We start from the raw sequence: 214,503 nt of genomic DNA on the forward strand, positions 1-214,503 counted from the left end.
TATATATATATATATATATATATATATATATATATATATATATATATATATATATATATATATATTGCATATTTCTCTATGAATTTTCCCTAGCATTTCCCATAGGGTTCCCTTATTTGGTCTTCCACTATCTCCTTAACTGGTCGTTTATCATCTGATGTTATGGTTTTATGCAACAGCATCACCTTTTTATCTATTCTATTTTCAACTGGTTATGTTCTTGTTTCTGCTATTAACCCCCAATAAGGTGAGGTAGCAACCTGTTCAAACATTCCTTTCATATTTTTGTACTCTATACTCTCTAGTTCTTTCATTTCTTTTTCTTTCATTACAAACTATGTCTCCATATCTGCAAACATTGCTGGCACAACTGCTGCCTCATAGATCTTTATTCTCACAAGCAATGCTAAATCTCCTACCCTGTTACTGTCTCCATACTTCCTAACCTCTTACACCATGTAGCCTATTCTATTTTAACTCCCCCTTTTTACCTATGCTGACGATGGTTTCCTTTTTCTGAGTACCATTCTCCTAAATATTTATACTCCTGAACTATTTCTATCCTTCCATTTCTAACCACTCCATTAACCTTTTTAACCTCTTCTGTTTTGTGTCTTACTACTAACACCGTTGACTTCTGTTGATTGGGGCTAAAAGTAAATTTCTTCAGCTCTTCCAAACTGCGGCAGTTGCTTATAGCTCTTTCTACTTTATATTTATTGTTTCTTGGAAACAATATGTCATCTACATAAGTCGGGGCTTCTTTTCTAATGTTTCTAATCAGAGTAATCGTCTTTTTACTTACAGAATTAACTTCGTCCGTGACAATTGGACACACTTTTGGTCCAAAATTTGTTCCCCGTTTTACCTTTCCTGCTCTATTAGTTTCTTCTGTATATCCGACAGGACTCTTGATAATTGTTTTGGCTTTTTCGTTTAGTTTGTATAACAGTGACCCCAAATAAGGAAGAAGAAGAAGAAGAAGAAGAAGAAGAAGAAGAAGAAGAAGAAGAAGAAGAAGGTTTAAATAATTTTTTTAATCAAAGAATTAAAACTGCGTACGTTACCAAATGTTCTATAATTACTACCGCTATAGAGTTATGTGGTCCTTTGACTGGCCAGACAGTAATACATTGAATCCTTCTCTCTGGTTACGGTTTATTTTTCCCTTCGCCCACACATACACCGAATAGTCTGCCCTATTCTTTACATATTCTCCTCTGTCCTCATGCACCTGATAACACTGAGATTACCAAACAATTCTACTTCTCTCAAGGGGTTAACTACTGCAGCGTCATTGTTCAGTAGCTACTTTCCTATTGGTAAGGATAGAAGAGACTCTTTAGCTATGGTAAGCAGCTTTTCTAGTAGAAGGACAATCCAAAATTAAACCAGTGTTCTCTAGTCTTGGATAGTGCCATAGCCTCTGTACCATGGCCTTCCACTGTCTTGGGTTAGAGTATTCTTGCTTGAGGGTACACTCGAGCACACTTCTATCTTATTTCTCTTCCTCTTGTTTTGTTATTTTTTTTGTAGCTTATATAGGAAATATTTATTGTAATGATGTTACTGTTCTTAAAATATCTTATTTTTCCTTGTTTTCTCTCCTCACTGGGCTATCTTCCCTGTTGGAGCCCCTGGGCTTATAGTATCCTGCTTTTCCAACTAGGGTCGTAGCTTAGCAAGTAATAATAATAATAATAATAATAATAATAATGTGACACTTTTACTGTTCGTGATTATTATCATCGTTGTTGTTGTTGTTGTTGTTGTAAGCCAAAGTGTTTTACGATACAACTTTCCAAAGACTCAAATGGCCATGTTTTGAAAGCATGCAAATAAAATTGATGTAATATGTTGTACCGTGCGTATTAATCCTACTAAGGGCTAACTGAGTATCTAATTAATCCGGTCGTTCGTTCGTTTTAGAACGACTATGCATATAAATATACAATCCAAAGGCTATTGCGTTGGTGGGATAACTGTATTAAAGTGAAACAATTATACAGAAATTACTGAAAACTGAAAATATAAGTTAAAATGGCTTGGTGAGATTAACTTGAAACATTAAACTTTGACTTTAACTTGACTAAGAAGGGAGAGAAGCGACACGGAAAGGTCCCTCCTTTTAAGGTCAATGAAACGGATGAATTACGACAAAGTCCGTCAATAGGAGAGAAAGTGTTAAAGCAGAGAGTCCGGTGGGAGTCGAAAACCATGGGAAGGAAAGCAAAAGGAATTAAGTCAAAAGCAGAAAAATGCATAAAATATCACTATTAACCAGTCTGGCCAATATCAACATAATCCCCTTCAAACTGAGGATCTCTCTCTCTCTCTCTCTCTCTCTCTCTCTCTCTCTCTCTCTCTCTCTCTCTCTCTCTCTCTCTCTCTCTCTCTCAAAATTACATAACGATATTGGTGATATTAGAAATATCCATTGTTTTATATAGCCTTATAGCCTACTTCAAATAAATATATTATGATGATATAACCTGCTGTCATAGAGTAAAATGTTAAATTAGCGTATTGCATTTGGCCATAAACCCTATATCTAACGTCCTAATAAAAATAATGAGTAATAAAATAAACATTTCTCATCGCAAAAGAAGAATAGCTACTTAACACCATATCGCATGGATAGGATGTTTAGATCATGTAAGTACAGTAAATTTCATTACACACATGAAGAAACCAAGAATTTCCTTTGAGAAAAAGTTGAATTTATTTTAAAGAGAAAGAGAAAATACTTGATAAACATCTATGTTCAATTAATCGAGATATATACGCTATGTCTTTGCTGGCAGACTGTATAATTTCGTGTGAAAAATGATGAATTAGAGCACCATGTTCATTTACTAATACATTAGTCAAATCCAATACAGACGATAATAATAATAATAATAATAATAATAATAATAATAATAATAATAATAATAATAATAATAATAATAATAATAATAATAATAATAATAATAATAATAATAATAATAATAAAAGAAAAAACAGGAAAATAAAGAAATCGCTCGTCACTAGACTCTAAAAACACATTTTACGCTATCAAGGCCTCTGAGTGATGAAAGCGGAACCAGCATTGTTAACAGTGATGCATGAATGTTATGAATTATGGGTAATGGTGATAATAATGATATCAACTATATAAAAAAAATGTGCAACAACAACATTAATAATACAAAAGGATTAACATTTTAATATTTGGAAGGAAAAATCTATCTTTTTTTAACGTGAAATTTTCAAGGTAATCATAAATCTCTCTCTCTCTCTCTCTCTCTCTCTCTCTCTCTCTCTCTCTCTCTCTCTCTCTCTCTCTCTCTCTCTCTCTCTCTCAAAACAATATCTGTTTCATTGGAAATCTTTTAAGGTTACCAGATTATTCGAGGGTTTTCGATTATTTTTTTCCCAGGACAAATTTGACGATATACTTTTGGTTACGCGCTTTTTCAAAAGATTCATTTTAATGAAAATCTAAGATAAATTTTAGATGAAACGTACATTAGCATTATATCATATCAGAAAGCTGACGATGATATACAAAATACTCTATTCTAATTTCAAATAACTGATATTGCAAACGATTCATTGCAATTTTCGGAGGATTTTTTTTTAAATTGAAAAAAACTGTCATTTCTATTTGCTATTAAGTTTCTTTGTAATATCTTATCAAGTAACCGTTAGCAGTACTAAGCACATTTACGAGGAGTTTTTCAGTAACTATCATACATGACCCTAAAGTAGCCTACATTCTATAACCTTTAAACAAAACTAGGATTTTCCATGATATTTTCGAAGCGTTATTCAGTTCTTGAACACAGTTTAACAGGTTTACTTAATCACTTTTATTACCCTGCCTATATTACCTTCTTTAGAAACATTGCAATGTTTTCGGTTATCTTGAAGGAAAGAAGACATCTGGCACCGCTGCATCACCCGAGTTAGCCTTCAGCGGTGCATAACATTGCGGTTTAAGGAACAATGTAAGCTTATTCATTATCATTACTTTACTTTCACATATCCAACTACTAGGTCTTCGTGATCTGGAAGGACATCACCTTCAGAAAGAAGCCGATGTATTATCTCCCCTTTCTCGTTCCTTATCCTTGTGGGAAGTGGATCCCTTATCAATAAAAAGCAGCTATAAAACTGAGGAATTCTTACAAAATTTCCTCTCTCTTCCTTTAGTGCATCATAATATGGAGAAAAGGAAACAACATATAAAGACTTTGGTGAGGCAATGAAAGAAACAGTGATTATTATCAATGAGTTTGTTTGTTTAAACCTCCAAGTTTTAATTGAAACTATATAATCTTATCATAAAGGGCGTCAAGAATTTTGCACAAGTGTTTTCATACTGTAGATACTCCACTCCTTAACGATAAGATAACACAACAGGTTCTATTACTCGACAAGCATTATCAAGACTAGGCTACATTCATTAAAAATATCAGGGAATTTCCGCTACAGCTATCATCACTTCGTTATTACTATTGCTACTAAAGATTAGTATCACCAATTTTGTTGCTATACACGAGCGTTAAAAAAGAACTGATAAGATTAGGCCTATTCATAACAGCACTTTGTCTTATAAAATGGCGATTAAGGGTACAGTATCAATTTTCTTCTACTTCGTGAATGCAAACATGAACACTGGGACTTGTGTAAAACAGAACCATTTCGTAAGGATTTAATGTCGGATTCCCCTCCGTTGAGAAAGAGTAACGAAAACTCTTATAGATTTTAAACAGTGAACCCCCAGGCAACCACGGTTTGCAATAGACCAAGAATTCTTTCGCAAACGCTACGATTTTGAAAGGCACCTCGAGAAGTGGTTCGTGAAAGAAGTGTTGCAATGTTTTGTTAAGTCTAAGTTAGTTTATGTTAACAATGGTATATATAAGCGTGGCTGTTTAAATGCGTACAATCAAAAGTTTTAGCACTCAAAACACCAGTATCAAACCTTGACGGTAGCTTTCACAGATAAAAAGAAAACAGGTAAAAGTTATTAGATTATTTCATGAGTTTGTAATTAAAATTCTCATGCAAGGCTACTTTCCCTTCCCTTGAGCGAAGCAAATCTACCTTCTTGATGCGCTGTGAAGTCTATATGAGTGTGGTTAAGAGTATTAATATACATACTTGATCATACATAATATATATGTATATATATATATATATATATATATATATATATATATATATATATATATATATATATAAATATATGAATATATATATATATATATATATATATATATATATATATATATGTATGTATATGTGTGAGTGTGTGTGTGTGTGCGTGCGTGCGTGCGCGCGCTCGCGCGCTGTCAAGCAGAATGATTTAGTGTAATATTCTAGGACGTACACTACAGTACACAATCGAAATGTAATAAATTTAGGTTACGGGAGACAAAATGAGGCATAATCTCTTTTGTTGGTATTACGCATAGCTGCCCGAATAGAACCTGAACTGATGATATTGTGAAAAAAAAAAATAGAAAACATTGAAAGACGCAAGGAGTGAGAGTCTGTTAGACGGATTGGAAAAAATGAAGCTGAACGAGATAAAACAAAAATCATATCAATATGGTCAAAATGAAGGCCTTCAATTATATCAAAGAACTAAAATTAAATAATAGAGAGGTAAAATAGTTGAAACAGAGAGGGAAGTAAAAATATAGATAAAACAAATGCTAAATCTAGTGAAAATATGACAGCACCAAGTAAAAAAGTAACTTCAATCATGAAATAAGGAAATGTTTAGATAAGGATTCATTAAAACTGCTCATTTATAATCATATAATCACAAGAATAAGCTTGTATAGGTTTTTTGACAGATTTACCTATATATTGAATTGTGACAGTGGATCTTTAAAAAGAAACTCACTCCTACTCGAATTAACTTTAGGTGAATATTGTTTATTTAAATCCTCTGTTTCGCTCTATCACTAAGTCCGACAGTTGTACTCGGACTTCCCTGTAGAATTGCTGCATTTTCGTTTCTTCATAGTCTCGCTTTTTTTTTTTTTTTCTGCGTCTACATTCCGAAGAATCTTGAGTGAGGACCCGTCTTGCACGGTGTGTCTGATGGTGGCACGTTATGGGGCCAATGGAGTTTCATTTGTGCATCTATTTGCAATACGTAATGCTGGTAGCTCTTGGCTTTGCTTTCCTACCTTGACCTTTGCTGTAAAGCTTTTGGGGATTTAGTTGCTTTCATTTTGTCTCCTCCATCGTCAGTTTTGCTGTTTCAGTCTATATGAATGCCTCCATTACGGTATTCTGATGCCCCTATCCCATTCTTATCCGTACGTAGCATAGTAAAGTTTAACAAGACCGTCTTTGACATCTTCCCTATATAATAAAACGTAAGTGTCTGGCTACACCCCCCCCCATACACACACACACACACACACACACACACACACACACACACATATATATATATATATATATATATATATATATATATATATATATATATATATATATATATATATATATCATCCTCTCCTCCCACGCCTATTGACGCACAGGGCCTCAGTTAGATTTCACCAGTCGTCTCTATCTTGAGCTTTTAAATCAATACTTCTCCATTCATCATTTCCTACTTTACATTTCACAGTCCCCAGCCATGTAGGTCTGGGTCTTCCAACTCTCCTAGTACCTTGATGAGCCCAGATGAAAGTCTGGTGAACTAATCTCTCTCGGGGAGTGTGAAGAGCATGCCCAAACCATCTCTATCTATCCCTCACCATGATATCATCCACATATGGCACTCATAGTTTCATTTCTAATCCTGTACAGCCATTTAACTCCCAATATTCTTCTGAGGGCTTGGTTCTCAAATCTACAAAATCTGTTGGATCCAATGGCGTAGCCAAGGGGGGACAAAGGGGGGCAATTACCCCCCTTGGGGAAAATCTTGCCTCCCTGAGGGGTCTTCTTACACCCCCCCCCCCCTCTTTAGTTGCATTGTATTTCTACTGTTTTGTAAGATGTGTAGGCCTACTGGAACATAGTAATATATGAGCTGTGCTTTTGTAACTAAATTCAGTATAGTGTTATTACTGGACTATCATCATGATGAGTGCATTCAAACTTGTTCTCGAAACTGAAATTCAATGTACCACAGAGAAGAATAAAAGTTCAAACTGCATAGTTTTATGTCCAGGGAGGGTGCCCCCTACACAAGATGTGGGGGGTCGACCATATGAATATCCCCCTCCCCCCTAGAAAATCATGAAACTGTAATGAGGCTTAACTTATGTCTTCCAACTGGTACATCTTATTTTCATGTCTAAGGTCAAAATGACTCTTCTGGATGCTCAGAATGCATCTCGGACAGTCTCAGAACTGCTGGCTTACAGACACCCTGCCGCAGGGCTTCGGCCCTTTGAGCCTCGCATAGGAATGCCCCCTTCAAATATGACCTTGCCCCATGCTTGCCACCCCCCCCCCCCCTCTGAGATACCCCTGGCTACGCCACTGGTTGGATCTTGTTTCATTGGCATACCACGACTCATGTCCATACAGTTACACCGATCTCACTAAAATGATATATAACCTGATTTTTGTGTGTAATTTCAGGCCATTTGTTTTCCAAATTTTATTCAACCTAGCCATTGTCTGATTTGCTTTTTTCAATCTTTTTTTAAAATGCAATTCTAAATACCCTGTATTAGAGATCATAGTTCCTAAACATTTAAATGATTCTACCTCATTAATCCTTTCTCCTTCTAATGATATTTCATCTTCCATTGCACATTCCGTTCTCGTCATCTGTCTTTCTTCTTTTTATTTTGAGCCTAACCTCGTGTGATATTTCATGCATTCTGGTAAGCAAGCATTGCAAATCCTGTGGTGTTCTGCTAATAAGAACAGCGTCATCAGGATACTCTAAGTCAGCTAGCTTCCTATTACCAATCCAGTCCAATCCTTCCTTACCATCTCCACCTGTTCTATGCATTACAAAATCCATGAGGATGATACACAAGATAGGTGATAACACATTCTCTTGGAGTATCCCACTGTTCACTGGAAATTCATTTGATAGGACTCCATTAACATTAACTTTGCACTTACTATGCTCATGATCAGACTTAACCAAATTTACATATTTATGAGGAACTCAATAATAACGCAGGACTCTCCACAAAATTCGCTGGTGCATAGTATCAAAGGCTTTTTCATAGTCCACAAATGCCATCAACAGTGGATTCCTATATTCTACACATTGCTGTACAACATGTCTTAAAATGAAATTTGGTCAGTACAACTTCTACCTTTTCTAAATCCCGATTGTTCATCTCTCAGCGTTTCATCAATCTTTCTCTCTAGCCTCTTTAGAATAAGCAAACTACATATTTTCATGACAACTGACGGAAGTGTGATGCCTCTGTAATTATTGCAATTAGTCAGATCTCCTTTTTTGCCCTTTTTAAACAACACTCTTAGCTCCCTTTCATCAGGTTTTGTCTCTCCATGCCACATTCTACAAAATAATCTTGTAAGTATTATGCGAGTCACTTCATTTCCATCTCTTGAATTTTTTTAAGAATAGCTCCGACTTCAAACACACTTAATTCATTCATGGGTAAATCAAGATCCTTCTCAGCTTCAGGTATATCAATCAAATTATTCCCTTCATATCTGCTATTCATGACCTCACTTAAGTGTTCCATCTAACGTTGCCTTTCTTCATCCTCGGTTGTTATAACATATCCATCTCTCTTTTTGAGCGGTATAAGGTTCTTCTTCTTTGACCCAGTGGCGATTTCATTAATAATGCTATGAGCAATTCTTACACCATAGCCACTCCGTGAATTCATAGCTTTGTTAGCCTCATCTGCTTTACTGTCTAAATATTCTCTCCAGTCATTCCTGGCTTTTCTTTTCTCTTCACTACCAATACTGGAATACTTAGCATGCTCTACCTTGTTATTTTCATTACTTCCTCGAAAACATTCAACAATCAATTTCTGTCTTTGTGTTCATTTTATAGTATCCCAAGTATCATTTGATATCCACGACTTTCTCCTTGTAACTATATGTCCTAAAACTTCACTACCAACTGACTGATATACAGTATGTTCTTAATATCACACAATTCTTTGTTAACTGTCTGCTCTTCTTCTCTTAAAGTCTCTAAGACTGCAAATCGATTCCTACATTCAACTGAAAACGTTTCTCTGTGCATATATATATATATATATATATATATATATATATATATATATATATATATATATGTATATATATATATATATATATATATATATATATATATATATATGTATATATATGTATATATATATATATATATATATATATATATATATATATATATATATATATATAAATTGTCACGCGAACAAAACATATGACCACTCGGTCTCTCCCCATCCCTCGGGTTGGGGAGAGGAAGTAGCCATACCCAAGTGAGAGGTAGTACTCTGCTGCGAGGTACGCTCTGAAACCACAGTCTACCACACATTACTCAAACTGCTGTGTTGTAGTTAAAAAGGGGAGGGGTGTGAAGGATTGAATATGTGTGTACACGTGTGTGCATATCTATCTCAATATTTGGCCGTTATCTCTGACAAGTCGCGTACACTAATATGGTGTTGGCTAATATCGAAGAACATTGGATATAAATTACGGCAGAAATAGGATAGATTATTCAAGATGCAGTAGTAAATAAATGTCCTAAATTGCTATAAATGCAAAAGAGCAATTAAAGTCGAAAATTTTATACATACATTAAATTTTTTGTGATTCACAAGAGGCTTACTATTATTTGCAGTGTTGATATTGACATTCGCAATTAATGCTTTTAACCAAGGCCATTGAGTTACCTCATACATCTGTGCTTTCTACGGTCGTATCTAGATTTGTATTATGACATGCTGAATTTGTCAAAGTAAATACTTCGTATGTAATGACACACGTAATCGAGAACATAGTGTATTTGATTAATTAAACTATAAAATGACAAGTACTGATTGAAATAATTATCAAAAGATTGAAAATTTACTTTACATTTTATTTAATTCTTGCTCACAGAAATTTATTCAGTAGGTCTATTAGAAAAATAGGCTTTTCGGTGTTTTTTTTTTTCTTCTTCATTAATGTCATGAGACCATGGGTATCAACGTGAAAAGACTTTTATATTTTGTTTGCAGATCATCTAGAATACGTGGTGAAGTTTGTAAAGATCTTGGTTATGCCACCACATTAAAATTATTCTGCTCTGCGAGTTAAGGTCTTAATCGACTCTCCCCGGTCACCTTAATTTATTATCGTTTTGTTTATAGTAGCCTGGGCCATGGTTCAGCAAGTGACGTGTCGACACGCCTTACAGTGCCTCCCCAATTGTGTTCTATAGACGCCGTTCTAAGTCATCTGCTGCGGTCATTGCTCCCACAGACACCACATGCAGATGACAATATCGAGACGATTAGTACGTATTTTAACGATTTAGAGAAATCGTATATTAAATAATCTTGGTAAGGAGATTCTTGAGAAGTTCATTAGAGTTCTTCATTTCTCGTCACGGTTAGAGAGAAATAGGCTTCAATAAAAAATTCAAGTTGTCACAAAAAGTTAAAATTAAAATCCCTGACTTAAGAAAAAAAAAAAAAACCGTCCCCGACTATTCTTAAAGTATTGTTAGACCGTTTGTGCATTTGCTCTTTTGCTCATCTACTGCAAGATCCATGTCATTTATCGGAAGGTCTATACATGTATAATTCTATAGACCTTGTCTTATCATAAACCGTAAAACATCACGTCATGGCTCAAGTCTTGAAGGTTTGTTGGTGTTTTCTCACCGTGGCCACGATTGAGGTAGGCTATTAATGACGCGCAGTATGACTGTTCTTATCCGTGGGTTGCTGTTTAACTTTCGTTGAGGTTATCGTTATCTTATACCAATATTGTGTAAATCGGCATTTTCAATGAAATAGTAATGTAGAAGGAAAATCTCTCTCTCTCTCTCTCTCTCTCTCTCTCTCTCTCTCTCTCTCTCTCTCTCTCTCTCTCTCTCTCTCTCTCTCGATGAAAAAGTTGGATAAATTTTGCCCTTATCTGGGTCTCTTCCACCCGTTTCCTATAAGATGATAGGGTAAAACTAAATCTGCAAATAGTCCGAGCCAAAAAAATAGTCTTGACGCTTCTTATGGTGACAAGTGTCTGCTAGGAACCTTGCGTGATTCGCATTTACTTTATATTTTCAGAACTTCCGTTTAAAGGCCAATCATGAATGGCAAGGCCAGGGGACATTGACAATATTATTATTATTATTATTATTATTATTATTATTATTATTATTATTATTATTATTATTATTACTAGCCAAGCTACAACCCTAATTGGAAAAGCAAGATGTTATAAGCCCAAGGGCTCCAATAGGGAAAAATAGCCCAGTGAGGAAAGGAAATAAGGAAATAAATAAATGATGAGAATAAATTAACAATAAATCATTCTAAAAACAGTAACAACGTCAAAACAGATATGTCCTATATAAACTATTAACAACGTCAAAAACAGATATGTCATATATTAACTATAAAAAATCTCATGTCAGCCAGGTCAACATAAAAACATTTGCTCCAACTTTGAACTTTTGAAGTTCTACTGATTCAACTACCCGATTAGGAAGATCATTCCACAACTTGGTAACAGCTGGAATAAAACTTCTAGAATACTGTGTAGTATTGAGCCTCATGGTAGAGAAGGCCTGGCTATTAGAATTAACTGCCTGCCTAGTATTACGGACATGATAGAATTGTCCACGGAGATCTGAATGTAAAGGATGGTCAGAGTTATGAAAAATCTTATGCAACATGCATAATGAACTAATTGAACGAAGGTGCCAAAGATTAATATCCAGATCAGGAACAAGAAATTTATCAGACCGTAAATTTCTGTCCAACAAATTAAGAAACACTTCTTCAGAATACATTGATCACCGAAAATCTTGTAAGACTTTCTCAATAAGCCAATTTTTTGTGCAACTGAAGAGACACAGACCTAATGTGTTTCTCAAAAGTAAATTTGCTGTTGAGAATCACACCTGAAGAAAATAAAAACCAAGCGTTAAAGATGGTGAAGCTTCTTGGAAACCAAAACAGGTAAAAAATACCTTGAGTATACAAAGGTAATAAATCAGGCAAGGTAGGCATCACGAAAAGCTAAAAGATTATTTGAAAAGCAGATAGCCAGAGAGGTGAAAATAAACCCCAAATCGATCTGGGCATATGTGAACTCTCAGCTGAAAACAAAGTCTGCTATATCAGATCTGGATAAAGAAGATGATCTCAGAACTCATTCTGAGGAGGAGAAAGTAGAAACCTTGAACCTATAGTTCAAGAAGGTATTCACCAAGGAAGATATCTCATACCCTAACACCTAAAATCCGTCTTTTTGATAAAGTACTTCGGGACACCGAGTTGGATCCCAAAGATGCATTAGAGAAGCTGAAAGCATTGGAAACAAAAAAAGGCATCAGGGCCAGATGAGATACATCCCAAAATGTTGTCTGAAGCAAAGAATCAGTTAGCAGTGCCATTAGCAACCATTTTCCATAGATAACTCAATGAAGGCAAGCTCCCGACTGAATGGAAAAGAGAACATGTATCTCCCATTTTCAAGCAAGGCAGCAGACACCTACCATCAAACAATCGACCTGTCAGTTTAACATCTGTAGTATGTTAAATCCTAGTATCAATTGTTCAGGATAAAATTGTGGAACACATGGACAGAAACAATTTATTCACTAAAGATCAGCATGGGTTCATGAGTGGCAGGTCTACTACCACTCAGCTACTAGAATCCGTGGAAGAACGGACAACACTTTTTGAAGAAAATGAGGGAGTTGATGTGCTTTACTGTGACTTTCAGAAAGCTTTTGACTCAGTTCCCCATCAACGGTTACTCGCAAAAGTCAAGAGCTATGGCATCGAAGGCGATGCATTAGAGTGGATTGAATTATTCCTACTTGATAGACAGCAACGAGTAGTGCTAAATGAGTCCAAGTCTTCTTGGGTAGGCATAACCAGCGGTATACCACAGGGCTCAGTCCTTGGGCTGCTCCTGTTTGTGTTCTTCATAAATGCCACCACAGAAGCTGTTACTTGCGGAATTAAAGTTTATGCAGATGACTCAAATATTTATAGCAAGATTGACTCTGATACGGACCACCTTCATTTCCAGCAAAACATAGACCATCTACTACAGTGGTCACAGCAGTAGCAATTAGAGTTTCACCCAGAAAAATGCCACATACTACATCTCGACAGGGGACAGGCACAGGAGCAGGAGTACACGATGGGCACAGCTCCTTTAGCAGCCACCAAGGTCGAAAAAGATCTAGGAGTATATATTGATTCTGGTCTGTGTTTCCAGACCCATAGCCTCAAAACTGCAGCTGCCACTAACAAGTTAGTGGGCATATGTCATCAGTCTTTTACGTATATGGATTGCAACATGTTCCTGTCTCTCTATAAGGGGCTGATTCGCCCAAAGTTGGAATACGCTACCTCAGTGTGGTCACCACGATTATGTGCGGGACATCGATACCATAGAAGCTGTGCAAAAGAGAGCGACGAAATTAGTTCTGGGCCTGCAGAACCTGTCCTATGAGGTGCGACTGAAGAAGCTGGACCTTCCAACATTGGTGTTCCGTAGACTAAGAGGAGATGCCATACAAGTTTACAAGTATCTGCATGGGGAGTACAAAGTGGACTGTGAGAAGATGCTTCCTTTGAAAAAGGCAGCAGAACCAGAGGACACTCCCTGTCTAGAGGAGTAGTGACAGCTGAAGAGTGCAGCAGGGTCAGTTCGATCACACTTCTTCTCCCAGCGTTTGGTGAATGTTTGGAACCAGCTGCCAAAAGAAGTCATATCTGCAGAGGCACTCAATACCTTCAAAGCCAGACTAGACAGACATTTGATAAGTCACCCACTACACTTTGACTACAAGGCCAGAGACGATGTGTATTGAGTGACTGTAATCTCGGGTATATAGGTCTGTTGGCCTTTCTACCGTATGTTGTATTGTATTATGTGGACCTTGTTCAAGAGCGTAAGCTAAATAAATATGTAAATTTTGAAGGAATAACTGAGCACTGGGCACTGTTAGATGAGCTTGTGTGAATTTGTAAATAAAGGCAAAAACCAATCACAACTGAAAAGATACAGCCAAACAGAGGAGGGGAATATCCCGCCCAAAGAGAGTTCTGGGGATTTATGAGTGGCTTTTTGAAAAACCTGCCCAAATTTCAATAACATTGCTTTTAAGCACTCTAGCTATGAGGGATGGACCTGAAGAGTTTTCTGCTTTTTATGGAAATTAGAAATATATTCCCTCAATATATAAGATGCATTAATAGCATATTTTATCAGAGGGATACAGACTAATAACCAAACAATTATTAAAGAAAAAAGAACAACTTGTATGTGACGTCATAACAGTAGGATGAACTCTAAAGCTTGTTCAAATAAGTGATATAATCTGTATGCTGGTTTGAGTGAGGCATTGAGTAACACATGTCTAATATTCGATATTAAGATGAAACTATATTGTTTCATTATCCTTATATAGTAGATGACTGCAATTTGTATTTTGTTACATTTCAAGTATAATGCACAGTAATGAAGAAAGGATAATTAACTGATTTGATTACGTTGTTAGATATGTGTGTTTGTGAAGTTATAGTAAACGATGGAAACAACCAGTTACAGCTGAGGAAGTTAAAGCCAATCAGAGGACTGGAATGCACCGCCATGGGGTATTTCCGAGCACTTATGCGTTGCTGGTCCCTTATAAGACGTTCTTACAACATATTCATTCTTCTTCTTCTTCTTCTTCTTTGTCTACATCTTTTCCCACTCCTATGTGGGGTTGATGTTTCTGGCCAGCTTTTTCCATCTACCTCTGTCCCACACTTCATCACCGGTCAATCCCTTTGATTGAAGGTCATCCTTGATACGGTCCATCCACCTTCGCCTTGGTCTCCCTCTCCTTCTCGTTCCCAGTACCTCCATTTCCATCACTCTCCTCCCAATATACTGTTCATCTCTTCTCATGACATGACCATACCACCTCAGTCTACTTTCTTGGATCTTATCTAATAGTTTTCTAACTCCTGTGGTACCCTAATTACCTCATTCCGTATCTTATCTCCTCTTGTCACCCCACACATCCATCTCAACATTCTCATCTCTGCCACATCCATCTTTATTGCCCACGTCTCCGCTCCATACATCATTGCCGGTCTCACAACTGTCCTGTGTACTTTACCTTTCAATTCAACCCCCATTTTCCTGTCGCGTATCACTCCATGCACTTCTTTCCAATTCTTCCATCATGCTTGTATTCTGCGGTTTATCTCTGCCCCCAGATCACCATCCTCTGCAACTGCTGATCCTAAATACTTGAAATCTTCAACCCCTTACAGCATATTCTTTCAGAGGAAAAATTTCTGATTACAAAATCATTATTTTTATTGAGAATGCAGTAATAAGTCTTTGGGATGTCATAAGGTGTAGGATGAACATTACTGTTATATATGCGAACGCACCCGCCTTAATGTAATAGAAGAACGTAACCAATTCTGCGCACTCCATAGCCACGCGCCATTGTAACAACTTCAATAAACAGTATGTACAAGTTAATCTACACTTGTTGTGGTTTATCAGTAACCTAAAGATGTAACATGGTGTCAGGTGATAAGATAAGGACCCAAGATTCAAGAAAATTACAGAAAAGTGAAGGACAAAGCAGAGAAACCAAGATATAAAGCTTCCAAAGTTGAGCGATCCCGGCAGAGACGAAATACGGACCGATGACGTCGACGGAACAAGATGGCCATCCATGTAAACAATAACGAACTGAGAAATTCGCCGAGGTTTTTGTTGTGGGTAAGCAAAGACAGTGACAGTTACTTTAGTCCCGCCTACACTGTTGTTTAAAATAGCCGTGTAATGCTGAAGAAATTCGGCATTTTCAAGTAAAAAAACTGACGATTTTTGCCGGCCATTTTTGACCTGGTTAAAGTTACAGGAGTGCCCCAAGTCCTGTCAGTGTAACTGTTATTATAAGGCCGTGTAGGATCAAAGAAAGTTGACATTTTTTTTTTCAAGTAAATCCGCTGATGTTTTAAGAGTAACTGCCGAAGTTTTAAGAGAAACTTTGCCAATGTTTTTGAAAATTTTGCCGATGATTGTGTAAGTTTTTTCTGGCATATAACCGACTGGTGCTCCCCAGCAAAGTTGTAATACACCAGTGGTTCTGCGTATATTAGGCTGATTTCTGAGGATCTTCTAGATAGCTCTACTAGACTTTAATGACATAGCCAGTGTCCACTACAGTGCCAGTGTCTACTACAGTGATAGTCACACACCCTACCCCAAGTGACCTGGAGCCTATAACAGTCTACTGACAGTGCTGGTGTTTTGACAATTTTTCTAGTGTGAATTTCTGGTCAATTAACATTTTGTTCTCCTAGTAATTTTATAGTAACCATGGCGACCGGGTTCCAGCCTCCAAAGAGCTTCAATCCACCACAGGGCAGCAACCATGTCCAAGCCTGGCAGGACTGGAAGGAACAGTTTGACCTGTACCTCATCGCAGCTGAAAAGACGGCTGCGACCGACCCGGTCAAGATCGGTATGCTGAAGTATGCCATGGGTCCTGAGTGGATTAAGGTAGCAAAAAATTTTACTTTTACTGAAGCAGGAGATGACCAGGAATATGACATAGTCATTCAAAAATTCGATGAGTACTTCCAGCCAAAAAAGTTATTAAAGGCATATGTAACCAGATTCCACCAAAGGGTCCAGGGTCCCACAGAATCCTTAAATGACTACATTGCAGCCATTCGCGAGCTCGCCTCGCGGTGTGAATTCGGTGCTATAGTTGAATCTCAAGTGTGCATTCAAATAAGTAATGGGGTCAGGGACAAAAAGTTGAAAGAAAAACTGTGGGAAGATGATTTATCATTAAATGACATTATCAAAAAATGTAACCAGTATGACCAGTTGCAGGAGACAAGGCGCATAACCAGCGAGGCTCAGGTCAACGCAGCAGCGTTTGGACGAGGAGGCGGTAGGAGCCGTGGTCGACGAGGCCGCCAGGGACGCAGTCAGAGCCATGCGCCGTCTCAAGGTCGAGGTCAAGCCCACCAAGGTCAAGTTCAAGGTCGAGGTAGAGGTAATTTACAAGGCAGAGGTCGAGGTAATTTTAGTAACAGTAACTGTGGTAATTGTGGACGTGGTCATCCACCGCGCCAATGACCTGCCTTTGGTCAGACTTGTAATGCGTGTGGACAGAAAAAAATCCCTTCCCAAGATGTTATAGATCAAACAGTGTTAGGTATGCAGATGAGCAGCCACAAGATACGCAAATAAACTATGAGCAGTTTAGTGACACATTTAATACATTGAATGTTGGTTCTGCTGTTTACGCTAGTAATTCAGTATACATGTCGCACCCTGAATTTTTAGTCGATTTGCAGGTGCAAGGTTGTCAAACTATAAGGTTCCGTATTGATACAGCAGCAGCTACTTCTATTTTGGGTCGTAGGGCTTATAATAGTTTAAGTGTGAAACCCCCGCTGAAGGGTGGTGGTCTTCCTGTAAAAGGTTTGTTTGGTAAACCAGAATGTCCAGAGGGAATTGTTTCACTACCAGTTAAGTACAAAGATGTTGTGTATAATACTGAGTGTCAGGTGTACGATGAAGATGTTCCTAATTTGTTATCTGTAGCAGACTCTGTATGTATGAACCTGGTGAAACGCATTTTTAACGTTAATACTACTAATCTTTTGCTGCAGTATTCTGATGTCTTTAATGGTACAGGTAAAATCCCAGGTGATTACAGTCTCCAGATAGCCCCTGATGCCCAGCCTGTAGCCCTCAATGCCCGCCCCATACCCGCTGCACTAAGAGAACCTACAAAGACTAAACTCGACGAGCTCGAGAAGTTGGGAATCATTGTCAAAATTCCTGTCGGTGAGCCAACGCCGTGGTGTTCAGCGCTTCATGTAGTTCCTAAGAAGAAAAAAGACAGTGACAAAGTAAATGAAAAAGTGGAAGTCAGAGTAACTATTGATCCACAGCACCTCAACAGAGCGCTAAAGCGTGAATACCACCCGATCACAACGATAGAAGACGTCATGACAAGGACGGACGAATCAAAGTTCTTCACAGTGCTCGACACTAACCTAGGTTACTTCCAGATAGGCCTAGATCTTGCCAGCCAGAGGTTAACCACATTCAACACACCATTTGGGAGGTAGGCCTACATGTATAAACGCCTACCCATGGGAATCTCGTCAGCGACTGAGATCTACCAGCGTGCCATGAACTACATGTTTTCAGATATTGACGGAGTTAGATAGTAATGGACGATATCCTGGTGCATGCAGCGACCAAAGAAACCCTTGACCAGCGATTGGAACAAGTGTTAAAGAGATGAAGAGAGAAAAATCTGAGACTAAACCGACAGAAAACCAAGCTGTGTGCCGAAGAAGTCACATACATCGGACACAGGCTTACGAAGGACGGCGTGAAAATTGATGTCCCGAAGGTTAAAGCAGTGACTGATATGCCGGAGCTGACGTCTATCGCCAACGTCCAGACTCTACTAGGCATGGTGACATACACATGTAAGTTCCTGACAAACATGTCGACTGTGACGGAGCCGTTTAGGAACCTCATCAAAGAAAGCAATGATGAAGGCTTCAAATTCTACTTCAACAATGCGCATAGAGCCGCCTTCAAAACTCTTAAGGAGATGATGACGAGTGCTCCAGTTTTGCGATACTACAGTTCAACAGAGCCCATAACGCTAAGCAGCGATGTGTCACAAGCCGGACTCGGTTCAGTTATTTTACACGGAGGAAAGCCAGTCGCTTACGCTTCCAAGGCCCTCACCGAGACCGAGAAGAACTACAGCCAGATAGAAAAAGAGATGCTAGCCATCGTCTTTGGCTTCAAGAAATTCCACACTTATGTCTATGGAAGATCTGATGTCACAGTAGAAACTGATCACCTTCCATTAGTCAGAATTATGGACAAACCGCTACACCAAGTACCTCTACGGCTACAGAAAATGAGGATGGCTCTTCAACACTATGACTTCGACATCGTCGGAAAGTCAGGGAAAGACGTCCCAGTAGCGGATGCCCTCAGTCGTGCCTTCTTGCCAGCAACGGATACAAGACTCCTAAACAGCGTCAATTATCAAGATGTATTTGCTATAGAAGTTAGAGGCCTGACAGCGTTCACTGAACCGAGGCAGAAGGAGTTGCGGGAGACGACAAAGAATGACAAAACACTACAAGAGCTCATAAAGGTGATAAAGCAAGGATGGCCAGAAAACAGAAAAAATGTGCCTCCAGAAGTATGTCCATATTGGGACTCACGTGATGAGTTAGCCGTGATGGATGAGATCGTGTTCAAGGGCGACAGAGTGGTAATTCCTAAAACCATGCAGAATTTGATCTTGAAGATTATTCATGAGTTGCATCTTGTCATCGTCAAGTGTAAGCAGATAGCATGCGATATAGTCTACTGGCCAGGAATGAACAGTCAAATCGAAGACATGATCAGTAAGTGCGCGGACTGTCAAGAAAATTACCGACTACAGCAGAAAGAGCTGATCATTACACATGCTATACCTACAAGGCCATGGCAGACGATAGCAGCTGATTTACTCCAATGCTGCGATCGAGACTTCCTCGTAGTGACAGACTACTACAGTGATTTCATAGTAGTAGAAGAATTACAGGGAAATACCCACAGCCAGACAGTTATTGACAAATTATCAAAGATCTTCGCTGTGCATGGTATCCCAGAGAAGCTTTTAACAGACAACGGACCTCAGTTCCGGAGTCACAAGTTCGCTGATTTCGTCCGAGACTGGAGTATTATCCACGAAACAACAAGTCCTCTCTACCATCAGTCCAATGGGAAAGTAGAAAAGTCCAATCAGACTGTTCGCCACATAATGGAGAAAGTTAATGTATTGGTGTGATACTGTTATTAACACACATTCGGGTTCCCATCAAATGTCATCTTCATTGTGTTGTATATTAGACTTGGTATGTTACATCTTCAAGTAAGTCTAGGTAAGTTAACTTTAAATAGTTTATTCCTTTAAAAACAGTTATTAACATCTCCATCACAGGAGTATAGATGGTTTGGTCGGATGACCATTCCGTATGACATCTAAGTAAGAACTGGCTAAAATATCGATATCACAGATATCGTATAGTCAGTTATCTCAGCATTTAAACACATAATGTAAACTAAACATTAATATAGGAAGACACCTGCATCCGGTGGCGACACAACTCTTTCTCACGATTCGTATTTGTGTTTATTCTTCATAAAAATGTTACATTGCTGAGGTTTGGCATTCGCATCCTGGTTATGACATGACTATGGCATTTCTCACACTCGCTCCTCTTCCATATTGACCTCTTAGGTCATGTATTTAAACATGTAATTTTACATATATTACAAATGGACATCAAAGTAAGTTCTACTACAGTCTGCTGATGTTTGAAAATACACCCAATCCAGACACTTCCCCAGCCCAGAAGCTGATGTCCAGGAGAACAGCGACAAAAACCAACTGCACCAGTACTGCTAAAGCCTAAAGTAGTACCAAGTACACAAGTTACAGGTAACATACAACACAGACAACAGAAGTACCGGAAAAACTATAACAGGAACGCAAAGGCACTTCCATCACTGAAACTTTGTGATACGGTTTGTGTTAGAGATGCTAAACGTTGGAGACCAACACAACTAGCTCCAAACCATCCCTCTCAGCCAAGATCAAACAATGTGGAAACTGAAAATGGAAACATATGGAGAAGAAATAGACGTGACATTTTAAGGACGCAGGAGAAAAACATTTTCCATAGAGCTCCGAGGTCCCCAGGGTCTTCCACCAAGTTCTCCGCATGTTACGACACGCTCTGGTTGTGTCTCAAGGATGCCTTCCAGGTATCAGGATTATCAGATGTAAGTCAGATAAAAATTGTTAGTGACTGATATTGAATGTAGGTCACAGCTAGCTTTTGACGTTTCATTTTAAAAACAAAAATCCTGGATGGTTTTTACAGTTAAGTGTTTAATTGTGCTAAAATTGCCTAATCAAATATTTCTTTTCAGAATTTTGTTAAATATGTCATTTTTTTCTGATATTAAAATTTGCTGATGTATTACGTTGTGTCAATGCTCTAAATGATTGTTATAAAGAAAGGGAGATGTATAGATATTTTTGGTAAATTTTAAATTTGCATAATAACTGTTCAAATATCTATTTCTCCATGCAGTAATATGTAAGTGTATGTAAGTTTATGTAATGTACGTCTGTGTGTAAACTACTATCTTTTTTTTATAAGAAGGGGAGATGTTATATATGCGAACGCACCCGCCTTAATGTAATAGAAGAACGCAACCGATTCTGCGCACTTCATAGCCACGCGCCATTGTAACAACTTCAATAAACAGTATGTACAAGTTAATCTACACTTGTTGTGGTTTATCAGTAACCTAAATATGTAACAGTTATAGTTTCAACTTTCATCTAGCATGGTCTTCCACTGTCTTGGGGTTGAGTTCTGCTGGAGGGTACACTCGGGCACACTATTCTATGTCTCTTCCTCTTGTTCTTTTTAAGCTTTTATAGTTAATATATAAAATATATATTTTAGTGTTGTTACTGTTCATAAAATATTTAATTTTAGTTGTTCATTACTTCTCTTGAAGTTTATTTATTTTTTAATTTCCTTTCCTCACTGAGATATTTTCCCAGTTGGAGCCCTTGGGTTTATAGCCTCCTGCTTTTCCTACTATGGTTGTAGTTTAGCTAATAATAATAATAATAATAATAATAATAATAATAATTTCTGTCTAATTTAATTCTCTCTCTCTCTCTCTCTCTCTCTCTCTCTCTCTCTCTCTCTCTCTCTCTCTCTCTCTCTCTCTCTCTCTCTCTCTCTCTCTATATATATATATATATATATATACACACACACACACACACATATATATATATATATATATATATATATATATATATATATATATATATATATATATATATATATATATATAAAGTATGGTTTCATTGTATATTATTACAGGGCAATGTATCCTAGTATTCCAACTACTTTTTCTTATAGGAAAAATTACGTATATATATATATATATATATATATATATATATATATATATATATATATATATATATATATATATATATATATATATATATATATATATATATATATATATATATATATATATATATCTTCTTCATTATTCCATATCTCTTTCATTTTGCTTTATGCAATTTACTTTATAATGTTTGCATTTGTTCTTATGCTTCTTATTTCGCCAATTTGTCTCCATTTTCTTCTCAATTTTATTTATTCCTTATTTTTCCTCTTTCCCTTTAGTTTATCAATGTTTCTAAATATCTTGTTCCTGGCTCTTCTTCTTCTGCATTTCGTTTTATCGAATAATTGTTGACAGTTGTAAAGAAATTGCTGTTCTAATTCTTATTAATTGTGACTAAAGTATTAACCCTATTAAAAACGATATTTATAAAGACTAAACCTATTATTTCCTGGTAACTGAAAATACTGTATAATAAGTAGGCCTATAATGTTAAATATTAAAGGAAAGCTTTTTTCATATTGTGTAACTTGTGTTAATGACTCAATTCCCCGGTACTTGTTATGTTGAGAAGCTCGTAACCGGAGGAAATTATCGAACATGATTGACTGATTGGTTTGACTACAGTACCGGTAAAGTTTTGTAATGTACGAAGGTGTAACATCATATAATTAAAGGACACTTGAGTTTTACTGAAAGGTATGTCGTATTATGGTAGTCACTCTAGTACTCCATAGGTTAGATAGCTTCAGTCTGAAGGACTGAGCCATGAACGAGATACAGTCAATTATAAGGACTTTATAATTTCGGAGCTTTTATAGAAAAGCGGCCCCATTCGAACCTGGGACATTTATTCTTCAAAAAGATAAAACTGAGGCCCGCATTGTTGAAAGGGTATTTAGGGAAGAACTACCGCTGAGGAAATCAAGCAACACCTTGATTGGTTGTCAACCTAACCTATCCTAATGCCCCAGTGCTTGGCTAAATGCCTAAATCCCATATTCAATTCAATTCAATCTAACCTATCCTATTTGATTATTTTTGTTTTGAAATTTCAAAACAATATTTTAGCAATTTCAACTGATTTAATTTTGTCTACAATAAACTGGGTGTATGTATGATAGCGGCCACCTGTATGTATTATCATGTTTAACTTAGAATAAGGGGGTAGTTTGTAGCGCTACGGCCAAGCGTCCTAATTTGCTTATTATCGCTCCGACTGTTATCTTGTATAGAATAAAAACGTTTGGAAATGGTCTACGGATCTTAAATATGTTGTGTAAGGGGGGGGGTCCGGGGGGGCACAGCCCCCCTGGGTAACAACACGGCTTTTAGCATAGGTTAGGTGGGTTTTTTAAGTTAGATTCTCCCGTCGTACTCGTAGGTAAGGAAACTGTTGTGTAAGGCTGGGGGGGGGGGGGGGGGGGCGAAGTCTCCCTGGGTAAGGATATGGCTTTTAGCATAGGTTAGGTGGGTTTTTTAAGTTAGCTTCTCCCGTCAAAATCGTTTTTAGAACGACGGCCACAGATCAGAATATTCCCGTTTTCTACGGGATCTGGCCGTTACCCTATAAACGCTCCGAATACGGTAGGGACATTACCCCTCTTGTTAAGTAAGTAGGTAAGGACACGGCTTGTAGGTTAAGTTGGGGGGGAAAGTTTAGGTTAGTTGATGTCTATTTTTAATAAACGTGTGAGAAATTGGCCGCTGATATACAAAGGTTCCCAAAATAAAGTATTTTTTCATTAATAGCTGTTTCATTTTCCTCGTTATATTTACCAGGTCCCAACTGGGACCTTTAACCTTTAATATTCAAAAGGCTCAAACTATTCTTTAAAAGGTCCAAACTGGGACCCATATTCTTCAAAAGAGTTAAGTGGAACTACTATAATTTGAAAGCTCCATAATTTCATCTGGTTATAATGACTTTTGGAATATTAGAATTCCTTGAGTCATATTAAAGACTGGTCAATTTGTAAATGTTTACTAATTTATAGGTCTAGTTGTTATTACCTTATTACTTATCCCCTTAATTTTCCTATTACCAATGACCTCTGAGGTAGTTTTAATTTACACCCTAGCTCTTTCCAGTTGACTATTGTCTAAAAAAGGAGCCTTTGTATCTTAGTTCGTCCCGTGCGTATTAAAAATGGACATCAACAATCCTAAATTTTTCCCCCTAACCTAACCTACAAGCCCTGTCCTTACCTGCTTACCTAACGGGTGGCTAACGCCCCTCTGCGACCCCCCTTATACTGCCGTATTCTAAGTTAGTCGTAATCATACATACAGGTGACCGCTATCATACATACACCCCCTAAAATATATTACTTAGTCTTGATTTAGTAATGTGTGGTAATATGAATAATGTCCGATCGGACATTTTATAATACTATTTAAAGTAGGTGAGGTAGGTTTAACTTTGGTTAGGTTATGATGTTTTTGCTTTATTTTTAAACTGTGATCCAACCTTCTACAAACAAATTAGGGAAATATTTTCTAACCTAGGTTAATATTCTATATGATACATAAATTTCTAGCAAACCTGGGATTTGGTACAAAAATGGATAGATGCTGGCTACTTTGGCATTTTTCTCTTTATGGTTGATGGAGTTTAGGATATAATAACTTGCGTAAGAATCGATTAGAATGTGAACACTGTTTCAAAGTCTAAGTCCATTGTTTACCTTGGGGAGACTGATGGTGAGTTATTGCATATGCATTAATTTTAATTGCTTTGGGAAGCTTTCTGTGTTTTTGCAATGACATATCATTTCAGCTGTTTTTTTTTTTTTTAACCAATTAAAAGCTAAGTATATATGCAACTTCCAAATATTTATGCATAAATTCCGGCATATTGTTATACAACAACCATTTTTTTTCCACACTCCCTTTCAGTTCTAGCATGACTACCATCACAAGAAGATCCAAAAGGGAAATACAATCTATTTCGCAATATAGAGTAATTTTTAAATATTTAACTTAGCCGGTGAATATATAATAGCTGCAACTCTGCGGCTCGACAGAAAACACACTCAAAAAACTCGCGAGCGATCGCTATGAAGGTTGCGGGTGTGCCCACCAGCGCCAACTGTCGGCCAGATACCACTCTTGCATGTAAACAAACCCTTCAATTCTTTTCTGTCGACGTTGACGACAAGACGTATTCATACTCGCTGTAGAACCTGGAGTTTTCTCATCATATTTGGTGAAGTACTTTATTTTGGTTTGAGCTTTCGCAGTGCAGGTGTTTTTCCTCAACATAAACTCTTGAACTCTTTATTGTATCGGATTATTTGTTGATGACTTGGATTGTTTTTGGAATTTTCTTTGACTAATTCAAAATGGCTGACCCTTCTCAAGTACCTAGATTTCGAAAGTGTAATGCTAGGGACTGTAATAGGCGTCTTCCAAAGGCTTCTCTCGACCCACATACTGTTTGTTCCAATTGTCGGGGTAAAACCTGTCAATTGGGAGATCGGTGTGAGGAATGCGTGGGCCTTTCGGAATTCGATTGGCTCGAATACGATAAATATGCACGTAGACTAGAGAGAGATAGGGTAAGGAGAAGTTCATCTAGGTCTGTAGATTTTTCCTCTCCACATGCCCCTGAACCTAATCCTTCCCCTGTAGTGGTTGTTCCTAACCCCCCTTCTAGCACTCAGGAACCGTCTATGCAAGACATGTTACGTGCTATTCATGCCTTGGGGGAGAGAGTTGAAGCGTTAGCAACTGACCGTAATCAACTCATGGCTGACGTGAAGGAACTTAAGTGTCATAGTGCCACGGCGGAAAGTGGGAAAGTGATTAGTGCGCAAAGTGTTGTGAACAGTGTTGCGACCGAGGGTTCGTCTGTTCGTGCCTGTCGTTCACCCAGTCCGGGACCTCTTGCAAGCTCCCAAGCCCAGGGGAGAAGTAATGTCGTACGACTTATGGGTTCGAGAGGCCTTGATCAGCGAACAGACGTTCCCTCTATGGTATCAGGCGTATCTCACCAAGATCGCCCCTACCATAAGACGAGAGAGCCCATTTTTACCTCGTCTTCCGAAGGCTTTTCACGCAAGAAACCGTGGAGCAAGGTTTCTAGGCCTCTTAAACGGAAGTCGGTCCCTTCAGGACAGGTCCAACGTCCTGGATGTAGTCATTGGGACAGTTCGGACCCGTTGCTGTCATCGGATGACTGCTCGCCGCCTAAGCAAGGCAAAGTTGTGCCGTCTCAGACGCTAACCCCGTCGGTTACCGCACCCATTCCCGTGGACCCAAAATGGGTTATACTGCAGGACATGCAGTCTAAGCTTGCGTCCCTTATGGAAGACTACAATGCCGATAAGGTTTCCGTTGAGCCTAGCCGTTTATCTCATCGAAATCCTGGCCTTCAGCCACCCAAGCGTTCTGTTGTGCGTCCTGTTGACGTGGTGTAGCCAAGTCACGTCAAGCGGTTGGGGTAGTACCACACTCGGTGCGATCTCGTGTGGATTTTCAGCCGCATGTGGACGTTAGGCAACTTGCTGATGCGCCTGGTGACGTTCAGGACGTTCGCCAACCATCGGAGTTGACTTGTTTTGACGCTGAGCGTCAACTTCCGCAACCTAGAGTTGTTTTGACTGCGCAGACTAGGCGGTCTAAGCAGTCTCGGGTGGACGCTGTGCGTCCTCACGCACCTGTTGTTGTTGACAGTTCTCAGACTGTCAAGCAGTTACAGGACGCTGCGTCCTGGTCCGCCACTTATGCACCAGTGCGGGTGGACGCTGCGTGTCAAGCATTGCCAACCCCTTTGCTTGTTTCTCATCAGTTGTCAGATGGGGAACTTTCGGATGAGGACGTTGCTGACCCTCAGCCTGAGGATCATCCTTCAGATATTGATGAACCTAGAGCAGTTCCGCCATCCATGGACTTTAGGAGAGTCGTGCTCATTTTTAAAGAGTTGTTTCCCGAACACTTTGTCTCTGTGGCTCCTCGTTCGCCGCCGTCTGAGTTTGTTTTAGGCGTACCTGCTGACATGCCAGCCTTTACAAAACTTGTACTCTCTCGCTCGTCCAAGAGAGCTTTACGGCTGTTAGGCGATTGGTTGGAAACCAAGAGGAGTTTAGGGAAGACGGCCTTTGCCTTCCCCCCATCTAAACTCTCGTCTAGATCGAGCGTCTGGTATGCCACGGGAGAAGTTCTCGGCTTGGGAGTCCCTGCCTCTGCCCAGGGCGACTTCTCAAGCCTTGTAGACTCTCCCCGCCGCCTAGCCATGAGACGCTCAAAGATTAGTTGGTCATCCTCAGACCTTGACCATCTACTTAAAGGCATTTTTAGAGCTTTTGAAGTTTTCAACTTCCTTGACTGGTGTTTGGGAGCCTTGAGTAGGAAAATCTCATCGGCCGATAGAGATGTCTCCTTACTCATTATGTCCTGCATGGATAAAGCCATCCGCGATGGATCCAATGAGCTCTCCTCCTCGTTTACTTCAGGAGTCCTTAAGAAGCGAGAGTCTCTTTGCTCTTTTCTGTCGGCAGGAGTGACTCCCTGTCAACGATCTGAGCTACTCTTTGCCCCTTTATCAAAGTTTTTGTTTCCTGAACTTTTGGTTAAGGACATAGCTTTGTCTCTAGTGCAGAAGGACACCCATGACTTGGTAGCGTCCTCTGCTCGCAAAGGGACTCCTTCGACTGCCTTTTCTGCTAGACCTAGGATAGACACTCCAGCGTCCAGGTTTATTCCGCCCTTTCGTGGCTGAGCCCCCAGCAGGGGAAGTACTCGTGCCGAAGGAAAGAGAGGAAAGAGGAAAGGAGCCAAGTCCTCACGTGGCAGAGTCTGACTGCCCGCAGCTTCAGACAGCAGTAGGTGCCAGACTCAAGAACTTCTGGCGAGCCTGGGAGAAGAGAGGCGCAGATCAACAGTCTGTGAGGTTGCTCAGAGAGGGGTACAAAATTCCATTTGTACACAAACCTCCTCTAGCGACTTCCCCCATCGATCTCTCTCCCAAGTACCGAGAGGAAGCAAAGAGACAAGCCCTGAAACTAGAAGTGTCTCTTTTACTAGAGAAGGGAGCGGTGGTCAAAGTCTCGGACCTTCGATCACCGGGATTTTACAACCGTCTCTTCCTAGTACCGAAGAAGACAGGAGGTTGGAGACCGGTGCTAGACGTCAGTGCTCTGAACGTCTTTGTCACGAAGACAAAGTTCACCATGGAGACCACGAAATCAGTCTTAGCAGCGGTCAGAAAGGGAGACTGGATGGTCTCTCTCGACCTAAGAGACGCATACTTCCACATCCCCATTCACTCAGATTCCCAACCTTTTCTGAGGTTTGTGTTCGACAATGTGGTGTACCAGTTTCGGGCCCTGTGCTTTGGCCTAAGTCCTGCTCCTCTCGTGTTTACGAGGCTTATGAGGAATGTGGCAAAATTCCTCCATTTATCGGGTATCCGAGCCTCCCTTTACTTGGATGACTGGCTTCTCAGAGCCTCGTCCAGTCATCGCTGTCTGAAGGATCTCAATTGGACATTGGATCTGACCAAGGAATTGGGACTTTTGGTCAACATGGAAAAGTCACAGCTGATCCCATCCCAAACTATACTGTATTTAGGGATGGAGATTCGCAGTCCAGTTTTTCGGGCTTTTCCGTCTGCCCCCCGAATAGATCAAGCCCTGCTCGTAATCCAAAGGATGTTGAAGAGAGAACGTTGCTCAGTCAGGAATTGGATGAGTCTAGTAGGAACTCTATCATCCCTGGAGCAGTTTGTCTCGCTAGGAAGGCTACACCTCCGACCTCTACAATTCCATCTAGCGTTTCACTGGAAAAAGGACAAGACGCTAGAGGCGGTCTCAATCCCGATTTCCGAAACAGTAAAGGCTTGCCTGAATTGGTGGAAAGACAATATCAGTCTAAGAGAGGGACTTCCTCTAGCAGTTCAGAAACCAAACCACGTTCTATTCTCAGACGCATCGGATTTGGGTTGGGGTGCGACACTGGACGGTCGGGAATGCTCAGGTCTGTGGACCTCAAGTCAGAGGAGCATGCACATCAACGGCAAGGAGCTTTTGGCAGTCCACCTGGCCTTGATGAGCTTCGAGAGTCTCCTTCTAGACAAAGTGGTGGAGATCAACTCGGACAACACCACAGCCTTGGCTTACATTTCCAAGCAAGGAGGCACCCACTCCCTGACACTGTACGAGATCGCAAGGGACCTGCTCATTTGGTCAAGAGATCGAGGCATCTCCCTGGTAACGAGGTTTATCCAGGGCGACTTGAACGTTCTAGCAGATTGCCTCAGTCGGAGGGGTCAGGTAATTCCTACAGAATGGACCCTCCACAAGGACGTCTGCAAGAGGCTTTGGGCGACTTGGGGTCAACCCACCATAGACCTCTTTGCAACCTCGATGACCAAGAGGCTTCCAATCTATTGCTCTCCAGTCCCAGACCCAGCAGCAATACATATAGACGCCTTTCTCCTAGATTGGTCTCACCTAGACCTATATGCATTCCCACCATTCAAGATTGTCAACAAGGTACTGGAGAAATTCGCCTCTCACGAAGGGACAAGGTTGACGTTAGTTGCTCCCCTCTGGCCCGCGAGAGAATGGTTCACCGAGGTACTTCGATGGCTGGTAGACTTTCCAAGAAGTCTTCCTCTAAGAGTAGACCTGTTACGTCAGCCCCACGTAAAGAAGGTACACCAAGGCCTCCACGCTCTTCGTCTGACTGCCTTCAGACTATCGAAAGACTCTCTAGAGCTAGAGGCTTTTCGAAGGAGGCAGCCAGTGCGATTGCAAGAGCGAGGAGAGCTTCTACCATTAGAGTTTACCAATCGAAGTGGGAAATCTTCCGAGACTGGTGCAAGTCAGTATCTGTATCCTCGTCCAGTACCTCTGTAGCCCAAATCGCTGATTTTCTCTTATACCTGAGAAGAGTTCGCTCCCTTTCAGCTCCCACGATCAAGGGCTACAGGAGCATGTTGGCTTCGGTCTTCCGGCATAGAGGCTTAGATCTTTCCAACAATAAAGATCTACAAGATCTCCTTAAGTCTTTTGAGACCTCTAAGGAACGTCGTTTGGCTACTCCTGGATGGAACTTAGACGTGGTCCTAAGGTTCCTCATGTCAGACAGGTTTGAGCCTTTACATTCAGCCTCCCTGAAGGATCTCACTCTTAAGACTCTTTTCCTGGTGTGCTTGGCCTCGGCTAAAAGAGTCAGTGAGCTTCATGCCTTCAGCAAGAACATCGGTTTTTCGACAGAAAAAGCCACTTGTTCTCTTCAACTTGGTTTCCTGGCCAAGAATGAACTGCCTTCTCGTCCTTGGCCTAAATCTTTTGATATTCCTAGCTTATCAGAGATTGTAGGCAACGAACTAGAGAGAGTATTATGCCCCGTTAGAGCTCTTAAGTTCTATTTAGCTCGTACTAAGCCTTTACGAGGTAAATCTGAAGCGTTATGGTGTTCGGTTAAGAAACCATCCTTACCTATGTCAAAGAATGCTTTGTCATATTTTATCAGATTTTTAATACGAGAAGCCCATTCCCACTTGAGTGAGGAAGACCGATCTTTGCTTAAGGTTAAGACGCACGAGATTAGAGCTACTGTATAGCAACTTCCGTGGCCTTCAAGCAAAATAGATCTCTGCAAAGTATCATGGACGCGACCTTTTGGAGAAGCAAGTCAGTGTTCTCGTCATTTTACTTGAAAGATGTCCAGACTCTTTACGAGGACTGCTACACACTGGGTCCATTCGTAGCAGCGAGTGCAGTAGTGGGTGAGGGTTCAACCACTACACTTCCCTAATTCCAATATCCTTTTAATCTGTCTCTTGAAATGTTTTTAATATTGTTTTATGGGTTGTTCGGAAGGCTAAGAAGCCTTTCGCATCCTGGTTGATTTGGCGGGTGGTCAAAGTCATTTCTTGAGAGCGCCCAGATTAGGGGTTTGATGAGGTCCTGTTGTATGGGTTGCAGCCCTTGATACTTCAGCTCCTGGGAGTCTGTCAGCATCCTAAGAGGATCGCTGGGCTCCGTGAGGAAGACAGACTTACAAGGCAGAGTAATCGTCTAAGTCAACTTCCTTACCAGGTACCTATATATTTTGGTTTTGTTATATTGATAACTGTCAAAATGAAAAAACTCTTAGCTTATACGCTGTAAACTTAATTAACTCTGGTCTCTACCCACCGCCTTGGGTGTGAATCAGCTATTATATATTCACCGGCTAAGTTAAATATTTAAAAATTATATTTTAATTATAAAATAAATTTTTTAATATACTTACCCGGTGAATATATAAATTAAATGACCCTCCCTTCCTCCCCAATAGAGACGCAGCGGGACGAGAAGAATTGAAGGGTTTGTTTACATGCAAGAGTGGTATCTGGCCGACAGTTGGCGCTGGTGGGCACACCCGCAACCTTCATAGCGATCGCTCGCGAGTTTTTTGAGTGTGTTTTCTGTCGAGCCGCAGAGTTGCAGCTATTATATATTCACCGGGTAAGTATATTAAAAAATTTATTTTATAATTAAAATATCATTTCATCATTTTCAATATTAAACTTACCCGATAATCATGTAGCTGTCAACTCCGTTGCCCGACAGAATTCTATGGAGGGATACGCCAGCTATCACAATACTAGAAGGGGGTGTACTCACCAGCGCCACCTGTGGCCAGGTACTACAGTACTTCTTGTTGACACCTCCTCAATTTTTCCTCTGTCGTGCTTCCGGCAAGACGTTCTGGGATACGCTTATGATCTTGGAGTATTTTCACGGCTTTTGGTGAAGTATTTCTCTCAGATTTCGGCTGTCGCTTTACTGGAAACCTTCTATATTAGCTTAGATAGCTATTATTTAGTCCTGATTAACGGTTAACGATCTTTTTGCTTGATTTGGAATCCCCACTTGGCTAACTCTTTTGATTCAAGATGTCTGACATTTCACAAGCCCCTCCACATAGACGATGTAGGTCTTGTAATAGGCGTATTCCGAAGGCCTCGGTAGATCCTCACACCGCTTGTTCTGACTGTAGGGAAAGGCCCTGTCAGTTAGAAGATCGATGTGAGGAATGCGCCGGACTTTCGGAACTTGATTTTGTCCGATTTCTTAAGTATTCAACCAAGTTAGAGAGAGAGAGAGTTAGGAGGAGTTCTTCTCGCTCTTCACTTTTTTCCTCACCTCATGATCCCCTACCTTTTCCTCCCCCTGTAGTGGCTACCCCCGAACCTACTATTTGCCCTCAACCTGATATGTCTGTTGTTTTGCGTGCCATTCAGGCTTTAGGTGACAAAGTAGAGTCAGTGGTTAGTGATCATAAGTCCCTTATGGCCGAAGTCAAGGAACTTAAGGTCAAGAGTGCAGTGGGTGGTATTAGTGCCAGTGCTGTGACGAGTGCTAGTGTCAGTGCAGTGCCAAGTGCTAGTGTCAGTGTCAGTGTGGTGCGTGAGGGTACTTCTGTGCGTGCCAGTCGTCCTCCCAGTCCGGGACCTCTTGCAAGCTCCCAAGCCCAGGGGAGAAGCAATGTCGAAGGGCAAAAGGGTTCGGCAGGCCTTGATCGGCGCACAGAAGTATCCTCGGTGGTTGCGGGCGTGTCTTCTAGAGACCGTCACTCCCACCTGCAGACGATTGAGCCCGTCTTTTACTCGTCTGCTGAAGAGTTGTCAGGAAAGAAACGTTGGACTCAGGTCTCAAGACCACTCAAGCGCAGAGTCCAGACCTCAAGAGCTCAACCTGGCTGCAGTCATTGGATCAGCTCTGACTCGCCGCAGTCATCAGTTGAGTGCACTCCTCCTAAGAGGAGTAAGGTACTGCCGCAACAGATCTCTGCTGTTAAGGCTTTACCTCAGCAGACCTTAGTGTCTGCAGACCCCAAGTTGACTCTACTGCAGTCCATGCAGTCACAACTTGCGGTCTTGATGCGTGAGTGTCAGGCTGAGAAGGTTACACCTCCTCCTGCGATCGCTCCGCCTAACCGCAGTACTGCCTGCCAGGCGTACGATGTTGAGGCTCCTCAGGATACCTTAGCACGTTCTGAGTTGACTGTTTCCAGTGGTGTGCAGCTCCCTCCGCCTTCCTTAAGGCAACCTCAGCAATGGGAACAGGAAGCTTATACCTTACTTCCTCCGCTTCCACTTGCAGTTCCACCAGTGAGGCAACACTCTCTTGAGGTACAACAACCTCTCCCATCCATGAGTCAGTCTCCTCAGCTCTCGCTGCAGCGACCTCAACCCTCCTCAAGGCAAGCACCTCAACACCTTAGCCTTGCGCCTCAGGAACCTCAACTCGCGAGACAATTACTGCGTTCTGCGCAGCCTATACCTCATCGCTCACAGCTCACACCTCAGGAACCTCAACTCGTTCCTCAGGAACCTGCTACTGCGCATCCACCAACCACACAGCAAGGGCAACTCTTGAGTTCAGACACTCATGCCAGGAGTCAGCCCCCTCCACCCATGCGCCTACCTTCTGCTACTTCTTTGGATCAGCCTTTGCAACCTGAGCCTCAGGTGTTCCCTCAACAGAGACTTGAGGAGGAAACCACAAGTATTTTTGTTCCAGCTCGTGCAGATTCTGCTGTTCAGCATACCTTACCGATCTCTTCACTACACTCTGGTGATGAGGTTTCTGATGATGAGGCTGCACACCTGGATCCCTCATCAGACGTGGATGAATCCAAGTCTTCTCCGCCTCCTATGGACTTTCGTAAGGTCTTGGCTCTTTTAAGAGAGGTATACCCAGACCACTTTGTCTCTGCTATCCCCCGCTCTCCGCCATCTGAGTTTTCGCTGGGCATGCAGCCAGCTAAGTCTACGTTTACTAAGCTCGTCTTAGCAAGGTCCTCTAAGAGAGCGTTAAGGATTTTAGGGGAGTGGTTGCAGTCTAAGCAACAACTTGGAAAGACTTCCTTCATGTTTCCTCCGACTAAGCTCACTTCTAAAGCGGGCGTTTGGTATGCCACAGGAGAGGAACCAGGCTTGGGAGTACCTGCCTCTGCCCAGGCTGACTTCTCAAGTCTGGTAGACTCTCCTCGTAGAACAGCAATGAGGCGCTCTAAGGTTTGCTGGACCTTCTCAGACCTTGATCACTTTCTGAAAGGTGTTTTTAGAGCATTTGAGATGTTCAATTTCCTAGACTGGTGCCTGGGGGCCCTTAGCAAGAAGACCTCCCCTGCGGACAAGGACTCTGCCATGCTCTTGATGTCCTGCATGGATAAGGCCATTAGGGATGGATCTGGCGAGCTTGCTTCGATGTTTGTGTCAGGGGTTCTTAAGAAAAGGGAGCAGCTTTGTACCTTCCTTTCCGCCAGCATCACACCTTGTCAAAGGTCTCAACTCCTTTTCGCTCCGCTCTCGAAGTTCCTTTTTCCCGAAGAGCTTGTTAAGGACTTGTCTGCGGCCCTGATACAAAAGGACACCCATGATCTTGTGGCCTCATCGGCTCGAAAGACTAAGGTTGCTACCTCAGTCCCCAGGACTTATCGCACCCCAGTGGCTGATACTCCTGCCACGAGGTTTATTCCGCCCTTTCGTGGTAGAGCCCCCAGCCGAGGAAGCTCCCGTCCAGACTCTTCCAGGAGTAAGTCTAGGAAAGGTTCCAAGGCTTCTAAAGGAAAAAACTGACTCTCAACATCTCCAGACAGCAGTAGGAGCCAGACTCAAGATCTTCTGGCAAGCCTGGGAAAAGAGAGGTGCAGACGCCCAGTCTGTCAGTTGGCTGAGGAAGGGTTACAGGATACCATTCTGCTGCAAACCCCCTCTGACCACATCTCCCATCAACCTCTCTCCCAACTACAAAGAAAAGGACAAGAGGCTAGCGTTGCACCAGGAGGTGTCGCTCCTTTTACAGAAGAAGGCAGTGGTTATAGTCCGGGACCATCAATCCCCGGGCTTCTACAACCGTCTTTTTCTGGTGGCCAAGAAAACAGGAGGTTGGAGACCGGTGCTGGACGTCAGCGCGCTCAATGCTTATGTCACCAAGCAGACGTTCACGATGGAGACGACAAAGTCGGTCCTAGCAGCGGTCAGGCAGGAGGACTGGATGGTCTCGTTGGACCTGAAAGATGCTTACTTTCACGTTCCTATTCATCCAGACTCCCAACCTTTCCTGAGATTCGTTTTTGGAAAGGTTGTCTACCAATTCCAAGCCCTGTGTTTTGGCCTAAGCACAGCTCCTATGGTGTTTACGCATCTGATGAGGAATATAGCAAAATTCCTCCACTTATCGGACATCAGAGCCTCCCTTTACTTAGACGACTGGCTGTTGAGAGCCTCCACGAGTCGTCGCTGTCTGGAGAATCTCAACTGGACTTTGGACTTAATCAAAGAACTGGGTCTGTTAGTCAACCTAGAAAAGTCTCAGCTCATTCCCTCCCAATCCATTGTGTACCTGGGAATGGAGATTCGGAGTCAGGATTTTCGGGCTTTTCCATCGGCCCCAAGGATAAGCCAAGCCCTAGATTGCATCATGAGCATGCTGAAGAGGAGCAGTTGCTCGGTGAGACAGTGGATGAGTCTCACAGGGACCCTTTCATCGCTGGCCCTGTTCGTCGAGCTAGGGAGACTCCACCTCCGCCCTCTTCAATTCCATCTTGCAGCTCATTGGGACAAGGGTTTGACTCTCGAAGCAGTCTCTATCCCAGTCACCAAAGAGATGAAGACCACTCTCTTGTGGTGGAAGACCAATCTCCTTCTCAAGGAGGGCCTATCGTTGGCCATTCAGACCCCCAATCTTCATCTCTTCTCAGATGCATCGGACTCGGGCTGGGGCGCAACCTTGAACGGACAGGAGTGCTCGGGAACGTGGAACGAGGAACAGGGAACGCTCCACATCAACTGCAAGGAGCTTCTAGCAGTTCACTTAGCCCTGTTGAACTTCAAGTCCCTCCTGCTAGGCAAGGTGGTGGAGGTGAACTCCGACAACACCACAGCCTTGGCTTACATCTCCAAGCAAGGAGGGACCCATTCGAGGAGCCTATACGAGATCGCAAGGGACCTCCTCATTTGGTCAAGAAGTCAAAACCTCACTTTAGTCACGAGGTTCATTCAGGGCAACATGAACGTCTCAGCAGATCGCCTAAGCAGAAGGAATCAGGTCATTCCCACGGAATGGACCCTCCACAAGACTTTGGACCTTGTGGGGTCAGCCTACCATAGATCTGTTTGCCACCTCCATGACCAAGAGACTTCCGTTGTACTGTTCCCCAGTTCCAGACCCAGCAGCAGTTCATGTGGATGCTTTTCTGCTGAACTGGTCCCATCTCGACCTTTACGCATTTCCACCGTTCAAGATAATAAACAAAGTCCTTCAGAAGTTCATCTCGCACGAAGGGACACGGCTGACGCTGGTTGCTCCCCTTTGGCCTGCAAGAGAATGGTTCACAGAGGTACTTCAATGGCTGGTCGACGTCCCCAGGACTCTCCCTCTAAGAGTGGACCTTCTACGTCAACCTCACATAGACAGGTTGCACCCAAACCTCCACGCTCTTCGGCTGACTGCCTTCAGACTGTCGAAAGATTCGCTAGAGCTAGAGGCTTTTCGAAGGAGGCAGCCAGTGCGATTGCCAGAGCAAGGAGGGTTTCCACTCGTAGAGTCTACCAATCTAAGTGGGAAGTCTTCCGGAGCTGGTGTAGAGCCAATGCAGTATCCTCTACCAATACCTCTGTGACCCAAATAGCTGACTTCCTATTACATCTTAGGAATGAGAGATCCCTTTCAGCCCCTACGATTAAAGGGTACAGGAGTATGTTGGCTTCAGTTCTCCGCCACAGAGGTTTGGACCTTTCTTCCAACAAGGACCTTCAAGACATCCTTAAGTCTTTTGAGACTTCTAAAGAGCGTCGTCTACCCACTCCAGGCTGGAACCTAGACGTAGTCTTAAGGTTCCTTATGTCATTTAGGTTCGAACCTCTCCAGTCAGCTTCCTTCAAGGACCTTACCCTCAAGACTCTTTTTCTCGTCTGCCTTGCAACAGCGAAAAGAGTCAGTGAGGTTCATGCCTTCAGCAAGAACATTGGTTTCACGACCGAATCTGCAACATGTTCTTTACAGCTCGGGTTCTTAGCTAAGAATGAACTTCCTTCACGTCCTTGGCCTAGATCGTTTGAAATACCTAGCCTCTCCAACATGGTAGGTAACGAGCTAGAGAGAGTTCTTTGCCCTGTCAGAGCTCTCAAATTTTATCTTAATAGGTCAAAACCTATTCGAGGACAGTCAGAAGCCTTATGGTGTGCCATCAAGAAACCCTCGAGGCCCATGTCCAAGAATGGGGTTTCGTATTATATAAGGCTTCTGATTAGAGAAGCCCATTCTCACTTAAGGAGGAAGACCTTGCTTTGCTGAAGGTAAGGACCCACGAAGTAAGAGCCGTAGCTACTTCGATGGCCTTTAATAAAAACCGTTCTCTGCAGAGCATAATGGATGCAACCTATTGGAGGAGCAAGTCAGTGTTTGCATCATTTTATCTTAAAGATGTCCAGTCTCTTTACGAGAACTGCTACACCCTGGGACCATTCGTAGCAGCGAGTGCAGTAGTAGGTGAGGGCTCAGCCACTACATTCCCTTAATCCCATAACCTTTTTTAACCTTTCTCTTGAATACTTTTATTGTTGTTTTTATGGTTGTTACGGTAGGCTAAGAAGCCTTCCGCATCCTTTTGATTTGGCGGGTGGTCAATTCATTCTTGAGAAGCGCCTGGGTTAGAGGTTGTGTAGAGGTCCTTTAGTAGGGGTTGCAGCCCTATATACTTTAGCACCTTTGAGTTGATTCAGCCTCCAAGAGGAACGCTGCGCTCAGTAAGGAAGACGAACTTAAAAAAGAGGCAGAGTAACGGTTCAAGTCGACTTCCTTACCAGGTACTTATTATTTCATTGTTATTTGAGATAACTGTTATATGAAATATGGGATACTTAGCTATCCTTTAATCTTGTACACTGGTTTTCACCCACCCCCCTGGGTGTGAATCAGCTACATGATTATCGGGTAAGTTTAATATTGAAAAATGTTATTTTTATTAGTAAAATAAATTTTTGAATATACTTACCCGATAATCATGATTTAATTGACCCTCCCTTCCTCCCCATAGAGAACCAGTGGACCGAGGAAAAATTGAGGAGGTGTCAACAAGAAGTACTGTAGTACCTGGCCACAGGTGGCGCTGGTGAGTACACCCCCTTCTAGTATTGTGATAGCTGGCGTATCCCTCCATAGAATTCTGTCGGGCAACGGAGTTGACAGCTACATGATTATCGGGTAAGTATATTCAAAAATTTATTTTACTAATAAAAATAACATTTTTATTAGTAAAATAAATTTTTGAATATACTTACCCGATAATCATGATTTAATTGACCCTCCCTTCCTCCCCATAGAGAACCAGTGGACCGAGGAAAAATTGAGGAGGTGTCAACAAGAAGTACTGTAGTACCTGGCCACAGGTGGCGCTGGTGAGTACACCCCCTTCTAGTATTGTGATAGCTGGCGTATCCCTCCATAGAATTCTGTCGGGCAACGGAGTTGACAGCTACATGATTATCGGGTAAGTATATTCAAAAATTTATTTTACTAATAAAAATAACATATTTTGGTAATTGATTACAGTATGTTAATAACGCTCTGTTCAGTATATAGCTATTTTCAACAAGGTTTCCTGTAACATTACTAGACCTACTGCCAAGTGTTGAGACATATGTTGGCAGCTGGACTGATGAGGCGGCTTTTCAGTCACATACTGGATTACAGGACAATCCTCTGGTACATTAGTATCATCAGCGGCTACCCACTCTTCATTAGGCACACAAGCTTTCACCTCCATCTTATACCCCAGAATCATGTCAGTTGGAGGAGTGTAATTCTGGAGCTCGAGCAGAGGGTTAAAATGCACCTCAAAAAGACACTGAGGTTTAGTCGCGGATGAATCATGATAAACTAATAGACAAGTGGGACCAAAATAGACCTATATTTCCAGGTTCAATAACTTAGAAGCTGACAATAGCAACTTCAAAACTGGGATAGTACCAGGAATTTGCATTGCCTTCATCCAGTGCCTGTTAGTCTTGTCCAGCTTGAAGCCTAGTTGAGTGGCATCTTTTAGAACCTCCCTTCAGCTGAGAGTCTGGTGTAACACCTGACCCTTTCACCCAGTAGTTCATGACTTGGTCCAAAGATTCTATGTGAGTATCGGGACCATTTCGGGCCTCCTTATACAGTGCCAGTTCAGTAGACAACTTGGCTGTTGCAGATTCAGTAACAGTCATGCAGTCAGTTAATGCGGGCCAGCTGGATAATCAATCTGGTGCTGTATCCTGATCACCTGGACAGTAATTAATGATAAAGTTAATTTCGGATAAGTCCTTCATTGGCTGTGCTAGATAACTATCCACCGTCTTCATGTCTTGAAGGTACATCAGGGGATGGTAATCAGAATGGATCACAAAGAACTGGCCATGGAGGAAAGATTTTCACTCCCCATTGCAAAGCAACCAACTAACACTCATTGGTAGAGTAACAGGTCTCGCAGTCAAGGAAGGTCATAGAGTGGTGAGCTATCACTCGACGCTCCCTTGGATGCTCGAAGGACTTCAGGCACAGACAAGCACCAAAGCACCAGCACCTTCACCTGAAGCGTCGACGAACAGCTCCATGAATTGTAATCAGGGTACAACGATATGATGGCCTCCTTGATCAGTTCATTCAGGTGCTGAAAGGCACAGTTCATTTCAATGTTCTGGCTCCTTTGGATTTCTGTTCTCCAGTTTTCACAAATAAGGGTTCAGCCATCTTTGAGCACATTGGGATAAATTTCCGTTGGAAGTTTACTAGTCCCAGATATTCCCGTAGCTCACGCACAGTGGTAGGTTTAGGGAAGTATTCCACTTTCTGGATATACTCTGTTAGATTACATATACCAGAACATCCAATCAGATGGCCAAAGTATTTAACTTCGGCATGAGCCCAAGAACACTTCCTGATTTTTATCTTGAGCCTGTGGTTCTGGAGAGAAGCCAATACTCATTCTATCAGTTTCAGGTGTTCCTTGAAAGAAGCCTCAAGGATCAAGAGGTCATCAATGTAGACAATCACCTTAGCTTTCAGACACTCCTGTAGTATTATTATTATTACTAGCCAAGCTACAACCCTAGTTGGAAAAGTAAGATGCTATAAGCCTAAGGGCTCCAACAGGGAAAAATAGCCCAGGGAGGAAAGGAAACAAGGAAATAAATAAACGATATAAGAAGTAATGAAAAATTAAAATAAAATATTTAAAAAAACATTAACATTAAAATAGATAATTCATATATAATTATAAAAAGACTTCTGTCAGCCTGTTTAACATAAAAACACTTGCTGCAACCTTTGAAGTTCTATTGATTCAACTAAACGATTAGGAAAATCATTCCACAACTTGGAATTAACGGCATGCCTAGTATTACGAACAGGATGGAACTGTCCAGGAAGATCTGAATGTAAAGGATGGTCAGAATTATGAAAACTCTTATGCAACATGCATAATGAACTAATTGAACGACAGTGCCAAAGATTAATATCTAGATCAGGAATAGGAAATTTAATCGAGAGTAAGTTCCTGTCCAACAAATTAAGATGAGAATCATCTGCTGAAGACCAGAGAGGGGAACAATACTTGAAATAAGGTAGAATGAAAGAATTAAAACACTTCTTCAGAATAGATTGATAACCGAAAATCTTAAAAGACTTTCTCAATAAGCCAATCTTTTGTGCATTTCTCTCCGGAACACTTAAGGTGGATTTTTCACTCCAAACGATAAATATCTGAACTACCAGAATCCAAAGGGCGTAGAGAAAGCAGTATACTCTTTACTGTCCTCTGCCAACAGTAATTAGTAGTATCCACGAACCAGGTCAAGAATTGTAAAATACTTGACTCCTTGCAGTCTAAATATAGAATCTACTATGTTTGGCTTTGGGACCTTATCAGAGACTGTCACATTATTCAGTCTACGGCAGTCCACACACAACCGCATACTGTTGTCTTTATTGTGGACTGGAACAATGGGCAAAGACCAAGGAGAGACTGGGCTCAATAATACCCAGTTCATGCAACTCCTTGCATTGTTCCTCAATGGCGTCGGCAAGAGGTTTTGCAAACCGTTGGACCCTCTGATGAATGGGTGTCTTCATCATACTGGAGGATGTGTATTGGTGTGCTTGAGCACTCTTCCCATCATTGTCACCAGTACTGATGATTGGAAGATGACAGCGAAGCATATAACAGAACTGGTCCTTCTGAGAAGAGTCCACTTTGTCTGAGATATATAGATTTTTTATCTCTTCCAATATGTTTGGTTCAGGTGTCAGGTTGCAATTCCTTCCAATATGTTTGGTTCAGGTGTCAGGTTGCTATCCCTTCCAATATGTTTGGTTCAGGTGTCTGGTTACCCTCCTGTGCTATCAGGCAAGACAGAGGAGCATCCGCCACTGCCATGCTAAATACATTCCCCAAGAGAGCACCCTTCTTGATCTTTCCAGTTTCTCCAGGTAAACCCTTGACTAAGACTGAAGCTTTGCCATCTTTTAGTTCTAGGATGCCAGGTATTGCTTTAGTTTTGATCAACAGACCGTGATTTATGATGTCGCCATCATAATACATCTCCGGCCAACAGTCTGACAGACAGGCATGGCACCTAAAAGAGGTGTGAAGCCCCTTTAAAAAATTCTGCGTTGACAGAAACAAGCACTAGCTGAATACTAGCAATTCTAATTGAATTGCCCGCGTGGACCTCAAGTGCATAAAGTACTTGCTTGCAATAGGCTCCATGTATTGGCACATAATAATCCCAAAGAAGCTCTCTGGAAGTACCGCTAGTGCTCAGCCAATTCCGAGCCCGTCAACTATCACCCCATTTTTCCTCATGAACTAGTAACCCAGCGCCACATGCTCGGCCTTAGTCCCTGAAGGCACTACATGGAATGCACTCCGGGCGACTGTTATCCCATGCAGTATGGGGGTGAGCAGCACTGTACTTAGGATCTTAGGTCCTGTTTGCCCTAAACCCTTCAGTCTGATGGTGTCGGGCACCGGTACCATCTGTAGCTGGTAATTATGTACTACTGTACACTCAATGACAGGAGGTTGACCTCAGCTCCAGAGTCAATGGAACCTCAGACAAGGTCACTGGGACAACCATGAATGGCACAGGAGTTAACTGCACCAGGTTAACCCTACTAAAGGTTTCCATTACTGTCTTAGTTTCTGCTTTTGTCCTGGATGAGTCTGTAAGAGAATCTCTGGACATTGTCAGGGTCAGGTTATCACTGGCCAGTCCTGGAAGAGTCATTGGATGAACAATGACCTTTTCAGGTTGTGGTATAACTTGATAGATTGAGATTTTCGAAGCTGGCACAGGAATACTAGGAGCGTGCTTCCTAGCACTCGCCCTCCTTCAATGTAGCCCCATGTTATACACCGAAGGTTTGTTGTTTAACACCCTATAGTACACCTTGGTACCACAGGACTTCCTGGTCTTGAACTTCTTACTCTTCCTCCCAATTGTCCAAGAAAAAGTACTAGATTCACTCCTGATTCGGCTCTCCCTGTTTCTGGTCGAAGCAAATTAGAATGACGGGGTTGGATTAGCCCTAACAGGCACTGCCCTCCATCTAGAAGGAGTCTGGACACTTGTGCCTTCCTTCCTTGGGCTGCAGGCAGTGGCCATCATCTGGACAAGGGACCTATACTGTACTAAGGGGTGTCTGTTGCTCACACAGTGCGACATGGTAGCTAGCTGAACCACAGCGTAACCACAGGTTGAGGCATCTGTAGCACTCATTCAATGTGTGTCCTGTTTTCTGGCACTAAGTGTAATACCTCTTCTGGAACCGACGAGACCTATCTGGAGTACGCAATGTTGGCAGGCGCACTTCCACAGGTGTAGGCTTCAGGATAGGTCAAGGTGGTGTGCAATGGTGGGCCCATGCAGGAACATGTGAACGATTGGGTGCAGCCATGGCAACCCTGTTGGTATACTAGCCATGCCATGACTGTCCCATACGACTAATGGCCAATTCCTCTGGCTTCTGGCTACGCTGGCGAGTTGCCTCATCGAGGACACCCAGCAGGTGCAGGACATCCTGCCATGTTGCCTGATGACCGGCAGAAACTTTGATGGTAGCCAAGGATTGCTCTAGCCAACTCGCCTTTTTATTGGGAACAGTTTTGAGGAGCTTTCACCTCAGCTTCTTTCTGTCTAGGTTATGCCTAGTGTATGCCGACTTATACAAGAAAGCCAACTGTACGGCATAAGTTTTGAATAGTTTGCTCTCCCAGGCGTCGCTGCTGAATCGGGCTTTCCTCCCACCTCCTACCTGAATATCCTTCATATTCAGGTAGGGGGCCTCAGACCCCCTATAGACTGAGAATGTTTGCTTAACCACTCCCTTCAGGTACTGTCCAAGTTCAACGGTCCAATGACCTGAGCTTCCTAATGTATACCTTCTAGCATAGTAGGCCTTGAAATCCTTAAGGAATATGGCAGAATTTTGGCCAGTTTCTATCTGGAAGATCTCAGGCTTAGGGCTCTTCCAAAAGTCAAGGGCCCTGACCAGGTCAGAAAGATGGTGGTCAGAGGATCTTAGCATCCTTAGTAGAGGTACTGTTAGCTGAGCTGATAATGGAGCAGGAGCTGTAAGTGTTGCCAGAGGTATCACTGCCGGAATCTTCTTCGCTGATCGATCTGTGTCAAAGTTGGCATTACTGGTATGGCCAGTCTGTTGTTAAACTTGGCCAGGCATCTCCGTTTGGGCATGGCCCCCGTCTTGACAGCATCAGCCTCATCCGTAGTTGCTGGAATCTTTTCTGGTCTGCTGGACTCTGTCTGGTCAGCCAAGAACTGATTCCCTTGTCCACATATAGTGGTCTCTAGTAGGCTAGACGGGTTGGTTGTAGGAAGAGGTGGGGAGACAAGAGGCCCACTCCAAGCAGGAGATTCCTAGAAACTTGGTACAGATGGGAGTACTTTTGTAAATCCAGGAGGAGGCTGGAGACCTCCAACCACTGGAACCTCCTCCCCAGTTACAGGAATTGCTAGACCATTGGCATTTGGCCAAGCTGGGGATGTAGAAGAAGTACTGGTGGTCACCGTGGTTGTAACCCTAGTGGCAATGTGACATGCTGGTGAAGGTCCAACGTTCTTTCGGGCCGCCGGCTGGAGCTTCAAGGATCTTAGCCTCCTAGTTAGTACAGTGGTAATGTGTTCGCCTAGCATTTTGCATGGCATCAGATTGATCCCCGCCCGGGACCGTGAGTTAAGCTGTTTACTGAGGCACCACAGTGGGGGTGTTGGGCTTGCCCAGCTGACGTTCACGTGAGCATCTATTCTGATGAAATTGGAACTGAAACCAGTAATCATACTTTTGACCAGGTCACTAACAATCGAGGTGAGGCTCTCCAGTCCCGTTTAAGACTCTTCTTGGTCTTTTGACTCTTGACCGAAGACAATGCCATGTCTAATGGTTAGGTGGTTCTGAGTGTGGGTGCCAAAAATTATGTATTGGTTTGTGGACTGTGACTAGACGTAGCACGCAAACTTCTTGTTTTTGGGATGCTGACTACACTAGCTATACTACATAAAAATGCTGTGGATTGTCTCAGAGATCTGGGCAAAAAGAAAATAAAAAACAATATAAACACCCCTTGATTTGGTTCTGGGAAAGGGGATTTGGTTCTGGGCAAGGGGACCCAAAGCAAATAAATCTCAGGCAAGATCTTGTTTCATTATTTTTTAAATTATGTTACTAATAAAAAAATAATGGCCTAAGGAAACAGTCATGTTATGTAAGGGGTTACAAAATCTTACAGGACCATGGGTTTCCCTTCTAAAATGTTCACATCCACTAAACAGTGTGGGAATATTCTCATGTAAAATTACATAAAAACCAACATCTATTCAATTTACCTTGGCACTTCGCCCAATTTTGGTGGTTAGCTGACATAAAAAAAAAGGAACAAAAGGGGACTTTTTCTCTCTTTGCTCCTCCCAGCCTGACGAGGAACTCAGCTGAGTTTGGCTAGTACTGCTAGGGTGCCACAGCCCTCCCTCCCTCGTTATCCACCACAAATGAAGTTTCATATGCTGAATTCCCTACTGCTGCTACTTCAGCAGTCACTAAGGTGACCGTAATAAACAGCAGGGCCTACCGGAACTGCGTCACAATCGCTCGCCATTCATTCCTATTTCTAGCATGCTCCCTGTTCTCTCTCACATCTATCCTCCTATCACCCAGAGCTTTCTTCACTCCATCCATCCTCCCAAACCTTGGCCTTCCTCTTGTACTTCAACTCTTGCATTCATTACCTTCTTCAGCAGACAGCCACTTTCCATTCTCTCTACATGGCCAACATGAAGGTAGCATATTAATAAATATCTCAAATCCTTAGAAAATTAGTTTGTTCCAACACAGAGACTTACCTCGAACTACTTTCTTAGGAGTTACCTGTAATCTCCTCTCAACCGACCAGAGTTTTGTGTAGTATATCCTACCTCCGTTTTCTATGGAGGACTAACCCAGGAGTAAGGAGAACGTGCCCTGAGGGTAGACCTGAGCTAGGTCGGTGTTAGCTTGGGTCTCACTCGTCAGTAAGTTCTCTGGTCGCTTCGTGATACCATCACGCCGCTCTCATTCTCTTACGACCCTTAGTATCCCGACTCGTGTGTCCCACGTGGTTACCGCGTGGTATCTCTGTGCTTTTCCCTTGTGTTCTCACGTGTTCACTCCCTTCCCTTGTGTTTCCCAAGTGAATTCCTTGTTTATTCCCTTCGTGCCTGTGTCTTGTGGTTGTGTGCGATGGAGCAGATCCGCCGTTGTCCTGGGCCTAGAGCCAGAAAGTCGTGTGGAGCGTTCCTTTCCAAGCCAGAAGTGGACCCTCATTCCCTTTGCTCTTCCTGTAGAGGCAGAGTGTGCTCGCTGTCGGATACGTGCGATGAGTGTGTTAACTGGAATGAGATCCAGTGGGTGCGTTATGGCACGAAAAAGAAGAAGTCATCGAAATGCTCGCCCAGGAAGTCTAGCATCTCTTCGCCGTTACCGTCGCCAAGTGGACGTTCCGACGGGGCTTCTGTCTCTTCTTCCCCTACCCAGAGTAGGGGACGAGGTAAGTCCGTTGCGGGGAAAGTGCCGAGGGCTCTTCCCCAGGAGTCTAATGTATATGATGAGGGGGTTGCTGGGCCTTCTCAGGCTAGTGGGGAGCCTGATAGTGCTGTGTCTGGGGGTTCTGGAGACTCTGCCCTTGTGATTGGGGGGCACGTCTCCTCCGACGACCCCATGTGGAGTAGTAATGCTGTGCCTGTCTCTTCGCCCGCTTCGTGGGCCTGTGTTTCAGGTACTTCAGCGGCTGGTAGCACCCACGAGAAGTTAGACTCTACGGTAAGTGAGCCCTTCGGGTGGAGGCTCCCTAAAACGCCTGGTAGGTCCCCGATGCGGATGGAAGAGGGCCTGGATACCTGGTTCCCAAGTGTAGTGCGACCGACCTCCTTTCCAGCTCCTCTGACGGCGGTTCCGGATTCTTTCCTACAACCCTCGACCTCTGGAACTCAGCAGGTTGCGAAGACCTCCGTGGCCCCCGCTCCCGTCCGTCGATCGGGTTGTACAGTATCGTCGGGTTCTTCGGATGGAGGTTCTTCGATATCTTCAGAAGGTGAAGCGAGGAGGAAGCGCCGACGGTGGAGGGAGCGGTCCAGGAGCAGGCGTTCCCGCTCAAGGTCCCACTCGAGATACAGTAGGAAACGATCCAGGTCACCACGGAGGAAGTACAGGAAGAGTAGGTCCCCAGATGGTGAATGGGTCTTCGTTTTCCGTAGGAGCGATTTTCAACGTTCCCCTAGCCGACGGTCCAGGGATTATTCGCCACGAAGGCCCTCGTCCAGCCGCAAGTATGAACCTCGCAGGGAGCCATGCGAGAAGGCCTGTTCAGGCAGGCGTAAGACTGCGAAGCTCCCGGCTCACCCCGCCCAGCGGGGGGAGCCGTCCTTTCATACAGGCAGCCTGGTCCGGTCAGCACAGCGGGCTCGGCCCTTGGACTCACTGGAACGGTTTCCTCCGTCGGGTCGGCCCACGGGAACCGCGTCCTCGTCCTCCAAAGAGATTGTACGAACGGTAGTTCTCACCGACACGGCGATTCCCGTCCCGACACCCGACCCTGGTGCGGAGGTTCCCGTCGGGCACATCGCTACCACCGCCCGGCTCCCCGGGATCAGGCAGAAGGTACTGCTGACGGCAGGGAAGGTTCCCCGACCGAGGACTCGGCGTATCGGAGAGTAATAGGCCTGATACGAAGGCATCATCGTATTGAGGAACCTGTTCCAACCGACGAGGACTTCTGGAGGTCCAGCCTGAGTCGGTTGATGGAGGCACCCGTGCAGCAGAAAACCTCCCTGGCCCTGCCTGTGGCCAGGGATCTAGTCCTGGGACGAGCTCACGTGGATAAGGTTGTGGCGGGCAATGCCGAGGCTCCCAAGACACAGAGCTCCTCGAAGTTACTACAGGGACTCAGGTCCCAGAGTAAGTTTTATGTGCCAGAAGGGCAGCGACCGGGAGCCTGCAAGGTAGAGCCTTCCCTCGAAGTTCTGGGACAGGGTGCCCCAGAAGACAGGGCCTCATCGGCTTTTCGCAGTTGGAGGCGGCGATGATGGAGGAAATGTCGAAAGACTTAGTGCACGTCGCCTCTTGGTTGGACTGGTGGGCCTCCACGCTGGTAGGGGTACAGGCCACCTATGACTTGACGGACCCGGAGCAACAAAACCTACTGAAGGAGCTTATCATCTCCGGGGGCAAGACTTTGAAGTTCCTGACATATCAGTCCCTTGCCCTTTCAGCGAACTGGGTACTGCACAAGAGGGATACTATCTTGGCGAAGCTTTCCCGGAAGGTCCCGGACAGAGAGGCGAGGGCTATGAGGAGCCTTCCTGTGTGGGGTGACTCCTTGTTCCCCTTAAAACAGCTGGAGGAGATAATGGAGAAGGTCGCTAAACGGAAGGAAGTGGGCACTCCCAGACCTCAACCAATAAGGAGGCCCTCCTACAAGAGGTCAACATCAGATGGGCCCTCTACTTCTCAGGCCCCTCCTAGCCTGACGAGGAGAGACGCCCCATCTTCCTCTTGGGCTTCAGCACCACAGTACAGGAGCTCCAGCGGCGTCTGCCTCTTTTAGAACGGCTTATTCAGCTTCCAGGAGAGGACGTTCAGGCCGCTCCTCCAGGAGGAGATAGAGTGGGAGGCCCCCTACTCCTGCCCAAGCCTCAGGTTGGGGGATGCCTCAGACGATATTGGCAAGCATGGAGGGCTCACGGAGCGGCGCCCTGGACAGTATCCGTACTGAAAGAAGGGTACAGGCTCCCGTTCTTAACGGAACCTCCACCTTTGATTCCAGCCAGCCTGACGGAGTGGCTGGCACCCAAGGACCCGTTGAAGAGGGCGGCCCTTCAAGAAGAAGTGTCCACAATGTTGGAGAAGGGTGCCATGGAAGAGGTCCTACATCCGGGGCCGGGTTTCTACAGCCGACTATTTCTGGTAGAAAAGGCGACGGGGGGGATGGAGACCGGTGATAGACCTGTCAGCTTTCAACAAGTTTGTTTGCAAGACGGACTTCAAAATGGACACTCCGAAGTCGGTCTTGCAGTCCTTGAGGGAAAAAGACTACATGATGACCATAGACCTCAAGGACGCATACTTTCAAATCCCGGTCCACCCCTCAAGCTGAAAGTTTCTCCGGGTGAAGTGGGGTGCCCAGATCCTGCAATTCAAGACCCTCTGCTTCGGTTTGTCAACAGCTCCCCAGGTATTCACGAGAGTCTTCACGACAGTTTCGGTGTGGGCTCACGAGCGGGGTATTCGCCTCATCCGGTACCTGGACGACTGGTTGCTCCTTTCCTCCTCATCAGAGGACGTTTTGAGGGAGCAAGGTGTAAAGCTGCTTCAATTTTGCAAGGATCTGGGTATCATGATCAACCCAGAAAAATCGAACCTGTCGCCCTCCACCAGGACGACCTACTTGGGGATGACACTGGATTCCCGACTAGTGAAGGCCTTTCCGACAGAGGAACATGTGAACAACCTAATAAAGATCCTTCTGCCTTTCCTTTCGGGGCAACCCAGGAGAGCCAAGGACTGGCAAAGGCTAATAGGTCATCTGGTGTCATTGGAGAAACTGGTTCCCCAAGGGAGGCTCAGGCTCAGGAGTATCCAATGGAACCTGAAGGGTTGCTGGAACCAACTGGACTCGCCCCAAAAATTAATCCCAGTTCTACCAGACACAATACCCTCCCTGGAGTGGTGGCAGTGCTGGTCGAATACGCTCAAGGGGATGCCCTTCGCGACCGAGCCTCCCGAGATGCTCCTATTCACAGACGCCTCTAACGAGGGATGGGGAGCATATCTCCTCAACGAGACGGCGAGAGGAACCTGGACGGACGTGGAGAAAGGCCTACACATCAATGTCCTGGAGTTGAAGGCGGTCCAAAAAGCTTGTCTGCAGTTCATCGAACTTCTAAGGGGAAACACGGTGGCGTTGATGTGCGACAACGCCACAGTAGTCGCGTACATAAAGAAGCAAGGAGGCCTCAAGTCAAAGGAGTTGTGCGATATCGCTCTAGAGATCCTGGATTGGGCAGAGTCGAACCAGTTAGTAATATCAGCAAGGTTCATCCCAGGAAAGAAGAGCGCCCTAGCCGACTGTCTCAGCAGGATGGGACAGATAGTGGGAACAGAGTGGTCTCTCCTCCCAGAAGTAGCCAGGCTCATCATTCAAAGATGGGAGTCCCCAGTGATGGACCTCTTTGCAACCAGGCTGAACGCACAACTCCCCGTGTTTTGTTCTCCTGTCCCAGACCCAAAGGCGGCCTTGGAAGATGCCTTTCAGCACAAATGGGACAACCTCGACGTGTACGCTTTTCCCCCCTTCACGTTGATCAGGCAAGTGCTCAACAGAGTAAGGGCTGCCCGAAACTTAAGGATGACTTTGGTAGCGCCCTGGTGGCCGGAGAGAGAGTGGTTCGCAGATCTAAAAGACCTGGCATGTCTTCCTCCGTGGCCTCTTCCCGACAGGCCGGATCTTCTACAACAACCACACTTTCTCAGGTTCCACGACAACCCGCAGTCTCTACGCCTTCACGCCTGGAGACTATCGAGCGACTCCTGAGGAAGGAAGGATATTCGTCAGGAACTGCAGAAAAGATGTCGCGTTATCTGAGACGATCTTCGGCAGCGGTCTACCAAGCAAAATGGGCCGCTTTTACGAAGTGGTGTGCTTCAAAGAATATCAAGCCCCTCAAAGCCTCGGTCCCGGATATCGCAGATTTTCTAGTACATCTCAGAGACGAGGTGGGGATGTCAATTCCAGCTATAAAAGGAGTACGTGCAGCCTTGGGTCAAGTCTTCCTTCTGAAGGGCCTCGACCTGGGCTCCTCTAGACACATCTCTATGCTTATCAGGAGCTTTGAACAAGCCTGCCCTCCTCAAACCGTTAGGGTGCCTCAGTGGGACTTGGCTAGGGTTCTGAAGATGTTAAGTAGTCCCCCGTTCGAACCGCTGAAAGATATTGTAGACAGGGATCTCACTCTCAAGACGGTCTTTTTTTGGCCTTGGCCTCTGCGAAAAGAGTAGGAGAGATCCATGGGCTGTCTTACGACGTCTCTCATTCGAAGGGGTGGAGAGAAATCTCCCTTAAGTTCGTCCCTTCTTTCGTGGCAAAAACCCAGAATCCAGCAGTCTGGGATCCAAAGTTTGAGGGATTCTCAATGCCAGCCATTCCTAAGACAGGGAATCCAGAGGATTTGAGGTTGTGCCCCGTCCGTGCCGTTAGGAAGTACCTTGAGAGGACTGCACATCTTCGGCCGGGTATCAAAAGTCTTTTCGTCTCTACGGGTGTTACGAAGAAGCAGGTATCGAAGAATACCATCTCCTTTTGGTTGAGACAAGTTATTGCCAGGGCCTATAATGAGGAGGGACTGACCCTGCCAGGTACTCCTAGGCCACATGACATTAGAGGCCTAAGCACTTCTTTAGCCTTTGAGAAGAACATGGCGGTGGGCCAGATCCTTCGGGCGGGCACCTGGTCGAACCAGTCGACCTTCACTGCCCATTATATCAAGGATTACTCAAGGAGGTCTTTGGACGGGTTTTCCATTGGGACTATCATCTCTGCTATCCAAGCGATTTAACGGTGAAGCCCCAGGTGCAATCGTGGATAGCAAAACCAGGAGACACAGGTTCGTTCCTTTTCACCCTAATCCCCGTTTTCCTATCCCTACCGGAGATAATCACACTTATGTAACCAATGAAGACACGTCTCTGCAACTTCGTCACTGGACTCAGCATCAGGAAATATTTTAAAGGGTGAGTACTTAGACACTAACGTGAGCTCTTTGTGTAGTTTGCCCTACCTTTCCTTTTTCCGGTTTGTTTTATATAACCTAGTTCATATCTAGGTTACTTGACGTCCGCTTAGCTGGGTCTGAAGGTCAGGAAGACATTCCCACCTCCTAAAGTGTAAATCTCCTAAGAAAGTAGTTCGAGGTAAGTCTCTGTGTTGGAACAAATAAAAAATTTTAAGTAATTTTTATTTTTCCTAACATACTTACCGAGAACTACTTTCGGGTAATGGCCCTCCCTACCTTCCCCGAGTGCCTTTCTGCCCTTGAAGGGACTTTTTGCACCATCCGAGGAACTTACTGACGAGCGAGACCCAAGCTAACGCCGACCTAGCTCAGGTCTACCCTCAGGGCACGTTCTCCTTACTCCTGGGTTAGTCCTCCATAGAAAACGGAGGTAGGGTTTACTACACAAAACTCTGGTCGGTTGAGAGGAGATTACAGGTAACTCCTAAGAAAGTAGTTCTCGGTAAGTATGTTAGGAGAAATAAAAATTACTTAAAATTTTTGATATTACTGTACCTGTTAGGGTAAAATCAGATATTCTAATGACATGTGTCTATTCATTCAAGTTTTTTATCTTCACAATACCTTTTATTCCACATATAATTACTACACATTTAAAAAAGTTTCTTTATCCTTCAAATTAGTGCAAAAAACAATTGAACACAAACTGTGTCTGGATAAAAAATGACGGACCTTGGTCCAAAGGAGCGATTATTATGCCAATACCAGTTAGGATTTTACTACAAAAAATCTTATAACTTTTCTAATGGTAATGCAAAGTAACCTTTACTAGGTTTTTCTCAAGTCTGTAAAATCCAATAATTAGGATTGCTTTGTTTCTTTGTGTTCCAGATAAATTTTACATCAGCTTTCATGAACTTTATTACTGTGTGGTTTTGTTGCACCATCCTGCAACTATCCTGTCAATTATCAAAGTTTGGTTGATCACCATGCTAGAACTCTTAGGTCTTCTGATTTGTTTCATGTTCCACAGAAATGGAGTGCTTTCTGGAAATCTATAGAAATTGCTACAAAGAAATCTCCATTTCTAGACTTGGTCTGCCTTTCACTGCATTATCAGTCATTTTTGCAGTCTTTACAAATGTGATAAGATTCAACATTAAACATGCTAAATCTAGGCTGCAATGCCTGTAGGCAACATACATTATTCACAGGCTGTAAACCCTAAGCCTCCAGTTGTATTCAATTCAAGGGCAGAAATCATTGAAGCTACGATTAAAAGAGGAAGGATAGTTGATGAAATATGCACTTCTTTTGCTTAGATATGCATAACAATTTCCGTGGTGTAATTGGTGCTATACAGAAAGAAGGACATTGATAACCATTTAGAACTTTTTAGGTGATAAGTTGTGGGCACATTATAAGCTGTAATACTGATAGACCCATTTAGATGGTTACTCCACAAATTGTATAAAATTTGTAACAAGAGACCCAAATGAAAACTGGGGATCCTGTATAAATTGGCACTTGGGATCTTCAGTTGAACTGATTAAGAGAGAAATATAGACGGTTCTAAGTTTGGTTCCAGGATGATAGGATATGTTAACAAATACTGTCCGATTGGCAGGGAGCGACATGCGATGTCATGAGTAGTTGCTTGACCTAATTCATTTAGGGAACTCTGTAAGAAACAAGTATTAGGAGCTTTTTACATTATTTTTTGCAACTGCTATGTTCTGTGCTCTTTATGATTAATAATTTGGCTCACAGTCTTTTCACCTACACCAATTACACGGTAAAAGTAATAAAGTTAGAATTGTATCTATGGAACAAGTTGTTTTGAAAAGGGGGAGTGAGTGAGTGTATGTGTGTGTGTGTGTGTGTGTGTGTGTGTGTGTGTGTGTGTAGTTAATACTGGTAAATAATAATGACTTTATAATTTTTTTGTTTCCTTTTCTTGTGTTTATACTTCATTGTCTCTGCTCAGTAGATATGTTCTCTCATTTGTGATTTTACAGGCACTCACATAATATTTTTTTACGAATATATTGGTTTTGTTAGACTTGTAAAAAATATGCAGTACAGTAATATAAAAACTTACCTTTTTATGCTGTGATGGTTGGGATTTAGTAGAAGTATGTTTGTGATTATGCCCAGTACACACTTTACTGACTTATTCTTTTTCTTTTTCAGAAAAAGATGGTTCTATCCTTATATTCTTTCCACTGTGTTTCCAGACATGTCTTCTTCCCTATTAGATCCTTATCGTTAATCTTGAAGAATTTAAGGGATGAGAAAGACTCCAAAATTTCTTTTCACAAAAATGCAAATGATAATAGGCATAACTCTGTTACACAAATGGGGAACCAGTGTTTGAGGAGAATTTCAAGAAATAAACTTATGAAAGAAAAGATGCCTTTTTTATCATACCAGGCATGCAGATATCTTCGTGATAAATCCAAAAGACATTCATTTCAGCTTAGTTGTAGGAAGTTGATGTCAGTAGGAAAGGCAAGATTTCAAAATTATTCATTAAACGCAATCCACTTGGATAAAGAAACACAAGTTCGATCTTATACAACTAAAAGTGTCGGTGAGACATTAACAGAATGGGAAAACAAACTGAGAGCTGCATCAGTTCCAGAGCCAAGGTTATCAGCTGAACACATCATTGCTCACATCCTTGATGTTCCCAGGGTAAGTGTAGTTGATTGTATATGTCTTATTTTTTACATCTTGTTCACTTTATGTATATTTTACATAAGATACTATTAAATAATTGAAGAACAAAGAAATACTTTAATTAGTGCGTCAAAGTTCAGTGAAAGTGAGACTTCTCTGCTTCAGTCAGAGAAGGGAAGGTCGTTTGTAGTAATGCATGAGTGGTTCATTGCACACAGTAATTTTCACTTTTTTTTTTACTTTTGTAACATTTATTTTAACAAATATATGCTACAGTAATTTAATTTCAGTGAATATGTATATACAGTAAGGTAATTGCATTCATGTGACTGTTCACAATTTTAAAGTTCATTTAATGTATACTGTATTTGTATAACAACTATGTGGTAAATGGTTTATCTTTGTTATGTATTTTGCAGCTTATTTTTATCTTGTCATAAACATTTATTTAGTTACCATAGTTAAAGGTAAATGCCTCAAAAACAGGACTTGAAGAGAAAAGATATGAGAGCAAAAGGGATTTAAAACAAAACTAAAATATAGAGATATTAAAAAACTGTATTCACATCTATCAGATGTATTTTTAGTTATAGAGAATTGTTTAAAATATGTTCTGAGAGAGAGAGAGAGAGAGAGAGAGAGAGAGAGAGAGAGAGAGAGAGAGAGAGAGAGAGAGAGAGAGAGAGAGAGAGAGAGAGAGAGAGAGTGTGTGTGTGTGTGTGTGTGTGCTTTGGTACATTCTAATAACCAACTACTCTCATGAAACCAATTTGTTCCTGCACTAAGAAACCTAACACTATTTATAGGGATTACCTTTCAGCTTAGCTGGAAGGTTAGCTATTAAGACTTTAATGCATGGTGGTATCCCTACCCAACCACTATTAGTGGGTAGGGTAAGGGATGGCTTGGGGGTACCCAGCCACCTACATCTACTCGCACATCGATGAACTACGCCACTTTTTCTTTTGGCTGGTAGAGTTCGGACGTGTCCGCTATCTCCTCCTTAAGACTTGGCCATAAGATTGTTGCTTTACACTGAATTCTTTTTCTTTTTCAGGTGTGACTGGTCTCTTGGCGCTCCCATACGTACCTGCCCTGATCCTGAAGGGTGCTCCTGCATCATCTTCATGTCGTTGGTCGAAACTGACCCTCATTCTCTGTGCTCGACCTGCAGGAGGCGTTGCTGCAAACAGGGTTCACCCTGTGACGAGCGTAGGGAGTGGCCAATCTCCCAGTGGGAGAAGTTTGGGCGATGTAGGAAGAAGAAGTCCAAAAGAGATCTCTCGCCCCTAGGGTCTTCCTCTGGGGCGAAGAGACCTCGGACCTCCTCTTCCCGCACTCCTAGACCTCGTTCCAAAGTTCCTCCTCTCCTGTCCTCCTGCAAGGGGCGATCGAGGCAGGCATGGCTGTCCCTGGGAGTGACTGAAACCCTTTCCAAAGAAGCTTTACTTCAGCTTCTTCAGCGTGGCGTGCGGAGAGGTCCTTCACCTGCGCCCGTGGTTGCCTTTACTACTGACGCGTTAGCTCCTTGTGAGGCCCAACTCTCACCCTCTCCTGGCCCTTCCACGCTGTCTCGCGGTCCTTGCTCCCGCTCACCCCTCCGACGGCCTCCTGCCGATGACGAGTCCTCTCGCCATATTTGGATGTCGTCATCCCTTAATGACCGATGCTCGCCTGCTATGGATCTTCAATTTACGAGTGATTGTCAGCCTGCAGCCCGCTCTCCATCTGTTCGCCGCTCGCCAGGGCACCAAGACTGGTCATCTTGCCCTTCCCAAGGATCACCCTCAAGACATCACTCCCGACGCTCTTATAATCATCTCCGCAGATCGCGAGAGCGACGATCATCCTCACAATCTCGATGCTTTTCACGAGCACGACGCTCCTCATCTAGAGCTCGATACTCCCATTCTCGAGAAAGATGCTCCCATTCACGAGCAAGATGCTCTCATTCACGAGTGAGACGCTCTCACTCATGAGCTAGACGCTCTTGTTCATGAACGAGACGCTTAACCTCACGAAGACGACCCCTCATATGCTGAAGCCTTGACGAGGATGGGGCTTAGGGATTAGCAGTTGGGCGCTGATGAATGGTGGGAACTGCTTTCCAACTGGATCTTGGTGCCCAATTGTTGATCCAACTAAATTAGTCAACACTTTCTCTCTTTCTTTTGGTTATTTCTTTTATTCTCCCATCTCCTCCTCTTGGGCATGAACTTGTTGATGACTTTGGCTTTTATTTTATTATAGTTTCACTGCTTCTTTGGATTTGGCACAGTGTGGGATGAGTGGCATGCCATCTCAACGTGTACAAATTTTGACTCCATCACCCTCTGGCAGATCCCATTGGGTGCAGACCATGTCTGTTAAGAGTTGGGCTCCAGTGATCCGGTTTTAAGTGACCCCTATTTGCGGGTAATGGGTGGCGCCCGGAATTGGAGCCCTCGGTGGGAGGTGCTAACTACCCCCACTGACCATTGTACGCCCATCTAAAGAGAGGCAGGCCCTCTGTAATAGAGGACTGGTCCCTGCTGAAGCCTTTTCTCGTGTTGGGCCACATGGGATAGGAGGACTGACATCCTCCGATAAGAGGTGAATAACCCAGCTTGCTTCTTTGATACAAACCAACCCCTCTATTGATGACTTAGAAACTGGAAAGGACTGTACCAACCGTGTGTCACACGATCGTACATAGTAACGATATTTCATTTTGCGTATATATTATGCTTGTATCTTCGCTCTCCGCTCGCACTAAAAAGAACATGAAATAACATGTGTGTTTTTTCTCACCGTTAACTGTTAACCGGCTGAACAGGAAATATCCTGTTCCATTGAGTTTTTGTATATAAAGGTGATTGTCTGTAATAAAGTTACTCAGTTGCTTTCATCCTGCCTTTGAGTCACAACCTTCTCTCCGCACGTCACATTGGTGTCACTCCGGGGTCACCAATGTGATGTGCTTAGAGAAGGTTGTGACTCAAAGGCAGGATGAAGGCAACTGAGTAACTTTATTACAGACACTTTCCTTTATATACAAAAACTCAATGCAACAGGAAATTTCCTGTTCAGCCGGTTAACAGTTAACGGTGAGAAAAAACATACATGTTATTTCATGTTCTTTTTAGTGCGAGGGGAGAGCGAAGATACAAGCATAATATATACACAAAATGAAATGTCGTTACTATGTACGATCGTGTGACACACAGTTGGTACAGGACCATTCTACGGATGCTAAAAAAATAGGTAATTCAGGTGACAAGTAAACTGCGAATCATTCGTGTTACCCAAATCCTAATAGATACTAATTATGATGACTTATATAAAGCATTTAAGACTTATGGATATTGGAGATAATAATGAAACTTCAAGGTGATAAATGGGAGTTGTTGGTAGCTTATAATAGTCATGATGAAATATTTAATGCCATAAGTGATATTATGCATGTTAAAGTTAATATTTTTAATATTAACAGTGCTTTGTGAGATAAGGTACCAACTGACTTGGACGTATACAGGCCTGCCGACTGGTGTGAAAAAGATGTTGATGTAGACAAACCCTCCGAAAGAAAGCCAAAACCACCAATGTGGCTTGTTGCAGAGCCTAAAGGGAATACTGTACAGGGAATTAACATAAAATATGTAAATTTATACATAAAAAAGTAGGAACCATTCCTCCAGGTGATATATCCCTCCTTGGAAAAAATAGTTGTTCCATAACTGGAATACAAACCACGCTATTTAATAGGGGTATTACTTTCGGCGTAGCTGAAATGACGAGCCATTAATTTTTAACGATGGTTAACTACCCACACCGCTAATTAGCGGGGGTATGGGAGGGTAGCTTGCTACCGTTCCCCCTCACACACCTGTGATTGAGCTCACTTTGCTTTTGGCTCGCATGTTGAACGGACGTTGCCGCTCTTCATCCTCGCCAAATATTGGCAGCTATTAATGACTTGTTTTTTTCTTTTTCTCTTAGTGTGTGTGTGAAGTTGACTTCAGCGACCATGCGCACCTGCCCTGGACTCTCTGGCCGCCCTTGTGGGACATATATGTCGGCCGTGGAGACTGATCCTCACACCCTTTGTCCTTCATGCAGAGGTCAACGATGTGATAGTGTTAATAAGTGCAATGAGTGTAGGGAGTGGTCTTCTTCCCAGTGGGAGAGGTTTGCGCGACTGCGGAAGAAGTCCAAGCTGGATATTTCTCCTTCAAAGGTTTCTTTGAAGGAAGAAAAACCCAAGTCCTCTTCTTCCGTCTCCCAATCCTCCTCCGAAGCTCCTACTCGTTCGGTCTCTTACAAGAAACTGTCGAGTAGTAGTGTAGACCAAGTTATTTTCGGCCAACGCCGGTTCTCGAGAGATGATGTTGCTTCCCCTAGCGAAGCAGCCCCACATCTCCCCCCGGATGTGGCCGTGTCACTAACTCCCCTCTTACAGATTTGGTCTTCCTTGGGGCTTACGGATCTGCCCTCCAAGGAAGCCTTGCTGCAGTTCATCCGCTTGGGTGCATCTGTTAAGCAGTCATCGTCGCCGTTAGAGGTAGATCCCCTGACCCTTGTCGACGTTGTTGTGCCAGAGGTGTCTCATGCGGTTTCATCCATCTCATCTGCCACTCCAGACTCTACAGTGGTTGCTGCCGAATTAGTTTCCCCCGTTCCTGGTCATCCTCCGAGGGGGGAAACTAAGTTCAATGTCTGTCTCTCCTGCAAGTTTTTCTCTCCCTCGAGGGAGTTCACTTATAGAGTCTCCTCTTCGGAGGACTGCTGCTGCGCACGGTCAGCTTGCTGATCCAATGGCCCCCCAGAGGGCGCATCCGTCGGAAGGCCTCTTTGCCTTAGAGGTCTCCCTTCACCAGCGGTGAAGAGGCACCTCTTTGGTTCATCGTCGTCGCTGTAGTTCCCTGCAGAGGAGCCTCTGCTGCATTCAAACTTTCATACATCAATCATCACTGCTCCTGCAACCAGTCTTGTGACTTCGGTCCTGGACCTCTCTGCTGATCGTTCGTGATCCCCTTCGGTGGATGTTCGCCCTTACAAATGGCACGCCGACCATCCATCCTCCAGACCTGCTGACCTACCATCACCATTCCTGTCACCGGTAGAGCCTACTTTAGCTCAACCAAAGTGCGCAGTTGCGCGCCATCCACCTGCACCTCGCCATCCACCTGCAGCTCGCCATCCGACAGACCTTCAGCGCTCACCAGCAGCTCGTCAGACTGCTCGTCACTCTACAGCGCTTTGGCGCGCCCCTTCACCTGCTCGCCCTCACAGAAGGCAGCAAACTCATGCGCCTGCGCGCCAAAGTTTGCTTGCATGTCAGCGCTCTCCTGTGCGCCACGCACCCACATTCACCTGCGCACCCTTTGCTCACACGACCAGGGTCACCCATGCGCCAGCGCACTACAGCGTGCTTGTGCTCTTCTGCGCGCCAGTGCCCTCCTGCGCCCATGCGCCCACGATCTCCTACGCTCCAGTGCCCACCTGCGCGCCTATACTCTCCTACGCGCCAGCGCTCTCTTACGCGCCAGCGCTCTCTTACGCGCCAACGCTCTCCTACGTGCTACCACACTCCTGCGCGCCTTTACTCTCCTACGCGCCAGCACTCTCCTGTGCGCCAACGCTCTCCTACGCGCTAGCGCTCTCCCTCGTGCCAGTGCTCTCCAGCGTGCCATCCTGTGCACCATTCATCGCTCGCGCGCCAGCCCGCTCCCCAACCTGCGCGCCATTATTCTCTGGAGCACAAGCACACTGTAGGTGAGACAGCAATCACATTGCAGCCCTCACCTACGTGCCAACTCTTACCGGTGCGCCGGCACATTCTCGCGCGTCAAATATCTCCCCCGCGCGCCACCACGTACCCGCACGCCACCACATGCCTGCGCGCCAACTCTCACCTACACACGTGCTCGCCAATACTATCCCGTGCGCCTGCACTAAGATTCTCCTGCGCTCCCGCGTACGCGCCAATATTCTCCCGCGCGCGAGCACGCACACCAACAGGCATGGGCGCAGGATCTACACCTGACAAGGTCGCCATCGCCATCGCCTCATTCCCCTCCCCGCAAACGCATTCCAGCGCGCCCTGCGGGAGAAGGGAAACAAACACAAGCAGAGGGGTTCAGGATCCCTAAACTGCCTTCTAAGGCGGACCCACCTATTACAGTGACTCCTCGTAGGGAACCTTCGGTCCCTTTCCCTTCAGGGGATCTGTCTGACAGTGCATCCGTCAGTCAGCAGCCTTGGTTCAGTGCCTTAGTCAGAGCCGTAATACAGGCTTTCAAGCCAGTCCTGTCTGACCGCTCATCAGAGCAACCTATAGCTCTGGACTTAAGACATGGAACCATGGCTTCCTCTACCCTTTTGAAGAGGAAAAGAGGTGTTTCTGACACAGTCACTTCCCCGAGGGCGAAGCTGACTCCATGCAGACCATCAAGGCAAGTTCCTCCAGTTTCTCAGGATACCCTCCCTGTCGGAAGAAGACCATCCGTCACCAAGGGAACCGCGCGACGAGAGACACTCTTCCATCGCACCAATGGAGGAAACCTCTCCACGCGGAGAGTTCCCCGCAATCTGAGACCAGGAGGGACATGACACACAGGCCTTCGATGTTGGAGTCTTATCTCCTTCTTCGGAATGAGTCCAAAGACTCCAAAACTCTACCAAAGTCCTCCACTAGGGCTAGAATGGAGACAGCCAGCCACTCAAGGAATGTCCTTGACTCACCCCAAGAAGAGCTCTTGGGGATAGAAGGAGACTTCGCTGCAAGTCCTACATCAGGAGGAGACCAACAAGAATTAGAACATGCATTCTGGCAGGTTCTGACTCTAATGAGGGTTCTCAGTGGGTTTTCCAAACCCGGAGATACCCCCTCGAGAGGGCAAAGACATGGTCTTAGACCGCGTCTTTGGTACTCAGAAACCCTCAAAGACCAGTGGAGCTCTGCCCTGGTCTCAATGTTTGAAGAGTACCAGCGACAAGATCTCCCAACAGCTCTCCGAGTTTGCCTCCTCCAACCATGCCGGCGCTACGAACAAGCTCCTCCCACCTCCTCGCGTACAGCAAAAGATGTACTTTGAGATCCTGGAGGAACCCAGTTCAGCTCTTCCTCTTCAACACTCTCTGGAAGAGCTAACCAGGGGAGTCCCTCTTGAGAGACTCCAGCTGGCAGGTCTTGTTCTCAGCAACCGAGGTCCTTAACCAGGAAAAGGTCACCAAGTATGCGATGCAAGCTACTTCGTGGCTGGACATCTGGTTAGGGACCTTAGGTATCCTGATACGATCCGAGGATTTTTTCAAGGAGCGTACCAGGAAAGCAGTGGAGACCTACTTACTCTCAGACACTCGCACGATCGAGTTTCGTGCCCACCAAGTCTTGAACTTGTGGGCAAACACCATCTTGAAACGTCGACATGCAGTGTCTGAGAGGTTCCACCAACAGGTCCCAAGCGTCGAGATAAATAGGCTCAGACATTCCTCCCTAGAGGGGGCCCATCTGTTTGAGCCTAAGGATGTGGAACTTGCTGCTGAGAGGTGGAGGAAGTCTCATTGAGACTCCCTCCTCCATAGGATTTTAACAACTAAGCTCTATAAACCTCCAGCACCCCAGCAGTCCTGTCCAACCAAGACCGCGACGACGAAAACAGCACCGAAGACAGTGGTGTCTAAGCCCTTTCTTGTCAAGGACAGGAAAGGCAAAAAGTCTTTCAGGGAGGAAAGAATCCTAGAGGGAGCAGCCGAGGCTGCAAACGCTAGGATAGGTACTCCCCCTGCGTTTCCACTAGTGGGGGAATGCCTAAAAAGTTGCTCAGACAGGTGGAAACAACTTGGGGCCGATTCCTGGACAATCTCTGTGATCCGTCTAGGATATTGTGTCCTGGTCATAACATCTCTGCCTCCTCTGACCAGGAATCCAGTGTCATTAGACTTCCTTGCCATGGGATCGGCAAGGGGGCAAGCCCTTCGGGCAGAAGTCCAGACCCTGTTGAAGAAGGGCGCTCTCCAAGAGGTCCTCGATGGGTCCCCAGACTTCTTCAGTCGACTCTTTCTTGTAAGAAAGGCGTCTGGAGGCTGGAGACCAGTCATCGACCTCTCAGCCCTGAACAAGTTTGTCAAACAAACTCCGTTCAACATGGAGACGGCAGACACGGTCAGACTAGCAGTAAGACCTCAAGACTTCATGTGTACACTGGACCTAAAGGATGCGTACTTCCAGATCCCAGTTCATCCATCTTCAAGGAAGTACTTAACCCTTTTACCCCCAAAGGACGTACTGGTACGTTTCACAAAAGCCATCCCTTTACCCCCATGGACGTACCGGTACGTCCTTGCAAAAAAATATTATAAAATTTTTTTTTTTATATTTTTGATAATTTTTTTGAGAAAATTCAGGCATTTTCCAAGAGAATGAGACCAACCTGACCTCTCTATGACAAAAATTAAGCCTGTTAGAGCAATTTAAAAAAGTATACTGCAAAATGTGATGGGATAAAAATAACCCCTTGGGGGTTAAGGGTTGGAAATTTCCAAATAGCCCGGGGGTAAAAGGGTTAAGATTCAGCCTAGACAACAGAAAGTACCAGTTCAAGGTGCTGTGCTTCGGTATTTCCACAGCACCCCAAGTTTTCCGTTATCTGGACGACTGGCTAATCCTAGCAGACTCGGTGTCAACCCTTCTTCAACACCGAGACAAACTTCTGAGACTTTGCCAGGATCTGGGGATCATGGTAAATCTCGAGAAGTCTTCTCTGCTTCCTACACACAGACTGGTATATTTAGGCATGATCATAGACACCAATCTCCACAAAGTCTTCCTATCAGACGACAGGATAACAAGCCTGAGAAAGGTCGCAAGACCTTGTCTCAGACGAGAAGAACTTCCAGCCCAAACGTGGTTACGTCTCCTCGGTCATCTTTCATCGCTGGCCCGTCTAGTTCCCAATGGTCGCCTCAGGATGAGATCCCTCCAGTGGCAACTCAAATCCCGTTGGAATCAAGCTCACGACTCCCCGGACATCCGGATTCCCATGGGATCAGCGGAACTGACAGACCTCCAGTGGTGGGTGACAGATGAGAATCTACGAAAGGGAGTGGAATTTCTCGTCCTCCCCCCGGATTTGATGCTGTTCTCAGACGCTTGAAAAAAAGGGTGGGGGGGCCCACGTGCTGCACCACACGACCTCAGGCCTGTGGTCAGAGTCAGAAAAGTACCTCCACATAAATCTCCTAGAGATGAAGGCCGTCTTTCTGGCCCTTCAACAATTCCAACAGTTCCTGGCAGGCCACTCAGTAGTGGCTTACATTAACAAGCAAGGAGGTACTTTTTCTCAGCAGCTATCCCATCTAGCAGTATAGATACTGAGATGGGCGAAATCCATTCGATACCACTATCGGCTCGCTTCATTCCGGGCAAAAGGAATGTGCTCGCCGACAACCTGAGCAGAGCATCTTAGATAATGAGTACCGAGTGATCTTTGGATCATCTAGTAGCCAACAAAGTCCTGACTTTGTGGGGTTTTGCAACTGTGGACCTCTTCGCAACGGCCCTGAACTTCAGGCTCCCGCTGTATTGTTCCCCAGTCCCAGACCCCAAGGCTCTCTGGCAAAATGCTTTCCAACAACGGTGGGACAACATCGACGTTTACGCCTTTCCCCCGTTCTGTCAGATGAGGTGGGTACTCAATAAGACCAGAACATAGGTCAATCTTTCAATGACCCTCATAGCTCCGCTATGGCATCACGCAGAATGGTTTCCAGACATTCTGCAGCTCCTAATGTAGCCCCCAAGAGAACTCCCCCCACGACACAATCTACTCAAACAACCACATGCCAACATATTCCACAAAGCCGTAGCTTCACTACGACTTCACGCCTGGAGACTATCCAGTATCTCTTCTTTCAGAGAGGATTTTCGCAACAAGTTGCGATTAGGATGGCTGGATACCTGCGTAAGTCATTAGCAGCAGTCTACCAGGCAAAGTGGAAAGTCTTCTGTGGTTGGTGTCGTGGAAGGGGTATCTCTCCACTTGATGCCACTATTCCAGCAATAGTGGAGTTCTTCGTGTATTTGCGAGAAGAAATGCGTCTATCAGTCTGGGCAGTGAAAGGCTATTGCTCAGCCTTAAGCCTCGCCTTCAGACTGAAAGGAATGGACATTTTTTCATCGCTAGAACTTTCTTTACTCATACGGAATTATGAACTTACCTACCCCCAGTCAGAAGTGAGACCTCCCCCATAGAACGTGGTTCGAGTTCTCAGGTCTCTTAAGAGACCTCCCTATGAACCATTACACCAGGCAACCGATCGCCTCCTGACTTGGAAGACGGTGTTCCTTCTAGCTTTGGCTTTAGCCAAGCGAGTCAGTGAACTTCATGGTCTCTCATACGACATCGCCCATTCAAGGGGATGGGGAGAGGTAACGTTCAGCTTTGTCCCTGAGTTTATTGCTAAGACTCAGAACCCGGGAGTAGCGGATCCACGATTCAACTCCTTCTGTATTTCTAGTCTCTGTACTGTAACAGATGACCCAGACTATCTCTTACTATGTCCAGTGAGGAGTTTGAGGCTGTATCTCAAGAGAACAGCCGCAGCCCGTCCTCGTGTGCCTGCACTATTCGTCAGCACAGGAAGGACCAAGAGGATGGTCACCAAGAACACCATCTCAGCGTGGATTCGCAAGGTCATAGACCATGCACTGAATCCAGACCCTCCTCCGTTACGTCTCCCCAGAGCTCATGAGGTCAGGGGCGTAGCTATGTCCCTGGTATTCAAGAGAAGCTTCTCAGTGACGCAGATTCTTCAAGCTGGGGTGTGGAAGTGTCAGGCCATGTCCACAACCCACTACCTGCAAGACGTGACCTACAGGAGACTCGATACGTTCTCTATCGGTCCTGTGGTGGCTGCACAACTGCTGGTTTAAAACCTCAAGCTCCTTATTGGACAAGTAGCAGAAGGTTGAGGGCATTGTTACCAGGTTTTAGTCTGCGTGAATGAAAAGGTTTGACTGGCCCTTATTCTTTTCTTTATTATCCCCTCTCTTGGGGAAAGCAGCATCCTGGGTTCTCTGCATAGCTGACCTCAAACCACAGCAGGTAAACCTATCTCCCTTGTGTATCTAGTATTAAGACTAATACTGTTGCGTCTCCATACCCGGACGAGGTGGTATTGGGAAAATTCCTAGTGGCACAGTATTTTTTCTAAAGAGCCCGGAATAACTTTACCAGGACAGTCACACTTCTACATACCTTCACACACAGCTCCTTATTTCTTGAGTGCTAACACACTCAGATAAGCAGCCCCCGGGCAAAGCCAAAAAGCCAGACTGGCTGAGGCGTCCACCCATCCTAATGGGTGAGTCACCCCTATTAAATAGCGTGGTTTGTATTCCAGTTACGGAACAAATGACAAATTTATAGATAATTTGTATTTTTCCTAACTACAGTATAGAAACCTTAGCTATTTAAGCAAACTTACCCGCCAGCCCTATCCCCCTTGAAGTCCTACCTCCAAGCAAAGGGGGAGCAGTAGCAAGCTACCCTCCCTACCCCCGCTAACTAGCGGTGTGGATAGTAAACCCTCGTTAAAAATTAATGGCTCGTCGTTTCAGCTACGCCGAAAGTAATACCCCTATTAAATAGCTAAGGTTTGTATAGTTAGGAAAAATACAAATTATCCACGAATTTGTCTTCTTTGCTGCTATGGTATTAATTGAATACTGTATTCTTTTATTTTTTCTTTATTTATGATACCGTAAACAATATCAGTGTCAATGACCTTAGATGTCAGGATGCCAGTAAACCTCAAATCAATGAATTAATCAATCAATCAATCATGAGGACGACAATCTTCATTGCGAGGACAATGCACTCTATCACGAGTTCGATGAGCACACTCTCGTTCTTGACACTCATCCAGAGATCATTGCTCTTCTTCACTGGCTTGATACTCGCGCTCACGATCTACGCGACGTGGCGATCTCCTCACCATGATCACTCTCCTAGACGACCTATGTACAGACAACGATCTCCAAACTGACACTCTCCAAGTAGACTCTCTCCATCTCGTCGACTCCCTGCTCCCTGTGCAGTATGGGGTCTCCTTGGTCAGCTTTCCCGCACGCGACATTCTCCTATGCATTGCTTGCTGATCCAACGCTCTCCAACGCGACGCGCTTCACTCCTTCAGAGGCTTCCTTCGCCTCCTTGCAGTCCTCCAGTGAATGACCGCAGCCCTCCAGCGCAACAGAGGCCCCCAAAGCTCCCTCCCCCTTGCTAGCCATCAATCACTTGTGAAACACTTCCATCCGCTCGTGAATCACTCCCTTTCACACTTGAATCGACCGATTTGACACGTTTTTCACGCGTTACAGCCCTGTTTTCACGATTGGTCACGAGCCCCTATCTTCCAAGAGGAGCTTCTGCAACTGCAACCATCAGCAGTAGTCCTATTTCTTTTCCAGAAGGTTTAGCGAGCTGCGGATTAAGTTTGCGGGTGTCCTGATCTCCCTTGATCGTCCCAGGAAGACTACAAAGGAGGATCTGCTGATGCCTCAACATATAATCTCAACTCCTCCTTTTCAAGTTCTGAGACATCACCCTGCTAAGAAGCGTTTCCTAGTGCCAGGTCTGCTGAAGGACACCCCAGACCTGACATCCGTAGGCAAGCTTCCTTCATGGTACGACACCTTGGTGTCTTCCCTGCAGCAGTCTCTGGGCGGGCCTGGGTCTCCCAGCCCTACCTAATCCACAGCAACATCAGATCCGATTGGCTACCCCTAGGATCCCGCTAGAGAGGTCAGTATCCTTCTCTTCCACCTCTGCAGGCCTGCCTGACCCCAGGAGGAAACTTTCATAGGTTTGACTCACTGACAACCCTCCAATTCACCTGTCCTCCTCATCCAGACTTAGGAGAGAAGGTAGGAATCAGCCTAAGTTGTTTCAGTACTTTGCCCGTCTGCAGCTAATTCATATCCGCTCCGGCAGTAGAATGACAACTAAGTGGCACGCATTACATTCACCTACACGCGGACTGGCTTCACCCATGTTCAAGCAGGGACATGGACTCTCCCCGTGAGATTTCCTTTCGGGCTGGTTGAGGCTCCAATAGCTTCTACATACCTGTGTTAGGATGCTGGGACCACCTTCCATGCTCCAGTACTGGACCAGGAAGGATGTCATATCCAGGGAAGAAAAGAAAATTCCAGTTTGATTTTATGTTATTTTCTCCTACCAATAATTATGTGTTTTAAGGTATGAAAGGTTTGTTTGCACATAGAAAGAAGTAATAAATTCTAAAAGTATTTTATATTTCTCCTATCTACACAAACATAAGTCCTTCAAATAGAATCTAACACCTCAACCTGTCCTCTATTCCTTGGCCTAATGACAAAATTATTATTGTTATTATAAGATAAGCTATAACCCTATGTAGAAAAGCAGGATGCTATAAGCCCAAGGGCTCAAACAGAGAAACATAGACCAGTGAGGAAGGAAATGGGGAAATAAATAAATTACAAGAGAAGTAATAAACAACCAAAATATATTTTAAGAACAGTTAAAACATTATTTTCAATATTAAACTTACCCGATGATCATATAGCTGTCAGCTCTGCTGCCCGACAGAAAAACCTACGGGCGGAATACGCCAGCGATCGCTATACAGGTGGGGGTGTACATCAACAGCGCCATCTGTCAAGTAGGTACTCAAGTACTCGATGTCAACACAGAACCAATTTTCTCTCTGTCGTGCCAGTGGCAAGACCTACTAAATACGCTGTTACTAACTGGATTTGTTTTCACAACTATTTGGTGAAGTACACTATTCCAGTTTTGAGCTTTCGCTATGCAGGGGTTTTATCTTCATTTCAAAACTTGAACTCGTTTTGGATAGATTTAATTATAGTGACAAAGAGAGTATGGACTCTCTTTCACTTTTAAATGGCCGACCCTTCCCTTAGATGGAAGTGTGTTTAGGTTTTTAGTAATTTTGCTTAACACGTTATAGATCTATATATTTTATATCTCTCCGCCTTTATTAGGCCTCTTCGATTAACTTTCCTTTTATTATAAACATATAAAAATAAATTTTTATGTTTTGTTTATATGCGACCTTTCCTGATAGTAGGCGGTCCTAACTTGGAACCGAAGTTAATCAACGTTGAGCCCGTTATATCGTATTTAACCTTTAAAGAATTTAAAACTTTTTAAATTTAATGTTTTATGAAAGAATTTCTTTGATAGTCTCGTACTGTTTTCAAAGATGAACTAACGTTTAGTTTTTTAGTCTACGCAGTTGTTGACGTTCAGGACGTTCAACATGCGCTCTATCGTTACGATAGAGAGAGAGTGTATCACGGTTTCACTTTGCAGTAAGAGTAAACCGATTCTAGCGTTTCGTTCATTCTTTCTTAGCTTAAATGGTTTAAATTCTAAATTAAAGGAACTTTTTATTTGGAAAACCTTTCAGTTTTTTCCTTTAGCAAATAACATGTTTTGACGATATATAATTGGGCTCTTCTCTCAGGTGCGAAATCTAGAGAGAAAGAGAGAGATAGAGACGGAGGGAGAGAGAGGAGAAAAAACGTTTCGTTCAAGCGGGTAACGTTGTTCTCGTTTTACTCTCCTCCCTAGTCGCTGTAGGGGAAGAAGGTAAAACGTTTCTAGGGTTTTATTCTTGTTCCCAGGCTATGTGCGGTGAGAGATTGTAAACGTAGTTTATTTGAACTAGTGTTTAGTCTCTTTCCCAGCCACTGAATTCTTTATCTTTATATATGTTTTCTGTTGCATTATACGACTGTTTTCGCAATTACTACCTTTTAATGAAGGGTAGGATTGCGTGTTTCAGGTAGAAATCAGTAAAAGTTTCGATTTCAGTGAAATAAGTGCAAAACAGAAAATCAAAGTGATAAAGTGATATGCGCAAAGTGTTACAGTGTTGCGTCCGAGGGTTCGTCTGTTCGTGCCTGTCGTTCACCTAGTCCGGGACCTCTTGCAAGCTCCCAAGCCCAGGGGAGAAGTAATGTCGAACGACTTATGGGTTCGTCAGGCCTTGATCAACGAACAGACGTTTTTCCCTCCGTGGTTTCGGGTGTATCTACCCAAGATCGCCCCACCCACACAAAGACGAGAGAGCCCATTTACTTCTCGTCTGCGGAAGAGGTTTCTCGTAAGAAACCTTGGACCAAGGTCTCGCAGCTTATTAAGTGCAAGTCGGTCCCTTCCGCGCAAGTCCAATGGCCCAGGTGTAGCCACTGGGTCAGTTCGGACTCGCTGCAGTCTTCCGATGACTGCACACCTCCTAAGAGAGGTAAAGCGGTACCGCAACAGGCAGTAACACCGTCTGTTGCCGCACCTGCTGCTGTAGACCCTAAGTGGTCTTTGCTACAGTCTATGCAGACACAGTTAGCATCATTTTTGCAGGAGTATCGTGCGGAGAAGGTTGACGCTGCACCCGTTAGCCTACAACCTACCACGGTTGTGCCCCCAGCAGACGCTGTGGCTGCCTGCTCCCACACTCCAGCTGTGAGAGCTCCTCCACCCATGCGCAGTCGACCCTGCCAGACGCATGCTGACGTTCACAGACGCACGGAACCCTCCGTTGACGTGCGTGTGCTACCACAACAACAGGAGGGTGGAGTTAAGCTTCCGTGTTTTGACACGGTGCGTCAGCCTCCGCAACCCACTGTGGTTACCGCCACTCGCCCGCAGCAGACTAGTCAGTCAGGAGTTGAGGCTTCCCCACACAGCTTTGGTTGTTGCCAGCTCACAGACTGTCAAGCAGTTACATGACGTTGCCTTCTGGTCTGCTACTAATGCACCAGTGCTGTATGTCCTCACGCACCTGTTGTGGTTGACAGTTCAGTTTTTTGACAGTTCACAGACTGTCAAGCAGTTACATAACGTTTCCTTCTGGTCTGCTGCTAATGCACCAGTGCTGTATGTCCTCACGCACCTGTTGTGGTTGACAGTTCAGTTTTTGACAGTTCACAGACTGTCAAGCAGTTACATAACGTTGCCTTCTGGTCTGCTGCTAATGCACCAGTGAGACCCTCACTGAGATAACCTAGCTTTTCTCGGACAAGGTTCCTGTAGATGAGAAAGTGCTGTTCTCCCTCCTACTGATATTCCTTTGAGGACTCTGTCATTTGGAGAGGAGCCTTAAGCTGCTTAGCCTCCTATGGACTTTAATTAAATCATGATGATTTTTTAAGGATCTTCGTCCGGATCTTGTAACTGCTGCTCCTCGTTCGCCTCACGTCAGAACTTACACTAGGCCTAGCTACTTCGAAGCCGTTGTTGTTAAGCTAGTGCTCTCTCGCTCTCCTAGAGAGCGTTACGTCGGCTAGGCGACTGGTTTTTGCACCAGGAGGAGTTTTAGGGATACAGCCTTTTGATTTCCCTTCTTTTTATCTGGCTTATAGAGCGAGAGTCTGATAGGACACGAGAGAAGTTCTCAGCTTGGGAGTTCATCCCTCTGCCCGGGTAGACTTCTCAATTCTGGTAGACTCGGCCAGGCGCATAGCCAGGAGACGCTCCAGTTGTTTACAGGTCAGCTTCTCAACTTTTGTCGAGCCTTTGAAGTTTTGCTGTACTATTATGTCACACATAACAAGGCTTCCAGGGATGGTAAATGGTTCCGCTTCAGTCGCTAACCCCGTCTTTTGCCACACCTGCTCCCGTAGACCCTAATGGGCTTTGCTGCAAGACATGCAGTCCAAGCTTGTGTCCTTGATAGAGGACTTAATACGGAGAAGAACCTTCTGGCCAACAACCTTCCTACCGGTTGGTTGTGCGCCCTGTTGACGCTGAGGTATCCTACTCGCGTCCGCCAGTTGAGGTGGTTCCTCCACCGATGCGACCCAGTGTGGGTTGCCAGTCGCACGTTGACGTTAAGCGACGCTCGGAGGTGGTTGTTGACGTTCAGTGTGTCACTAGGAAGACGTTCAACAACCAGCAGAGGTGACTTGTTGTGACGCAGTGCGTCATCCTCAGCAACCCGGTAGGGTGTTGACTGCACAACCCTGACAGTCTAGACAGTTTCGGGTTGACGCTGTACTTCCTCGCGTCCCCATGGTTGTTGTCAGTTCACAGACTGTGCAGCAGTACCATGATATTGCGTCCGGCTCCGTCACGCATCCACCAGTGCGACCGGATTCAGCGAGTCAGACGTTGCCCACTCCGTTGCCGTTTCCTCATCAGTTTCGGATGAGGACGTTGCTGAACAAGACGATCAACCCCCAGCCCTGCTATCCATCCAGAAGATGCTGAAGAAGGAACGCTGCCCTGTCAGGCTGTGGATGAGTCTGGTAAGGACACTGTCATCCGTGGTTCATTTTGTGTCACTAGGAAGACTACACCTCCGTCCTCTTCTATACCATCTAGCTTTTCACTGGAAAAAGGACAAGACGCTTGAAGCGGTCTCGATCCCGGTTTCCGGAAAGATAAAGTCTGGTCTGACTTGGTGAAAGGACTTTATCAACCTTAGAAAGGGTCTTCCCCTGACTGTTCAGACTCCCAACCACGTTCTCTTCTCGGACGCATCGGACGTAGGCTGGGGTGCGACATTAGACGGTAGGGAATGCTCGGGATTATGGAACTCGAGTCAAAGGACAATGCATTTCAACTGCAAGAAGCTACTGGCAGTACGTCTGACCTGGAAAAGCTTCAGGTCTCTCCTTCAAGGCAAAGTGGTGGAGGTGAACTCGGACAACACACGGCTTTGATGTACATCTCCAAGCAAGGAGGGACCTACTCTCTGACATGGTACGAGATCGCAAGGGACCTCCTCACCTGGTCAAAAGGTCTAGACTTTTCACTAGTAACGAGGTTCATCCAAAGCAACTTGAATGTCATAGCAGATTGTCTCAGTCGGAAGGGACAAATAATTCCAACAGAATGGACCCTCCACAAGGATGTATGCAAGAGACTTTGGGCCACCTGGGGCCAGCCAACCATAGATCTCTTCGCAACCTCGATGACCAAGAGGCTCCCAATAGTTTGCTCACCTATCCCGGACCCAGCAGTAGTTCATATAGATGCCTTTCTACTAGATTGGTCACATCTAGATCTATATGCATTCCCTCCGTTCAAGATTGTCAACAAGGTACTGCAGAAGTTCGCCTCTCACGAAGGGACAAGGTTGACGCTAGTTGCTTCCCTCTGGCCCGCGAGAGAATGACGCACTGAGGTACTTCGATGGCTAGTAGACGTTCCCAGAACACTTCCCCTAAGGGTGGACCTTCTACGTCAGCCACGCGTAAAGAAGGTACACCAAGGCCTCCACGCTCTTCGTCTGACTGCCTTCAGACTATCGAAAGACTCTCGAGAGCTAGAGGCTTTTCGAAGGAGGCAACCAGAGCGTTTGCTAGAGCAAGGAGAATATCCACCCTTAGAATCTACCAATTGAAGTGGGAAATCTTCCGAAACTGGTGCAAGTCAGTATCCGTATCCTCGACCAGTACCTCTGTAACTCAAATAGCTGACTTTCTCTTATATCTGAGGAAAGAACGATCTCTTTCAGCTCCCACTATCAAGGGTTACAGAAGCATGTTGGCATCAGTCTTCCGTCACAGAGGCTTAGATCTTTCCAACAATAAAGATCTACAGGACCTCCTTAAGTCTTTTGAGACCACGAAGGAGCGTCGTTTGGTTACACCTGGTTGGAATTTAGACGTGGTACTAAGATTCCTTATGTCAGACAGGTTCGAACCGCTTCAATCAGCCTCCCTGAAAGATCTCACCTTTAAGACTCTTTTCCTGATATGCTTAACCACAGCTAAAAGAGTCAGTGAGATTCATGCCTTCAGCAAGAACATCGGATTCTCATCCGAAACGGCTACATGTTCTACAACTTGGTTTTCTAGCCAAACACGAGCTGCCTTCTCGGCCTTGACCAATATCGTTCGATATTCCAAACTTATCGTATGGTTGGAAACGAACTAGAAAGAGTATTATGTCCTGTAAGAGCTCTTAAGTTCTATTTAAAAACCTTTACGAGGCCCGTCTGAAGCTTTATGGTGTTCAGTTAAGAATCCATCTTTGCCTATGTCAGAGAATGCTTTATCCTATTTTATCAGACTGTTAATACGAGAAGCTCATTCCCATCTGAATGAGGAAGACCAAGCTTTGCTGAAGGTAAGGACACACGAAGTTAGAGCTGTCGCAACTTCCGTGGCCTTTAAACAAAATAGATCTCTGCAAAGTATATTCGACGCAACCTATTGGAAAAGCAAATCAGTGTTCGCGTCTTTTATCTTAAGAATGTCCAGTCTCTTTACGAGAACTGCTACACTCTGGGACCATTCGTAGCAACGAGTGCAGTAGTGGTGAGGGCTCGACCACTACAATTCCCTAATTCCATAACCTTTTTTAATCTTTCTCTTGAAATGTTTTATTATTGTTTTTGGGTTGTCCGGAAGGCTAAGAAGCCTTTCGCATCCTACTTGATTTGGCGGGTGGTCAAAGTCATTTCTTGAGAAGCGCCTAGATTAGAGGTTTTGATGAGGACCTTTAGTATGGGTTGCAACCCTTCATACTTCAGCTCCTAGGAGTCGCTCAGCATCCTATGAGGATCGCGAGACTCAGTAAGGAAGACGTACTTAAAAAGGCAGAGTAATTGTTCAAGTCGACTTCCTTACCAGGTACTTATTTATTTTATGTTTGTTATTTTGAATAACTGCTAAAATGAAATACGGAATACTTAGCTCATAATAATGTCAACATGTAATGCTGGTCTCTACCCACCCCCCTGGGTGTGAATCAGCTATATGATCATCGGGTAAGTTTAATATTGAAAAATGTTATTTTCATTAGTAAAATAAATTTTTGAATATACTTACCCGATGATCATAAATTAAAGGACCCACCCGTCCTCCCCAATAGAGACCCAGTGGACCGAGGAGAAAATTGGTTCTGTGTTGACATCGAGTACTTGAGTACCTACTTGACAGATGGCGCTGTTGATGTACACCCCCACCTGTATAGCAATCGCTGGCGTATTCCGCCCGTAGGTTTTTCTGTCGGGCAGCAGAGCTGACAGCTATATGATCATCGGGTAAGTATATTCAAAAATTTATTTTACTAATGAAAATAACATGATTAGATCTTTCATGCATAAACTAAAAAAAAAAAAAAAAGAAGAGAAATAAGGTAAAACAATATTTCCAAGTGTACCATCAAGCAAGAGAACTCTAATCCAAGACAGTGGCACAGAGGCTATGGCACTACCAAAGATTAGAAAACAATTGTTTTATTTTGGAGTGTCCTTCTCCTAGAAGAGCTGCTTACCATAGCTAAAGAGTCTTCTACCCTTACCAAGACGAAACTAACAACTGAACAATTAGAGGGCAGTAGTTAACTCCTTCAGCAAAGAAGAATGGTTTGGTAATCTCAGTGTTGTTAGGTGTATGAGGATAGAGGAGAATGTGGAAAGAATAAGCCAGACTATTTGGTGTGTGTAGGCAAAGACAAAATATGCTGTAACCAGAGAGGGGGATCCAATGTAGCACTGTCTGGACTGTCGAAGGACCTAATAACTCTCTAGCGGTAGTATCTCAACAGGTGGCTAATGCCGTGGTCAACCTACCACCTACAGTTCTGTGATGGGACGTTGGCTTGGGCTCCCCTCTTGGACTATTTGACATTAACCTACTACCTAGTCAACAGATTGTGAATGTTTAATGCTCCTGAAGAATTATCCTTATTTTATAGGACTAAAGGTTTGTATGGCTAGGAAAAATACAAATTAATTTTCAAATTAAATATTTTCAAATCCATTATGACTATACACTACTGTATAGTAGTTTTTACCTTTGTTTATAGGAGGTGAAGTATCGTATAGCTTTAAGGATGTAATGTCCTGTTGTTGCAATGCTAAAAGTTCATTATTTTAGGTATCAAAACTTACTTCTACCTATATATTGCAGAAAGATTTGAATGTTCTAGGACAGTCACTAATGTCAGGTGACGTTGCTTCAGAGACGGAACGACTTATGACCTGTCGACTTGCTAGGTACGTAGGATGGTTTGCAGCTATTACTTTAAGTAGAAGTACTGTAATTACTATGTATAGTATAGTTTCACTATTACCTTATTCAATTATAATTATTTGTTGTGTGTCTTAAACTACATACAGTACTGTAGTATGCATTGCAAATTATTGGAGTGAATGTTCCTTTGTGTAAATTTATTTACTGTATACTATATATCCACTGCATTGCAAGTCAAGTGATATATTAATTCCAATATGTGTTTCTTGTGATTCTTTAAATGTGTTCTACCTTCATATCCAATTTGATTTGTTCCAACACAAATACAAACCTTCATTCTTTACGTAGGACACTACCCCCTGCTCACTCATACCTTCTTCAGTTTTATCTCAGCAAGTGTTTAGGGGTATGGCTAACGGTATGTCTGATCATTTTTTGGTGGAAGGAAAATTAGTTGTAGCAAAAGAGTGGGGGAATAGAGTAGGTGGATGTAAAAGGGAGCTAGTGAGGGTTGAAGAGCTAATAAAACCTTGGGTAAAAAGTGAATATCAAGAAAGGTTGAAAATGACATATGACGAAGTGAAAGTAAGAGAAATTGGCAATTTAGAGGAGGAGTGGAAGTTAGTAAAAGAAAATTTTGTTGGGATTGCAAGTGATGTGTGTGGCAAGAAGGTTGTTGGAGGCAGCATGAGGAAGGGCAGTGAATGGTGGAATAAAGGAGTGAAGGTAAAAGTGGAAGAGAAAAAGAGGGTTTTTGAAAAATGGCTGCAGAGTAATAGTATAGAGAAGTATGAAAAATATAGAGAAAAATGTGGAAGTAAAGCGCAAGGTACGTGAGGCAAAGAGGGCAGCTGACCTGAGGTGGGGTCAGGGATTGGGTCATTCATATGAAGAGAATAAGAAGAAGTTTTGGAAAGAAGTGAAGAGAGTAAGGAAGGCTGGCTCAAGAATTGAAGAGACAGTGAAAGATGGAAATGGAAGGTTGTTAAAAGGAGAGGAGGCAAGGAAAAGATGGGCAGAATATTTTGAAAGTTCACTGAATGTTGAGGATAATAGGGAGGCAGATATAATTGCTGTTGCAGGTGTTAAGGTGCCAGTGATGGGAGATGAGAATGAGAGAGAGATTACAAAAGATGAAGTGAGGAGAGCACTAGATGAAACGAGAGTAGGAAAAGCGTCTGGTTTGGATGGTGTGAGAGCTGAGATGTTGAAAGAAGGGGGTGTGACTGTACTTGAATGGTTGGTGAGATTGTTTAATATGTGTTTTGTGTTGTCAATGGTACCAGTAGATTGGGTTTGTGCATGTATTGTACCACTATATAAGGGTAAGGGAGATGTGCATGAGTGTTGTAATTCAAGAGGTATTATTTTGTTAAAGCGTAGTTGGAAAAGTGTATGGTAGAGTAATGATTAATAGGATCAAGGATAAAACAGAGAATGCAATTTTAGAAGTACAGAGTGGTTTTAGAAGAGGTAGGGGTTGTATGAATCAGATTTTTACAGTAAGGCAGATATGCGAGAAATATTTAGCAAAAGGTAAGGAGGTGTATGTTGTGTTTATGGATCTTGAGAAAGCGTATGATAGAGTTGATAGGGAAGCAATGTGGAATGTGATGAGGTTATATGGAGTTGGTGGAAGGTTGTTGCAAGCAGTGAAAAGTTTCTACAAAGGTAGTAAAGCATGTGTTAGGATAGGAAATGAAGTGAGTGATTGGTTTCCGGTGAGAGTGGGGCTGAGACAGGGATGTGTGATGTCGCCGTGGTTGTTTAACTTGTATGTTGATGGAGTGGTGAGAGAGGTGAATGCTCGAGTGCTTGGACGAGGATTAAAACTGGTAGACGAGAATGACTATGAATGGGAGGTAAATCAGTTGTTGTTTGCGGATGATACTGTACTGGTTGCAGACACAGAAGAGAAGCTTGGCTGATTAGTGACAGAATTTGGAAGAGTGTGTGAGAGAAGGAAGTTGAGAGTTAATGTGGGTAAGAGTAAGGTTATGAGATGTACGAGAAGGGAAGGTGGTGCAAGGTTGAATGTCATGTTGAATGGAGAGTTACTTGAGGAGGTGGATCAGTTTAAGTACTTGGGGTCTGTTGTTGCAGCAAATGGTGGAGTGGAAGCAGATGTACGTCAGAGAGTGAATGAAGGTTGCAAAGTGTTGGGGTCAGTTAAGGGAGTAGTAAAAAATAGAGGGTTGGGCATGAATGTAAAGAGAGTTCTGTATGAGAAATTGATTGTACCAACTGTGATGTATGGATCGGAGTTGTGGGAAATGAAAGTGATGGAGAGACAGAAATTGAATGTGTTTGAGATGAAGTGTCTAAGGAGTATGGCTGGTGTATCTCGAGTAGATAGGGTTAGGAACAAAGTGGTGAGAGTGAGAACGGGTGTAAGAAATGAGTTAGCAGCTAGAGTGGATATGAATGTGTTGAGGTGGTTTGGCCATGTTGAGAGAATGGATAATGGCTGTCTGCTAAAGAAGGTGATGAATGCAAGAGTTGATGGGAGAAGTACAAGAGGAAGGCCAAGGTTTGGGTGGATAGATGGAGTGAAGGAAGCTCTGGGTGATAGGAGGATAGATGTGAGAGAGGCAAGAGAGCATGCTAGAAATAGGAATGAATGGCGAGCGATTGTGACGCAGTTCCGGTAGGCCCTGCTGCTTCTTTCGATGCCTTAGATGACCGTGGAGGTAGCAGCAGTAGGGGATTCAGCATTATGAAGCTTCATCTGTGGTGGATAATGTGGGAGGGTGGGCTGTGGCACCCTAGCAGTACCAGCTGAACTCGGTTGAGTCCCTTGTTAGGCTGGGAGGAACGTAGAGAGTAGAGGTCCCCTTTTTCGTTTTTGTTTCATTTGTTGATGTCGGCTACCCCCCAAAATTGGGGGAAGTGCCTGGGTATATGTATGTATGTATTAGCATCTCCGGAATATTGTCCTTGAGTTGAGGACTTGATTAATATCATGACTCCTTTAACTCTTTAGGTTGGCTAAAGGGGAATATCTGCCAGCCCACTGACTTATCTTTATCTCCTTAGAATTAGACTATGAGGAAGCCTGCTTCCGTCTGTGTATGCCGATCTGTTAGCGGACAAATGCGAGCAACTTACATCGTAACGATTACTGTTGCTTCAGCGTTCAGCCTTGCTTATTAGATGCAATTGCTTTGTGATCCAATCGCCTGACTTGGTCAGCGATCAAATTGCTCTCAGTAATTTAGAGGTTCACTTTATAAGCTACCTCTCTGTGCCCTCAGCATGCTGAAGTGGAAGCTAGTCTTTCACTTGGGAGATATGCTTATCTTTTTCTTCCTCTGAGTTCGTCATTCCTTTGCGGTTTTTCGGCAGATGCAGTTGCTCCCATTACCTGGTGTCCTAATCTGGTAGCTTATCTATCCAGGCAGCTCAGATTCATCCTTGTGTTTCCGACGTGAGGGCGCTCTAGCTATTTTGAGTGCCTGGCAGATTTTGGAGGTTGTCTCGGTGGCTGAGAGTTTTGTTTGAAGCAAGTGATCTCAACACCTCGATCCAAGCTCACAACGAGCCTAGATCACGGCGCCAAAAGTAAAACCTATCCTTAGAGGTTTGCTTGAAACAAGCAATCTCTCAACACCTCTCTATCCAGGCTCGCAACATGATTCAAGATCGCAGAACAATCCAGGGTCACAGCAAGCCTGTATCACGCACCTGTGACTGTTCATGCTCTTCTGAGCCTGCTTTACCTGTTGGGTTAGAGTGCATGAGCCAGGCTTGCACACCCTTGCAGATCGCGGTCCGGTGTGGGCTTGTGATTCTGCCATGTTTCGGTCACTGCGCGTTCACTAAAGGTGATCACAGAGTGTTGCTCAAAGCTCAAGGGGGTCACTTGGCTCACACAAGCTCTTGCTCTCTGTTGAATGCTCTTTGAACTAGTAACTGTCTTTCTAGTCCCCTAATGTGCGTGAGGCAGTTAGGAATCTAGAATGAGCGGTTTATTGCACCGCTTGGGCTCTGACATCACTAACCCTAAGGGCTAAAGGGTTGTTTTTTTTTACCAAGAAACCTTTATGCCTGAGATGGCTAGTGGTAGTATACAATTTTGTGTACACTATCCGGTGTTCATATTTTAAAAGAGTTTATGGAAACAAATTCCTTCTAGATTCCGATTCTCTGCCGCAAGGCGAGAGAGGAGGTTAGTGGAGGAATTTGATATTTTCTTACCCCCCCCCCCCTCTCTCTCTCTCTCTCTCTCTCTCTCTCTCTCTCTCTCTCTCTCTCTCTCTCTCTCTCTCTCTCTCTCTCTCTCTCTCTCTCTCTCTCTCTCTCTCTCTCTCTCTCTCTCATATTCCCAGAAATTTTCAGATGACTTGAATTGGGTACAGTCATCAAAATTCAGTTTTGGGAAAACACTAATTGCTTTAGATTTGTAATATTTTATTTTCAATATTTAACTTAGCCGGTGATTATATAGCTGCAACTCTGTTGCTCGACAGACAACTCTACGGTAAAAACTCGCCAGCGATCGCTACACAGGTTGCGGGTGTGCCCAACAGCGCCATCTGTCGTCCAGATACCCAGTACTCAATGTAAACAAAGACTCAATTTTCTCTCTGTCGAGCTATCGACAAGACGTACTTACTCGCTGTTGCTAAACTGGAGTTTTTTTTCACAACTAATTGGTGAAGTACTTTATTCTAGTTTTGAGCTTTCGCTGTGCAGGGTTTCTCTTCACACAAATCCTTGAACTCTTTTTGATAACGGATTCTTTGTTGATGACTTTTTGATAGTTTTTTTAATTTCCCTTTGACTAATTCAAAATGGCTGACCCTTCACAAGTCCCAAAATTTAGGAAGTGCAATGCTAGGGACTGTTCAAGGCGTCTTCCGAAGGCTTCTATCGACCCTCACACTGTTTGTTCCAATTGTCGGGATAAAACCTGTCAATTGGAAGATCGGTGTGAGGAGTGCGTTGGGCTTTCGGAATTCGATTTTATCGAATTTCAAAAGTATACACGTAGGCTAGAGAGAGATAGAGTTAGGAGAAGCTCTTCTCGTTCTATTGATATATCCTCTCCTCATGCCCCACAACCTATTCCTTCCCCTGTAGTGGTTGCTCCTAAGCCCCCTTCTGGCACTCAGGAACCTTCGATGGCTGATATGATGCGTGCCATCCAGGCTCTGGGTGAGAGAGTTGAGTCCCTTGCTAGTGACCGTAATCAGCTCATGGCGGATGTGAAGGAGCTTAAGTGCAAAAGTGCAGTGGGAAGTGCTAAAGTGCCGAGTGATAGTGTTGTGGATAGTGTTGCGCTTGAGGGTTCGTCTGTTCGTGCCTGTCGTCCTCCTAGTCCGGGACCTCTTGCAAGCTCCCAAGTTCAGGGGAGAAGCAATGTCGTACGACAAATGGGTTCGAGAGGCTTTAATCAGCGAACAGACGTTCCCTCCGTGGTATCGGGCGTATCTACCCAAGATCGCTCCTACCTAACTAAGACGAGAGAGCCCATTTATACCTCGTCTTCGGAAGGTGTTTCTCGCAAGAAACCCTGGACCAAGGTCTCACGACCGTTAAAACGCAAGTCGGTCCCTTCAGCGCAAGTCCAACGGCCCGGTTGTAGCCACTGGGTCAGTTCGGACTCGCTGCCGTCATCCGATGACTGCTCACCGCCTAAGAGAGGCAAAGCGGTACCGCTTCGGACAGTAACCCCGTCTGTCGCCGCACCTGCTCCCGTAGACCCTAAGTGGTCTCTACTGCAAGACATGCAGTCTAAACTGACGTCTCTGATGCAGGACTTTCGTGCGGAGAAGGTTGCTGCCGCACCAGCTAGTGCAGTACCTAGCCTACAACCTTCCACACGATCGGTTGTGCGTCCGGTGGACGCTGAGGTAACCTTCTCACGCACACCAGTTGAGAGAGTTCCTCCTCCCATGCGTTCCAGTGTGATCTGCCAGCCGCATGTTGACGTGAAGAGACGCTCGGAGGTTGCCGTTGACGTTCCGGAGGTTCAACAACCGTCAGAGTTGCTTTGTTTTGACGCGGTGCGTCAACCTCCGCAACCCAGTGTGTTTTCCACTGCGCACCCACATCAGTCCAGACAGTCTGGAGTAGACGCTGTGCGTCCCCGCGCTGCCATGGTTGTTGCCAGCTCACAGACTGGGCAGCAGTTCCATGACGTTGCGTCCGGCTCAGTCACGCATGCACCCGTGCGACCGGACTCAGCGAACCAGCCGTTACCCACTCCGTTGCCGTTTCCTCATCAGTTGTCGGATGAGGAACTTTCTGATGATGATGGTGCTGCACACATAGATGAACCACTATCAGATTTGGACGAGCCTAAGTCTACTCAACCCTCTTTGGACTTTAGAAAAGTTTTGGCCATCCTCAAAGAGTTGTTTCCGGACCAGTTTGTTTCTGTGGCTCCTCGTTCTCCGCCGTCTGAGTTTGTGTTAGGCATGCCGTCTACCACTCCTGCCTTTACTAGACTCGTCCTCGCACGCTCGTCCAAGAGAGCTTTGCGGGTAATAGGAGAATGGTTGCAGTCCAAGAAGAGTTTAGCAAAGACAGCCTTTGCGTTTCCCCCTGCTAGACTCTCTTCTAGATCGAGCGTCTGGTATGCCACGGGAGAAGTTCTCGGCTTGGGAGTTCCTGCCTCTGCCCAGGGCGACTTCTCAAGTCTTGTAGACTCTCCCCGCCGCCTTGCCATGAGACGCTCAAAGATATGTTGGTCATCTTCGGACCCGGACCACCTTTTGAAAGGTATCTTTAGGGCCTTCGAAGTTTTTAACTTCTTAGACTGGTGTCTAGGAGCCCTTAGCAGAAAGACCTCTCCGACAGAGAAAGAGACTTCCTTGCTCATTATGTCCTGCATGGACAAGGCCGTACGTGATGGGTCTAATGAGCTTGCTGCATCATTTGTGTCCGGAGTCCTTAAAAAGCGTGAAAACCTATGCTCATTCCTTTCAGCTGGAGTTACACAGTGCCAGAGATCTGAGCTTCTCTTTGCTCCTCTTTCCAAGTGCCTTTTTCCAGAAGCCCTGATTAAGGAAATAGCCGCTTCATTGGTGCAGAAGGACACTCATGATCTTGTTGCGTCCTCCGCTCGCAAAGCTCCCCCTTTGCCTACCTTGTCAGCTAGACCAAGGATGGACACTCCAGCGTCCCGTTTTATTCCGCCCTTTCGTGGCAGAGCCTCCAGCAGAGGAGGTGCTCGTGCCGAAGGGAAACGAGGAAAGAAGAAAGGATCCAAGTCCTTTAAGGGCAGAGTCTGACTGCCCGCATCTTCAGACAGCAGTGGGAGCCAGACTCAAGAACTTCTGGCAGACCTGGGAGAAGAGAGGCGCAGATGCACAATCTGTGAAGTTGCTCAGAGAGGGGTACAAGATCCCTTTTGTGCGGAAACCCCCTCTAGCAACGTCTTCCATCGATCTCTCTCCCAGGTACAGAGAGGAAGACAAGAGAAGAGCCTTGAAACAGGAAGTGTCTCTTTTACTAGAGAAGGGAGCGGTGGTCAAAGTCTCGGACCTTCAATCTCCGGAATTCTACAACCGACTCTTCTTGGTGCCAAAGAAGACAGGAGGGTGGAGGCCGGTGCTAGACGTCAGTGCTCTGAATGTCTTTATCACAAAGCAGACGTTCTCCATGGAGACCACAAAGTCAGTCTTAGCAGCGGTCAGAAGGGAAGACTGGATGGTCTCTTTAGACCTTAGGGACGCCTACTTCCACGTCCCCATCCACCCGGACTCCCAACCTTTTCTGAGATTCGTTTTCGAAAAGGTTGTCTACCAGTTTCAAGCCCTGTGCTTTGGCCTAAGCACAGCTCCTCTTGTGTTTACGAGGCTGATGAGGAATGTAGCCAAATTCCTTCATTTAGCGGACATCCGAGCCTCCCTCTATTTGGACGACTGGCTTCTCAGAGCTTCTTCCAGTCGTCGCTGTCTGAAGGATCTAAAGTGGACTCTAGATCTGACCAAGGAATTGGGTCTCCTTGTCAATATGGAAAAGTCACAACTGATCCCATCCCAAACTATTGTGTATTTAGGGATGGAGATTCACAGTCTAGCTTTTCGGGCTTTTCCGTCGGCCCCCAGAATAAGCCAAGCCCAGTTATGCATCCAGAACATGCTGAAGAAGGAACAATGCTCAGTCAGGAAGTGGATGAGTCTGGTAGGGACGCTATCATCCCTGGAACAATTTGTGTCATTAGGAAGACTACACCTCCGTCCTCTTCAATACCATCTAGCTTTTCACTGGAAAAAGGACAAGACGCTAGAAGCGGTCTCGATCCCCATTTCCGAAAAGATGAAGTCTTGCCTGACTTGGTGGAAGGACAGTATCAACCTAAGAGAGGGTCTTCCCCTGGCTGTTCAGACTCCCAACCTCGTTCTCTTCTCGGACGCATCGGACGTAGGCTGGGGCGCGACATTAGACGGTCGGGAATGTTCGGGACTGTGGAACTCGAGTCAAAGGATCATGCATATCAACTGCAAGGAGCTGCTGGCAGTACATCTGGCCTTGAAAAGCTTCAGGTCTCTCCTTCGAGGCAAAGTGGTGGAAGTGAACTCGGACAACACCACTGCCTTGGCGTACATCTCCAAGCAAGGAGGGACCCACTCATTGACGTTGTACGAGATCGCAAGGGACCTGCTCATCTGGTCAAAAGGTCAAAACATATCACTAGTAACGAGGTTCATCCAAGGCAACTTGAATGTCATGGCAGATTGTCTCAGTCGGAAAGGGCAAGTAATTCCAACAGAATGGACCCTCCACAAGGATGTGTGCAAGAGACTTTGGGCCACTTGGGGCCAACCAACCATAGATCTCTTTGCAACCTCGATGACCAAGAGGCTCCCAATATATTGCTCACCAGTCCCGGACCCAGCAGCAATACATATAGATGCCTTTCTCCTAGATTGGTCGCATCTAGATCTATACGCATTCCCACCGTTCAAGATTGTCAACAAGGTACTGCAGAAGTTCGCCTCTCACGAAGGGACAAGGTTGACGCTAGTTGCTCCCCTCTGGCCCGCGAGAGAATGGTTCACCGAGGTACTTCGATGGCTAGTAGACGTTCCCAGAAGTCTTCCTCTAAGGGTGGACCTTCTACGTCAGCCACACGTAAAGAAGGTACACCAAAGCCTCCACGCTCTTCGTCTGACTGCCTTCAGACTATCGAAAGACTCTCGAGAGCTAGAGGCTTTTCGAAGGAGGCAGCCAGTGCGATTGCTAGAGCAAGGAGAACATCCACCCTTAGAGTCTACCAATCGAAGTGGGAAGTCTTCCGAAACTGGTGCAAGTCAGTCTCTGTATCCTCGACCAGTACCTCTGTAGCTCAAATAGCTGACTTTCTCCTATACCTGAGAAAAGGACGATCTCTTTCAGCTCCCACTATCAAGGGCTACAGAAGCATGTTGGCATCGGTCTTCCGGCATAGAGGCTTAGATCTTTCCAAACATAAAGATCTTCAGGACCTCCTTAAGTCTTTTGAGACCACGAAGGAGCGTCGTTTGGTTACACCTGGTTGGAATTTAGACGTGGTACTAAGATTCCTCATGTCAGACAGGTTTGAGCCGCTACAATCAGCCTCCCTGAAAGATCTCACCTTAAAGACACTTTTCCTGGTATGCTTAGCCACAGCTAAAAGAGTCAGTGAGATTCATGCCTTCAGCAAGAACATCGGATTTTCGTCAGAAAAAGCTACATGTTCGCTACAACTTGGTTTTCTAGCCAAAAATGAGCTGCCTTCTCGACCTTGGCCGAAATCGTTCGATATTCCCAGCTTATCGAATATGGTAGGCAATGAACTAGAAAGAGTCTTATGCCCTGTGAGAGCTCTTAAGTTCTATTTAAAGCGAACTAAACCGTTACGAGGCCAATCTGAAGCTTTATGGTGTTCAGTTAAGAAACCATCTTTGTCTATGTCAAAGAATGCTTTATCCTACTTTATCAGACTGTTAATACGAGAAGCTCATTCACATCTGAGTGAGGAAGACCAAGCATTGCTTAAGGTGAGGACACACGAAGTTAGAGCTGTCGCAACTTCCGTGGCCTTTAAGCAAAATAGATCTCTGCGAAGTATAATGGACGCAACCTATTGGAGAAGCAAGTCAGTGTTTGCGTCTTTTTATCTAAAGGATGTCCAGTCTCTTTACGAGGACTGCTACACACTGGGACCATTCGTAGCAGCGAGTGCAGTAGTGGGTGAGGGCTCAACCACTACAATTCCCTAATTCCATACCCTTTTAATCTTTCTCTTGAAATGTTTTTATTGTTGTTTTTTGGGTTGTCCGGAAGGCTAAGAAGCCTTTCGCATCCTGGTTGATTTGGCGGGTGGTCAAAGTCATTTCTTGAGAGCGCCTAGATTAGGGGTTTTGATGAGGTCCTGTTGTATGGGTTGCAACCCTTGATACTTCAGATCCTAGGGGTCGATCAGCATCCTAAGAGGATCGCGAGGCTCCGTAAGGAAGACGTACTTAAAAGGCAGAGTAATTGTTCAAGTCGACTTCCTTACCAGGTACCTATTTATTTTGTTTTTGTTATTTTGATAACTTCTAAAATGAAATAAAAACTCTTAGCTCATAAAAGTGTAAACATATATTGCTGGTCTCTACCCACCCCCCTGGGTGTGAATCAGCTATATAATCACCGGCTGAGTTAAATATTGAAAAATGTTATTTTGATAATAAAATAAATTTTTGAATATACTTACCCGGTGATTATAAATTAAATGACCCTCCCTTCCTCCCCAATAGAGACGCAGTGGGACGAGGAGAAAATTGAGTCTTTGTTTACATTGAGTACTGGGTATCTGGACGACAGATGGCGCTGTTGGGCACACCCGCAACCTGTGTAGCGATCGCTGGCGAGTTTTTACCGTAGAGTTGTCTGTCGAGCAACAGAGTTGCAGCTATATAATCACCGGGTAAGTATATTCAAAAATTTATTTTATTATCAAAATAACATATTTTTTTGTGAATGAACTTTTACGATCATGCACTAGACTTTGAGAAAAAACAACAAGAATTCAGGCGTGCTTGTGTGAAGCACTTGTCTTCCCAGTAGAGAAATATTACAATGCAGCTCCTCACTAGTACAGTGGTAATGTGCTCAAGTAGCATTAGCATGGCAGCAGATTGATCCCACATCCGTATTGTGTTTTTATGTTTCTTCACTTGCATTTAGTTTTCTTGAAAAGCTTTATGTATAAGCTATTGTTCGTAAATTAAAGTTATCTTCCTCAGGAGAGTAGTTAGTCAGCTGATGATTATCAAATGAAAGAAAATGTGCCATTTTTTTTTTTTTTTTTTAAATAGTCTTTAAGACCATTAGGTAGTAGTTTCAATGGATACTCCTACTCTTCTTTTCTCTTCCATTGGAAACTAGGGTTACCCAGCCCTCCATCTAGGATTAAGAAACTACAAAACTTGAGCACTGTTGAGTTTTCTCCTTGAACAATCCTCGATTGTGATCTTTTAGCTTTTTCCTCTCTTGCTCTTGGTGAGCAAACAACACCTTGATGCGAGCAGCTTTGGAACGTTTCCACACAACTGATGATGCAAACATTTTTGGAACATTTCCACATGTTCTTGTTATTGGTGATCTATTTAGCGATTCCTCGCCGTTCAGTAGCTCCCTTCTCTTGTTTGCTCTCTCAATAGAGCTATACTAGATGTACTACAAGGGGTTCGCTCATTCTTAGGAAAACTGTATGACATAGCAAAAGTTTGCAAATCGCAGAACTTTGTTCGATTGGTTGTTTGTGACTAATCGTTCTTCTGTTTGCTATTGGTTACATACTTTACAACTATCCTTGATCGGTTGTAGATGCCTACTTGTGCCCAGAGTAGTAACACTTTTAACCCCCTTTTTATTCCAGCAACTACAGTTTGAAGTACAGTAATGAAGCAGGATAGTTAATGGGTAAAAGGTAAATGAATCCTACTCAATACAAACCTGAGAAGGTGCTCAGGTTTATACTGGAATTTTATAAGAAATGCATTTACTTCCCAAGGGCTCATAAGAGGTAGGGCACCGATGTAGTAGTTGCACTTGGACACATTCTCAGAGCGGTCACTTAGGGTGCCCTCCTAACCATTGGCATGTCTTCCTTTGCTTGTTGACCTAGAGGCCCAGACCTTGTTACCTCCCCTTGTTAGCACAATCTAAGGCTGGGGACTGACTTTGGATCAAAGGAGGTTGGGTTAACACTGTGGGTAGCAGCAGATCCTCTTCAGTCCGAGGATCTGCAGAGTAGTGCTCACTTGAGCGCTCCCACAGCATACTCTCCTCTCAGAGCGAGTGTGCTTGATGAGCTTACTCAACGAGAGGATAAACACCCCTATCCTTACCCCTCTGAACATACCGACCCTTCAGGTATTGTTGGCAATTGCCCTTGCAAGCAGGTTGCTTGTAAGCGCCAGTGCGACTTGTCGGAGACTCCATGAATCTCCAACTCTCGCAGTTACCTGTGCTAACTCTGGATTGCAAGGAAGAACGTGAGACACAGGTTAGCGCTCCTGTCAAGGTTAGCGCACCTGTGTCAAGTCGCAATCCTCATGTATTTCCAGTGCAAATGGTTGCCAGAGCGGTCTGGCTACATGGAACTCAGCTCTCCGAAGCTCGCAGTTAATCATGCAATCCACCTGCTACCCAGTGCATCATCACTGTGGTCATGTGATACTCCAAGAGCCTACAGGGTCATTTGGCAGATAAGCTCGTTACCTAACTACCTACGGGCTTAGGTCCAGACCACATGATCACAGTGGATCTAAAAGACTTGTACTTTCAGATCCCTATTCACCTGGCTTCAGCAAGGAAAGATATACCCTTTTTAGGTATTGTTCTTCTGTCAGTGGACAACCCCTCAAGTGTTCACTTGAATGTTCATCCTAGTTCAGCTTGGACGCACACCAATGCCATTCGTCTTCTCTGCTATCTACACTACTGGCTAGTCCTGGCGGACTTTGTGTGGACCCTTTTCCAACATCGAGCCATGCTTCTTGAGTTTTTCCTTGATCTGGGGCTTGTGGTAAACTTAGAGTAGTCCTCTTTGGAACCCAAGCAGGATCTGGTATATCTTGGAATGCAGAGAGACATGAGAAAAAGTCTTCCTGTAAGATTCAGAGGAGTGGCTTGTCAGTTACTGATGCGAAGCTCACTGCGAGCCCGTACGTGACAGCGCCTGCTGGGACAGCGGGCCTTGTTAGACCGTTGATTATCCAACAGATGCTATCACATGTGGTTATTTTAGTGGAAGCTGAAGACCTTTGGGTCTCAGGGCAAGGATCCTCCCTGAATGCTCATTCCAGGGGGATCGGAACCAAGACAAGACCTAAATTGGTGGATCCGGGATTCGGACCTTCTCCTAAGAGTAAATCCTTCTCCCTCTCCTAATTTGATGCCATTCGTGGATGCATCAAAAAAAGGGGGAGGGTGAGACGCCCTGCTGACATACTGCAGCACATGGCCTCTGGGCTGTGGTCTGTCAGATCAGCAGTGCTACATAAACCTCCTGTTGTTGGAAGCAACATACCTTGCTCTTCAACATTTCTAAGAGCTCCACTCAGGTTTCTTAGCAGTGTTGATGAGCAACAACATGACCGTAGTGACATATCTAAACAAGCAAGGAGGTTCAATTGCACGGCATCTTTGCCAACTAGTCATCAAAATCTTGCGAGGGACAGAGGACATTACAATCTCACTATGAGCCTGCTTCATACCCAACAGAAAGAACATCTTGGCAAACAATCTGAGCAGGAAGACTCAGATAGCTGGCTCTGAGTGGTCTTTGGATCCTCAGATAGTAAACAAAGTGACAACTTTGTGAGGTTCGCCGACAATAGAGCTGTTCTCGATGTCCCGCAACCTGAAGTTTTCGATGTATTGCTTGCCAGTACTGGATACATAGGTAGCACTTCAGGCTGCCTTCCAACTTCAGTGGGATAACTGGGAAATCTATGCATTCCTCCCCTTTCTGCCTATTGAGGAAACTCCTCAACAGGGTGAGATCCATAGCCAACCTATCCATGAAGTGGATAGTCACATCAGGGCAACATGGAGAATGCTACCTTAACCTACTGCTGACAGAGTTTCCAAGGGAGCTTCATCCTCTCCATAACTTGCTGCACCAACCACACACTTAGATTTACCATCAGACAGTGGGATCCCTACGTCTTTGCGCATGGAGAGTATCCAGTGTCTCCTCACTGACAGAGGATTTTTGCATCCAGTAGGGAAACAGATGTCTGGTTAGCTTAGGAGGTCCTCAAAATCAGTCTACCAGGTAAAGTATGTGATCTTTTATGGTCAGTGTCGTGGAAGGGTCTCTCTCCGCTCCGAACCACTGTAATGTATCCCTAATTACTGAATTTGTATCTTTTCTCCGAGAGGAAAACTTTACTCAGTCTCGACAGTAAAGGCTATCGCTCAGCCTTAAGCCAAGTCTTTAGACTGAAAATTGTTAATATTTCCTCTTCCATAGAGCTGTTCATGCTATTACGTAGTTTGCAAAGTCTTCACCTCAGTTGGAAGTGAGACACCCTTCGTAGAACATCGTCAAAGTTCTTTGTTCCCGGAAAGGAGCACTTACAAGTCGTTTCATGGGGCTTCGGACCATGATCTAACTCAGAAAACGGTTTCCTCTTGCTTTAATCTACAATAAGAGGGTTAGCAAGTTGCATGATCTCCGCTACGACATCACCCATTCCAACTTTGTCCCCATATTTTTTGCCAAGACTCAAATTCCAAACTGATGATCCTAATTGGCTGCTCTTGTGTCCTGCATGAGTGGTAAGGTACTACTTAAATGAACTCGAGGAGTTTGCCCACAGATCAAGCACTTACTTGTCAGCACAGGCTTGGTCAAGAAGAGGGTGACGAGGAACATCTTCTTGTGGAATAGGTATTTACCGTGCCATTAATCCTTTCCCTTTTCGACAGCAGAGATCACAATATTAGGCATAAGTACATCCTTGGCGTTCAAGAATTTTCCTGTGATGCAGGTATTACAAGCAGGTGTATGGAAGAGACAATCTACTTTCACTATCCACTATCTTCAAGATGTAACACACAGGTCCCTAGACAAGTTTTTGATAGGCCCTGTGGTAGCTGCACAGCAACTGTTATAGCTACCCTAGCTCCTCAGTACTATTACCAGTCGTTGGAAGGCAGAGGTTACGGTGTTAGTTTGGGATGAATGGAAATGGAATGACTCGCCTTTTCTTTTCTTCATCTTCCCCTCTCTTGGGGCACAGCATCTAAAGACCCTGTCAGCTGGAACTCTTTGACTGCAGGGATGCCCCATATGGCTTGTAGGTAAAATTTGTATAATTATTCCGTTACGTCCCTAATCTCCTTATGAGAGGAAGTTTGGACGTTTGGTCCTCTGTTTGTATGTTTATAAACCTGTTGATTATAAATAGCTTATGACAATCACAATTACATTCTTACACTCATAAGCACTTTTGTATGGGCCGTCAACCTGCTGGTATTGACAGGCTACTGGTTCATGAGGTGTTAGAATGGTTATCCCTTGCATTATCATGCTCGGATGCAGCGGGCTTGGGTCAAAAGTTTCAGCCAGTTGAAGTGACTTCCACTCATCTTAGGGTGAGTCTCTTACGTAAAGAACAAAGATTTGTATTTGTGTTAGGACAAATGACAAATTTGGAAGTAATTTGTATTTTGCTAACTATACAAACCTTAGTTCTTTACACTTACTTTACCCTCCATCACTTACCCCCAGTGAAAGTCCCGGCTACAATAAAACGGAAGAATGTATGAGTGAGGGGGAGAGAGTTGCTTCTCCCCGCTACCACTGGTCGGTTGTTGACACCAAATCTAGTTTACATAGCCATATACCAGCTAGCGCTGATTTCTTCTCCTATATAAAGAACTCTGATTTGTATAGTTAGGAAAATTACAAATTACTTGTACTTCCAAATTTGTCATTTTTCATTTTTAAATATTTAACTTAGCCGGTGAATATATAATAGCTGCTGCTCCGGCGGCTCGACAGAAAACACACAAAAACTCGCGAGCGATCGCTATGAAGGTTGCGGGTGTGCCCACCAGCGCCAACTATCGGCCAGATACTGCATATGCATGTAAACAAGCCTCAATTCTTCTCTGTCGGTCTGATCGACAAGACGTACCATTACTCGCTGTTAACCTGGAGTTTTTCAACAGACTTGGTGAAGTACTTCATTTTGGTTTGAGCTTTCGCAGTGCAGGTGTTTTATCTTCAACTTAAACTCTTGAACTCTTTTTTGGACAGATTTAATTGTTGATGACTTTGGATTGTTTTTTGGACTTTCTTTGACTTTTACAAAATGGCTGACCCTTCTCCAATTCCTAGATTTCGTAAGTGTAATGCTAGGGATTGCAATAAGCGTCTTCCAAAGGCCTCTCTCGACCCACATACTGTGTGTTCTAATTGTCGGGGTAAAACCTGTCAATTAGGAGATCGGTGTGAGGAGTGCGTGGGCCTTTCGGAATTCGATTGGCTTGAATATGACAAGTATTCTCGTAAGCTAGAGAGAAATAGGGTGAGGAGAAGTTCCTCTAGATCGTTAGAATTTTCCTCCTCCCATGCCCCTGAACCTAATCCTTCCCCTGTAGTAGTTGTGCCTGAACCCTCTACTAGCACTCAGGAACCATCAATGCGGGATATGTTACGTGCCATTCATGCTTTGGGCGAAAGAGTTGAGTCGTTAGCTACAGATCGTAATCAACTCATGGCTGACGTTAAAGAGTTAAAGTGTCAGAGTGCCACAGTGGAAAATCGTGGGAAAGTGATAAGTGCGCAAAGTGTTATCAGTGTTGCGACCGAGGGTTCGTCTGTTCGTGCCTGTCGTTCGCCTAGTCCGAGACCTCTTGCAAGCTCCCAAGCCCCAGGGAGAAGTAATGTCGTACGACTTATGGGTTCGAGAGGCCTTGATCAGCGAACAGACGTTCCCTCTATGGTTTCAGGCGTGTCTCATCAAGACCGCCCCTACCATAAGACGAGCGAGACGATTTTCTCCTCGTCATCCGAAGGCTTTTCGCGTAAGAAACCGTGGAGCAAGGTTTCGAGGCCCTTAAAGCGAAAGTCAGTCCCTTCAGGACAGGTCCAGCGTCCTGGTTGTAGCCATTGGGACAGCTCTGACCCTATGCAGTCATCGGAAGACTTCTCGCCGCCTAAGCAGAAACGTAACACAGGCTCCGAGAGTCTTGGTGTTAGCAAGGTTTTGCAGTCACAGACGTTACCCTCGTCTCTTACCGCACCCATTCCCGTTGATCCTAGATGGGTTGTACTGCAAGACATGCAGATTAAGCTCGCCTCTCTTATGGAGGACTATTCTGCTGAAAAGGTTCACGATGATCCTCGCCGCTTAGCTGATCGAGATCCTGGCCGTCAGCCGCCCAAACGAGCCTTTGCTCGTCCTGTTGACGTTGGCGTTACTAAGTCACGTCAGTCACGTTTTGTAGAGCCTCACTCGATGCAGTCCCGTGTTGACTTTCAGCCGCATGTGGACGTTCAGCCGCTTCCTATTGCTCTTGTTGACGTTCAGGACGTTCGCCAACCAGCGAAGTTGACTTGTTTTGACGCTGAGCGTCAAGCACCGCAGTCAAGAGTTGTTTTGACTGCTCAGTCTAGGCAGTCAAGGCAGTCTCGAGTTGACGTCGAGCGTCCTCCCGCTCCTGTTGTTGTTGACAGTCAGGCTGTTAAGCAGTTACATGACGTAGTGTCCTGGACTGCTACTGATGCACCAGTGCGTGTGGACTCTGCTTGTCAAGCATTGCCACCAAGGCAGGTCTCCCCTTTGCTTGTTACTCAGCAGTTGTCAGACGAAGATCCTTCAGATGAGGACGTTGCTGATCCTCATCATGATGATCATCCTTCAGATGTAGACGAACCTAAGACGGTTCCTCCTTCGATGGACTTTAAGAAGATCATGTTGATTTTCAAGGATCTTTTTCCCAATCACTTTGTTACCGTTGCTCCTCGTTCGCCACCGTCTGAGTTTGCTCTAGGCTTACCTGCTACCAAGCCAGCCTTTACTAAGCTAGTGCTTTCTCGCTCTTCCAAGAGGGCTTTACGACTTTTAGGCGACTGGTTAGATACCAGGAGGAGTTTGGGGAAGACGGCCTTTGCCTTCCCTCCTTCTAAGCTTGCTTCTAGATCGAGCGTCTGGTATGACATGGGAGAAGTTCTCGGCTTGGGAGTCCCTGCCTCTGCCCAGGGTGACTTCTCAAGCCTCGTAGACTCTCCCCGTCGCCTGGCCATGAGACGCTCTAAGATTAGTTGGTCCTCCTCGAACCTTGACCATCTGCTTAAAGGCGTATACAGGGCCTTTGAAGTATTCAACTTTCTTGACTGGTCATTAGGAGCTTTAAGTAGGAAAATCTCGTCTGCCGACCAAGATGTTTCCTTACTTATCATGTCATGTATGGATAAAGCCATCCGCGATGGCTCCAATGAGCTCGCCTCCACCTTTACGTCGGGAGTCTTAAAGAAGCGAGATACCCTTTGCTCTTTTCTTTCGGCAGGAGTTACTCCCTGTCAGAGATCAGAACTGCTCTTTGCTCCCTTATCAGCGTCCTTGTTTCCGCAACAACTGGTTAAGGATATAGCTTCTTCGCTTGTGCAGAAGGACACCCATGACTTGATGGCGTCCTCTGCTCGCAAAGGGACTCCTTCTACATCCTTTGCTGTAAGACCCAGGATCGAGACTCCGGCATCCAGATTTATCCCGCCCTTTCGTGGCAGAGCTCCCAGCAGGGGAAGCGCTCGTGCCGAGGGAAAGAGAGGTAAGAAGAGAGGAGCCAAGTCCTCACGTGGCAGAGTCTGACTGCCCACAGCCTCAGACAGCGGTAGGAGCCAGATTGAAGAGCTTCTGGCAGGCCTGGGAGAAGAGGGGTGCAGACCAGGAGTCTGTTCGGTTGCTCAGAGAGGGGTACAAAATTCCGTTTGTACGCAAACCTCCTCTAGTGACAACTCCCATAGACCTCTCTCCCAGGTACCGAGAGGAGTCAAAGAGACAAGCCCTAAACCAAGAAGTGTCTCTGTTGCTAGAGAAGGGAGCGGTGGTGAAAGTCTCGGACCTTCAATCACCGGGGTTTTACAACCGTCCCTTCCTAGTCCCAAAGAATACAGGAGGTTGGAGACCGGTGCTAGACGTCAGTGCGCTCAACGTTTTTGTTACGAAAACAAAGTTCACTATGGAGACCACGAAGTCCGTCTTAGCAGCGGTCAGAGAGGGAGACTGGATGGTCTCTCTCGACCTACGAGGTGCGTACTTCCACATTCCTATACACCCGGATTCCCAACCGTTTCTGAGGTTTGTTTTCAGGAATGTGGTATACCAGTTTCGGGCCCTGTGCTTTGACCTCAGTCCTGCTCCTCTCGTGTTTACGAGGCTCATGAGGAATGTGGCAAAATTCCTCCATTTATCGGGAATCCGAGCCTCCCTGTACTTGGACGACTGGCTTCTCAGGGCGTCGTCCAGTCATCGCTGTCTGCAGGATCTTCATTGGACGTTGGGTCTGACCAAGGAATTGGGACTTTTGGTCAACCTAGAAAAGTCCCAACTGATCCCATCCCAGACTATTCTATATTTAGGGATGGAGATTCGCAGTCCAGTTTTTCGGGCTTTTCCGTCTGCCACCCGAATAGAACAAGCCCTGCTCAAAGTCCAACTAATGCTGAAGAGAGAACGGTGTTCAGTCAGGAATTGGATGAGTCTCGTAGGGACTCTATCATCCCTGGAGCAGTTTGTCTCGCTAGGAAGACTACACCTTCGGCCTCTCCAGTTCCATCTAGCCTTTCACTGGAACAAGGACAAGACGTTAGAGACGGTATCAATCCCGGTCTCCGAACCAGTAAAGGCATGCCTGAAATGGTGGAACAGCAATATCAGTCTGAGAGAGGGACTATCCCTAGCAGTCAAGAACCCAAACCACGTGTTGTTCTCAGACGCGTCGGATTTGGGTTGGGGTGCGACCCTGGACGGTCGGGAATGCTCAGGTCTGTGGACCTCAAGTCAGAAGAGCATGCACATCAATGGCAAGGAGCTATTGGCAGTCCACTTGGCCTTGATGAAATTCGAAAGCCTCCTTCGAAACAAAGTGGTAGAGGTCAACTCCGACAATACCACAGCTTTGGCGTACATCTCCAAGCAAGGAGGCACACACTCCCTCACCCTGTACGAGATCGCAAGGGACCTGCTCATTTGGTCAAGAAATCGAGGCATCTCCCTGTTAACGAGATTTATCCAGGGGGACTTGAACGTCTTGGCAGACTGTCTCAGTCGGAGGGGTCAGGTGATTCCCACGGAATGGACCCTCCACAAGGACGTGTGCAAGAGTCTTTGGGCGACTTGGGGTCAACCCACCATAGACCTCTTTGCCACCTCGATGACCAAGAGGCTTCCAATCTATTGCTCACCAGTCCCAGATCCAGAAGCAATACACATAGACGCATTTCTACTGGATTGGTCTCATCTGGACTTATATGCATTCCCACCATTCAAGATTGTCAACAAGGTACTGCAGAAGTTCGTCTCTCACGAAGGGACAAGGTTGATGTTGGTTGCTCCCCTCTGGCCCGCGAGAGAGTGGTTCACCGAGGTACTTCAATGGCTGGTAGACATTCCAAGAAGTCTTCCTCTAAGGGTAGATCTATTACGTCAGCCCCACGTAAAGAATGTTCATCAAAGCCTCCCCGCTCTTCGTCTGACTGCCTTCAGACTATCGAGAGACTCTCAAGAGCTCGAGGCTTTTCGAAGGAGGCAGCCAGTGCGATTGCAAGAGCGAGGAGAGCTTCTACCATCAGAGTATACCAGTCGAAGTGGGAAGTCTTTCGAGACTGGTGCAAGTCAGCATCTGTGTCCTCGTCCAGTACCTCTGTAGCCCAAATCGCAGATTTTCTTTTACATCTGAGAAATGTTCGCTCCCTCTCAGCTCCCACGATTAAGGGCTACAGGAGCATGTTGGCTTCGGTCTTTCGTCATAGAGGCTTAGATCTTTCCAACAATAAAGATCTCCAAGATCTCCTTAAGTCTTTCGAGACCTCTAAGGAACGTCGTTTGGCAACTCCTGGATGGAACTTAGACGTGGTCCTAAGGTTCCTCATGTCAGACAGATTTGAGCCATTACATTCAGCCTCCCTGAAGGATCTCACCCTCAAGACGCTTTTCCTAGTGTGCTTGGCTTCGGCTAAAAGGGTCAGTGAACTTCATGCCTTCAGTAAGAACATCGGCTTTTCTACAGAAAAAGCCACATGTTCACTTCAACTTGGTTTCCTGGCCAAAAATGAACTGCCTTCTCGTCCTTGGCCTAAATCTTTTGATATACCTTGCTTATCAGAGATCGTAGGCAACGAACTTGAAAGAGTGCTGTGTCCAGTTAGAGCTCTTAAGTTCTACTTAGCCCGTACTAAGTCCTTACGAGGTGGATCTGAGGCATTATGGTGCTCAGTTAAGAAACCATCATTGCCTATGTCAAAGAATGCTTTGTCATATTTTATCAGATTTTTAATACGAGAGGCTCATTCTCACTTGAATGAGAAAGACCGATGTTTGCTTAAGGTTAAGACGCACGAAGTAAGAGCTATAGCAACTTCCGTGGCCTTTAAGCAAAATAGATCTCTGCAAAGTATTATGGACGCGACCTTTTGGAGAAGCAAGTCGGTATTCGCGTCATTTTAATTAAAAGATGTCCAGACTCTTTACGAGGACTGCTACACACTGGGTCCATTCGTTGCAGCGAGTGCAGTAGTGGGTGAGGGTTCTACCACTACATTACCCTAATTCCAATATCCTTTTAATCTGTCTCTTGAAATGTTTTTAATCTTGTTTTTGGGTTTTCGGAAGGCTAAGAAGCCTTTCGCATCCTGGTTGATTTGGCGGGTGGTCAAAGTCATTTCTTGAGAGCGCCCAGATTAGGGGTTTGATGAGGTCCTGTTGTATGGGTTGCAGCCCTTGATACTTCAGCTCCTGGGAGTCTTTCAGCATCCTAAGAGGATCGCTGGGCTTCGTGAGGAAGACAGACTAACAAGGCAGAGTAATCGTCTAAGTCAACTTCCTTACCAGGTACCTATATATTTGGGTTTTGTTATGATATAACTGTCAAAAACTCTAAGCATATACGCTGTAAACTTAATTAACTCTGGTCTCTACCCACCACCATGGGTGTGAATCAGCTATTATATATTCACCGGCTAAATTAAATATTTAAAAATGATATTTTAATTATAAAATAAATTTTTGAATATACTTACCCGGTGAATATATAAATTAAAGGCCCTCCCTTCCTCCCCGATAGAGACCCAGCGGGATGAGAAGAATTGAGGCTTGTTTACATGCATATGCGGTATCTGGCCGATAGTTGGCGCTGGTGGGCACACCCGCAACCTTCATAGCGATCGCTCACGAGTTTTTGTGTGTTTTCTGTCGAGCCGCCGGAGCAGCAGCTATTATATATTCACCGGGTAAGTATATTCAAAAATTTATTTTATAATTAAAATATAATTTTATTTCAGAATGCCTGTTCAGTATATTGTTGGTAATTGGGACTTCCACTCAGTTACTATAAAGTTACGCCCACCGGTGTTTATACCAAGACCAGAAACAGAAAAGTTAGTTGATTTAGCCCTTCAGTGTCTAAAAGGAATGGGAAGACCTAGAGTACTGGATATTGGATGTGGTTCTGGGGCTATTAGCTTGGCACTTCTTAAGAATGTTAGTGATGTAAGTTCTTCAGATCAAATCTTCTTAACCCTTCTCCTCCATGGTATTTGAATTCAAATCATGTGATTGATTAAGAGATTTTTAATTCTTAAAGCAAGGTAGAATATCAATATTTTTTTGTAATAGCCAATTATTTAAAGACTTTAAAACTTTTTATAAACTCTATCCTGACTTTGTAGAATTGAAAAAAGAGATTGACCAATTATGTTTTTCAAATATCACATATTTTTAATCTAAATGTGTTCCTACAAAAATACAAATCCTTGTCATTATATCGGTTTACTCCGTTGCTATTTTGCTACAACCAGAATTAAGAAAATCGTGGGATTCTGGTAACATTGTATGGTTGCCAGCTATCCCTATCCATGCTATGAATTGTGCTATGGTTTTCCTTTTACAGTGCGTATTAGTGATTATGAGTGTATCTCAGATTAGTATGACAACCTGCCCTGGCCTTGAAGATCACCCTTGTGGCACCTTCATGAGCTGAGTGGAGGTTTAGTCATATCATCTGAGTGCGAGTGTGAATTTAGCCCTGCACCCACAGACACACAAACAAGTCCCACACTCACTTCCGCAAACAAGTACAGAAAAGCGTACGCTGATGGCGACTTAGGATGGGGTCACGTAAACAAGTATTTGATTGCCACCTTTAGCACGCGTCCTGAAGTAGGTACACCAACTGAACGCGCTACCATAAGAACACACTTGCAAGCAGAATACGTTGAAGCCGTTACGCTAGCAACAACAACTCGCATGGACGTGTCTGGAACTACCATAGTTTTCCACCCTCCTGTAGACTGACTTATACCATTTCAGGCTCTTCTAGGAATGGAAATATCAAATTATCTACTACAATGTTGGTGCCTAAGTCTGTAAAGACCATTTTAAGAGAATTGAGACTAAAGTTGACATCAGTACAGAATTAGGAGATGAAAGGATGGCTAAACTGTACCCACCTTTTCGTAGTTTTACACCATTTACAGCCTATTGGGACCAACCTCCTCATAAGAGACAAAGGTCGGATTCCCCACCGTATTATTCCACACCCAGATATAGACGCTCCTGGTGGGATACACATGACAAGTCCCATTCTTCTCCACAGGTTTCAAGTTCAGAGAAGACAGGACCCACACTCCCTTCTCCTCCCTATTATGATCATGAGTCTCAAACTCTGTTATCAGAATTCATTCTCATCAACCTGTGTTGTCTCATCTCATGTTCAGGACCTAGACGAGAGAAGAAGGGTGTTTAAAAGTAAATGAAGAGCTCGAGAAACTTTCTAAAACAGGTACCGGCAACTTCAAGATTGAGACAATGCCAGGGTATCTGATCCAGTGCTTATTACAATTGAAGACTCTAATGAATAGGTAGTAGAGGCTACATTAGAAAACTCCAGTGTTTCCCCCCTAAAAGTTGTCAACATCAGGCTCAGGAGAGGCTTCCCATTTTTTTAAGGTAATGAGCCTTATTAGACATATAGATGGGCTTGTTGATCCTCTACACTCCCAAGTAGCAGGTAGGTGCTGCACAATTGGCAGGATTTTACCGGAACTTTAGAATACGCTCCACAATTTTGATGAGCCCTTCTCAAACCAGGCTAGGAACACGCTAGTTTTGCTGAACAAGAAAGTGTCCAACACAGAAAATTTCTTGAGGTCGAGCTGTCACATACTAGATTTATACTAATTGAATAATTTTCAGTATGTCAAATTATAAATATCAGAAGTCATGGGATACGGAAAACTTATTTCAAAGAAAACAGTTCTTATTAACAAAGTAATTTAAGTGAATACAATTTACAAGATTTGCAAATAAAGTTATCTGCTACTTTTATACTGAGTAAAATCCAGTCTGAGTTAAGAAGACACCCAACAGGACTCTATGCAACATTCTACTAACTCTCCCAGGTTATTGGGATCTCTTCTTATCCAACTTCCTTGGGTGGGGTGTGGCATACATTCCATCTATACTTCTCCTTTTCTCCTTGTATGGGAGGGTAGATACTTCAGTACAAACTTAATTGCATAAAAAAGTTACTTGGTCAAGTTGCTTACGTGCATCTAGCATCCGGTTCAGCTCATAGCTGTATGAGTGCTGCACCCCAGGAGAGAGGATGAAGAAAAGAAAATCTGCTAGACTTTCATATTTTGCATTCTAAAGTTATGTCACAACCCCTATCTTAGACTAGATGCACCTTGTCATGTGAGGGAACTAGGCTTGCTACACAACCTGTTGAACACCTATCAAAGGTCCAAAAGGAAAGGTATCCAGAGACCTGGTGGCACAGTATACTACTAAAGATGGTGGGCAGTAAAGGTTGTCAGGAGTTTCCAGACTCCTGTGTCACTTGTGTCACAAACAGATTCTTCCTGAAGACTAGGATTGAGTCAATACCTCTGTCTTTGTGAGCCTGCATTATAGATAGTACATCTGTAGCTTGTGGAAGCATGGTTTGCATACCTAGTGGTCTTACGAAGCCAGAATGAAACTATATTCTTAGGTATCCCTTTCCTAACCATACCAGTGCTGAGGAACAACCCCTGGTGCTCCAGTCTGAAATTCTGAGTTCTCTTTAGGCAGCACCTAAGTGCCCTCACAGGACAGAGAAGCAAGTCATCCCAGTTGGTTGTTGTATTTTATAGGAAAGAGATAGAGAAGGACTGAATTGGGTTTTGGACGGCTGGTTTCTGGGTCTTGGCCACAAACTTGGGTACAGAAGTAAGGGAGACTTTCTATCCCTCCAAATGACTCATGATATACGAGATGCCATGCAGTTCATCTACTCTCTTTGCTGAGACCAAGGCAAGTGGGAACGTAGTCTTGAGTGTCAGATCCCTGTCTGACACTCCTGTATGAAGACTGCTTGAGAGAGATGAGAACTCTTGTGACGTCCCAAGTTGGAGGTCTGAGTTCTCTGAGAGGACAAGACTGCTCGAAGTTCCTCAGGAGCAGGAACAGTTCCCATGAAGAGGAATAGTCCAAACCTTTCAACCTGAAAACCTAGCTCAAGGTTTAGCTATAGCCCTTCACTGCAGAGAATGAGAGGAGCTTGTCCTGGAAAAGGTAGACAAGGAAATTAACTATCCATTGCCGAAAGGCTTTGACCTAGGAAATATCCTGTGTACACCAATTGCAGAAGATGGCCCACTTTCCCTGGTTGACAGATGAAGAGGTTTTTGTATATATCCATATAATACCTGTAAAGTCCCTTGCAAAAAGCCCTTCACTTGGAGGATGTTGGATAGTCATCATCCATGAAGTGATAGGATGCCAATGAGTTGTGTTACCTCTGTAGATGAGGCTGACAGAGGAGGTTATGCCATTGGGTTAGTTTCTCGTTACCTTATAAAAGAGCATCAGGAGATCTGGAAACCATCCAGTGTGTGGCAACTTGGGAGCTACCAGGATCATTCTGATATTCGGGGTCGTCAACATTCTTTGATTACTCTCTGTATCTGGCAGAAGGGAGGAAAAGCTTAAGCATCCTGGATGTCCCAGGGATATCTGAAGGCATTTTTCATCCCTACTGGTGGATCTGGAACTGGTGAGCAAAACACTGGAAGCTTCTTGTTCAGTCAGGGAGTAAACAAGTCAGGGGAACTCAGAAGTGCTAGAAGCCTTTCTACCACGCAGAGTAGTAGAGACCACTCCATTTCTATCACCTGCCCCTGGCAGCTGAGCATTTTTGTTATCACATTCCTCTATCCTAGAATGAACCTTGCTGTGTAGTTGAACTCCCAAGTGTGTTCCTGCTTTGCTGATTCAGAAGAACTGTAAAACAGGTCCTCCTTGTTTGTTAATGTAGTCCACTACCGTAGTTGAGAAAAGTTTGCAGTGCTAGAGGGGTTGCCTGCATTTCCAATAGGTTGATGGGCAGGAGTTCCTTAGGTGTGTGCCCCACCCCTCCTTGGATGCGTCTGTGAACAGCAACATTTCTGGAGGAGAGTCGAGTGGGATTACCCTGGTGAGGTTTTCATCGTTCAGCCTCCACGAAAGATTGCCCCTCACCTCTTGTTCCACTGGAACCTGAATGTGGGGGAGATCAGTGGTTGCTGACCAGTGATGCTTCTCACACCTCAACAGTAATCTCAAGTGGAGATAATAGTGAGGCCCGAGTTTCACTAACAATGAAAAATCTCCCAGAAGATTAGCCGGAATTTGTTGTTCAATCAGAAACAGTTGCACTATCCCTTTGAGCTTGTTGATACGATTATCTGAGGGAAACTCACTGCTGTTATGTCCATGAACATTCCCTGGTTACTAACCTCCTGTTAGGAGTGAAATCCTACTTCACCTGATTGAACATGATCCCCAGATTGTGGTAAAAGAAAAGAAGTCTTGTTTCAATCCTGGAGCAACCAATCATTAGGATACAGTACTTCAGAAGACGAATCCTGTTCGAGTGAGCGTAAGCTGAGACGAGGGAAAACTCACATGAACACTTGGGGAACAATAGACAGTCTGACACACAAGACTTTTAATTAGTACACAACTCTCTCAGTGATGAAGTGTAGATACTTTCTTCATGACGACGTATACTGTAGTTACTTTTTGTTGGACCGATGGATCGCTACTTGAAAATACGCATCCTTAAAGTGCAAAGAAAGCATAAAGTCTTCCTTCCTGATGGTTGCACATGCTATACTTGCTATCTCCATCTTGAATAAAATTTGTTGAACAAACATTTAGAGGAGATACTGTAGATCGGTGACTGGTCTCCAGCTTCGGTCGACCTCTCTACTAGGGACAGCAGAATGTAGAATCCTGGAGACCCATCTTGGACAACTTCTAGCGCATTCTTTTTCATCATCACCTTCATCTCTGCTGCAAGTTCCAGTTTTTTTTTGGTAATTTCGGAGGGTATGTCAGGAATGTCACTGGAGATTGAGCTTCACAGGAGGACGAGAGCTAAAGAGAGGAAGGCGGTCTCCATCCTGTAGGACGTCTACCACTCAACTTTCTGCCTTTTGTCGCTGCCATGTCGTCCAATGTTTCGACAGGCATCCCCCCCACTGGAAGCAGCTGGAAGAGGGGGATCACTGATCTTAACTACTTAATCCTCATCCTACCTCTTGACCCCCATCGTGGGTCAGCTGGGGTGGAGCAAAAGAGGGAGACATAGTTCTTTCCTTTACTCAAGGTGTAAGGGACTAAAGGACCAGATCAAGATCTGAGTTTCACTGTCAGCTTCTTCAGTGATGACTCGATGGTTTGTGTGTAAGAAGTTCTCAAAGCAGCCTTGTGGTGCAGTAGAGGTGTTGAAAAAAATTACTAGCGGGTAAACTGTACTGCAACACTGCTCACTTGTTTTTGCGCGCTAGCTGCCTAGTTGGAGTTCAACTTCCATTGAGAGAGGATGCATGTCGATTTATTCTACAAGGAGACTCAACTGTTATTGATATTGTTAAAATCATTATTATTAAAAATAGTAAAATAATTATTAAAATTAGTATTAAAATAAAACGAAGTGTTAGTCCTTGTCCACTCAATGGGATTGTAGGAGACAGAGAGTTTTTAGCCATTTGCGCTGGAGTTCAGCCACGCAGACATCCTCCCACTTTGAATGCTGACGCAGCACTGAGCAGCCACATGAAATCAGGCCAGCCCATCAACACGTTAGTGGTGCAGTTTCGTGTTGAAAAAGTCGTTTTTCAATATATCCATTCAACACTGTGCGTCATTAATCATATTGTGTACAGGGCTTTAGAAGTAACCACTCTGTGGATAAGGGAATCATGACTATCTATTCCCAACTTCTCAATGGTGGCATGGACACCTGTTTGCAAGAAGAGGGCCATGGACTTCAATACCAGTGTGTCCTTGAGAGAGAGTACAGTACTGCTTTCTGTCCCACTTGTCTGAAGAAGCATGATGCTACGGCATACTTTTTCTTAAGTGTCCAGTTTGTTCTCTGGTTTGTCGACCTATGTTCCAAGTAGGTCACCAACTTTGACCCTGAGAGGATAAGGGCAGTGTACAGTTAAGCCTCGTTTATCGTGAGGGTTAGTTAACAGACACAGGCGTGATTATAGAATTTTTCCGTATATGAATTACCCTAGGGTGTGCTTACTCCTAACCTAAAAAGTCATTGCCCCTTGCCGGGAGTGGGTGACCGAGCTGATGATTAACACAATAAATACTGCCTAATATTGTTTTTGTTTTGGTTCTATCACAGATTATAATTATATGTACAGTGTACAATTCATGTGAACATATGTATAATTGACAACTCACCACATACGTAATATACAGGTACGTAAATAACATTTATAGTAATAAAGAATCATAAATAGATACAATACTGTAAGTTAATGCAATGGAGTATGCAATGGAAGATGAAATATCATTGGAAGGAGAAAGGATTAATGAGGTAGAATCATTTAAGTATTTAGTAACTATGATCTCCAATGCAGGGTCTGTAGAATTAGAGTTTAGTGAAAGATTGAAAAAAGCAAATCCAACAATGGCTAGGTTAAGTAAAATTTGGTAATCAAATTGCCTGAAATTGCATATAAAATTCAGACTATATATCAGTTTAGTGAGATCGGCGTTACTCTAAGGACGTGAGTCATGGTATGACAATGAAACGGTCTCCAATAGATTTATTAGTTTTGGGAACAAAGCCCTCAGAAGGATATTGGGAGTTAAATGGCAAGACAAGATTAGAAATGAAACTATAAGAGAGATTACTCGAGTGCCATGTGTGGATAAGATCATGATGAGGGGTAGATGGAGATAGTTTGGGCATGCTCTTCGCACTCCCCAAGAGAGATTAGTTTACCAAACGTTAAGCTGGGCTCCACAAGGGACTAGAAGAGTTGGAAGACCCAGGCCTACATGGTTGAGGACTGAGGCACAAAGTAGATGATGAATGTAGTATTGAATTGAAAGCTCAAGATAGAGACGACAGGCGAAATCTAACTGAGGCCTTTTGCGTCAATAGGCGTAGGAGGAGGAGGAGATAATGATGATGATATATATATATATACAGTAGACCCCCGGCATACGGCGTCCCCAGCTTACGTTTTTTTTTACGTTACGGTGTGGAATACGATTTTTTTTCGTCCCCTCGTTACGACATTTTCCCCAGCTTACGGCATTGAATTCCGAAACTCAAATTTGGCGGTTTCTACGCGTACGACTGTGCGAGTCAGTAGCTTACCACCACTCTCATACGTCACTGCATACGTCACTAAGAAGCTGGTCTGCTATTGGTCGGCGTCATGGCGTCACTAAGATGCCGATACTGTACGCTTTTGGACGAAAATCCTCCCACAATGCCTGAGGGAGATGCTGCCTCTCTCTCTCTTTGTCATAAGCGCGCTCAGTTCGGAATCTCGTGTGCGTTTCGTAAAGACTTGATCTCGTGTGAGTGCTTGCGATATCGTATTTTTTGTGCATTTTAGTGCTTAATTATAACTTTAATTCATTAGCCATTGGTCCCAAGATTGCTAGTGATGTTAAAGGCAGAAGTAAGAAGATGATAATTATAGAAACGATGCTGGAGATCATAAAGAAATATGAAGAAGGCATGCGCATCATTACCCTCGCTAGTACATATGGCCGTAACCAGTCAACGATTGGTACAATCATGAAGAACAAAGAAGCCATTAAAGCAAGTAAGTCTTCTAAAGGCATGACTGTCCTTGCCAGTGGAAGGACCTCAATCAACGATGAGATGGAGAGACTCCTTCTTCTGTGGATTAAAGAGAAGGAAATCGCTGGTGATACACTCACGCAATCGGTAATTTCGCACAAGGCGAGCGCCATCTTTGCCTATCTCGTGGAAGCCCAGAGAGATTGCGGAGGCGAAGGAACGTCGCAGCAAGCCCCCCTAGAGTTCAAGGCTTCTCATGGGTGGTTTGATCGGTTTAGGAAGAGGACTGGTATTCACTCAGTCGTCAGGCATGGAGAGGCGGCCAGTTCTGACAAGAAAGCAGCAGAAGAATTCCTCAAGAAGTTTGAGAATGTAATTTCCAGAGAAGGCTACATTCCTCAGCAAGTTTTTAACTGCGATGAAACTGGCCTTTTCTGGAAGAAAATGCCCTGCCGCACATATATCACAGCTGAAGAAAGGAAACTTCCTGGCCATAAACCAATGAAAAACAGACTTACACTCGCATTTTGTGCAAATGCCAGTGGGGACTTAAAAAATTGAGCCCCTACTGGTATACCACTCAGAAAATCCTTGTGCCTTCAAGGCACAAAATATCACGAAGGAGAGGCTCTCGGTATTTTGGAAATCTAATGCTAAGGCCTGGGTCACGAGGACCATATTTGTTGAGTGGATAAACGTCTGTTTCAGTCCTGCTGTCAAGAACTATTTAGAAGAGAACGATCTTCCTCTGAAATGTCTCCTGGTGCTGGACAATGCCCCTACTCACCCTCCTGGCCTCGAGGACATCATTCATCCTGACTTCTCCTTCATTAAGGTTCTCTATCTGCCACCAAACACCACCTCTCTCCTCCAGCCTATGGACCAGCAAGTGATTGCCAACTTCAAGAAGCTTTACACGAAGCATCTGTTCAAAAGATGCTTTGAAGTGACTGAAAGCACTCAACTCACCCTCCGTGAATTTTGGGAGGGGCATTTTGACATCGTTCAATGCCTGAAGATGATCGACACAGCTTGGAATGAGGTTTCACAGCGCACCTTGAACTCCTCATGAAAGAAACTGTGGCCAGCTGTTGTAGCAGAACGAAACTTTGAAGGTTTTGATCCCTCAACCAAAGACGAGGCCCTTGATGATCCTGCCCCTGAGGGTGATGTTGAGGAAATAATTTCAATCGGGAGGTCCATGGGGCTTGTTGTCGATGAGGCTGACGTCCATAACCTTATCGAGGAGCTCAAGGAGGAGCTTACGACTGAAGACTTAGAGGAGTTGGAGGCAATGCAGAGGACGGGGGGGAGACTGAAGAAACGACATCGTCAGAAATAAGGGAAGCTATCGGGTTGGTATGAAAACCTTATGAGTTTCATTGAAAAGAAACACCCAGAAAAACTTCACACAAGTCGTCTTATGCAGTGTTAATGATAAGTGTATGAGTCATTTTAGGAATATGTTGAGGAATCGTCAGAAACAGGCTTCTTTGGATAGATATTTCTCCAAAAGAGAAGTGTCAGAAAACAAAGACGATAATAGTGATTTTATCAAAAAAGCTTTTTTTAAAAAAGAGTAATTTTTTAAGTTCTAAAAAAAAAACATAAAAAGAAAATTTCAAAAGACAAAAATAATAAAAAGAAAAAGCATTTTTAATTTTAAGTGTTTAATAGTAAGAATAAATTTATTATTGAGTGTACATAACATAATTAGCATTGATACGTTTTTATATCTACCGTCTCCTCCCCCCCTCTGCCTCTACCCACTACTAGCTCAAGTCACGTCACTCCAAAGGTAAATAAGATTTAATTTTTCCTTTACAGTACTGTACAGTATATAATTTTTATTTATCCTGTACATGTTATTTAATTATATACTGTACATTTCTGGGCTCGAACCTGTGCCGCCCAGTGAATAAGCTCCATTTAGCACTTATTCTTAGGTAATTTACTGCTAAATATACCAGAGAAAAAATGTAAAGGAGTGCTAGGTTAACTAGCTCGCTCACCTATTGGTGTCGGTATAAAATTGGGCGTATATTCCAGAGGTCCCGCACTATTTAGATTAATCCACGACAGAGAACCCCAATAGAGGAGAGCCGTTCAACCTCACTCGGTACTACTGTACTACAATGCATCCGCTCAGAACCCAACTCCTTTTAGCACAACGAGTAAAGTAACCCGCATTTTTCTGGTGCTCTCGAATTTTGGATATTTTCTAGTGAATTATGGCTTCTTCGTCGGTTTCCCAGGAGACACCGTCTAAGTTAAGTACCAAGCTGGGTTTTACTGTGTTTTGAGCAACCTAGATCGTTTAATATTTATATTATAGGAGTTTATTCTCTTCGTTCATACCGATCTTGCTTGATTTCACTACAGTTGGTACTCCTGTTTTTGAGAGCTTTTAATTTTCACTTGCGGTGTTACTATGTGTATTATTTTTATTATCAAATATTATTTGTTATTGTGAATATTCATTATTTAGCGTTTAGAATCCTCGTGGTTCAATTTTTGGGCCGATATCATTTACGTATCGCTATGGCTGCCGACCGTGCTAAGGCGGCAATGTTATTTTAGCCATCAGGTGTGTCTTTTGTGATTTAATTATTTATGTTGCATGCCTTGCCCAAAAATTTTCTATGTGTTTATTCATATATTTAACGCTATTATTATTATTATAATGAATATTTGTGCCATTACTCCGTTTGATCTGTCTGGTTGGGGATCGTCAGTTGGTAGCCCTGCTGCCTCGTATCATGTGATCCTCCCCCACGCTCCCCCTCTAGCTAGGTGGGAGGCTAGGCTTCTCCCCCCTCCACTAAGGGACCGTTGCCTTCCCTCCTTTTAGAGGGGGTAGTTAAGTGTTTATGGACTTTGTCCTCCGGGTGGCCCGGCGGTTTCGTCTCTGTCTAGTCTGGTTGGCCACCGGTCAACAGAGTTGGATCCCGGTGCACCCTATTTTATATTCACTTTTCATTCTGGCTTATGTTATACGAAACCCTCCGGGTTCGATTGGCAGTTCTTAGTTACAGTTCCGCCCCCCTATTATTTTATAACATTTCCTATGATGATTATATTTGACAGATCACTACCCCGGAGTCCCTAAAGGAATTGGTATTGAATATACCTTTATTTCCCGGCCCGGGGTCTACCCCACCCCGGGAAATCAGACACTATGTGTCTTAATTCCTTGTTATTGCATCCTTTTTTATGCTCCCGGCTTGACCGGAATGGATGGCTATACTTTAGTTTCAAGTTAGACTTATGTTTAGGCCCGGGACCTCCGGTCCCGCCCCTATGTAAGAATATTACAGTTAAGCTCTAACCTTGCGTTAGACCTATGTTAGGCCCGGGTCCTCCGGACCCGCCCCTAATTAAAAAAAAAAAAAAAAAAAAAAAAAAAAAAAAAAAAAAAAAAAAAAAAAAAAAAAAAAAAAAATTTTCAAGTACAGTTAAGCTCTAATCTTGTGTTAGACCTATGTTAGGCCCAGGTCCTCCGGACCCGCCCCTACTTAAAGAATAGTACAGTTAAGCTCTAATCTTGTGTTAGACCTATGTTAGGCCCGGGTCCTCCAGACCCGCCCCTACTTAAGAGAATTACAGTTTCTCATATACTATTCTTTTTACAGATGGTGCATTGTCTGACGCCGGCCTGTGCAGCTGTTCTGCACCAGCCTTGTGGCCACTCCGTCTGCCGATCTCACGCCCCTTGTGGGGTTCAACTGGAAGACGTTGTGGTATGGCACCCGGATAACTGTGTGATTTGCTTCGACCTCATCACTACCCTTGGATCTGACTCGGTGAGTCCCGTTGGCTATATTGCCTTCTTATTTTATTTACTATTAGTAAGATATCTATGGTCTTGAAGGACCATTGGGAGTCTCCCTTTTATAATTCCCACTATTATTTCAGGCATCCCCGGAGCAAAAGTCTGCGGCTCGGGCCACACTGAAGGTGTGGGTTGGTGGGTTTGCCCGGAATGTGAAGTCTAAGCGGCCGTACGTCCTATCTGAGGACTACTGCACCATGGTTTACCCCAACGCCAAGTCTTCAGCTGCTGTGGCTAGGCATGTGGCAGCTCCCATCATTGCCCACATTGATGCCACTATAATGGGTCTCATCGACCCAGAGCAAGATCCATCGGACGCCCCCGGAGGTCTGGAGGACAATGTTGCCTCCATGAACCTGGACGTCGAACCAATGTTGCTAGACGAGCCGGATACAGGTAGGGTGGTAAGTGAGGCAGGTGTGTCCGGCGCTGAGATTCCTATCCTCAGCCCCGCTCTTTCTTCTTCTTCTGATCGCTCTTCCTTTCTTGGATTTTCTGGGGACCGTGATTCGTCTCAACGTTCATACCCGGTTCCCCCTAAGGATAAGTCTACTTCAAGGACCTTACCCAAAGCTCGCAAGCCTCACAAGACTTCTCATGGCTCTAAACATGGTACGAACCCGTCTTCAAAGACCTCTGGTTCCTCCTCTAAGTCTCACGACCCGGGAGTTCCTTCCGCCCCTCCTGCTGCTAGCCCGGGCCTTTCCGAATCAGCTATGCTTCGCATCGTGTCGGAGATGCAGACAAAGTTGGTTTCGGAGATGCAGTCGAGGATGGACACTATGTTCTCTAACTTCGGTCAGAGAATTGGGGCTTTAGAGCAAGGAGCTCCGGAGAGAGTCCAAAGCTCTCTCATACCGGATGCCTCTAAGCTCCCGCCGTTTGCCAAGAACAACCCCTGGCGGATGGCTCTTCATTCCCCGTTCTCAGACGGAATGTTAACTCTGGAGGGCCTTGGCACTCGTCCTCTAGAGGACTTTGAATTCTTTCCTCCGGGTCTGGCATTTCCATTTCATGGTTATGCCAGACTTACCGAGGAAGCTTTAGTCCGATTAGACAAGGTCCCCAAAGAGACGGTCATCTTCCCGAAGGAGCAAGCCCAATCTGTTTGGGCCAGATTTTTGAATGACATCGGCTGCACTAACACCATGCTGACGCCTTATAAAAGCTCCTTTACGATGTTCTTAATGGACAAGAACACCTTGACTCCATGCGTCAATAAGGTGGCAGAGCTTGCCTTTCAATATGCTCTGGAGGAGAAGCCCTTGCCTCCCATCCGAGAGGTGGATCCAATCTCCCTCCTTCTTCCCTCGGGTATTGAGTGTTGGGACAACGTCCATACCACCTTTACCTCCGGCAAGCTTGCAGCAGACTGTGCCTCAGTCTTGTTTAGTGAGAAGCTTCCCCGTCTCCCGGAATCCCTCATTAAACAGGAATATGATTCCCGTCTACGTGTGGGCCGTACTCTAAACCTGGCCACATCCACGGAGTCGATAGCCTTGACTTACGATACGGAGAGTATTTTTAAGTCTCTCAACAAGGCTACGTTACAGTCTTTATATTATGACTTGTATGACTTCGCTACTGCTAAACGCAGATGTCGCAAGCATGTTCTAGCTGAGGCGACGATTAGGCATGAACCTAATAAACTCATCCGGTCCTCCTGTTGGGGTTCAAATCTCTTCCCCGAGGATCTCGTAGAGGAAGTCTTGGCGGAGGCCACTAGGGTTAATCAGAGCCTTAAAGCCTGTTGGGGTTTGACCCCTAAACGCAAGTATGACCCCGCAAATTATCAAGCCCGGGGTAGGAAGAAGCTTAGACCATATACCTCCACCCAGTTCAGGCAACAACAGAGTGCCTCATCCAACTTCCGGCTGCCTCTTCCTCCATCTTCTGTTGTCCCTGCACAGCCTTCCACCTCTCGGGCTCCTTCGGATGACTATGTCACCGTTCTGCTACCTAAGAGCCAGCTTTCTGGTGCCTCCGCCACTTCCCCTGCCTTTAACCAGTCCTACGAGGCTCATAGCTCTTCCCAGAGTTATGGTAGAGGTAGAGGCTACCACCGTGGCTCTAACCAGAACAAAGGCAGGGGAAGAGCCTTTCGCAGAGGAAAGAACTTCCGAGGCGGACGTGGAGGCAACTCCTCAAACCAATACTGAGGTGCAGCAGGTAGGGGGGAGGCTCTATGCCTTCCGCAACAAATGGAGGTTCAGTCCCTGGGCGTTCAGTATCATCTCCAAGGGACTAGGGTGGAGTTGGATTCAAGGACCTCCTCCTCCGAACAAATTTCGTCAACATTCCACTCCGGACCTGGTCGAATTTGTCCAGGATCTTTTACAAAAGAACGCCATACAAGAAACGAAACATCTGAAGTTTCAAGGTCGACTGTTCAGTGTCCCGAAGAAGGATTCAGACAAGAGAAGAGTGATTCTAGATCTATCCCTTCTCAACTTGTCCATTCAATGCGACAAGTTTCGAATGCTTACCGTCTCGCAGGTGCGGACCTTACTTCCCCGTGGGGCCGTCACCACCTCTATCGATCTTACAGACGCCTACTATCACGTCCCGATAGCGAGACACTTCCGTCCGTACCTAGGCTTTCGCTTAGGGGACAAAAGTTACTCCTTCAAGGTGATGCCTTTCGGGCTCAACATTGCCCCAAGGATCTTCACAAAGCTAGCAGAAGTCGCTGTTCAGGAACTCAGGAATCAAGGGATTCAAGTAGTAGCCTATCTGGACGACTGGCTCATTTGGTCAGACACCTCCCAAAATTGCCTAAAAGCCACTCACAAAGTCATCCATTATCTTCAATCTCTAGGCTTCCAGATCAACTTCAAGAAGTCCCGTCTTCTTCCAAAATCGAAGTTCCAATGGCTCGGCCTGCAATGGGATCTTATATCTCATACTCTGTGTCTTCCCAGACCCAAGAGGTTAGAGATTGCAAGGAACACCAAACGCTTTCTCAAAGACAAAGTAAGTTCCAGACGACTCCAAGAGAAGATTCTGGGGTCCCTTCAGTTTGCCTCAGTGACGGATCTTCTTCTGAAGGCAAAATTGAAAGATATCAATCGTGTCTGGCGTTCGAGGGCGAACCGGAAGCTCCGGGACAGGAAAGTCCGCCTTCCTCCCATTCTACGGGAAAGACTTCTTCCTTGGACAAGAGCAAACAGTCTGTCAAAGTCAGTTCCCCTTCGATTTCCGCCTCCGGAATTAATCATTCACACAGACGCATCCTTATCAGGTTGGGGCGGCTATTCTCAGCTCAAGAAAGTTCAAGGTCATTGGACTCCCTTGTTCCGCCATTTTCACATCAATGTGCTAGAGGCCATGGCAGTTCTTCTAACCCTGAAACGTCTCGCTCTTCCCAAGAAACAACACCTTCGTCTGGTCCTCGACAGCGAAGTGGTGGTCCGCTGCCTCAACAGAGGCGGGTCAAAGTCAGGGCCTCTGAACCATGTTCTAGTAGCCATATTCTCCCTAGCAGCCTCGAACCGTTGGCATCTTTCAGCTGTCCACCTGGCGGGAGTCCGGAATGTAGTGGCAGACGCCCTGTCCCGGACCTCCCCTCTAGAATCGGAATGGTCACTCGATCTAAAGTCATTTCGGTGGATTCTCTCTCAGGTTCCCGGTCTCCAAGTGGACCTCTTCGCCACGGAATCCAACCACAAATTGAGAGTATATGTGGCTCCCAATCTAGACCCTCAGGCTTACGCCACAGACGCCATGTCACAGAATTGGGACAACTGGGAAAAGATTTATCTCTTTCCCCCGGTGAATCTTTTGCTGAAAGTTCTAGACAAACTGAGATCCTTCAAGGGACAAGTAGCCTTGGTCGCACCCAACTGGCCCAAGAGCAACTGGTATCCTCTCCTGCGGGAGTTGAGATTATACCCTCACCCGATACCCAATCCGGTTCTGTCTCAGATAGTACAAACACGCGTTGTGTACGCTTTCTCAAACATTCAGAGCGCCCTAACTTTATGGACTTTATGAAGTTTGCGGCTATGCATGGTGCCAATATTGATCCTCAAAACACCTTGTTCCTAGAATCGGATAAACGGGATTCCACCATCCGTCATTATGACTCTGCAGTTAAAAAGTTGGCAAAATTTTTAATAGACTCAGACGTGAACTGTATGAACTTGAACCTTACAGTCACTTTCTTTAGATCTTTATTAGAATCAGGTCTGGCAGCCAATACTATCACCACTATTAAATCGGCTCTGAAAAAGATCTTCCTAGTGGGTTTTAACATAGACTTAACCGACTCTTTGTTAGCTTCAATTCCGAAAGCTTGTGCCAGACTGAAACCGGTTACTCGTCCTACCCCGGTGACCTGGTTCCTTAATGACGTACTCAAATTGGCTTCTGATACCATTAACAGTTCTTGTGATTACGTGCCCCTTCTCAGGAAAACACTTTTCCTAGTGAGCTTGGCTTCCGGGGCAAGAATTTCTGAATTGGCAGCCTTGTCGAGAGACCCGGGTCATATTGACTTTCTGCCTTCAGGAGAGGTCCTTCTTTCTCCTAACAAATTCTTTTTGGCTAAGAATGAAGACCCTCAAAACAGATGGACCTCCTGGAAAATTGTTCCCCTCACGCAAGATCCGTCGCTGTGCCCTGTCACTACTCTTAGGTCTTATTTATCCCGGACCTCCTCTAACTCCTCGGGGCCTCTATTCGTTAGAGAACAAGGCGGTACCATTACTATTAAAGGGATCAGGCAACAAATTTTGTATTTTATTAAACAAGCTAACCCTGACTCTTTTCCTCTTGCACATGATATCAGGGCGGTTGCCACCTCGGTGAACTTCTTTCACCACATGAATTTTACAGACCTTTCCAGGTATACAGGGTGGAAATCACCGTCAGTGTTCAAGAAACACTACCTTAAACATTTGGAAGCCCTAAAATTTTCTACAGTAGCCGCAGGGAGCATAGTTACTCACGAGTTACTCACAGGTTAATGCCTTGACTCTTTATCTCTCCCTCTTACCTGCCTCATTTATACCCTATTGTATTCGTTGGTCTCGCACCTGAATACTGTTATTATATTTGTAAATTTTATGCTCCTGAGTATCTGTATATATTATCACTCACGGCATTATTATACCTACCTTATTGGATTTATGTTCATATTTAAGATACCCTTATAATTGTTTTTTGGTACTCATCTCTGATTAAAGAATCCTGTATTTCTCTTACGCTTATGTTTTTTCCTTTATTTTGCAAGTTTGGTGACATTTTTCTCTTGTATAGATTCACTGGGCGGCACAGGTTCGAGCCCAGAAAAGGGATTTTGACGTAGGAAAAATCTATTTCTGGGCGAAGGACCTGTGCCGCCCAGTGAACCCTCCCAGCTCCTCTCCCTTGGAGTCCCCAAACTTTGGGTGCTAAGGAGTTGGGTTCTGAGCGGATGCATTGTAGTAGTACCGAGTGAGGTTGAACGGCTCTCCTCTATTGGGGTTCTCTGTCGTGGATTAATCTAAATAGTGCGGGACCTCTGGAATATACGCCCAATTTTATACCGACACCAATAGGTGAGCGAGCTAGTTAACCTAGCACTCCTTTACATTTTTTCTCTGGTATATTTAGCAGTAAATTACCTAAGAATAAGTGCTAAATCGAGCTTATTCACTGGGCGGCACAGGTCCTTCGCCCAGAAATAGATTTTTCCTACGTCAAAATCCCTTTATAAGTATATTATATATAAGTATACTGTAGTACAGTGCTTACTATACTACTGTATTGTATTTTGTTACATACTAATTTTCAATGTTTTACCAGGGGTTTTTCACGCATTAGCTATTCTATTACCCGCCATACGACAGGTTCCTATAAGTAGCTTCCTAGGGTATATTTGACCACAGTGATATTCCCAGAGAATTTACCTTTAAGTCTCCAGAATTCTAACTCCTGGCGCGAATATCCTTAAAATTTCTCCTAAGGATATCGCATAAATCGGGACGTATATCTTGATACGACACATAGCAAATGTCACCTCGAATAGCGTTTTTGCTTCGAGGGGGAAAGTGGCAAAATTTTGAAGGGGAGCCGGTATCAAGGTTACCCTTCCTCCGTCACTACTTGAGTATCCAGATGGCACTGTACGTCGCCGCCATGCTTATTCCTATAAATGTAGCGCTACAGCTTGATGATTTTCCGTGTTTCTCTTTCGTGTACGCTCTACTTTTTGGATTTATCATGCAATCTCCAGCCTCTTCTGCCTCTTGAAAGTTGAGTATTCGATCTTTACTTTGTGTAAATTTTAGCTCTTGCCTCACAGTGAAATTAGGTTAATTTAAGTGAGAGACCTTTGCCTTAACCGGAGGCGTTATGGGCGCTGTCGTTCATTACGCATGAGTTATTTAGTTAGCCTGAACGACTTTCCAGGTATTAATAGCATGAATATCTTGGAGCTATTCAGACTTCATTGATATGAATTAATTATATTATGCCGATTGTATTCTTGATAGTTTCGGCGATTTAGGTAACCGAACCTTGCTTGTGCTAGGCTTCCTAGCCTATGCGTTTTAGTTTACTTTCATGCATGATATGATAGACTTTCCTTGTGTAATAACAATTAAATGAAGTTATTTAGGCAATTTATACGTGTAAGATACATTGATTGGACATACATATTCCTCTGCTGAGATCGTATACGAGAGAGTTTCGGCGATTAAGGTAGTCGATTCTCACCCGCCGCTAGGTTACTAGCCTAGTGGCTTTAGTATACTTTCATACATGTTCCCCGGTTACCCTCGTGTGTCGTTTTATCAATTCAGTTGGAGATAGATATCTCCTAGAATTATTACATAAACCAATACTCGTCTCCAATGGAGATTTAAGGGTAATCCCGCCTTCCCTCTGAGCGTAGCCTTAGGCTACAACCCTATTTGGTCTTGCCTTGAGCTGACACTCAGACATGACTAGGCTAGGGTGTTCTGTCTCTTCCCTTGGCCGGCAGATGCCAGGCTTTGGGTTTCGATCAGAACCTCAGAGTATATGGTCTTGTGCCGGCGGCCGGCCGGTAGGGTGAATAGACATTCCCCTGCTGGACTAGGCTGCCGGCATAGGAGGCTAGACCTCCCTAGGCCGCACTTGAAGTGGTTGTATGATGCCGCCACCTTCTCCCTGCGGTCTAGTAGACTAGTCCTGTGCTCGCAGACCCTAGGCTGAAGAATAGACATTCTTCTGCCGCCTAGGATGGCGCCGGCACTGGAACTCTGTTTCTCCCTTGTTGAGAGGAGGCGGCAAGTTTGCTGTCGCCCCCTTAACTGTATTGGCAGACCCTAGGCTGGAGAATAGATAGTCTCCTGACACCTAGGATGGCGCTGATACTGAAACAGAGTTTCTTAGGGGTGTGGTAGGACCGGCAATCCTGCCGGCTTCTTCCACACCTCATACAGGAACCCCCCCCCCCCCCCTCTGTCCTTTAGTGATGGCCTAGCCATCACAACCCTTTGGCCGTCGTCTTACAATCTCACCGCTTGCCGGCAGGTTGTGGGGCCGACCGGGGCTCCTACATGCAGTGGCTTAGTCGCTCAGCCTTCCCTTATGGACGCAAGGCTCCGGGAAAAGCTGTGCCGGCTGTGCCGGCTGCCGGTGGGAGACCCTTATACTGTAGAGTGTTCTTCAGTCCTCTCTTGGACTGCTATCCACATACCAGTGGCCGGCAGAGACCGGCAATGGTGTGTGTTTGGGTGGAAGCCTGAATGATACATTCTCCCCTTCCAATTGAACCCTCATTCTGGAGGAAGGCAGTAATTCTGAGTACTTACACCCTTATTTACTGTTAATATACATTCAATAAGGTACCCTTCACTCCTTGCTTTCTCTCTCTCTTTATCGGCTAATGCCGCTGGGTACTAACCTAGCCGGCAGGTGCCGGCCACTACCCCAGCTGGCAAGACGCCCCTGGACCGGTGTGCCGACACTAGCCCAGCGGGACTAACCTTGCCGGCAGATGCTGGCCAGGTTGATGCTGCCGGCCACTACCCCAGCTGGCAAGACGCCAGCTGGACTGGTGCGCCGACACTACCCCACCCAGCAAGGCGCTGGCTGGACTGTGCCACCAGGTGCTAACCTAGCCGGCAACATGCCTGCTAAAACTACAGTATATACTTATACAGTAGCCAGTATATTTGCAGTATAGATCATACTGCAGACAGAAAACTATAGTATATATTATACAGTAGTTATTTTCCAACATACCCCTGTGTATCCATGCACAGTCTATTGTTGAGACCAATTATATATGGAAAAAAAAGATTTCTTTCCACATACTGATAGATGATCAGTTACAATTTACCCTCATTATTAAAACCTTTGGAAAACCAGTTTTAAGTTACACTTATCTATCCTTACAGGTTAGAATTTTTCCATTGAGTTTCCTGAATAGGAAAACTCTAGGTTTTAATTTTGGGGGAGGTCGCGGCAATTGGCTGGATGGGAAACAAGTATGTGTCTTTCCTAATTCTTTTCTAGCTTATCTAGCCTAAGCTATATGCAATAAATATGCAAAAATTTTAATAATATTTATATAGTTTATCAGGTGAGATAAACTACCGCATACTCATTTAGTTTTCCTCTCTTTATAGGAGGACCATCCTAAGTGCCAGAGAGTCTTTGCAACGTGAGGAGCAAGGACTTCTGTGGCCATGTAGAGTGCTGAGCTCACTCTCTCTGCTCTATCTCCAAGGGACCTCTAAAGTACTGGGACCCCCAGGACTGCAATATGTGCAAGGCCTTGGTTACTGAGGCTTTTGATGACCCCAAGACAGCGGAGTCAAGGGATGCAGCACAGAGTAAGCTGTGCAGATGGGTTCGTGGCTTTCAGAAGAATGCCACGGGGCCTTACCTTCTGAATGAACGGATGCGTGCCTGTCTGTTCCCTATAGCGTCTGTGGATGGACCATCTTGCCGCGTCCCGTGGGTCTCAGAGGAGACTCAACGTGAAAGATCTTCCTCCTTGCTCTGACGTGAACCCTTGGAGACATGCAGAATTCATGCCTATCACCAATGGGAAGATTTTCATTTCAGAGAAGCTGGGGGCTGTCCTCATAGAGGATGCTGACTTTTGGCCCAGCTTTAAGTTTTACCCAGACTGCTTCGTCTGCTTGAAGGCGGAACCTGTTTCTAAGGGGGAGACAGAATCAAAAGAGGTCATAGTACTTGACCATGAAAAAGCTCAGGCTCTGTTGGCAAGTAGCCTGAAAGAAAAGGGCTTCACTAATTCAAAAGTGCCAGCCCTGAGCAAGACACACCCTTCTTTTCTTGCTCCTGCTAAACTAGCCTTTCCCTTTATGGCAAAAGGGTTTAAGGCAGTTATGAAGGTGGTGGACGCAGGCAAGCCTTGCCCTACACTCGAGGAGTGGGTCGAGTGTAGACCCTTGTCCCTAGCCCTGCCTACGGACGGGAACAACTGTAAGGAAATACACCTTACCTTCTGAGTTGAGAAGCTGGAGGCGGATATTGCTGGACGTCAGTTCAGTGAAAACCTCCCTAAGTTGTCTGAGTTTCTCTTGCAAAGGGAGCAAGAGACAAAGGAGAGACTTGCCGCATCCCTGTCCCTCCAGATTACCTTGGAGGCAATGGCAAGTGACAACAGATCCCCAGATATGTACATGGTCGTCGCCAAATCACACTTGGCTACACTGGTCAAGGACCTATATGGCTTTGTGAAAGCCAGACGGGCATGTAGGGAGTTTTTGTTTGCTTCGGCTGCAGTGAAACACAAACCCAGGAGGCTGATAACTTCTAATATCTGGGGAAAAGACCTCTTCCCAATTGAAGTGGTCAAGGAAGTAGTGACAAGGCCGCCACAGAGAATAGGAATCTTCTCCAGAAGTGGGGCATGTCGGCGAAGAGGAAGTCTTCCCCGGATGAGGAAAACGAAGAGACCTAGGTTGCCCTCTCGCCCTGTCAGACAACAGCAACAACTTCCCGCAGTTCCCATGACCGTGGTGCCCCAGATGGTGGCACAACCCCAGCCAACTTAGCAGATGGTGCCTCAGCAGCTGGTTGCCCAGTCATCAGCATTTCAACCTGCGTATGAGAGGCATACCACTTCCTTTCGTCCTAAAGGTAGAGGGTCGAAAAGGGGTTCCTCTAGATACCCTCCAAGAGGAAGAGTGGGTAAGGGAGGACGCTGGACCTTCAATCCTTGGGCCCACAGCCTAACCAAGAACGGACTAGGATGGAGCTGGAGGACAGCTCCACCATCATTTCCTCAATTCTTCCAACTCTCCACCCCTGTCCTGGAAGAATACACCCGAGAACTTTTGAGCAAACAGGTGACAAGGAGGGCAAAGTCCATCAAATTCCAAGGAAGGCTTGTTTGTGTTCCCAAGAAGGACTCAGATAACTCAGAGTCATTGTGGACTTGTTGCCACTCAACAAGTTCATAAAAAACAACAAGTTCAGGATGTTAACCCTTCAACACATAAGGTCCCTGCTGCCAAAAAGGGCGTCCACAGTCTCGATAAACATGGCAGATGCCTATTGGCATATTCCAATCAATTGCCCACTCGCCTCCTACCTAGGATTCAGGTTACAGAAGAAGAAATACGTCTTCAGAGCCATGCCCTTCGGACTAAACATAGCCCCAAGGATTTTTACAAAGCTTGCAGATGCAGTCGTTCAACAACTATGCCTAGAAGGTGTCTAGGTAGTAGCCTACCTGGACGACTGGCTGGTGTGGGCAGCATCCGAGATGGAGTGCACGCAAGCATCCAAGAAAGTGATCCAATTCCTGGAACATCTGGGATTCAAGATCAACGTCAAGAAGTCTCACTTATCTCTAGCTCAGGAGTTTCAATGGCTAGGAATTCATTGGAACTTAAAGTCACATCGTCTCTCCATTCCCCCAGGGAAGAGGAGAGAGATAGCAGGATCTGTCAAGAGACTACTGAAATCCGACAGGATATCAAGACGCCAACAGGAGATAGTACAGTTTGCATCAGTGACAGACCCGGTGCTAAGAGCACAACTAAAAGATGCATCAGGAGTCTGGAGAAGATACGCATCAAACGCTGGAAGAGATCTAAGAAGACCGATACCGACTTGACTACGATCACTTCTCAAGCCATGGTCGAAGGCCAAGAACCTAAAAAGGTCTGTGCCCTTGCAACCACCTCTACCTTCAGTCATCATCCATACGGACGCATCAAAGGAAGGTTGGGGAGGTCACTCTCACCAACGGAAAGTCCAAGGGACTTGGTCTTCCCTATTCAAGACCTTCCACATCAACGTTTTGGAAGCCATGGCAGTCTTTCTCACGCTGAATAAACTGTCTTCTCGACATTCAGTCCATATAAGACTGATCTTAGACAGCGAGGTGATAGTGAGATGTTTGAATCGTCAAGGTTCGAGATCACCCCAAATCAACCAAGTGATGTTGGCCATGTTCCGCCTAGCGGAAAAGAAGAGATGGCATTTATCAGCAGTTCACCTTCAAGGGTTCCGCAATTTGACAGCGGACGTTTTATCCAGGCTCACGCCAATAGAGTCAGAATGGTCCCGAGACGCAGGATCATTCTCCTTCATCTTAAGTCAAGTCCCAGAACTGCAGGTCGACCTCTTCGCGACGAGCAACAAGAAGAAACTACCTCGTTACGTGGCCCCATACGAGGACCCTCTAGTGGAAGCGGTGGACGCCATGTCCCTCGACTGGAACAAATGGAACTGGATTCACCAGTTCCCTCCAACCAACTTCTTAATGAAGGTCTTCAACAAGCTGAGATCCTTTCAGGGAACGGCAGCTCAAGTGGCTTCCAAGTGGCCAAAGAGCAATTGGTTCCCTCTGGTATTGGAACTGAAGCTGAGACTGGTCCCTCTGCCGGACCCAGTACTAACTCGACAAGTACAGAAGTCGACTGTCTTCACTTCATCACAGAAAACCCAAAACCTTCATCTCATGATTTTCTCTCCTTAGCAGTAAAGAAAATGTTTGGGATCTCGAGAGACAGTATAGACTTCTTAGAAGAATAAAAGTCTTAAGTCTACTAGAGGACAATATGAGTCATCTTGGAAGAAGTGGGTTGCTTTCGTCAAGGCAGAAGGACCAAAAGGAATCTCTACAGACTTCTGTTTATCCTTATTTATTCACCTTCATAAACAAGGTTTAGCAGCCAACATGATAATGTGTAAATCAGCCTTGACTAGACCTCTGCTATACGCCTTCCAAGTAGACTTGCCAAACAAAATCTTTAACAAGATCCCTAAGGCCTGCGCTAGGCTTAGGCCTGCAGCCCCTCCGAAGCCCTTTTCATGGTTCTTGGATAAGGTCCTACACTTTGCTTCAACAGTGAACAATGAGGATTGCTCTCTGAAAGACTTAACACAGAAAGTTATATTCTTGTTTGCTCTAGCCTCGGGGGCCAGAGTTAGTGAAATAGTGGCCCTTTCCAGGGATGAAGGCCATATTCAATTCACAGAAGTGGGAGAACTGAATCTCTTTCCTGACCCAACATTTCTCGCCAAGAACGAGCTACCTACCAAACGGTGGGGTCCCTGGAGTATCTGCCCTCTGAAGGAAGATCTCTCGCTGTGTCCAGTACATTGTCTAAAGGTCTATCTTCGTAGAACTTCAGACTTCAGGGGAGGACAGTTCTTTAAAGGAGAAACCTCGGGGTCAAATCTATCCCTAAGACAACTAAGGGCGAAGATCACCTATTTCATTCGCAGAGCGGATCTTGACAGTACACCCGCAGGTCATGATCCAGGAAAAATTGCTTCGTCATTAAACTTCTTCCAATACACTGCTAATACACTGGATGGAAGTCATCCAGGGTGTTCTTTAAACACTACGCGAAGCAAGTGCATGAGTTGAAGCGATTTGTGGTGGCGGCAGGTAGTGTCCTAAAACCTGTCGTCTAGTGCTGCGAGGAACAGTGAATTGATTGGGACTGTCAAATTAGGGGTGAAGGTGTTGACACTTCACAGTGCAATACTTTAAGATAAGTGTCACCAAGGTGGCACTATGGACTGTTCTAGTTATTAAAGGTGAAAGAAACATAGAGACAACACTTGTGCCGTGTGTACTTACACAGTATGAAGAGACAATCAAAATCACAGAAATGCATATTAGAAAATTTAATAAATTTTCAGTTTTGTGGCCCTAACAATATTTTTCCCTTTTAGGTGAAATAAACATTTTTGGTCCTGATTGTAATGCATGTTTCTTATTGCACTTATTAACATTATGTTATGTATGTTGATTTGCTGGTTAATTATTACCAATAAATACCTGATATGTATTTGCGTCTTATTTCGCCCCAAAATTCATCTCAATTAAGGTATGCTAGAGTATTATTTTCCTTTAATAATCTGCATATGTATATATGAACGAAATATATTTAATACATTTGTTCTGTTACGAGTACAAACTTTACCTGGCTATGCATACAGCGAGACCTGCATGCTTTTGATGCTATGTTTTTTTATATGGTATATGCAAACCTCGAGACTCTTTCTTAAGTCTAATATGACTCTTCCCTGCAGGGGGCAGGAAGCGCTAACATGGTTTATGATTAGCAGCAATGACGTATAATGGTAACATCACATGTCTCTATGGTCTGGATGACCAAGGAATAATCGTCCTGAGGTTAAGGCACATTTGGAAAATCCACAGATACAGTACTTTCTAAATAATGCTCTGGTAACCTTCCATCTGGACGACATGGCCTGAGCCCAAAAAATGGCTCTCTCAAAATCTATTTTTGGGTGAGATAACCATGTCGTCCTGATGGACCCGCCCTCCTTTTCATAGAAAAGGCCTTTGGCAGGATCCCTCCCGAAACTACTATATCTGTAGCACCTTGCTCAATGCTACAAGGAATAAACATGGTAGCGACGTACAGCGCCAACTGGATACTCAAGTAGTAATGGAGGAAGGGTAACCTTGATACCGGCTCCCCTTCAAAATTTTGCCACTTTCCCCCTCGAAGAAAAAACGCTATTCGGGGTGAAGATTGCTGTGTCCTATCAAGATATACGTCCCCTGATTTATGCTATGTCCTTAGGAGAAATTTTAAGGATATTCGCGCCAGGAGTTAGAATTCTGGAGACCTAAAGGTAAATTCTCGGGGAATATCACTGTAGTCAAATATACCCTAAGAAGCTACTTATAGGAACCTTCCATCAGGACGACATGGCTATCTCACCCAAAAGTAGATTTTTCGCTTCGCTCAAAATCCGTTATATAGATATAGAGATAGAGATAGAGACATAGATATAGAGGCCAAGTCAGACATGTGAGCTCGGATGAGCTGGGCGGAGAGGAGGGAGTGGCGCGAAGCATACCCAGTGTAAAGGAGTGCGGGCTATTTGAAATCATTGCGCAGCATGAATTTTATCGCAAAGATGAGGATTTCTATTTGATAGGTACAGTATTGCGTTGTTCTTAGATGCATAAAACTGAAGCTGCGAAGAAAGAACCTGAGATAAAGGAGGGCCGACTGTACTTCTTCATCTCCGGATTAAACAAATCCAGAGACAAAGCAAAGAACAGTATGGTACTGCTCCTGACCAGTGGTAAATCCAGGATGTCACATGGAAGCGTGCTCATGCTTGAGTCTTTCCACTGTTGTCAGCCATGCTACCACTGGATCGATCAGAAGAGGCGATGGACTCTGTTCTTCCGGCATGTAGAACCTTTGCTGTTGAGAGAGGGCTGGAACTATTTGAGTGGCTCAAGCGATGGGAATTCTCCCTACCAATAATATTGGAATTCACCCTATCTAGAGCACCCTGCACAAGAACCAACCACAGTAGCTCAAAGGCGGGTCTTAACCCCAAGGGCAACTAAGCGTCAGTCAATTACCATCATCCTGCCTTTGATAGGCTCCGTAGAAGTCTCTCCAAGGTCATTGTACTCCCTGATGCAAGCAAGGCTGAGTATGTCTCAAGATTTTCAGTCTGTACTGGTAAAGGACCTGAGTCTGGTGGAGAAGGGTCGACCATGTCCTGAAATCCCTCCCCCCTCATGAGGGTGGAGGACTCAACAGGAACTGCCACCAAGTTTGTCCTTCCATTTGGAGTATTTTTACACTGGTTCAAGGATGGAACTGAGCAGATACTCTGCTCTACAGAATAAGAAGGAATCGAAGATCCTCGTCCTTATTGTGATGTTGAGCTGTCCTGTTCTCTCTTGCCCTCCGAGATTGAGAAGGCCCAAGGTGCCTTAGTCTCTGAAGTGCAAGAGTGAGAGCGTAGCACTCAATGGTCCAAAATGGCATTCACAGTGCCTGTCCTTGGATGATGAGGGTCTCTGAGAATCACATCGCCGTAAAGAAAGCTCCCAGTGCTCTGAAGACTGCTGAGAGTGGTCCCGTAGTGTCACCTGTTCTTGTTCCCTATCATGACATTGCGTGAGATCACGCAGGGAGGCACGGTCTCTACACGTAAGTGGATTACTGGAGACTATCCAGTCCTTCCCTGAGGAGAATCCTCAACACCTAAACTGATGTTAGTGGCTAGTAGATCACTGACAAGGGAAAAGTGATAACCAAGGATTGGAATCTTTTGATATACTAGAATCTGATGCTAGTGGCAGTGATTGTGCATAGGGCAATAATTATGTGAGGGAGGTGATTATGCCCATAGAGGACAATAGGAGGTCTCTATACCTTTTTCAAATCTCTGTGGGGTAGTTTTCATTGTTTGTGGTGGTGGTGGTGGTCATTGAGTCACCATAGTGTCTCAGGAATGATAGGAGGGAGACAACAGTGATGTCGTACATCCTTACCAAGAGTGCTCGGGTTCTTTTTTGTACAAGACCGAGCACTGGTAGAAGGAGCAGGAGCTCCTATACCTGGTACCTCAACACCTTTCTGGAGGTCTGGTTTCGGACATCGCTGTTCATTTCATGAAAACAATGTGCAGATAAACTTGGTGAAGTCTCAGAAGTTTCTAATTGGTTGTCCTTTGCTTATGTGATTTGTTCTTCCTTGGGGCAGCAGATGTCATATCTGAAGTGTGGTGAATCTAGTGACTGATGATTAAAGCATACTGCCTGCCAGGTAAGTATTCAAGTAATACAGTAAATGTTATTAAAATTCTGTTTTGAAACACAGTGACTCAATCCAGAGAAACTACCATTTTCTAAGCCTTCTGAATGGCCTCTAGTGACATGGCTAATTCCATATGTAGAGAATTAACAGTTCCCAACAGCTATTCTTACCAGATAGCATTGGCCAAGAATTCACTAGAAACTATTAAAAGTATAGAGTAATCAAAACTGAGTGTTGCAAGAAAGATTCATGTTTGGACAAAATTTCAGCAGCAAAAGGCAAATGACATGTTTATGAAGAGCAGCTTTGTACCCAGAAGAATTCATACATATGGTGATCTGGTAATGAGAAGAGGTCCTGCATGATCATAGGGTTATGATAGCCCTTACTATTTTTTTCCCTCTTTCCTCATTCTAATATCAAGCATAAAATCTATGATAGTATTTACTTATGGTAAGTTGAACACGGCTGGAAAAATCATCTTTGAATTATTTGTGGTGTTTGGCTGTCACATCCATTTTAATCTAACTTTTGCTGTTCAAGACCAGACTTCCCATCCAATCAAAAATTTTGGAAAAAGAAGTCTCATCTTAGAGAGTTCTGACATAGCCTCACCTTTTTTAGCTGTTAATGGCACAGTTTTATCCTCAACAGAGTAGGATGATGTAGTCCTTGGAGAAGTCAAGTACTTTTTTTCAAGGAATGCAGAGAGTTCTTGGAGGATATGATTGGAAATTAAAAGGTTAACTGGCTTGTTCTTGGAGTGACTGGGTGCATAAATTAGCTACTAGTTACCTTTAAGACAGACTTTATGATATGTATATTTCTCATGACATAACAAAGAGAATTTTCATATCTCCTTTTTTTTCCTGCTGTGGCAATTTTTAATGATGGAAAGTCAGTTTTCAGTTTCTTAAATCAATCAGTTATCACTTTTCAGATGATATATTTTACTTTTCTTGTCAATTTGTTCCTAGTATATCCTTCTATCCTTTTAAATGTGGTAGTCAGGAAAATTAATTCTTCAGAAGATAAATTAGATGAAGATTTTATAAAGTTAAATATTTCCGTACTTTCTAGAATTAATTTGATTACCCTCCTTCCCCACTTATAGTGAATTTGTATTGATTTATGAATACATTTTATAGGATTTGTAAGGGACTATGAGGCTATCTTTTTTCTAAGTTTAAAACTTTTATTTTTTTTAGAAGACTACTTTGTAGCATATAGGAAAATGAATTCTGGCCAATTAATAAAGTGATAAATTTTATTGTGACAGTTTAAATATTTAGTATGCATTTTTTATATTGGAGTCTTGATAGACACATCCTAAATTATTTTGGCAAAAAATATCTTTTATAATTTGGGACATTTTATGTTCCATCTATCTCCCAGTTGGAGATTAATCATGTAAATGTCACAAAAATATGCCGTATCTTCTACATAAAAATTTTCAAAAATTCCATTTTACCTATTCACAGAATGAGATTTGATATATTTTTCTTCCAGTGCGAATACAAACCCATATCCTTTAGGTAGGGAATATGTTTCAGCGTGAAAGCTGGACAGCCGTTGAATCATTTACTGATCAGTTAAGCGACAGGTGGGAGCAAGAATGAGGGGGCTACAGCCCCTCGGCCTTGGTCCCCCAGGGCAGCTGTGCAGGACCAGAGCCATGACCCCAGGTCAGTGGGTCTTGGGGCTCAGACTACCCCCATAGCCAAGTGGGATTTGGGTGAAGTCCCCGTGATTCTGACTCTCCAGGGGCGAGGCACAGGACAGGTGGCTGTGAACCAATGCTAGAGCCTTGAGCCATGACCTCACAAGGGCCAGGTTTTCTTGTTTTTGCCCTGGGTTTAATGCATGGGCCCAGGCCATGACCCAGTGCCACAGCTCCACACCTTGGCCCCCTCGAGCCAAGGTCTCCGGTTGTTTTGGTAGCTAAGTGGAATAGTAGCCAGGTAGTCCATTGTAGACTTGTATTTCTGGCTGCCCGTGGGAGGCAATGCATGGAACCAAGACCCAGTGGCAGCCATTCATGAGTCTCCTTTAAACTGTGAGCCCCCACAGGGTGAAAGGAATACCTATTTTGACCACATAAGAATCTTTATGAAAATCTTTATGGACAGGCCCTATCAGCCTATTCAGTCTAATGATATAGACATAGTAGGTTGCTGGAGTTTTTATCTTCTCTCCCATTTGGGACAAGGTAGATTGGAATGGCATTTCTAAGAAAGAAAAAGAACCTACCAGTTTGGTTCTAGGGGACTTCTGATCTACCAAGCAGTGAGCCTCCCTAATTAAAGAAAGATGCTTTTTATTTGCATAGGAGCAAAGGAAATTTTTTAGGTAATTTTTTATTCTTCTCAGCTATACAAACCTGAGTCCTTTAGGTTATACATCCCTCCTCAACTACTCCTCTCAGTCTTGAGCTGAAATATCCTAAGGGAAGAGACTTTGACAAGTAAGGGGTCAGGGCTCCTCAATCTGGCTCCCACCTTTCGCTTAGCTGCTCATTAAACAATTCAACGGTTTTGCTCTGAAACATATTCCCTGCCTAAAGGACTCGGGTTTTGTATAGCTAGGACAAATAAATATTACTTTAGAATTTGTGATATTAAGAAAAAACCCTTCAGGTCAGTCTTGTGAAATTTAGAACCATTAATTTGAAGTTTTATAAAAGAGTTTGTAGCTAAGACTACTTTGCCCTCATTGTCCCCATGCCAATGAGACAGTAGGTCTGCATCATTCAGAACCCCAGGATTGATTGTATTTACCATTGATTTGGGTCTGTGGTTCTATTTTATTAGAGAATTATATCTTCTGATGGAAATATAGATCTGGCCTAGTTAATATTCTGCCAGAGTTGTCAGATACTTTATGCTAAAGCAGTTGCTGGTATACTTAATGCCTTTTTGTAGATAACATCCTAAATGCTATATAGCGATATTTCTTAGACTACAGTACTTTGCAAATTCATAATGCTAGTGAAGAGCATTAATATTTTAATTTCATTGTATGACATCAAAAATAGCATGGTTTAAGATTAATTAGATTATTTTATTATAGCTGAGATGTGTGGCTTTGGATCAGAGCAGACATGCTATTGAACTGACTGAAGAAAATGCTACATCTCTAGGAGTTGTTCAGCGTCTTACCTTGGTACATCAAAAAGTGACTGTTGAGAAAGAGCCACATTTACCTTATGATGAATTTGATCTCATAGTCTCAAATCCACCATATGTTCTGCGCAAGGATTTGTTGAATGTTGAGCCAGAGATTATGATGTAAGTCTTTCCTTTTGTTAATTTTTATTTTCACAGTCTGTATCTTGGAAATACTTTAGTTGTGATAGAGTGTTTTGTTCCTGTGTGTATACAAACTTTTTGTCCTTTAAAATAAGGAATGTCATCAATAGAGCTGGAACATCTATTGAATTTGTAAAGGGGACTGGCTCACTTTGGGGAGAGTGTATTCAAATATTGCTCACATCAATTTGGTTCTGCTACTCTTTTACATTACACATAATGGGATGTTATTACAGGAAGTTTCATAAATTTTTAATAATTTTTTTTTAATTTTTCATGATTATTTTACTGATTTTTAGATGCGTTGCTTTAAGGCCCCCTTAGTTTTAATTTAAATTAGGAAAACTAAACCAATATAAACTCAGAGTAATGGTCTATCAGAAACCATGGACAGAATTTTGATTGAAAAATATCTATAAACTCATTTTTTTTTTTTACTATTAAATTCTAAAATTATCAAAAAATCAAAATGTGATTATGATAATGTGTCCACAGTTTCTGATGCAGAATCTATCAAGATCTAAAGGTTTTAGAAATATAATGCCTTCATCATATAAAAATTTCAAGTCATTTAATCAAAAACCTTTTGATTTATTAGCAAAAATCATGATTTTTATAAAAATTTTAGTTACATTTTTCTCAACTAATATGACACCAATTGTATTGAAAATTATACCATCAAAACTTCTATATAAAGCAAATAATTCTGTGTGACAGATTTTCCATTTTCCTTTTAATGTTTTAATGAATTCTTTTCTGGGCTCGAACCTGTGCCGCCCAGTGAATAAGCTCCATTTAGCACTTATTCCTAGGTAATTTACTGCTAAATATACCAGAGAAAAAATGTAAAGGAGTGCTAGGTTAACTAGCTCGCTCACCTATTGGTGTCGGTATAAAATTGGGCGTATAATCCAGAGGTCCCGCACTATTTAGATTCATCCACGACAGAAACCCCAATAGAGGAGAGCCGTTCAACCTCACTCGGTACTACTAACAATGCATCCGCTCAGAACCCAACTCCTTTTAGCACGTCTTGTGTGTAACCCGCTTTTTTGTTGTGCTCTCGTTTTTTCGCTTATTTTCTTTGGATTATGGCTTCTTCGTCGGTTTCCCTGGAGACACCGTCTAAGTTAAGTACCAAGCTGTGTTTTGCTGTGTTTTGAGCAACCTAGATCATCTAATATTTGAATTATAGGAGTGTATTCTCTTCATTCATACAGATCTTGCTTGATTCCATTTACAGTTGGTACTGTACTCCTGTTTTGAGAGCTTTTAGTTTCACTCGCGGTGTTACTATATGTATTATTTTTATTATTAAATTTTATTTGTTATTATGGATATTCATTATTTAGCGTTTAGAACCCTCGTGGTTCAAATTTTGGGCCGATATCATTTACGTATCGTTATGGCTGCCGACCTTCGTGCTAGGCGGCAATGTTATTTTTTAAGCCATCAGGTGTGTCTTTTGTGATTTAATTATTATGTTGCATGCCTTGCCCAAAAATTTTTATGTGTTTATTTTATATTATCAACGCTATTACTATTATAATGAATATTGTGCTATTACTCCGTTTGATCTGTCTGGTTGGGGATCGTCAGTTGGTAGCCCTGCTGCTCCGTATCACGTGATCCTCCCCCATGCTCCCCCTCTCGCTAGGTGGGTGGCTAGGCTTCTCTCCCCCTCTCCCCTAGGGGACCGTTGCCTTCCCTCCTTGTAGAGGGGGTAGTTCAGTGTTTATGGACTTTGTCCTCCGGGTGTCCCGGCGGGTTCGGCTCTGTCTAGTCTGGTTGGCCACCGGTCAACAGAGTTGGATCCCGGTGCACCCTATTTTATATTCACTTATCACACTGGTTTATGTTATATGAAACCCTCTGGGTCCCGTTGGCGGTTCTTATCTACAGTTCCGCCCCCCTATTTAATTTATAACAGTTCCTATGATGATTATATGACAGATCACTACCCCGGAGTTCCTATACGAATTGGTTTTGGATACTTTTATTTCCCGGCCCGGGGCTTAGCCTCGCCCCGGGAAATCAGACACCCTGTGTCTTATTTTGTTGTTGTTGCATCCTTTTTTATACTCCCGGCTCGACCGGAATGGATGGCTATACTTTAGTCTTAAGCTAGACTTATGTTTAGGCCGGGTCCTCCGGACCCGCCCCTACTTAAGAATATTACAGTTAAGCCCTAATCTTGTGTTAGGCTTATGTTAGGCCCGGGTCCTCCGGACCCGCCCCTACTTAAGAGAATTACAGTTTCTCATATACTATTCTTTTTATAGATGGTGCATTGTCAGACGACAGCCTGTGCAGCTGTTCTACATCAGCCCTGCGGCCATACCGTCTGTCGGTCTCACGCCCTCTGCGGTGTGCAGCTGGAGGATGTCGTGGTATGGCACCCGGATAACTGTGTGGTCTGTTTTGACCTCGTTACCACCCTTGGATCTGACTCGGTGAGTCCCGTTGGCTATGTTGCCTTCTTATTTATCTTACCTTTTTTGGCATACATACACTATTTAGTAAGATATCTATGGTCTTGAAGGACCACTGGGAGTCTGCCCTTTTATAATTCCCACTATTATTTCAGGCATCCCCGGAGCAAAAGTCTGCGGCTCGGGCCACACTGAAAGTGTGGGTTGGTGGTTTTGCCCGGAACGTGAAGTCCAAGCGGCCGTACGTCCTCTCCGAGGACTACTGTTCCCTGATTTACCCCAACGCCAAGTCTTCAGCCGCTGTGGCTAGGCATGTTGCAGCTCCCATCATTGCCCACATTGATGCCACCATAGCGGGGTTTATTGATCCAGAGCAGGATCCGTCGGACGCCCCCGGAGATCTAGAAGACAATGTTGCCTCCATGAACCTTGACGTGGAACCCATGTTATTGGATGATCCAGATACAGGTAGGGTGGTAAGTGAGGCAGGTGTTTCTGGCGCTGAGATTCCTATCCTCAGCCCCTCTCTTTCTTCTTCTTCTGATCGCTCTTCCTTCCATGGTTTTTCTGGGGACCGTGATTCGTCCCAACGATCACACCCGGTTCCCCCCAAGAATAAGTCTAGAACCTTACCTAAAGTTCATAAGCCTCATAAGGCTTCTCATGGTTCTAAACAGAATACAAACCTGTCATCTAAGGCTTCTGGCTCCTCCTCTAAGTCTCGCGACCCGGGAGTTCATTCCGCCACACCTGCTGCTAGCCCGGGCCTTTCCGAATCAGCCATGCTTCGCATCGTGTCGGAGATGCAGGCTAAGTTTGTATCAGAGATACAGTCTAAGATGGACACGATGTTCTCTAACATCGGTCAGAGACTTGGGGCATTAGAGCAAGGTGCTCCGGAGCGGGTCCAAAGCTCTCTCATCCCGGATGCCTCTAAGCTCCCGCAGTTTGCCAAAAACAACCCTTGGCGTATGGCTCTTCATTCCCCGTTCTCAGACGGAATGTTAACTTTGGAGGGTCTTGGCACTCGTCCCCTAGAGGACTTTGAATTCTTTCCTCCTGGTCTGGCATTTCCATTTCATGGTTATGACAGGCTTACCGAGGAAGCTTTGGTTCGGTTAGACAAGGTCCCCAAGGAGACAGTCATCTTCCCAAAAGAGCAGGCCCAATCTGTGTGGGCCAGATTCCTGAATGACATCGGCTGCACCAACACTATGTTGACGCCTTATAAGAGCTCTTTTACAATGTTGGCCGTACTCTGAACCTGGCCACTTCCACGGAGTCGATAGCCTTGACTTACGATACTGAGAGTATTTTTAAATCTCTCAACAAGGCTACGTTGCAGTCATTATACTTCGACCTGTATGACTTCGCTACTGCTAAACGCAAGTGTCGCAAACATGTCCTGGCAGAGGCGACTATTAGGCATGAACCTAATAAGCTGATCCGGTCCTCCTGTTGGGGTTCAAACCTCTTCCCTGAGGACCTTGTAGAGGAAGTCTTGGCGGAGGCCACTAGAGTCAACCAGAGCCTTAAAGCCCGTTGGGGTTTGACTCCTAAACGTAAATCTGACCCTGCAAATTACCAAGCCCGGGGTAGGAAGAAGCTCCGTCCATATACTTCCAACCAGTTCAGGCAACAGCAGACTGGTTCGCCCATTTTCCGGCTGCCTCTTCCCCCATCTCCTGTTGCCCCGGCACAGCCTTCCACCTCTCAGGCTCCTTCGGACGACTATGTCACCGTTCTGCTTCCTAAGAGCCAGCTTTCTGGTGCCTCCGCCACTTCTCCTGCCTTTAACCAGTCGTATGAGGCTCATAGCTCTTCCCAGAGTTATGGTAGAGGTAGAGGCTACCACCGTGGTTCTAACCAGAACAAAGGCAGGGGAAGAGCTTTTCGCAGAGGAAAGAACTTCCGAGGCGGACGTGGAGGCAACTCCTCAAACCAATACTGAGGTGCAGCAGGTAGGGGGGAGGCTCTATGCCTTCCGCAACAAATGGAGGTTCAGTCCCTGGGCGTTCAGTATCATCTCCAAGGGACTGGGGTGGAGTTGGATTCAAGGACCTCCTCCTCCGAACAAATTTCGTCAACATTCCACTCCGGACCTGGTCGAATTTGTCCAGGATCTTTTACAAAAGAACGCCGTACAAGAAACGAAACACCTGAAGTTTCAAGGTCGGCTGTTCAGTGTCCCGAAGAAGGATTCAGACAAGAGAAGAGTGATTCTAGACCTATCCCTTCTCAACTTGTCCATTCAATGCGACAAGTTTCGAATGCTTACCGTCTCGCAGGTGCGGACCTTACTTCCCCGTGGGGCCGTCACCACCTCTATCGATCTTACAGACGCCTATTATCACGTCCCGATAGCGAGACACTTCCGTCCGTACCTAGGCTTTCGCTTAGGGGACAAAAGTTACTCCTTCAAGGTGATGCCTTTCGGGCTCAACATCGCCCCAAGGATCTTCACAAAGTTAGCAGAAGTCGCTGTTCAGGAATCAAGGGATTCAAGTAGTAGCCTATCTGGACGACTGGCTCATTTGGTCAGACACCTCCCAAAATTGCCTAAAAGCCACTCACAAAGTCATCCATTATCTTCAATCTCTAGGCTTCCAGATCAACTTCAAGAAGTCCCGTCTTCTTCCAAAATCGAAGTTCCAATGGCTCGGCCTGCAATGGGATCTTATATCTCATACTCTGTGTCTTCCCAGACCCAAGAGGTTAGAGATTGCAAGGAACACCAAACGCTTTCTCAAAGACAAAGTAAGTTCCAGACGACTCCAAGAGAGGATCCTAGGGTCCCTTCAGTTTGCCTCAGTGACGGATCTTCTTCTGAAGGCAAAATTGAAAGATATCAATCGTGTCTGGCGTTCGAGGGCGAACCGGAAGCTCCGGGACAGGAAAGTCCGCCTTCCTCCCATTCTACGGGAAAGACTTCTTCCTTGGACAAGAGCAAACAGTCTGTCAAAGTCAGTTCCCCTTCGATTTCCGCCTCCGAAATTAATCATTCACACGGACGCATCCTTATCAGGTTGGGGCGGTTATTCTCAGCTCAAGAAAGTTCAAGGTCTTTGGACTCCCTTGTTCCGCCATTTTCACATCAATGTGCTAGAGGCCATGGCAGTTCTTCTAACCCTGAAACGTCTCGCTCTTCCCAAGAAACAACACCTTCGTCTGGTCCTCGACAGCGAAGTGGTGGTCCGCTGCCTCAACAGAGGCGGGTCAAAGTCAGGGCCTCTGAACCATGTTCTAGTAGCCATATTCTCCCTAGCAGCCTTGAACCGTTGGCATCTTTCAGCTGTCCACCTGGCGGGAGTCCGGAATGTAGTGGCAGACGCCCTGTCCCGGACCTCCCCTCTAGAATCGGAATGGTCACTCGATCTAAAGTCATTTCGGTGGATTCTCTCTCAGGTTCCCGGTCTCCAAGTGGACCTCTTCGCCACGGAATCCAACCACAAATTGAGAGTATATGTGGCTCCCAATCTAGACCCTCAGGCTTACGCCACAGACGCCATGTCACAGAATTGGGACACCTGGGAAAAGATTTATCTCTTTCCCCCGGTGAATCTTTTGCTGAAAGTTCTAGACAAACTGAGATCCTTCAAGGGACAAGTAGCCTTGGTCGCACCCAACTGGCCCAAGAGCAACTGGTATCCTCTCCTGCGAGAGTTGAGACTATACCCTCACCCGATACCCAATCCGGTTCTGTCTCAGATAGTACAAACACGCGTTGTGTACGCTTTCTCAAACATTCAGAGTGCCCTAACTTTATGGACTTTATGAAGTTTGCGGCTATGCATGGTGCCAATATTAATCCTCAAAACACCTTGTTCCTAGAATCGGATAAACGGGATTCCACCGTCCGCCAGTATGACTCTGCAGTTAAAAAGTTGGCAAAATTTTTAATAGACTCAGACGTGAACTGTATGAACTTGAACCTCACAGTCACTTTCTTTAGATCTTTATTAGAATCAGGTCTGGCAGCCAATACTATCACCACTATTAAATCGGCTCTGAAAAAGATCTTCCTAGTGGGTTTTAACATAGACTTAACCGACTCTTTGTTAGCTTCAATTCCGAAAGCTTGTGCCAGACTGAAACCGGTTACTCGTCCTACCCCGGTGACCTGGTTCCTTAATGACGTACTCAGATTGGCTTCTGATACCATTAACAGTTCTTGTGATTACATTCCCCTTCTCAGGAAAACACTTTTCCTGGTGAGCTTGGCTTCCGGGGCAAGAATTTCTGAATTGGCAGCCTTGTCGAGAGACCCGGGTCATATTGACTTCCTGCCTTCGGGAGAGGTCCTTCTTTCTCCTAACAAATTCTTTTTGGCTAAGAACGAAGACCCTCAAAACAGATGGTCTTCCTGGAAAATTGTTCCCCTCACGCAAGATCCGTCTCTGTGCCCTGTTACTACTCTTAGGTCTTATTTATCCCGGACCTCCTCTAACTCCTCGGGGCCTCTATTCATTAGAGAACAAGGCGGTACCATTACTATTAAAGGGATCAGGCAACAAATCTTGTATTTTATTAAACAAGCTAGCCCTGACTCTTTTCCTCTTGCACATGATATCAGGGCGGTTGCTACCTCGGTGAACTTCTTTCACCACATGAATTTTACAGACCTTTCCAGGTATACAGGGTGGAAATCACCGTCAGTGTTCAAGAAACACTACCTTAAACATTTGGAAGCCCTAAAATTTTCTACAGTAGCCGCAGGGAGCGTAGTTACTCCCAAGTAACTCACAGGTTAATGCCTTGACTCTTTATCTCTCCCTCTTACCTGCCTCATTTATACCCTATTGTATTCGTTGGTCTCGCACCTGAATACTGTTATTATATTTGTAAATTTTATACTCCTGAGTATCTGTATATATTATCACTCACGGCATTATTATACCTACCTTATTGGATTTATGTTCATATTTAAGATACCCTTATAATTGTTTTTTGGTACTCATCTCTGATTAAAAGCATCCTGTATTTCCCTTACGCTTATGTTTTTTCCTTTATTTTGCAAGTTTGGTGACATTTTCTCTTGTATAGATTCACTGGGCGGCACAGGTTCGAGCCCAGAAAAGGGATTTTGACGTAGGAAAAATCTATTTCTGGGCGAAGGACCTGTGCCGCCCAGTGAACCCTCCCAGCTCCTCTCCCTTGGAGTCCCCAAACTTTGGGTGCTAAGGAGTTGGGTTCTGAGCGGATGCATTGTTAGTAGTACCGAGTGAGGTTGAACGGCTCTCCTCTATTGGGGTTTCTGTCGTGGATGAATCTAAATAGTGCGGGACCTCTGGATTATACGCCCAATTTTATACCGACACCAATAGGTGAGCGAGCTAGTTAACCTAGCACTCCTTTACATTTTTTCTCTGGTATATTTAGCAGTAAATTACCTAGGAATAAGTGCTAAATGGAGCTTATTCACTGGGCGGCACAGGTCCTTCGCCCAGAAATAGATTTTTCCTACGTCAAAATCCCTTTCTTAATTTTCTTTGTGTAGAGGTAGAATAATCATGAAAAAAAGAGAAAAAGGAAAATCAAAATTCTGGTACACAAAATTGTGGGATTTCTATTCTTCAAAAATTATATCTTTCTCTCAAAAAGTGAACAATAAATAAGTGAGAAAAATTTACCTAAGTGTGAATGAGTATGTTTTTGAGTTTTGAGCTTCCAAAGATTTGCTATAAATTTTCACTTTTTCTTGGAAAAATCCAGAAAACATTATTACGATGACATTACTTTTTACTTATATTGTTTATTCATACATGAAGGTATCTAAACACTGTCTTTACTAATACTGTATATGAGTTGCCAGCGGCCTCTCATTGTTGCCAGACTTTTAGTAAGTATGTTCCAGCTTTGTACTCTTTTTCATGTTTCCCTCTCTTTTTGGTTTGTTTTTGTTACTGTGCTTACCTTTTGTTCTTTCTTTGACCTTAGGTAACATTGGCCTTGCTATAAAGTTCATGAGGACATTGTGAAAATATAATGTATATACAAACTGCAAGTAAACAAACACGCATGCAATGTAAATTCTATATTTTTTTGAAAACTCTGGCTGTTCTTCTCGTAGATCGTAGTTGCATTCACCTACTCTCTACCAATGCCTTTCATCTCTGCCAGACGTACGAGATTTCGAAATATAAGTGAAAAAATCGATATACAGTATAAATGAAAAAAATAAACACGCAAAGACGATTCTGTCAAACTCAGTCATGCAGACGATGCAGTAAAGATAACGTCATCATTTAAAGACCGCTATATCTTCATTATTTGTAAAAATAATTGGCTGAAACTTCTGGAGAGCATGTACGATATGTTTCTGCATACATAGAAAGAATAAAACAATTTTCGATTTCTGAAAGTTATATCAAAACACCATGGTGGATGGTCCCCTTAAATACATGTAAAGCTGTATAATTACTCATCAAAGCTTCATTTTTTTAACTGGCATGCTTCTATGGTACCTGGTCCCCTCACTTTCAGAGAGTAATATCAACCACCTCACTCATTGTTGCCAGGAAATTAAAAACCTACCAGCATCATAGCCTGGGTCCCTTATTAGCTGAAGTCTTTTCATCTTTTTTTCTTAATGGGGGTCTTGAACTACTTTGTAGCCTTTTGGTTTCCTTCTAAACTATTGCTTTTCCTACAGGTGTACCCATTATGTCCTCAACTAGGGTGCTTACTCCCTATCCAGCGTTGTGCTCGCATGCAGCTATTTCATAACCTGCGATTACTGTTCTTAATCCATGAAATTTTTCCTTTGGACACTTTGCCCATATTTTCCCATTGAAGGATTCATTTAAATTCTGTGTTTTGCCTTTATTGCATTCTGATGATAATTCATCTGTAGTGAGGCTGTTTTATATCTCTAATGTATGAAGTTTCACATCTGGAATGTTTGTCCAGACTTTCATGGCTCTTTCCCTTTGGTAATATCTTGTTTGTAGAAATGCCAAGACCTCTCACCCTCTGAACACAAGGAATAGTCAGGGTTTTCATTGTTATTTGTTACATGATGGTAAGTAACCAAAATGTCATTCTGAAGTAATTCATCACTTTTGTAAAATTGTGCTCTTTATTGCTGCCCTTGGGTACCTAGGTAAGCAACCAATTGTGGGGTCACTTAGTTTACCCTTTTCCATCCAAGTACTTATGAAATCTAACTTTCCAAGTCTTTGTTATATTCTTATCAATATATCTCCAAGATTTTGAAGTCTCTTGTCCAGTCTTTTGGAAAAGTTATTGATAATTTCTTCCTTGTGAACTGAATGTTCTTTATCATTTATCCCACTAACTGCACTGTAAGCACTTGAGTCTCCATCCCCTACAAACACAGTACAGTAATACCTCACAATACAACATTGATTGGTTCTGTAGTGGCTTTCCTACCATGATTTTTTGCATATTGAGTCGCCTTTTGCATGTAAATAGCCTAATTTGTTCCAGACCTTACCAAAACACCTCATTAAATGTTTATAATAATGCTAAACTCAATCAGAACCATTTGGATCATTTAGTAATAACCTAACCGTTAATAAGCTTTAAAGTGAAATTCAAAGTTGGAGCAAATGTTTTTATGTTGACCAGGCTGAAATAATAATAATAATATAATTAGAGCATAGAGTAAAACAAATCAATGGAAAATACAGTATCAAAAGTGTGGAGCCTTACCTTGGGAGTGAGGGGATGTCCGAGAGCGAAGTGGCGGGTTGGTAGAGGATGATGACAAACGGCAGAAAACATTAATAAGTAGCAGAAAACATAAACACTTAGCTTTACAAAACAGGTTAATAAATGGCAGAAAACATTAACACTTAATTTTAGGAAACACATTAACCAATGGCAGAAAATATTAATACTTAACTTCACAATAAATTTAAAATTAAATTTCTTTTTTTTTTTTGCGTTTTTGTAATCATCCATTTTTTTTTTATTTTGTATTTTCTAAATTTGATTATGTATTTTCTTCATCACTGTCACTCTTGTTTTGTTTTAGATCACTTTAAACTTCCTCTTGCCCTACTAGTATCAAAGGCCTCTTTTTAAAAAACTATCCAAGGAAGCTTGTGTTTGCCTGTTTCTTCAAACGTTCCTGAAATGACTCAGGCAAACGTCATTTAGATATTCAGTTTTTTCTGGGAGTCTCTTTTCAACAAAAGCTGCCATTTTATGGTAGCAAGCTAGAGCTTCTTTAATTTCTGCCATGGTCATAAAGTCGTCATCCTCCTCCTCCTTGCCGCTAGAGATCTAATTCTAAACTTTGTTCAGTTGCATGGCCTCCATCTTCTTCAGGTCGTCTTCCGTAAGTTCCTCTAGGTCCTCCTTGATAAGCTCATTGATTTCGGCTTAATCAACTTCCAGACCTATGGATGTCCTGAGTCTAACGATCTCGGCATCCTCAGATTGAGCAACAGATTCAGGATCGCCAACTTTTTCAGAATCGGCTTTGGGTTCAGCTTGGCCCTTGAGGAAGCCCTCAAAATCTTGTGAGGAGATGGCATCAGGCCACAGCTTCTACCACGCAGAGTTTAAGATACGCCTCAAAACCTCCCGCCAAGCTGTATCGATGATTTTGAGGCATATCACAACAAGGAGATGCTCCTTCCAAACTCCATGAAGGGTGAGGTTTGTACTGTCAGTGATTTCAAAACATCTCTTGAAAAGATATTTTGTGTAGAGTTTCTTAAAGTTGGAAATCACTTGCTAGTCCATGGGCTGGAAGAGAGGGGTGGTGTTAGGCGGAAGATGGAGAACCTTGATGAAGGAATACTCCACTAGTATATCTTCCTCGAGGCAAGGAGGGTGAGCAGGGGCATTGTTCAACACCAGCAGGCATTTCAGGGGAAGGGGCTTCTCTTCTAAAAATTTCTTCATAGTAAGGGCTGTAACAAAGATTTACCCACTCAGTGAACAAGATTCTTGTTACCCAGGCTTTGGCATTACACCTCCAAATCACAGGAAGCTTCTCCTTAATCACTTTGTGGTCCTTAAAGGCTCAAGGAGTCTCCGAGTGATACACCAGCAGGAGTTTCACCTTACAATCCCCACTGGCATTTGCACAGAGGGCAAGGGTAAGCCTGTCTTTCAAAGGTTTATGTTTGGGTAGCTTCTTTTTTTCCGCCATGATGTAAGTTCGACGAGGCATTTTCTTCCAGAAAAGCCCAGTTTTGTCGCAGTTGAAGACTTGCCGGGGTATATAGCCTTCCTGGACAGTCAACTTTTCGAATGTCTTACCAAAGGCTTGGGCCACTTTCGTGTCCGAGCTTACAGCCTCCCCATGACGCACCACCAAATGAACGCCAGACCGTCTCTTAAATTTTTCAAACCACCCCCGAGAAGCCTTGAAATCTGGGGGTGCCTGCTTCGATGTCCCTTCTCCTGTGTCAGCTTTGGCCTGAGCACGCACGAGATCACTAAAAATGGCGTTAGCCTTCTGGCAGATTATCGTTACGATGATCGTGTCTCCAGCAATTTCCTTGTCCTTAATCCAAACAAGCAGCAGTCTCTCCATCTCGTCGGGGACCTGGCTCCTCTTGCGGGAGAAAATAGTCACCCCCTTAGAAGGTGTTGCTGCTTTGATGGCTTCCTTCTGTTTCAGGATCGTTCCTATCGTAGACTGATTTCAGCCATATTCCTTCTCACTCACACTTAACCACATGCCAGCCTCATATTTCTTGATTATTTCCATCGCCTCCATAGAAAGCACCCTTTTCTGTCACTGCACATCAGCAACTTTCTTGGACCCATGGCTAATAAACTAACGTAATATCGCAACATGATACAGTAAAATAGTCACGAAAGCGAAATCACGAACACAAAGTTAATGCGTACGATACCGCTGCCGAAACGAAATGGAAGAGGAACACCAATGTGTAGATGCATGATGGGATGCAATACAGTAGATGCTAACCAATAGGAGAGCAGGATCTGAAGGCAGTAACTAGCATCAGAGTAGGGAGAAAACCAATCGGAGCACGGGAGGATGATGGCCCGTTTACGAGCTGGTGGCCCGCGAATTTTAAAATCAGTCTCGGAGATGGTTGGGCTCTCGTACCGTACCTCCTTTCGTAGCGGTAAACATTTTTCACAATGTGAGCTGAAAAATAATTCACATCTCTTCGCAGAGTGAAGATTTTGTAACCAGAATCTTTCATATTGAGAGGTATGACTGAATATCTCATTTTTCTTTATAAAGTCTGACCCTATGGTGTTTTGCTGCCTCTGCTTTCATTTTACCTGAACTCAAAAGGAAATTTTTTGAGAAGTTTCCATTTTCTTAATGGACTTCCACTTCCTTTTCATATTCCTCTTTGTTTATTTTTTTTTGAACTCCATGTTACAGTGGTTAGAGTACTGTATATTGCGAGAACATAAGCATTAGAGTGAAGCCTGTGTTGGCATCTGCAACAATACCAAATCCAATATAAGAAGAGTGGCCCTGGTTCATCCAGGTGCTATAAATAATCACATCAATGTCGAGTATTCCACCAATGTCAGGATGAGTATTGATTTTCTTAAAGTAATTGAAAATACACTTTTCTGGGCTCGAACCTGTGCCGCCCAGTGAATAAGCTCCATTTAGCACTTATTCCTAGGTAATTTACTGCTAAATATACCAGAGAAAAAATGTAAAGGAGTGCTAGGTTAACTAGCTCGCTCACCTATTGGTGTCGGTATAAAATTGGGCGTATAATCCAGAGGTCCCGCACTATTTAGATTCATCCACGACAAAGATCCCAATAGAGGAGAGCCGTTCAACCTCACTCGGCACCACCAACTCTGCATCCGCTCAGAACCCAACTCCTTTTAGCACGCCTGTGTTGTAACCCGCTTTTTTGTTGTGCTCTCGTATTTCGCTATTTTTCCACTGGATTATGGCTTCTTCATCGGTTTCCCAGGAGACACCGTCTAAGTTAAGTACCAAGCTATGTTTTGCTGTGTTTTGAGCAATCTAGATCGTTTAATATTTAAATTATAGGAGTTTATTCTCTTCGTTCATTTCGATCTTGCTTGATTCCGCTTACAGTTGGTACTCCTGTTTTGAGAGCTTTTAGTTTCACTCGCGGTGTTACTATGTGTATTATTTTTATTATTAATTAAATGTTATTTGTTATTGTGAATATTCATTATTTAGCGTTTAGAACCCTCGTGGTTCATTTTTAGGGCCGATATCAGTTACGTATCGTTATGGCTTGCCGACCTTCGTTACTAGGCGGCAATTTTATTTTATAAGTCATCAGGTGTGTCCTTTGTGATTTATTTATTATGTTGCATGCCTTGCCCTAAATTTTTTATGTGTATATTTATATAGTTTTCAACGCTATTACTATTGTAATGAATATTTGTGCTATTACTCCGTTTGATCTGTCTGGTTAGGGATCGTCAGTTGGTAGCCCTGCTGCTCCGTATCACGTGATCCTCCCCCAAGCTCCCCCTCTCGCTAGGTGGGCGGCTAGGCTTCTCTCCCCCCTCCCCTAGGGGACCGTTGCCTTCCCTCCTTTAGAGGGGGTAGTTCAGTGTGTATGGACTTTGTCCTCCGGGTGTCCCGGCGGGTTCGTCTCTGTCTAGACGGGTTGGCCACCGGTCAACAGAGTTGGATCCCGGTGCACCCTGTTTTATATTCACTTATCACACTTTTATTATGTTATACGAAACCCTCCGGGTTCGGTTGGCGGTTCTTATCTACAGTTCCGCCCCCCTATTAATTTATAACAGTTCCTATGATTATATATGATTATATATGATTATATATGACAGATTACTATCTCGGAGTTCCTATATGAATTGGTTTATAGATATACTTTTATTTCCCGGCCCGGGGCTTAACCTCGCTCCGGGAAATCAGACACTATGTGTCTTAATTCTTTGTTGCATTTTATACTCCCGGCTCGTCCGGAATGAATAGTTATACTCTAGTCTCAAGTTAGACTTATGTTTAGGCCCGGGTCCTCCGGACCCGCCCCTACTTAAGAGTATTACAGTTAAGCTCTAGTCTTAAGTTAGACTTATGTTTAGGCCCGGGTCCTCCGGACCCGCCCCTACTTAAGAGAATTACAGTTTCTCATATACTATTCTTTTTATAGATGGTGCATTGTCAGACGACGGCCTGTGCGGCTGTTCTGCATCAGCCTTGTGGGCATACCGTATGTCGGTCTCACGCCCTCTGCGGGGTTCAGCTGGAGGACATCGTGGTCTGGCACCCTGACAACTGCATGGTCTGTTTTGACCTCATCACCACCCTTGGATCTGACTCGGTGAGTCCTGTGGGCTATGTTGCCTTTTTATTTATCTTACCTTTTTTGGTATACATACACTATTTAGTAAGATTTCTATGGTCTTGAAGGACCACTATGAGTCTGCCTTTTTATAATTCCCACTATTATTTCAGGCATCCCCGAAGCAAAAGTCTGCGGCTCGGGCCACACTGAAAGTGTGGGTTGATGGTTTTGCCCGGAACGTGAAATCCAAGCAGCCTTACGTCCTATCCGAAGACTATTGTGCCATGGTCTATCCTAACGCCAAGTCTTCAGCCGCTGTGGCTAGGCATGTTGCAGCTCCCATCATTGCCCACATTGATGCCACCATAACGGGGTTTATTGATCAAGATCAAGATCCGTCGGATGCCCCCGGAGATCTGGAAGACAATGTTGCTTCCATGAACCTGGACGTCGAACCCATGTTATTGGATGATCCGGACGCAGGTAGGGTGGTAAGTGAGGCAGGTGTTACCGGCGCTGAGATTCCTATCCTCAGCCCCGCTCTTTCTTCTTCTTCTGATCGCTCTTCCTTTCATGGTTTTTCTGGGGACCGTGATTCGTCTCAACGATCACACCCGGTTCCCCCCAAGGATAAATCTACATCCAGAACCTTACCTAAAGCTCGTAAGCCTCACAAGGCTTCCCATAGTTCTAAGCTGAATACAAACCCGTCATCTAAGGCTTCCGGCTCCTCCTCTAAGTCTCACGACCCAGGAGTACAATCCGCCACTCCTACTCCTAGCCCGGGCCTTTCCGAATCAGCCATGCTTCGCATTGTGTCGGAGATGCAAGCTAAGTTGGTGTCGGAAATGCAGGCCAAGATGGACACGATGTTCTCTAACATCGGTCAGAGACTTGGGGCATTAGAGCAAGGGGCTCCGGAGCGAGTCCAAAGCTCTCTCATCCCGGATGCCTCTAAGCTCCCGCCGTTTACCAAGAATAATCCTTGGCGCATGGCTCTTCATTCTCCGTTCTCAGACGGAATGTTAACTTTGGAAGGTCTTGGCACTCGTCCTCTAGAGGACTTTGAATTCTTTCCTCCTGGTCTGGCATTTCCATTTCATGGTTATGCCAGGCTTACCGAGGAAGCTCTGGTTCGGCTAGATAAGGTCCCCAAAGAGACCGTCATCTTCCCAAAAGAGCAAGCCCAATCTGTTTGGGCTAGGTTCCTGAACGACATCGGTTGCACCAACACCATGTTAACGCCGTATAAGAGTTCCTTCACAATGTTTTTAATGGATAAAAACACCGTGACTCCATGTGTCAATAAGGTAGCAGAGCTTGCCTTCCAATATGCTCTGGAGGAGAAGCCCTTGCCTCCCATCCGAGAGGTGGATCCGATCTCCCTCCTTCTTCCTTCTGGCATTGAGTGTTGGGACAACGTCCATACCACTTTTACCTCTGGCAAGCTATCAGCGGACTGTGCCTCAGTTTTGTTTAGTGAGCGGCTTCCCCGTCTCCCGGAATCCCTCATTAAACAGGAGTATGATTCCCGCCTACGTGTTGGCCGAACTCTGAACTTGGCCACATCCACGGAGTCGATAGCCTTGACTTATGATACTGAGAGAGGTGGATCCGATCTCCCTCCTTTTTCCTTCTGGCATTGAGTGTTGGGACAACGTCCATACCACTTTTACCTCTGGCAAGCTATCAGCGGACTGTGCCTCAGTTTTGTTTAGTGAGCGGCTTCCCCGTCTCCCGGAATCCCTCATTAAACAGGAGTATGATTCCCGCCTACGTGTTGGCCGAACTCTGAACTTGGCCACATCCACGGAGTCGATAGCCTTGACTTATGATACTGAGAGTATCTTTAAGTCTCTCAATAAGGCTACGTTGCAGTCATTATACTACGACCTTTATGACTTCGCTACTGCTAAACGTAGGTGTCGCAAACACGTCCTGGCTGAGGCGACTATTAGGCACGAGCCTAATAAGCTTATCCGGTCCTCCTGCTGGGGTTCAAATCTTTTCCCTGAGGATCTTGTAGAGGAAGTCTTGGCAGAGGCCACTAGAGTCAATCAGAGCCTTAAAGCCCGTTGGGGTTTGACTCCTAAACGGAAATATGACCCCGCAAATTACCAAGCCCGTGGTAGGAAGAAGCTCCGCCCGTATACCTCCACTCAGTTCAGGCAACAGCAGAGTACTGTAGTTCGTCCAATTTCCGACTGCCTCTTCCTCCATCTCCCGTTGCTCCTGCACAGCCTTCCACCTCTCAGGCTCCTTCGGACGACTATGTCACCGTTCTGCTCCCTAAGAGCCAGCTTTCCGGTGCCTCCACCACTTCTCCTGCCTTTAACCAGTCTTATGGGGCTCATAGCTCTTCCCAGAGTTATAACAGAGGTAGAGGCTACCATCGTGGTTCTAACCAGAACAGAGGTAGAGGAAGAGTCTTTCGTAAGGGAAAGAACTTCCGAGGCGGACGTGGAGGCAACTCCTCAAACCAATACTGAGGTGCAGCAGGTAGGGGGGAGGCTTTATGCCTTCCGCAACAAATGGAGGTTCAGTCCCTGGGCTTTCAGTATCATCTCCAAGGGACTGGGGTGGAGTTGGATTCAAGGACCTCCACCTCCGAACAGATTTCATCAACATTCCACTCCGGACCTAGTCGAATTTGTCCAGGACCTGTTACAAAAGAACGCAATACAAGAAACGAAACACCTGAAGTTTCAGGGTCGGCTGTTCAGTGTCCCGAAGAAGGATTCGGACAAGAGAAGAGTGATTCTAGACCTATCCCTTCTCAACTTGTCCATTCAATGCGACAAGTTTCGAATGCTTACCGTCTCGCAGGTGCGGACCTTACTTCCCCGTGGGGCCGTCACCACCTCTATCGATCTTACAGACGCCTATTATCACGTCCCGATAGCGAGACACTTCCGTCCGTATCTAGGCTTCCGCCTAGGGGACAAAAATTACTCCTTCAAGGCGATGCCCTTTGGGCTCAACATCGCCCCAAGGATCTTCACAAAGTTAGCAGAAGTTGCTGTTCAGGAACTCAGAAATCAAGGGATTCAAGTAGTAGCCTATCTGGACGACTGGCTCATTTGGTCAGACACCTCCCAAAATTGCCTAAAAGCCACTCACAGAGTCATCCAGTACCTTCAATCTCTAGGCTTCCAGATCAACTTCAAGAAGTCCCGTCTTCTTCCGAAATCAAAGTTCCAATGGCTCGGCCTGGAATGGGATCTTATATCTCATACTCTGTGTCTTCCCAAACCCAAGAGGTTAGAGATTGCAATGAACACCAAACGCTTTCTCAAAGACAAAGTAAGTTCCAGACGGCTCCAAGAGAGGATCCTAGGGTCCCTTCAATTTGCTTCAGTGACGGATCTACTTCTGAAGGCAAAATTGAAAGATATCAATCGTGTCTGGCGTTCGAGGGCGAACCGGAAGCTCCGGGACAGGAAAGTCCGCCTTCCTCCCATTCTCCGGGAAAGACTTCTGCCTTGGACAAGGACCAACAATCTGTCAAAGTCAGTTCCCCTTCGATTTCCGCCTCCGAAGTTAATCATTCACACGGACGCATCCCTATCAGGTTGGGGAGGCTATTCTCAGCTCAGGAAAGTTCAAGGTCTTTGGTCTCCCTTATTCCGCCAACTTCACATCAATGTGCTGGAGGCCATGGCAGTTCTTCTAACCCTGAAACGTCTCGCTCCACCCAAGAGACAACACCTTCGTCTGGTTCTCGACAGCGAAGTGGTGGTCCGCTGCCTCAACAGAGGCGGATCAAAATCAGGGCCTCTGAACCATGTTCTAGTAGCCATATTCTCCCTAGCAGCCTCGAACCGTTGGCATCTTTCAGCTGTCCACCTGGCGGGAGTCCGGAACGTAGTGGCGGACGCCTTGTCCTGGACCTCCCCTCTAGAATAGGAATGGTCACTCGATCTAAAGTCATTCCGGTGGATTCTCTCTCGGGTTCCGGGTCTCCAAGTGGATCTCTTCGCCACGGAGTCCAACCACAAGTTGAGAGTATATGTGGCTCCCAATCTAGACCCTCACGCCTACGCCACAGACGCTATGTCACAGAATTGGGACATCTGGGAAAGGATTTATCTCTTTCCCCCGGTGAATCTTTTACTAAAAGTCCTAGACAAGCTGAGATCCTTCAAGGGACGAGTAGCCTTGGTCGCACCCAACTGGCCCAAGAGCAATTGGTATCCTCTCCTGCGAGAGTTGAGACTACATCCTCACCCGATACCCAATCCGGTTCTGTCTCAGATAGTACAAACACGCGTTGTGTACGCTTTCTCAAACATTCAGAGCGCCCTAACTTTATGGACTTCATGAAGTTTGCGGCCATGCATGGTGCCAATATCGATCCTCAAAACACCCTGTTCCTAGAATCAGATAAACGGGATTCCACCATCCGCCAATATGATTCTGCGGTTAAAAAGTTGGCTAAATTTTTGATAGACTCAGACGTACACTGTATGAACTTGAACCTTACAGTCACTTTCTTTAGAACTTTATTAGAATCAGGTCTGGCAGCCAATACTATCACCACTATTAAATCTGCCTTGAAAAAGATATTCCTAGTGGGTTTTAACATAGACTTAACCGACTCTGTGTTAGCTTCTATTCCGAAAGCCTGTGCCAGACTGAAACCGGTTACTCGCCCTACCCCGGTTACCTGGTTCCTTAATGATGTACTCAAATTGGCTTCTGATACCATTAACAGTTCTTGTGATTACATTCCCCTTCTCAGGAAAACACTTTTCCTGGTGAGTTTGGCTTCCGGGGCAAGAATTTCTGAACTCGCAGCTTTGTCAAGAGACCCGGGTCATATTGAGTTCCTTCCTTCGGGAGAGGTCCTTCTTTCACCTAACAAATTCTTTTTAGCTAAGAACGAAGACCCTCAGAACAGATGGTCCTCCTGGAAAATTGTCCCCCTCACGCAAGATCCGTCTCTGTGCCCTGTTACTACTCTTAGGGCTTATTTATCCCGGACCTCCTCTAACTCCTCGGGGCCTCTATTCGTTAGAGAGCAAGGCGGTACCATTACCATTAAAGGGATCAGGCAACAAATTTTGTATTTTATTAAACAAGCTAGCCCTGACTCTTTTCCTCTTGCTCATGATATCAGAGCGGTTGCTACTTCGGTGAACTTTTTTCACCACATGAATTTTACGGATCTTTCCAGGTATACAGGGTGGAAGTCACCCTCAGTGTTCAAGAAACACTACCTTAAACATTTGGAAGCCCTTAAATTTCCTACAGTAGCTGCAGGGAGCGTAGTTACCCCCAGGTAACTCATATGTTAATTCCTTGTTATTTTATCTCTCCCCCTTACCTGCCTCATTTATACCCTATTTGTATTCGTTGGTTTCGCACCTGATTACTATTATTATATTTGTAAATTTTTGACTCCTGAGTATCTGTATATATCATCACTCACGGCATTATTATACCTTACCTTATTTGTCAGTTGTTCTACCAAGTGGATTTATGTTCCTTTTAAGATACCCTTATAATTGTTTTGTGGCACTCATCTCTGATTAAAGCATCCTGTATTTCCCTTACGCTTATGTTTTTTCCTTTATTTTGCAAGTTTGGTGACATTTCTCTTGTATAGATTCACTGGGCGGCACAGGTTCGAGCCCAGAAAAGGGATTTTGACGTAGGAAAAATCTATTTCTGGGCGAGGGACCTGTGCCGCCCAGTGAACCCTCCCAGCTCCTCTCCCTTGGAGTCCCCAAACTTTGGGTGCTAAGGAGTTGGGTTCTGAGCGGATGCAGAGTTGGTGGTGCCGAGTGAGGTTGAACGGCTCTCCTCTATTGGGATCTTTGTCGTGGATGAATCTAAATAGTGCGGGACCTCTGGATTATACGCCCAATTTTATACCGACACCAATAGGTGAGCGCGCTAGTTAACCTAGCACTCCTTTACATTTTTTCTCTGGTATATTTAGCAGTAAATTACCTAGGGATAAGTGCTAAATGGAGCTTATTCACTGGGCGGCACAGGTCCCTCGCCCAGAAATAGATTTTTCCTACGTCAAAATCCCTTTTCAACTTTCTTTTGAAGTTTCTGGTATTTACTGAAACCAAGAGATTAAACATAATTTTTGTCTTCTAAATGTTATTTGACAGCACCTAAACTGAAAACACTTAATAAATTATTTACACCTGTTAGCCCGCTTCCATTCAGTGATGTATAATATACAACTGCAGCGTGATTTCTAGTAGCTACAGACTGGAAAACCAGGTAATTATCTTGTTTGAACCCTCCTTGAATACAAGAATTTGCTCACAACTATTACATTTAACCATGATGTCAAAATCAAAATTATATCTATTCATAATAAGTTTACCTTTGCCATTACAATTCTCCTCCATACAGTTTACAAGAGTAGAAACTTAGTCACTAAAAACTTTAGATAATTGTTCTTGTAAAATATCTTGTGATCCCTCTTCTTGGTCTAGTACACTTAGTAGCTTTCTCATTTTAAAGGTTTAAAGGCCACTCATGAGTGGTAGAGGTAAGGGACAGTGACATTGTCCTATCAAGCAGGACAATGCCCAATATACTAACCATATTAACAGCGCCCAAGCCCCCCCCCCCCCTCCACCCTTGCTATGGCCAAAGAGGGCCAGGCAATGGCTGCTGATCACTCAGCAGATAGACCTATAGGCTTCCCCAAACCTCCCATCCTTAGCTCACAAAGATGGTGTGGTTGCAGTGACCAAAGAAACTAACGATTTTGAGCGGGACTCGAACCCCAGGCTGGCTTTCACCAGTCAGGGACGTTACTACTTTTGTATCACTAGGAATTTCCACTTCATTTTCTTATTTATCTTTATTATCATCCATTTATTCATTGTCATCATCTGACAAGTCGAGTTTTAAAATTATTGTAATTACACTACCAATCATTGTCAATGTTATAATCACAATCAACAAAACTTTGACGTAAAAACATTGGCAGAGTCAAGTCATCTTTATCAACCACTATACTTATTTTTCTTCACTTATTGTTCTTTGTTTTTCCAATATTTTCTTTTCATTTCTTTCTGTTATCCTTACATGGCTTTTCTGTCTACTCTCAGACCATTTTCTTTTCAGCATTTCAAGTGAAAAATAAAAAAACGTAAACTACAGAATGTAAACAATAAGTACTTTCTGGCAACTTTTAAGGAAAACTTTGACACATTGACACCTGTGCAAGTGTAGGAAAACTGAACTTTGTGATAAGGTGTAGGTGACTATTTATTAATTTGTTCCCATTTGACAATGGAAGAAAACCATACCATATAAGACTATTGATTGCTATGTAAAATTGATGTAAAGTGAAGCACAACAGAACGATATTATAATTTAGCAATTATATTGCATTGTGAATACTTGAATAAAAGGGTGATTTTTACCTATTTATAATTTAGATAGAGCTTTTATATTTTACGCCTGGCATCATCACACGTGAAGGTTCCCAGAAAAGATGAAAACAAAAAATCCATCTTTGCAACCCCAATACACCCCAACCAAGCCAGCCAGTCAGTTCCCTGAGGTACTTGACATTAGGTCTTGAGTGAGGGCAAGTAGCCCCACCTACTCTCCTGTCAAAGACACTTCACTTTCATCTTCAGCTGTAACCTGTATGGACAGTGTTACATCCTATAACCAAGGCTATTGACTTTTCCTCTTATTTTTTCAGTTTTGAATGGGTGCTTGCTGGCCTTTTCTCTTAGTATGGAAGTGAAGTAGGATATGTATAAATATGCCAGTGATTGATCCACACTGTCTCTGATTTTTTAAGGTGGCATGATTGTTTCCAGTTATCCACATGTGCCGAGTATAGATCCTGACCTTCTGTTCAGTGACAAGCATTTGCTTTGAAGAGGAAAATTAAGACTAAGGCATCTTCAGCATCATCCTTGGCACTGCCCAAGCTGGTGCCCAAGAAGATAAGTAGTTCTTTTTTTCTTTCCATTAAGGGTGCAAGCCACTGAATATCCTGCATATACACCCCTGGCCTGATACCCAGGAAGTTGGTGTTAGGATCCAGGAGAACTTCGATCCACATCACCGATCTTTCAGGGTTTTGTGGTGTGTGGAGTGCCTCCTGTGAACAAATACTGCACTCCAACATGAAGTGAGAGCTCTCTAGTTGCTATGCAAACCACTGCGTGACGTATATGTCTTTCAGGTAGGCATTTCATGAAGGAGCTTTTAGCTAAAACTACTTTGCCCATGGTGTCTCCAGTGTCAGTGAAGAGGAATGCCTTTTAAAAGTGTATCACTTGTGCTAGTATCCAAAGCTGAAGAAATGGAAACCTCCAATTCCCCTCTCCCCCTTTACCAGTGAGACCAGTGTCTTTGTGTCTTTGAGACCTAAAAATGTGCTCCCAATGTTCAACCCTGTGCCAGCAACCCCTGTGGCTGTGAGGTCCAAGAAGGTGTTCCTGGCGCCATCCCCTGAGCCTATGCCCCTGGGGCTAGTGGCTCCCATATCAATCCTTATGTCAGTGACCCCAATAACTGTGATGCCTTCTCTAAGGTCAGTGTCGGTGTACCCTGTATTAGTAATAGTACCTACCTCTCTATTGTTTGATGCGAGAGATCAGTCTCATGCTGGTGTTTACCTCAGCTAGACTCATCTGCCGTATCAGCAAGTCTCTTTTTGAGAGAAGAGACTACGAACAGAAGGTACGTCATTCTCGGTTTCTGGTTCGGCGACATTAGAGTCTTTTGCCATGGCCACCCTCCAAGTAGTATCATGGCTTGACCAGTTGTCAGTGCGGTGCAGCCAACAACTTTTGGTTTGTTTTTTTCTGGCTATTGTTAATCCCTAAACTGGATCAACAGAGAGAAGGATGCAAATTACCAAAGGCAAAGGCAAAGCCAAATTTTATTCTATCAACCCCTTCCGGAGTATGAGAATTACAAAATTACACAAATATATATATTTTACACAAAAACTACAAAAAGAAGAGACCAATAGATTACAACTATATCTATGTACACATATATTTAGCAAGTACATAATTAAAACATAAAAGGTATTCTGACAAAGGAAAGTACATACATTGAAAAATAATACCAGAATAATGAAAATCCTAGAAAGTATTAAATCTAAAATAAAGACATTATAAGGTCAACAAACTTTGCAAGTCTTTTCAATTCTCTAGCACTACTTGTATTGAGGAGCAGACTGAATTTAAAAGTGGTAGGTCTTCTACAATAGTAGGGCTTTAGGTATCTCTCTCTTATTTCTCTAATCACAGGACAAACTAAAACATAATGGTATTCATCCCCAACTTCAATGCCGTTGCATAGTGTGCAAGGGTGCTGATTCTCCTGTCTAGAATATCTTTCAGTTGCTACAGGAAGTTTGTGGGTACCACACCTATATTTACTAAGGGCAATTCTTTCTGATATATCTAAATTTATAATATACTTTTCTTGGCCAAATTCTGTCTTAAAAAGTTTATAATTACTACACAATATATTTCTCTCTACTTCTGCATGCCACTATTGTCTCTCTATATCTGTGAGTTTCATTTCTAGGCTATTTATTATCCACGTGTGATTGAAATTTTCTGGATGCTCCCACATAATTGACATACCACATGAATCAAGGATAGTTTTAATTTTATGGATCCAACTAGACTTATGCTCATTCGACTCGTAAAGAATTCTAAGAAAACGATAAAAAACATTTGACAATTTAGAAGCCTTTGATTTTACAATTCTCAACCAAAATCCAATCATCCGTTTGCAAATAGATATTTCAATTTTGAATCTGCCAAGATCCCCATATACCATGCAGTTTGCTGTTCGCTTGTTCACACAGAGCTGATTTTCCATGAACTTCTTGTGAAATGTTTCAACATGATCTAGTTTGTGGTAACCCCATATTTCACAACCATAAGTCAAAATTGGTACAACTAGAGCATCGAATAGATCACAGTTGATATCAATGGGTAATTCAAGTTTTTTACATTTAATTAACATACTAAATAATGCTCTACGTGCTTGAATGACTTGTTTCTTAATAGCTTTATCCATTTTACCATTATAATTGAACGTAGTACCAAGGTAAATACAGTATAATCATCTACAATTTCGATGCTCTCCTCACCATATTTAAAATTCGGGACATTTCTAACTTTTCCTCTAGAAAATACAACTACTTTAGTTTTTGAAACATTAATTTGAAGTTTCCAAGTATCACAATACTCTTTTACTTTGTTTAAGGCGTTTTATAATTCCTTTGGGGATTCAGCCATTACAATAGTATCATCAGCATAAAGTAAAACATAAATACGCAAAAACATTTCTATATCAATACTACTTAATTTTTCATTTATTTCCCTTGAACACATATCCATCCCATTATACCCCCTGCTAAGAAAAGACTCAAAATCATTTAGGTAGATGGCAAGAAGTAATGGGGAAAGATTCTCACCTTTCTTACACCTATGTTACATTCGAAAAAGTTAGAAATTTTGTGATTCTGCTTTACACATGATTTTGCATTATTATACATATTATATATGACAGCCATAATATTACCATTAATGCCATGTGAGATTACTTTTCCCCACAAGGACGACCTGTCAACCAAATCGAATGCTTTTCTTTAATCAACGAACAAACTGTATATTTTCTTTTTGTTCCGTAACCGAAATACAAACCACGCTATTTACAAAGGGTTTACTTTTAGCGCAGCTGAAATGACGAGCCAATAGTTTTTAACGAGGGTTAATTACCCCCGCGCTAGTTAGCGGGGGGTGGGGAAGGGTAGCTTGCTACCCCTCCCCCCTCCACACACCGGTGACTTGCTTCACTTCACTTTTGGCTCGGCGGTGATCAGACGTGTCTGTTCATCGCCTTCGCTGACAGCCTTTAATTTTCTTCTTTTTCTTTACAGCTTGTGTGATTGGTTGGAAGTTGACCTTCAGTTATTTTCTTTTATTTAATATGCGGACATGCCCTGGAGTTGCCGGCCGTCCTTGTGGGACTTTCATGTCGGACGTGAGTACGGATCCTCACACCCTCTGCCCTCAATGTCGGGGCCGACGGTGCGACCAGGATAACATGTGCCGTGAGTGTAGGGAGTGGTCTGCCTCCCAGTGGGAGAGGTTTGGCCGTCGGCGTAAGAAGAAGTCCAAGAGAGACCGTTCTCCTCCGGGGTTAGCCTTGAAGGAGGAAGGTTCTCGGGACTCTTCTTCCGCCGCCCAAACCTCCTCCGAAGCTCCCCCTCGTCCGCCTCCTAAGGAGAGTCGTCCGAGTGGGAGCGCAGGCCCTTGTTCTGTTTCCCTACCTTCGGTGGGGGGAGAGGGCGTCGCCTCCCATAGCGAGGCGGTTCCCCCTCCTCCTCCGGGGGAGGTTATTGATAATAATTCTTTATCCAGTGATGATCTGTTGCAGATTTGGTCGTCCCTGGGGCTTAAGGGCTTGCCCTCCAGGGTCGCTCTTATTGACCTTGTCTCGTTGGGGGCCGCTGTTAAACAGTCGCCGGTGGTAGCGGAGGTAGACCCTCTGTCTATTGTCGACGTCGTGGTGACAGAGGCCTCCGACGTGGCTGGGCCTTCCGACGCAGGTGCTGTTGCTGGTGATGGTGCTCTAGGCTCTCCTCCTCCTTCCGTGCATCCTTCGAAGGGGGAAGTGAGTCCTTCGGTCTCGACTGCTGCCCAGCTTCCTTCTGAGGGAAGTGTTTTGAAGGAGACTCCCCTTCGGAGGACCGATGGTCCCGACGATCTCCCCCGAGGCCGCCTCCGCCGTAAGGCTCACCGCCCTCTACGCCACAAGGGCCTCCCTTCCCCTTACAGGGGGACTAAGAGGCGCCTTTTTGGGTCTTCGTCCTCCGGGGGGGACTCTCCTCGTCAGCCTCAACCGACTACTCCGCCCTCCTTGAACCTCTCTGCGGACCGCTCTCCATCTCCTGCCGGATCTTCGCCTTCTGGAGAACTCGTCACCCGACGGGCAACGGTCCCTTCGGGGCTAAGGGATTCTTCCCTTACGCGAGCAGGGCCAGCGCACAAGCGCTCTCCTGCTCGCCAGCGATCTCCTGCTCGTCGACGATCTCCTGCTCGCCAGCGATCTCCTGCTCGTCGACGATCTCCTGCTCGCCAAGACTCTCCTGCTCGCCGACGCTCACCTGCTCGTCGGCTCTCTCCTGAGGTTCGCCCCCCTCGCCAGCGCTCTCCTGCTCGTCAGCTCTCTTCCGAGCGTCAGCGCTCATTTGAGGACCATCGCCCTGCGGTCTCTGACCACCCTTTAGTTCCTGCTGAACTCCCTGCTCACCATCGTGTGTCAGAAACACATGTTCGCCAACGCGCCAGCGATCTTCCCGTTCCTGCTCGTGAACCTATCCTCTCACAGGACACGCGTCGACCTTCTGCTCGCCAGCGATCACCAGCTCGCCAGCGATCACCAGCTCGCCAGCGATCACCAGCTCGCCAGCGATCACCAGCTCGCCAGCGATCACCAGTTCGCCAGCGATCACCTTCACATGCTGCCCGCCATCGCACGAACCTGCCTGATCGCCCGCTTACGCATGCTGCTCCTCATCGCAATACCCTGAACGATCGCCCTCCTGCGGATGCTGATCACCATCGCACAACCCTGCACGATCGCCCGCTTTCGCATGCTGCTCGCCATCGCACAACCCTGCACGATCGCCCGCTTTCGCATGCTGCTCCTCATCGCAATACCCTGAACGATCGCCCTCCTGCGGATGCTGATCACCATCGCACCCTTTCACGCGATCATTCACCTGCTCATGCTGCTCGCCATCGCACAACCCTGCACGATCGCCCGCTTTCGCATGCTGCTCCTCATCGCACAACCCTGAACGATCGCCTTCCTGCGGATGCTGATCACCATCGCACCCTTTCACGCGATCATTCACCTACGCATGCTGCTCGCCATCGCACAACCCTGAACGATCGCCCGCTTACGCATGCTGCTCCTCATCGCTCAACCCTGAATGATCGCCCTCTTGCGCGCAATCATTCACCTTCACATGCTGCTCGCCATCGCTTACCATCACGTGATCATTATCGCCAGCGATCTTCTTCACCTACGCGGCAGCACGATCCCTCGCCGTCGCGCCATCGCTTGCGTTCGTCGCCTCGGACACGTGTTCCTTTACCTGCCCACCCTCACGCCCACTCGCCTGCGCGCCCGCGCGATCGCTCGCCTGCGCGCCCGCGCGATCGCTCGCCTGCGCGCCCGCGCGATCGCTCGCCTGCGCGCCCGCGCGATCGCTCGCCTGCGCGCCCGCGCGACCGCTCGCCTGCGCGCCCGCGCGACCGCTCGCCTGTACGCCCGCGCAACCATTCGCCTTTGCGCGACCGTTCACCCTCGCGCGACCATAGTTCGCGGCGAATTCCACAGCCGGTGGTAGCAGCAGGGACGCGTGCTCCTAGACGGCACTCGGGATCACCTCCATCCAAGCACAGGTTGGTATTGCAGGACGAGGACAGGTCATTACAACATTCTTCCCCACCTTCTTTTCAGGCAGGTACCGTCGTGTCCACTCCAAAGGATCGCCCGATCCCTTTCACCTTAGCGAGGATTTCGGACTCTGTGTCCTTTGAGCAGCAGACTTGGTTTGGTCCGCTGGCACGGGCGTTAGTGAGGGTTATGAAACCAGCACTCGCCGGCCAGGGTAACAAACCAGCGGCTGTCTCTCCTTCGCTGAAGAGAAAGAGAGGAGTGGACTTCGTGGTGACTTCCCCCAGGGCGAAGTTGGTTCCCAAGAGGTCGGTCTCGAGGGTTCCCTCTCCTGCACGAGTACTCTCTCCTTCTCCCGTGGACGAGGCCTTTCCGTCCTCAGGTGAGTCCAGTGGACCGGTAGTCTTCCCCCCGGCACCAGGGGGGGAGACTTCGCTTCAGGCAGGAGAATTGTCTCGTGAGGAAGGGGCCCCTCGAACCTCGTTGTTGGGATCCTGTATCCCTCCTAGGAGGGAGCCCAAGGATTCCAAGACCATCCCTAAATCCTCTGCAAGGATTCGACAGGAACCCATGACTACCCAGGGGAATGTCCACGTATCACCCCAGGAAGAGATTCCTGGGGCAGGAGACTTAGCTGCCAGCCCACAGGGAGGAGAACAGCAAGAGTCCGAACATGCCTTCTGGCAGGTCCTAAGCCTGATAAGGCAACTTAACAGTCTTACGGATCCAGTCATCCCCCCCCGTGAAGGCAAAGACACAATTCTGGATGAAGTGTTCGACGTTCGGAAGGCCCCTAAGACCAGTGCAGCTCTGCCCTGGTCTCGGGGGCTGAAGAGTGCCAGAGCTAGGGCCAATGCTCAGCTCGCACTTCTTGCCTCCTCCAGTCGTTCCACTGCCGGGAACAAACTCATCCCTCCTCCTCGCCTTCAGCAGAGGAGGTATTTCGAGATCCTGGGTGAGCACAACCTCGCTCTTCCGCTCCATCACTCTGTGGAGGAGCTGGCGAAGGGAGTTCCCTTGGAGAAACTCTCTGCCCGGCAGGTGTCGTTCTCGGCGGCAGAGATCCTTAACCACGAGAAGGTCGCTAAGTGTGCCATGCAGGCCACTTCGTGGCTGGACTTCTGGTTAGGATCTCTGGGCATCCTATTGCGATCTGAGGACTTGTCCAAGGAGACCAATAGGAAGGCCCTAGAGACCTTCTTGCTCTCGGGCACCCGCTCCATCGAGTTCTTGGCGCACCAGGTTACCACCCTGTGGGCCAACTCGGTGTTGAAGCGTCGCGATGCTGTGTCCGAGAGATTCCATCCGAAGGTCCCCGCCGTAGATGTGTGTAGGCTCCGACATGCCTCCCTCCTGGGGGAGAGCCTGTTTGAGCCTCAAGACTTGGAGCGAACGGCTGAGAGGTGGAGGAAATCCAGCACGGACTCCCTCCTCCACAGGGCCCTTACAACTCGGCCCTATAAGCCTCCAGCCCCGCCACAACAGCAGCAACAGCCTCGTAAGGCTCCAAAACAGGCACCGGCAGCTAAGAAAGTGGTGTCTAAGCCCCAGCCCTTTCCAGCCAAGGTCAAGAGGGGTGGTAAGTCCTCCAGGGGAGGCAAGACTTCTAGGGGTGGCGGCCGCGGCCGCAAGCCCTAGGGGTGGCAGTCCCCCTGCGTGTCCACCTGTGGGGGGATGCCTTCAGCGTTGCGTCCGCAGGTGGCAACATCTCGGGGCCGATGCTTGGACGATCTCGGTGATCGGCCAAGGTTATCGCGTCCCGTTCACGTCATCTCAACCTCCCCTGACAGCGAATCCAGTGTCGTTGAGCTCCTATGCCATGGGATCGGCAAAGGGGCTGGCCCTTCAGGCCGAAGTCAAGACCATGTTCGAGAAGGGTGCTCTCCAGGAGGTCGTGGACGGCTCTCCAGGCTTCTTCAGTCGACTCTTTCTTGTAAAGAAGGCTACTGGAGACTGGAGACCCGTCATCGATCTCTCGGCTCTGAACAGGTTTGTCAAACAAACCCGGTTCAGCATGGAGACAGCAGACACAGTCAGACTTGCGGTGAGACCACAAGACTTCATGTGTACACTGGATCTAAAGGACGCGTACTTCCAGATCCCAATCCATCCGTCTTCCAGGAAGTACCTGAGATTCTGCCTAGACAACAAGATCTACCAGTTCAAGGTGCTGTGTTTCGGTCTCTCCACAGCTCCTCAGGTGTTCACCAGAGTGTTCACCCTGATTTCGACTTGGGCGCACAGGAACGGCATTCGTCTCCTTCGTTACCTAGACGATTGGCTGATCCTAGCAGACTCGGAGTCGACCCTTCTTCGACACCGAGACAGGCTTCTAGATCTTTGCCAGGATCTGGGGATCGTGGTAAACCTCGAGAAGTCCTCTCTGCAGCCGTCCCAGCGACTGGTTTATCTAGGCATGCTAATAGACACCAATCTCCACAAAGCCTTTCCATCAGACGACCGGATAGCAAGGCTGAGGAGGGTGGCGGAACCTTTCCTCAGGCGAAAAGAACTCCCCGCCCAATCGTGGTTGCGTCTCTTGGGCCACCTATCCTCCCTGGCCCGTCTGGTTCCAAACAGCCGCCTCAGGATGAGATCCCTTCAATGGCGGCTCAAGTCCCGGTGGAATCAAGGATCCGATTCCCCGGACACTCTGATCCCAATGGGGTCTCTGGAACAGACGGACTTGCGGTGGTGGCTGGCCGACGAGAACCTGCGAAAGGGAGTGAGTCTTCTCGTCCTTCCCCCGGAATTGACTCTGTTTTCGGACGCGTCAAAAGAAGGGTGGGGGGCGCACGTTCTGAACCAGAGGGCCTCAGGCCTTTGGTCAGAATCAGAAAAGTGCCTACACATCAACCTGCTAGAATTGAAGGCCGTCTTTCTGGCCCTTCAACAGTTCCAACGGTTCCTGGCGGGTCACTCCGTGGTGGTGATGAGCGACAACACCACGGTAGTGGCTTATATCAACAAGCAGGGAGGCACTTTTTCGCAACAGCTATCCCATCTTGCAGTAGAGACTCTGAGGTGGACCGAAACCCACTCGATAACACTATCAGCTCGCTTCATTCCTGGCAAGAGGAATGTGCTCGCCGACAGTCTGAGCAGGGCTTCGCAGATAGTGAGTACCGAGTGGTCTTTGGATCCTCAGATAGCCAACAAAGTCCTGACTTTGTGGGGTTCCCCGACGGTGGACTTGTTCGCGACAGCCTTGAACTTCAAGCTGCCCCTGTACTGCTCACCAGTCCCGGACCCCAAGGCACTCTGGCAAGATGCTTTCCAGCAACGGTGGGACAACATCGACGTGTACGCCTTCCCACCATTCTGTCTGATGAGAAGGGTGCTCAACAGGACCAGACTATCGGTCAACTGTTCCATGACTCTAGTAGCTCCGCTATGGCATCACGCGGAATGGTTTCCGGACCTTCTGCAACTCCTGACGGAACTCCCAAGGGAGCTTCCTCCACGACACGAGCTTCTCAGACAACCCCACTCCGGTGTCCCTCACAGGGCCGTAGCCTCGCTTCGGCTTCACGCCTGGAGACTATCCAGCGTCTCCTCGCGGAGAGAGGCTTTTCGCAACAGGTTGCGGAGAGAATGTCTCGGCACCTGCGAAGGTCCTCTGAGGGAGTCTACCAAGCGAAGTGGAGAGTCTTTTGTGGTTGGTGTCGTGGAAGGGGTATCTCTCCACTCGATGCCACTATTCCAGCAATAGCGGACTTCCTTGTGTATCTGCGAGAAGAAATGCGCCTTTCTGTCTCGGCAGTGAAAGGCTATCGCTCAGCCTTAAGCTTGGCCTTCAGATTGAAGGGCGTGGATATTTCTTCATCGCTAGAACTCTCTTTACTCATACGTAGCTATGAGCTTACCTGCCCCCAGTCGGAAGTGAGACCCCCTCCTTGGAACGTGGTTCGAGTTCTCAGGTCTCTCAAGAGACCTCCCTTCGAGCCATTACGCCAGGCCTCCGATCGCCACCTGTCTTGGAAGACGGCTTTCCTACTCGCCTTGGCCTCGGCCAAGCGAGTTAGTGAACTTCATGGTCTCTCGTACGACATCGCCCATTCAAGGGGATGGGGGGAGGTAACGTTCAGGTTCGTCCCTGAGTTTGTGGCCAAGACTCAGAATCCTGGAGTGCCGGATCCTCGGTTCGACTCTTTCAGGATCGCGAGTCTCCGTTCTGTAACAAACGACCCAGACCAGCTGCTACTATGCCCAGTGAGGTGTCTGAGGTACTACTTGAAGAGAACGGCTGCAGTCCGTCCTCATGTGCGAGCTTTGTTTGTGAGCACAGGCAGGACAAAGAGGAGGGTCACAAGGAACACCATCTCTGCTTGGATTCGTAGGGTTATCCACCATGCCCTGAATCCTGACCCTCCTCCGTCACGTCGCCCTCGGGCCCACGATGTCAGGGGTATTGCTACATCCCTGGCCTTCAAGAGAAACTTCTCTGTGACGCAGGTACTTCAAGCGGGGGTCTGGAAGCGTCAAACGACCTTCACAGCCCACTACCTGCAAGACGTGACCCACAGGAGCCTCGATACGTTCTCTATCGGCCCTGTGGTGGCTGCACAACAGCTGGTCTAACCTCAGGCTCCTTTTTGGACAAGTAGCAGTAGGTTGAGGGCGTTGTTACCCGGTCTTAGTCTGTGTGAATGAAAGAGTATGTCTGACCCTTACTTCTTTCTTCATTCTCCCCTCTCTTGGGGAAGCAGCATCCTGGTCCTCGCATAGCTGACCTCGACCTCTGCAGGTAACCCATGCTTCTTTGTGCTCCTAGTATTAAGCTTAATACTGTTGCGTCTCCCATACCCTGACGAGGTGGTATGGGGAACGTCCTATCCTAGAATTCCTATCTGAAGGTCTCAAGGTCAACTTCATAGGACGAGTCACACTCTCCTCCTCACACTACTTATGTAGGCCACTCGTTCCTAGCGATGCTAGGAACCTGTGAGGTACAGGGGCTCCCTCTCTCTAGTGCTGCTCACTAAGGGATCGAGCCCCCGGGCAAGCCGAAGTCAGTAAGGCTGGGGACTTTCCACCCTTCCTAAGGGGTAAGTCACCCTTTGTAAATAGCGTGGTTTGTATTTCGGTTACGGAACAAATGACAAATTCGAAGATAATTTGTATTTTTCCTAACCATACAAACCTTAGCTATTTACACATATGTGCCCGCCATCCCTGACCCCCAAGTCAAGTCCTACCTCTAAGTGAAGTGAAGCAAGTCACCGGTGTGTGGAGGGGGGAGGGGTAGCAAGCTACCCTTCCCCACCCCCCGCTAACTAGCGCGGGGGTAATTAACCCTCGTTAAAAACTATTGGCTCGTCATTTCAGCTGCGCTAAAAGTAAACCCTTTGTAAATAGCTAAGGTTTGTATGGTTAGGAAAAATACAAATTATCTTCGAATTTGTCATTTTTGATGAAGATAGAAATTATCAAGCGAATGCAATACAGAAATATGATCTAGAGTACTATATCCCTCCCTGAAACCAGCCTGCTCCTCACCAAGTTGACCAGTGCTGTCAATATAATCAGTCAACCTTTTATTGACACAAGCGGTAAAAAGCTTTGCTACACAGCTCAGTAGTGTGATACCCCTATAGTTATCTGGGTCGTCAGGGGATCCTTTTTTCTTAGATATGGGTTTTATTATCCCTATACACCAATAATATGGAACAACTGAGGAGATCAACACAATGTTGAAAATTTTGCATATAACATTTAGCATATCATGAGGGCAGTTTTTAAGGAACTCATTTATAATATTATCAATACCACATGCTTTTCTATTCTTAAGTTTTCTTATTTGAATTTGTATCTCATCTACTATAAAAACTCTATTTAATTCTTCGTTAACTAACTGGTTGATAATGCTTGGGTCGAAATTATCAGGGTGTTCACTCTCATCAGGTTCGACATTACTTCGACTGAGTTTAGCAAAATAATCTTGAAATGTTTTAAGTGCAATTTTACAAATCAGCTCACTCTTATCAGTATTCTTTAACAAATCCCAATAATCCTTACTACTACCTTTTCTCAGATTTCTAACATTTCTATGAAATTTTTTTCTGAAAGATTTCTTAGCTTTATTAATTATTCTCTTATATGTTTTAGCTCTAGCTTTCAGTTCGTTTCTAGCTTCACTTGTTTTGATTTTCTTAAGCCTGTTTTTTACTTTCACATATTCAGTTCTTTTACTAGAACAGTCTTTGTCAAACCATGGTTTGCTAACCTTTTTGCAATCCCTAGTTTTAGGTTTATTTTGATAAGCTTTTTTACAAATGCCAATGTGTTTAGCAGGGTCAATATATAATTTTCCTAAATCTTTTACAATATCATCCATAATATTCTGGGTTACATTCAAAGGTTTCAGTGAATCTAATTTCTGGTCTAATAAGTTAATATCTCTAGTACTGAATGCTTCCATATACCGTATATACTCGTGTAATGTTCGATTTTTGAAGGCCTATTTTTCAGTTAAAAAAGTAAGGGTCGAACATTACACGAGATATATATTTGAAAAAGTAAAAATTTCTGGCCTACCGGTAGGTAAACGTAAGCTAGGCCTACGCGAAAATTACCCTAGGCTATGCTACCTACCGGTAGGTAATCGTAGGCTATGCTTACACGTATATAAGGTTACCTACTGGTAGGTAAACATAGGCTAGGCCTATATATACAGTACTAACCATGTTCATTTAACACCAGACATATTATTAGCATGGATTTTATTTCCTAAACAATCATAAATAGTTTTTTTCTGCTAGGAGTAATGACTTTACCATAACGCAGCAGGTATGAAGCTAGCAAACTGTCGGGTTGCATATGTTATAACGTGATATGGTTAATGAAAAAATAAGGCTCATTTTATTTTACTTGGTATTGTATATTAATTGATATTAATAATAAACCGCAAAAATTTTTCTTAATTGAATTCACATTTTTTTTTCTCCAAGTTCGAACGCTAGTTTCGGTAACTCCAAACATTTTTACGGCTTGAACGTTATTTGTCGTTTCAGCGGACAGCGGCTGCAATAATTTGAAGCTTGAATTTTGCAGTAAATTTTTTATATTTCTTGGTAGACATCTTGATGGGATATGAGTAAATTCTTATTCATATATATTGTGAGAAAAAAAATGATTAGCATAATGGGTAATTATAATCACCGTAATTACCTGCAATTACCGGTAATGGTAATTTGTTACTCAAAACGATGAACTAATTTTGTTTGCTACTTGAAGTGTTTGCTTGTTTTTGAAAGCTATTAGGCGGTGATGATAATCGGCTGTTTGCAACTAGTGTTCGCTAGAAAATGTACGCTGAATACTCAATTGTTATTGTAAACAGATGTTAGTATTTAGGTGTTGTTCCGATTTGTTTTATACATTTGTTTGTCGCACTTGGGCATAACCCTTACTTTGTTGGTAATTATGGTATGCTGGAGATAAAAGACATCTAGCCTACTGCCAAAATCAAGACTCGAACATTACATGAGGTATATGATAAATTCATGATTTTGAAGGCAAAATAGGGGGGTCGAACATTACACGAAGTCGAACATTACACGAGTATATACGGTACTCATTTTTTAAATATTTAACTTAGCCGGTGAATATATAGCTGCAACTCTGTTGCTCGACATACAAAAACTGTACAAAAAAACTCGCCAGCGATCGCTATACAGGTTGCGGGTGTGCCCATCAGCGCCATCTGTCGGCCAGATACCAAGCTCCATGTAAACAAAGACTCAATTTTCTCTCTGTCGACGTGTCGACAAGACGTACTTTACTCGCTGTTGCTAACTGGAGTTTTTCACATCATCTTTGGTGAAGTACTATATTCTGGTTTTGAGCTTTCGCTGTGCAGGGTTTTTCTTCAAATAAATCCTTGAACTCTTTTTTGTATCGGATTCATTGTTGATGACTTAGATCGTTTTTTGGAATTTTCCCTTGACCAATTCAAAATGGCTGACCTTTCACAAGTTCCCAAGTTTAGAAAATGCAATGCTAGGGACTGTTCTAGGCGTCTTCCGAAGGCTTCTCTCGACCCTCACACTATTTGTTCCAATTGTAGGGATAAAACCTGTCAATTGGAAGATCGGTGTGAGGAGTGCGTGGGCCTTTCGGAATTCGATTTTATCGAATTTGAAAAGTACACACGCAGGCTAGAGAGAGATAGAATTAGGAGAAGTTCTTCTAGGTCTATTGATATTTCCTCTCCTCATGCCCCACAACCTATTCCTTCCCCTGTAGTGGTTGTTCCTAACCCCCCTCCTAGCACTCAGGAACCATCGATGGCTGACATGATGCGTGCCATCCATGCCCTGGGGGAGAGAGTTGAGTCCCTTGCAAGTGACCGCAATCAACTCATGGCGGATGTTAAGGAGCTTAAGTGCCAAAGTGCCGTGGGAAGTGAGAAAGTGCCAAGTGAAAGTGTTGTAAACAGTGTTGCGCTTGAGGGTTCGTCTGTTCGTGCCTGTCGTCCTCCTAGTCCGGGACCTCTTGCAAGCTCCCAAGTCCAGGGGAGAAGCAATGTCGCACGACGCATGGGTTCGAGAGGCTTTAATCAGCGAACAGACGTTCCCTCCATGGTATCAGGCGTATCTCCCCAAGATCGCCCCTACCTACGTAAGACGAGAGAGCCCGTTTATACCTCGTCGTCTGAAGGTGTTTCTCGTAAGAAACTTTGGACCAAGGTCTCACGACCTTTAAAGCGTAAATCGGTCCCTTCAGGACAAGTCCAACGTCCCGGCTGTAGCCACTGGGTCAGTTCGGACTCGTTGCCGTCATCTGATGACTGCTCACCTCCTAAGAGAGGCAAAGCGGTACCGCTTCAGGCACTAACACCGTCTGTCGCCGCACCTGCTCCCGTAGACCCTAAATGGGCCTTGCTGCAAGACATGCAGTCCAAGCTTACGTCTTTGATGCAGGACTTTCATGCGGAGAAGGTTGCTACCGTACCTTCTGGCCAACAACCTTCCAAGCAATCGGTTGTGCGTCCTGTTGACGCTGAGGTAACCTTCTCGCGTCTACCAGTTGAGGTGGTTCCTCCACCGATGCGATCCAGTGTGGATTGCCAGCCGCACGTTGACGTTAAGCGACGCACGGAGGTGGTTGTTGACGTTCAGGACGTTCAACAACCATCAGAGGTGACTTGTTTTGACGCGGTGCGTCAACCTCCGCAACCCGGTGTGGTTTCCACTGCTCAACCCTGTCGGTCTAGACAGTCTCGGGTGGACGCTGTGCGTCCTCGCGCTCCCATGGTTGTTGACAGTTCACAGACTGTGCAGCAGTTCCATGATGTTGCGTCCGGCTCCGTCACGCATGCACCAGTGCGACCGGACTCAGCGAACCTGACGTTGCCCACTCCGTTGCCGTTTCCTCATCAGTTTTCGGATGAGGAACTTTCTGATGATGATGTTGCTGCACAACAAGACGACCAACAGTCAGAACTGGACGAGCCTAAGTCAACTCAACCCTCTTTGGACTTTAGAAAAGTCTTGGCTGTATTCAAAGAGTTGTTTCCTGACCAGTTTATTTCTGTGGCTCCTCGTTCTCCGCCGTCAGAGTTTGTATTAGGCATGCCTTCTACCGCACCTGCCTTTACTAGACTCGTCCTCGCACGCTCGTCTAAGAGAGCTTTGCGGCTGATAGGAGACTGGTTAGAGTCCAAGAAGAGTTTAGGGAAGACAGCATTTGCCTTTCCCCCATCTAAACTCTCTTCTAGATCGAGCGTCTGGTATGCCACGGGAGAAGTTCTCGGCTTGGGAGTTCCTGCCTCTGCCCAGGGCGACCTCTCAAGTCTTGTAGACTCTCCCCGCCGCCTTGCCATGAGACGCTCGAAGATTTGTTGGTCACCATCGGACCTGGACCCCCTTATGAAAGGGATCTTTAGGGCTTTCGAAGTCTTTAACTTTTTAGACTGGTGCTTAGGAGCCCTGAGCAGGAAAATCTCTTCGCCAGATAAAGGTATTTCGTTGCTCATTATGTCCTGCATGGACAAGGCCGTCCGTGATGGGTCCAATGAGCTTGCTGCCTCATTCACGTCCGGAGTCCTGAAAAAGCGAGAGTCTCTCTGCTCGTTCCTGTCTGCTGGAGTTACACCATGCCAGAGATCGGAACTTCTCTTTGCTCCCCTTTCCAAGTGCCTGTTTCCAGAAGTCTTGGTAAAGGAAATTGCTGCTTCGTTGGTGCAGAAGGACACTCACGATCTGGTTGCGTCCTCAGCTCGCAAAGCTCCCCCTTTGCCTGCATCTTCCGCTAGACCGAGGATAGACACTCCAGCGTCTCGCTTTATTCCGCCCTTTCGTGGCAGAGCCTCCAGCAGAGGAGGTGCTCGTGCCGAAGGGAAGCGAGGGAAGAGGAAAGGATCCAAGTCCTCTAAGGGCAGAGTCTGACTGCCCACAACTTCAGACAGCAGTGGGAGCCAGACTCAAGAACTTCTGGCAAGCCTGGGAGAGGAGAGGCGCAGATTCACAATCTGTGAAGTTACTCAGAGAGGGGTACAAAATCACTTTTGTACGCAAACCCCCTCTAGCAACATCTCCCATCGATCTCTCTCCCAGGTACAGAGAGGAAGAAAAGAGACAAGCCCTGAAACTGGAAGTGTCTCTTTTGCTAGAGAAGGGAGCGGTGGTCAAAGTCTCGGACCTTCAATCACCGGGATTCTACAACCGCCTCTTCCTAGTTTCAAAGAAGACAGGAGGGTGGAGACCGGTGCTAGACGTCAGTGCTCTGAATGTCTTTGTCACAAAGACGAAGTTCTCCATGGAGACCACAAAGTCAGTCTTAGCAGCGGTCAGAAGGGAAGACTGGATGGTCTCGCTAGACCTAAGGGATGCCTACTTCCACGTCCCCATTCACTCAGACTCCCAACCTTTTCTGAGATTCGTTTTCGAAAATGTGGTCTACCAGTTTCGGGCCCTGTGCTTTGGCCTAAGCACAGCTCCTCTCGTGTTTACGAGGCTGATGAGGAATGTGGCCAAATTCCTCCACTTATCGGACATCCGAGCCTCCCTTTATTTGGACGACTGGCTTCTCAGAGCCTCTTCCAGTCGTCGCTGTCTGAAGGATCTCAAGTGGACTCTAGATCTGACCAAGGAATTGGGACTCCTAGTCAATATGGAAAAGTCGCAACTGGTCCCATCCCAAACTATTGTGTATTTAGGGATGGAGATTCACAGTCTAGCTTTTCGGGCTTTTCCGTCGGCCCCCAGAATAAGTCAAGCCCGGTTATTCATCCAGAACATGCTGAAGAAGGAACGCTGCTCAGTCAGGCTGTGGATGAGTCTGGTAGGGACGCTGTCATCCCTGGAACAATTTGTGTCACTAGGAAGACTACACCTCCGTCCTCTTCAATACCATCTAGCTTTTCAGTGGAAAAAGGACAAGACGCTAGAAGCGGTCTCGATCCCGATTTCCGAAAAGATGAAGTCTTGTCTGACTTGGTGGAAGGACAATATCAACCTAAGAGAGGGTCTTCCCCTGGCTGTTCAGACTCCCAACCACGTTCTCTTCTCGGACGCATCGGACGTGGGCTGGGGCGCGACACTAGACGGTCGGGAATGCTCAGGACTGTGGAACTCGAGTCAGAGGAGCATGCATATCAACTGCAAGGAGCTGTTGGCAGTACATCTGGCCTTGAAAAGCTTCAAGTCTCTCCTTCGAGGCAAAGTGGTGGAAGTAAACTCAGACAACACCATGGCCTTGGCGTACATCTCCAAACAAGGAGGTACCCACTCACTGACGTTGTACGAGATCGCAAGGGACCTGCACATCTGGTCAAAAGGTCAAGACATCTCCCTAGTAACGAGGTTCATCCAAGGCAACTTGAATGTCATAGCAGATTGTCTCAGTCGGAAAGGGCAAGTAATTCCAACAGAATGGACCCTCCACAAGGATGTGTGCAAGAGACTTTGGGCCACTTGGGGCCAACCAACCATAGATCTCTTTGCAACCTCGCTGACCAAGAGGCTTCCCATCTATTGCTCCCCAGTCCCGGACCCAGCAGCAATACATATAGATGCCTTCCTCCTAGATTGGTCACATCTGGATCTCTATGCATTCCCACCATTCAAGATTGTCAACAAGGTACTGCAGAAGTTCGCCTCTCACGAAGGGACAAGGTTGACGCTAGTTGCTCCCCTCTGGCCCGCGAGAGAATGGTTCACCGAGGTACTTCGATGGTTAGTAGACGTTCCCAGAAGTCTTCCTCTAAGGGTGGACCTTCTACGTCAGCCTCACGTAAAGAAGGTACACCAAAGCCTCCTCGCTCTTCGTCTGACTGCCTTCAGACTATCGAAAGACTCTCGAGAGCTAGAGGCTTTTCGAAGGAGGCAGCCAGTGCAATTGCTAGAGCAAGGAGAGCGTCCACCATTAGAGTCTACCAGTCGAAGTGGGAAGTCTTCCGAGACTGGTGCAAGTCAGTTTCTGTATCCTCGACCAGTACCTCTGTAGCTCAAATAGCTGATTTTCTCTTATACCTGAGAAAAGGACGATCCCTTTCAGCTCCCACTATCAAGGGCTACAGAAGCATGTTGGCATCAGTCTTCCGGCATAGAGGCTTAGATCTTTCCAACAATAAAGATCTTCAAGACCTCCTTAAGTCTTTTGAGACCACCAAGGAGCGTCGTTTGGCTACCCCTGGATGGAATTTAGACGTGGTGCTAAGATTCCTCATGTCAGACAGGTTTGAGCCGTTACAATCAGCCTCCCTGAAAGATCTCACTCTAAAGACTCTTTTCCTGGTATGCTTAGCCTCGGCTAAAAGAGTCAGTGAGATTCATGCCTTCAGCAAGAACATCGGATTTTCGTCAGAAAAAGCCACCTGTTCGCTGCAACTTGGTTTTCTAGCCAAAAATGAGCTGCCTTCTCGGCCTTGGCCTAAATCTTTCGATATTCCCAGCTTATCGGAGATCGTAGGCAATGAACTAGAAAGAGTCTTATGCCCTGTTAGAGCTCTTAAGTTCTATTTAAAGCGTACCAAACCTTTACGAGGCCAATCTGAAGCTTTATGGTGTTCAGTTAAGAAACCATCTTTGCCCATGTCAAAGAATGCTTTATCATACTTTATCAGATTGTTAATACGAGAAGCTCATTCACATCTGAGTGAGGAAGACCGAGCTTTGCTTAAGGTGAAGACGCACGAAGTTAGAGCTGTAGCAACTTCCGTGGCCTTTAAGCAAAATAGATCTCTGCGAAGTATAATGGACGCAACCTATTGGAGAAGCAAGTCAGTGTTCGCGTCTTTTTATCTAAAGGATGTCCAGTCTCTTTACGAGAACTGCTACACACTGGGACCATTCGTAGCAGCGAGTGCAGTAGTGGGTGAGGGCTCAACCACTACAATTCCCTAATTCCATATCCTTTTAATCTGTCTCTTGAAATGTTTTTAATGTTGTTTTTTTTTGGGTTGTCCGGAAGGCTAAGAAGCCTTTCGCATCCTGGTTGATTTGGCGGGTGGTCAAAGTCATTTCTTGAGAGCGCCCAGATTAGGGGTTTGATGAGGTCCTGTTGTATGGGTTGCAGCCCTTGATACTTCAGATCCTAGGGGTCTATCAGCATCCTAAGAGGATCGCGAGGCTCCGTAAGGAAGACGTACTTATAAGGCAGAGTAATCGTTCAAGTCGACTTCCTTACCAGGTACCTATTTTTGTTTTTGTTATTTTGATAACTTCTAAAATGAAATAAAAACTCTTAGCTCATAAAATGTAAACATATTATACTGGTCTCTACCCACCATCCTGGGTGTGAATCAGCTATATATTCACCGGCTAAGTTAAATATTTAAAAATGATATTTTAATTATAAAATAAATTTTTGAATATACTTACCCGGTGAATATATAAATTAAAGGACCCTCCCTTCCTCCCCAATAGAGACGCAGTGGGACGAGGAGAAAATTGAGTCTTTGTTTACATGGAGCTTGGTATCTGGCCGACAGATGGCGCTGATGGGCACACCCGCAACCTGTATAGCGATCACTGGCGAGTTTTTTTGTACAGTTTTTGTCTGTCGAGCAACAGAGTTGCAGCTATATATTCACCGGGTAAGTATATTCAAAAATTTATTTTATAATTAAAATATCATTTTTATGTCATTTGTCCACTTCTGTCTCTGTATTGGTCGAGGAGAGATCAGTCTCTTGGTGATGTCAATTGCAGCTGGTTGTAGTGTCGGCCCTGTCAGGGAGTCTTCCCTTGAAAAGAAGAGTCTCGGAACAGAATGTATGTCCTTTTCAGCATCTGAATCAGCAGTCATGGCCACCCTCCAAGCAGTAGTATGGCTTGACCAGTTGACAGGTTTAGTGGTGTACTTCCCGTATTCATCTAGGTTGTCAACCCCGATGCCATAGTAAGGTACATGATGATGGTGCTTTCGGGTGGGAAGGCTGTGACCATTTTGGCTCATCAGGAAGCAAACCAGGGGTCCTACTGGGTGTTGAAGAAGTGGAATGCTGTGGTGTCTTGCTTCTCAAGACATGGTCCAGAGGCAGCTGGTGTGGTAAGAAATGATTTTGTGTGGAGGTCCATGTTACTTTTTCTGAAGTGATGTTGAGGTAGCTTTGGGGCATTATAGGACTGCTATGCCAGAATTGCTGATCCACCTCACTGTAATTTTCAAGGAAACTGGCACAGCAAGATTGCTTGTGGACCCCAATCAGGACTACTCAAAACTTCCTCCAGTCGGAAAGGGCCTGTTCCTGCGCAGTTCTTTTCAGGTTGCCAACTTTACCAGTTCACAAAGAGAGGCAGAGGGAGTAGGGGAGGAAGAGTGAGATGCCGAAGTTGGCATTCACACCTCTCCTGCTACCACGAGTAGGTGGACGCCTGTCATACCATTGGACGATGTGGCAGTAACACTGGGCTGAGCATTGAGCACAACAATGAGTGTCCTTTGAGATGGTTACTTGTTATCTTTACAGCACCACTAGCCCCTCCTATCTTGCATATTGATAGCATTTCTGACCTATCCTCCAATGTTATTGAAAGCCTTGGATTTGTTGGCAGAGGTAGAAGGAATGTTGGAGAAAAACATACTTGAAGTTGTTTGAGATGGTTCTCAGGCTTCTACAATTGTAGAAGTCAATTGTGGTTTGGAAGACCAGTCATCAATCTTTCTTTCCTGAATCAATTTATACAAACCAAATTTCAGGATGGAAATGGTACTGACTTCCATCAGAGGGGTTATTTCTTATTTCAGTGGTTGTGAAAGGTGCATACTTCCAATTAGCTATCCATCAAATCTCTCGAAAGTACCTCTGCTTCTTCAGTGGAGCAGTGTATCAGTTCAAAACTGTGTTTCGAAGTATTCACTACTCCCTAGATGTTCACTTGACTGTTCACACTGGTGTCATCTTGGGCCCACTCACACAGTATGCGTCTCTCAAATACGAACCATTGCCTTTTGATAGGAGCATGACTTCAGTTAGACTAGAATGGCCATTAAAAATTCAATAAGGTAGTTATAAGTACAGTACTGGTGGGTAAGCCCCATCAACCTGTTTGTCAGCTAGAAACTCACTTTGGATTTCGTCTGCAAGTAGTATGCACATACTTCTGAAGCCTCTCAAATTTTGTCTCTTTTTAATTTTTTTTTTACTCTTTCTAAAATAAATGGATAAGCATGCAAACATGATGTTTTATGTTGTGGAAAACCTATTATTATTATTATTATTATTTTTATTATTATTATTATTATTATCATCTATATATTAATACGATAGCATGTGTGGTATTTATTCTGTGTGTCATGCTTTAAAGAAAACAGAAATAATTTCATGGTATACTCTTACAAATTCACACTTAAAAGAAAACAGAAATAATTTCATGGTATACTCTTACAAATTCACACTTTAAAGAAAACAGAAATAATTTCATGGTATACTCTTACAAATTCACATTAGACTTTGATTACTTAACCAAAGCACATTTTATATAGTTTTCTCAATTTTGTCTTTAGCACCTGACTCCTATTTTAGGTATTAGACAAAAAATTGAGTTCTATCAATTTCCATAAACTAGATTATAAAATTAATCTCAGGACATTTTATTCAAACATGTATAGGTTAGGAACAAGATAATTAGTATTGAAAATATCATTTTGTGTAATTTACACGGGAACCGCTAGTTATTATTATTATTATTATTATTATTATTATTATTATTATTATTATTAATAGCTAGTTGGAAAAGTAAGATGCTATAAGCCCAAGGGCTCCAACAGGAAAAATAGCCCAGTGAGGAAAGGAAATAAGGAAATAAATAAACGATATGAGAAATAATGAACAATTAAAATAAAATATTTTAAAAACAGTAACACCATCAAAACCACAGTGCCAGAGATTAATATCTAGATCAGGAATAATAAATTTAGTAGACTGTAAGTTCCTGTCCAACAAATTAAGATCAGAATCAGCAGCTGAAGACCAGACAGAACAGTACTCAAAACAAGATAGAATGAAAGAATTAAAACACTTCTGAATCAATTGTTCGCCAAAAATCTTAAAAGGATTTCTCAATAAGCCAATTTTTTGTGCAAATAGAGAAGACACCGACCTAATGTGTTTCTCAAAAGTAAATTTGCTGTTGCGGATCACACCTAAAATTTTAAAAGTCATACAAAGTTAAAGTAATTTTATCAATGTTGGGATCTGGAATGTTGAGGAGCCACTGCCGTTGACTTACTTACAATCATACTTTGAGTTTTGTTAGGATTCAGCTTCATGCCCCATAATTTGCACCTTGCACTAATTTTTGCTAGATCTTCATTAAGGGATTCAGCAACCCCAGATCTACACTCAAGAGATTGAATTGATGCAAAGAGTGTAGCATCATCTGCGTATACAACAAACTTGTTTTCTAGGCCAAACCACATGTCAGGTGTATATAGTATGAAAAGTAATGGGCCAAGAACAGTGCCCTTAGGAACACCAGATATCATATTCCTATGCTCACTATGATGCCCATCAACGACAACTCTGCGATCTATTACTTAAGAATTCAATAATAATGCTAAGAAGCGGCCCACCTACTCCCAGCTGTTTGAGTTTGAAAACAAGGGCCTCATGATTAACACGGTCAAAGGCAGCACTAAAATTAAGGCTAATCATACAAACTTCCTGACCACAATCAAGGGATTTCTGTACAGCATTGGAGATTGTAGGAGGGGCATCACATGCTTCATGGCCTTTACAAAAACCCAAATTGCAAACTAGGGAACAGATGATTACCTTCAGCAAACCTATAAATTGATTGAAAATTCTGTACGAGGATATGCAATCGTATCCAGGTAAAGCTGCAAATGTATGACTACTCTTTGTACAGACTTGCTATTAACTCCTCATCGTTGTGCCTTTTACAGGGATATGATGTTTTGCTTTCATCCCTTTGCTGTGTGGTTGTACAACGATGACAAAAGCCTAAACCTATGGAAGTGTGTCTTACCTTGAGCATTGCTTGTGCTTCGTGGGCAGAAGAAAGTTCTTTTTTGTCTGCCAGGACTGCTAAGGCTGCCCCAGCTTTGTCTTTCTCATCATTACTTCATTTGTGGAAGTGCTAAAAGGTGGGCACCAGCTGATGATGTCTCATCTGCTTTTGGACCTTTTCCTCTGAGGGAGCTCTTTTCCTAGTTCTTCCTCCTCCTCTGCCTCATCTATGTTAGATTCTTCAGGTGCCGTTACTTTTAAGAAGATAATGAAGAAACCCTAGAAGATTGATTGACAGGAGTCTTACCCTTGAGAAAGACAGTGCGGTACAGAGAACCAAACCAGAGTGGGAAGGCATCTTGATACGCAGTACAGGAGCATACACTCCTACTTTATCTGTGCTCAGTCCTGGACACTCAACCAGTACCTTCTCTGTTATGAGAACTGTCCCTCTTTTCTTGGATGCTTGATCAATCTCTCCTCTTTTGAGAGAGAGAGAGAGAGAGAGAGAGAGAGAGAGAGAGAGAGAGAGAGAGAGAGAGAGAGAGAGAGAGAGAGAGAGAGAGAGGGGGGGGGGGGGTATATTACTGTACCAAGAACCAACTCAGACTGGAAAGTTGTCTAAAATACAGAGGCTTACATTCCTGCTACTGATGTTCGGTCTCGTTTCAAACCGAGCATGATTACTGTCAGTCGGGATAAGGGGTGCCACCTTGCTCTTCCTATACTTTGGTTCCAAAGTGAAAGAAAATAACTCATGATGGGTTGAAAGGAACCACCCATTCCTTCACGTGAACGTGATTAAGATTATGATCCTTGGTCTACTTGTGATCATTCACCACGTGATCGTTCTCCTTGCCACATGACCCCTGGACCACCAGACACTCTCCCTCACACTGGCTGGAGAGTGAGATCACCTGTTACCCATCCTTTCCACACACCAGGAAGTTCCCAAGCCCTAGCACCATTAGGAACCAGTACAAGTGACCATTCTCAGGGCTCAAATTGTCCGTTCGCGCGAACTATCAGCGGCAAGGTTTTTCAGTACTAATTGATCAGTATGCACATGAATTGCCCAATACTTTGTTCACCTTTATGCTCCACAGAGGCTTAAAGTTATTTTCTGGGGGGTGTAAGGGCCAAAAGCAGTGCTGCTTCCGAAGGGAAGGCATATCATCAATCTGGCCCCCCCTTCAACCTCTTTAGTGTATATTTCTGGGTCTGTTCTGGATCATGCATACTCTTTAAGGGGGGGAAAGTCCTAAGGGAATGGTTGAGAACTCCTCCCTGGTGAGGGGTTAGAAGCCTAGCGTTTTCAACACCCCAATGTCACCAGACTCCAGGCTAACAGAGGCGAAGAGTCCCAAGTTTGACAGTTCGTTTGTTGATGCACTTTCATACATTCATGAGTGGCATGACCTTGAAGGGGTTACTGTGGCTCCTGTGAAAGTTGGTTTGATTGTCGGAGGTCAGCATTTTTGCACTGCTCAAGGAAGAACATCTCACTTGTGTTGCCTTGGTTAGAACTTGCTCAGTCTTAGTCAGAACTTGCTCAGCCTTGGTCAGAACTTGCTCATGTGGCTGAATTCTGCTAATCCATGCTGCAAAAAATGCTCAACTTGTTTCTTCAATATACAGTATTTCAATGAATCGGAACTTGAGTGGATGATTTCTGCTAATCTATATTGTAACAAACGCTCAACTTCTTTCTTCAATATATTTCAATTAAGTGGTGATAGGCGATAGGCTTTCTGTTTAAAAGATTTTTCATCCTCTGATCTTTATCTCATGCTATGTCAGATCATTGCACTTGGACAGAGTGAATTCTCAGATCTGAGGTCCTGAGAATTCACTGCTGTCTAGCATGTTGAGCAAAATCCTGCTGCCCTCATTCTCTTTAGAGAGGAGATTTTATGGATCCAATAGTGCAAGCCTGTCTCTTCCTATTGATCCCGCAGTTTCTTCATTGACAGTGGGTTTGCTTATGGAGAGATTCAAGACTGAAGGCACAATATTTTCAACTCTTGATTTTGCTGCCATAGAAACCTTCCATGGTTAGCCTCCAAGCGGCCTACTGAATCAACCAATAGTCTGGTGCAGTCACCTATTTTGTGACATTGGTGAAGTACTGAAAGTTAGTTCCATCTGGTATGAAGGTGGTGGGCTTCATGGTACCAGTCAATGAATCAATGGGCCATCTGGGTCCTGATGAGCAGGGATAATTTTGTCTGATTTCTTCAGGCAAGTTGGACAAGAGGTAACATCGACATTGAGGTACACTCTGGTGTTGGAGACTACATCTCTCCTCAGATGGACGTAGAGGCAGTGGTGGAAAAGTGGAGGGTGGCTAGCCATTGCTCCCTTTTTCATGCAATTAATTAATTGGGTAAAGTAGAGTCTTACTCTTAAGCAAAGGTGGAATACCTGGGCATGCTGATTGACATGGCAGCAGCAATAGTCTTTCCACCAGATGAGCCCATCAGCAGGTTCAGAGAGGTGGTGCTCCTGTTCCTAAACAGTTAACAACTCTTAGCTTGGCAGTGGTAATGTTTTCTTTGACATCTTTCTTTGTTGGAGAAACTGGTCCCACATGGGCGCGTCCACCACCCATGGGATCACCTGAACACCTAAACCTTTCCCTTGTTTAACCAGATTTGGTGGCTGACCAACTGAGTGATAATCATGCCAAGTCTCAGGTTTACCCTGGGAAGGGAACCCTCCTGCAGCTAGAAACGGTGATGGAACCTCGTCTTGTGACGAGGGTACCATTGGAGCGGGACGAGAGTTTTCACGAGGTTTACACCGATCTCTGCGTGAAACTGCCACGTCACAAGAAGCTCTGTCATGCGACGCTTCCAAGTGACGAGACTCTGCCAAGCCACGAAACATTGCTCCGCTGCGAGACGCTGCCACGTCACACTACTCTGGTCTGCCATGCTATGAGGCAAGAGACCGAGCAGGAGCGAGACCCAAGGGGAGGAGCTACTTTGGATCGGGAATCTATTTTGTGTGACCCAGAGGAACCGTTGTGAAGAGAACCCGAAGAAACTACGTCACTGATTCCTGATGGGAGGTGGAATGCCCCTGACATCACAAGTTCTGGTTCGTTTGGAAGGAGGAGGGTCTGGATTGAGGACGAACACAATTGTCTTCAGTCACAGCTTGCTGCATTACGTTAAATAACGCTTTAAGCCACAGGGGGGTCGCAGGCTTCCGATGTGCTGACAGGGAGGACCTCGGGGCGGCGTGCATCCCTAGGCTTAGGTACAGTATCTCAACAGGTACCTTAGCCTTTTTACCTGAAAGCAAGATCAGCACAGGCCTTCCCATCAGGAGAGGATCACAAGCTTTAGCATGTTTAGTCGAGCTCCCGAGGGAGCTACCCCTTGGAACACTTACCTGTGATAGCTGCACCCTGAGGGATACCTCCAATCCTTGAAATATTTTTCACTTTACAGCATCTCCTCTGAAATCTCAGGATCTATGTTAAGCCACTGCAGCTGTATTCCATAGAAGTGGATAATTTTCTGCAGTTGGTGTCATAGAATGGGTACTTCTCCGATCGTAGCTTATCTAGTGCAGACCATGGACTTCTTAGCCCTCTCTACATTAAAGAAAGCGTTTCTCGGTAACGGCTTGGAAAGGGTACTACTCGGCTTTGAGCAAAGTCTTCCAATTGAAGACTCTAGACCTCTGTTTCTCTTGGCATTTGTATGTATCCATGAGGAACATCAAGTAGTCGTGTCCACCCTGTGACCTAAGGCTCTATAGTGAGGTGTGACCAGTGTTCTTCAGTCTTCAATGCTTACCTCATACATGCCTATGAGATGAGCGTCCAAACAAAGATCTGACTCAAGATGGTGTTTCAGTCAACCTTAGCTTGGTCGAAGAAAGTTGGCAGTCCTTTGGCATTTTATATGTCATTAGTTATTCCAAAGGATGGAAGGAGGTCTCCTTAGCGTGTTCCTGAGTTTGTGACCAAGACCCAGCGGCCCACAAAACCAGATTATATCCCTTCTCTTCTCAGAAAGCATCCAGAGGCCATCAGAATGACAGGGTTCTATGTCCCATGAGGGCTCCAAGGTGCTATCTTAAGGGGCCCAATTCATGACTTTTGCTTGTAATTTGTAAGTTTGGAATATTGTATTTTTGGCTAGGCAAATGTTTAGATTTCATATTTCTAATAATTTTTTTAATGAAAATTTATTTTCTGGCTAACCTGTCCCTTTTTTACTATTGCACGCTCATCCGGTCCCTTACGCAACATTTTTTTTTACCACGGTACATATTTATTTACTTTTTCTTCAATTTCTTCAAGTATTTTAGGGAAAGATGTTTATGTTAGTATTCCATAATCAGCAACATCATGATTTTCTCTGATTCCATCAAGAAGAGAATGTCATTTTCTTCTTTTCTCATTGGTATTGTAGTAGACATTTGCTGTTTGTTTCTCTAACTTTTATTCATTGTATTTATTTGTCTGCATGTTTGTATATTTACACTTCTTATGTTATGGTTATACAGAAAGATGCAAAAGGTGTCAGAGATGATAACTAAATATGCCTAAAGTGTAAAATTTACATAGAAAATTTGCTCACTGTTGCTGAGTAAATAACCCAGAAATATGATGTTTATGTCCTTATGATCCCAAGTGGTGAAGAAAATTACTACTGAGAAGCCCATTCCTCTGCATACTAAACAGTATTCAACTAGTCTACAAAAAAATGAGTCCTGGTTTCTCAAAACATGAAATTTTCAGAGAAAAACTGCTACTACTAGTTTGAATACTGATCGATTTCTGTCATTCAAACATGAAAAGAAAAGGAATTATATAGCCTACAATCTGTGCATCACTTAGGAAAAAAAAACAAAAAACTTTGAAATGAAGAATAGTCACATTTGAAAGTGACTTCTATACGTTGATAAAATAATCATCCTCATCATCATCTCCTCCTCTTACGCTTATAGATGCAAAGGCCACGGTTAGATTTTGCCAGTTGCCTCTAGGTCTTCCAACTCTTCTAGTTCCTTGTAGAGCCCAGTTTAAAGATTGGTGAACCAATCTCTCTTGGTGAGTGCAAAAAGCATGCCCAAACCATCTCCATCTACCCTTCACCATGATATCGTCCACATATGGCACTCGAGTTATCTCTCATAGTTTCATTTCTAATCCTATCCTGCCATTCAACTCCCAATATTCTTCTGAGGGCTTTGTTCTCAAATCTACAAAATCTAATGGATATTGTTTCATTGTCATACCACGACTTATGTCCATACAGTAACACCATTCTCACTAAACTGATATATAGCTTGATTTTTTTCATGTAATTTTAAGCAATTTATTTTCAAATTTTTCTTAATTTAGCCATTGTCTGATTGGCTTTTTTCAGTCTTTCATTAAACTGAAATTCTAAAGATCCTGTATTAGAGATCATAGATCCTAAATGATTCTGCCCCATTAATCCTTTCTCCTTCCAATGATATTTCATCATCCATCCTTGTCTTTCTTATATTTATCTTGAGCCCAACCTCCCGTGATATTTCATGCATTTTAGTAAGCAAGCTTTGGAAGTCCTATGGTGTTTTGCTAATAAGGACAGCATCATCAGCACACTCTAGGTCAGCTAATTTCCTGGTACCAATCCAATCCAATCCTTCTCCACCATCCCCAACTGTTCAATGCATTACAAAATCCATGAGGAGGATGTACAACATCGGTGATAACACATTCCCTTAGAATACTCCACTGTTCACTGGAAATTCATCTGATAGGACTCCACTAATATTAACTTTGCACTTGCTATGCTCATGAACAGACTTAATCAAATTTATATATTTAAGAGGAGCTCCATAATAACATAGGACTCTCCAAAAAATTGGCTGGGGCACACTATCCAAGGCTTTTTCATAGTCCACAAATTTGATCAAAATTGAATTTCTATATTCTACACATGACTGTACCACGTCCAAAAATGGAAATTTGTTAGTACAACTTCTGCCTTTTCTAAATCCTGCTCGTTTATCTCTCAGATTTTCATCAATCTTTCTAGTCTCTTAAATAGGGGTATACTATATATTTTCGTGACAACTGCCGTAAGTGTAATGCCTCTGTAATTATTGCAATCAATCAGATCTTTTTTTTTTTGCCATTTTCACCTACACTCCTAGCTCCCATTCATCAAGTTTAGCCTCTTCACGCCACATTTTACAAAATAATCTTGAAAGTATTCTGGGAATTACTTAATACTTAATTTTTGGCCAATAAAATAATCCATGTAAGAAAATTAAGAAAGCTGAGATAATATACAATGTACATCTTTAGAAGCATATAATGTAATTATCTTTCAAATAGTTTTTAGATTAAATAAATCTATTGAAATAGTAGGAATTTGATGATGGGACTGAGTCATGCTCTTTAAGAGGACTTGGCACTTCAAGCCTGAGCTTCAAAAACTTTTCTTAGGACTGACAGGATAAAGAGAAAGATTTCTAAGAACACTGTTTCTTGCTAACTTCATAAGACCATTGCTGGTAGTCCCTATACCTCATTAAGTGAAGTAGTTGGGGGTCAACCTGGCAAGGGGTCACAAACTTAGGGATATCTGGTCCTCCATAGCACTCGGATATAACCTGTCAGTGGTTCAAATATTAATTCAGGAGATTAATATATACTCAAAGGTCCTTGGGTACCTTTACCCTTGGTCCTTTGGTGGCTGCTCAACAGGTTAATTAGTCCCCCTAGCTCTCATGTGTCAAGATGCATCTCGTCTAGATTGCAGTTGCGGCGTAAGCCTAGAATGAAAGATAGAATGACTTACCTTCTATCCAATTTTTTTAACCCTCTCTTGAGGATGCAGTAGTTGTGGTCGCTATGAGTTGGACCGGATGTCAGATGCAACCTTTCTTTTCAGACAAGATTTGTAATGAAGTATCTCTCCCATCATCCCAGACTAAAGGAAGGATTGATAGAATATATTGAAAACTATTTCTTTTAGATGCTAATACATTTAGAAAACATAACCTATACAAGGATATAGATTCTTCTGTGACCAATTACTATTTACACTTGGTATAGGTCTAACCTAACACCCGTGTCATCTCCATGCCCAGACCATTAGGAGGATGATGGGAGTCATCACCTTTGTGTCTATAAAGGACCAGGTGTTCTGACATTAATCAGGAAAGTTAAACCAGCCAGACTTTGGTTCATAAGGACTTTCTCCCTCATTAACCCTTTTACCCCCAAAGGACGTACTGGTACGTTTCACAAAAGCCATCCCTTTACCCGCATGGACGTACCGGTACGTCCTTGCAAAAAAATGCTATAAAATTTTTTTTTTCATATTTTTTATCATTTTTTTTTAGAAAATTCAGGCATTTTCCAAGAGAATGAGACCAACCTGACCTCTCTATGACAAAAATTAAGGCTGTTAGAGCAATTTGAAAAAAATATACTGCAAAATGTGCTGGGAAAAAAATAACCCCTTGGGGGTTAAGGGTTAGAAATTTCCAAATAGCCTGGGGGTAAAAGGGTTAAGTTGAATCTCCTATCAAAGGACAATGGTTTGTATTTGTGTTTGAACAAATCACAAATTTTTTAAATAATTTGTATTTTTCCTAACTATATAAACCCAAGTCCTTCAAGTTACACTTCCTGACTCAACCACCTCAAGCCACAAACCTAAGGTCAAAAGTGAGTGCCTAGCTGACATATAGATTGGTGGAGCTTAACTGCCACCTGCCAGTAGTTGTAATCACTACCTCATTAAATTTTTAACAGCCGTTCCAGCTTTTCTGAAGTCATACTCCTATTAAGGAACTCGGGTTTTTAGTTAGAAAAAAACTAAATCAAATCATTTGTGATGATTGTAGGCTCTCTGGTAGGCCTCCAGGGACTCCCTGATCCAACATGTTCTAGTGGCACAGGAGGTATGTACTGATCTTATTTAGTGGTTGGATGAAGAAAACCTCATCAAGGAAATCCCTTTCAACTCCCTGCTGCCAAATGTGGGATTGTTGTGTTTTTAGATATGTTGGGGGAGACAGGTACATACCTGGTTGATCTGATTGTGTCAGGTGTGTGGTCAGCATGAGAAGTGTTTGCACGTCAATATCTTTGGAATGCAAGAAGAATTTCTTAAAGTGCACACATTCCAAAAATGTTTTATGAGAGACCCATTATTGTTGATGAGAACACAAACCTTGTAGCTTACATGAATAAGTAAGAAGGCAAGGTTTCCCCCTCTTTGCAAATTGATGAAGCAGATACACATCCTGTTGGCAAATCATACCATAGAGCTATCAGCTAGGTACATTATGGACAAGAGAAATGTACTATGCTAGCAGACTTGTTCAATTTGCCAAGGCAGGCTGTAGGATTAGAGTGGTCCCTACATCTTTGCACAGCAGAAAGGCTTCTTGCCATGTGGGGCTTATTTGGAATCTACTTGGTTTACCACGACTAAACATCAAGCTCCTGGTTTTTATTCCTGTTCCAGATCCATGGATAATATTTGAGGATAATTTCCATCACCCATGGGATCATTTGATCACCTATGCCTTTCCTCTTTCTGCTTGATTCACTGACTGATAAACAGAATGTTAATCATGTCAGGATTCAGTATGACCCTGGTGGCTTCCTGATGGTCACAAGATAATTAGTATGCCTTTATGTTAGCTCTTTTGGCTAAGGTCCCAATAGAATTGCCTCTGTAACTATTCTCTGTCAGCCACTTTCAGAAGTTCCACCAATTTGTGAAGTTGCTTGCATTTCAAAAGACTGCACATGAGATATCTGGGTACCTTCGATAGTCCTCTGCAGCTATCAGGGAAAATTGGCTATGTTCGGTGATTGTTGTTATAGAAGTACTTCTCCGGTCGAAGCATCTATAGCACAGGTAGCGGACTTTCTCATCTATCTTCATGGCTGTGAAAGGCTATCTTTCAACCTTGAGCATGGTCTTCTGACTTAAGGCATTGATCTCTCCTCTTAATGGAGTCGTCTATGTTTTTGAGAAGCTTTGAGCAATCTTGCCCACCCAGTGACCTCAAGTCTTCTGAAAAAATCTTACAGTTGTCCAAGTAATGAAGGAAGGCAGGAGTTTGAAAGCACCAAACAATCCTCATTCATTTTATCTAAGGGAATATACCATCAAGTCTTTCGACACTTGTTCTAGGCCTGTGGTGACCACTCAAATAATTATATAGCCAGCCAAGCTCCCACGCAGGATAGAAAGCATCTGATCTAGCAACATGTTTGGTTTAAGTATGTAATGAAAGGTAAAATTACCTGCTCTTCTACTTCCTCTTTCTTTCCCTTTTTGGGGGATAAAGTGGTCATACTAATACTCACTGGATCTGGCATTGATGCTGGTGAGTTAAACTTTTGAACATCATTCATATTAGATTAGATCTGTAAGTTGTAGTTCTCCATCCTCCCTTAGCAAGGTGGCTGATGGTAGAATCAATACCAAACCCAATGGTCATCATAGGCCAGATATTTCATTCCAGACTACATCTTCCCGTTGGGGGAGACAGGTTTTTTGATTGACTTATTACCAGGTACATCTCAAGTAGTAGTAGGTAGTAGGTTGGCCATGGCACCAGCCACCCATTGAGATACTACTGTGAGAGAGTTATGGGGTTCTTTGACTGGCCAGACAGTACTACATTGGATCCTTCTCTCTGGTTACGGTTCACTTTCCCTTTGCCTACACATACACTGAATAGTCTGGTTTATGCTTTACAAATTCTCCTCTGTCCTCACACACCTGACAACACTGAGATTACCAAACAATTCTTCACCCAAGGGTTTAACTCCTGCACTGTAATGGTTCAGTGGCTACTTTGCTCTTGGTAAGGATAGAAGAGACTCTTTAGCTATGGTAAGCAGCTCTTCTAGGAGGACACTCCAAAATTAAACCATTCTTCTCTAGTCTTGGGTAATGCCATAGCCTCTGTACCATGGCCTTCCACTGTTTGGGTTAAAGTTTTCTTGCTTGAGGGTACACTTGGGCACACTATTCTATCTTATATTTTATTTTTCCTTGTTTCCTTTCCTCTCTGGGCTATTTCCCAGTTGAGGCCCCTGGGTTTATATCATCCCACTTTTCCAACTAGGGTTGTAGCCTAGCAAATAATAGTAATAAAATGATAATAATAATGGCCAGTCCCTATGATGGGCTTATAGGAGGTTGCTAGAGACTCCTCTATTCCTGCAGGGTCAAGGGAGACTGGCAACATTAGATTCAGCAGGAAATGGTTTCGGTAAAGGGTTTATGGTGGAACAGGTCTCCAACTGAATAGAAGATTTTGGGTTGGAGGATGATCTAGACCCTGAAGAGGAAGTGGCTTCACTCCATGTTTTCTCAGAGGAAACTTTGGTCTCCCTCGTAAGGCAACCTTTGGGTGCTTCCCCCCGGGTTTGGCCTGCTTGCTAATTCAGCTCTAACTCTTTTTTTTGCTGAGCAGGTTACTATTCCTCCTAGGACCAACCAGCCAGCTTGCATCTTCTTTGGATGCCTCAGTTATTGCTAAAATATTAAAATTTTATCCAAGGACATGCCATCTCTTCATCTGGAATGGCTACTGAGAGATATAAAAAAAAACTCTATGAATGTAATAATAAAATACTAAAAATACCAAAATTACACAAAACATAGGGAAATTTAAAATTCATAGTAGGAAAATAAATTATCAGGTGTTGCAAGATAATGAGTGCTTACAATGCCTGAAAGTCATGAATTACTCATACTGATTAGCTCAGAAACAGTGAATAGGATTGAAATGGAAAGGAAAGAAACGGAACTACCTATTATATTGACATTTTATCGATCGATGTAAGCTCCCGAGATTACCAAGTAAAATCTTTGGTAGACTTGAAGACATGTTTGTAAAGTACTACAGACATGCAAATATGTGGTTTTTGTTGCTATTTCTAAACAGTACATGTATGAATCATCACTCTTTTGTATGAAAAACAAATGACTATCTCTAGAGAATATCAAGACTAAATCTAGGCATATATGATTGATGGGATTTGTGGTGAACCAAATTCTAAGCCTCATATGTTGTTAGTCTGTCAGACTAAGTTCATGGATAAATTTAACCCACTCTTGTTACAAGATGCTCTTTTTCCTTGTGTAACATTTTTTAAAGATTTAGTTCTCTCACTGAGTTTATTAATGAAGTTTAATTTCTAATTTAGCTATGAAGACTTGAGAGCCCTTGATGGAGGAAAAGAAGGAATTGACATTATAAAACCTATTCTGTTGCATTTCCAACATCGCCTGTCTTTGGGCAGATATTTAATTTTAGAGGTAAGTGTCTAGTAAATTATAACAACTTGAGTCTAGAATGATTTTTGCTTTTATAATTTTTGTTTTCTGCTGAGAAAAAAAAAAGATATTGTATGTTAAAAAGCATGTAATAATAGAATTGCACCTGCAAAGTAGGTCAAATATGTCAATGCTTCATTAAGCATAAATGTAGTTGTTTTCATACTTTTGCTTTGTACTACATTAAAGAAATTATTAATTTATATAATGCATTATAAAGTGGTTTAATAGAACCCCCAAGTCATTATATAATTGGCCCTTATCTTGCAGTTACCAAGCTTTCATCTTCAAAGCCATTAGTTTCCTGACCTCTAACTAAAATTCTTTACCCTACTAACACCACCTTCCCCAATGATGCCCAGTAGACCTGATAGCTGGTGTTATGGGGGAAACATTACCATGTGCCTATTAATACCAAGAACTTCATATAATCTGGGTCGGCAATACTGTGTGAACTGGCCTCTCCATCTCTGACTTTGATTAATATTTTGAAAATGTATTTGTCTAGTTTTAGGATACAGGTATGTACCAATTTTTTTTAAAAGAAGGCAAAATAAGTGAGTTGGTACTACAAAACTTATTGATAGAGCTAAGTGGATATTGGTAATGATAAAGGAGCTGGAACGATCGATGATTGACTCGTTAACTTGGAAGGTAGTTAGTTAATGGCATGTGGTAAGAATGGAAAACCTTACCATTCTTAATTTTATGACAGGCTTAGCTTACTCAAATAAGTTTCATATTTATCTAGTGTATAAAAACTGAAGAGTGTTTAGATGCAGTGATTTTGTAGGGTTGCATATCATTTACCATCCTCACTTGCCAGATGTACAACTGTGTTGAATATGTTTTTCTTAATAAACTTTTGTCGATAAGGTTACCAAGAACAAAAATTTAGACCTATTCCTCTCATAACAAGATTAGGGTGGTTTGTATAGTGTTAATGTAAATCAAGAGCCAATAGGCTATCATAAGTAATTTAGTTAAGACGTTTGGATGACAGACCCCTCTTTCACGAAGAATAGCAATGTTGGAGCAATGTTGGAAAGTCGACCTTTATTTGCAAAATTTAATTACTTAAGTCATGCTACAGACTATTGTGTCATGGTTGAATCTAATTAGATGTGAAAGGTTCAAGTGATTTGACTAATCATGGTTTATTTCAACATAAGGTAAATTATGATATTTATTGTTTAACATAATGTAAAATGATATTTTAATCATAAAATAAATTTTTGAATATACTTACCCGGTGAATATATAATAGCTGCTGCTCCAGCGGCTCGACAGAAAAACACACAAAAACTCGCGAGCGATCGCTATGAAGGTTGCGGGTGTGCCCACCAGCGCCAACTATCAGCCAGATACCGCATATGCATGTAAACAAGCCTCAATTCTTCTCGTCCCGCTGCGTCTCTATTGGGGAGGAAGGGAGGGCCTTTAATTTATATATTCACCGGGTAAGTATATTCAAAAATTTATTTTATAATTAAAATATCATTTTTAAATATTTAACTTAGCCGGTGAATATATAATAGCTGATTCACACTCATGGTGGTGGGTAGAGACCAGAGTTAATAAAGTTTACAGCGTATATGCTTAGAGTTTTTGACAGTTATAACATAACAAAACCCAAATATATAGGTACCTGGTAAGGAAGTTGACTTAGACGATTACTCTGCCTTGTTAGTCTGTCTTCCTCACGAAGCCCAGCGATCCTCTTAGGATGCTGAAAGACTCCCAGGAGCTGAAGTATCAAGGGCTGCAACCCATACAACAGGACCTCATCAAACCCCTAATCTGGGCACTCTCAAGAAATGACTTTGACCACCCGCCAAATCAACCAGGATGCGAAAGGCTTCTTAGCCTTCCGTACAACCCAAAAAACAAGATTAAAAACATTTCAAGAGACAGATTAAAAGGATATTGGAATTAGGGTAATGTAGTGGTAGAACCCTCACCCACTACTGCACTCGCTGCAACGAATGGACCCAGTGTGTAGCAGTCCTCGTAAAGAGTCTGGACATCTTTTAAGTAAAATGACGCGAATACCGACTTGCTTCTCCAAAAGGTCGTGTCCATAATACTTTGCAGAGATCTATTTTGCTTGAAGGCCACGGAGGTTGCTATAGCTCTTACTTCGTGCGTCTTAACCTTAAGCAAACATCGGTCTTTCTCATTCAAGTGAGAATGAGCTTCTCGTATTAAAAATCTGATAAAATATGACAAAGCATTCTTTGACATAGGCAATGATGGTTTCTTAACTGAGCACCATAATGCCTCAGATCTACCTCGTAAGGACTTAGTACGGGCTAAGTAGAACTTAAGAGCTCTAACAGGACATAACACTCTTTCCAGTTCGTTGCCTACGATCTCTGATAAGCAAGGAATATCAAAAGATTTAGGCCAAGGACGAGAAGGCAGTTCATATTTGGCCAGAAAACCAAGTTGAAGTGAACAAGTGGCTTTTTCTGTAGAAAAGCCGATGTTCTTACTGAAGGCATGAAGTTCACTGACCCTTTTAGCCGAAGCCAAGCACACTAGGAAAAGTGTCTTGAGGGTGAGATCCTTCAGGGAGGCTGAATGTAATGGCTCAAACCTGTCTGACATGAGGAACCTTAGGACCACGTCTAAGTTCCATCCAGGAGTTGCCAAACGACGTTCCTTAGAGGTCTCGAAAGACTTAAGGAGATCTTGGAGATCTTTATTGTTGGAAAGATCTAAGCCTCTATGACGAAAGACCGAAGCCAACATGCTCCTGTAGCCCTTAATCGTGGGAGCTGAGAGGGAGCGAACATTTCTCAGATGTAAAAGAAAATCTGCGATTTGGGCTACAGAGGTACTGGACGAGGACACAGATGCTGACTTGCACCAGTCTCGAAAGACTTCCCACTTCGACTGGTATACTCTAATGGTAGAAGCTCTCCTCGCTCTTGCAATTGCACTGGCTGCCTCCTTCGAAAAGCCTCGAGCTCTTGAGAGTCTCTCGATAGTCTGAAGGCAGTCAGACGAAGAGCGGGGAGGCTTTGATGGACATTCTTTACGTGGGGCTGACGTAATAGATCTACCCTTAGAGGAAGACTTCTTGGAAAGTCTACCAGCCATCGAAGTACCTCGGTGAACCACTCTCTCGCGGGCCAGAGGGGAGCAACCAACGTCAACCTTGTCCCTTCATGAGAGGCGAACTTCTGCAGTACCTTGTTGACAATCTTGAATGGTGGGAATGCATATAAGTCCAGATGAGACCAATCTAGGAGAAATGCGTCTATGTGTATTGCTTCTGGGTCTGGGACTGGAGAGCAATAGATTGGAAGCCTCTTGGTCATCGAGGTGGCAAAGAGGTCTATGGTGGGTTGACCCCAAGTCGCCCAAAGACTCTTGCACACGTCCTTGTGGAGGGTCCATTCCGTGGGAATTACCTGACCCCTCCGACCGAGACAGTCTGCCAAGACGTTCAAGTCACCCTGGATAAATCTCGTTAACAGGGAGATGCCTCGATTTCTTGACCAAATGAGCAGGTCCCTTGCGATCTCGTACAGCGTGAGGGAGTGTGTGCCTCCTTGCTTGGAGATGTACGCCAAAGCTGTGGTATTGTCGGAGTTGACCTCTACCACTTTGTTTCGAAGGAGACTTTCGAATTTCATCAAGACCAAGTGGACTGCCAAAAGCTCCTTGCCGTTGATGTGCATGCTCCTCTGACTTGAGGTCCACAGACCTGAGCATTCCCGACCGTCCAGGGTCGCACCCCAACCCAAATCCGACGTGTCTGAGAACAACACGTGGTTTGGGTTCTGAACTGCTAGGGATAGTCCCTCTCTCAGACTGATATTGCTGTTCCACCATTTCAGGCATGCCTTTACTGGTTCAGAGACCGGGATTGATACCGTCTCTAACGTCTTGTCCTTGTTCCAGTGAAAGGCTAGATGGAACTGGAGAGGCCGAAGGTGTAGTCTTCCTAGCGAGACAAACTGCTCCAGGGATGATAGAGTTCCTACGAGACTCATCCAATTCCTGACTGAGCACCGTTCTCTCTTCAGCATTAGTTGGACTTTGAGCAGGGCTTGATCTATTCGGGTGGCAGACGGAAAAGCCCGAAAAACTGGACTGCGAATCTCCATCCCTAAATATAGAATAGTTTGGGATGGAATCAGCTGGGACTTTTCTAGGTTGACCAAAAGTCCCAATTCCTTGGTCAGATCCAACGTCCAATGAAGATCCTGCAGACAGCGATGACTGGACGAAGCTCTGAGAAGCCAGTCGTCCAAGTACAGGGAGGCTCGGATTCCCGATAAATGGAGGAATTTTGCCACATTCCTCATGAGCCTCGTAAACACGAGAGGAGCAGGACTGAGGCCAAAGCACAGGGCCCGAAACTGGTATACCACATTCCTGAAAACAAACCTCAGAAACGGTTGGGAATCTGGGTGTATAGGAATGTGGAAGTACGCATCTCGTAGGTCGAGAGAGACCATCCAGTCTCCCTTTCTGACCGCTGCTAAGACTGACTTCGTGGTCTCCATAGTGAACTTTGTTTTCGTAACAAAAACGTTGAGCGCACTGACGTCTAGCACCGGTCTCCAACCTCCTGTCTTCTTTGGGACTAGGAAGAGACGGTTGTAAAACCCCAGTGATTGAAGGTCCGAGACTTTCACCACCGCTCCCTTCTCTAGCAACAGAGACACTTCTTGGTCTAAGGCTTGTCTCTTTGACTCCTCTCGGTACCTGGGAGAGAGGTCTATGGGAGTTGTCACTAGAGGAGGTTTGCGTACAAACGGAATTTTGTACCCCTCTCTGAGCAACCGAACAGACTCTTGGTCTGCGCCCCTCTTCTCCCAGGCCTGCCAGAAGCTCTTCAATCTGGCTCCTACCGCTGTCTGAGGCTGTGGGCAGTCATATTCTGCCACGTGAGGACTTGGCTCCTCTCTTCTTACCTCTCTTTCCCTCGACACGAGCACTTCCCCTGCTGGGAGCTTTGCCACGAAAGGGCGGGATAAATCTGGATGCCAGAGTCTCGATCCTGGGTCTTACAGCAAAGGATGTAGAAGGAGTCCCTTGCGAGCAGAGGACGCCATCAAGTCATGGGTGTCCTTCTGCACAAGCGAAGACGCTATGTCCTTAACCAGTTGTTGCGGAAACAAGGACGCTGATAAGGGAGCAAAGAGCAGTTCTGATCTCTGACAGGGAGTAACTCCTGCCGAAAGAAAAGAGCAAAGGGAATCTCGCTTCTTTAAGACTCCCGACGTAAAAGTGGAGGCGAGCTCATTGGAACCATCGCGGATGGCTTTATCCATACATGACATGATAAGTAAGGAAACATCTCTGTCAGCAGACGAGATTTTCCTACTTAAAGCTCCTAATGACCAGTCAAGGAAGTTGAATACTTCAAAGGCCCTGTATACGCCTTTCAGCAGATGGTCAAGGTCCGAGGAGGACCAACTAATCTTCGAGCGTCTCATGGCAAGGCGGCGGGGAGAGTCTACGAGGCTTGAGAAGTCACCCTGGGCAGAGGCAGGGACTCCCAAGCCGAGAACTTCTCCCGTGGCATACCAGACGCTCGATCTAGACGAGAGCTTTGAAGGAGGGAAGGCAAAGGCCGTCTTCCCCAAACTCCTCCTGGTATCGAACCAGTCGCCTAAAAGTCGTAAAGCTCTCTTGGAAGAGCGAGAAAGCACTAGCTTAGTAAAGGCTGGCATGTTAGCAGGTAAGCCTAGAGCAAACTCAGACGGTGGCGAACGAGGAGCAACGGTAACAAAGTGATCGGGAAAAAGCTCCTTGAAAATTAACATGACTTTCTTAAAGTCCATCGAAGGAGGAACCGTTCTAGGTTCGTCTACATCCGAAGGATGATCATCATGATGAGGATCAGCAACGTCCTCATCTGAAGGATCTTCGTCCGACAACTGCTGAGTAACAAGCAAAGGGGTTGGCAATGCTTGACACGCAGAGTCCACACGCACTGGTGCATCAGTAGCAGTCCAGGACGCTACGTCATGTAACTGCTTAACAGCCTGACTGTCAACAACAACAGGAGCGGGAGGACGCTCGACGTCAACTCGAGACTGCTTTGACTGCCTAGACTGAGCAGTCAAAACAACTCTTGACTGCGGTGTATGACGCTCAGCGTCAAAACAAGTTAACTCCGCTGGTTGGCGAACGTCCTGAACGTCAACAAGAGCATTAGGAAGCGGCTGAACGTCCATATGCGGCTGAAAGTCAACACGGGACTGCATCGAGTGAGGCTCTACAAAGCGTGACTGACGTGACTTAGTAACGCCAACGTCAACAGGACGAGCAAAGGCTCGTTTTGGCGGCTGAAGGCCAGGATCTCGATTAGCTAAGCGGCGAGGATCATCGTGAACCTTTTAAGCAGAATAGTCTTCCATAAGGGAGGCGAGCTTGATCTGCATGTCTTGCAGTACAACCCATTTAGGATCAACGGGAATGGGTGCGGTAAAAGACGAGGGTAACGTCTGAGACTGCACAACCTTGCCTACACCAAGACTCTCGGAGCCTGTGTAACGTCTCTGCTTAGGCGGCGAGCAGTCTTCCGATGACTGCAAAGGGTCAGAGCTGTCCCAATGGCTACAACCAGGACGCTGGACCTGTCCTGAAGGGACCGACTTTCGCTTCAAGGGCCTCGAAACCTTGCTCCACGGTTTCTGATGCGAAAAGCCTTCGGATGACGAGGAGAAAATGGTCTCTCTCGTCTTATGGTAGGGGCGGTCTTGATGAGACACGCCTGTTACCATAGAGGGAACGTCTGTTCGCTGATCAAGGCCTCTCGAACCCATAAGTCGTACGACATTACTTCTCCCCTGGGCTTGGGAGCTTGCAAGAGGTCTCGGATTAGGCGAACGACAGGCACGAACAGACGAACCCTCGGTCGCAACACTGAAAACACTTTGCGCACTAATCACTTTCCCATGATTTTCCGCTGTGGCACTCTGACACTTTAGCTCTTTAACGTCAGCCATGAGTTGATTACGATCTGTAGCTAACGACTCAACTCTTTCGCCCAAAGCATGAATGGCACGTAACATATCCCGCATTGATGGTTCCTGAGTGCTAGTAGAGGGTTCAGGCACAACTACTACAGGGGAAGGATTAGGTTCAGGGGCATGGGGAGAGGAAAAATCTACTGATCTAGAGGAACTTCTCCTCACCCTATCTCTCTCTAGCTTACGAGAATACTTGTCATATTCGAGCCAATCGAATTCCGAAAGGCACACGCATTCCTCACACCGATCTCCTAATTGACAGGTTTTACCCCGACAATTAGAACACACAGTATGTGGGTCGAGAGAGGCCTTTGGAAGACGCCTATTGCAATCCCTAGCATTACACTTACGAAATCTAGGAACTTGAGAAGGGTCAGCCATTTTGAAAAAGTCAAAGAAAGTCCAAAAAACAATCCAAAGTCATCAACAATTAAATCTGTCCAAAAAAGAGTTCAAGAGTTTAAGTTGAGGATAAAACACCTGCACTGCGAAAGCTCAAACCAAAATGAAGTACTTCACCAAGTCTGTTGAAAAACTCCAGGTTATACAGCGAGTAATGATACGTCCTTGTCGTTCAGACCGACAGAGAAGAATTGAGGCTTGTTTACATGCATATGCGGTATCTGGCCGATAGTTGGCGCTGGTGGGCACACCCGCAACCTTCATAGCGATCGCTCGCGAGTTTTTGTGTGTTTTTCTGTCGAGCCGCTGGAGCAGCAGCTATTATATATTCACCGGCTAAGTTAAATATTTAAAACAGTGTTTTAGCATGGTATCCATGTGGATGTTTTATACCATAGGTCGTACAGGGTTGCACGATAGCCCTGTCCACTGCTTACGAGCTTCCCCTGTGATTGGTCAACTCTGAAAAGGGGAATGACATTACACTTCTAACTTTCCAAATTATTAACAGTACTGAATTGTCTCCATCAGATGATGTTCTCCTACCTCATGATAATGACTCATATTTTCTCTTGCAAGAGTTTTAAAAAATACAATTACCCCGGCTAAATGATATATTCATACAAAGAACTAGAGCTTTTGTGACTGTGGTCTCTATGAAGCAGTGGGCAAAAGTAGTAGGCTTTGAAATGAGTTATCAACCTTGTATATATTCTGCAGGCTCAGTAGATTGCTGAGGTAGCTGTTCAAAGGTTATTCTACATTAATTCAGGATTGCCAACCATTTGCTGTTCAAGTCAAGTCTTCATTGGTCTGTGAGCAAAAATTTCACTCCATATGGGCATTTTTTTGTGGTCAAGTACTAAAGAGACTAGCATGTGATGCTAAGTAAGTAGTTGTGTGGTGTCCATATATCACCCACGCAGTCTTTACACTGTTTCACGTGATTTTTATGTCATTTTGTTTTACATTAGCTTGCATCCCTTCCTTTGCTCAGACCCTAACTCTTCCACTCACTGAGCATCACTCCTAGCAGTGTTATAGAGCATTGGGCAAGCATCGTTGGAACTTTTTTTTGTAGAGTTGTGACAGCGTGTTATTTGTTAAATTGTGATCCCTATTGTTCATTGTAAAGTTAACGGTATAGTATTGTGACAATAGTCCTAAAGATGAAAAAGAAATTTGATTAGAAGATGATTACAGTAGAGGTAAAAAAAAGAAATATCTGAGAAGCAAGAATAAGGTACGAGTTTGGCAAACTGTACAAAAATATAAAATTGTACAACATCTATGATTTGCACAATTCTTAAGAAAAACAAATTTATGAAATCAATAGATATTGGGAAAGGGGTGGTGATATTTACAAAACAATGGCCATGTGTTCTTGACAATGTTGAAAAAATGCTGCTTATTTGGACTGATGAAAAACAGTTAAATGGAGATATGATTACCAAAAATATTATTTGTGAAAAAGCAAAGGTATTTTATGCTTAACCTGATGATGGGAACTAGGAGTGTTGGTGAAAATGTAATAGTAAAATATCAGTACAGGTACTATGCAACTGAGGCCAAAGTGTTGCTGAAAAAGACCTTATTTTTATTCAGTAATGTGACATGTTAAATTTGGTTGTGTACCCTTCAAGAATATTACTATTCCTTCTAACAAAACTTCCATTTTTTCTAGGTAGATCCATGTCACCAGTACCTTGTTCCAGCATGGATGGCAAAGCAAAAGGATATGAAGATAGAGCTCCTAGAAGTTGTAAAAGATATGGAAGGAAAAGAAAGATTTTTGAAATTTGTTAAATCTAATTAAACTTCGTTATCATTGAGATATGTGTAGTAACAGTTTTATTTTCTTTCTGAAGAGTGGAACTCTTTGCAACAGGTGTAAGACTCCTCTGAGGCCTATTCTTTGTTTATATAACTTAGCTGCATGTAGGATGATGCTTGATAGTACAGCATATAAATAGAAATTTACCTCAATTCATTATTCTACTACTTGAGAAGCTGAAATTTTTCCTCTTGAATAACCATTGGCCAGTAGGGACTGTATTTTTTAAGGGAATTCAAATTGGTTATGGGAAAACATTTCTGTGAAACAAAATTTCATAATTCAAGTTAACCATGAATTCAGTTTTGTTTACCACAATAGTAGCAGTAATGTTAGAAATTCAGACGGGCAATAGTAATAGTTTGTACATTCAATAACTATAATATCAGATACTCATAGATGTTAGGATCCTGATGGAAAAAGTAAATATGTTGGAGAAAGCATGTTGGATGACAAGAAAAGTTCCACCTGTCTCCTCTTCTGTTAATTTCCAATTGTAAGTGATGATGCTGTCAAAGTCAAGAATTCTTGAATAATGGTTTCTCTTGGGAAATGAAAATTTTTTGCAAAAAGTAAGTACAGTACTAGATTGCATTTTGAATATTGAGAGTATAATTATCTGTCATGAAAATTTTCATACATGGGCTGAAATATTTATATAAAAGGTCTGCAGATCAATAAATGTAGTGAATTGGTAAAACTTCCACCAGTGAGGTTAGAGTAAGAGGAGACAGTGTAACAGTCCTACAGGCTTTATCAAACGAGCACCTTTCTGAGATTGATCTTATGGCTAGAATAGAATGTAGGGCTTTAATATGGCCATATACTCTGTATGAAAAGATACTATTTTGCTTATTTTTATTGAATTCTGAACCAGCAGTGATTTTAGGTAAAATTTCTAAGTTTTTTATTCATATATTTCATATCTAAATTAACAAGTCATGAATAATACTGTACTAAGAATGCAGTACTGTCTATCATTTGTATTCTTTTAATGAGTATAAATTGAAATAGTTGTTGACGACATTTAATATGAAATGAAATAATAGTTCATCTAGGTAGGTATTGCAGCACCAGGCAACCGTAGGTGTAAACTTTTCTGTAAAAATGTGAATAATTCCAAATGCCTGTGATGTAATGAAAAAAAGGAACTATAGATAATTTAAAAACATTAGTTTCAATCACAGTCATTGTCAAAGAATTTTTCATAGCCCTTTTATTTGTAATAATCAGCTTTGCTTTATTCCTGTTAAGCAACATATATCACTCATCCAACCAGCTTTTTATAGACTACCACCTACAATATATCTTTCCCTTAATACTAATCTGAATTTTTGAAGTCCTATGACTGGCTGGTTGGAAAAGAATTTAAAGTTAACATGGCATGAGATTTCTCTGATGCAAGGTACACAAAGTCTTCCTTTTAAAACCCCCTAATTCTCACCATTCTTGTTAGTTGAGGAGCTCATCTCTTTTGTTTCCTTATTAGAATTTGGTATTAATTTTCTGGTATTCAGATGTTTAAAAGACTGTTGATCCCTTTCCTTCACAGTCCTCATTTACATTGAACAGCTATATATAGTTGACTTTAGGTTTTCACTCCTCATCTGCCCTTTCACTGGTTCCTTGCTTTCTATGACTTGATTCCTTTGAAGTTATCATTTCTCATAAAGTATTCAAGCCACCACCAGAAGTTCAAGGCTAGTTTTGTTAATAGTAGAAAATCTTAGTATATCATTCTGCTATTGAGATTGTTTCACTCTGGGAGCATGAACATCCTCAAGAGAGTCCTTGACCAATATCAGGTGACTGAGGAAGATGGAAAAAAATAATTCTGTGGGAATGACATGGTAGACCACATGGCTTACAGGTACTACAAGAACTTTGACGGAAACTGTAGACTTACCGGCGTCACAGGAACAGGTAAATCCTCAAAAGACTATACAGGATAATTCATCACCATAAGTGAAGTACAGAAAGCATGTTTACTCTCTACCTCATCAACCATTTCTCCCACAGACCAGAATATAGGAGGAACAGGTAGGGACAACTAACAAATAAAGCAGGAAACTAGCACAAACAAACCCAGATGTTATGTAAAGGATCAACCAGCTCACACTTTGCAGAAAAGATCATTACTGCAAACCGAGCCATAACAAAACTGATAAATATGAATAACAATAAACAAGGGTGACAAAGTGACAACATGCCTCTTGGCCCCGGATATCTGTGGTATTTCCTTACAATCTTTGCCAGTTTCATCAGAACACCCATCCATTTGGATAACAAATCCAACCAAGTATTGTTAACAGTAATATACTTTGACAACAAAAGTCTCAAGTTCCACCAATACGGAGATGTCATACTCAAGAGTGACAGAAAAATTGACAATCTATATACAGCACAGGTGAGTAGGCAATACCCTTCTTTTCACCTACCAATCACCAATTTATTACATTGTTAATAAGCTCCAAAGAATTTATCAAGCTACCACTGGGAATATATCTATATTAGGTATCAGCAACAAAATACTTCAACAGCAAAATTTTAATTTTACTGAAGTGGAAAATACTGCACTTAGTAGTTCAAGAAAAAGGTAGGGTTTGGAGACAAGTGAATGATCAGTACCCTACCTCTCACTTATATGGTACCCTTTGACTCTTTATTAGGCTTCAATGACTGTATCCAACTAGAACTGGTAACATTTTACTTGAATATTAAAGTTTTCAGGTTTGTATTTTTGTCTGAACAAATTGGTTTCATGTCAATTGCTCTTAATGTTAATTTGGATGATATACTTGGGAACTCATGTCCAGCTCAGATGAAAATCTAATAGTACCCACTAATTATATCAATTAACCTTACCTGAAATTTATTTATTATTCTCTGAAAATTAGCTAATATACTAAAATTCAAACCCATAAATCTTTTTATTAAAGTTTGAGAACTCTGTTTCTCCTAGTGAAAGCTGACCGAGCTGTTGCCAGATCACTGGTGTCCCAAACCCTGCACCATCTTGTAAAAGTCAGAAGTTCTTTGTTATCTCTACTTACATACTTTGTAAAGTGCTCTGATTTTTGTATTAAACTCTTTGAGGGCCTTAGTGATTTGCTCCCCTAAGTTATTTTGTTGTGGACTGCCACTGGTATGTGCAAGTTTTCTTTATGCACAGTTGTGTATACTATAGTGACTTACAATGTTTGTTTAGTGTTGACCCATTTACTGCTATGATGGATGTGTTCATTGGCTTGGATTAGCTTGTAATGATGGGTACTGTGTTTAGTGGCCACCAGTTTTGAGTACTTTGAGTCTGTTGTCGAGAGATTTTGTAGTAAAACTAATGTTTAATTGGTTAAGCTGAGAAATATTCATTCTTGAAAGTAATAGCCTCTATTGTCTTGGTTGACAGGAAATATTTAATCTTTCCCGTATGATCTTGGGTGGGGTTACAGATTCCTCCTTGTTTAAGTCAGAATGTGTTTTAAATATTTTCAAAATGGTGCTTAGGATTATCATATGTAGTTTAATTTCCTTTCCAATAATACAAGTTATCGTTTTTTATAATAGTGGAGATGCAGTTTCTTACAATAACTAATTTCAGAATTACTTTCTTTGTCATATTCTATATGTTATGTTTATAGTCAGCAGTAGGTTGGCCAGGGCACGAGCCACCTGTTGAGATACTACCAGTAGAGAGTTATTGGGTCCTTTGACTGGTTAGACAGTATTACATGTATATTGGATCCCTCTCTCTTATTACAGCTCATTTTCCCTTTGCTTACACATACACCGAATACAGTAGTTTGACCTATTTTTTCCACATTCTTCTGTCTTTTCATACATCTGTCAGCACTGAGATTACCAAAAAAATCTTCTTCGCTCAAGGGTTAACTACTGAACTGTAATTGTTAAGCAGCTACTCTCATGGTAAGGGTAGAAGAGACTCTTTAGATATGGTATGCAGTTCCTCTAGGAGGACACTCCAAAATCAAACCATTTTTCTCTAGTCATGGGTAGTGCTATAGCCTTTGTACCATGGTCTTCCATTGTCTTGGGGTAGAGTTCTCTTGCTTGAGGGTACCCTCGGGCACACTTATTCTATCTTATTTCTCTTATTCTTGTTTTTTTAAGTTTTTATAGTTTATATATGAAATGTAACTTAATCAAATATTCTATTTTAATTGTTCATTACTCCTCTTGTAGTTTATTAATTTCCTTATTTCCTTTCCTTACTGGGCTATTTTTTCCTGTTGGAGCCCTTGGGCTTATAGCATCCTGCTCTTTCAACTGGGATTGTTAGAAATAATAGTATACCAGGTTTAATACAACATATGTTGTAAATGGCTCAAATATTTATCTGGCTAGTGCAAGTGTTGTATTTTTTTCATGATAAATTTGAAATCACAAGGTACCATTCCTTAAAATATTAAGATAAATTTTAGAATCAAGGTCACATGATTTATTTAATGAAAAAATTAATACATCCAATGAAAAGAGCATAATAGAGACCCCTTTTTGTCATGTTATGCATTAAATCTAAAATCCAATAATCTATTTTATTCTAAACAGCTTTGTATGATTTCATTAATTCAATTTTCACATATGGAAGAAGTTTGAAGTATAAGTAAAAAAGGGAGAACAATAGAGATACTAAAGGCAGGAAAAGTGAGTTTAATACTAGTTCCAGTGTAGTGTCAGATCAGGGTTTAGTCATGCTGATTCCCCTTAGTCGATCTCATAGTCAAACTCCCTTATTAGAGGAAGGCCATGTAGTTGATATTAGTAGCAAATATTTTGGTCCAGATTGGTTCAGATCAGAATTAAATTTAATGAAATCTGAAAAGTCTTCATTTATTTTTATCCAGATTCAGAATACTATGCATATCTCAGTTTATGAAATCCATTTCTAATGTGTAGACTTATTTGTTTCTACATGAATATAAACATTTGTCCTATAATATAAAAATTGATTCAAGCGCAGTTGGAACTAAAGTTTAATTGCTTGAAACCACCCAGGCACACTATCGAATCTTATTTTTCTTCCTCTTGTTTTTTTAAAATGGTGTTGGGCAGGCTTAAAAGAAGGGCCATGGATGCCTGGTGGTTTATCAAAACATTATCTTTTCCTTATCTTTTTCTTTATCTTTTCAGAATCATCCTTATTATCCTCCCTTCAGTTGAATTGGGTATCCTGGAGGGTATTTAGACTTGCATGGTGTATTGGCTCTGCCATGTTGACCAGTTTTTTCGACTTTTTATCTTAAGTCTATGGGTTTTATCAATCACTTTATATATTTGTTCCGTAACTGGAATACAAACCACGCTATTTAAAGGGGGTAATTACTTTCGCGTAGCTGAAAGGACGAGCCATAAAATTTTAACGGGATTATTACCCCACCGCTAGTTAGCGGGGGTTAGGGAGGGTAGTTAGCTACCCTCCCCCCTCACACACGTGTTGTAGCTCCACTTTTACTTGGCTCGGGTGGTGATCGGACGTGTCCGCCTTCACCCTCGCCTCTTTGACAGCCATTAATCATTGCTTTTTCTTTCTTTTTCTCAGTGTTTTGTGAAGTTGGCCTCTACAATGCGGAAGTGCCCTGGGTTACCTGACCGCCCTTGTGGGACCTTCATGTCTTCCATCGAGACGGATCCTCACACCTTATGCCCTTATTGTAGGAGTCAGCGGTGTGAAAGTGATAATGTTTGTATGGAATGTAGGGAGTGGCCTACCTCCCAGTGGGAGAGGTTTTCTCGGCGCCGGAAGAAAAAGTCCAGATGGGATATATCTCCTTCAAAGGTTTCTTTGAAGAAGGAAAATCCTAAGGACTCTACTTCCGTAGCCCAAACCTCCTCCGAAGCTCCCACTCGGTCGGTCTCTCGTGAGAGGCCGTCGAGTGGTAGCATAGGCCGTACTGTTGTTGACCGATCTCGGGGTTTGGGAGAGGGAGTTGCCTCCCATAGCGAGGCAGCTCCTCCTCCGCTCCCGGGGGAGGATTTAATTATTTCTCCTGTTAATAATGATCTTTTGCAGCTTTGGGCTTCCTTGGGGCTTCAGGGTTCGCCCTCCAAAGAAGACCTGTTTGACAGGTTGGGAGCAGCTGTCAAACAGTCACCGGCGGTAGCAGAGGTTGACCCTCTGTTTATTGTCGAGGCTGTTGTGGCAGACGCTTCCAATGAGAGTGTTCAAACCCCTGCTCCTGTTGTAGCTGAAGGTTTAGCTCCCCCTCCGAACATCCTTCGAGGGAGGATCTAAGTCCAATGGTCTCTCCTGCGTGTGATTCCCCCCCCCCCCCCCGGGGGAGTTCACTGACAGAGACTCCTCTTCGGAGGACTGCCGATGGTTTGCCTGCTGCTCCCAGAGGACGCATCCGACGTAAGGCTTGCCTTGCTCTTCGTCGCCGAGGTCTTTCTTCTCCTCACAAGGGTGTTAGGAGGCGCCTCTTCGGATCTTCATCCTCGCAGTCCCCCGCAGAGGAACCTCGTCCTTCAGCTACCGTTCCTGCTACTTCCTTGGACCTGGACCTCTCCGCAGATCGTTCGCGATCTCCTACGCCTGCCAGACCTGCTGACCTGCCTTCACTTTTCCTGGCTGCTGACGCGCTGTGGGCGCCCACACATCCCGTTTTCAAACGGGCACCAGTCCCTTCGGGGCAAAAGGGGCTTTCACACATTGTGTGCAAGTCCCTTAAGCGCCAGGTTTCCCCTGTGCGCCCACGTTCGCCTGCGCGCAAGCGCTCACCGGTTGCTGCCTTATCTTGCCAGCGCCCTCCTGCACACCCACGATCTCCTGTTTGCCCTGCAGTTCCAGAGACTACGCGCCCACCATCTCCTGCTCGCCAACGGACCTCTGCACGCCCTTGGCCTGATACACGCCATGGACGGCCTCGGTCTCCTGCTCGTCAGCGATCTCCTGCTCGTCAGCGATCTCCTGCTCGTCAGCGCTCTTCTGCGCCCCAGCGCTCTCCTGCGCGCCAGCGCTCTCCTGCTCACCAACGCTTGCTTGCTCGTCATCGCTCGCCTGTTCGCCCTCGATCTTCGGATCAGGGCTCCAAGGAGAAATCTTCTTCCTCTCCTGCTCGCCAGTGCTCTCCTCCACGATCGCCGACTCGCCATCAGACCTCGCCTGCTCGCCATCCCTTGCCTACTCGCCATCACCCAGTCTCCATTGCGCGCCCACTGCCAGAACTTCGGTTCCTGACGAGTGCCCTTCTGCGCCCACGTGCTAGGGATATTCCCCCTGCACGCACGCGCCCTACGGCTTCGCCCCTACGGGCCCTTCATCATCCTGTGGCTGCACTCCATCCGAAGTCTCCGAAAAGCGCACCAACGCGCCCTGACACCTACGCGCCCTGTCGCCTGCGCGCCCACGCACTCTGACGCCTGTGCGCCCACGAGCTCCTTCTCCTGCGCGCCATCGTTCGCCCACGCGCCAACGCGCGAATTCTCCTACGCGCCAACGCGCGAATTCTCCTACGCGCCAACGCTCGCCTGCGCGCCCCCTCGCCATCGCTCGCCCGCGAGCCCCCTCGCCCACGCGCGCAAGCAATCGCCCCCCCGAGCTAGGCAATGGCCTCCACCGCGATGCCCAGCTCGTGCCCACACAGGATCCGGCAGTATGCGTCAGGTCATCTTCATCGCGTTCTCCCCCCCGTAAGTGCAGGACAGCGCGCCCAACGGAGGGAGGGAAATCTCCATGGCAACATCGGGTGCCAACGGCAGGGTCAGAGACGGTTTCTGCTGGACAGGGTTGTCAACTATCCTGCCCAGACCTGAGATCCAAGCTCATTCAGCTGTTGGTCGAGGCTCGTCCAACCTATGGTGCCGTCTGATGAGTGCAAGTACCTTACGATAGGACGAGACCTCGTCCGTAGAGCCGCCAAAGCGGAGGTAGTTGTCATGGGTCTACCCCCTCCCGGAGCCACCTGGATGGCGCTGGTTAATGGTCGTGGCAGCGGCGTATCCCGAAACTTGGCCGGGACTGCTGCAACGAAAGATCCTGGGGTTGTGCCGCTGGGCCTAACCCACGGGAGTTCCCTACACACGGGTGGAGTCGCCGACTTACTCGGCCGGGGTAACAGAGAGTGTGCCAACGGCTGCACCTGACGAGCGGGCGGAGCCGAAGAGACACTGTGCAGGGAAATGGGAGCAGATCCAGCAGCCACCGAGGGAGGCACTGGAGCTGCAACCGACCTGCTGGATTCCCGACAGTGTCGGACAACGGTAACATACCGCTTCCTCGGTGACAACTTCCTTCGGTAGTCCCTCCTCGAGGACCTCGCCCTCTTCCTGGGCGGGCTGTCGCGTGGGCTTTATCTCCTCCTCCTGGAACGCTTCCTCTTCCTCCTGGAGTCCCGAACACTGTAACTGTCTGACGAATAGGACTCGTAGGAAAATTTGTCCGAAGAATACGAGGAAGCTGATTCCTCCATCTCTATCACAAGCCCCCCTGGGGGTTCTAGGTCTGGAACTCGGGGTCACAGGCTCCATGAAGTCCGGCGGAAGCGTGGCCGATGGCGCCGGGGGTGAACGGATGATGGGTCGAGGGGCAAACCAACCTTCGATTTTCTCCTCCTGCCTCATGGGGGACCTGAAGGGCGTCCTAGGAGCCGTCCATACAATGGAGTCGGCGTCCGAAGAACACGTGGGCCGCCTTACTTTGTTCTAGCCACCCCCGGAACCCGCTGAACCTGAAAAACACTGTTCGGGCGTGAGAGTGAGCGCTGATTCACCCCCCCTCCCACCGGGTCTTCACTTTAGACGGGTCCTGCGGGCACCAGGCCTTCGTCTATCTCACACACTCCCGCCACACTTGTCTGCACAGGCCCCTTATCCACAGATTCCCCGACATCAGACTCATGGGGAACAGCAATGGGCCGTTTCCCCGAAACGGACTTACCTCGTCCCCCACTCTGGGTAAGGAAAGGTGAAGGAGAACCTCTCTCAGACTGGGCCGAGGGCGACGTTAGCGGCGAAGAAAGGCCTGACTTCTTCGGAGATCTCTTGGAAGCCTTCTTCTTCGCGTATAGGGTCCATTGAAGCTCCGGCCAAGACTCGCATTCAGGGCACATGGAGGCCGGGGAACACCTCTTCCCCCGACACGAGGAGCACAAGGTGTGCGGGCCGACCTCGGGCGTCGAGAGCCATGCCCCGCAAGACTTACTAGCTTGGGGCCCGGGACAGCGACGCTGAGATTCCATGGTAAAAACCGAACCCAAACGACACAAGCACACAAGGGAAAGGTGAGGAACACAACGGGAACACGTGGTACACAAGAGAAAGGAACACAATGGAACACGTGGGACAAGGTAAGAAGAACACAAAGGAACACGTGGGACACAAGGTGATCGGACGGGATAAGTGAGAGAGAGTTGCGAGATGTAATCAACACGACCAGACCTTACTGACGGGCTAACCAGCGCGACACCATGCGCTGACACAGGGTCGCCCTAAGGCGAGTATCCTTCCGCCCCGGAGGGCCCCTGCAAGGTAGCGGAGAGAGGGGGAACTACGCAAAATTCTTGGTCGGTGATTAAGTTCCAGATACTCCTAAGAAAGTAGTTCGAGGCAAGTACTCCGTGTTGGAACAAATATGTTTTTGTATATATTCAATGTTAGTATTTGAAATAATACATTTTATTTTTTTAGTCAATAGCCTGTTTTTCTCATAAGATTATTTCTGTATCCAATCGCAGTTTTCAAGCTATACAGATTCTTTAAATACCAGCTTCTAAGGAGTATAATGAACAGAAAGATTTGATGCAAATTTGGATGGTTTTCATTTAGAAAAACTACCTTATAATTGTTTTTTACTTTTTTTATTTTATAAGCCCAAAATTAACTCTTTTGACCTAGGAACATTATAAAATTTAAATTATTAGTTTCCATTTACAAAATGTAGCACCCTCAGTAATGAGCTGGATTATACAGGAATTTGACTATGTTCCAAAATCAACACAACACCCCTTGCCTGTATTAATGATATAAGATGAAAAACCCCACATGAAAATTATTAAAATTTTTACTAAGTAAAATTGACTTGAAGAACCAAAGCAATTATAATTTCTTGAACTCTCAATTAACTTGCAAAGTTGATCCAAGCAGAGTAATAAACCTGTAAATGTAAATAGCACTACTAACAAAAATCCCACATAAAAATTCTCAAGTATAAAATTTTATTATACAGGTTTATTATGCTTCTGACAATTTCATATCATAGCTGCTGTTAGTTGGCCAACTTTGACTGAGCATGAAGCTGAGGAATAAACACCTCTGTCTGTTGTCCTTCTGCCATGATTTCTTCAATTTCCTCCACCCTGTTTGATATAAGAAAAAAGAATAATTATTACTAACATGAACCATCAACCAAGATAATATGTTATTTTCATTAGTAAAATAAATTTTTGAATATACTTACCCGATAATCATGTAGCTGTCAACTCCGTTGCCCGACAGAATTCTACGGAAGGGATACGCCAGCGATCGCTATACAAGAGGGGGGTGTACTCACCAGCGCCACCTGTGGCCAGGTACTGCAGTACTTCTTGTTGACACCACCTCAATTTTTCCTCGGTCCACTGGTTCTCTATGGGGAGGAAGGGTGGGTCAATTAAATCATGATTATCGGGTAAGTATATTCAAAAATTTATTTTACTAATGAAAATAACATTTTTCAATATTAATCTTACCCGATAATCATGTAGCTGATTCACACCCAGGGAGGTGGGTGAAAACCAGTGTACATGTATATCAAGAAGCTAAGTATCCCGTATTTCATATTATCAGTTATTCAAAATAACAATGAAATTATAAGTACCTGGTAAGGAAGTCGACTTGAACCATTACTCTGCCTTTAATAAGTTCGTCTTCCTTACTGAGCGCAGCGTTCCTCTTAGGAGGCTGAACAACTCTAAGGTGCTGAAGTATCAAGGGCTGCAACTCATACTAAAGGACCTCATCACAACCTTTAACCTCGGCGCTTCTCAAGAAAGAATTGACCACCCGCCAAATCAACAAGGATGTGGAAGGCTTCTTAGCCGACCGTACAACCCATAAAAAGTATTCAAGAGAAAGGTTATGGGATTATGGGAATGTAGTGGCTGAGCCCCCGCCTACTACTGCATTCGTTGCTACGAATGTTCCCAGGGTGTAGCAGTACTCGTAAAGAGACTGGACATCTTTGAGATAGAATGATGCGAACACTGACTTGCTTCTCCAATAGGTTGCATCCATAACACTCTGCAGAGAACGGTTCTGTTTGAAGGCCACTGAAGTAGCCACAGCTCTCACTTCATGTGTCCTTACCTTCAGCAAAGCAAGGTCTTCTTCCTTCAGATGAGAATGTGCTTCCCTAATCAGAAGCCTGAATAGTAAGAAACTGAGTTCTTAGACCTTGGAAAAGAAGGCTTCTTGATAGCACACCATAAGGCTTCTGATTGTCCTCGTAAAGGTTAAGACCTTTTTAGATAGTACCTAAGAGCTCTAACTGGGCAAAGTACTCTCTCCAGTTCATTCCCCACCAAGTTGGACAGGCTTGGGATCTCGAACGACTTAGGCCAAGGACGTGAAGGAAGCTCGTTTAGCAAAAACCGAGCTGCAAGGAACATGTAGCCGTTTCAGATGTGAAAACTATGATCCTGCTGAAGGCGTGGATCTCACTTACTCTTTTAGCTGTTGTCAAGCACACGAGGAAAAGAGTTTTTAATGTGAGGTCCTAAAAAGAGGCTGATTGGAGAGGTTCAAATCTTGATGACATAAGGAACCTTAGGACCACGTCTAGATTCCAGCCTGGAGTGGACAACCGACGTTCCTTTGAGGTCTCAAAAGACCTAGGGAGGTCCTGTAGATCTTTGTTGGTGGAAAGATCCAAGCCTCTGTGGCGGAAAACCGCTGCCAACATACTTCTGTAACCCTTGATCGTAGGAGCTGAAAGGGATCTTACGTTCCTTAGATGTAACAGGAAGTCAGCAATCTGGGTTACAGTGGTACTGGTTGAGGAAACTGCATTGGCCTTGTACCAGCTTCGGAAGACTTCCCCTTGAGACTGATAGACTCTGAGAGTGGATGTTCTCCTTGCTCTGGCAATCGCTCTGGCTGCCTCCTTCGAAAAGCCCCTAGATCTTGAGAGTCTTTCGAAAGTCTGAAGGCAGTCAGACGAAGAGCGTGGAGGTTTGGGTGTACCTTCTTTACGTGAGGTTGACGTAGAAGGTTCACTCCTAGAGGAAGAGTCCTGGGAATGTCGACCAGCCATTGCAGTACCTCTATGAACCATTCTCTCGCGGGCCAGAGCGGAGCCAACCAACGTCAGCCGTGTCCCTTTGCGAGAGGAGAACTTCTGAAGTACCCTGTTGACAATCTTGAACGGCGGGAATGCATACAGGTCGAGATGGGACCAATCCAGCAGAAAAGCATCCACGTGAACTGCTGCTGGGTCTGGAATCGGAGAACAATACAACGGGAGTCTCTAGGTTATCGAGGTAGCGAACAGATCTATGGTTGGCTGACCCCACAGGGCCCAAAGTCTGCTGCAAACATTCTTGTGAAGGGTCCACTCTGTGGGGATGACCTGACCCTTCCGGCTGAGGCGATCTGCCATGACATTCATATCGCCCTGAATGAACCTCGTTACCAGCGTGAGCTTTCGATCTTTTGATCAGATGAGGAGGTCCCTTGCGATCTAGAACAACTTCCACGAATGAGTCCCTCCCTGCTTGGAGATGTAAGCCAAGGCTGTGGTGTTGTCAGAGTCCACCTCCACCACCTTGTTAAGCTGGAGGGACTTGAAGTTTATCAAGGCCAGATGAACCGCCAACAACTCCTTGCAATTGATGTGAAGTGTCCTTTGCTCCTGATTCCATGTTCCCGAGCATTCCTGTCCGTCCAAAGTCGCACCCCAGCCCGTGTCTGATGCGTCCGAGAGGAGACGGCGGTCGGGTTTCTGAACAGCCAAAGGTAGACTTCCTTGAGAAGAAAGCTGTTCTTACACCACGCGAGAGTAGACCTCCTCTCTTCGGAAACAGGAACTGAGACCGTCTCTAGCGTCATGTCCTTTATCCAGTGAGCAGCTAGATGATACTGAAGGGGGCGGAGGTGGAGTCTCCCTAACACGATGAACAGGGCCAGCGATGAAAGTGTCCCTGTTAGACTCATCCACTACCTGACTGAGCATCGGTTCCTTCTCAGCATGCTCTGGATGCATTCTAGGGCTTGGAAGATCCTTGGGGCCGACGGAAAAGCCCGAAAAGCTCGACTCTGAAGATCCATACCCAGGTAGACAATGGTCTAGGATGGGACGAGCTGGGACTCCTCAAAATTGACCAGGAGGCCCAGTTCCTTGGTCAGATCCATAGTCCATCTGAGAATCTCCAGACAGCGACGACTTGTGGGAGCTCTTAAAAGCCAGTCGTCTGACGGAGCCGGACACAAGATCATGGTACTGTTGCACAGTCTGTGAACTGTCAACCATGGGGAAGCGAGGAAGTACAGTGACAACCCGAAGCTGTCTAGACTGTCTGGGTCGTACAGACAACTCCTTATCGGGTTGCTGAGGTTGCCGCACTGCGTCACAACAAGTCACTTCTGCTGGTTGTTGAACGTCTTCCCAGTGACACACTGACTCCGTAAACAAAAAAATCCTCTAACAAGGACTAAGCTTGGACTGCATGTCTTGCAACACAGCTCAAGGTCTATGGGAGCAGGTGTGGTAACAGACGGGGTTAGCGACTTTAGTGGAACCATTACCTTCCCTGGAAGCATGTTATGCTTAAATAAAAGTCCATAGGAGGCTACGCAGCTAAAGGCTCCTCTCCAAATGACAGAGTCCTCAAGGGAATATCAGAAGGAGGGAGAATAGCACTTTCTCATCTACAGGGACCATATCCGAGAAAAGCTAAGTTCTCTCAGTGAGGGTTTCACTGGTGCAAAAGCAGCAGACTAGAAGGCAACGTTATGAAACTGCTTGACAGTCTAGTGAGTTGGCAACAACCAAAGATGTGTGACTGAGAAGCATGCGGTAAGGTATGCAGAGCATGCTGTATGCAGAGCATGCTGTATGTAGAGCATGCTGTAAGGTAAGCAGAGCATGTTGCATGGCGTGTGGCTGATGCTGCATGGGATGAGGCTCATGCTGCATGGGATGAGGCTCATGCTGCTTAAAAGAAATCTGAACCTGACACTAATCTAGCTGTCCGAGGATTTACCTGGTGAGACATCAGTCTCTTTACCAGAGAGTTTTACCAGATTTCCCCGGGCCACCACGTGACACAATTGGTAGTAATTCATTCAAATTACCTCTAATGAGTCAATATGGATAAATATCAACACAACATCGTGTTCAAATAGAAATAAATTTCTACCTCATACTTGGGATCGAACACTAGCCCCTTCTAATGAAAGGCCAGGTCGAAACCAACCATGCCACGAGAGCCCATAGGATGTCGCATAGCATGAGGCTCCTGCCTCATGGGTTGAGGAGGATGCCGCATAGCATGAGGCTCCTGCCTCATGGTTTGATCCTGTGAGGTTCCTGCCTCAAGAGTTGCGTCTGCCTCAAGGGTTGAGGGGGTAGCTGCGCAGAGAGAGGCTCAAGCTGCATAGACTGCGGTTCAAGTTGAATGGGAAGAGGCTCAAGCTGAGGAGAAAGTGGCAGATGCATGCGTTGAGGTGGCTGACTCATAGCATGAGGTTCCTGCCTCAAGAGTTGCGCTTGCCTCAAGGGTTGAGGTGGCTGCGCAGAGAGAGGCTCTTGACTCACGAGTTGAGGTTCTTGAGGTGCTTGCCTCGAGAGTTGAGGTTCTCGCCTCGAGGAAAGTGGAGGTGGTTGTTGCGAGAGTTGAGGTGGCTGCCTCAAGGATGGTAGAGGTTGTCGTACCTCAAGAGGTTGCTGCCTCGAGGGTAGTTGTAATGCAAGATACTCCTGCCTCAAGGGTAGAGGAGGTTGTAAGGCATAAGGCTCCTGCCCCCATTGTTGAGGAGGTTGCTGCATGGTAAGAGGCTCCTGCCTCAAGGAAAGTGGAGGTTGCTGCACAGCGCTGGTATCTGGCAACTCCCAACGCGGCAGCTCACGCATGGAGGTAGCTTGAGGAACCTCAACCTCATACGTCTGGCAGATTGTACTGCGCAGAGGAGGAGGAGCGTTCGCAGGAGGAGGTGTATTAACCTTCTCTGCCTGAAACTCCTGCATCAACACCGCAAGCTGAGACTGCATTGTCTGCAGCAAAGACCACTAGAGTTTAAGAAAGACAACAACAAACGGAGCTACTGTCCGTTGAGACTGAGGGTCTAAAGCAGCTGGTGCGGCAACAGACGGAGCTACTGCCTGTTGCGATACCACCTTGCCTCTCTGGGAGGTGTGCAGTTGTCGTACTGCAGCAAGTCCGAACTGACCCAGGGCTAATGGCTACACCTAGGAGTTGGACTTGTGCGGAAGGGACCGACTTGCACTTAAAAGCTGCAAGATTTGGTCCATGGTTTCTGCGAGAAACCTCTTCCGCAGACGAGGAATAAAAGGGCTCTCTCGTCTTTGTGTGGGTGGGGTGATCACGTCGGCAACGTGTGTAGATACACCCGAAACCACGGAGGGAAAACGTCTGTTCGTCGATCAAGGCCTGCTGAACCCATAAGTCCTTCGACATTACTTCTCCCCTGGGCTTGGGAGCTTGTAAGAGGTCCCAGACTAGGCGAACAACTGGCACGAACAGACGAACCCTCGAACGCAACACTGTAACACTTTGCGCTTATCACTTATCACTTTTGATTTTCTGTTTGCACTTATTTCACTGAACTCGAAACTTAAGTGGTTTGTACCTGAAACACGCAATTCTATCCTTCCTTAAAAGTTAGTAATTGCGAAAACAGAATTACAATGTAACAGAAAAATCTAATGAAAGATAAATAATTCAGTGGCTGGAAAGAGACTAAACACTAGATCAAATAAACTACGTTTAAAATCTCTCACCGCATAAAGCTTGAGAACAAGAATAAAACTCTAGAAACGTTTACCTTCTTCCCCTAAAGAGACTAGGGAGAAGAGCAAAAACGATAACAACGTTACTCGCTTGAACGAAACGTTTATCCTCCTCTCTCTCCCTCCGTCTCTATCTCTCTCTCTCTCTCTCTCTTAGAACCTGAGAGAAGAGCCCAATCATATATATCGTTAAAACATATTATTGTTAAAGGAAAAAAACTGAAAGATTTCCCAAATAAAAAGTTCCTTTATTAGAATTAAAACCATTAAGCTAAGAAAGAATGAACAAAACGCTAGAAACGGTTTACTCTTACTGCAACGTGACACCGTGAAAATTCTCTCTCTATCGTAACGATAGAGCGCAAGTTGAACGTTCTGAACGTCAACAACTGCAGAGACAAAACAAAACGTTAGTTCAACTTTGAAAACAGTACGAGACTATCAAAGAAATTCTTTTAAAAACATTAAAATAGCATAATATGTTAACAGGTAAAACCGAAATGACGGGCTCAATGTTAATTAACTTCGGTACAAGAAAAGACCGCCTACTATTAGGAAAGGTCGAATATAAACAAATATAAAAATTAATTTTAATAAGTTTATAATAAAAGGAAGTTAATCGAAGAGGCCTATAAAAGGCGGAGAGATATAAAATAAATCTATAACTTTTGTTAAGCAAAATTAAGAAAGAGAGTCTATACTCTCTTAGACACCAACACTTCCGTCTAAGGGAAGGGTCGGCCATTTAAAAGTGAAAGAGAGTTCATACTCTCTTCGTCACCATAATTAATCAAATTAATTCCAAAAGCTAGCTAAGCTAATGATAAAACTTCCTGAATAGCGAAAGCTAAACTCTAGAGCAAATACATCACCAAATCGTGAGCAAAAACTCCAGAATCAACAGCGTATCCATGTAGGTCTAGCCGGAGGCACGACAGAGGAAAAATTGAGGTGGTGTCAACAAGAAGTACTGCAGTACCTGGCCACAGGTGGCGCTGGTGAGTACACCCCCCTCTTGTATAGCGATCGCTGGCGTATCCCTTCCGTAGAATTCTGTCGGGCAACGGAGTTGACAGCTACATGATTATCGGGTAAGATTAATATTGAAAAAATGTAGTCATATATGTGGATGTATGTATATAGATATAGTATATGTATATTTATGTATCCTCCTGTATACATATTTATTGTATATGTATGTATACAAATGTAAAGATGCATATATATTTACAATTATTATTATCATCATTATTATTAATAATTAGCCCAAAGGCCCCACCCACCGTTTTCCACCTCAAATGAAGCTTCATGTGCCGATTCGCCTACTGCCACTACATCAGCGATCACCAAATGTAGCAGCAGGGCCTATCAGAACTGCTTCATAATTGCTCGCCACTCATTTCTATTCTTTGAACACTCTTTTGCCTCTCTCACATCTATCCTTCTGTCACCTAGGCTTCCTAAACTCCATTCATCCACCCAAACCTTGGCACTTCTCCCATCAACATGACAAATTCAGAGATAATTTGTATTTTCCAAACCTTGGCCTTCCTCTTGCACTTCTCCCATCAACATGACAAATTCAGAGATAATTTTTATTTTCCCCTATCTAATATAAACCTGTAGTTATTTATTGTGGATATACTTTTGGCAGAGCTGGAAGCTAGCCATTAGATTTAAAGTACGAGGTGGCAACCCTACCTAACCACTTAAGAGTGGGTAAGCAGAGGGTGGCTGGGGACTGCGGGGTACCCAGTTACCTATATCTACTCATGGTTCAATGAACCATGTCACTTTTTTATTGCAGGCAGGACTTGGAGGGGGACATGTGATGGCGGGACAATTTATATAAATAACTACAGGTTTGTATTAGTTAGGGAAAATACAAATTATCTCCAAATATGTCATTTGTTCCCATACTAACAAACCTTAGGTTATTTATTTTGGATTACTCACCCTTAGGTAGGTGGTAAGTTTGACTACTGGCTTAGTTATTGGCCTGGGTTTACCTAGTATAGTATAGACTGTAATCGAGAGAAACAACCTTGCCACCTCGCTTTATCAATACAAGTAAGAATGATAGCAGCCTGAACAGGAAGTTGTGAGAGATATCATATGAACGTCTAGGTAAGAATATTCCTAGTTCATCCGCAATAAATAACGTAAGGTTTGTTAGTATGGGAACAAATGACAAATTTGGGAGGGAAACTCCTGCAGAAGGGGTGGATTCTATAAAATCCAAACCCATGGAGAGGATATCCCAAAGGGGAGACCACGTAGGAGCCGGGTGTGTTAACCGCAAACTGAAAACCAACAAATCACTGCCATTCCCCAGGCATTTTTCCAAGGGAAGAGGATGCCTACTAAGGGATTAGGAGATGGTATCATCCGTGCTCAGATCATAGACCTACGGATGTGTGGTAATGCATGTGGCCTCTCCCCCATTTTCTTTGATATCTCTAAAGGAAGTGTCAAATCCAAAATGGAGGAGATCGGCTCCCTAGGAGAGATTCTCATCTGGCAGCTTTTTTTACCATGACTGTCTCTTGCTCAGATCTTGTAGAGAACCAAGGGATTCTGTTAGTCCTGAAGAGGTTGCATTCGACGGGGCCTGATGCGGTCTTGTCGCACCTGTGGAAGTTTCTACAGGCTAATGACACAGTCTACAGATAGCCATATTGGATGTGACATTCGTGTCTTTCCTTCAATTAATCTAATTTTCAGATCAAGGTAAATTGAAGATGTCTCAGGAGTTTGAGACCTTTAGGATCAGTCAGTAGTCCGAGGTCTTCAAGATTAGGGCCAATCCTGTAAAGGAAATTATGGGCTAACTGATTAATCACAAAAACTTTCTCACATGATAAGGTTTGAAGGTTAAGCTCGTCTCATGAGTGAAGACTTCTGATCGATGAAGCTTGGTGGTATCCTGGCGTACTGCATCTTCCCAGGAGATTTGATGTCCCAATCATGAGGAAGAAGAGAGTGACTGCTTCCCAATTCCCGAGGAAAGATAGAAGAAACGAGAGTATCTTTAGTAGCTAAAATGTGGACTCTCTTTCCTTGACAAAAAACATGAGAGGAGTTTTCCCATGAGGAAGAAAGATATCTTTTACAACCACTCCTGCCTAAGGTAGAGCTCCGGTTACAGGAAAAAGTTATCAGCCGACTTCATGAACAAGACTTCATGAAGTGTAGGCAAAAATTTTTTTTACCCTGAACGGATTTTGTAGGTGGAGGTTGAATGTGTTCCCACTAAGGATCTATTAACAGATTCAACAACCCCAGATCTACATTCAGGAGATAGAATGGAGGCAAAGAATGTAGCATCATATGCAACAAGCTTGTTTTCTAGGTCAACACACAATGTGTATATAGTAAGAAAAGTAATGGGCCAAGAACATTACCCCGAAGAAATAAAGATATCGCATTCCTATTCTCACTAAAGTGCCCATCTACGACAACTCTTTGCAACAATAATGATGCTACCCACCAACTCCAAACTGATTTAGATTGAAAACAAATGTCTCATTATTAGCACTGTCAAAGGCAGCACTAAAATCAAGACCAATCATAAAAACTTCCTGACCACAATCAAGGGAGTTCTGTAGAGCGCAGGGCATCATATGCTCCAACGTTCTTGCGAAGGTAAAATTGCAAACTAGGGAACAGACGATTACCTTTAATGTACCTGCAGTATTTAGATCTAGTCGTCCACTCGATCTAGAGCCAAGTCCACAAGATTCCACCTGGGCAACTCCAATGGGTTGAGGCGGTGAGATAACCACCGCTGCATGCTCCATAGCACAGGTAACA

The 214,503-nt window shown here is 44.4% G+C and overlaps 2 protein-coding genes across 6 annotated transcripts in view; one reads left to right on the forward strand and one right to left on the reverse strand.

The window, feature by feature from the left end:
* The first annotated feature begins 22,548 nt into the window (after positions 1-22,548).
* On the forward strand, positions 22,549-194,727 carry LOC137654591 (MTRF1L release factor glutamine methyltransferase-like). Of its 4 annotated transcripts, none has more exons than XM_068388359.1 (7): positions 22,549-22,669; positions 53,735-54,238; positions 75,141-75,226; positions 97,690-97,897; positions 128,412-128,629; positions 185,366-185,477; positions 194,580-194,727. In XM_068388359.1, the coding sequence occupies exons 2-7, from the start codon at positions 53,741-53,743 to the stop codon at positions 194,709-194,711; spliced, it is 1,254 nt and encodes a 417-aa protein (XP_068244460.1). In that variant the 5' UTR covers positions 22,549-22,669; positions 53,735-53,740; the 3' UTR covers positions 194,712-194,727. The 4 variants fall into 4 exon arrangements, with proteins under 4 accessions (XP_068244460.1, XP_068244462.1, XP_068244461.1 ...); XM_068388361.1 differs by having other exon boundaries at positions 22,556-22,616; XM_068388360.1 differs by lacking the exon at positions 22,549-22,669 and adding an exon at positions 22,749-22,847.
* A 9,816-nt stretch (positions 194,728-204,543) lies between these two features.
* The window catches only part of Dip-C (dipeptidase C), a 935,347-nt gene continuing 925,387 nt past the window's right edge, over positions 204,544-214,503 (reverse strand). Inside the window, exon 11 of one of the 2 annotated variants that reach the window (XM_068388375.1) lies at positions 204,544-205,042. In XM_068388375.1, the coding sequence (XP_068244476.1) occupies positions 204,952-205,042 (91 nt within the window). In that variant the 3' untranslated portion in view covers positions 204,544-204,951. The remainder of the gene's footprint in view (positions 205,043-214,503) is intronic. The other variant, XM_068388374.1, reaches the window with a different exon arrangement.

This window comes from Palaemon carinicauda, chromosome 15, assembly GCF_036898095.1.
Source record: "Palaemon carinicauda isolate YSFRI2023 chromosome 15, ASM3689809v2, whole genome shotgun sequence".
NCBI lineage: Eukaryota > Metazoa > Arthropoda > Malacostraca > Decapoda > Palaemonidae > Palaemon > Palaemon carinicauda.

Bases quoted from the DNA above. Each gene is read 5' to 3' on its own strand.
- LOC137654591 (XM_068388359.1), top strand. From the start codon at position 53,741: ATGGTTCTATCCTTATATTCTTTCCACTGTGTTTCCAGACATGTCTTC. The intron at 54,239-75,140 runs GTAAGTGTAGTT...TATATATTGCAG, and splicing joins ACATCCTTGATGTTCCCAGG to AAAGATTTGAATGTTCTAGG. The intron at 97,898-128,411 runs GTAAGTTCTTCA...ATTTTATTATAG, and splicing joins TTCTTAAGAATGTTAGTGAT to CTGAGATGTGTGGCTTTGGA.